Source organism: Vulpes vulpes, chromosome X (assembly GCF_048418805.1).
Source record: "Vulpes vulpes isolate BD-2025 chromosome X, VulVul3, whole genome shotgun sequence".
NCBI lineage: Eukaryota > Metazoa > Chordata > Mammalia > Carnivora > Canidae > Vulpes > Vulpes vulpes.
The window spans coordinates 45,189,753-45,468,410 of record NC_132796.1 but is presented as its reverse complement, the minus strand read 5'-3'; the positions used below and the strand labels follow the sequence as shown (position 1 = coordinate 45,468,410).

The 278,658-nt window shown below is 40.3% G+C and overlaps 4 protein-coding genes, 1 non-coding gene and 2 pseudogenes across 14 annotated transcripts; 4 read left to right on the top strand and 3 right to left on the bottom strand.

Moving 5' to 3' along the window:
* Positions 1-37,037: 37,037 nt before the first annotated feature.
* Positions 37,038-50,522, top strand: TRO (trophinin). The gene is given in 17 exon segments (XM_025989083.2): positions 37,038-37,051; positions 40,447-40,537; positions 40,539-40,706; positions 41,240-41,462; positions 41,465-41,733; positions 41,790-42,187; positions 42,189-42,222; positions 42,886-42,990; positions 43,106-43,139; positions 43,142-43,165; positions 43,422-43,501; positions 44,306-44,397; positions 45,101-45,180; positions 45,274-45,316; positions 45,728-45,790; positions 46,342-46,453; positions 47,235-50,522. Coding segments are annotated over 17 exon segments (3,675 nt in total). The 3' UTR covers positions 49,080-50,522.
* On the top strand, positions 45,984-46,112 carry LOC112912380 (small nucleolar RNA SNORA11). The gene has a single exon (XR_003233494.1). It is a non-coding gene; the product is annotated as a small nucleolar RNA SNORA11 (small nucleolar RNA).
* A 378-nt stretch (positions 50,523-50,900) lies between the features above and the next one.
* Positions 50,901-132,081, bottom strand: PFKFB1 (6-phosphofructo-2-kinase/fructose-2,6-biphosphatase 1). 6 transcript variants are annotated; one of them, XM_072744902.1, is made up of 15 exons: positions 131,888-132,060; positions 130,568-130,643; positions 94,581-94,706; positions 91,063-91,156; positions 90,160-90,226; positions 88,815-88,889; positions 88,254-88,310; positions 85,749-85,870; positions 81,571-81,778; positions 78,671-78,817; positions 75,092-75,196; positions 55,571-55,700; positions 52,872-52,934; positions 51,553-51,617; positions 50,901-51,197 (listed from the first exon to the last, which is right to left on the bottom strand). In XM_072744902.1, exons 3-15 carry the CDS (start codon positions 94,672-94,674, stop codon positions 51,138-51,140), a joined length of 1,287 nt encoding a protein of 428 aa, XP_072601003.1. In that variant the 5' UTR covers positions 94,675-94,706; positions 130,568-130,643; positions 131,888-132,060; the 3' UTR covers positions 50,901-51,137. The 6 variants fall into 6 exon arrangements, with proteins under 6 accessions (XP_072601003.1, XP_072601004.1, XP_072601002.1 ...); XM_072744903.1 differs by lacking the exons at positions 130,568-130,643; positions 131,888-132,060 and adding exons at positions 103,524-103,623; positions 126,108-126,479; XM_072744901.1 differs by lacking the exon at positions 130,568-130,643 and having other exon boundaries at positions 131,888-132,081.
* A 1,463-nt stretch (positions 132,082-133,544) lies between these two features.
* Positions 133,545-144,250, top strand: APEX2 (apurinic/apyrimidinic endodeoxyribonuclease 2). 5 transcript variants are annotated; one of them, XM_072744572.1, is made up of 8 exons: positions 133,545-133,641; positions 133,858-134,232; positions 135,181-135,264; positions 136,783-137,020; positions 137,876-138,056; positions 138,715-138,861; positions 139,606-139,675; positions 142,224-144,250. In XM_072744572.1, the coding sequence occupies exons 5-8, from the start codon at positions 137,911-137,913 to the stop codon at positions 143,130-143,132; spliced, it is 1,272 nt and encodes a 423-aa protein (XP_072600673.1). In that variant the 5' UTR covers positions 133,545-133,641; positions 133,858-134,232; positions 135,181-135,264; positions 136,783-137,020; positions 137,876-137,910; the 3' UTR covers positions 143,133-144,250. The 5 variants fall into 5 exon arrangements, with proteins under 5 accessions (XP_072600673.1, XP_025844863.2, XP_072600675.1 ...); XM_072744573.1 differs by having other exon boundaries at positions 133,618-133,646; XM_025989078.2 differs by lacking the exon at positions 136,783-137,020 and having other exon boundaries at positions 133,565-133,641.
* On the bottom strand, positions 135,636-135,816 carry LOC140596245 (small EDRK-rich factor 2-like; annotated as a pseudogene).
* A 182-nt stretch (positions 144,251-144,432) lies between the features above and the next one.
* On the bottom strand, positions 144,433-170,612 carry ALAS2 (5'-aminolevulinate synthase 2). Its single transcript, XM_025989081.2, has 11 exons — positions 170,412-170,612; positions 165,082-165,277; positions 164,305-164,427; positions 163,357-163,467; positions 160,374-160,596; positions 159,638-159,822; positions 154,010-154,189; positions 150,923-151,087; positions 150,106-150,374; positions 148,487-148,649; positions 144,433-144,718 (listed from the first exon to the last, which is right to left on the bottom strand). The coding sequence occupies exons 2-11, from the start codon at positions 165,260-165,262 to the stop codon at positions 144,555-144,557; spliced, it is 1,764 nt and encodes a 587-aa protein (XP_025844866.1). The 5' UTR covers positions 165,263-165,277; positions 170,412-170,612; the 3' UTR covers positions 144,433-144,554.
* A 57,647-nt stretch (positions 170,613-228,259) lies between these two features.
* LOC112912373 (probable G-protein coupled receptor 160) lies at positions 228,260-237,737 on the top strand (annotated as a pseudogene).
* Positions 237,738-278,658: the final 40,921 nt, after the last annotated feature.

The window sequence follows — 278,658 nt, the reverse complement described above, 5'->3', positions numbered from 1 at the left end:
CTGTCTCTCTCTCTGTCTCTCTCTCTCTCTCTTTGTGTGTGTGTCTCTCATGAATGAATAAATAAAATCTTCAAAAAAAGAAAGAAAAGAAACTGGGAGGCACAGACACCAGAAAACATATAGACCATAGGATGTACAAACACTGGTTGCAACCACTTAAACCTACAAATTCTGGGACACATAAACACTAGGACATACAGACATTAGGATATAGTACCTGAGGCACACGTAAACACTGAAACTCAGGCATACTACATCATGCTGACACAGGGACATAGTCACTGAAATGTGCAGACACTAAGATACGCTGACTCAAACACACAGAACCTGGAGCACAGACACTAAAGCACACAAAACAGTGAAACACATAAACACACTGCAACATGGCTTACTTTGAAACACACAGTCCCTGGAATGCACAAACACTGGAACATACAGACATTGACACAGACACTGGAACATACAGTCATTGGGACATGCACAGACAGGAGAACACATAGACACTGGAACCTACAGATATGGGGATACAGACCCTGGGACCTACAGACACTCTTTTCACAGATATTGAGCTAGTCAAAAAACACTAGGGCACACAGACAGGGATAAAGACACTGAGGCACACAGAAATACTGAACTGAGATACACGGCCAACATGCTGGCACGTGATACACAGATACTGCGGACACACAGACACTAATGCACTCATTCACAGTCATAAAGAGAAATCGATATATGAAAGAAATTGTGGGACATAGTAAGACACACAGACCTTAAGACACATAAACGCTTGGATACACAGAGACTGGGTGAATGAGGGAGCCATTTCCTAAGATGCGAGAACCTAGGAGAAGAAGTAGGAATTGATGGGGAACCTACATTAGTCTAAGGTGTCTGTTGGCCTCCAAAAACATTTATTCATTAATTAATCTCACTTCTTTCTCCAAAAGTCTTGAGATTTCACGCATAGATCTCTGTCAGAATAATTTTGGTTGCAAGTAATAGAAAATCCTACTCAAACTATTTTCGTAAAGGGATTTTATTGGCTCCTGTAACTAAAATATTTCAAAAGTATGGTGGGATTCAGAACCAGTTCTACTGCTCAATGATGCCGCCAAGGTAACATTCAATTTCTCTCTATCACTTCACTGCCTTCCACAGTCGCTCTATCCTAAGCTTGGCTCCCCTAATCACAGTGTGACTGCCAGCAGCAACAAACACTGACGGGAAGTCCTGCATTTCACTGTGTAACTTGAGTACATGCCCACTATCAAATCAGTTACTGTGTCCTGGGATATAGGGTTGTGCTAACGGGCTTAGACCAAACCCAGGCCCACTCTTGGAGGCAACATCTGAGTCAGCCCCAACCAACTACATGGCTGCTACACATTGTGTGAGAGGCAAAATGAATGCTGGATAGACCAGCAACATGTCACTACATTAGAACAAGTGGTTTAGCTATAATAAGCATGGTAGACCAGGTCAAAGGAATAAGTGTCCAGTAATGATGAAGTAGTAATTATCAGAAGACCCATACTGGAGTAAGCTACTTCAACACAGCCCAAAAGCTTGAGCTTCTTAACAACCATGGTGCAAAACGACAGCGCAGTGATGATCTCTGAAGGTGATCTCCACGCATGTAGCTGTTTCTTCATAGTAGCAAACGACTACTGCTGTCATAACAGTCACAATTCCCTCTATCTTCTATGTAAGTTGGGTAGAATGTACAGTTCGGCAATACTACCATTAACAGAGGATAAGACAGAGGCCAGAAGAGTGTGCATGACCTACTTTGCAAGATGAAGCAAGTCAATGGCAGAGCTAGGACTAGAACTCTAAATGTTTCTTAGTTATAAGCAACAGAAATAAATTCTGGCCGATTAAAGTACAAAGAAATTTGTTAATCAGTTATTAGATAGTTCACAGAGTCTGTGAGAGCAGGAAAACCAGATGCAGAGACAACATAGCTAGGAATGATACCTAGAATCACACCTCAGATTTTTTCCAGAGGAGATACTGCTCATGACGGCCACTGGAAACTGATGCCATCATTTGCAGTTCCCACCTCACCAACTCTTCCACTGCCTCTGGAAATCAGAGGCAGCCGCTGCAAGCTGCAATCACCCATCAACAAAAGTGGGTTCCATGTAGCCTCTACTTCCTTACGCTTAACTCCAGAGTATAAGTCTAGGATAAGTTGATCTAATGACTGTAGCCTGGTCATGTGCCCAAGCCTTAGCTGCAAAGGAGGCTAGGCAAGTGAGGAGGTGGTTTTTTCAGCTTCTGATGTGGCAGATGAGGTCTGCCTCATAAGCCAGGGGATTACCAAACACAGAAAAGGAGTCAGTAACCAAAAATAGCAGTAAATACTCATTATACCTGGCTTACTGTCACCCTACCCAGGGCTTCTAGAATGGAGCCACTTATTCTGCAATCAGTTGTTCAATAAACATTCCCCAAGTGTGGTAAGCTAGCAACACTAGGAGAAAATGTAGGAGGTGGCAGAGACTTGTCCTCCCTGTCCTCCTTCCAGGCTAGTTGGAGTGTTCTGCCCATCCAGGAGCTCTTCGGTAAGTAGCACCAAATACCTGAACAAGGTTTAGGACCAGGAAGGCTTCCAGGGGTGCCTGGGTGGCTCATTTGGTTAAGCATCTGACTCTTGATCTCAGGGTTGTGAGTTCAAGGCCCACATTGGGCTCCATGCTAGGCGTGGAGCCTACTTTAAAAAAAGAAAAAGAAAGAAAGACAGACAGACAAGACAAGACTGGGAAGGCCTCCAGAGGAAGTACAACTTGGTCTGGACCTTCAAAGATAGATAGACTTCAAAGTGGGAAAGAAGAGAAAAAGAGCATTACATCTAGTCTCCACTCTTAATCCCCTTCTTCTTTTTCATCTGGTCCTTACCTGGTCACTGGCTGTCTGAGTATCTATTCACATGCCTAAAAGATGGTTGAACATCACCATTGCCTCTGGATTTCCAGGGCTAGAGCTAAATGCCACTCTGGAGCCAGCAGCGAACAGACACATGGTCCAAATGGCTGGATGGTAGAGACCAACCGAGGTCCAGCAATGGTCTCCATTGTCACCCAGTAGGGTGGGTGATCACGTACACCATTTCCTTCTTTCCTTTCACATGACCTCAAGTTGGTGATTTTTTCCCTCGAAATCTCAGTAAAATTGACAGAATCAATCATATTTTGCATATATGAGGTTGAGATAAAAAATATCTATGTATGTATATATGTAAGTATGTATTTACATGCATATATATACACTTTAAAGTACCCAGCTCAAGGCCTAACACATAAATGGTACTTGATATTATTATCATTCCTCATAGAAAGTCAGAGGTAAAAGGAACTTCAAAAATTACCCACTCTAACACTCATTTCTCAGAGTAGCTAAGGCATAAAGGGAATAAAACATTGCCTGGGATCACACAGGTTAGTGCCAGAGAAAGAATTGGGGTTTTTTTTGTTTTGTATATTTTTTTTATTGGAGTTTGATTTGCCAACATGTAGTATAACACCCAGTGCTCATCCCGTCAAGTGCCCCCCTCAGTGCCCGTCACCCAGTCACCCCGTCCCCCCCGCCCACCTCCCCTTCCACTACCCCTTGTTTGTTTCCCAGAGTTAGGAGTCTCTCATGTTCTGTCACCCTCTCTGATATTTCCCACTCATTTTCTCAGAGAAAGAATTGTAAACCTTTCTTCCCGAAACCTTCTCCAAGAATTTTTTTTTACCTTGTCTAGCTGAGTCATGTTGATTACAATTCACACTGTGGGGGTAAAGTAAATGGGTCGCCCCTCCAATGGGTGTTGGCCTGTCTTCAAACAGTTGGAGGTTTTATTCACCTAAGAATTACAGAAAATTGCCAGGTTATTGCTAGATAAGGTAAGAGACTAGAGAGGACTCAGATCTGATCCCTGCCCCTAAGATATTCCAAGACCTGAGAGAAGATGGTTATAAACAGACAACTGCAGACAAACAAACCAAAAAACCAACCAAACAAAAACTAGAGATTTGTGTGTGTGTCAGGTAGTGAAGGGACTAAAGGGTGACTTTAAGCGATATTAGCCTTCCCCCCCTATAAAATCCATCAACCAGTCCACATCCATCACAAATAACTTAAATGGCAAGGATGTTCTTTCTGTAGATGACTGCAGCTCTTAATCTTTTGTAAAGTATGACTAAAATAATCCTGAGAGACTTCCAGCTGTGGCTGAATGAGAAGATCAGCAAATGCCCCCCTCAAAAAGAAACCATAAAGTAGATAAGTTGATTTTAAAAAATAAAACCAGTTGTATTGGAACCCAAAGGAACACAACAATCTAAGAAGTGTTTATACTTGTGTGTGTGTGTGTGTGTGTGTGTGTGTGTTCTGTTTCCCCTCCCCTGGTTTACTGAGAAATAATTGGCAAACATCACTGTATAAGGCATACAGCATGATTGTTTGTATGTATTTTGAAATGATTATCACAATAAGTTCAGCTAATATCCATCTTCCCATATAGATACAATAAAAATAAAAGAAAGCAGAAAGAAATAAAGGGGAAAAAAACTTCTCCTTGTGGTGAGAAGTCTTAAGATTTACTCTCTTGGATTAAGGACCTAAATGTGAGACCTGAAACCATAAAAACAGTAGAAGAGAACACAGGCAATAATTTCTCCATCTTCAGCCATAGCAACATTTTTTATTTTAGATATGTCTCCTGAGGCAAGTGAAACAAAAGCAAAAATAAACTATTCGGACCATATCAAAACAAAAAGCTTCTGCACAGCAAAGGAAACCATCAACAAAACTAAAAGCAACCTACTGAATGGGAGAAGATATTCGCAAATGACATGCCAATAAAGGGTCAGTATCCAAAATATATAAAGAACTTATATAGCTCAAGACCAAATAAACAAATAATTCAATAATATATATGAATATATAAAAAGTAAAAGTAAATGAAAATAAAATTTAAAAACATGGGCAGAATGCATGAACAGGCATTTCTCCAAAGAAAGCATACCGGTGACCAATAGACACATGAAAAGATGCAAAACATCGCTCATCATCAGGTAAATGAAAATCGAAGCTACAATGAGCTATCATGTCACACTTGTCAGAATGGCTAAAATAAAAAAAACTCAAGAAACAACAAGTGTTGGCAAGGATGCAGAGAAATGGGAACCCTCGTGCATTGTTGGTGGGAATGCAAACTGGCACAGCCACTGTGGAAAACAGTACAGAGGTTCCTCAAAAAATTAAAAATAGAAGTACCATATGATTCAGTCAACGCACTACTGTGCATTTCCACGAAGGATACGAAAATGCGAGTTTGAAAAGATAGAAGCACCCCTGTGTTTACTGCAGCACTATTTACAATAGCCAAATCATGGAAGCAGCCCAAGTGTCCATTGACAGATGAGTGGATAAAGAAGTGATATATATAATGGAATATTATTCAGCCATTAAGTGATTGAAATCTTGCCATTTGCAATGACATGGATGGAGCTAAAGAGTATGATGTTAAGTGAATTAAGCCCATCAGAGAAAGGCAAATACCATATGGTTTTACTCATATGTGGATTTGAAGAAACAAAACAAATGAAGTATAAAAAGAAAAGAGACAAGCCAAAAAACAGACTCTTAACTATAGAGAAGAAACTGGTAGTTGTGAGAGGGGACATGGGTGGGGGGATGGGTGAAATAGAAGGCAGGGATTAAAGAGTACATTTATCACGATGAGCACTGTGCAATATATGGACGTGTTGAATCCCTATATTGTATGCCTGAAGCTAGTATAACACTGTATGTTAACTATACTGGCATTAAATTTTTTTAAAAAATGTTTTCCTCTCTTAACAACTTTCCCACATATCACACAGCACTGTTAGCTATAGTTATCATATATATATATATATATATATATATATATATATATATATCGTACTTCTTCATCATAACTGGAAGTTTTCACCTTTTGACCACCTTCCTCCATCCTCCAATTCCCCTTCACTGCATCCTCTGCCTCTGGTAACCACAATTCTGATCTCCTTTTTTATGAGGTTTTTATTTTTTGTAGATCCCACATATAAGTGCAATCACACAGTATCTGTGTTTCTCTGTCTGAATTAGTTCACTTTAAAAATAAAATATTTGGGATCCCTGGGTGGCGCAGTGGTTTAGCGCCTGTCTTTGGCCCAGGGCGCGATCCTGGAGACCCGGGATCGAATCCCACATCAGGCTCCCGGTGCATGGAGCCTGCTTCTCCCTCTGCCTGTGTCTCTGCCTCTCTCTCTCTCTCTCTGTGTGACTATCATAAATAAATAAGATTTAAAAAAAAATTTAAAAAAAAATAAAATAAAATATTTTATTTATTTATGAGAGAAAGAGAAAACACAAGCGAGGGGGGCAGAGGGAGAGAGAAGCAGACTCCCCGCTGAGCAGGAAGGCCAAGTGGGGCTCGATCCCAGGACCTTGAGATCACAGGGATCCCAGGACCCTTGGATTATGACCCCAGCTGAAGGCAGAAGCTTAACCAACTGAGCCAGGCAGGTGCCCCTGAGTTATTTCACTTTGCAAAGTCTTTTCAAGGTCCATCCATGTTGTCACAATGGTAAGACTTTTTTCTTTTGTATGTCTAAATAATATTCATATATATAATATATAATGTGGTATATCTATGTTATACATAATGTGGTATATATATAAATATGTGGTATATACATATGCATAATGTATATATGTGCGTATATATGTGTGTGTGTGTGTGTGTGTATCACAACTCTTTGTTCATCCATCATGGACACTTTCCATGTCTTTACCTATATAAATAATGCTGTTATGAACATGGGGGTGCAGATATTTTCTCAAGTTAATGTTTTTATTACCTTTGAATTTATTCTCAGAAATAAATATCCACGAACTTGTTGGACCATATGGTAGTTGTATTTTTAATTTTTTTGAAAATTGTCTATAATGTTCTCTACAGTGGCCGCACTAATTTACAAACCTACCAACAGTGAACAAGGGTTTTCTCCACATCCATGCCAATTTGTACTATCTCCTGTCTTTTTGATGGTGGCCCTTCTAACAGGTGTGAGGTGGTATCTCATTGTGGTTTCAACTTGCACTTCCCTCATGACTGGTGATGCTAGGCATCTTTTAATGTACCTGTCGGCTTTTCATGTATTTTCTTTGGAGAAATGCCTAATTCAGATACTTTGATCATTTTTTAATTGGGTTATTTGGTATGTTGCTATTGAGTTAGTTGTAGGAGTTCTTCATATGTTTTGGATATTAACCCATCATTAGATATATGGTTTGCAAATGTTTTTCCCACTCTGCAGATTGTCTTTTCACTTTTTTGAAGGCTTCTTTCACTGTGCAGAAGATTTTTGGCTTGATGTATTCTGACTTGTTTATTCTTTGTTTTGTTGCTTCTGCCTTAGGTGTCCTATCCAAAAAAGTCATTACGAAGACCCATGTCAAGGAGATTTGTTCCCGTTTTCTTCTAGAGGTTTCATGGCTTCAGGTCTAACATTTGAGGCTTTAATATATTTTGAGTTGATTTTTGTAAGTGGTGTAAGATATGCGCCCAGTTTCATTCTTTTACATGTGAATATCCAATTATCCCAGCACCAGTTAGAGACTGTCTTTTCTTCACTGAGTATCCTTGGCTCTCTTGTCAAATATTAGTTAACTGAGTGTGCTTAGGTTTATTTCTGGGCTCTTGATTCTGCTCCATCGGTCTATTTCTCCATTGTCGTACCAGTACCAAGCCGTTTTGATGATGACAGATTTAGAGTATAACTTGAAATCAGGAAGTGTGATACCTGCTGCTTTGTTCTGCTTTCTCAAGATATTTTTTTGGGGGTGGGGTGATGCCACTTGGGGTCTTTTGTGGTTCTACATAAACTTTAGAGGGCCTTCTTCTACTTCTGTAAAAAAGTGTCACTGAAATCTTGATAGGGGCTGCATCAAATCTATAGATGATTTATGGTAGTATTGACATTTTTAACAATATTAACTTTTCCAATCTATGAACACAAGATACCTTTTTTACATTTATTTGGGCCTTCTCCAATCACTTTTATCAATTTCTTCTAGTTTTCAGTATGGAGATGTTTCCCCTCCTTAGTTTAATTTATTTCTAAGTATTTCATTGTTTTTGATGTAATTGTCAATGGGAACAATTCCTTTTTCCTATGATTAGATGCATATTTTATTTAAAATAGGTTTGGAATTGAGAGAATCATGAAAATCATGAATATAAATATTTATTGGCAACGTTATGGTAAATATATTATACATGCATATATATACATATATGTATATACATGCATATATATACATATACATGCATATATATATGCATATATATTATTATATATGCATATATATACATGCATATATATACATATACATGCATATATATATATATATACATATACATTGTTTTTACTGTCATCATCTCATTTTGCTTTATGTCATCAATGAAGTTGGTCATTGTATGCCTGTTTTTATAGGATACTTGGCAATGTAATGTAAACTGATCTAAGCATATGCAATTAATAACCGATAGAGTCATAAATTTAACCCAGGCGCTTTTGTCTCCAACAACCATGCTTTATATTTTATTTTATTTTATTTATTTCTATTTTATTATTGAGGTATTGACATACAATGTTATATTACTTTCAGGTGAACAACATAATGATCTAACAATTAGCTACATTACTCAGTGCTCACTAAGATAAGTATAGTCACCATTAGTCATCCTACAACATTATTATAATATTGTTGGCTATATTTTCTATGCTGCAGCATTTATCTCCATGACTTATTTGTTTTATACCTGGAAGTTTATGCCTCTTAATCCCCTTCCTATGGTATTTGTCTTTGTCTGACTGGCTTATTTCATTTAGCATTATACTTTCTAGCTCCATCCATGTTGCTGTGAATGGCAAGAATTCATTCCTTTTTATGGCTGAATAATAGTCTGTTAGCTGTGGGTTTTTCAGCTTTTCAAACCACTTCATCTTTGTCCATTCACCTATCAATGGATAGTTAGGCTGCTGCCATAATTTGGTTGTTGTAAATAATGCTGCAATAAACATTAGGGTGCATGTATCCCCTCAACTTAGTGTTTTGGAGTTTTGGAGATAAATACTCAGTAGAGCAATTACTGGATCATAGGTAGTTCTATTTTTAATTTCGTGAGGAACATCCATACTGTCTTTCACAGTAGCAGTGAAACTTTCACCAGTTTGCATTCCCAACAAGAGTGCATGAGGGTTCCTATTTCTATGCATCCTTGCCAACGATTGTTTGTTGAGTTTTTGACGTTAGCCATTCTGACAGGTGTGAGGTGGTATCTCATTGTGATTTTACTTTGCATGTCCCTGATGACGAGTGATGTTGAGCATCTTTTCATGTGTCTGTTGGCCATCTGTATGTCTTCTTTGGATAAATGTCTGTTCATGTCTTCTGCCCATTTTTTAACTTGGGTCTTTTTGTGTTGAGTTCTATAAGTTCTTAGATATTTGGATACCTACTCTATTGGATATATCATTTGCAAATCTCTTCTCTCACTCAGTAGGATGCTTTAATTCTGTTGGTTGTTTCCTTTGCTGTGCAGAAACTTTTCAGCATGATGTAGTCCTAATAGTTTACTTTTGGTGGTGTTTCCCTGTGGAAACAGGTTGTATAACAAACAGATTGTTCTCTATAGTAAAGAGTCTGTTGGTTGGTTTGCATCTCTCTGTTTTCTTCCCTTTGCTCCTTTGTTTTGTTTCTTAAATTAAATGTGAGAGTGAAGTCATACGGTATATCTTTCTCTAACTTAGTTCACACAACACAATACTCTTTAGCTCCATCCGTGTCACTGCAAATGGCAAGATTTCATTCTTTTTGAGGGCTGAGTAACATCCCATGTTTTATATATATCCCACTTCCTTATCCATTCACCAGTCAATGAACCCTTGTCTCCTTGCATAATTTGGCTATTGTAGATAACACAGCTATAAACATTGGGGTGCACGTATACCTATGAATTAATATTTTCGTATTCTTCAGGTACATACCCAGTAGTGCAATCGCTGGATCAGAGGGTAGTCCTATTTTTAACCCTTTGAGGAACCTCCATACTGCTTTCCAGAGTGGCTGCACCAGTTTGCATTCCCACCAACAGTGCAAGAGGGTCCCCCTTTCTCTGCATCTTCACCAACACCTGTTGTTTCTTGTGTTGTTGATTTTAGCCATTCTGACAGATGTGAGGTGATATCTCATTGTAGTTTTAATTTGCATTTCCCTGATAATCACTGATATTGAAGATCTTCTCATGTGTCTGTTAGCCATCTGGAGGTCTTCTTTGGAAAAACGTCTATTCACGTTTTCTGTCTCTTTCTTAATTGGATTGTTTGGTTTCTGGGTGTTGAGGTTTACAAGTTCTGCACATACTGTGGATACTAACCCTTAACTGGGTGTGTCATTTGCAAATATCTTTTCCCATTCTGTAGGTCGCCTTTAGTTTTGTTGATTGTTTCCTTCACTGGGCAAAAGTTTTTGTTTGATGGAGTCTCAATAGTTTATATTTTACATTTGTTTCCCTCGCCCCAGGAGACAAATCTAGTTGCTATGGCTAATGTGAGAGGTTACTGCTTGTGTTCTCCTCGAGGATCTTGATGGTTTCCTGTCTCACCTGTAGGTCTTTCATCCGTTTTGAATTTATTTTTGTGTATGGTGTAAGAAAGTGGTCCAGTTTCATTCTTTTGCGTGTCGCTGTCGTTTTCCCAACACCATTTGTTGAAGAGACTGTCTTTTTCCCATTGGACGTTCTTTTCTGCTTTGTCAAAGATTGATTGGCCATACAGTTGTGGGAATGGGTTCTCTATTCTGTTGCATCGATCTATGTGTTTGTTTTTGTGCCAGTACCATACTGTCTTGATCCCTGTAGCTTTGTAATATAACCTCTACTCTGGAATTGTAAAGCCTCCAGCTCTGCTTTTCTTCTTTAAGGTTTTTGTGGCTATTTGGGGTCTTTTGTGATTCCATACAAATTTTAAGATTCTTTATTATAACTCTGAAAAATGCTTTCGGTATTTTGATAGGAGTTGCATTAAATGTATAGTTTGCTTTTGGTAGTGTAGACATTTTAACAATACTGGAAGACATTTAATAATGTCTTCCAATCCGTGAGCATGGAATGTCTTTTCATTTCATTTTGTCATTTTCAATTTGTTCATTGATGTTTTATCCTTTTGAGAGCAAAGGTCTTTCATCTCTTTGGTTAGCTTTATTGTCGGATATCTTATTGATTTTGGTGCAATTGTAAATGGTATTTCTTAATTTCTCTTTCTACTCCTTTACTATTATTGTATAGAAATACAACAGGTTTCTGTACATTGACCTTGTGTCCCGCGACTTTACTGAATTTGTTTATCAGTTCTAGCAATTTGTTGGTGGAATCCTTAGTTTTTTTATATAGAGTATCATGTCATAAGCAAATAACAAAAGTTTTCCTTCCTCCTTGTTGATTTTGATGTCTTTTATTTGTTTTTGTTGTCTGATTGCTGTGACTGGGACTTCCAGCACTTTGTTAAGTAGAAGTGGTAAGAGTGGACATCTTTGTCTTGTTCCTGGCATAGAGAAAAGCTCTGTTTTTGCCCTTGAGGATGATATTAGCTGTGGGTTTTTCATATATGGCTTTTACTGTGTTGAGTTATGTTCCCTCTACCCTGCTTTGTTGAGGGTATTTTTTCCTAAGGTAGACTTTTTATTATGCACCAAAACAGAGATTAGCAGAAGGATATGGCCACTGTACTCGTAGTGCTAAAAAGGTGTATAAAAAAATAATTCAGAAGTGAGAATGTTGAGCCCTGAATTTTAGTCATAAGTAATGCTCTTTGTTATTCTACTGAGTTGGTTTTGTGTTCATCTGATCTTTGAAACTCCACTAATGATTTGTAAAATATACATTGTATATTAGTTCTATAGTGTCCAAGGAAAGATCATAATATTATAGTTGGCAACATTATGAACAAGAACCACGGAGGGTTTTTATAATTAATGGATATCCTACATTGTCAAATGCTTTTCCTGCATCTATTGAAATGATCATTTTTAAATTTAAATTTAATTAATTAAAATATAATGTATTATTAGTTTCAGAGGTAGAGTTTAGTGAGTCACCAGTTGCATATAATACCCAGTGCTCATTAAATCAAGTGGCCTGCTTAATGCCTATCACCCTATTAGCCCATCCCTCCACCCACCTCCCCTCCAGCAACCCATGATTCTTATCCCTTTTTTCAGTGTGGTGTATCATGTTGATGATCATGTTGCAGATATTGAACCACTCTTGCAGCCCAGGAGTAAATCCCTCCTGATTGTGGTGAGTGACTCTTTCATTATACTGTTGGGTTGGGTTTGGTAGTATTTTACTGAGTATTTTTGCACCTATATTCATCAGGGATACTGGTAGTATTTTACTGAGTATTTTTTTAAAAGATTTTATTTATTTATTCATGAGACACACAAAGAGAGAGAGAGAGAGAGAGAGAGAGACAGCCAGAGACACAGGCAGAGGGAGAAGCAGGCTCCACGCAGGGAGCCTGACGTGGGACTCAATCCCGGGTCTCCAGGATCACACCATGGGCTGAAAGTGGCGCTACCGCTGAGCTACCCAGGCTGCCCTTAATTAGTATTTTTGCATCTATATTCATTATACTGTTGGGTTGGGTTTGCTAGCGTTTTACTGAGATATTTTGCATCTATATTCATCAGGGATACTGGTGGTCTTTTTTTCAGTGGTGTTTTTATCTGCTTTTGGTATCAGGGTTGTGCTGGCCTCATAGAATGAATTTGGAAGATTTCCTTCCTCTTGTATTTTTTGGAATAGTTTGAGAAGAAAAGGTATTAACTCTTCTTTTCAAGTTTGGTAGAAATCCCCTGTGAAGCCACCTGGCCCCGGACTTTTGTTTGTTGGGATTTTTTTGATTGCTGATTCTATTTCTTTGCTGGTTATCAGCCTGCTCAAGTTTTCCATTTCTTTCTGTTTCAGTTTTGGTCATTTATATGTTTCTATGAATGTATCCATTTGTTCCAGGTTGTCCAATTTGTTGGCATAAAGTTTTTCATAATATTCTCTTATAACTGTATTTCCATGATGTCGATTATTATTTCTTCACTCTCATGTGTGACCTTATTCATTTGGGTCCATTCTCTCTTGTTGTTAATAAGTCTGGAGGTTTATGAATTTTATTAATTTTTTCAAAGAACCAGCTCCTGATTTCATTGATCTGCTCTATTGGTTTTTAAGGCCTATATCATCTTTTTCTGCTCTGATCTTTTTTTTTTTTTTTATTTCCTTCCTTCTGCTGGCTGTAGGCTTCGCTTGTTATTTTTCTAGCTCTTTTAGGTGTAAGGTTAGGTTGTTTTATTTTTTTTGTATTTTTTTTTATTGGAGTTCGATTTGCCAACACATAGTATAACACCCAGTGCTCATCCCGTCAAGTGCCCCCCTCGGTGCCCGTCACCCAGTCACCCCATCCCCCCCACCCGCACCCCCTTCCACTACCCCTTGTTCATTCCCCAGAGTTAGGAATCTTTCATGTTCTGTCACCCTCTCCGATTTTTCCCACTCATTTTCTCTCCTTTCCCCTATAACCCCTTTCACTATTTTGGTTAGGTTGTTTATTTGAGATTTTTCTTGCTTTTTGAGGTAAGCCTGTATTGCTAACTACTTTCCAAATAGGACCACTTTTGCTTCTTCCCAAAGGTTTTGGACCACTGTGTTTTTACTTTCATCTGATTCATGTTTTTTTTTTTAAATCTCTTCTTTGATTTCCTGGTTGGCCCGTTCATTGTTTAGTAGCATGTTGTTTTACCTCCATGTATTTGTGGCCTTTCCGTGTTTTTCTTGTGGCTGACTTCTAGTTTTATGGCGTTGTTGTCAGAAAGGTGCATGATGTGAAGTCAAATTTTTTATATTTGCTGAGGCCTGATTTGTAACCTAATATGTGATCTATTTTGTAGAATGTCCCATGTGCACTTGAAAAGAATGTGTATTCTGCTGTTTTAGGATGGAATGTTCAGAACATACCTGTTAAATCCATCCTGGTCCAGGGTGTCATTTAAAGCCATTGTTTCCTTGTTGATTTTCTGTCTAGATGATCAGTCCACTGATGAAAGTGGGGTGCTAAAGTTCCCTGCTCTTATTGTCCTATTATTAATGGGTTCCTTTATGTTTGATATTTATTCTTTTATATATTTGCGTACTTGCATATTAAGTGCATAAATATTACCATTGTTATATATTCTTGTTGGACTGTCATCTTTATTAAGATATAGTTACCATTTTGTCTCTTGTTACAATCTTTATTTTAATGTGGAGTTTGTCTGATACAAGTGTTACTACTCCAACTTTCTTTTGACATCAATTTGGATGGTCAATGTTCCTCCGTTCCCCTTACTTTCAATCTGCGGGTGTCTTTAAGTCCAAAATGAGTCTCTTGTAGGCATATAGATGGGTCTTGTTTTTTATACATTCTGACACCGTGTGTCTTGTTTGGAGCATTTAGTCCATTTACATTCGGAATAATTACTGATACGTATATATTTTTGCCTTTTTATTACTGGTTCTTTTGTTGTTTGTGGAGATTTTCTCTCTTCCTTTCTTTGTTACCTTTGGTCTCTTCTTCCCACTCAAAGAGTCCCCTTTAATATTTCTTCCAGGTCTGGTTTAGTGATCATGAACTCCTTTAGATTTTGTCTGGGGAAACTCTTTATCTCTCCTTCATTTTGTTTGTTTGTTTTTGTGTATTTTTCATTGGAGTTCGAATTGCCAACATATAGCATAACACCCAGTGGTCATCCCGTCAAGTGCCCCCGTCAGTGCCCATCACCCAGTCACCCCCATCCCCCCCGCCCACCTCCCTTTCCACTACTCTTTGTTCGTTTCCCAGTGTTAGGAGTATTATGCTGAGTGATGTAAGTCAATTGGAGAAAGACAAACATATGGTCTCATTCATTTGGGGAATATAAAGAATAGTGAAAGGGAATAAAGGGGAAAGGAGAGAAAATGAGTGGGAAATATCATTTAGGGTGACAGAACATGAGAGACTCCTGTCTCTCTTTCTATTTTGAATGATAGCCTTGTTGGATAGAGTATTCCTGGCTGCAGATTCTTTCCATTCAGCCAGTTGAATATATCATGCCATTCTTTTCTGGACTGCATGATTTCTGTTGAGAAATCTCCAGCTTGCCTTATTGGCCTTCCCTTGTAAGTTAAGGGCCTATCTTTTTATGCTGCCTTTAAGATCTTTTTTTTCCTTTTTCACTATATTTTGCAAATTTAACCATAATATGTCTTGGTATTGGCCTGCTTTTGTTGATTTTGATGGGAGTTCTCTGTGCCTTCTGCATCTGGATGTCTGTTTCCTTCCCCCAGATTAGGGAAGTGTTCAGCTATTATTTCTTCAATTACATTTTCTGCCCCGTTTCTGTGTTTTCTTCTGGGACACCTATAATACAAATGTTATTGTATTTGATGGAGTCACTGAGTCCCCTAAATGAATTCTCAAGGTACATCAATCTTCTTTCTCTCTTCTGTTCAGCTTCATTATTTTCCATTGTTTTGTCTCCTAGGTCACTGATTCGTTCCTCTGCTTCTTACAGCCTTTTGTTGCATCAAGCCTGTTTCCAATCTTCCTTATTCAATCCTTCATCTCTGATTGATTCTTTTTTAACAATTTCATCTCTATGGAAAGGATCTCACTGATGTCTTGTAATATTTTCTCAAGCCCAGTGATTAGCCTCATGATTGTTGCCTCCATCAGGGGCAGCCTGGGTGGCTCAGTGGCTTAGCGCCACCTTCAGCCCAGTGCCTGATCCTGGAGGCCGCGGATCGAGGCTGGTGTCGGGTTCTCTGCATGGAGCCTGCTTCTACCTCCGCCTGTGTCTCTGCCTCTCTCTCTCTCTCTCTCTCTCTTCCTGTGTGTGTCATGAATAAATAAATGAAATATTTTTTAAAAATTTAAAAAATAAATACTCCATCAGATGTGTTACTTATATCTTTTTTGCTTAGATTTCTGGCCATGGCCTTACCTTTGTCTTTCATATGGGATCATTTTCTCTATCTTGGCATTTTGTCTAAGTCTGGATCTTCCCTGTGTTGTGAAAGCCAGTTTTATATCTTGTTCTCAAAAGAAATGGCTTTTTAAAGAATAGTTCATGTAGTGCCCTGGGACAAAAAGAAGCAAATCTTTTTGTCCCGTTGAAGTCTCAATAGTTCATTTTTCCTTTTGTTTCCTTTGCCTCTAGAGACCTCTCTATCAAAAAGTTGCTGCTGCCAAGGTCAAATAGGTTGCTACCCCTATTGTCCTCTAGGATTTTGATGGATTCCTGTCTCTAGTTTAGGTATTTCATCCATTTTGAGTTCTTTGTGTGTGTGGTGTAAGACAGTGTTTCAGTTTCATTCTTATCTATGTGGCTATCCAATTTTCCCAACATGATTTGTTGAAGATACTTCTTTCCTATGTATATTCTTTCCTGATTTGTCAAAGAGTACCTGACCATATTTTTGAGTATCTATTTCTGTATTTTCTATTCTGTTCCATTGATCTATGCATCTGTTTTTGTGCCAGCACCATAATGCCTTGATGATTACAATTTTTAAATACTGCTTGAATTTTGGAATTGGGATGCCTCCACCTTTATTTTCTTTTTCAATTTTGCTTTGGCTATTCAGAATCTTTTCTATTTCTATATAAATTTTAGGATTAAGTGTTCCAGATCTGTGAAAAATGTCAACGAATTTTGATAGGGATTGCATTGAATGTGTAGATTACCCTGGATAGTGTAGACATTTTGCAATATTTGTTCTTCCAATCCATGCACATGAAGTGTTTTTCCATTTCTTTGTGTCTTCCTCAATTTCTTTCAGAAGTGTTGTATACTTTCCGGAGCACAGACCATTACCTCATTGGTTAGTTTTATTTATGGGTGTTGGTTCAATTATAAATGGGATTGATTCAATGATTTCTCTTTCTTCTGCCTCATTGTTAATGTATAGAAATGCAACTGAGTTCCGTGCTTTGATTTTATACCTTGTGAGTTTGCTGAATTCCTATATCTGTTCTAGCAGTTTTGGGGTCGAATGTTTTGGGTTTTCCACATAGAGTATCACGTTGTCTAGGAAGAGTGGAAGTGTGGCTTCTTGCTCATTTGGATGCCTTTAATTTCTTTTCATTGTCTAACTGCTGAAGCTAGGACTTCCAGTACTATGTTGAACAACAGTGGTGAGAATGAACATCTCTGTCATATTTTTGACCTTAGGGTCTGAGCTCTCATTTTTTCCCATTGAGGGTTATTCCTGAGTATTTTCTCATATGGCTTTTATGATATTGAGGTATATTGCTTCTATCCTTACATTGTGGAGAGTTATTATCAAGAAAGCATGCTGCGTTTTGTCAAATGCTTTTTCTACATCCTTGAGGGCATCATATGTTTCTTGTCTTTTCTTTTATTACTGTGGTGTATTAAATTGATTGCTTTGCAGATGTTGAAAGCTTCACCCTTGAAGCCCAGGGATACATAGCATTTGATCATGGTGAATAAATCTTTTAATATATTGTTAATCCAATATAATTTATTATATTGGATGGCATTGGGCAGTATCTTGATGAGAAATTTTGAGTCCATTTTCATCAGGGATACTGTTCTGTATTTCTCCTTTTTGGTTGGGGTCTTTTTCTGGTTTTGAGACCAAGGTAATGCTGGCAATATCTACAAATGAGTTTGGAAGTTTTCCTTCCATTTCTATTTTTTGAAACAGCTTCAGAAGAATAAGTATTAATTCTTCTTTAAATGTTCCATAGAATTCTGCTGGGAGGCCATCTGGCAGTGGACTCTTGTTTTTTGGGAGATTTTGGATTACTTCTTCAATTTCCTTCCTGTTTGTGGGTCTGTTCAGGTTTTCCATTTCTTCCTGGTTCAGTTTTGGTAGCTTATATGTTTCTAGGAATGCATCCATTTCTTCCAGATTGTTTAATTTGTTGCCATTTGGTTGCTCATAATGTTCTTTTATAATTGTTTGTATTTCCTTGATATTGGTTTTTCATTCATGATTTTATTTACTTAGGTCCTTTCTCTTTTCTTTTTGATAAGTCTGTCTATGAACTTTTCAATCTTATTCATTCTTTCATTGAACCAGCTCTTAGTTTCTTTGATCTCTTCTACTGGTTTTTAAATTTTTATATAATTGATTTCTTCTCTATCATTTCTCTTCTCCTGCTGTATTTAATGTTTATTTCCTGTTCTTTCTCCAGCTCCTTTAGGTGTAAATTTATATTCTGTATTTGAGAGTTTTGTGTTGCTTGAGAAAGACCCATATTTCTATATAATTCCCTCTTAGGACTGTCTTTGCTGCATCACCAAGGTTTTGAACTGTTGTGTTTTCATTTCTATTTGCTTCCATGTATTTTTAAAATTCCTATTTAATTTCTTGGTTGATTCATTTATTCTTTAGTAAGATGCTCTTTAGCCTCCATTTATTTTGTGTTTCTTCTAAATTTTTTCTTGGGATTGACTTCAAGTTTCAAAGCATTGTAGTCAGAAAATATGCACAGTATAATCACAATCTTTTTGTACCAGTTGAGACTGAATTGTGACTTAGTATTCTGGCCTTTCCTGGATAATGTTTCATATGTACTCAGGAAGAATGTGTATTCTATTTCTTTATGATGAAATGCTCAGGATATATCAGGGGAAGTTCATTGGGTTCAATAAGTCATTGAAAGCCCTGGTTTCCTCGTTCATCTGCTTAGATGATTTGTCCATTGTTTGATTGGGATCTTAAAGTGCCTAGTGTTATTGTATTATTTTCAATGAGTTTCTTTAAAATTCTTGTTTTATGTATTTGGCTACTCCCAAGTTAGGGGCATATATATTTATAGTTGTTACATCTCTTTGTTGGACATCCCCCTTTATTATGATGTAGTGTCCTTCTTCACCTCTTAATACAGTCTAGGGTTTAAAGTCTAGTTTGTGTGATATAAGGATGGCCACTTCAGCTTCCTTTTGATGTCCATTAGCATGATAAATTGATCTCCATCTGCTGACTTTAATCTGAAGGTGTCTTTGGGTTTAAAATGAGTCTTCTGTACTCATCATATTGATTTTTTTTTTTTTATCCATTAGATATCCTATGTCTTTTGCTTGGAGCATTTAATCTTTTTATCTCCAAAGTAATTATTGAAAGACATGAATTATTGCCATTGTATTACCTTTACAGTCATTGTTTCTGTAGAATATATTTGTTCCTTTCTGGCCTTTATTACTTTTGAGCTCTCTCTTTCTGTAGAGGATCCCCTTTAATAGGTCATGCCAGGCTGGTTTAGTGATCACAAATTCTTTTAGTTTCTGTTTGTCATCAAAGCTCTATATCTCTCTTTGTCTTCTGAATGATAGCTTTGCTGGATAAAGTATTCTAGGCTGCGTATTTTTCTCATCTAGCACCTTGATATACCATACCAGGCCTTTCTAGCCTGCCAGGTGTTTATGATTAGGTCTGCTGCCAGCCTTATGTGTCTACCCTTATAGATTAAGGACCTCCTATCCTGAGCTGCATCCAGGATTTTTTCTTTGTCTCCAGGATTTGCAAATTTCACTATTATATGTTGGAGTGTTGACCTATTTTTATTGATTTTGAGGGGGGTTCTCTGTGCATTCTGGACTTGAATGCCTGTTTCTTTCCACATTCTTGTTATGTCTTCAGCTATAATTTATTCAAGTATACCTTTTACCCCTCTCTCCTTCTCTTGATCTTCTGGGACACCTATTATCTGGATATTAACTTGCTTTGTAGATTCAATGAGTTTTCAAAATCTCCCTTCATTATCTAGTAGTTGTCTAGTTGTCTTCTTTTCAGGTTGCCTATTTTGCATCATTTTATCTCTATATCACTGACTGTCTCTCCTGCCTCATTTATCCTCGTTGTTAGAGCCTCCACTTGGAACTCTATCTCAGTAATAGCATTTTTAATTTTGACCTGATTAGATTTTTAGTTCTTTTATTTCTACAGTAGGGGATTCTCTAGTGTCTTCTATGCTTTTTTTTCATGCCCAGCTACTATCGTTATAATGATCGTTTTCAACTTTAGTTCAGACATCTTACTTATATCTATATTATTTAATCCATGGCAGTGAGTACTACCTCTGTTCTTATTTTGGTGGTGAATTTCTCCATCTCATCTTTTTCCCCAGAAATTAATACAATAAAAGAGAGAAAAGACAAAACAAAACAACAGAGACAATGCAAGATAAACCAGAAAAAATAACCAAACAAAGTAAGAATAAAAATAAAGCAAGAAACAAAACAACAAAACAAAAAAGTAGATCCTGGTGTATTTTGGTTTGTTAAAAGAAACTAGATGCCAAAACAGGAAAGAAAGAAAAAAATTTATACACACACAAATAAATAAAACACAATGAAAGGAAACAAAAAATGAGATGCCTGGGTGGCTGAGCAGTTGGGCTCCTGCCTTCATCTCAGGTCCTGATCCTGGGATCTGGGATTGAGTCCCACATCAGGCTCCCTGCCAGGAGCCTGCTTCTCCCTCTGCCTGTGTCTTTGTCTCTCTCTCTCAGTCTGTGTCGCTCATTAATTAATAAATAAATAAACAAATCCTTTTTTTTTTCTTAAAGAAAGGAAACACAAAATAAAATGCATGTATATATAACATAAAGAGATGAGGCAGGGCAAGATGGCAGAAGAGTAGGATCCCCAAGTCATCTGTCCCCACCAACTTACCTAGATAACTTTCAAATCATCCTGAAAACCTATGAATTCGGCCTGAGATTTAAAGAGAGAACAGCTGGAATGCTACAGTGAGAAGAGTTCACACTTCTATCAAGGTAGGAAGACAGAAAAAAATAAAAATAAAAAAGCATCCAAGGGGGAGGGGCTGCCACAAGGAACCCAAAGGCCAGGCAGATAGAGCCTCCAGGACAGGAAAGCCCAGTCCCAGAGAAGCAGGAACTTTACCAATCTTCCCAGAGGGAAAGGTGTTCGCAGGAAACCCGGGCAGGATCCTAGGAAGGGCAGTGGAGCACCCAGGTTCCCGGGTCACTAACAGAGGAAGTGCGCCCAGGGGAGAGCGCACCACAAACCACTGGCCGCGCTCCCTAATGGGCTGGAGCTCGCGCCTGGTAGGGCCTCAGGAGCAGCTTAGGCAGCGGCTAGGGAGGCGACTCCGGGCGGAGGGGGCTGCGCAGTCCCGGGAGCATGATTTCAGTGGCCCAGGCCCCGGAGCACAAGGTGCCAGGGGACACAGCCCGGGATCCGGTGCTCCCCTTGGGACAGGCAGAGTCCGGGAGGACACAGGACAGCGAGGACGCTCCTGCTGCCAGGCGGCCCTGAGCTATGCAGATCAGCGCCGCCCCCCCCTCCCCAGAGCATCCAGGCCCCTGTGGACTGGGAGACTGCGGTAGTTACTGCTGGAGCTGACTCCAGGACTGGAGAGCTGGCCACCGCCACTGTTGTTCCTCCTGGTGTCACCTTGTGCCTGGGACTGAGCGGAGCTGCCAGGGACCAGGGGCCTCATTGGATAAATAGCTCCCACTGAACCGTGCACCTGGCAAGGCGCAGCGCAGCTCCCCCAAGTGCACACACCTGAGAATCAGCACAGCAGGCCCTTCCCCCAGAAGACGAGCTGGAAGGACAGGAGAGGAGCAAGTTCTTAACCAAGCAGTGCTGGAAAGCTCCAGGGGAGGCGAGGGACTTACAGTATGTAGAATTAGGGGATATCCCTCCTTGTTTTTTGTTTTCTGTTCGTTCCGCTCCCCACTTTTTTCCTTCCCCTTTTCCTTCCTTTTTCCAGTACAAGTTGTTTTTAGCCACTCTGCCTGAGCAAAATGACTAGAAGGAAGAACTCACCACAAAAGAAAGAATCAGAAACAGTACTCTCTCCCACAGAATTACAGAATTTGGATTACAATGTGATGTCAGAAAGCCAATTCACTAGCACAATTATAAAGCTAGTGGTGGCACTGGAAAAAAAGCATAAAGCAATCAGGAGACTTTATGACTGCAGAATTAAGATTCAATCAGGCTGAAATTAAAAATCAATTAAGTGAGATGCAATCGAAACTAGAGGTCTTACGACGAGGGTTCATGAGGCAGAAGAAAGAGTGAGTGTCATAGAAGACAAGATGATGGCAAGAAGGAAGCTGAGGAAAAAAGAGAAAAACAATTAAAAGATCATGCGGAAAGGTAAAGGGAAATAAATGACAGCCTCAGAAGGAAAGATCTACGTTTAACTGGGGTTCCAGAGGGCGCCGAAAGGGACAGAGGACCAGAAAGTGTATTTGAAAAAATCATACCTGAGAACTTCCCTCACTTGGGAAGGGAAACAGGCATTCAGATCCAGGAAATAGAGAGAACCCCTCCTAAAATCAATAAAAACCGTTCAACACCCCGACATTTAATAGTAAAAATTACAAATTCCAAAGATAGAAGATCCTTAAAGCAGCAAGAGATAAGAGAACCCTAAACTTTATGGGGAGAAGTATTAGGTTAACAGGAGAACTTTCCACAGAGACCTAGCAGGCCAGACAGGGCTGGCAGGATATATTCAGGGTCCTAAATGAAAAGAACCTCCAGCCAAGGATACTTTATTCAGCAAGGCTCCATTCAGAATAGAAGGAGAGATAAAGAGCTTCCAAGATAGGCAGAAACTGAAAGAATATGTGACCACCAAACCAGCTCTGAAAGACATTTTTTTTTCTGCAAAAAAATATTAAGGGTGACTCTGTAAAACAAAGAGGAAGTCCAAGGAAACAATCCTCAAAAACAGGGACTGAATAGGTATCATGATGACACTAAATTCCTATCTTTCAATAGTAACTCTGAACGTGAATGGGCTTAATGATCCCATCAAAAGGCGCAGGGTTTCAGACTGGATAAAAAAGCAATACCCATCGATTTGCTGTCTACCAGAGACTCATTGTAGACATAAGGACACCTACAGCCTGAAAAAGAAAGATTGGAGAACCATGAGCCATTCAAAAAGTCCTCAAAAGAAAGCAGGGGTAGCCATCCTCATATCAGAATAAGTTTATCCCTAAGACTGTTGTAAGAGATGAAGAGGGACACTATATCATACTTAAGGATCTATCCAACAAGAAGACGTAAAATCATGAATATTTATTTCCCTAATGTGGGAGCTGCCAAGTATATCAATCAATTACTAACCAAAGTTAAGATATACTTAGATGATAATACACTTATACTTGGTGACTTCAATCTACTGCTTTCTACACTCGACAGGTCTTCTAAAGACAACATCTCCAAAGAAAACAAGAGCTTTAAATGATACACTGGACCAGATGGATTTCACAGATATCTCCATAACTTTACATCCAAACTCAACTGAATACACATTCTTCTCAAAGCACATGGAACTTTCTCCAGAGTAGACCACCTACTGGGTCACAAATCAGGCCTGAACTGATACCAAAAATTGGGATCATCCCCTGCGTATTCTCAGACCATAATGCCTTGAAATTAGAACTAAATCAACACAAGAAGTTTGGAAGGACGTCAAACATGTGGAGGTTAAGGACCATCCTGCTAAAAGATGAAAGGGTCAACCAGGAAATTAGAGAATTAAAAAGATTGATGGAAACTAACGAGAATGAAGATACAACCATTCAAAATCTATGGGATGCAGCAAAAGCAGTCCTGAGAGGGAAATACAGTGCAATACAAGCATCCATTCAAAAACTGGAAAGTACTCAAATACAAAAGCTAACCTTACACCTAAAGGAGCTAGAGAAAAAAACAGCAAATAGATCCTACATCCAGCAGAGGAAGAAAGTTAATAAAGATTCGAGCAGAACAAAACGAAATCGAGACCAGAAGAACTGTGGAACAGATCAACAAAACCAGGAGTTGGTTCTGTGAAAGAATTAATAAGATAGATAAACCATTAGCCAGCCTTATTAAAAAGAAGAGAGGGAAGACTCAAATTAATAAAATCATGAATGAAAAGGAGAGATCATTACCAACACCAAGGAAATACAAACGATTTAAAAAACATATTATGAACAGCTATACATCAATAAATTAGACAATCAAGAAGAAATGGACGCATTTCTGGAAAGCCACATACTACCAAAACTGGACCAGGAAGAAATAGAAAACCTGAACAGGCCAATAACCAGGGAGGAAATTGAAGCAGTTATCAAAAACCTCCCAAGACACAAAAGTCCAGGGCCAGATGGCTTCCCAGGGGAATTCTATGAAACGTTTAAAGAAGAAACCATACCTATTCTACTAAAGCTGTTTGGAAAGATAGAAAGAGATGGAGTACTTCCAATTTCGTTCTATGAGGCCAGCATCACATTAATTCCAAAACCAGACAAAGAGCCCACCGAAAAGGAGAATTACAGACCAATATCCCTGATGAACATGGATGCAAAAATTCTCAACAAGGTACTAGACAATAGTATCCAGCAGTACATTTTTTATAATAAATTTATTTTTTATTGGTGTTCAATTTGCCAACATACAGAATAACACCCAGTGCTCATCCCATCAAGTGCCCCCCTTAGCCCCGTTTCTGCCCGTCACCCATGCACCCCCACTCCCCACCCTCCGCCCCTTCCACCACCCCTAGTTCCTTTCAGAGAGTTAGGAGTCTTTATGTTCTGTCTCCCTTTCTGATATTTCCCCACACATTTCTTCTCCCTTCTCTTATATTCCCTTTCATTATTATTTATATTCCCCAAATGAATGAGAACACATAATGTTTGTCCTTCTCCGATTGACTCATTTCAGACAGCATAATACCCTCCAGTTCCATCCACGTTGAAGCAAATGGTGGGTATCTGTCATTTCTAATGGCTGAGTAATATTCCATTGTACACATAAACCACATCTTCTTTATCCATTCATCTTTCGATGGACACCGAGGCTCCTTCCACAGTTTGGCTATTGTGGACATTGCTGTTAGAAACATCGGGGTGCAGGTGTCTCGGCGTTTCATTGCATCTGTATCTTTGGGATAAATCCCCAGCAGTGCAATTGCTGGGTCGTAGGGCAGATCTATTCTGAACTCTTTGAGGAACCTCCACACAGTTTTCCAGAGTGGCTGCACCAGTTCACATTCCCACCAACAGTGTAAGAGTGTTCCCTTTTCTCCACATCCTCTCTCCAACATTTGTGGTTTCCTGCCTTGTTAATTTACCCCATTCTCACTGGTGTGAGGTGGTATCTCATTGTGGTTTTGATTTGTATTTCCCTGATGGCAAGTGATGCAGAGCATTTTCTCATGTGCATGTTGGCCATGTCCATGTCTTCCTCTGTGAGATTTCCCTTCATGTCTTTTGCCCATTTCATGATTGGATTGTTTGTTTCTTTGCTGTTGAGTTGAATATGTTCTTTATAGATCTTGGAAACTAACCCTTTATCTGATAGGTAATTTGCAAATATCTTCTTCCATTCTGTAGGTTGTCTTTTAGTTTTGTTGACTGTATCCTTTGCTGTGCAAAAGCTTCTTATCTTGATGAAGTCCCAATAGTTCATTTTTGCTTTTGTTTCTTTTGCCTTCGTGGATGTATCTTGCAAGAAGTTATTTATAGTGGCTGAATTCAAAAATGGTGTTGCCTCTGATCTCCTCTAGGATTTTAATGGAACCTTGTCTCACATTTAGATCTTTCATCTATTTTGAGTTTATCTTTGTGTATGGTGAAAGAGAGTGGTCTTGTTTCGTTCTTCTGCATGTGGATGTCCAATTTTCCCAGTACCATTTATTGAAGAGGGATAGAGGGAACATTCCTCAACATCTTAAAAGCCATCTACAAAAAGCCCACAGGAAATATAATTTTCAATGGGGAAGCACTGGGAGCCTTTCCCCTAAGATCAGGAACAAGACAGGGATGTCTACTCTCACCACTGCTATTCAACATAGTACTGGAAGTCCTAGCCTCAGCAGTCAGAAAACAAAAAGACATTGAAGGCATTCGAATTGGCAAAGAAGAATTCAAACTCTCCCTCTTCAGTGATGACATGATACTCTTCATCGAAAACCCAAAAGCCTCCACCCCAAGATATCTAGAACACATACAGCAATTTGGCAGTGTGGCAGGATACGAAATCAATGCCCAGAAGTCAGTGACATTTCTATACACTAATAATGAGGCCGAAGAAAGAGAAATGAAGGAGTCAATCCCATTTACAACTGCACCCAAAAGCATAAGATACCTAGGAATAAACCTAACCAAAGACATAACAGATCTATACGCTAAAAACTATAGAACACTTCTGAAAGAAATTGAGGAAGACGCAAAGAGATGGAAAAATATTCCATGCTCACGGATTGGCAGAATTAATATTGTTAAAATGTCAATGTTACCCAGGGAATTTACACATTTAATGCAATCCCTATCAAAATACCATGGGCTTTCCTCAGAGAGTTAGAACAAATTAGTTTAAGATTTGTGTGGGATCAGAAAAGACCCCGAATAGCCAGGGGAATTTTAAAAAAGAAAAGCATAGCTGGGGGCATCACAATACCAGATTTAAGGTTGTACTACAAAGCTGTGGTCATCATGACAGTGTGGTACTGGCACAAAAACAGACACATAGATCAATGGAACAGAATAGAGAACCCAGAAATGGGCCCTCAACTCTATGGCCAACTAATATTTGAGCAAGCAAGAAAGAATACACACTGGAAAAAGGACAGTCTCTTCAATAAATGGTGCTGGGAAAATTGGTCAGCCATGTGCAGAAGAATGAGACTAGACCATTCTCTAACACCATACCCAAAGATAAACTGAAAATGGTTGAAAGATTTAAATGTGAGACAATAATACATCAAAATCCTTATAGGAGAACACATGCAACAACCTTTTTGAACTTGGCCACAGTAACTTCTTGCAAGATGCATCTATATGAAGGCAAAGGAAACAGAAGTTAAAATATACTATTGAGACTTAATCAGGATAAGAAACTTCTGCACAGCAAAAGAATCCATTAACAAAACTAAAAGACAACCTACAGAATGGGAGAAGACATTTGCAGATGACATATAAGATAAAGGGCTAGTATCCAAGGTCTATAAGGAACTTATTAAACTCAACACCCAAGCATCAAACAATCCAATCATGAAATGGGCAAAGGACATGAACAGAAATTTTAGTCCAGGAGACATACACATAGCCAAGAAGCACATGAGAAAGAACTCTGCATTACTTGCCATCAGGGAAATACAAATCAAAGCCACTATGAGATACGACTTCACACCAGTGAGAATGGCAAAAATTTACAAGACAGGAAACAACAAATGTTTGAGAGGATGTGGTGAAAGGGGAACCCTCTTGCACTGTTAGTGGTAATGTGAAATGGTAAAGCCACTATGGAAAACAGTGTCGAGTTTCCTCAAAGAGTTAAAAATAGAGCACCCTATGACCTAGCAACTGCAATACTGGGTGTTTACTAAAAACATACAAATGCAGTGAAACTCCGGGACACCTGTTCCCCAATGTTCATGGCAGCAATGTTCATAATAGCCAAACTGTGGAAGGAGCCATGATGTTCTTTGACAGATGAATGGATAAAGAAAATTTTATATATACAATATCTATCTATCTATCTACCTACCTATCTATCTATCAATCTATCTATCTATCATCTATCTATCTATCAGCCATTAGAAAAGATGAATACCCACCTTTTGCTTCAACGTGGATGGAACTGGAGGGTATTATGCTGAGTGAATTAAGTCAATCAGACAAGGACAATGATCATATCATTTCACTCATACAAAGAGCCTAAGAAATAGCGAAAGGATTATAGGGAGAAAGGGGAGAATCGAACAGGAAAAATTGGAGAGAGTGACAAACATGAGAGACTCCTAACTCTGGGATACTAACAAAGGGCAGTGGAAGGGGAGGTAGGTGGGGGGATTGGGTAACTGGGTGTTGTGCACTTAGGAGGGCACTTGATGGGAGGAGCCCTGGGTGTGATAGTATATGTTTGCAAATCGAATTTCAATTTAAAAAAATTAAATAAAATAGAATATATAGAAAAGAAGACAGGCAGTAACTACTTTGACATTGGCCATGGCGACTCCTTACTAGATATATCTCCAGAGGTAAGGGGAAACAAAAGCAAAAATAAACTATTGGGACTACATCGAAATAAGTGGCTTCTGCGTAGTAAAGGAAACAATCAACAAAACTAAAAGGCATCCTACAGAATGGGAGAAGATATTTGCAAATGACATCCAATAAAGGGTTAGTATCCAAAACATACAAGGAATGTATCTTTCAGCATTCTGAAAACACATCAAATAATCAAATTTTCAAAGTGAGCAGAAAACAGAAATAGACATTTCTCCAAAGATGACATATAGATGGCCAACAGACTAAAAAGATGCATATCATCCCATATCATCAATAAACGCAAATCAAAATACAATGAGATATCACATCACATCTGTTAGAAAGTCTAAAACCTACAACAAAAGAAACAACAGGTGTTGGTGAGGATGTGGAGAAAAAGGAACACTAGTGCTGGTAGGGGTACAAACTGGTGCAGCCACTCTGGAAAATAGAATACAGGTTCTTCAAAGAGTTAAACATAGAATTACCTTATGATCCTGCAATTATACTAATGAGCATTTACCCAAAAAACCACAAAAACACTAATTCAAAGGGATACATGCATCCCTATATATATAGCAGCATTAGTACCAATAGGGAAGATATGGAAGTAGCCTAAGTGTCAATGGATTGATGAATGGAAAAAGAAGATGTGGTAGACACATACAATAGAATATGATTCAGCCATAAAAAATGAAATGTCATTTGCAATGACATGGATGGATCTAGAGAATATAATGTTAACAAAAATAAGTCAGAGAAACACAAACCATATGTTTTCAGTCACGTGTGGTATTCAAGAAACAAACAAACAAAAAGGATAAAAAAGAGGGGGGAGAGAGAGAAAGAAGGAGAGAGAGAGAAATCAAGACACAGACTCTTAATGATAGAGAACAAACTTATGATTACCTTAGGTTAGATTGGTGGGGGGATGGGCTATTTTTTCTTAGTGTAGATTTTTTTTTTTTTACTTGAGTTCAATTTGCCAACACATAGCCTAACACCCAGTGATCATCCTATCAAGTGCCCCCCTCAGGGCCTGTCAACGAGTCACCCCCACCCCCCACCCACCTCCCTTTCCACTACCCCTTGATTGTTTCCCAGAGTTAAAAGTCTCTCATGTTCTGTCTCCCTCTCTGATATTTCACACTCATTTTTTCTCCTTTCCCGTTCATTCCCTTTCACTATTTTTTATATTCCGCAAATGAATGAGACCATATAATGTTTGTCCTTCTCCGATTGACTTATTTCACTCAGCATAATACCCCCCAGTTCCATCCACGTTGAAGAAAATGGTGGGTATTTGTCATTTCTAATGGCTGAGTAATATTCCATTGTATACATAAACCACATCTTCTTTATCCATTCATCTTTCGATGGACACCGAGGCTCCTTCCACAGTTTGGCTATTGTGGACATTGCTGCTAGAAACATCGGGGTACAGGTGTCTCGGCGTTTCATTGCATCTGAATCTTTGGGGTAAATCCCCAACAGTGCAATTGCTGGATCATAGGGCAGGTCTATTTTTAACTCTTTGAGGAACCTCCACACAGTTTTCCAGAGTGGCTGCACCAGTTCACATTCCCACCAACAGTGTACATACCTCTCCTCTCCACATCCTCTCCAATATTTGTTGTTTCCTGCCTTGTTCATTTTCCCCATTCTCACTGGTATGAGGTGGTATCTCATTGTGGTTTTGATTTGTATTTCCCTGATGGCAAGAGATGCTGACCATTTTCTCATGTGCTTGTTGGCCATGTCTATGTCTTCCTCTGTGAGATTTCCCTTCATGTCTTTTGCCCATTTCATGATTGGATTGTTTGTTTCTTTGCTGTTGAGTTGAATAAGTTCTTTACAGATCTTGGAAACTAACCCTTTATCTGTAGGTCATTTGCAAATATCTTCTCCCACTCTGTAGGTTGTCTTGTAGTTTTGCTGACTGTTTCTTTTGCTGTGCAAAAGCTTCTTATCTTGATGGAAGTCCCAATAGTTCATTTTTGCTTTTGTTTCTCTTGCCTTCATGGATATATCTTGCAAGAAGTTACTGTGGCTGAGTTCAAAAAGGGTGTTGCCTGTGTTCTCTTCTAGGGTTTTGATGGAATCTTGTCTCACATTTAGATCTTTCATCCATTTTGAGTTTATCTTTGTGTATGGTGAAAGAGAGTGGTCTACTTTCGTTCTTCTGCATGTGGATGTCCAATTTTCCCAGCACCATTTATTGAAGAGACTCTCTTTCTTCCAGTGGATAGTCTTTCCTCTTTGTCAAATATTAGTTGACCATAAAATTGAGGGTCCACTTCTGGGTTCTCTATTCTGTTCCATTGATTTATGTGTCTGTTTTTGTGCCAGTACCACATTGTCTTGATGACCACAACTTTGTAATACAACTGATATCTGGTATTGTGGGGATTCCCGGGTGGCTCAGTGGTTTGGCGCCTGCCTTTGGCCCAGGGCGCGATCCTGGAGATCTGGGATCGAGTCCACACTGGGGTCCCGGCATGGAGCCTGCTTCTCCCTTTGCCTGTGTCTCTGCCTCTCTCTCTCTCTCTCTCTGTGTGACTATAATGAATAAATAAATACAATCTTTCAAAAAAGTAATAAGGGCAGCACGGGTGGCTCAGCAGTTTAGTGCCGCCTCAGTCCAGGGCCTGATCCTGGAGACCCAGGATCGAGTCCCACATCAGGCTCCCTGCATGGAGCATGCTTCTCCCTCTGCCTGTGTCTCTGGTTCTCTCTCTCTCTCTCTCTGCTGTGTGTCTCTCATGAATAAAGAAAATAAAATCTTAAAAAAAAAGTAATCTGGCATTGTGATGCCCCCAGGTATGGTTTTCTTTTTTAATATTCCCACGCTATTTGGGGTCCTTTCTGATTCCACACAAATTTTAAGATGATTTGTTCCAACTCTCTGAAGAAAGTCCATGGTATTTTCATAGGAATTCATTGAAGTGTGTAAATTGCCCTGGGTAGCATGGACATTTTTGCAATATTAAGTCTTCCAATCCATAGGCATGGAATATTTTTCCATCTCTTTGCGTCTTCCTCAATTTCTTTCAGAAGTGTTGTGTAGTTTTTAGGGTATAGATCCTTTACCTCTTTGGTTAGGTTTATTCCTAGGTATTGCTTTTGGGTGCAATTGTAAATGGGATTGACTCCTTCATTTCTCTTTCTTCGGCCTCATTGTTAGTGTATAGAAATGTCACTGACTTCTGGGCATTGATTTCGTATCCTGCCACACTGCCAAATTGCTGTATGTGTTCTAGATATCTTGGGGTGGAGGCTTTTGGGTTTTCGATGAAGAGTATCATGTCATCACTGAAGAGGGAGAGTTTGAATTCTTCTTTGCCAATTCGAATGCCTTCAATGTCTTTTTGTTTTCTGACTGCTGAGGCTAGGACTTCCAGTACTATGTTGAATAGCAGTGGTGAGAGTGGACATCCCTGTCTTGTTCCTGATCTTAGGGGAAAGGCTCCTAGTGTTTCCCCATTGACAATGATTGTTGTGGGCTTTTTGTAGATGGCTTTTAAGAAGCTGAGGAAGGTCCCCTCTATCCCTACCCTCTGAAGAGTTTTGATCAGGAATGGATGCTGTATTTTGTCAAATGCTTTCTCTGCATCTATTGAAAGGATCATATGGTTCTTGTTTTTTCTTTTGCTGATATGATGAATCATATTGATTGCTTTACGAGTGTTGAACCAGCTTTGCCTGCCAGTGATAAATCCTACTTGGTCATGGTGAATAATCTTTTAAAGTATTGTTAAATCGAATTGGCTACTATCTTGTTGAGAGTTTTTGCATCCGTGTTCATCAGGGATATTGGTCTATAATTCTCCTTTTTGCTGGGGTCTTGTCTGGTTTTGGAATTAAGGTGATGCTGGCCTCATAGAACAAGTTTGGAAGTACTCCATCTCTTTCTATCTTTCCAAACAGCTTTGGTAGAATAGGTATGGTTTCCTCTTTAAACATTTGATAGAATTCCCCCTGGGAAGCCATCTGGCCCTGAACTTTTGTGTCTTGGGAGGTTTTTGATGACTGCTTCAATTTCCTCCCTGGTTATTGGCCTGTTCAGGTTTTCTATTTCTTCCAGTTACAGTTTTGGTAGTTTGTGGTTTTCCAGAAATGCACCCATTTTGTTTCTAGATTGCCTAATTTTGGCATATAGCTGCTCATAATAAGTTTTAAAATCGTTTGTATTTCCTTGGTGTTGTTGGTGATCTATCCTTTATCATTCATGATTTTATTAATTGGAGTCTTTTCTCTCTTCTTTTTAATAAGGCTGGCTAATGGTTTATCTATCTTATTAATTCTTTCAAAGAACCAACTCCTGATTTTGTTGATCTGTTCCCCAGTTCTTCTGGTCTCAATTTCATTTTATTCTGCTTGAATCTATTAACTCTCTTCTTCTGCTGGGTGTAGGATCTATTTGCTGTTTTTTTTTTCTCCAGCACCTTTAGGTGCAAGGTTAGCTTTTGTATTTGAGTTCTTTCTAGTTTTTGGATGGATGCTTGTATTGCGATGTATTTCCACCTCAGGACTGCTTTTGCTGTATCCCAAAGATTTTGAACAGTTGTATCTTCATTCTCATTAGTTTCCATGAATCTTTTTAATTCTTCCTTAATTTCCTGGTTGACCCTTTCATCTTTTTGCACGATGGTCCTTATCCTCCATGTGTTTGATATCCTTCCAAACTTCTTCTTGTGTTTTAGTTCTAATTTCAAAGCACTGTGGTCTGATAATATGCAGGTAACGATCCTAATCTTTGGTATCGGTTCAGACTAGATTTGTGACCCAGTATGTGGTCTATTCTGGAGAAAGTTCCATGTGCACTTGAGAAGAATGTGTATTGAGTTGCGTTTGCATGTAAAGTTCTGTAGATATCTGTGAAATCCATCTGGTCCAGTGTACCAATTAAAGCTCTTGTTTCTCTGGAGATGTTGTGCTTAGAATACATGTCAATTGTAGAAAGCGCTACATTCAAGTCACCCAATATAAGTGTATTACTATCTTAGTATGTCTTAACTTTGGTTAGTAATTGATTGATATACTTGGCAGCTCCCACATTCGGGGCTTAAATATTCATGGTTGTTAGGTCCTCTTGTTGGATAGATCTTTTCAGTATGATATAGTATGATAGAGTGTCCCTCTTCATCCCCTACTACAGTCTTTGCGATAAACTGCAGTTTATCTGATTTAAGGATGGCTATCCCTGCTTTCTCCTGGGGACCATTTGAATGGTAAATGGTTCTCCAACCTTTTATTTTCAGGCTGTAGGTGTCCTCATATCTAAAAGGAGTCTGTTCTAGACAGCAAATAGATGGGTCTTGCTTTTTTATCCAGTCTGAAACACTGCGCCTTTTGATGGGGTCATTAAGCCCATTCACGTTCAGAGTTACTATTGAAAGATAGGAATTTAGTGTCATCATGATACCTATTCAGTCCCTGTTTTTGTGGATTGTTCCCTTGGATTTCCTCTATTACAGAATCCCCCTTAGTATTTCTTGCAGAGCTGGCTTCGTGGTCACATACTCTTTCAGTTTCTGCCTATCTTGGAAGCTCTTTATCTCTCCTTCTATTCTGAATGACAGCCTTGCTGCGTAAAGTATTCTTGGTTGCATGTTCTTCTCATTTAGGACCCTGAATATATCCTGCCTGCCCTTTCTGGCCTGCCAGGTCTCTGTGGAGCAGTCTGCTGTTAATCTAATATTTCTCCCCATAAAAGTTAGAGATTTCTTGTCTCTTTCTGCTCTAAGGATCTTCTCTTTGTCTTTAGAATTTGCAAGTTTCACTATTAAATGTCGAGGTATTGAGTGGTTTTTATTGATTTGGGGGTGGTGGTGGTGGAAATCTCTCTATTTCCTGGATCTGAATGCCTGTTTCCTTTCCCAGGTTAGGAAAGTTCTCAGCTATGATTTGTTCAAATACATATTCTGGACCTCTGTCCCTTTCGGCGCCCTCAGGAACCCCAATTAAACGTAGATTTTTCCTTCTGTGGCTGTCATTTATTTCCCTTAACCTATCCTCATGATCTTTTGTTTTTCTTTTTTCCTCAGTTTCCCTCCTTGCCATCAACTTGTCTTCTATGTCACTCACTCGTTCTTCCACCTCGTTAACCCTCATGTTAGTACCTCTAGTTTGGATTGCATCTCTTTTAATTGATTTTTAATTTCTGCCCGATTAGATCTAAATTCTGCAGTCATGAGGTCTCTTGAATCCTTTATGATTTTTTCTAGAGCCATCAGTAGCTTTGGAATTGTGCTTCTGAATTGGCTTTTGACATTGAATTGTAATCCAAATTCTGTAACTCTGTGGGAGAGAGGACTGTTTCTGATTCTTTCTTTTGAGGTGATTTTTTCCTTCTAGTCATTTTGCTCAGTGCAGAGCGGCTAAATCAAATTATACTGGGGAAAGGAGAAGAGGAGAGAAGAGAAAAAAGAAGAAAAAAAAGAAGAAAAGAGAAAAAGGGCGGGGATGCAAATAGAAAACAAACAACAAGGCTGAGTATCCTTTGATTCTATATACTGTAAGTCCTTCGACTTCCCCTGGAACTTTCCAGTTCTGCTTGGTCAATAACTTGCTTTTCCCCTGTCAATCTAGCTGATCTTCTGGGGGGAGGGGCCTGCTGTGCTGATTCTCAGGTGTGAGCACCTGGGGGAGCTGCTCAGCCCCCTGCCTGGTGCTGGGCTCAGTGGGAGTTGTTTATCCTGTTTATCCTGTGAGACCACTGTGAGGCTCAGTGGGGGTTATTTATCCTGTGAGGCAGCCAGCTCTCCAGTCCTAGAGTCAGCTCCCGCAGTAACTACCACAGCTCTCAGTCCGCAGGGGCCTGGATGCTCTGAGGGCGGGGGCGCTGATCTGCACAGCTCGGGGCCACCCAGCGGTAGGAGCGTCCTCACTGTCCTGTGTCTTCCCGGCCACTGCCTGTCCCGGGGGGAGATAAGGATCTTGGGCTGTGTCCCCCAGTGCCCTGGGCTCTGGGGATGCACCCCTGGAATCACGCTCCCGCAGGAATCACGCTCTCGGGGCACGCAGCCCCCTCCGCTCGGAGCCTCGCCTCTGCCCAAGCCTCCGCCTGAGCTGCTCCCGGCCCCCGGGGCGCTGCAGCCCTTTAGGGAGCCCCGCTGCAGTGTGTTGCCATCTCCCCTTGGGCGCAGTTCCTCTGTTAGTGCCCCTGGGAGCCTGAGGGCATCCCCGCCCTCCTGGGGTCCTCCTCAATCTCCCTGCCAGCGCCATTCCATCCGGGAAGATTGGTAAAGCTCCTGCTTCTCTGGGCCGGGGCTTTCCTGTCCTGGGGGCACTTCCGCGTGGCCTTAGCCCAGCTCCTCGTGGGGCCCCTCCCCCTTGGATGCTTTTTTATTTCTTTTTTTTTTTCCGTCTTCCTACCTTGATAGAAGTGCGAACTCTTCTCACTGTAGCATTCCAGCTATTCTCTCTTTAAATCTCAGACCGAATTTGTAGGTTTTCAGAATGATTTGAAAGTTATCTAGGTAAGTTTTGGGGAATGGGTGACTTGAGGACCCTACTCTTCCGCCATCTTGCCCCCTCCTGAGTGCACCTGTTGTGATGAGCACAGGGTGATGTATGGAAGTGTTGAATCACATATTATATGCCTGAAGCTAACATCACACTGTATGTTAAGTAACTGGAATTAAAATAAAATCTTAAAAATAACTTATTTTAAACTACATTAAAAAAGGAATATAAAAAAAAGAATATATTTGAGTTCCTTAAGGACAGGTATTCTATCCTACTTGTGTTTGCCCACATCCAGTGAGCACCTTGACACAGCTGTGTGCTTAACGTATAATTAAGGATTGAGTACAATAAATAAATGTCCAAGGAGAACTATTTGCTGCACTGGGGAGCAGTGATCGATTTCACGAGAGTCTGAGTACTTGCTTAGCACACCAGTAATGGTGGAATGTTGCCCCAATAAAATTTTTCAGATAAGTTGATATTCATTGAAAGCATCAATATAGTCATCAGGGATAAGAAAAAAGAACACATTGGTAGACTTTCTTACCTTTACTGTTTTAATTCTGAATGGCATATGGTGTGGGAGCACCCTATCTCTTCCTGTTTAGAGCCTCTAAATGTCTTAATCTGGTCATACTTGAGAGAGGGAAAGGATTATGACATGGTCCTCAGAACAGCTCCTGGGGAGAGAGACCTCATACACAGGACAACACACTCTAATTAGTGTTGGCAGAAGGGCTGCAGGAAGGGATTTGGGAGCTCAGAGAAGCACAGTCCTCTTAGGGTGAATAGAGGAATCAAATAGGAATGGGGGTACAGGGTGGGTGATAGATAAATCAAATGGGGAGCTGGAGAGAGCAAGTACTGAATAAGAGGTAGTAACCAGAAAAGAGACCACACAAAGAAGAGAACGCTGAAAGTGGAGAGTGAAGGAGGAGGTTGACAGGCAGGGAAGGAGGCCCATCTGGAGGTGGAAAAAGGCAGGACCACTTCTGGCTGGGGAGGGAAAGCCAACAAGCTCAAAACTAAGGAGAGGTTTGGAGAGAGCAGATGCCTTCTGGATTCCAGAGGACAGGTGAGCTACGGTGCCCAGCTTCAGTGAAGACCCTGTGGGATCCTCTGGGCAATGGCTTCAATGTGCTTGACTCCACACACCCTAAGTTGAAGAAAACCTGCTGCATGTTCAGGAGCTAACTGCATTAATGTGATCGGGTTTAGAGGTGCTTGGACCTGTTCGTACGGGAGATAGAGGGGGCAGAATCCCCTTTGGGCCTTATAATGGAGAGATCTGGTCTCTGTTCCGGCCACAGAAAGGAGGGATGCAGACCCGGTTTGGACTGTGGGAAGATAAAGCAATAGTTCAGGCAGTAAAAGAAAGGAGCAGGACCCAATTTGGGAGGGAGATAAGCTATGGCAGGAATCCGGTAGACTGGTAAAAGGGGACTGGGTCCGCACTGGGTCACAGAAAGTAGGGATCAGGACCCAGAAATGAGCAGCAGAATCCCTTTGAATAGTGAAAGTGACCAGGCTTAGCCAGAAGGAAAGAGGAGCTAGGTGCTAGTTTGAAAAGGGAAGGGAAAGAACCTGGTACTATTTGGGACCAACCTATTACACAAAAGCGTAATACCACTGGGTTTGTGGGTAGGGTATTGTCGCAGAAAGGGCGGGAGCAGTCACTTGCAAACATGAAGTGGGGGAGCGGTTTGGGGAATGGACAGTGCAGGAATGCACAGGAGAGAGGAGGGAACAGGCATCTTAGGGAAAGGGAGGGGCTGAGAAGTACTGCAGAAGGGGGCAGGGTTATTCAACATAGTACTAGAAGTCCTAGCCTCAGCAACCAGACAACAAAAAGAAATAAAAGGCATTCAAATTGGCAAAGAAGAAGTCAAACTATCCCTCTTCACCGATGACATGATACTCTATATAGAAAACCCAAAAGACTCCACCCCAAGATTGCTAGAACTCATACAGCAAATTGGCAGTGTGGCAAGATGCAAAATCAATGCCCAACGTCAGTGGCATTTCTCTACACTAACAATGAGACTGAAGAAAGAGAAATTAAGGAGTCAATCCCATTTACAATTGCACCCAAAAGCATAAGATACCAAGGAATAAACCTAACCAAAGACGTAAAGGATCTATACCCTAAAAAGTACAGAACACTTCTGAAAGAAATTGAGGAGGACACAAAGAGATGGAAAAATATTCCATGCTCATGGATTGGCAGAATTAATATTGTGAAAATGTCAATGTTACCCAGGGCAATTTACACATTTAATGCAATCCCTATCAGTATAGGGATTTGAATGATTTGAAAGTTATCTAGGTAAGTTTTGGGGACTTTCTTCAGAGAGTTGGAACAAATTAGTTTAAGATTTGTGTGGAATCAGAAAAGACCCCGAATAGCCAGGGGAATTTTAAAAAAGAAAACCATAGCTGGGGGCATCACAATGCCAGATTTCTTGTTGTACTACAAAGCTGTGGTCATCAAGACAGTGTGGTACTGGCACAAACAACAGACACATAGATCAATGGAACAGAATAGAGAATCCAGAAGTGGACCCTCAACTTTATGGTCAACTAATATTTGACAAAGGAGGAAAGACTATCCACTGGAAGAAAGACAGTCTCTTCAATAAATGGTGCTGGGAAAATTGGACATCCACATGCAGAAGAACAAAACTAGACCACTCTCTTTCACCATACACAAAGATAAACTCAAAATGGATGAAAGATCTAAATGTGAGACAAGATTCCATCAAAATCCTAGAGGAGAACACAAGCAAAACCCTTTTTGAACTTGGCCACAGCAACTTCTTGCAAGATACCTCCATGAAGTCAAGGGAACCAAAAGCAAAAATGAACTATTGGGACTTCCATCAAGATAAGAAGCTTTTGCACAGCAAAAGAAACAGTCAGCAAAACTACAAGACAACCTACAGAGTGGGAGAAGATATTTGCAAATGACCTATCAGATAAAGGGTTAGTTTCCAAGATCTATAAAGAACTTATTCAACTCAACAGCAAAGAAACAAACAATCCAATCATAAAATGGGCAAAAGACATGAAGGGAAATCTCACAGAGGAAGACATAGACATGGCCAACAAGCACATGAGAAAATGGTCAGCATCTCTTGCCATCAGGGAAATACAAATCAAAACCACAATGAGATACCGCCTCACACCAGTGAGAATGGGGAAAATGAACAAGGCAGGAAACCAGAAATGTTAGAGAGTATGTGGAGAAAGGGGAACCCTCTTGCACTGTTGGTGGTATTGTGAACTGGTGCAGCCACTGTGGAAAACTGTGTGGAGGTTCCTCAAAGAGTAAAAAATTGATCTGCCCTGTGACCCAGCAATTGCACTGCTGGGGATTTACCTCAAAGATACAGATGCAATGAAACACCGGGACACCTGCTCCCCGATGTTTCTAGCAGCAATGTCCACAATAGCCAAACTGTGGAAGGAGCCTCAGTGTTCACCTAAAGATAAACGGATAAGGAAGATGTGGTTTATGTATACGATGGAATATTACTCAGCCATTAGAAATGACAAATACCCACCATTTGCTTCGACGTGGATGGAACTGGAGGGTATTATGCTGAGTGAAATAAGTCAATTGGAGAAAGACAAACATTATATGGTCTCATTCATTTGGGGAATATAAAAAATAGTGAAAGGGAATAAAGGGGAAAGGAGAAAAATGAGTGGGAAATATCAGAAAGGGAGACAGAACATGAGAGACTCCTAACTCTTGGAAACGATCTAGGGGTGGTGGAAGGGGAGGTGGGCAGGGGGTGGAGGTGACTGGGCGACAGGCACTGAGCGGGGCACTTGATGGGATGAGCACTGGGTGTTATGCTGTATGTTGGCAAATTGAACACCAGTAAAACATAAATTTATATTAAAAAATTAAAAGGGGAAAAAAAGAAGGGGGCAGGGGGGCCTATCAGGAAGGGGTGGTGCGTGTCTGTGTGGAAGAGTAGAGATGGGTGATTTTAGGGAAGGGGCAGTGCAAAGCAGTACTGCAGTGGGAGCCAGCTGGTGTTGGGGGAAGGGCTGGATCGAAATACGTTGCAGCTAGGAAGAGTGGGTCAAGGGCTTGTCCGAGCTGTTCTGCTGCTCTGAGAGCAGAGGCGTCTGTGGGATTGAGATTATCAGCCTTTCCGGACCTCCAAAGCTCATTTACTCCAGCTGGCACGCATGTGCACTATTAAGCTGCAGTAGGGTCGTGTCTAAAATGAAGGGGTGGGGTTGTAGAACTGCCTTGTCGTATCTCAGAGGCAAATGAGCTAGGGTTTGGATAGGTGGTCTGGGTTTCTAGGTATGAGAACCCAATAGTTGAAGCGTTTGGGGGCCAAAGCTGGATAAGCTCCCTCTTCCCTCAGGATAAGCGAGAGGTCTGGTGAATCTTGCTCTCCTCATTCTCCCCTAACTCAGGCCCCTTCCCCTCAGGCTTAGTTGTTACTCGGCCTTTCAGAAAAATGGATAGGAGAAATGACCACAATTATAGGATTCTCCCATTCCAAGTGAGGCATCTCTGTATTCTCACCAGGCCATCTGCCCAGTCCTGAGTTCATTTATTGGTCTTGAGCCCCTTACTACTCTGTAGTTGAAGAATTTCCTAGCCTATCCTGTATCAGTCTTTCCCTGAAAGATGAAGGAGGAGAGAAAAACCTGTCTGACTTTATCTTCTGCTCCCTCCCTTTTCCTTTATCCCCCCCTTCAATCACTGCTCAGAGGAAGAGGAGGCCTTTGTGGAAAGGGTGCACTGTAGGGAGGCCAGATGGTTCAGCAGATCATAATTCTAAGTGTGTAGGTCCCCCTCCTTTTCCCCTGGGAGCCTGGGGCTTCACTTCCCTCCAGATATACAGATTGAGACCACAGAAGAGGACAGTGTTTTGCTGATGCAATACCCTCTTGGCGGCAACCAAGGACTCTCTGGCCATGGACCTACCAGTTGCTGACCCGCCTAAGAAAAGCAAGATCAAGAATGCTCCCATTAAGGCTGTTACAAAGACCATACATGCTGCCCATACAATCTCATCTGCCAATGTGATTGCCACTAACAAGCCTAAAGTAACTTTGCAGTCTTTATTTATTATTATTTTTTTAGTTTCTTTTTTTATAAATTTATTTTTTATTGGTGTTCGATTTGCCAACATATAGAATAACACCCAGTGCTCATCCCGTCAGGTGCCCACCTCAGTGCCCGTCACCCAGTCACCCCCACCTCCCACCCACCTCCCTTTCCACCACCCCTAGTTCGTTTCCCAGAGTTAGGAGTCTCTCATGTTCTGTCTCCCTTTCTGATATTTCCCACTTATTTTCTCTCCTTTCCCCTTTATTCCCTTTCATTATTATTTATTTTCCCCCAAATGAATGAGGCCATATAATGTTTGTCCTCCGATTGACTTATTTCACTCAGCATAATACCCTCCAGTTCCATTCACGTCGAAGCAAATGGTGGGTATCTGTCGTTTCTAATGGCTGAGTAATATTCCATTGTATACATAAACCAATGAAACGCCGGGACACCTGCACCCCGATGTTTATAGCAGCAATGTCCACAATAGCCAAACTGTGGAAGGAGCCTCGGTGTCCATCGAAAGATGAATGGATAAACTTTGCAGTCTTTAAATCTGCCTATCATCCCCCAGATCAACCAGGCTTCAGCTACCACTGAAGCAGCCAATACTCAGGCTTCTGTAGTCACTGCTCAGCCTAAGAAAGCCAGTAAGACAAAGAGAATTACTGCTAAGACAACCCAAAGCTCTCAATCTCCAACTGGTAAGCAGAGTGTCACTACACAGATCAAGGCACTCTTACAGGCTCTATACCAGACATCCTGCAGGCTATCCAGGTTTCAGTTACCAGTGGGTCAGCCAACTCCCAGGTCTTGACAGCCTCCACTAAGCCTACAGAAGTTTCCAAAGCTAAGAAGGCTGCTGATAAGGCCATAACTAGTACTATTGATATCTCATTGGCTCCAACCACCACCCACTCAGCTACCACCCAAGGCCAACTTACTAATGAGGCAGCCACTACCCATGCCACAGCAGCCAACATCAGATCTAATAAAACCTCCAAAGTGAAGAAGGCAACTGTTAAATACTGACACTGAACTCCTAAAGGCCCCGAATACTGACACTGAACTCCTAGAGGCCCCAAAATACTGACACTGAACTCCTAGAGGCCCCAAATACCAAGACAGCTACCAGGCAGACTGAGGCCTCCGCAGCAGCTATCTGGCCCCCAAAATTCAGGGGCAAGAAGGCTGCCAATAGAAGCCCAAATTCTGCCTATGAGGTCTCTCAGGCTCCATCTGCTGCTCAAATGGTTACAAACCAAGCCCTAGCAGCCACCTTTCAGGTCAAGAGAGGGTCCAGGGCTCATATGTCTGCCACTAAAGCACAGACAGCCGAAAGTCAGACTAAAATTGTTGACCAACGGGCCCAGGCCAAGATGGCCACTTTTAAGACCAACATAAGTGCTCTTGAGACTCAGGTTGCTGCTCCTGTCCAGGCCCTGGCAGATGACTACCTGGCCCAGTTGAGTCTCTACAACCGGGACCCAGGGCAAGAGGAACCAAAAGGTGAGATCTCTGACATCACCATTCTTAACTCTTCACTTCTTTTCCATTCCTATGCTCCTGGTTTGTTCATTTGTTCTATAAAAGTTTATTGAGACTTTTTGCTCTGAGCCAGTCCCTCTGTTTGGATAGGCTATGAGAGATGCTGAGAAGAACGTGATATAGTTCCTGCTCCCTGACAATCCACGGATTGGTGGGGAAATAATACATCCATACACTTAGCTACAACCTGGATATAATTCAACTTGTATTTACATAGTAGTTACCATGTGCTATGTTTTCTTTTGGGTAGTCATACAGGTTGTGTCTTTATTTTTTGAAAGTAACTCCTACTATCTAGGGATCATAGATCCCAGTTTTATAGATGAAAAAACTGAGTCCCAGAGAGATGAAGTGATTTGTCCAAGGTATATATCTAGCAAAATCAGTGGTGGCCAAAATAAGAGGAGGAACCCCGGGTCCTGCCCTTGGGTTGCTTTTGTCCTGAAAGGGAAATGAAACTCCTGGCTAGAAGATAGTGAAGACAAATCTAGGACTCAGGGTGGCCAATTGGATGGTCAGAACCCACTATAGGAAGGGTTTGGGAGATTTTCAGGAGACGGTAGGGTAGGGAGACAGAGCCTTTCATCTGGTGACTCTAGACCTTCCTTCTTTTTGATGATGTAGTCAAAGCATCTGAATGGAGATGAGAGAGGTGGCAGTAATTACAGGTTGATCCCATGGGGCTGGAGGCCTCTGCCAGCCTGAAACGTGGCCATTTTGCAAGAAAGGGTAAGAATCCAATTCTGCCCAGTCTCTTTTCTTCTTTACCTTCCCTCTTTTCTGTCATTCTTCCAAGTTTTCTAAAAACATATTGAGTTATCCCCATGTATTCATCTTCTCCCAGGCAAATAAGTTGGTGAAATACCTGTTGATTAAGGACCAAAGATCCCCATCAAGTGCTCAAGTAGAGTCATACCAACTCTTCTCCCTGAAATCTCCTCTCCACTCCACTCCCTCCTCTGCTCTGGGGTAACCATTTACTTTTATAGCCTTTTTGTTCTCTCATATATCCTCCCTTACTCTTCACATTCTGATATGGCTGGCATCTCCCATTAACACAGTTCAGGACTCAGACTGCACTGACCCCACAAGCTGGCAAAAGGGCTGCAGATCTGTGGCCCCCGCACAGCCTGTCTGCTCCCACCTCTCCCTTCCTACAGACATGCTGAAGGATGTCATCCAAGAATATGATGAATATTTCCCAGAGATCATTGAACGAGCAAGCTACGCTCTGGAGAAGGTGAAGGGGCAGCCCTGTGGGATGGGCACAATGGGGAAGCCCTGACTCAACAAAGACATACATGACCCTTCTGGGATAGGCCAAAGAGACTTTCTTTTTTTTAATAAATTTATTTTTTATTGGTGTTCAATTTGTCAACATACAGAATAACACCCAGTGCTCATCCCGTCAAGTGCCCACCTCAGTGCCCGCCATCCAGTCACCCTCACCCCCCCCCACCTCCCTTTCCACCACCCCTAGTTCGTTTCCCAGAGTTAGGAGTCTTTCATGTTCTGTCTCCCTTTCTGATATTTCCCACTTATTTTTTCTCCTTTCCCCTTTATTCCCTTTCACTATTTTTTATATTCCCCAAATGAATGAGACCATATAATTTTCAAAGAGACTTTCTATCCCCATTACTATGCAGTTGGGCAAACAGTGGCATAAGTAGGAACATAGACTAGCCCAGGGTCACACTGGAAGCCAGTGGTAAAACACAGGTAGGACTCAAACCTCCCAAGTTAGTTCTGTCTGATGCTGGATGTGTCCTGTAATGCATTTTAGATGGTCACCTCTCCATTTCACTCTCCATTCTCTATCTCCCTAGATTCCCACTAATTACAAAGGTGATGCTGATAATAGTACATTTCTTACCTGTTTTCTGTAGTGGTGACCACTTAGCTAAGTGCTTTACCTGCATTATCTCACTGATTTCTCACATACACTCAAAACTCTAGCTACACAGGGAACTGTGGGATGCTCAGGAAGCTCACTGATGCCTAGGTTGAATTTTGTGATCTCACAGGCTATATTTTTACTTGGCAGATGTTTTGAGTCAATCTGAAAGAAATTGATAAGCAAAGTAGCTTGCATATTCTCATCAGCATTCAGGAATTCTCTGCAGGCATACTGGGAATGTAAGCTGGGAAAAGGTTGGGGTGGGAGGGAGGCTCTGCTTCTGTCTATGGCACTACCCCATCCCTGTCATCTCTCCCCATATCTCCTTGGAGAGGCAGAAAGTCAGGGCCTAAAAAGCCCCTGTTTAAGCTTCATCACATAGTTGGAACCCTGCAGATGGTAGTGGTACTTGATTATGATTGACTAAATAGTATAGAAGCCTGGAGAAGTGCATTCCTACTGTCTTGTTTTCTGTTTATACAGAAGCTTCCAGGAAAAGCAGACCTGTTGTTGCCTGTCTCTTCCTACTGGCTTTGGTAGAGTGGTTCTTCCTGTTATGGGTGAATCATGATGCTTGAAGGATCGGAGCATCACTGGGGCTACATCTAGAATTCTCTTGGAGCAGGGGGGTCAGTTTGGGAGAGAAAGAAAGGACTCACATTAGCTGGGTGCCTAGGTTGTTCCAGGTTGATAGGCATTCTTCTATCCTTTTGGCAACCTGAGACAGAGGAGCATTGGATTTTGCCATTCTACTTAACAGGAGACTGAGACTCAAGAGTCTAAGTGCCTTGCTCAGTGTCACATAGACCTTGAAGTATAGACTGGGAAGAATTCTGTCATGTGTGAGGAATCTGGGAGAGGGTAGCCTAGTGAGCTGGCTGATATGTTTTTTGCAGATGGCTGCTGGACATAAATCTTCTCTCTACCCTGTTATTTCCCTAGGGCTAAGGATTCGCCAAAGCTAGGTCTCCTCATGGTGCTTCTTAGCATCATCTTTATGAATGGAAATCGGTCCAGTAAGGGCGAGTGACTGGGCATGTAGCTGAATGGGTGGCCACAGTTGGAATTCCACATGTTCATTTTCTGTTCCTGTCTCCTCTTGCCTCCCTTTGCAGCTGTCATCTGGGAGGTGCTGCGCAAGCTGGGGCTGCGCCCTGGGTATGATTGGGCTCTCTCAGTGCTTGCTGTCCGTGTTGTTGTTTGGCAAGAGAGGATGGTCCCAGGATTGCATCAGCTTGGTGGTCTGGTGGTGTGGGAACGGGATTCTGGACTGGGTAGAGGGTCCAGGGTTCTGACCTGGGTGGACGGGTAAATGGTCCTGAACTCTCTGCACTTTCCCACCCCTATGTCATTCCAAACTGAGATAGAAGATAGAACTTTAGGGGTATTCCTGACAAAGAACCATCTGGCTTCAACTTACTGTTTCTAGTGACTGTGTGTTCACTACTTTTCTGGCTTCACTGGGACTGCTGTATGTGCTAGAGAGGTCTCTTCCATGTTGAGAAATGCCTCTTCCCTCATATGGGAAGTTTTCTTCTCTGTTTATGGGTTATTTTTTCCCATGGTCAGGGTGAGGCACTCTCTCTTTGGGGAAATAAGGAAGCTCATCCCAGACGAATTTGTGAAGCAGGAGTAAGTGGCATTTGGAGGCTTTGTCTGGCCCTGAAGTGTTCTGAGTGTGTGCTCTGGTTCTAATCAACTCTTTTATTACACTAGCTTTAGATGCAGTATGGGCATCCTATGACCTAGAACTGAGTCCTGTCCACAATTCCCATGAGTGGACAGTTCCAGGATTGGGCTAAACTAAAGACAAGGCCCTTGCTTTGGGGTGTGCTCAGAGCAGGGTACCTGAAGAATGGCTCCTCTGTTTACAACACACCCAACAGGAACTTGGGCTTACTCCTCACAGGTTTCAAGGTACTTTGGCCTTCCTGTGACATCATGCCCTATACGTGCCTTCTATGAAGCATCAAGTGACAATCTTGCACAAGTCCAAAAGGAAATGACTCAATATTGGAGACCAATGCCACAAACTGTGTTTGGGAGTGAGTGTAGGGAAGGAGGGTATTAGAAATCCTTCTGTAGGAGTTGAGTTTAGTATTTGAAGGGGCTTGCCACCTGGTGCCATTGGTTGCACAATAGATTTGTTTGGTTAGAAGCAAGTTTCATTTCCATTCTCTAAGGTACCTGGAGTACAAGAGGGTCCCTAACAGCAGATCACCTGAATATGAATTCTGGGGCTTGCACTCTTACCATGAGACTAGCAAGATGAAAGTCCTCAAGTTTTCATGCAAGGTAATAGGAGAGCTTCCCTGACTTGTAATATTAAGGATACTGGCTGTCCCTTGCTGGGGAAGACTATGTGCAAGGGTGGTCAGGTACAGGGCAGCCTGCAATTAGTATATAAACATATGGAACTTCACTGATGTCTGAGAATGCTGCTGAACATAAAGTTTACATTGTTTCATTCTTTTTTCATACTTTGTGTTAGTCTTCTTGCATTGTCATAACAAAATACTACAGACTGGGTGACTTAAACAACAGAAATTTATTTTCTCACAGTTCTGGAGGCTGAAAGCCCCAGATTAAGGTCCAGCAGGATCGGTTTCTGAAGAAACCTCTCCCTCTGGCTTGCAGATGAATGTTTTCCTGCTGTGTTCTCACACAGTAGAGAAAGGGCCTTTTATAAAAACACTAATCTTATTTGACCAGGGCCCCACCATTATGACCTCATTTAACTCTACTTCCATTAAGGCCCAATCTCCAAATATAGTCACATTGGGAGCTGGTGCATTAACTTATGAACTTGTGGGGGGACACAAACATTCAATCCATAACATACTCTTTTATCATTTCCCATCTTCTCAGTGAGGTTAAGTAACTTGTCCAAAGTCACACAACACCTTAGTTATCAGAGCTGAAACTGGATCTCAGGACTGACCCATGATAGAGCCTCAGAAAACTAAGAATTAAAAAAAATACTGCTGCTATTGGTTTTATACAAAGCCCATAGTATGTAATTAATACATAGTTACAAATATTATTGTCCTTATATTGATTATCATTCCCATTTCAGGTGCAGAAGAAAGACATCAAAGACTGGGCTGTTTAGTACCAGGCAGTAGAGATGGAAGTGCAAGCTGCAGCTGCGGCTGTGGCTGAGGCTGAGGCAAGGGCTGAGGCAAGAGCCCAGATGAGGATTGGAGAAGAAGCTGTGGCTGGGCCCTGGAATTGGGATGACATAGCTATCGACTGCCTAACAAAGGAAGAGTTAGGTGATAATGCTCAGTCCTGGAACAGATTTTCATTTGAAATTGAGACCAGAGCCCAAGAAAATGCTGAAGCCAGCACCAACATCGACTTCAACAGAGGAGCTAGCATCAGGGTTACCTTCAGTGATAATGCTAGCATTAGCTTCAGTGCTACGCCCAGACCCAGTGGTGGCTTTGGTGGCAGAGCTGGCATTAGCTTTGGTGGTACACCCAGGACCAGTTCCAGCTTCAGCAGTACAGCCAGCATTTGCTTTAGTGGTACACCCAGCACTAGCACTAGTTTGGGTGGTGCAGCCAGTACCAGCTCTAGTTTCAACAGTGAAGCCTGCATTAGCTTTAGTGGCATACCTTGTACCAGTGCCACCTTTGGTGGTGGGGTCAGCTCTAGTTTCAGTGTCTCACTTAGCACCAGTCCCAGTTTCAGTGGTGGAGCCAGCTCTGGCTTTGAAGGCACACTCAGCACCACCACTGGCTTCAATGGTGCACTTACTACCAGCAGATTTGGCAGCATGCCCAGAACCAGTTCAGTCTTTAGTGGTGCACTTAGCATCAGGACTGGATTTGGTGGCATACTGAGCACTAGTGTCTGCTTTGGTTTCTCTCCCAGCTCTGGTGCCAGCTTTGGTGGCACACTTAATACCAGTTTCTGCTTTAGTGGCTCTCCTAGCACTGGTTTTGATGGAGTACTCAGCACCAGTGTCTCCTTTGGTGGCTCTTCCAGCACCAGCACTGACTTTGGTGGTACACTAAGCACCAGCATCTGCTTTGGTGGCTCTTCCAGCACTTGTGCCAGCTTTGGTGGTGCATTCAGCACCAGTGCTGGTTTTAGCAGTGCTGTCAGCACTAGTGCTAGCTTTAGCAGTGCACCCAGCACCGTCTCTGGGTTTGGCAGTATGTTCAGCACCAATGCTGACTTCAGTGGGGCGCTTAGCACCACTACTGACTCTGGCATTGCTCCCAGTACCAGCATTGGCTTTGGTGGAATTCCCAGCACCAGCCTCTGCTTTGGCAGTATGTCTAACACCAACCTATGCTTTGGTGGCCCTCCTAGCACTATCACCTGCTTTAGTGGTGCTACCAGTGCTAGTTTTGGTGATGGATCCAGTACCGCTGCTGGTTTCATCTTTGGCAATGGGTTAAGCATCAATGCTGGATTTCATGGTGGGCTGAGCACCAGTGCTGGCTTTCGTAGTGGACTAGGCACCAGTGCTATCTTCAGTAGTGAACTGAACACCGGTGCTGGCTTTGGTGGTGGACTGATCTCAAATGATAGCTTTGGTGATGGACTGGGCACCAATGCTGGTTTTAGCAGCACACTTGGAACAAGTGCTGGCTTTAGTGGTGGCCTCAGCATCAGTGATGGTTTTGGTGCTGGCCCTAATAACAGCTTCAACAGAGGACCAAGTACCGTCATTGGCTTTGGCAGTGGTTCCAACACCAGCACTGGCTTTATTGGCGAACCCTGCACCAGCACCAGCTTCAATTGTGGACCCAGTTCTATCACTGGCTTAAGCAGTGGACCAAGCACAGGTGTTGGCTTCAGCAGTGGACCAAGCAGTAGTGCTGGCTTTGGCGGTGGACTGAGAAATGGTGCCGCCTTTAGTGGTGGAGCCACCAGACTTGGTGCCTGTAGCTTCTCCTATGGCTAGTGAGGTTTCAGGTAATTACAACATTTGCTCAGCCATGGCCCATGGGGATGGGTATAAGAACTGGGAAATGTTATAAGAAACCCCAAAGGGGGAGGTTTGGGTAGGGAGATGAGGACAATGAAGGAAGTATGAGGAAACAGTATATTTGGTGCTAAAATGTGTTCCTGTTTGGTGTTGCTTTTAGCTTTATTTCCCAGGTTTGCAGATACAGCTAATGAATTCCAGCAGTTCTTCCCAAGGAGCCAAGGTACATCCTTGGGATCTTTGTCCACACAGCAGTATAAACAGACATTATCAATCAGCTGAGGATGACACACTATGAAAAATCTGTTTGCAGATCCTGCTTTATTGTTTGCTTATTGTGTGTTATCATATTTTGGTATCAGAGTTACATTAAATTTGCAAAATGAATTGGAGTTTTTTATGTTTTTTAATGTGCTTGTTGTGAGTAATATTTCAGGTTCCTAGAAGAACTAGAGATCAGTGTAGCTCTTCAGAGAAGGGGGGCTACAGCTTTAGGCTAAAACAAAAATATTATTTCAATGGGATAGAGACCTGGAGAAAGTATAGCAGACAAGGGGATTATAGCTTGAATGAAGATATAGAGGGAAAGCCTGGAATAGAAGGCAGAGGGAGAGGGTTTTGGACAGTAAATATAGATCCATTTTGAGACATTTGTATAAGAATAGAGAGATAGGCTGTATAAGAATAGAGGTAGACACAGGAACAAGGGAGGGTTTTCTTGAGATAGGAAAGAGGGATCTGAACATGTTGCAGAGTGTAGGGGCAAAAGCCAATAAGGGGGTTGATATTCTATAATAGTCAAGAATGGACTGAAGTAGCCCATGCCTGAGAAGGTGGGATGGGATAGAGTGCCAGGGAATAGAGAGTGACCCTGACTTTGAATAGGATTTAAGGGTGGCTATGGAAGCAGATAAATGTAGGTTTGTTTCAAACAGTAGATCTTCCCAAAAAAGGTGATATGAAAAAGGTGATACAAGGTTTGGGGCTTGCTGGTGGCTATGATGGAAGAACAAAGGAATCAAGGCAGTGAGTACATGAGTCTGTCTCTTTATCCCTGGGTTGCTGATACCTAGGTGCATGGAGAGTGGCTAAAGAAATGGAACATAGGATTCAAGCTGTCTAGGGATGGAGGAACAATGAGGAGGAAAAGATGATAGATTGGAAGACAATTGAGGAATAAAAGGATCATACTCTTGATGCAGTACAAGAACAAATCTTGTTCATTCAGGAAATACTATACACATGCCTACTATGTGGGAGGCATGTTTCTAGGGATCCTGAAGATGACACAGAGAGTTGTAAGGACTGGGGGCCAGTGGTCAGATAGTGAGATCCTTGTATTTAAGAAGTCATACTGGGTGTGGGGTGTCTAGATGATCTATAGAGTAGATGGCTAACGGGGAAATGATCATTGTTTTGAGGGGTCAGGGGACTTGGAGGGCAGATTATTATTTGGATCATTTGTATGGACAGTGAAATCATTCAGGATGGCAGCAGGAGTTGGAGAAGAGAGGAACACTGTGGTCTAGGTACAAATTCTTCTGAGTGTAGGAATGAAGGTGTCAGGTCCTCAGCTATGCTGCCCACCAAGAAATGAGGCCATAGGTCCTCACAGAGACATATCTCCTCCCTCACTTTTAGAGTTGCTACCCCAGAACCCTTCCCTTCAGTAAACCCTCATCCATTCCACACCCCACAACACCAGAGGCACTTCACAAGGTTGGGATCTTAAGAAGATCTTGTAGGGGAAACCTCACAATGCCTTCCTCTCCTCTTTTGTAAGCAGCAAGAGAAGTCTTTATTATTAATAAGGATTTATTAACTTAGAAAAAGTTTCATTCAGAGCTAGACACCTCCTTGGTTGTAGCTAGAAATCAAGATGTGTTTCGAAGCTGCTGAGGGCTTCTTCACTGGAAGCAAGGCTCTTTCAGTGAGGCCAAGTCCAGGGTCTTAAGGTAAAGGAAGTACAAGGATAGCAGCTCTTAAAGGTGTGAGACAATGAGAGCAAAGGCAGTTTCACTTCTTGGAAAGGGCTCAATAGTGGGCAGGGACAGTGTCCAGGGCTTCTTCAGGTTCTCGGGTGATGTCCACATTCTGAGAGGAGAGAGCCCAGGATTAATAGGAAGGAGCCAGCACTGTAGAGCCCCAGCCCCTTCCCTGCCTCTTGTTCTCACTGCCAGGCTCTCCTCCTTCAGCCAGGCCTTGATCCTTACACTTTTCTCAGGCAAGCCTCTGGGGAATCTCAACTTGAGGACTTTTGGGTAGGCATTGCTGTAGCCCTGCCTCTCAATGGCACCTCAGGCCGGGGCCACAGTTCCTGCATTTTTTGGTGCTGGTTATTCTACCTGTTGGTACGAGACACGCAAGCTCTGTGGGATTGGGCCAGCCTTTCTGTGCAGGTGGGTGCTTTCACCATGTGCCAACTTAGGCCACAGAGCCCCTCACCTACCTCAGGTTTCTCCCGGTGTGTGTTTACGGCTTCCACGTTCAGGTAGATGGACTCCACTTTGCAGCCTCAGAAAAGAACAGCCAGTCCATCCATAAGCCCCCAAGGTAAGCACAAATATTCCCCAAGGTGTCATTCACTCCCTCACCTATCACTACCTATACCCCCAGCTCCACACCATGTAGATTGTGACTGCTCTGCAGGAAAGGGAATGTAGATCTGCTGAGTGATGTATGGGGAAGACACCAGATCTAAGAGAAGCCAGTGAGGTATCTTCTCAGCTGCCCCTAATAGTCTCAGAGTTCTCTGAGCCTCAGTTGCTCAAATGGGAATAGGAAGGAGATGAGAATAGATGATCTCTAAGGACTCCCCCCAAGTCTTGTGCTCTGTGAGACAGCAATCTAATGTATATAATAGTGGTAGAGCCCTATAGATCTTCTAAGCTGTGATAAGTGCTGAAGTGGTGGAAAAGCCTTGGAGATACTGCCTTGGGACAATGAGTCCCAGGTAAAATTTATTTAGAGGACAGGGATGCCTGGGTGGCTCAGTGGTTGAGCCTTTGCCTTCGTCTCAGGGCATGATCCTGGGTCTGGGGATGGAGTCCAGCATTGGGCTTCCTGCAAGGAGCCTGCTTCTTCCTCTGACTGTGTCTCTGCCTCTCTCTCTGTCTCTCATGAATAAATAAATAAAATCTTAAAAAAAACTTATTTAGAGGACAAATGGTTATGGCATCAACAGAGGTCTGGAAGTTCACAAGGGAGTTCTGGGAGCCTGAAGATAAAGGAGAGTGGTATCACTGGGGCCCGGGGCTGGCAGAGGAAGCCCAATGCCTATGGAAGTCCCCCTTAGCTCCAGCCCTGTAGACCACAACCTACTCTGGGCTTCAGCACACTGTCTTTCCTATTCATACCTTAGAAGATATTTGAGTCTGTCTCTTCCCTGCTTATGAATATTTCATAGCAAACTAATGTCCCAAGAAAGAGTCTAAACTGACCAGACCAATCTTTGAGCTCTTTCTTTGATCTGGTCCTGACCTACACTAATTCCTCTGGTCCCCTTCATGTACCTTCTCTTTTACAGCTTAGTGTTCCATGCTTGGTGCTTTGATAGAGCCAAAGAAAGTTTAGGGCAGCTCCTGGATTTAGAGGCCATCCTAGTTCTTCCCTGTTTTCATCCTATTATTGCCAATTCTTATTTCACCAGGACTTACAATTATCCACCCCAGAAACCACCCCCATTACTCTCTTGGCCAAACGGTATACACTGGAAGCATGCTCATGCCTTCTATGTGTCTTTCCACAGATGAGGGTGGAGGCACTCACCATAAGCCACAGGTGTGAGTTTAAGCACTGTGTGCAAAGGACACTTGAGATATGGCAGTTCATCTGGAAAGGAGGATAAAGTAGCCATCAGAGAAAGGGTACTGGGGAGGGTACCATTCCTCAGGCCTCCTCTGCCATACCCCTTTCCTTATGGTCAGCTTCATTAGGGTTACACTCCCCCACTCTGTGAGCAGTGCGGGTAGTAAGGAAGAATGCAGAAGGGTGTCCTTTAGAGCAGAGAGGAAGGAGGACCTTGGGGAACATGGAAAGACTGTGAGTTCCCCAGGAGGGACAGGATGGTCATCTGGGATGTGGCCTATCTCTTCACTCACAGGGCAAACATGAAACCAAGGCAGACCTTCCTCCTGCCCTCAGCCTCAGGCCTTCCACAGGCTCTTTTAGTATGAAGGCCCACAACTTTGTCCTGGCAAGTATTTTCTGAGACCTTGCTATGTACCAGGGCCCTTGAATAGGTGTACATGTACCTTGGCAGCTCCCACAATTTTCTCTCCAGCCCAGGCCTGCATTCTCTGACTCCTCTCACACTTGTCAATAGGCATTTCTCTATTCACTTGTTTCCAGTTGTTGACTGTTTATTATTCATAAAGTTGTTTTGAATATTCACATACCATTTATTAAATGTGCCTAGGTTTTCATTTATTAGACATCTCTGAGAGGAAGAAATGATCAGGCCCATTCCATGGATGAAGAACTAAGGCTCTGAGAGGACACTTGTCCCATGTCACAGTCAGGAAGCAGCAGCACTGGGACTTGAACCTAAGACCCTCTGAGGCTAAATGCATGCTCTGCCCCCTGCAGCCAGCTGCCACTGCCTTGGAGGGGCTCATAGGGTTGTGGGAGTGACACTCCCAGCTCTCACTACTCTCCAACAACAGCCCTCTCACCCACCCAGAGTGCCCTTACCACTTCCCATCTTCCTTCAATGAGCCAGAACCAAACCTCACATGGCTTCCCTGCCCTCAAGGTTCATCCTGGGCTTTTAAGGCTGCCACTACACTCCTGGATTCCTGAGACATTAGGTTGGCGATATCCTGGGCATCCATCTTGCTCCTCCTCCTCATCTTTGTCATCATAATTGTCAGGCCCTGGGGGCCCAGTGCTTTGGGTACAAGATCTCATTCTATCTTTGCCAATACTCTACAGGGGTTACTGATCCACATGGCGCACATAACAAAATGGACTCAGAGAAGGCAAGTGACTTGCCTGAGGTCTCTGACTTAGCTCTGCCACCACCTGGACAAGTTACCTTGGCCCAGCCTTTTCTTTCTCTGGCCCTCAGAGTTCCTACCTCTCCCAGCACAAAATTGGGTTAGATGTACTCTGCGGGTGCCCCAGCTCTGAGGTCCTATGGGTCTGGTTTCCCTGTCACATCATCTCTCTGGGATCCAAGTGTTTCCTCACTGACTAATACGGGTAAAAGCATGTACCCAGCACTGCCTGGGCAAGCTCTCAGGGCAACTGGGAGCAGCTGGTGTGACCTGTTCATGAATAATCAGGAAGTGTTTAAAGTGGTGTGAGAATAACAGGTACATGTGCTCTTCCTTCAATCTATGCATATCTGTGAGGGAGGTCCTCTGGAAAGTACCTGAGATTGACACCCCTCCCTTACTCTCTGAGCCCTGTAAACTTGGGCAAGTTCCTTCATCTCTCAGAGCTTCCATTTCCTCATCTGCACAGTCGGGGTTACAGTGCTTGCCTCACAGTCTCAAAGATAGTACTGAACAATAGAGATGGGAAGTTATCAGAAATTTAGTAGCACAAGAACCCTCACCCCAAACCCATCACCTTTTCCAGTGAGGAGATTGAGGACCAGGCAGAAGAAATGACTTGTCCAATGTCAAGTTCTCAAGTTCCCTGGGTTTCAATTTGGATGACTCCATATCCAAATACTCTTTATTTGGAAACTAGCATAGTACAGAAGATTCAAGTCTGCAGGACATTGCACAATATAACTTTCAAATATAAATTTGCAAGGTCCATACATACCCTCACAGTATCCTGGAGATGCCAATACTTCAGCATCCACATCAGAAATGAACTATCATGCCAAAGAGTGACATAACAGTCCTTTGCCAGGTTCCCTGCCCTAGGTTGCAGTTCAGTAAATGTTGTCAGCCTATAGATACTTTGTAAACTACAATATCTAGATATCTTTTAAGAAAGAAATCATCGTTTAAAAAATAAAATTAAAATATCACTATCTTGGGAGAAATCATCCCCACAGCAAAGACAGAAGTCTATAATCAGGGTCAGGAGGCAACAAAAGGTCCCATTACCATCTGATGACAGCATGTTTCAGAAAAGTACCCTCAGCCTTTTCAGGTTGATACATACTGTTAAGGCTGGCTTTGAAAACATTAACTCAGAATAATACTAATATTAGTAACAGCTAACACCTATATAGCCCATACTGTGTGTCATGAACTGTCCTAAACTCTTTACATATGTTATTTAAACATCATTATTGTTCTCCCCATTTTACAGATGAGGAAATTGAGGTCAGAGAGGCTTAAGTAATTTGCCAAAGCTAGTATGTGACAGAGCAAGAATTTGAACTCAAGAATTTTTGTTCTAGATGCTGTGCTCTTAGATACTAAGATATAAACTACAGACAGCTGGTGTCAGGATCCCAAATCTTATCCAGCTTCCTGTGCCAGGAACAGAGAGGAGTGTGGTACCTGAGCTCTTATCCAGGAAGTAGGCAAGGAGGCATCGCATGACAGCCTGGTGGCAGATCACCAGTACATTTTCCTGCCGTTCTAGCTCCATTATAACTGGCTCCAGACGCTGAACCAGATCTTCATAGGACTAAGAATGACAGAAATTTTGGGTAAAAAAAGGTAGATGAGGAGATTTGCTCAGAGAACAACTCAGGACTAGGAATCAGGAAAAGTTGGTTCCGGCACAGCTGTTTTTGACCCAGTAGTATGATGTTAAGTCATGCAATTCATTTTTAGTGTCTTAGTTTCTCATCTACTAAATGGGAGCATTCAATACAGTGGACTAAATAACAACAATAATAAAACTTCTCAATATAAAATTCCTAGAAAAGCTAGATAAAATAAATGTTTGGCCTGCCGTACTCTCAAAAAAATAAAGGCAACATGAATGTAGGGTTCCAAAATGGAGAAAAACTTGGAATAAAAATAAAGATAGAGAGGGGTAAGTGGATGTTGCCTTGGGGGCATTTATCAATCACAGTAAATGAGAGGCTTGAGATTTTAAAACCTTATAGAGACAGAAGGCAATACCTTAGATGTTTGCAAGGTGGAGAATTGGGACTGAACTTTTCACACAAATCTGAGACCTTCAAAGGGCTACATCCTTAGTAGAAGTGTAAACTAGAAATATATATCCACAGGCAAAAGGAAACAATGACATTTATCTGCCTCTCAGTGGAAAAATAGGAAAATCTTCCTATAATAATACATTAACCACAAGCCTACCATCAGGTGGGTTTGTGGTTCAGATTTACAATATTCATGTGTTTTAGAAAATGCTAAGATGGGGGTTTAATAAAAAGCAATTTTAAGTCATTAGTTACCAGAAGTGTCTGGAAGAAGCAAAGGGAAATTATCTCTGGATCCTCTCAACTTAGTCTGTGCAGAATTCTTATATACAAAATTTGCCAAACTGTAGCTCACATAACATGCAAGGGAAATAAGCTATCACAAGTGAAAATAAACAGAAACAATGAGAGGAGAACCTTAAAAACTTAAGATAAAGGATCCACAATACAAAATAAATATGTTTGAAATTTATAAAGAAATAAAAGATGGAATAAAAATCTGAGGAAGAAGTAAAATGCTATTAAATATATGATGTAGATTTGAAATAAACATAATAGAATTTGTATAAATGAAAAATGCATTTATTAAAATTGAAAACTAAATGGATTGAGTAAACAAAAGTTTAGATACAACTTAGGAAATAGTGATTTGGAAGATAGAGCTGAAGAAATTACTCAGAAGGCAGCAAAGACATAAAAAATAAGAAGTTAGGAAACATGAAAAAAGGATAAAGACAGAATGTCTGAGGGTTTCTAGAATTGAGGAAGAATCCCAATTCTCAAATTTAGGAAGTCTAACTAATCATAAACAAAATAAATGAAAAAAATGTTCAGATATATCTGAGTGGAACATGAAAGCAATGAAGATAAAAGATCTTAATAGCAGTCTTAGGGAAGGTAAACAACAATTAGACTGACTATAGACTTCTTAGTCACATTAGAAGCCAGATGGCAATGATGGTGGGGGAGGAGTTAAGATGGTGGTGAAGTACAGGGACCATGGGCTTTCCTCATTCCTTGAACACATATTTATGGAAATCATATCCCTTGGGACACCCAAGGAACTGATCTGAGTATTGGAAGAAAGATTTCTACAGTTCGAGGGAGATAGTATGACAGGTTTATTTCAACAAAAACAACAACAACAACAACAAAAATCAAAGCATACCTAAAGGTTCAAATGTTCCCCACTGCAAACAAGGAGGAACTCTGCAGAGGACTGACCAGCAGGAAAGGACAGCCAAAACATCAGTGTGCACACAGCATATATCAGAAACACTTTCTGAAGTGCCAAGCCCTGGACATTGTATGGCTGCTTTTTAAATATAGCATTACTCTCAGGTGCAGGAAACAAAAGAAGCTTTCATAACATGCAAAAGACAGAAATGTAACCAAAATGACAAGATGGAGGAGCTCTCCTCAAAACGAAGTTCAAGAAGAAATTACAGTCAGGGACTTACTAAAAACAGATGTAGGCAATATATCTGAACAAGAATTTAGAACGCTCATGCTCATAATATTACTATCTGGGCTTGAATAAAAAGCATAGAAGACACAAGAGAAATCCTTGCTACAGAGACAAAGGGCCTAAAAACTAGTCAAGCTGAAATGAAAAATGCTATAACTGAGATGCAAAACAGACTGGATATAATCACAAAGAGGATTGAAGAAGCAGAGGAAAGAATAGGTGATATAAAAGATACAATTATGGAAAATAATGAAGCTTAAAAAAGGCAAAGAAAACTAGTAGATCATAAAGGTAGGCTTAGGGAACTCAGCATTTCCAAATAGCACAAGAATATTTGTATCATAGGAGTCCCAGAAGAAGAAGAGTGGGAAAAGGGTGCAAAAGGTTAATTTGAAAAAATTATAGCTGAGAACTTCCCTAATCTGGGGAAAGAAACAAGCACTTGAGCACAAGAGGCACAGAGAACTCCCCTCAAAATCAACAAAAACAGGTTGACACCATGACATATTATAGTGAAACTTACAAAATACAAAGACAGATAATTCTGAAAGCAGTAAGGGGCAAAAGGTCCTTAATCTACAAGGGTAAACACATAAGGTTACCAACAGAGTTGTTCATGGAGACCTGGCAGACCAGAAAGCAGTGGAAGGAAATTGCTAAGTGGGTAAAATATGTGCTAAGTGGGTAAAATATGCAGCTAAGAATACTTAATCCAGCAAGATTATAATTCAGAATAAAAGAGTTAAAGAGGTTCTAAGACAAGTGGGGACTGGGTGGCTCAGTCAGTTAAGAGTCCAACTCTTGGTTTTGGCTTAGGTCATGGCTCATAGGTTGTGAGACTGACCTGCAAGTCAGGCTCCAAGATAAGTGGGAAGTCTGCTTGAAGATTCTCTCCCTATGCCCCTTCCCTGACTTGCTCAACTCTCTCTCTAAACACTAAAACTAAATCAGCCCTGCAACAAATATTAAAAGGGATAGTTTGAGTGGGGAGAGAGCCCTAAAGTAACAAAGAACACAAAGGAACAGAGATAGCTATAGAAATAGCAATTTTACAGATAATACAATGGTGCTTAATTCATGTCTTTCAACAATTACTCTGAATGTAAATGCACTAAATACTCCAATCATAAGACATAGGGTATAAGATATCAGAATAAATAAAAAAAATAAGACCCACTGATATGCTGCCTACAAGAGACTCATTTTAGAACCAAAGACACCTTCAGCTTGAAAGTGAGGGTGTAGAGAACCATTTATCATGGTAATGGACATCAAAGGAAAGTTGGAGTAGCCATCCTTATATCAGACAAACTAGATTTTAAATGAAGGACTATAATAAGAGATAAAGAAGGGCATTGTATCATAATAAATGGGTCTATCCAACAATAAGATCTAACAATTGTAAATATTTATGCCCCTAACTTGGGAGCAGCCAAATATATAAATGAGTTAATAACAAAATTTTTAAAAACCTCATTGATAATAATACAATAATAGTAGGGGATTTTAACACCCCACTTTCAACAATGGAAAGATCATCTGAACAGAGATCAACAAGGAAACAAGGGATTTGAATGGCACAGTGGACCAGATGGACTTCACAGATACATTGATAGTATTTAACTCTAAAACAGCAGAATACATATTCCGTTCAAGTGCACGTGGAACATTCTTGAGAATAGACCTCATACTGGGAAACAAATCAGGCCTCAACTGGTACAAAAATTTTGAGATAATACCATGTATATTTTCAGACCACAATGCTATGAAGCCTAAAGTCAATAACACGAAAAAAATTTGAAAGGGCCACAAATACAGGGAGGCTAAGAACATCCTACTATAGAATGAATGAGTTACCAGGAAAGTAAAGAGGAATTTAAAAAAATACATGTATACAATGGAATATTACTCAGCCATTAGAAATGACAAATACCCACCATTTGCTTCAATGTGGATGGAACTGGAAGGTATTATGCTGAGTGAAATGAGTCAATAGGAGAAGGACAAACATTATATGGTCTCATTCATTTGGGGAATATAAATAATAGTGATAGGGAATAGAAGGGAAGAGAGAAGAAATGGGTAGGAAATATCAGAAAGGGAGACAGAACATGAAGACTCCTAACTCTGGGAAACGAACTAGGGGTGGTGGAAGGGGAGGAGGGCGGGGGTGGGGGCGAATGGGTGACAGGCACTGAGGGGGGCACTTGATGGGATGAGCACTGGGTGTTATTCTATATGTTGGCAAATTGAACACCAATAAAAAATAAATTTATAAAAAATAAAAAATAAAAATAAATAAAAACAAAAAAAATACATGTAAGCAAAAGAAAATGAAAACACCAGGGGAATTCTACCAAACATTTAAAGAAGAAATAATAACTATTCTACTGAAGCTGTTTCAAAGGATAGAATTGAACAAAAACTTCTAAACTCCTTCAATGAGGCCAGTATTACCTTGACCCTAAAACAAGACAAATACCTGATCAAAAAGAATTACAGATCAATATTCCTGATGAATATGGATATCAAAATACTCACTAAGAATATTTACTACGACCAAGTGGGATGTATTTCTGGGATGCAAGTGTGGCTCAACACTGACAAATCAATCATTGTGATAGATCACATTAAAGAAAGAAAAGACAAGAACCATGTGATCCTCTCAATTGATGCAGGAAAAGTATTCGACAAAATACCGCATCTTTTCTTCATTAAAACTCTTCAAAGTGTAGGGATAGAGAAAACATACCTCAATATCATAAAAGCCATCTACAAAAAGCCCATAGCAAAAATAATTCTCAATAGGGAAAAACTGAGAGATTTTTCCCTAAGGTCAGGAACACGACAGGGATGCCCACTCTCACTACTGTCGTCCAACATAGTACTAGAAGTCCTACCACCAGCAATCAGACAAAAAAAGATATAAAAGGCATTCAAATTGGCAAAGAAGAAGTCAAACTCTCACTCTTTGTAGATGACATGATATTGTATGTGGATAACCCAAAAGACTATACCCCAAAGTTGGTAGAACTCAAACAGCAACTCAGCAACATGGCAGGATACAAAATTAATACACAGAAATCAGTGGCATTTGTATACACTAACAATGAGACTGAAGAAAGAGAAATTAAGGAATCAATCCAATTTACAATTGCACCAAAAATCATAAGATACCTTGCAATAAACCTAACCAAAGAGGTAAAGGATCTGTTCTCTAAAAACTACAGAGCACTAATGAAAGACATTGAGGAAGATGCAAAGAGATGGAAAAAACATTCCAAGATCATGGATTGGAAGAACAAATATTGTTAAAATGTCTATACTCTCCAGAGAAATCCACATTCAATGCAATCCCTATCAAAATATCATGGACTTTTTTTTTTTTTGCAGAGTTGGAACAAATAATCTGAAGATTTACATGGAACCAGAAAAGACGCTGAATAGTCACAGCAATGTTGAAAAAGAAAACTGAAACTGGGGGGTATCACAAAGCTACATTATAAAGCTGTGATCATCATAACCTTTGAGATGCAGCAAAGACAGTCCCAAGAGAAGTATGTAGTTATACAGGCTTTCTCAAGAATCAAGAAAAATCTCAAATACAGAACCTAACCTTACACCTGAAAGAGCTGGAAAAGAACAGCAGATAAAGTCTAAGTCCAGCAGGAAAAGGGAAATAATAAATATGAGCATAAATCAATGATAGAGAAATAAAAACAGTAGAACAGATCAACAAAACTAGGAGCTGGTTCTTTGAAGGAATTTATAAGATTCATAATCCCCTAGCTAGACTTATCAAAAAGAAAAGAAAAAGGACCCAAATAAATAACACAACCAATACTGGAGAAATACAAACAGTTATAAGAGAATATTATGAGCAAATATATGCCAATGAATTAGGCAATCTGGAAGAAATGAATGCATTACAAGAAACATATAAACTACCAAAACTAAACCAGGAAGAAATAGAAAACCTGAACAGACTCATGCATAGCCAGGAAAGAAATCGAAGCAATAATCAGAAATATCCCAAAGCAGGGTTGGATGGCTTCCCAGAGGAATTCTACCAAACTTGAAGAAGAATTAATACCTATTTTTCTGAAGCTGTTTCAAACATAAAAAAAGGAAGGAGACTTCCAAACTTATTCTATGAGGCCAGCATTACCTTGATCCCCAAACCAGATAAAGGCCCCACCAAAAAGGAGAATTACAGACCAATATCCATGATGAACATGGAAGCAAAAATTCTCACCAAGATACTACTCAATAGGATCCAACAGTACATTAAAAGGTTTGTTCATCATGACCAAGTGGATTTATTCCTGGGATGGAAGGGTGGTTCAACATCTGCAAATCAATCAACGTGATACACCACATTGACAAAAGAAAGGACAAGAACCATATGATCCTTTTAATAGATGCAGAAAAAGCATTTGACAAAATGCAACATATTTCTTGTTAAAAATTCTCCACAGTGTAGGGATAGAAGAAATATACTTCAATATCATAAAAGCCTTATAAGAAATACACATAGAGAATATCAACCTCAATGGGGAAAAACAGAGCATTTCCCCTAAGCTCAGGAACCTGACAGGGATGTCCACTCCCACCAGTGTTGTTCAACATAACACTAGCCTTCCAAAAGAAAGAAAAGGCACCCAAAAAGAAAGAAAAGGCATCCAAATTGGCAAAGAAACCAAATATACACTCTTCGCAGATGACATGACACCCTATCTAGATAACCCAAAATACTCCCCTCCCCCCAAATTGCTAAAACTGATACAGGATTTCAGTAAAGTGACAGGATATAAAATCAAAGCACAGAAGTCAGTTGCATTTCTTTACACTAACAATGAATTTATAGAAAAGGGAATCAAAGGAATCAATCTCAATTATAATCACAGCAAAAATATAAGACACCTAGAATAAACCTAACCAAAGAGGTAAAAGATCTGTACTCTGAAAACAATAGAATATTTATGAAAGAAATTGAGTAAGACAAAGAAATGGAAAAACTCCATACTCACTGATTGGAAGAACAAATACTGTTAAAATGTCTATGCTATGCAAAGTCATCTACATGTTCAATGCAATCTCTATCAGAATACCATCAGCATTTTTTACAGAACTGGAACAAACCTGAAATTTTTATGTAATCATAAAAGATCCCAAATAATCAGAGGAATGTTGAAAAAGAAAACCAAAGCTGGTGGTATCACAATCTGGACTTCAAGCTGTATTACAAAGCTGTAATCATCAGGACAGTATGGTACTGGTACAAAAACAGACACATAGATCAATGGAACAGAATAGAGAACCCAGAATTGGTCACCCAACTCTGTGTTCAACTAATCTTTGACAAAGCAGGAAAGAATATCCAATGGAAAAAAGATGGTCTCTTCAACAAATGGTGTTGGGAAAACTGGACAGCAACATGCAGAGGAATGAAACTGGATCACTTTCTTACACCATACACAAAGATAAACTCAAAATGGATGAAAGATCTATATGTGAGACAGGAATCCATCAAAATCCTAGAGGAGAACACAGACAGCATGCTCTTTGATTTTTTTTTTATTTATTTTAATTTTATTTATTTATGATAGTCACACACACACACACAGAGAGAGAGAGAGAGAGAGAGAGAGAGAGACACAGGCAGAGGGAGAAGCAGGCTCCATGCACCGGGAGCCCGACGTGGGATTCGATCCCGGGTCTCCAGGATCGCGCCCTGGGCCAAAGGCAGGCGCCAAACCGCTGCGCCACCCAGGGATCCCCCGACAGCATGCTCTTTGATCTTGGCTGTGGCAATTTCTTGCTAGACATGTCTCTAAAGGCAAGGGGGAAAAAAGCAAAAGGGAACTATCGGGACTTCATCAGAATAAAATTCTTTTGCACAGTAAAAGAAACAGTCAACAAAACTAAAAGAAATCTATGGAATGGGAGAGGATAGTCACAAATATTTTATCAGATAAAGGGTTAGTATCCAAAATCTACAAAGAACTTATCAAATTCAACCCTCAAAAAACATACAAACAAAAAAATCCAGTCAGGAAATGGGCAGAAGACATGAACAGTAATTTCTCCAAAGATGACATACAAATGACTAACACACACACACACGAACAAATGTTCAATGTCTCTTGGCATCTGGGAAATACAAATCAAAATCACAGTGAGATACCACCTCACACCTGTCAGAATAGCTGAAATTAACAACTAAGGAAACAATAGATGTTGGTGAGGATGTGGAGAAAGAGGAACCCTCTTAGGCTTCTGGTGGGAATGCAAACTGATGTAGCCATTCTGGAAAACAATACCGAGTTTCCTCAAAATGTTAAAAAAAAAAAAAGAGTCATCCTATGACCCAGCAATTGCACTCCTAGGTATTTTATCCAAAGGATACAAAGATAGTGATTTGAAGGGGCTCATGCACCCCAATGTTTATAGCAGCAATGTCCACAATTGCCAGCCTATGGAAAGAGTTCAGACATCCATTGACAGGTGAATGGATAAAGAAGATATATATATGGGGATCCCTGGGTGGCGCAGCGGTTTGTCGCCTGCCTTTGGCCCAGGGCGCGATCCTGGAGACCCGGGATCGAATCCCACGTCGGGCTCCCAGTGCATGGAGCCTGCTTCTCCCTCTGCCTGTGTCTCTGCCCCTCTCTCTCTCTCTGTGACTATCATAAAAAAAAGAAGATATATATATATATGTGTGTGTGTGTGTGTGTGTGTATGTGTGTGTGTATTTCAGCAAATGAAATGAAAATCTTGCCATTGACAATGACATTAATGGAGCTAGAGGGTAGCTGAGTGAAATAAGTCAGTCAAAAAAGACCAATACCATATGATTTCATTCATATGTGAAATTTAAGAAACAAAACAGATGAACATAGGGAAAGGGAAGGAAAAATAAAATACCAGGAAATTGAGATGGAGGCAAACCATAAGAAACTTTTTACTATAGGGAATGAACAGGGTTGCTGGAGGGGAGGTGGGTGGGGGATGGAGTAACTGGGTGATAAGCATTTAGAGGGCACTGGCAATAATGAGCACCTATATGCAACTCATGAATCCCTGAATTCTACCTCTCAAAATAATAATGCAGTATATATTAATTAAAATGTATTTAAATAAAAATTTTTTAAAAGAATGAAACAGATTATATAACTTAAACAAACAAGTAAAATATCAGGATCAGGGAGCAAGATGGTGGAAGAGTAGGAGTTCTCAACTCACCTGGTCCCACCAACTTACCTAGATAACTTTCAAAACATCCTGAACACCTACAAATTCGACCTCAGATTTAAAGGGAGAACATCTGGAATGCTACAGAGAGAAAAGCTTTCGCTTTTAGCAAGGTAGGAAGGTGGAAAGAAAGAAAAGAAAGAAAGAAAGAAAGAAAGAAAGAAAGAAAGAAAGAAAGAAAGAAAGAAAGAATAAAGTTGGGGAGGGGAATTGCAAGGAGTCAGGCTAAAGTCGAGTAGCAAAAGCCTCCGGGACAGCAAAGCCCAGCCCTGGAGAAGCAGGAACTTTAAAAATCCGTGCCATATTTTTCCCGGACAGAAAAATGCTTAGCAGGGAAATCAGGCCGAATCTCAGGAGGGGCAGTGAAGCCTCCAGATTCCCAGAGTCACTGTTACAGGAAGTGCGCCCTGGGGAAAGCCCACCGCACACTGCAGACAGATTTTTGTAAAGGGCTGGAGCGTGCAGTCCTTGGAGCATTTGGGAGAAGCCAGTGGGTTAGGCAGGCCAGCTCCAGTGGCTGTGTCCCATTGCCTTCGGGAGCCGAGGCCCCTGGGATCACAGTTTCATCAGCACAGGGCCAAGGATCCCAGGACACCCAAGCAGACAAAGCCAAGAATCCTGCATTCCCCCTGGGACAGGCAGAAGAGGGGAGGGCACAGGACAGCAAGAACTCTCCTGCCGCTGGGCGCCCTGCAAGCTTTGGAGATCAGTATACCCGTGCTGGCCCCAGGAGCATCTAGGCCAGTGAGGACTGGGATACTGAATTAGTTACTTGTGGGGAGCTGACTCCAGAGCTGGAAACCTGGCAGCCACCATTGTTATTTTTCCTCCTTGTTTCACCTTGTGCCTGGGAAGGGTGGGGCTGGCCCAGAATAAAGGTCTTACAGGAGAAAAGCTCTCACTGTGCCCAGCACTGCGCAGGGGTGGTGCATCTCTGCCCAGGCACAAACACCTGATAATCAGCACAGCCGAACCCTCCCCCAGAAGACCAGCTGGAAGAACAGGGGAAGAGCAAGTTCTTGATCAAGCAGCACTGGAAAGCTCCAGGGCCAAGGGAATATTGAAGGAATATAGTATATAGAACTAGAGGGACCCCCCACCTCTGTTTTTTTAACTGTCTTTTTTCCTTTTTCTATTACAACTGATTTTTATACCAGACTAAAATTTTCCAATTTTCACACCTTAACTACAATATTTTACCAGGTCTTCATTTTTAAGTTTCTCCCTTTTTTACTTTCATATTTCTATAATTACATGTCTTATACATATTTTTCATTTCTGGGTTCCCTTCAACATACTCAAATTAATTTTGGGAGATACACGAGATATGAGGTTTTGTTTTGTGTTTTTTGTTTTCTCTGCCTCATTTTGTTCTACAATGGCGGAAGTTAATACCTTCTAAAATATGACCAGCATGCACCCAGAACCAAATGGAATACCGTGCTGGTTCATTCTGTGAGACTATAATCTCTCTTCATTCCCATTCTGCCCACCTCTTTTATCTTGTTTACGTTTTGGTGGTCAATGGTGGGGCTTTCTACAAGTATTGCTGGTTTATATAAATTTGGATTTGGCCTTCTTCTAACATACAGAACTCAATACACTCAGAACCAAGAGGACTATCTTCTAGGACCCCTCAGGTAGACTATATTCTCCCTCCTATACAACTTCTTCACCACTACTATCTCCCAGTCCCCCCACCCATTTTTTTTCTTTTTCCTCTTTTTTATCTTTTTCTTTTATTCCTCTTCTTTGGGATTTTTAGCCTTTTAGTTTTTACTACTTTGTTTTAAAATTTATTTTTTCACTCTAATGGTCCTTTTGTTTTATTTTGTTCTGATCTTCATTTTCATTTTCTGGTCTCTGACCTTGTCAAAAACATCGAGGGTGGAATTTACTTAGGTCGTGGTTGATATTTTTGACTCAGCCTACTCATGCAGCCATGCTGCACTGGAAAAAATGGCTAGAAGGAAGAATTCAACACAAAAGAAAGAACTGGAAACAGTACTCTTGGCCAAAGAGTTACAGAATAAGGATTTCAATGTGATGTCCGAAAGCCAATTCAGAAGCACAATTATAGCGCTATTGGTGGCTCTGGAATAAAACATAAAGGACTCTAGAGACTTCATTATTGCAGAATTTAGATCTAATCAGGCAAAAATTAAAAGTAAATTAAATGCGATGCAATCCAAACTGGAGGTCCTAACGACAAGGATAATGAGGTGGAAGAAAGAGTGAGTGACATAGAAGACAAGTTGATGGTAAGGAAGGAAGCTGAGGGAAAAAGAGAAAAACAAGAGACCATGAGAAAAGGCTAAGGCAAATAAATGATAGCCTGACAAGGAAGAAGGAAGAAGGAAGAAGGAAGAATCTATGTATAATTGAGGTTCCATAAGATGTTGAGAGGGACAGAGTGCCACAAAGTATATTGGAACAAATCATAGCTGAGAACTTCCCTCATTTGGGGAAGGAAACAGGCATTCAGATCCAGGATATAGAGAGGTCCTCCCCCCAAATCAATAAAACTGTTCATCTCCTCGACATTTAATAGTGAAACTTGCAAATTCCAAAGATAAAAAGAAAATCCTTAAAGCAGCAAGAGGCAAGAGATTCTTAACTTATATGGGGAGAAAGATTAAATTAACAGCACACCTCTCCACAGAGACCTGGCAGGCTAGAAAGGGCTGGCAGGATATATTCAGGGTCCTAAATGAGAATAACATGCAGCCAAGAATACTTTATCCAGCAAGGCTCTCATTCAGAATAGAAGGAGAGATAAAGAGCTTCCAAGATAGGCAGAAACTGAAAGAATATGTGACCACCAAACCAGCTCTGCGAGAAACATTAAGGGGGACCCTGTAAAACAAAGATGAAGCCCAAAGAAATAATCCACAAAACAGGGACTGAATAGGTATTATGATGACACTAAATTCATATCTTTCAATAGTTACTCTGAATGTGAATGGGCTAAATGATCCCATCAAAAGAGAAGGGTATTGGACTGGATAAAAGAGCAAGACCCATCTATTTGCTGTCTACAAGAGACTCATTTTAGACCTAAGAACACCTACAGCCTAAAAATGAAAGGGTGGAGAACCATTTACCATTCAAATGGCTCTCAAAAGAAAGTTGGGGTAACAATCCTCATATCAGATAAATTATAATTTATCCCAAGGACTAGTAAGAGATGAAACGGGACACTATATCATACTTTTTAAAAAAATAAATTAATTTTTATTGGTGTTCAATTTACCAACATACAGAAAAACACCCAGTGCTCATCCCGTCAAGTGTCCCCCTCAGTGCCCGTCACCCATTCACCCCCACCCTCCGCCCTCCTCCCCTTCCACCACCCCTAGTTCGTTTCCCAGAGTTAGGAGTCTTTATGTTCTGTCTCCCTTTCTGATATTTCCCACACATTTCTTCTCCCTTTCCTTATATTCCCTTTCACTATTATTTATATTCCCCAAATGAATGAGAACATACACTGTTTGTCCTTCTCTGATTGACTTACTGCACTCAGCATAATACCCTCCAGTTCCATCCACATCGAAGCAAATGGTGGGTATTTGTCATTTCTAATGGCTGAGTAATATTCCATTGTATACATAAACCACATCTTCTTTATCCATTCATCTTTCGATGGACACCGAGGCTCCTTCCACAGTTTGGCTATTGTGGGCACTATATCATACTTAAAGGGTCTAACCAACAAGAGGACCTAACAATCATGAATATTTATGGCCCTAATGTGAGAGCTGGCAAGTATATTAATCTATTAATAACTAAGGTAAAGACATACTTAGATAATAATATGCTAATAGTAGAGACTTCCACATGGCACTTTCTACAAATGACAGTTCTTCTAAGCACAACATCTCCAAAGAAACAAGGGCCTTAAATGATACACTGGACCAGTTGTATTTCACAGATATATACTGAACTTTCCACCTGAACACAACTGAATACACATTCTTCTCAAGTGCACATGGAACTTTCTCCAGAATAGACCACATACTGGGTCACAATTCAGGTCTCAACTGATGCCAAAAGATTGGGGTTGTCCCATGCATATTTTTGGACAACAATGCTTTGAAACTAGAACTCAATCACATGAAGAAATTTGGAAGAAACTCAAACAGGTGGAGGTTAAAGAGCATCATATTAAAAGACAAATGGGTCAACCAGGAAATCAGAGAAGAATTAAAAAGATTCATGGAAACTAATGAAAATGAAGATACAACTATTCAAATACAGCAAAATCAGTCCTGAGGGGGAAATACATCGCAAAACAAGCATGCCTCAAAAATTGAAAAAAACTCAAATACACAAGCTAACCTTGCGCCTAAAGGAATTGGAGAAAGAAGAGCAAGTAAAACCTACACCAGGCAGAAGAAGGGAGCTAATAAAGATTTGAGCAGAATGCAATGAAATAGAGACCAGAAGAACTGTAGAAGAGATGAACAAAACCAGGAGTTGGTTATTTGAAAGAATTAATGAGAGAGATAAACCACTAGCTAGCCTTATTAAAAATAAAAAAGACTCAAATTAATAAAATCATGAATGAAAGAGGAGAGATCACAACTAGTACCAAGGAAATACAAATGATTGTAAAAATGTATTATGAGCAGATATATGCCAACAAATTAGTCAATCTAGAAGAAATGGACCAATTTTTGGAATACCACAAATTACCAAAACTGGAACAGGAAGAAATAGAAAACCAGAACAGGCCAATAACCAGCGAGGAAATTGAAGCAGCCATCAAAAATTTCCCAAGACACAAAAGTCCAGGACTAGATGGTTTTCCAGGGCAATTCTACCAAACGTTTAAGAAGAAATAATACCTATTGTACTAAAGCTGTTCCAAAGGATGGAAAGGGATGGAGTACTTCCAGGCTTGTTTTATGAGGCCAGCATCACCTTCACTCCAAAACCAGACAAAGACTCCACCAAAAAGGAGAATTGTAGACCAATATTCCTGATGAACACGGATGCAAAAATTTTCAACAAGATACTAGCCAATAGGATCCAAACAGTACATTAAGAAGATTATTTAGTACGACCAAGTGGGAATTATCCCCAGGATGCAAGGATGGTTCAACACTCGTAAAATAATCAACATGATAGATCATATCAACAAGAGAAAAAACAAGAACCATATGATCCTCTCAATAGATGCAGAGAAAGCATTTGACAAAAATACAGAATCCATTCCTGATCACAACTCCTCAGAGTGTAGGGATTAGGGATAGGGGAAACATTCCTCAGTATCTTAAAAGCCATCTATGAAAAGCCCACAGCAAATATCATTCTCAATGGGGAAACACTGGGAGCTTTTCCCCTAAGAACAGGAACATGGCAGGGATGTCCACTCTCACCACTGCTATTCAACATAGTACTAGAAGGCCTAGCCTCAGCAATCAGGCAACAAAAAGAAATTAAAGGCATTCAAATTGGCAAAGAAGAGGTCAAACTCTCCAGCTTCACAGATGACATGATGTTGTACATAGAAAACCCAAAAGACTCCACCCCAAGATTGCTGGAACTCATACAGCAATTCAGCAATATGACAGGATACAAAATCAGTGCATAGAAATCAGTGGCATTTCTCTACACTAACAATGAGACTGAAGAAAGAGAAATTAAGGCATCAATCTTATTTAAAATTGTGTCCAAAAAAAAATAAAATTGTGTCCAAAATCATAAGGTACCTAGGAATAAACATAACCAAAGAGGTAAAGGATCTATACACTAAAAACTACAAAACACTTCAAAATAAATTGAGGAAGACACAAAGAGATGGAAATATATTCCAGGACCATGGATTGTAAGAATTAATATTGTGAAAATGTCTATGCTACTCAAGGCAATTTACACATTCAATAAAATCCCTATCAAAATACCATGAACTTCCTTCACAGAGTTGGAAGAAATAATCTTAAGATTTTTGTGGAATCACCATCAAAATCCTAGAGGAGAACACAGGCAACACCCTTTTTGAACTCAGCTACAGTAACTTCTTGCAAGATACATCCACGAAGGCAAAAGAAACAAAAGCAAAAATGAACTATTGGGACTTCATCAAGATAAGAAGCTTTTGCACAGCAAAGGATACAGTCAACAAAACTAAAAGACAACCTACAGAATGGGAGAAGATATTTGCAAATGACATATTAGATAAAGGGCTAGTTTCTAGGATCTATAAAAAACTTATTCAACTCAACAGCCAAGAAACAAACAATCCAATCATGAAATGGGCAAAGAAATGAACAGAAATCTCACAGGGGAAGACATAGACATGGCCAACAAGCACATGAAAAAATGCTCCGCATCATTTGCCATCAGGGAAATACAAATCAAAACCACTATGAGATACCACCTCACACCAGTGAGAATGGGGAAAATGAACAAGGCAGGAAACCACAAATGTTGGAGAGGATGTGGAGAAAGGGGAACCCTCTTGCACTGTTGGTGGGAATGTGAAATGGTGCAGCCACTCTGGACAACTGTGTGGAGGTTCCTCAAAGAGTTAAAAATAGATCAGCTCTATGACCCAGCAATTGCACTGCTGGGGATTTACCCCAAAGATACAGATGCAATGAAATGCCGGGACACCTGCACCCAATGTTTATAGCAGCAATGTCCACAATAGCCAAACTGTGGAAGGAGCCTAGGTGCCCATCAAAAGATGAATGGATAAAGAAGATGTGGTTTATGTATACAATGGAATATTACTCAGCCATTAGAAACGACAAATACCCACGATTTTCTTCGATGTGGATGGAACTGGAGGGTATTATGCTGCGTGAAATAAGTCAATTGGAGAAGGACAAACATTATATGGTCTCATTCATCTGGGGAATAGAAATAATAGTGAAAGGGAATAAAGGGGAAAGGAGAGAAAATAAGTGGGAAATATCAGAAAGGGAGACACAACATGGAAGCCTCCTAACTCTGGGAAACGAACTAGGGGTGGTGGAAGGGGAGGAGAGCGGGGGGTGGGGGTGACTGGGTGGCGGGCACTGAGGTGGGCACTTGACGGGATGAGCACTGCGTGTTATTATGTATGTTGGCAAATTGAACACCAATAAAAAATAAATTTATTATTAAAAAAAGATTTTTGTGGAATCAGAAAAGGCCCCGAATAGCCAGGGGAATATTCAAAAAGAAAACCAGAGCCTGGGGCATCTCAATGCCAGATTTCAAGCTGTACTACAAAACTGTGATCATCAAGACAGTGTGGTACTGACACAAAAATAGATACATAGATCAATAGAACAGAATAGAGAATCCAGAAATAGGCCCTCAACTCTATGGTCAACTCATATTCGACAAAGCAGGGAAGACTATCCACTGGAAAGCGGACAGTATCCTTGATAAATGGTGCTGGGAATATTGGTCAGCCCCATGCAGAGGAATGAAACTAGATCATTCTCTTACACCATACACAAAGATAAATTCAAAACGGATGAAAGATCTAAATGTGAGACAAGAATCCATCAAAATCCTAGAGGAGAACAGAGGCAACACCCTTTTTGACTTGGCTATAGCAACTTCTTGCAAGATACATCTATGAATGCAAGGGAAACAAAAGCAAAAATGAACTATTGGGACTTCATCAAGATAAAAAGCTTCTGCACAGCGAAAGTCACAATCAATAAAACTAAAAGACAACCTACAGAATGGTAGAAGATATTTGCAAATGACATGTTAGATAAAGGGGTAGTATCCAAGATCTATAAAGAGCTTATTAAACTCAACACCCAAGACACAAATAATCCAATCATGAAATGGGCAAAAGACATGAACAGAAATTTCACCAGAGAAGACATAGATATGGGCAGCAAGCACATGAGAAAATGCTCCATATCACTTGGCATCAGGGAAATACAAATCAAAACCACAATGAGATACTACCTCACACCAGTGAGAATGGTGAAAACTAATGCGACAGGAAACAAGTGTTGGAGAGGATGTGGAGAAAGGGGAACTCTCTTGCACTCTTGGTGGGAATGTGAAGTGATACAGCCACTCTGGACAACTGTGCGGAGGTTCCTCAAAGAGTTAAAAACAGAGCTACCCTACCACCCTGCATTTGCAGTGCTGGGGATTTACCCCAAAGATGCAGATGCAGTGAAATCCCAGGACAACTGCGCCCGAATGTTTATAGCAGCAATGTCCAGAATAGCCAAACTTGGAAGGAGCCAAGATGTCCTCCGGCAGATGAATCGATAAAGAAGATGTGATATTATATATATCAGCCATTAGAAAGGGCGAATACCCACCATTTTGTGAGATGTGGATAGAACTGGGGGGTATTATGCTGAGAGATGTAAGTCATTCAGAGGAGGACCATCATTATATAGTTTCACTCATAAGGTGAGTATAAGAATTAGTGACAGAGATTATAGGGGTAGGGGGGCAAAGTGATTGGGAAAAATTAGAGAGAGTGAGAAAACATGACAGACTTCTAACTATGGGAAATGAACAAGGGGAATTGGGAAGGAGGTGGGCGGGGGGGATGGGGTGACTGGGTGGAAGGCACTGAGGAGGGCACTCAATGAGATGAGCACTGGGTGTTCTATATATATATATATATAATATCAGGACCTGAATTATAAAGAAGGGAGAAAAATAGAAGTAAAAACTAAGCATGAAGATCTCAAAATAAAAGATATAAGCTCAATTCAATCAATAAAAGTAAATGTATCAGAATTACCATTCAAAAGACATGTATTTTCAGGTTGTATTAAAAACAACACAAGCAACAACAACATGAACTACAACAACAACAACGACAACAGCTGAGGTGCCTGGGTGGTTCATTCGGTTTGGCTTATGACTCTTGATTTTGGCTCAGGTCATGGTCTCTGGTTCATGGGATAGAGCCCCATGTTGGTCTCCATTCTCAGTGAGGAGTCTTCTCTCCCTATCTCTTTCCCTCTCTTTCTGCCCCTCCCCCTGATCATGCTCTCTATACCTCTAAAATAAAGTAAATAAAGCTTTTTAAAAAGGGACTACATGCTGTTTACATGGGATATAAAGCAAAAATACACAAGGAAGTTGAAAGTAAATGAATAAATAAAAATGAACTAGGTTGGGGGATCCCTGGGTAGCTCAGTGGTTTGGCCCCTGCCTTTGGCCCAGGGCGCAATCCTGGAGTCCTGGGATCAAGTCCCGCTTCGGGCTCCCGGGAGGGAGCCTGCTTCTCCCTCTGCCTGTGTCTCTGCCTCTCTCTCTCTCTGTCTATCATAAATAAATAAATAAATCTTAAAAAATGAACTAGGGAAATACTAGAAAAAATATATAGCTATATTAATATTAGGTAAAATACATTTTCAGGCAAAAAAAACATTATTAGGGGGAAATATTATTATTCATAATAAAATATGCAAGTCCCTAATAAGATATAACTTTTTTAAACTTGTGTGCCTCAAAGTATATAAGGGAAAATAAAGTCAAACTGACTTTATAATGTCATTTCTGAGAATGAGGATAAAAATGTGAAATTGCTTTGTAACACAGGATATCTATTGTTTTACCCTCCCTGTGTCCTTCTTTTCTGATAATTATACCCAGAAATTTATATTGGAAATGGAGTATGAATGGGATGAGCACTGGGTGTTATTCTATATGTTGGCAAATTGAACACCAATAAAAAAAAATTTATAAAAAGAAGGAAATGGAGTATGACTAATAAATGCTTTAAGATGTGGAGCTGGCTAAATGGAGGCTGGATTAAAACAATGAGGATCCACCTGATATGGGAATAGGAAATTGACGGTCTGGCTCATGTGGTGGCAAATAATTTGGTTAGAATATTAGCCATTGTCCCTTGGGACTTCAACCTACTGTCCAGAGAGACTGGATCTTTAGGCAACTTGTCAATAAAATTACAGGAGTATGTTGAGTGAAAGGATACCAGAGACAAAATCTAGGATAAAACCCTCCTGAAAGCAGATGGGAAATAAGCAGCAATTATTTAGCTTTAATAAAAGAGGAATCTGTTGCCTATTGCCATGAAACAAGACAGCCAAGAGCCAGGTTATCATGTACCTTATGGGATGGCAACAAAATACACTTTAGTCCTTTTCTAAAGCTGTCCAGGGAACTATGGAATTCTGGGTATTGGAATGAAGATACTGGGAGAAGTTCTAGGTATCAGGCAACCCCTCCAAACCTTACCTCTCCCTTGGGATAGCGGTACCGATATTTATCTTGGTCCCGTAGTGCAAATTCTTCAGGATAGTGTTCCTGGATTTCTTCATAGGTCATCTCCTCACAGACACCCTGAGAAAAATCATTTGGGGACAAAAGTATTGCAAAAGTGAAATCCACACAGCCTTTACCATAGTTCTGAGGCCAATGATTGTGGAAAAGCAGAACACAAGCACCTGATTTTCTGTGAACAAAGCTCTATGTTTGTGCCTGTTGTCTGAGTTAATGTGTGTGTGTGTGCACGCGTGCATGCATGTGCATGAGATGTGTGGATGTGTGAATGTGTTCAGTTTGAGTATATAGTATATGGTGGATACCTGTGTGTGGTGTTTCTCTATGATTGTCCCTATGATTTGTAGATATACGTTGTACATTTAAGTATGTATTTTATAAATATATGGGCTTAAGGATTTGAGACTGTGTGTGTATGTGTAGCACGCTGGTACATTTAAGGGCATATGCCATATATTTATGTGTTTGTCTCAGTATTTGTAGTGTGTTTATTTGAGTGTGTGCGTACAGGGTGTCTGAGCATCAGGGATATGCCCACATGAATGTCTCTGTAGTCTTTCTCTCAGTGTGTCTGTGGCATGCATTTCTGTGAATGTTTCTGATTATGTCTCTGGTGTATATGTGTGAGTATCTGCGTGCCTACTATGCCTGAGGTTATGTGAAATTCATGGTACTATTTCTATCATGCCATGGTATGCCTCTCTGTGTCTGTGTGATGTAAGTATGTACAAAGACTGCATGTGTGTCTATGGTGAGTGTGTTCATATATATATCTCAAAGTGTGTCTCTGTGAGGTGTATGTATGTGCATACATGATACAGGTTTAGGTTGGTAGATGTGTCTGAGAGGGATCCTATGTTAGACTAGCAGCAGGTATCTGTGAAGTGCATGTCTGTGAATATAGGCATATTTGTGATGGATACCTATGACTGTGTATGCAAGCACACACTTGTGTGCACATACATAGCAGTGCTCTTCTATTTTATAGCATTTTCCATCCCCTCTGTTCCTACCTCTGCTCCAGGACCTCTGGCAGGTAGAGAAACACATATCCACAGACATCTCAGAAGACAAGAGTTAATAAATCCCTAACAGTTTCAGAGTGGGCCCTGGGGAGATAGAGTCTCCTCACCCAAAGAAGGAATCTAGAGCTCAAGAGTGAGCTCCTTAGGAGCACATAAGAGCTTCCCAAGTTCACTGAAAAATTCCCGGAAATGAGGTGGGGGTGGGAAGCAATATTGGGTTTATAAGGTTTCCTTTTGATTGTGTGGATTCCAATTAGACTTTTCTGTAAGGGAGCAACAGTCTCTGGTTATTGTCTTTTGAATCATCTATTAACCTTTCTTTAGGGGTGAAGTTCACCCCTGCCATAGCCCACAATCAGCTCTGCAGTGTCAAATTTCTCTACTGATACTGTCTATGGGAGAAAGTGCACTCTACTGCATACACAAGGTCCTTCCAGATTGGCATTGATTTTCTATTTTGAGGCATGCTAGAAGCCTGTTGCCTGTGGAAATGACCATTGACTTCTTACTGACTTAAGGCAAAATTACCCAACCTCTTCCAATTTTATTTTTCTCATCTGAAAAATGAGGAGGATTACAACTACCTCACAAAAATACTTTGAATATTAGAGATGATATATGTAAAAGAGACTAGTACAGAATGTACAAGGCTTTCAAGACTCAATCAGTGGAATTTATTATTAACATATTATTGATCATGGAAAATAAACCAGAAACTTAGGCATCATTCTAAATTATTACTTCTTCCTTACCCTTCCCCTATAATAAATTTCTGTGATCCTATCTGCTAAATTTCTCAGAAAATCTATTCCTTTTTCTTCCCAGTCTTTACTGTTACCATCATAGCAGTTCTACACACACACACACACACACACACACACACACACACACAATCTATCTTCTTTGTTTATGCTACTCTCTACCTGACATACCATTCCTGATCCTCTCTACCTGGCTCACTGTTAATTAACTCTCAACTCAGCATCACTTCCTCCTGGCAGATCCTGGCTGAGTTTGATGCCCAGCCCTGACATCTGTGCATCCATGGTCTAACCTACCAGAGCCTATATCACAATGCTGTTTTGTATTTTGCTGTTTTTATTCCCCATCTACTCTGTTTTGACTGAAAATTCAGTGAAGACAAGAATCTCTTTGTCTCCACCATCCCAAAGCCTAAAACAAAGTAGCTATCCAATAAATGCTTATACCACATATAGGCCAGAAGCAAGCAGTGAATGATCTCTTATGATGAAGGGCTTATATATTTGCTTGAATGTATTTTATAGCAAATATATGTGACATGTAGAACAATACTGTATATTCCTTTTCTATATATATGTATCTATGTACATCTATAGCTGAGTACATGTGTATGTATGTAGAAATACATATATTTCTCTGTATTTATAGAAGTATATCTACAGGCAAGCAAGTTAACCTACCTACATGCAAGTTATTTATACTTGTGATAAAGCTTTTACTTTTAGGTCTAACAATCATAACCTGTGGACTGCAACCTGATGTCAGTATACCTATAGTTCAAGTGAGACAATGTGGGGGAAAAATGCTTTTGCAAAGAGCACATGGGAATACTTGACTCTGAAGTGAGATTGCCCTGTCATGAGGGTCAGACGGTATTTCTTCTTCATTCCATCTCCAATGCCACTACTCTGGTCCATCATTACCTCTTGCCTGGACTAATGCAGCCATCCCCATACTGATCTGCATGCTCATCCTGGCCTTCTTCCCACATAGTTTCCATGCATGACCAGAATGGTCTTCCATTTTTAAATTAATTAATTAATTATTTTTATTTACTTGTTTATATCAAGTATAGTTAACATACAGCACTATATTAGTTTCAGGTGTATGATATAGTGATTTAATAATTCTATACATTTCTCAGGGCTCATCAAGATAAGTGTACTCTTAATAAACTGTGTCTATTTCACTCATCCCCTGCCTACCTCCCCTCTGGCAACCACCAGTTTGTTTATTTAAGAGTCTGTCTTTTGTTTATCTCTTCTTTTTCCTTTGTTCATTTGTTTTTTTTTATTACATTCTACATATGAGTGAAATAATATGGTATTATTTTCTTTTTAAGAATGTGAGACACATTCAGGCCACTTCTCCTTGACTTAGACTACATCATTGGCTTCCCACTTTTAGGGCAGCATCTAAACACCTCAACATGAATTATAAAACTCCATGAACTGACTTCCTTTCCAACCTCATCTCCCTTATACTTCCCTTCTTACAACCTTTTGTCATAGGAGATGCAATCTTATTTATGGCCTGCCTTTGGGCTCCATGAGGACAGAGAACATGTCTGTTCTGGCCTTCACTGGATCCCCAAAACACAGAACAGTATATGGTACATGGCCGGTTGTTGAGAAATATTTATTGAATTAATTGGTTCTTCATAGGCACCAAAGCAGAGGCAATCCAGAAGATAAGCCCAGAGTCAAGTCCCATCAATCACCAAAAAATCCATCCCCCTCCATCTCACCGCATCAATTTCATTTAGGGCCTTCCACTGCTCATAGGGAACACCGAGGGCCTCCGCTGTTTGGATAGTCCTCTTCATGTGGCTGGTCCACACCTTCAGGGAGTTGATGCCCTGGGACTGAATGAAGTTAGCCAGGGCATAGGCATACTGGGTGGTGGGGTTGCAGAGGATGAGAAGACAGGAGAAAGAGAGAGATGAAAGAAGATAGAGTAGCTGTGAGATCTGCCACAAATGAAATCATGATGAACAAGAAAGAATAGAATTTAAATGTTCCCAGTTTATAAACAAGGACATGACAAGGATCAGGGGAATAGAAAAGGATACGTGTGTTTATGTATGTGTGTGTGTGTGTGTGTGTGTGTGTGTGTGTGCGTGTGTGTGTTCATTGATGCTTGCTTATTAAACCCCTTAGTTATTCATTTAAATTGCCCACCTCTGGCATTTGTGGAGCCTGGGAGTACAAATGGAGGCATTCTACCCAGATGACCTCCCTTCTCTTCCCATTTCTGCCTCCATCCTGCACTTATAGGTGCCTTGAGTACCTGTTTATAGATAACCCAGTCACATGACCAAGTTCTGTCCATACCCTATTTCCACTGATTCCCATGATCCACAAACAGCGACCCCTTGGCCACTCCTTTACCTAAGGGTAAACATTACTGTAATGTGGCCTGCTCTCAGGTGGACAGACTCTTGGATAGGCCCACACAGTCATGGAAAGCAGATGCCAGGGCAGAAGGGAAAGGGATTCTGGGTTCTGGGTACTCAGAGTATGGTCTAGAAGTAGAGGGTGTGGGATTTGGGAGACATTTCTTTTTGCCCTTGGGGATTCTCATTGCTTGAGTGGGGGTCTTTGGTACCCAGCTTCTAAGGGCATTCAAACATACTGAGTGTGTGGTCATGTGCTGGGTATCAGGGTGTCCTGTTCTCAAGACACAGCCAGTGCAGTAAGGGAAACAATGACAGCACTGAGAGGAAACATGAAGAGCTGTCGGAGCCCAAATGAGCAAGTCATTTGTTCTTCTTTGGCAAAGAGACATGTTATTAGCTGCAGATGGTATGTGAGGAACATTGACACAAATACATAGATGTGTTTATATGAACATATGCATATATATAAATATAAGCATTGTATATATCTATTCTAATTATGGATTATGATTCAGTAGTCAGTGTGCTCTGGTGGAAGGAGCCCTTGATTGGGAAATAGGCAATTGGAGTTAAACTTTCCCAGCTTCCTCACATGGTCCCTGTGCTCTGGGACACATCCCTGTTTCTCTCTGGCCTCATATCTTCTGCCTGTAAGATGTGAACAGCATTAACTCAGCCTTTTCCTGTGAGCATCACATTTGATAGTGGACAAGAAGCATTCAGAGTGCTCCCTGACACACAGTAGGTGACAGCCTCTGTGATTATGGGTGATAGTTGATGGGAAAATGCTTTGTAAACTGCATGGTACACTGAGCCCATAAGCATAAATGTTGGTCCCAGGCATTTACATGTACATGCACACATTTGTGTGCAAGGGTAGTATGCGTTGTGGAGTTGGCATGTGTCCAAACTGGGCATTGAGCTGTGTGGGTAGGGCCATAGCTGAGCCCAAGCAAGAGATCCCTGGTTGCAGGTAGTGCCATGGGGCAAAAGCTGATGCCACCAGTACCTTCTATTCTCTGAGGAGTAAAACAGGTGGGAGTCAAAGGTCTGGTTCACCCCAAGGGGAGTCTGTCAGTCTGAAGGTAACAGAAATGGAGCCACGAGGACCAGGCCTTCCAGTGCAGTGCCTTGCCTAGGGACACCACTACCTCTGCAGACGGGGATGCTGAGGGGTAGACAGGAAAGCTTGGTTTTCAATTCTGGCTCTCTTTTTTTACTGGCTGCATGACCTGGGCTGTTTTTTCTCATCTCTGGGCCTCAGCTTCTTCAGGTTTCATAAATCACTAATGATAATGCCCACCCCACAGAACTGTTGTGAAGATTGAATGAGGCCACACATGTAGAAGCAGATGGTGCTGTGACTGTGCACAGGTGCCCAATAAAAGAGAGTGCTCCCTCCCTCATGCACCCCACTTTCCATTTGCTCTGCCCAAGCCATTGTTCCAGCAAGAACAATACCTGTATTAACAAGCCCAGAAACAGAGCCAAACACTAGGGAAAATGTGTGTCTTTAATTTATACTCATAATGTATAAGTTACTATATGCTTGGCTGGAGAGAAGAGACTCATGCCACAGAGTCAGAGATGGGCCAGAACTGAGAGTGTTGGAGCCTAGAGCCTGCCCCCCTGGGAGGGCAGGAAAGGTCAGGGGAGAGCTTCTTGGACCAAACCATGGAACAGTAGCTGGGCCCTGGAAGGGAGTCAGGAAGAGAGGGCAGGAAAAGGGCAGTAACTTGTGGGGACAAGTGCTGACAGTGGGATGACCTGAAGGAGGGGTGGGGGACTGTGGCATCAGCCCTGAGTAAGGGAGAAAATAGATTCAAGGATGGGGTACATCAGAGTAGCTTTCAGGGCATGTGATGATGCTCACCAGCTGACAGAGGAAGGCAGCCTAGGTGGAAGAAACTGCACAAGCAAATGCACAGAGTTGTGTGAGAGAAGAGGGGACCAGTCATGCAGGAGGGGTGAAGGGTGCTCACTATAGTGGGGGTAGGAGAGCAGCCAGATCTGGGCAGGCCTGAAGTGCCAAGACCAAGCTGCAGATGCTATTAGTGCATGGGAACCATTCAAGGATGGGTTAAGGCTGAGCGGCTGATTGGGTGGAAGAGCGAGTGTGACCAGAACCTACTTTTACCCTGTCACTGAATTCCCCCATCATCAGGACCCAGGCAGTGGCTGTACCACCCACCCACAGCCCACCTGGGCCAGTTAATCCAATGCCTGGGGGTGTGTGGGACCCTTCCTACCTGCTTGCCTCGAGCTGAGAGGCCAGAGTCACCTCCGATGCGGCCTCTGAGGTTGAGTTCACTCTCACCATGCCGGCATAGGTAGATGGAGCGGGGTGTGACGTGGATGTTCATGAGATAGTAGACTGTGCGGCTCTGGATGTGGTCCTGTACTCGGTTCACCATGTAGCGTGTGCCCACATCGAAGATCTTGATGTAGGATAGGTGGCTGGGCCGGCCCAAGCAGGAGCAAGGGCAGCTCAGGGGATGATGGTGGAGAGGCTGATCCCAAGACAAAGCCCCAACCACATACCCTGCCTTCAAGCCTCTTCAGTGCACCCTTCACCCATCTTTCCTCTAACAAAATGCCATGCCTTGCCCTATTCTGGGTACCTGTTCTAGAGACTTGGCTCCTGTCCACCCCGAAGAGCTCACTGCCTGCTACCATATCCCCCTGTCTCCTTTCTTCAGTTTCAGTTTGATCCAGGCTATCTTTTCACATCTACTTTTTACACTCCAGTCATCTGGGCTCTCTTCTTTGTGGTTCACACTCCTGAAAAACTCAGAGAAAAGCTGTAATCCCATGTCCCTGGCTGCCTTCCACATCCTACTGACAGCTCCTGAATTGCCTACTCACTCTTTTAAATCTCAAGCTGAGCTCTGTACCTCTATTCTTTAAGTCTCTGCTATGATATATTGTATTTGACAGTCTATAGGCAGCTACCAGATTGGGTCTGTATGCACTTGTGTCTGTGTGTGTGTGTATGTCTCTCTCCTCACTCAGAAAGGGAAAAGTGTTGGTTTTTTCCCCTGTAATGCAGTTAACAAACACACCCTCTTCTGTTTTAAGCCTTGTGTTTGAGGTGGGGACTCAGCATCTGCCCTTTGGGAACTCTTAGGCCAGTCAAGAACATGGAAACACATGGCCAATGCTAAACACCCCTTCCATAAACAGTCATTCACTCTTTGTGAATGTGTGCCAAGTATTGGGATATGGGAATACAGAAGTGGTACACAACATGGAAATCTTGTGGTCTTAGTTTCAAGCCCCCCTTTTATCCCTCTTAATTCTGTGCTCTAGTCATGAACTAATAACTATACACAGAGTGATAATAATCAAACTATTCAATAACCTGTCTGAAGAGGAGCTGGGAATGGGTAGCACTGACTAGTCAAAAGATTAGAATAATGATCTTATGAGGCCCCTGCTGTGCCAAGCATGAATCTTTTAGTTGTTGGACTATAAAGGAGTTCAAGGAAATCCCTGGGAAGAGGTAGGGAAGGCTGCAACAATGGGGTGACAGACAGCAACCCTGGGTGCACAGTAGCAAAACAAAGTAAACAGAAATAGCTATACTAACCCAAGTCATGTAAGTCAGTGGCTGATGGGTTTGGCTTCATAAAGCCTCTCTTCTGATCTTCCTAGAGAAGCCTTTTTTATCTCTGAAGTTTTATTTTTATTTATTTATTTATTTATTTATTTATTTATTTATTTATTTATTTAATTTTTATTGGAGTTCAATTTGCCAACATATAGCATAACACCCAGTGCTCATCCCGCCAAGTGCCCCCCTCAGTGCCCATCACCCAGTCACCCCAGCCCCCCGCCCACTTTATCTGTACCATACTTAATCATGACCATCCCTGTCATCTGTGTCAATGGTTCCCACAGGACACTTGCTGAGCACTTTTTTGCGTGTGTATACCTGTCAAGGAGTGGGGACTTCGAAATACATAAATCCCCATAATCATCCTAGGAATAAGGGATTATTAGCTTTGTTTTATAGAAGAGGAAAATAAAACACAGAGAAAGGAAATGATTTGTGTAAGGTCAATCTCTCCAACTATCTTATCCAGAACTCTCAGAACCGAGGGGTAGAAAATATCTGATGTAGGCTTGTTGCCTAATGACTGTCTGTTCCTGATGCTAGGTCCTGGATAGCTCTAAGAGAACTTCTGAATTCCTCAGTTTGTCTGATATTCTAGGTGCCTTCACACACTGGCCTTGCTTGGCCTCACTTCATGGTCCCACATCCACACCTATGCCCACAATTTCTCTGTTTCAATCTAGCCTTCGTTCTTTTGCTAGAATATTCTCTAAACTCCTGTACTCTTATTCAGATTTAACTACACCATTCCAAAATGCTGTTCTATTTCCTTGAAAAGATATTCCTTGCCTGCTTTCCAAAGCTGAGTTGCTATGCATCCATTCCTCAAGAACCAGCACATTCAATCTCTCTAGGAAGTCTTCTTTGAGCCTTGGATCATGTGGAGTCATTTACGGGTGCTTCCCACCAAAAATATTATATTAGCTAATGCCCACCTCTTACCATGTGTAATCTAAAACAAAAGTTATAAGCTATATTACAATATGAAAACGTCCTATGAATTTTTTTTTTCATTTTGACCACATTGATGCTGGTTTTGAAGTTAAAATAGCAAAAGCTTTCCAGATTGTTTTATTTTTATTTTTGGTAGCCTAAACCTTTCTGGTATCCCAAATACATATCTAGTCTACCTGCACTTGGTGAACCTGGTCTTCCAGATCTCTTTTTCCAATCTGGGGTAAGTTTTCTCCTTTGTGTTCCTTTAGCCCACTTGGTTTAACATTTCCACAATTCTGATCAACTGCACATTCATTGTCTTCTCTGACCAAGTGGGTATTCTATCACAGCAGGAACAGCCCTTCCCTCTTTGGATTCCTAGGGCACAGCTTTGGCTGAGCCCTGATACATAGACTGTAAATGTCTGTTGATGTAAAATGATTAAATAAAGCCAACCCTCAGAATATGTCATATTCAGTCCCAAACACTAACTGAGCACCTGTAGAAGTCTAGGCTGAAGGCTAGGGGCTGTCTCAATGTCATTTTTCCACTTTAGCTCCCCTTCTTCAAGCTTCTTTCACTATAAGCTGCTAGCCTATATGGTGGTTTTGTGGAAATATGAAAAAGTTATACTTTCCTGAGGGCAGAAACATCTCCATTCCAGCACACATGTCTCAGTGAGAAAAACAAGTATGCCCTTGACCTGGTTGTCCTTGCACAGTGAACAATCTTTACAATTGTACATAAAGGTCCTGCTCCTTGCACCAAGTGTCTAAGCCACATGTGACACTTCTTTATGATTTAGGCATGTGGGAGGGGGATAACCAGGCTGCAGGGATGAGATAACGGTTTGAGTAAATATTTTACTGACCCATTATGTGGCCTCAGGTAAGCCCTTGCTCTCTTCTGTATCTCAGTTTCTCCATCTAAGGAGCAATGCAGTAACAATACTTACCTCTTAGGACTTCAGTTGGACAGAAGGATGCTCTTTACATTTTTTAATGACTATTTGAGGTCTCCTTATACTTCTCACTTGGGGCCCAAAGGGTCTGAGTGACCACAGTCTCTTCTCATCACAACCCATTTTCAGGATTATGGGAATATACTATGTCTAAAATTCATATATTCTCTGCACTACTAGCTAACATGTTTCTAATTTTTAGCTGGCAATATGAATGAGAGTTTAATATTTTTCATGTGTTTTTCCATATGTCAAGGCACGATGGAAGCTACCTGCAGATAGAAACCACCTCTTGCCATTATTGATATCCTTACATACACCACAGCTCAAAGAGGCCAAATATCTATTGATTGAAGAGGAACATGGATTTTGTGAAAAGAGACATGAGTAAGAGACAAAATATGATTAAAATCCTAGTTCTACCCCTTGATTTGTACTGGGAACTTGGCAAATGGTTTCAGCTAAGACTCAATTTTCTCTTCTTGAAAAATTATAAGCATAAGATCTATTTTGGCTTCCTTTATAGGGGTGCTGAAGGGATTCAGTAGAAATAAAGAACGTGAACATGTTTGGAAGCTGAAGTGTCATCCCTGTGTAAGGAATGCTTTTGAAAAAAAATAATAGCAACAACCACAGGTGGGAAGCATTTGTTCCTAGAAATCAGGGTCCTTAGCTGTCCATATTGCTCAGGAAGGCACCACCTTAACCATCTCATAGACATTTTACATCTCAAGGACTACCTCAGATAATTAGAGTTTGGAGGGTCCTAGAAGACAAATAATCAAATCTAGCTCCATGATTTTACAGATAGAGAAGTTGAGGCCCAGAGAGGGGGGGACATTTTCCCAGGTCCTAAAGGACATCAAAATAGGGTTAAAGATCCTGTCTTGGATTTTAGGGTTATGCGTTCTTACCTATCCAGTTCATCATCCAAGGGTTGGTAGTTGACCTCATAGCACTCAATTCTCTTTAGAAAGTCTTCCAGAACCTTTTCCCGGTCACAGTCTATGTAATCAGGGCTGCCAAGTTTTACTTGCTAGGAAAAGGGAGAATAGGGAAACTGTAAGAGACAGAGACTCTAACAGTGATCTTTGGAAGTGCTCTTAGAGATCATTGAGTACAACATCCCTCATCATGAAGATTAGGAAATTGAGGCTTAGACAAAGGGTCTTGCCAAGTTTACAAAGTCAGTCAATTGAAGATAATTTGGATTGTGTGACTGCTTATTCCTTATTTCTATGTGATTAAAAAAGGTCTGTTATAATATTGTACTCACTTCTAAAGCACACAGTGTCTAAGAAGAACAATTAAAAGAACATGTGGTATATATACACAATGGAATATTGCTCAGCCATCAAAAAACTGAAATCTTGCCATTTGCAACCATGTGGATGGAACTAAAGTGTATTATACTAAGCAAAATGAGTCAATCAGAGAAAGACAATTATCATGATTTCACTCATATGAGGAATTTAAGAAACAAAACAGAGGATCATAGGGGAAGGGAAGGAAAAGTAAAATAAGATGAAATCAGAGAGGGAGATAAACCATAAAAGACTATTAATCATAGGAAACAAACTGGGTTGCTGGAGGGGAGGTAGATGGGGGGAAAGGGTAACTGGGCGATGGGCATTAAGTAGGGCACTTGATATAATGAGCACTGGGTGTTATATGCAACTGATGAGTCACTAAACTACCTCTGAAACTAATAATACACTATATGTTAATTAATTTAATTTAAATAAAAAAGGTAAAAAAAAGTAAAAGTATAATTGTGATGTGAGAAATGGTTGAAGAAGAAGAATAGGAGATCTTGGCCAGGGGTCATAATGGCTTACATGTATTGAGTGTTTAATGAGAGAATATGGCATGCTGGCTTTAAATTTCTAAAAGGTTGATGGCTCCTAATCCCCCAATGCCTATCTTCTCCACCCACATTTGCCATCTCATGAATGGCACTATCATCCACTCAGTTATCTGAGTCTAAAAAGAATAGAGGAGTCATCCTAGATGTGTCATCATCCCTTACCTCTCAGCAGACACCAGATCCTTTCCACTCTATCTTCTAAATATTCCTCCCATTTATTTCCATTCTCTCTTTCATGGATGCTTACTTTAGCTTTGTGACTAATTTACTCTTGTCTACAGTCTTGTTACTTCCAATGTATTCCTCATACTAGCAGCCAGAAAGATATTTTTAACATGAACATCTGACCATGGCATTCCCCTGCTTAAAACTCTTAATCATTTCCTTATATATTTTAGGGCAAAGTGTGAACTATTTTATTAGGTGACCCATTTGTCATAATTGACTCCAAGACTATTTCTTCATCTCATATCTTATTGTTCTCCTATTCTTCCACACACTGCTCTAGCTAACTTAAACTACTTATAGTTCCCTGGAGATGCCATAATTAGTATATACTATTCCTTTATATCCAATTCTTTGCCTGCCAAGTTCCTATGTATTCTTCAAGGTTCAGGTCAGCTATTGCTTTCATTGAGAAGCCTTCCCTGATACACATGTATCCCTCCCATGTAAGGATAGGTACTCAACAGTGTTTTCCCACAGCCTCTTTTATTTCTTCATCTCAGCACTGACTCATAGTTATGTCTATAAACTTGTCAGTATCTCTCACTTGACTGTGATCTCAAGGGCAGGATTTTTCTCTGTCTCTAATACACAGAATAGACCAGTTTAGTCATATAGATTAAATTTTTGTTGAATCAGTAAATGGCTGGATAGAAGGGGGGATGAAGAAGAGAGGGATTGGACATGTTCTATGTCTCAAGAGGAAAAAACAGGACAAATCAGTGAAAATTTCAGGGAGGCAGATTTCAGCTTGATTGAACTGCATTTGATAAAAGCAATGAGTCTCTTGTCACCGGAGGTATGAAAAAAAATAGACAAACATTTAGCTGAGATTTCAAGTATTTGATGGAGGGTTGAGGGAGATAACCTATAAGATTTCTTCTGTCCCTGAGCTCCAATAATTTCATGAAATAAGGAACAATAAAATGTGGTGGGTGATCCAGTTCTAGACCACATGCCTAGGATATAAGAGCAGTTATATTTCTGATACAAGCCTGAGGTCTAGTCCCAGTACTACTTCTTTCTGGTTGTATGAATCCTTGAAAACTCTTTTTTTGGAATCTCTGTTCTCTCTCTCCAACAATGAAATGATACCTAACATAAAGGTTTATTGTAACGAATCAGTAAGAGATGCTTGGTGCCCACTGCATATTAAGGACTCTATATTATGTTGGCTACTTTACATTTCATAGGATTATTATAGGACAGGATGGTCAGGAAATACTTCCTATAGGAGAAGAATACCACCTTTAACCTCATAGAAGTCTTTTTAGGCATTATCCAAACCTGAGGAAAAGTAAGGAGGAAAGGGTAAAGTGCTCCTTACCCTGATGTTTTCTGCAATGATGCCAGGGTCATTACAGATAGACTCAATGAAAAAGACCTATAAAAGAAAAAGAAGAGAAATTTAAAGCAAGGAATTATGTTTGGTAGTGCCAACCATAGCTTCACTTCTTCACAGTGGCTCTGAGTTATCCCCAGGGGGCATCTCTGACAACATAATTTCATACAGTGCTACTTTTAGGATTTTGAGTTTTATGAGGCATATTGACTCTAAACTGAATGGCTTTAAGTTATTCTTTTATGTTTTTATTGGGTTTTAGTTCTTATATATGCTTTTTGTAGTGCTTCTCTTCCCTCCACCCTCACTTCCACCTCCCACAGTGTCAGCCTGTCAGCAATTATCTTCCATTACTAATATGGCACCTCTTCTTTCCTGTTCTGTTTTGCTGCTTCTAACTGTGATCTAGAAAGCCATATAACAAATTAAAGCCTGACTTAGGCTGATTTGTAGCTGATTTGGCAGATTGCAGTCCTTTGGTTTACCTTTCTTTAGGATTTGTACTAGATAAGTAGGTTCTAGATAAGAGTGGGAGTGTTACTATACCTTGTAACCATGTTCTTTAGCAAACTGCAGAATTAGTGACCGTCGTTCTCTGGTAGTGTTGGTGGCATCAAAAACCTATAGGCCAATGATGACATTGGGTTACTCTGAATGTGGTTTTTGAGAGAACACCTACTCCTTGATTATCCTTGTGCTAAGTGGAAGGCTTCCAGGGTGAGATAGAACTTGACTGAGTTTTGAAGGATAGGAAGGATCTGATACTGATTTATGGCAATATCTCAAGCATTTATTGAGCCCTTGCTGTCAGTCCAGAAATGTAGCAGACTGTAGGCATAGACAAGAGGAAACCTGTAAAATTTTATTAGCGTCATTTTATAGATGAAATAGCCAAGGCTTTGAGGAAAGATTTGCTTTAACCAAGGCCACCAAGAGTGGCTGACAGAGCAGAGCTACAATGGATTTTCTCAACTCCTAGTTGAGGTTTCTTCCTTCTCTATCACTTTGGAACTCTTTAAGAACAGGTAACAACTCCCTATCCTCAGCACCTTAGGTGGGACTATTTAAAGATCTCTTCTCCTTTTAGAATTCACAAATCCTACCCCAAGGGTTTATAATATTAAATTGACTAGATTTTTAGGTAAATCTCTAGAACTCAAAAATGTTTGTACTATAGTCTTTTTTAAAAATATATTTTATATTTATTTATTCATAAGAGACACACAGAGAGAGGCAGAGGGTGAATAAGGCTCCCTGCAGGGAGCCCAATTCAGGACTCGATCTCAGAACCCCAGGATCATGACCTAAGCCAAAGACAGACGCTCAACCACTGAGCCACCCAGGCGCCCCTGTACTATAGTCTTAAACTGTGTTGTAGTCTTAACTCTTGGGGGTGGAGTGGTAAAGCATAGTGGTTAGGAATGTAAAAATTTTTTTAAAAAATATTTTATTTATTTATTCATGAAAGACACAGAGAGATGCAGAGACACAGGCAGAGGGAGAAATAGGCTCCATGTAGAGAGCCCAATGTGGGACTTGATCTCAGGACCCCGGGATCAAGCCCTGGGCCAAAGGCAGATGCTCAACTGCTGAGCTACCCAGGCATCCCAGGAGTGTAGATTTTGGAGCTATACAAACTGAATTCTAGTTTTGGCCTTGCTGCATACATGCTGTGCCACCTTGAGGAATTATTTACTCTCTCTGTGCCATTTTTTTTTTTTACTATAAAATGGAGTATTAACAACAACATGCCTGTCTTATGGGAGAGGGTGGAATTAAATTAATATGTGTAAAATACTTATAATAATGTGTGGAACATAGCAAATGTTCAATACATTTGAGGGGTCCTTCATTCCAGCAGAAACTTGAGGGAAAATGCAAATTTCTTTACCGCAACATGACCTTCCTCATGGCTGAGATAGTCATGGACATCCTTAAGGGCTGCCAGGGCACACTGCCTAAAAAATAAAGAGAAAGAAATGGAGACAATCCCTATCCCCAAGATGAGTTCCTCTCTATTTTTCTCAATTGTCTTTTGCACCATCTCTCAGATATCTCACATTAAATTATTAATCTATGAAACATATACATAGGGTATCCTATATTCCAGACACTATGACAAGCACAGAGAGGTCACATAGTTGAAAGTGGCTTTGTGGGCCAGGCATAAAGTGGCATACCCAGGAAAAGTGGACTAATGACAGAGCCATAATATTAAAAACTCCAATCTTTGGGGTGATAGAGCTCAAGTGGAACTGATCCTTAAACCCAGTTAGAGTTTGAGTATATGGTCTGTGAAATAGAGGGCATTCCTGGAATGGGTACCAGTACAAGCACAGGTATAATGGTGGCAATATATTCATGCATTTGGTAAAAATCTATTTAGTGACTATTCTTTGCTAGGTTCTTTTATAAGGGCATGGATCAATAAATGAGATATAGGATCTGTTGTGGAAATGGTCAGTGTCGTAGAGGAGAGAGACCTTGAGATTGAATAGATGGGACTGGAGATACTGAAATGGGCCAAGCTATTGAGACTCTTAAATGCTAGGCTGAGAATTTTCCACTTTCTCTTGTAAGGAGTAAGAGACTGAGACCATTAGTTCCTAAGTTCTTAAGTAGGGGATGGCCATGGGTTTTGGGTAGGCTAGAGGAAAGGCTTTCCCAATCAGCCTTTGAGAGTCTAGAAGATCTCCTTGCTAACCCAAGTAACTCTGCCCCATGCCCCCATTATCTTAACAAAGCCCTCCTTCAACAATGGGCAGCACAGTTCTATAAAATAGTAGGTACTTACTTCCTGATAAGTAGGGCCTCCATATTGTCTGGGAGAAAGAATTCATAGTTCTTGTAGCTCACTGCTTCCCGTCGGTACTGGCCTAAATTAAACACTGAAAGCAGGGAGACCTGGTGAAGAGGTTGGAAAGATTCTAGTAGAAAAATATTTAATTGCTGGGAGAGATTTCGGAGGTAGAAGGAGGTATAATTTGTGCCTATATAATATGCTTATAAAGCTTCAAATTGTGGCTACCAACTCACTTATTCCTTACAACAACCCTGCAACATAGAAATTACAATCCCATTTTATAAATTAAGAAATTTTTTTTCTAGATGCCACTCTTTTTTTATAAATTTATTTTTTATTTGTGTTCAATTTGCCAACATATAGAATAACATCCAGTGCTCATCCCGTCAAGTGCCCACCTAAGTTCAGAGATAAGAAGTAACTTTCATAGTTAATAAGTGGGAAGCTGGGTTTCAAAACCAGGTCTGTTTGGCTCCAAAGGTAGTGGACATTTTACTATTCTATTTCATTATAAATTCCAACCCTTTTAATGCCCTATTCTATTGGAACGATAAGGGAAAAAAATCCAGTGAATAAAATCAATCACTAACGGTCAGTGAGTTAGCAGGTAACAGAATTAGACTGGGCCTCCTGAAACCTAGCTCAATGTTATTACATTCTCCTGTATAATGATAGAGAATCCAAATTTATTGCCCTCTCTAGGCCATACTTTTTCATCAGTAATAGTGAAAAACTGAGAGAAGGTAAGGAAAGGAGGAGAAAGAGGATAAGAGGCTAACACACTATTTCATTCAATAAATACATTCTGATGTACATTCTGTAAAGCAGGACATGAGTTCTGAAGCCTCAAAGATAGACCAGATATGTATGATGGGGACTCAAGGAGCTTACAATCTAGCAAGTAGGACAGACAGTAAACCAGTAAACAGAGTTCCCACAGAGTTTCTTGAGTTCTCTGACAGACGCATTTAAAAGAATAAGGGGAAGGACAGATTAATTATACTTAGGGTAATCTGACATGGTTTCCAGTAGCATTTGAACAAGTCCTTTTAGGAAGGCAGGCCTTTTTATAGGTAGGCATGGGGGATGGGAGTGGGGAACAAAAACATTCCAGGCAGAGGAATACTATAAGCAAAGGTATGACATTGGCAAAAGGCAGAACATGTTTAGGGAATGATGAGTCATTCACTGTGACTGAAGCCTGAGAGACTGGCAGGGGGGGATCATGGAGGGCCTTGAACAACAGGTTAAAAATCTTGGGCTTAAACCTGCAGGCCAAGAGGACCTGTGGAGGTATGGTAAGCTTTGTGCTTTTTGAAACATGGCTCTGAGGCTTTGTGCTCTGTGGGAATGGACTATATTGGAGCAGATGGAAAGCGTGTGCATTAAGGCAGAGACCTATCCACCACAATCCCATATTCCCCTAACATCCAACAGAAACTACGTGGAGCCTGTAGTCCTCCACAAGAACGATCCTTTCTCTTCTCTTTTGCCAATGTTCTACTCCTCCCACAGGACCAAGCTCAAATATATCCTACCTGGAAGCTTTCTCTGCCTTCCAGTTGGTGATTTCCTCTGTGAGCCCCCTCATTACCCTGCTCTAGGATTCTTTAAGTGACCATGAGGCATTCATATGCATCCCAGCCAGATAGAAAACTCTTCAAGGACAGGGTGTGATTCATTGCCTAGCATGGGTTTTAGCACATAAAAAACATTGGGAAACCCTTCATCAGTGAATAAGAGAAAGTGCATGAAGGAAAAGAAATGGGATAAAGAGAGGAGGAGACTTGAAGAGAGGGAAGGAAGGGGGCAGATAGATAGGGTGCTGGGATGGGCAAGAGAAAGAAGAGGAAGAGAATGGAGAAAAGGTGGAGTACATGGCCAACGTGGGATTATTTTTTCCCCCATCTGTAGAGCCAAATAGCAGACCTGGTACAGTGGGTATCAGGCTTTGGAATAAACCAGATGTGGGCTCATTTCCTGGTTCTTTCACTCAATGGCCATGTGCCTTTAGTGGGACTTCACCTCTTGGGCACTAATTTAATCAATTGTAGAATGATGATAATACTAGTTTCTTCTTCATGGGCATTTTAGAACTTAAGAATAGATGTTCGTTCTTTGAGGACAGACATCCTGTCCTATAGAGAAGTTTGCCTAATATCCAACAAGATCTTTGGCACAGCTGTGTGCTCAATGAATAATTAAAGATCGAATAAATAAATAAATGCCCAAGGAGAACTGTTTGCTGCACTAGGGAGCAGTGCCCCATTGAGAGAGAGAGAGAGAGAGTCTAAATACTTGCTTAGTGCATCAGTAAAGGAGGAACATGGTCCAAATAAAATTTTTCAGATAAGTTGATATTCTTTGAAAGCATCAATATAGTCATTGAGGGTAAATAAAAAACATTGGTAGACATTCTAACCTTTACTGTTTTTATTCTGAGTTGCATAAGATATGGGAGCACCCTATCTCTTACTGTTTAGAGCCTCTAAATGTCTTAATTTGATCATACATGAGAGGGAAAGCAACATGATCTGGTCCCCTGCTCCCGGAACAGCTCCTGGGGAGAGACCTTATACACACTACAACAACAGACTCTGTAGTTAGCATTGGCAGAGGGGGCTGTAGGAAGGGATATGGGAACTCAGGGAAGTACAGTCCTCTTAGGGGGAATAGAGGAATCAAATAGGAACAGAGCGGGGATACGGGGTGAGGGGGTTAGAGAAATCAAATGGAGAATAGGAAAGAGCAAATACTGAATAAACAATAGTAAGCAGAAAAGAGACCACATTGAAGAGAATGGAAAGTTGGAAATATGGAGTGAAGGAGGAGGTTGATAGGCAGGGAAGGAGGCCCCTCTGGAGGTGGAAAAAGGCAGGACCACTTCTGCCTGGGGAGGGGAAGCCAACAACAAGCTGAAACCTAAGGAGAGGCTTGGAGAGAGCAGATGTCTTCTGGACTCCAGAGGACAAGGTTAGCTAAGGTGCCCAGCTTTAGTGAAGACCCTGTGGGAACCCCTGGGCTGTGGCTTCAGTGTGCTTGACTCCATATACCCTAAGGCTTAAAGAAGATCATAAGGTTTTGAGTAAACGGTAATGCTAATCAAAATAGTAATATTGGTGTGGTAATAATAATAATGGCAATAAACATAATAATGATAATAAAAATACTATATTACTCATATGGTTGTGTTAAGATCTTGCAAAACTGGAGGTCCCTGAGAACAGACATTTAGTCCTGTTAATTGTCCTATACCTAGTACCTAGAATACAGTTAGGCACAGAGTATGTGCTCAAGAAATTGTAAAACTTTTAAGAGTGCAGTGGTGGTGGTGGTAGTAGTAGTAGTAGTAGTAGTGGCGGTGGTAGTAGTAGTAGTAATCTTAAGATTGGTAATAATGTTTTGAGGCATTCCTGGTACTGAGGGAATGTCCTTTCTGAGGCCTGCTACCTTACTCTTCAGCTAGTGGCCAGTAAGGGGCTGTAGAACAAATGGTTTCAGAAACATACCTTTAGTTGGTGTTCCTATCCAGTTGAGATATCTTGTGAGCTTCGTGGAGATGTAGGTCTTTCCTCGAGCTGGTAAACCCACCATGATCACCATTGTGGGGGAATTGGTAAACTGGGGTATTGACGCTGGAAAATAAACAACATCTCAAAAGCTTATCCCCAGGTTCCCATGACCTTCTGGTATCATATTAGAGGTGTAGAATTAGAAAAACATCCTTCCTACCATTGTAACAGCAACAACAATAACAAAAACCTGGACATTTTCTTTTTTTTAAAGATTTTATTTATTTATTTATTCATGAGAGACATAGAGAGAGAGAGAGAGAGAGAGAGAGAGGCAGAGACACAGGCAGAGGGAGAAGCAGGCTCCATGCAAGGGGCCTGACATGGGACTCGATCCTAGGTCTCCAGGATTCCACCCTGGGCTGAAGGTGGAGCTAAACCACTGAGCCACCGGGACTGCCAAACCTGGACATTTTCTTTTTTTTTTTTAATTTATGATAGTCACAGAGAGAGAGAGAGGCAGAGACACAGGCAGAGGGAGAAGCAGGCTCCATGCACCGGGAGCCTGATGTGGGATTCGATCCCGGGTCTCCAGGATCGCGCCCTGGGCCAAAGGCAGGCGCTAAACCGCTGCGCCACCCAGGGATCCCAACCTGGACATTTTCTAACTGACTTCTGAATTCATCAGAAAACTGAGATTACAATGTAAATAGCTAACCCCAATCCGTAGAGATAGGCAGGCATCTGCAGGGAGCAACAGGGCCCAGGTATTTCCTTATCTTTCATAGATACTACTGCATAACATATAAAGTCATAAAAAGACTCAGCTAAAAAATTTTTAATAAATTGTTAAAGATTGGTTGTGAGCTAGTATGAGAATGTGAACCCCTGGGGGCTGAAGAAATAGATGGTTTTGCATCCTCTAAGAATTCCATCAGGTGCTGACAGAGAAGACAGAAGAATCCTGAGATAGATGTCCTGTAGTTCTGGCTTGGAGAGGAAGACAGAAGAGCAGCCATTGCTGAAATTGTGCCCAGATCATTCTCCCTTTGTATTCTATGAAACAAAAACCTTAGTCTTCACAGAGAAAGGGAATGCAAATGTAGTTTGGGAGCACTGGTGGAAATTAACTGCAGCTAATAAAGAGGAATGGCCAACACTATTGAAATTCTGCCCAGACCCATCTACTCCATCTCCCCTAAAGAAAATAATCTTTAATCTGCAAGGAAGGGCAACAGAAACTGAGGACACTGGGAGAAACTCACCACAGCTGGAGAAGAATAATGGAAAAAATGCTATAGCCCAGGAAGCATAGGAATATGCACTAAGCCCACCATTATAGTTAGAGAAGAGGCAGGAACACATGGGAAGGTCACACCTCCAAGACTGAGGATAATAAGCCTGCCTAAGGTTGAGACTTAATTAGACTAACATAAAATGGCATTGGTCCCCTATTCCCTACTACCAGGTAAAATAATAGAAGACTGCATCTTCAAAGGATGCAAAAAATAATTGTCTCCCTCCAGAGAGTAACACAAAGGGAAGAATCAAGGCAAGAAAAAAATAGTCTGAAGAGACAAAGAAATAATCAGGATCAGACTCAGTTATGATACACATGTTGGAATTATCAGGCAGAGAATGTATAATAGCTAAGATTGATAAGTTAAAAGGTTTATTGGAAAAGGTAGACAACATGTAAGATCAGATAGATAATTTCAGTATGGGGATGGAAAGTATAAGAAAGAATCAAATGTAAATGCAAGAGAAAAAACACAGTAATAGATCTTAAGGATTTCTTCAATGTTCTCATAAATGAACTTAACATAGCTAAGGAATCAATGAACTTGAAGATAGGTCAGTAGAAATTACACACCCTGAAATGCAGAGAAAAAATATATATAAAAAAGAAACAAACAAAACACAACAACCCAGAATAAAACATCCAAGAAATATGGGAAAGTATCAAATAGTGTAATATATATGTAATATATAAATATCATGTACATATATGTATATACATGCAATATATATGTAATTAAAATAACAGAGGAGAAGAAGGAGATAATGGGAAAGAAGAAATACTTGAAGAGAGAATTGCCAAAAATTTTCAAAATTGAGTTATTGATTATAAGCCATAGATTCAGGTATCTCAGAGAATACCAATCAGGATAAATAAAATATAAAAATGAACCACACCACACCTAGACATATCAAATTTAAACTGCAGAAAATCAGGCAAAAATAAAATACTGAAGAAGGCCAGGGAAAAGGGGCAGTAGGAACACCTTACCTACAGAAGAACTAGGAGAATTATATTAGACTTCTTGTCAGAAGCCACATAAGCTAAAAGATAGTGAAATAAAAAATTTAAAGCTTTGAAAGTTAACAACAGTAACAAAAACAACAAAACCCACAGACCCTGCCAATCCAGAATTCTAAAGTAAGCAAAAATATCTTTGAAAAATAAAGGAAAAATAAATACTTTTAAGACAAACAAAAACAGGAAATTCATCACACCAGACCTGTCATATAATAAATATTAAAGAACAATATTTAAGCAGAAAAGATGTGATATAGGTCAGAAAATTGGATCTACATTATTAAGGAAGAGCATTAGAAAAGGAATAAATTAAGGCAAAATACACCTTTTATTTTTCATATTATTTTTTTTAAATTAATTTTTATTGGTGTTCAATTTACCAACATACAGAAAAACACCCAGTGCTCATCCCGTCAAGTGTCCACCTCAGTGCCCATCACCCATTCCCCTCCAACACCCGCCCTCCTCCCCTTCCACCACCCCTAGTTCGTTTCCCCGAGTTAGGAGTCTTTATGTTCTGTCTCCCTTCCTGATATTTCCCAACATTTCTTTTCCCTTCCTTTATATTCCCTTTCACTATTATTCATATTCCCCAAATGAATGAGAACATACACTGTTTTTCCTTCTCCGATTGACTTATTTCACTCAGCATAATACCCTCCAGTTCCATCCACGTTGAAGCAAATGGTGGGTATTTGTCGTTTCTAATTGCTGAGTAATATTCCATTGTATACATAAACCACATCTTCTTTATCCATTCATCTTTCGATGGACACCGAGGCTCCTTCCACAGTTTGGCTATTGTGGCCATTGCTGATAGAAACATCGGGGTGCAGGTGTCCCGACGGTTCATTGCATCTGAATCTTTGGGGTAAATCCCCAACAGTGCAATTGCTGGGTCGTAGGGCAGGTCTATTTTTAACTCTTTGAGGAACCTCCACACAGATTTCCAGAGTGGCTGCACCAGTTCACATTCCCACCAACAGTGTAAGAGGGTTCCCTTTTCTCCGCATCCTCTCCAACATTTGTTGTTTCTTGCCTTGGTAATTTTCCCCATTCTCACTGGTGTGAGGTGGTATCTCATTGTGGTTTTGATTTGTATTTCCCTGATGGCAGGTGATGCAGAGCATTTTCTCATGTGCTTGTTGGCCATGTCCATGTCTTCCTCTGTGAGATTTCTCTTCATGTCTTTTGCCCATTTCATGATTGGATTGTTTGTTTCTTTGGTGTTGAGTTTAATAAGTTCTTTATAGATTTTGGAAACTAGCCCTTTATCTGATATGTCATTTGCAAATATCTTCTCCCATTCTGTAGGTTGTCTTTTAGTTTTGTTGACTGTATCCTTTGCTGTGCAAAAGCTTCTTATCTTGATGAAGTCCCAATAGTTCATTTTTGCTTTTGTTTCTTTTGCCTTTGTGGATGTATCTTGCAAGAAGTTACTGTGGCCAAGTTCAAAAAGGGTGTTGCCTGTGTTCTCCTCTAGGATTTTGATGGAATCTTGTCTCACATTTAGATCTCTCATCCATTTTGAGTTTATCTTTGTGTATGGTGAAAGAGAGTGGTCCAGTTTCATTCTTCTGCATGTGGATGTCCAATTTTCCCAGCACCATTTATTGAAGAGACTGTCTTTCTTCCAGTGGATAGTCTTTCCTCCTTTATCAAATATTAGATGACCGTACATTTCAGGGTCCACTTCTGGGTTCTCTATTCTGTTCCATTGATCTATGTGTCTGTTTTTGTGCCAGTACCACACTGCCTTGATGACCACAGCTTTGTAGTACAACCTGAAATCTGGCATTGTGATGCCCCCAGCTATGGTTTTCTTTTTTAAAATTCCCCTGGCTATTCGGGGTCTTTTCTGATTCCACACAAATCTTAAAATAATTTGTTCTAACTCTCTGAAGAAAGTCCATGGTATTTTGATAGGGATTGCATTAAACGTGTAAATTGCCCTGGGTAACATTGACATTTTTACAATATTAATTCTGCCAATCCATGAGCATGGAATATTTTTCCATCTCTTTGTGTCTTCCTCAATTTCTTTCAGAAGTGTTCTATAGTTTTTAGGGTATAGATCTTTTACCTCTTTGGTTAGGTTTATTCCTAGGTATCTTATGCTTTTGGGTGCAATTGTAAATGGGATTGACTCCTTAATTTCTCTTTCTTCAGTCTCATTGTTAGTGTATAGAAATGCCATTGATTTCTGGGCATTGATTTTGTATCCTGCCACGCTACCAAATTGCTGTATGAGTTCTAGCAATCTTGGGGTGGAGGCTTTTGGGTTTTCTATGTAGAGTATCATGTCATCGGCGAAGAGGGAGAGTTTGACTTCTTCTTTGCCAATTTGAATGCCTTTAATGTCTTTTTGTTGTCTGATTGCTGAGGCGAGGACTTCCAGAACTATGTTGAACAGCAGTGGTGAGAGTGGACATCCCTGTCTTGTTCCTGATCTTAGGGGAAAGGCTCCCAGTGCTTCCCCATTGAGAATGATATTTGCTGTGGGCTTTTCGTAAATGGCCTTTAAGATGTCGAGGAAAGTTCCCTCTATCCCAACACTCTGAAGGGTTTTGATCAGGAATGGATGCTGTATTTTGTCAAATGCTTTCTCTGCATCTAATGAGAGTATCATATGGTTCTTGGTTTTTCTCTTGCTGATATGATGAATCACATTGATGGTTTTACGAGTGTTGAACCAGCCTTGTGTCCCAGGGATAAATCCTACTTGGTCATGGTGAATAATTTTCTTAATGTGTTGTTGGATCCTATTGGCTAGTATCTTGTTGAGAATTTTTGCATCCATGTTCATCAGGGATATTGGTCTGTAATTCTCCTTTTTGGTGGGGTCTTTGTCTGGTTTCGGAATTAAGGTGATGCTGGCCTCATAGAACGAATTTGGCAGTACTCCATCTCTTTCTATCTTTCCAAACAGCTTTAGTAGAATAGGTATGATTTCTTCTTTAAACGTTTGATAGAATTCCCCTGGGAAGCCATCTGGCCCTGGACTCTTGTGTCTTGGGAGGTTTTTGATGACTGCTTCAATTTCCTCCCTGGTTATTGGCCTGTTCAGGTTTTCTATTTCTTCCTGCTCCAGTTTTGGTAGTTTGTGGCTTTCCAGGAATGCGTCCATTTCTTCTAGATTGCCTAATTTATTGGCGTACAGCTGTTCATAATATGTTTTTAAAATCGTTTGTATTTCCTTGGTGTTGGTAGTGATCTCTCCTTTCTCATTCATGATTTTATTAATTTGAGTCTTCTCTCTCTTCTTTTTAATAAGGTTGGCTAATGGTTTATCTATCTTATTAATTCTTTCAAAGAACCAACTCCTGGTTCTGTTGATCTGTTCCACAGTTCTTTTGGTCTCGATATCATTGAGTTCTGCTCGAATTTTAATTAACTGTCTTCTTCTGCTGGGGGTGGGGTCTATTTGTTGCTTTTTCTCTAGTTCCTTTATGTGTAAGGTGAGCTTTTGAATTTGAGATCTTTCCAGTTTTTGAATGGATGCTTGTATTGCGATGTATTTCCCCCTCAGGACTGCTTTTGCTGCATCCCAAAGATTTTGAACAGTTGTATCTTCATTCTCATTAGTTTCCATGAATCTTTTTAATTCTTCCTTAATTTCCTGGTTGACCTTTTCATCTTTTAGCAGGATGGTCCTTAACCTCCACATGTTTGTGGTCCTTCCATACTTCTTGTTGTGATTAAGTTCTAATTTCAAGGCATTATGGTCTGAGAATATACAGGGGACTATCCCGATCTTTTGGTATCGGTTCAGACCCGATTTGTGACCCAGTATGTGGTCTATTCTGGAGAAAGTTCCATGTGCACTTGAGAAGAATGTGTATTCAGTTGAGTTTGGATGTAAAGTTCTGTAGATATCTGTGAAATCCATCTGGTCCAGTGTATCATTTAAAGCTCTCATTTCTTTGGAGATGTTGTGCTTAGAAGACCTATCCAGGGTAGAAAGAGCTAGATTGAAGTCACCAAGTATAAGTGTATTATTATCAAAGTATTTCTTGAGTTTGGTTATTAATTGGTTTAAATATTTGGCAGCTCCCACATTCGGGGCATATATATTGAGGATTGTTAAGTCCTCTTGTTGGATAGATCCTTTGAGTATGAGATAGTGTCCCTCTTCATCTCTCACTATAGTCTTTGGGGTAAATTTTAATTTATCTGATATAAGGATGACAACCCCTGCTTTCTTTTGAGGACCATTTGAATGGTAAATGGTTCTCCAACCTTTTATTTTCAGGTTGTAGGTGTCCTTCTGTCTAAAATGAGTCTCTTGTAGACAGCAAATAGATGGGTCCTGCTTTTTTATCCAGTCTGAAACCCTGCGCCTTTTGATGGGGTCATTAAGCCCGTTCACGTTCAGAGTTACTATTGATAGATATGAGTTTAGTGTCATCATATCTATTCAGTCCTTGTTTTTGTGGATTGTTCCACTGAACTTCTTCTTAAAGGGGAGTTTTAAGAGTCCCCCTTAAAATTTCTTGCAGAGCTGGTTTGGAGGTTACATATTCTTTCAGTTCCTGCCTGTCTTGGAAGCTCTTTATCTCTCCTTCCATTTTGAATGAAAGCCTTGCTGGATAAAGTATTCTTGGTTGCATGTTCTTTTCATTTAGGACCCTGAATATATCCTGCCAGCCCTTTCTGGCCTGCCAGGTCTCTGTGGAGAGGTCTGCTGTTACCCTAATATTCCTCCCCATAAAAGTCAGGGACTTTTTTTCTCTTGCTGCTTTAAGGATCTTCTCCTTATCTTTGGAATTTGCAAGCTTCACTATTAAATGTCGAGGTGTTGAACGGTTTTTGTTGATTTTAGGGGTGGATCTCTCTATTTCCTGGATCTGAATGCCTGTTTCCCTTCCCAGATTCGGAAAGTTTTCAGCTAGGATTTGTTCAAATACATATTCTGGCCCTCTGGCCCTTTCGGCGCCCTCAGGAACCCCAATTAAACGTAGGTTTTTCTTCCTCAGGCTGTCATTTATTTCCCTTAATCTATCCTCATGATCTTTTAATTGCTTGTCTCTTTTTTCCTCAGTTTCCCTCTTTGCCATCAACTTGTCTTCTATGTCACTCACTCGTTCTTCCACCTCGTCAAGCCTCGTCGTTAGGACTTCTAGCTTGGATTGCATCTCATTTAATTGATTTTTAATTTCTGCCTGATTGGATCTAAATTCTGCAGTCATGAAGTCTCTTGAGTCCTTTACGGTTTTTTCTAGAGCCACCAGTAGCTGTATAATAGTGCTTCTGAATTGGCTTTCTGACATTGAATTGTAATCCATATTTTGTAACTCTGTGGGAGAGTGGGCTGTTTCTGATTCTTTTTTTTGAGGTGAGGTTTTCCTTCTAGTCATTTTGCTCAGTGCAGAGTGGCCAAAAACAAGTTGTACTGGGAAAAGGAGAAAAAGAGAGAGAAGGAAAGAAAAGAGAAAAAGAAAAAAGAGAAAGAAGAAAAAAAAAGGAGAAAAAGAGAAGAAAAAGAAAGAAAAAGAAAGAAAGGAGAAAAAAGAGAAAAAAAGGGGGTGGGGTGGGGTGGGGGAAGCAATCAGAAATCAAGAAGAGAGAAAGAGAAAAAAAAAAGCACAAAACAAAACAAAACAAAACCAAAAACAAACAAACCAAAAAAAAAAAAAAAAACAAAAATAAAAACAAAAAACACGGGGGAGTATCTTCCGATTCTGTATACTTTAAGTCCCTTGACTTCCCTTGGAACTGGTCTGAGTCGCTGGTCTTCTGGGGGAGGGGCCTGCTGTGCTGATTCTCAGGTGTTAGCACTTGGGGGAGCTGCTCTGCCCCTGCCTGGTGCAGGGCTCAGTGGGGGTTGTTCACCCCGTGAGGCCCCGGGAGGAAGCCACAGTGGCGGGGGCAGCTCTGGGACCCTGGATTCAGCTCCCGCAGTAGCTCCGGGGCTCTCCGTCTGCAGGGCCTGGGGGCTCCGGAGCGGGGCCGCTGATCTGCTCAGCTCGGGGGCAGGAGCGTCCTCGCTGTCCTGGGCCCTCCCGGCCTCTGCCTGTCCCGGGGGAGGCCGGAACCTGGGCTGTGTCCCGGCGCCCTGTGCTCCGGAGCCTGCGCTGTTGGATTCGCGGTCCCGCCCCGCAGCCCCCTCCGCGGAACCGCCGCCCGAGCCCCTCCGAGCTTTTCCCGGAGCCGCGCCGCCCCCTCGGCGCGGAGCTTCTTCCTCTGCCTGAGCCGCCGCCGCCGCCGAGCTGCTCCCGGAGCCGCGCAGCCCCCTCCGCGGAGCCGCCGCCCGAGCCCCTCCGAGCTGTTCCCGGAGCCGCGCCGCCCCCTCCGCGGAGCTTCTTCCTCCGCCCGAGCCCCTCCGAGCTGCTCCGGGGCCCGCCGAGCGCTGCAGCCCTTAGGGAGCTCGGCGCACTCTCCGGGACTCAGTTCCTCTGTTACTGTCCCAGGGAGCCTGAGGGCATCCCCGCCTTTCTGGGGATCCTGCTCCAATTCCCCGGGAGGCCTTTCCGCGGGGAAGGTTGGTGCAGCTCCTGCTCCTCCGGGACGGGGCTCTCCTGTCCTGGGGACACTCGCCCCGGCCTCAGCCCGGCTCCTCGCGGGGCCCCTCCCCCTTGGAGGCCTTTTGTGTCTTTATTTCTTTTTCCCCGTCTTCCTACCTTGATAGAAGCGCGAACTCTTCTCACTGCAGCGTTCCAGCTGGTCTCTCTTTAAATCTCAGGCCGAATTCGTAGATTTTCAGGATGATTGGATGGTTTTCTAGGTAATTTGTTGAGGACAGGTAACTTGGAGACCCTACTCTGCCGCCATCTTGCCCCTCCCTCTATTTTTCATATTATTAATTGTTCTAAAAGACAACTGATTGGCTAAAGTAATAATAGTAATACCGCATTGAGTGTTCATAGCATATATCAGAATGAAATAAGCACAAAAAAGATACAAGGAAAGAGAGGAAGAATCTAGGAATATTTCTGTTATAAAGGTACTTGTTCTACATATAAAGCAATATAGTGTTATTTGAAGGTAAACCCAAATTATTTTCAAAATACATTGTAAACTCCAGGGGAACCACTAAAAAAGTAAACACACACACACACACACACACACAGATATAGATGATAAGTAAACACAAGCAATAAAATGGGATCATAAGGGATCCCTGGGTAGCTCAGCAGTTTAGCACCTGCCTTCAGCCCAGGGTGTGATCCTGGAGTCCCAGGATCGAGTCCCACGTCGGGCTCCCTGCATGGAGTCTGCTTCTCCCTCTGCCTCTCTCTCTCTCTCCCTGTGTCTCTCATGAATGAATAAATAAAATTTAAAATATATAAATAATAATAATAATAAATTGCAACTGCCCTTTCTCCAACACATGCTTTAAAAAAAAATGGGATCATAGAAAATGCTCAAATAAAATAAGAGAAAGCAAAAAAAAAAAAAAAAACGATAAAAAAAGAAACAAAGAGGTCTGGGAAGGTGGTGGTGGAGTAGGAAGACTCTAGGCTTGGCTTGTCCCACAAATACAACTAGATAACAATCATATCATCCTAAATAATCACCAAATCAACGTGGAAACTGGCAGAATAAACTCCACAACTAAAGGTAGAGAAGAGACCATATCAAAGAAGGTAAAAAAATGTGGAGACACATCTTGGGAGAGAAACAGATTATGGCCACCATGGCGGAAAGGAACTGCAGTTGCAGAAAAAGACAAGAAACAGGCTGGCACACTGGGGAGCCCACAAGAGGCAGACAAACCCCCATGGAAATTGGCTTGGAAAGTGAAAGGGGCTGAATTTTGTGAGTTCTTGCAACAACTAGGGTTAAAAGTCTGGAGATTTAAAGGCCAGCAGCATTGGCTCAGCGAAAGCACAGAGAGCATTAGGATGCTCTTAGAGAGAAAGCTGGGCAAACAGCCTATGCACATACAACTTGAAAATAGCAATCTGAAGAGTGCCTGGAGAATACAATGAGGAAATTATTTGCTCCTCTTGGAGCCTGTCAGTGTCTTTGAGTGGTAGCATTCACGGAAAAACCCATCTGGTAACAAAATGAATGGCAGGCACCATTCCCGCCTCCCAACCCTTTAGGAATGGGACCACTTGTGGGACCCAACCAGCGCTTACATTTGCTACCCAACTAGCTTTTGCCAAGCCCTCCCCCGCCTCTGGTGGAACTTCCCTTCCCAGTCATGCTTGCCTCAGTTCCATTGTGGCAGGCTTCTTCTCCTAGAAGACCAGCCCAAATCCCCACCCACATTTCATCCCTCTAGCCAGGAGTTTTGTGGAGCCTCAGTTCTGGCAGCAATGTTAAAAGCATAAGCAGACCAGAACATACCTAGTTAAAACTTGCCACACTCAGACCAGGTACCAAATATTGCCCACAACAGGGAAAGAGAGCCTCTGTAGATGACTGGCCTGAAGGATAAAGCAATCAGGACACAATGGCAGAGCACATGCAGCACAAATTGGAGACATGCTCGGAAGCACTAGGCCCTGGGGAATAGGGGACAATACATTAAAGGGTATTACAGGAACTCTTCTTCATCAGGTGATTATCCTCAAGAACAAGAGAAGTAGCTGACATTCCTTACATATAGGAACATGCATAAGGACTTAGACAAAAGACAGAAAAATTTATTCCAAATGAAAGAACCAGAGAAGGTCATGACCAGAAGTCTAAGCAAAAGAGATATAAGTGACATGCCTGACAGAGAATTTAAAGTAATGATTATAAAAATACACACTGGACTTGAGAAAACACTGGAAGTCACTAGTGAGAACCTTAACACACAGATAAGGAATAACATAACAGAGATAAAAGGTTCAATAAGGGAAATGAGAAACACACTTGATAGAATGAACAGCAGACTGGAAAAAACAGAAGAATAAATTAGTGATCTAGAAGACAGAGTAACAAAGTAATCAGGCTGAACAAAAGAGAGAGAAAAATAATTATGTAAAATGAGAATAGACTTAGGGAACTGAGAGACTCCATCAAACATAATAACATTCATATTATAGGGATCCTAGAAGAAGAAAGAGAAAAATGGGCAGAAAATTTACTTGAAGAAATAATAGCTTAAAAAAATCCCTAATCTGAAGAAAGAAATAAATATCCAGATCCAGGAGGCACAGTGATGCTCCAACAAAATCAGTAAAGCATATCCACACCAAAACATATGGTAATTAAAATGACAAAATATAGTGATGCTTACAGGCAGCAAGTCAAAATAAGACCATTACATACAAGGGAAATCCCATAAGGCTATAAGTAGAATTTTCAGCAGAAACCTTGTAAGACAGAGGGAATGAAGTGATATATTCAAATTGCTGAATGGGAAAAATATACAGCTAAATTACTCTAACCAGCAAGGCTATCATCCAGAATAGAAGGAGAGATAAAGTTTCTCAGACAAACAAAAACTAAAGGAGTTTATTATCACTAAACCAGCCTGCAAGAAATATTAAAAGGAACAATTTGAGTAGAAAGGAAGGATTATAAATGAGTATATGAAGGTAGGAAACACAAATGCAGTAAAAATTAACACTTCAGTAAAAAATCAGTTAAGGAACTCAGAAAATAAAAGGTTTTAAAATATGGCACCATATACCTAAAACATGAGAAGGACAGGAATAATGAGTTCAAACTTAAATGACCATCAACTTAATATAGACTGTTATATACAAGAGATTTTCTATACAAACTTAACTGTAACCATAAACCAAACACACTAATATGTATACAAAGAATGAAGAGAAAGAAACCCAAATGTATTACTAAGGAAAACCAGCAAATCATGAAAGAAAGAATGATCAGAGAAAAACTACAGAAACAACCACAAAACAAGTAATACAATGGCAATTAATACATGTATATATCAATAATTACTTAGAATGTAAATGGACTAAATGTCCCAATAAAAAGACAAGTTAATACAATGGATTAAAAAGCAAGACCTATCTAGATGCAGTCCACAGGAGATGCTTTTTAGACTGAGATACCTGCAGATTGAAACTAGGGGAATGGAGAAACATATATCATACAAATGGATGTTAAAAGAAAGCTAGAGGAGCAATAATTGTATCAGATAAACTAGATTTTAAAACAAAGACTGTCACAAGAGACAAAGAAGGATACTGTGTAGCTAAATGGAGACAATGCAACAAGAAGATATAACAATTATAAATATTTATGCATCCAAATGTGAGCACTCAAATACAAAAAAAAAAAACAGATTAAAACAAACATAAAGAAACTAATTGGTAGTAATGCAATAATAGTAGATAGGGGACCTTAACATTCCGCTTACAGCAATGAACAGATAATCTAAACAGAAAATGAACGAGGAAACAAAGGTTTTGAATGACACATTATACAACATGGATTTAACAGATATATTCAGAACATTCCATCTTAAAACACAACACACATTTTTTTTCAAGTGCACATGAAACATTATCCAGAATAGATCACATATTAGGCCATAAAACCAGTCTCAACAAATTAAAAAAAAAAACAAAATCATACCATGTATCTTTTCTGACCACAACATTATAAAACCAGAAATCAATCACAAGAAAAAAATTTATAAAGACCACAAATACATGAAGGTTAAATAACATACTACTAAATATGAATGGGTAAAACAAGAAATCAAAAAGTACATGGAAACAATTGAAAATGAAAACAAATGGTCCAAAACATTTTGGATGCAGCTAAAGCAGTTCTACGAGTGAAGTTTATGGCAATAGAGACGTACCTCCAGAAGCAAGAAAAATCTCAAATGATCTTACACCTAAAGTTAGAACAAGGTAGAAAAAGAAAAACAAAGAGCACCTAGCTGGCACAGTCAGTAAAGCATTTGACTCTTGATCTCAGGGTCATGAATTTGAGTCCCATGTTGGGGGTAGAGATTAATTAACAGAGTTTTTAAAAAGATAAAAATATTCTTTTTTGAAATATTTTATTTATTTATTCATGAGAGACAGACATAGAGAGGCAGAGACATAGGCAGAGGGAGCAGCAGGCTCTTCACAGGGAACCTGATGTGGGACTTGATCCCCAGACTCTGGGATCACGCCCTGAGCCAAAGGATGACACTCACCCGCTGAGCCACCCAGGCATGCCCAAAAATATTCTTAAAAAAGAAAAAGAACAACAAATAAAACCCCAAAGCAACAGAAACAAGGGAATAATAAAGATTGGAGCAGAAATAAATGGTATAGAAACTAAATAAATGGTAGAACATATCCTTGAAACCAGGAAATGGTTCCTTAAAAAAAAAAATCAATAAAATTGATAAACCTGTAGCCAGACTTATCAAGCAACAATAGGAAGGGACACAATGAAAACTACAAATGTAGGGGATAAATAACAACCAATGCTTAAGAAATACAATCATAACAGAATATTATGTAAAATTATATGCCAACAAATGGGACAACCTAGAAGAAACGGATAAATTATAAGAAATATATAACCTTCCAAAACTGAAAAGGACCAAATAGAAAATTTGAATAGACTAATTACCAGCAATGATATTGAATTAGTAATCAAAAAACTCTCAACAAACAAAAGTCCAGGACCTGACAGTTTCACACGTGTATTCTACCAAACATTAAAGGATTAATACCCATTCTTCTCAAACTATTCCAAAAAATAGAAGAGGAAGGAAAACTTTCAAATTCATTCTATGAGGCCTGAATCAGCCTGATAAAAAATTATATATAGACACCACAAAAAAAAAGAGAATTACAGGCCAATATCTCTAATGAACATCGGCGCAAAAATCCTCAACTAAATACTAGCAAACTGAATCCAACAATGCATTAAAAAGTCATTCATCACCATCAAGTGGGATTTATTCCCAGTATGCAAGAGTGGATAAGTATTCATAAATCAATCAACATTATATACCACATCAATAAGAAAGGATAAACATCTTATGATCATTTCAATAGATGTAGAAAAAGTATTTGACAAAGTACAACATCTATTCATGATGAAAACTCTAAACAAAGTAGGTTTAGAGTGAATATATCTTAACATATTAAAGGCCACGTATGAAAAACCCATAGTAAACATCATACTGAATGGGGAAAAACTGAGAACTTTTCCCCTAAACTCAGGAACAAGAGAAGGAGGTACACTCTCACTTTTATTCAACATAGTACTGGAAGTCTGAGCCACAGCAATTAGGCAACAAAAAGAAGTAAAAGGTATCTAGAATGGTAAGGAAAAAGTAAAACTTCCACTATATGCTGATGATATGTTACTATATATAAAATGCCCAAAAAACTCCACCAAAAAACTACTAGAACTGATAAATGAATTCAGTAAAGTCCCACAGGATACAAAACTTTAAAAAGATTTTATTTATTTATTCATGAGAGACACAGAGAAAGAGGGAGGCACAGACACAGGCAGAGGGGGAAGCAAGCTCCATGCAGGAAGCCTGATGTGGGACTCGATCCTGGGACTCCAGGATCATGCCCTGCATCGAAGGCAGGCACTAAGCTGCTGAGCCACCCAGGGATCCCCACAACATACAAAATTAATGTGAAGAAATCTGTTGCATTTCTATACACCAATAATGAAGCAGCAGAAAGGAAATTTGAGAAAACAATCCCATTTAAAACTGCACCAATAATTATTATTTAATATCTAGGAATAAACCTAATCAAAGAGGTGAATGAAGTATACTCTGAAAACTATAAACACTGATGAAAGATATTGAAGATGACACAAAGAAATAAAAAGACATTCCATGCTCATCAATTGGGAGAACAAATATTGTTAAAATTTCCATATCACCGTAAGCAATCTATGCATTTACTGCAATTCCTATCAAAATATGAACAGCATTTTTCACAGATTAGAAGAAAAAATCCTAAAATTTATATGGAATCACAAAAGGCCCTAAATAGACAAAGCAATTTGGAAAAAGGAAAACAAAGCTGGAGGCATCATAATTCTGTATATCAAGTTATATTACAAAGCTATGGTCATCAAAACAGTATAGTAGCGGCACAATAATAGAGATAGATCAATGGAACAGAATAGAAAACCCAGAAATATGGTCGATTACTCTCACAAAGCAGGAAAGGATATCCAGTGGGAAAAAGTCATCTCTTCAACAAACAGTGTTGGGGAAACTGGTCAGCTCTATGCAAAAGAATGATATTGTACCACTTGCACCACACACAAAGATAAATTGCAAATGGATTCAAGATCTAAATGTGAGACATGAAACCATAAAAATCATAGAAGAGTGCACTGGCAGTGAGGTTTCTGACATCAGCCATAGCAATATTTTTCTATGATATGTCTTTTGAGGCATGGAAAATAAAAGCAAAAATAAACAACTATTGGGACTACATAAAATTATAAAGCTTCTGCAACAGTGAAGGAAACAATCAACAAAACTAAAAGTCAACCTACTGAGTGGGAGAAGATATTTGCAAATGACATATCTATTAAAGGGTTGGCATCCAAAATATACAAATAACTTATACAAATCAACACCTGAATACCAAATAATCCAATTAAAAAATGGGCAGAGGACATGACCAGATGTTTCTTCAAAGAAGACATCTAGATGTCCAACAGGCAAATAAAAAAAAGATGCTCAACCTCACTCATCATTAGGGAGATGCAAGTAAAAACTGCAATGAGTTATCACCTCACCCCTGTCAGATTGATTAAAATTAAGAACAGAGGAAATGGGGTGCCTGCATGGATCAGTGGTTGAACATCTGCCTTTAGCTCAGGTTGTGATCCCGGAATTCTGGGATCAAGTCCCACATCAGGCTCACAGCAGGAAGTCTGCTTCTCCCTCTGCCTGTGTCTCTGCCTCTCTCTCTGTGTCTCTCATGAATAAATAAATAAAATCTATTTTTTTCTTAAAGAACAGAGGAAACAACAGGTGTTGGTGAGGATGTGGAGAAAAGGGAACACTCTTACACTGTTGGTGGGAATGCTAATTTGTGCAGCCACTGTGGAAACCAGAATGGAGGTTACTCAAAAGCTAAAATTAGAACTATTCTTTTATCTGGTAATCACATACTGAGTACTTCCAAAATACAAAAAAAAACAAAAACAAAAAAACAAAAAACAAAAAACAAAAAAACCCCACCAATTCAAATGGATACATATACCCCTGCATTTGTAGCAGCATTATTTATGATAGCCAAATTATGGAAGCAGCCCCAGAGTCTATTGACTGATGAATGAATAAAGAAGATGCAGTATATGTATGTATATGTATATGTGTATCCATATCTATCTGTCTATAACGGAAAATCATTTAGCCATTAAAAAAATGAAATCTTGCCATTTGCAATGACATGAATGGAGGTAGAGAGTATAATGCTAAGAAAAAGAAGTCAGAGAAAGACAAATACTATATGATTTCACTCATGTGGAATTTAAGAATCAAAGCAAATGAGCAGAGGAAAAGGGAGAAAGTGAAAGAGAGACCAAGGAACAGACTCTTAACTATTGAGAACAAACCGATTGTTACCAGAGGGGAGATGGGTGGGGGGTATGGGTGAAATAAGTGATGGGGATTAAGGAGGGCACTTATGATGATCACTAGGTGATGTATAGAACTGTTGAATCACTATATTGTACACCTGAAGCTAATATAACACTGTATGTTAACTATTCTGGAATTAAAATAAAATCTTAACAAATAAAAAGGAAATGATACCAGAAGGGAGCTAGAGTGTGGGAAACTAACTACAACAGAAGTGTTAAACATCTGGATAAAGGTATTTTCTGAATCTTAGAGTCCTTTGAAACATGCAAGCAAAAAATAAAATATTGTATAACATTGCACGATGAGATCCCCAATGTCTGTATGTGTAGAATATTAGGTAAATATCGCATGAAATAAGAAGCATAAATTGGCATGTGAAAGTAAAATTTATACATTCATATTGAAGTGGTAACAAATTGATTCTATTCAGACTGAAAAGTTAACTGTATATTTTCTAATCCTTAGGGAAACTATTAAAAATTCTGCCAGATTAATAGTAAAAATCACTATGAATAAAAACTGAAATACTAAAAACTATTCAAATCAATTTTGAAAAAGCAGAAAAATAGGGAAGGGTTGAAGTAAAAAAAGAGGGGGACAGAAAAGACATAAGAAAATAGTACATTTAAATCCAAATATAACAATAATTACATGGAAGGTAAATGGCATAAGCACACTAATAAAGAGAGAGCCCAAAATATTTTGGGTTAAAAATCCCATTACATGAATATAAGCTGTAAAGGCTAATCTCTTCAGGAAAAAGAAGACAGGGAAAGACTTCTCAGCCTATTTTATGAGGCCAGTATTTTTTTTAAAGATTTTATTTATTTATTCATGAGAGACAGAGAGAGAGAGAGAGAGAGAGAGAGAGGCAGAGACATAGGCAGAGGGAGAAGCAGGCTCCATGCAGGGAGCCTGATATGGGACTCGATCCCAGGACCCCAAGATCATGCCTTGGGCCAAAGGCATGTGCCAAACCGCTGAGCCACCCAGGTGTCCCTAGGACACCAGTATTATCTTGAAACCCAAACCAGAGAAACAATGGTACAAAAATGAAAAATATCATTCAATGCCTCCATCATCTTAGGCACAAAAATCCTCAAAACATTTGGCAAATCAAATTTGGCCATTCATAAAATAAACAGTAGTACAATATAACCAAGCATGGTTTATCCCAAAAATGTAAGACTGATTCAATATATAAAAATTAATCAGAGGGGCATGGCAAGATTGAGGGGCAGGGCAAGTGGCTGAGGAGTAGGCTCCCAAGTCACCTGTCCCCACCAACTTACCTAGATAACTTTCAAATCATCCTGAAAAACTATGAATTCAACGTGAGATTTATTTATTCTTTTAATAAATTTATTTTTTATTGGTGTTCAATTTGCCAACATGCAGAATAACACCCACTGCTCATCCCGTCAAGTGCCCCCCTCAGTGACCGTCACCCATTCATCCCTACCTCCCACCCTCCTCCCCTTCCACCACCCCTAGTTCGTTTCCCAGAGTTAGGAGTCTTTATGTTCTCCCTTTCTGATATTTCCCACAGATTTCTTCTCCCTTCCCTTATATTCCTTTTCACTATTATTTATATTCCCCAAATGAATGAGAACATATCAACGTGAGATTTAAAGAGAGAACAACTGGAATGCTACGGAGAGAAGAGTTTGCGCTTCTAAAGTACAACTCATTTGTAGCCACTCTACACTGAGCAAACTAACTTTAGAAAGAAGAACTCAACACAAAAGAATCAGAAACAGTACTCTCTCCCACAGAGTTACAGATTTTGGATTACAATTCAATGTCAGAAAGCCAATTCAGAAGCACAATTATAAAGCTACTGGTGGCTCTGGAAAAAAGCATAAAGGATTCAAGAGACTTCATGACTACAGAATTTAGATCTAATCAGGCTGAAATTAAAAATCAATTAAATGAGATGCAATCCAAACTGAAGGTCTTAACGATGAGAATTAATGAGGTAGAAGAAAGAGTGAGTGACATAGAAGACAACTTAATGGCAAGGAAGGAAGCTGAGGAAAAAAGAGATAAACAATTAAAAGACCATGATGAAAGGTTAAGGGAAATAAATGATAGCCTAAGAGGGAAAAATCTACATATAATTGGGGATCCAGCGAGCGCCAAAAGGGATAGAGGGCGAGAAAGCATATTTGAACAAATCATAGCTGAGAACTTCCCTCATTTGGGGAGGGAAACAAGCACTCAGACCCAGGAGATAGAGAGGTTCCCCCCCCCCAAAATCAATAAAAACACCTCAACACCTCGACATTTAATAGTTAAATGTAGAAATTCCAAAGAAAAAGAGAAAATCCTTAAAGCAGCAGGAGACAAGAGATCCCTAACTTATAGGGAGAGAAATAGTAGATTAACAGCAGACCTCTGCACAGAGACCTGGCAGGCCAGAAAGGGCTGGCAGGTTATATTCAGGGTCCAAAATGAGAAGACCATGCAGCCAAGAATACGTTATCCAACAAGGTTCTCATTCAGAATAGAAGGAGAGATAAAGAGCTTCCAAGATAGGTAGAAACTGAAAGAATATGTGACCACCAAACCAGCTCTGCAAGAAATATGAAGGGGGGCACTGTATAAGAAAGAGGAAGTCCAAAGAAATAATCCACAAAACCAAGGACTGAATAGGTATTATGATGACAATAAATTCATATCTTTCAATAGTAACTCTGAACGTGAATGGGCTAAATGATACCATGAAACACACAGGGTTTCAGACTGGATAAAAAGGCAAGACCCATCTATTTGCTGTCTACAAGAGACTCATCTGAGACCTAAGGACACTTACATCCTGAAAATGAAAGGGTGGAGAACCATTTACCATTCAAATGGTCCTCAACAAAAAGCAGGGGTAACCATCCTCATATCAGATAAATTAAAGTTTATCCCAAAGACGGTAGTAAGAGATGAAGAGGGACACTAAATCATACTTAAAGGATCTATCCAACAAAAGAAACTAACAATCATGAATATTTATTACCCTAATGTGGGAGCTGCCAAGTATATCAATCAATTACTAACCAAAGTTAAGACATACTTAGATAATAATACACATATACTAGGAGACTTCAACACGGTGCTTTCTGCAAATGACAGATATTCTAACCACAACAGCTCCAAAGAAACAAGAGCTTTAAATGATACACTGGGCCAAATGGATTTCACAGATATTTACAGAACTTTACATGCAAACGCAACTGAATACACATTCTTCTCAAGTGTACATGGAACTTTCTCCAGAATAGACCACATACTCGGTCACAAATCAGGTCTTAATCAATGCCAAAAGATTGGGATTGTCCCCTGCATATTTTCAGACCATAATGCTTTGAAACTAGAACTCAATCACAAGAAGAAATTTGGAAGAAATTCAAACACGTGGAAGTTAAAGACCATCCTGCTAAAAGATGAAATGGTCAACCAGAAAATTAGAGAAGAATTAAAAAGATTCATGGAAACTAATGAGAATGAAGATACAACTGTTCAAAATCTTTGAGATACAGCAAAAGCAGTCCTGAGAGGGAAATCCATTGCAATACAAGCATCCCTCAAAAAATTGGAAAAAAACTCGCAAATACACAAGCTAACCTTGCACCTAAAGGAGCTAGAGAAAAAAACAGCAAATAGATCCTACACCCAGCAGAAGAGAGTTAATAAAGATTCGAGCAGAACTCAATGAAATTGAGACCAGAAGAACTGTGGAACAGACTAACAAAATGAGGAGTTGGTTCTTGGAAAGAATTAATAAGATAGATAAACCATTAGTCAGCCTGGCATGGGACTCGATCCCGGGTCTCCAGGATCAAGCCCTGGGCTGAAAATGGCGCTAAACTGCTGAGCTAAACTGCCAAGCCACCTGGGCTGCCCTACAAATGATTTTAAAAACATCTTATGAGCAGCTATGCGCCAATAAATTAGGCAATCTAGAAGAGATGGACGCATTTCTGGAAAACCACAAACTACCAAAACTGGAACAGAAAGAAACAGAAAATCTGAACAGGCCAATAACTAACCAGGCAGGAAAATGAAGCAGTTATTAAAAACCTCCTAAGACACAAAAGTCCAGGGCCAGATGGCTTCCCAGGGGAATTCTATCAAATGTTTAAAGAAGAAACAAAACCTATTCTACTAAAGCTGTTCTGAAAGATAGAAAGGGATGGAATACTTCCAAACTCATTCTATGAGGCCAGCATCACCTTAGTTCCAAAACGAGACAAAGACCCCACCAAAAAGAAGAATTATAGACCAATATCCCTGATGAAAACAGATGCAAAAATTCTCAACAAGATACTAGCCAATAGGATCCAACAGTACATTAAGGAGATAATTCACCATGACAATGTGGGATTTATCCCTGTGATGCAACGCTGGTTCAACACTCGTAAAGCAATCAATGTGATAGATCATATCAACAAGAGAAAAAACAGGAAACATATGATCCTCTCAATAGATGCAGAGAAAGCATTTGACAAAATACCGCATCCATTCCTGATCAAAACTCTTCAGAGTGTAGGGATAGAGGGAACATTACTCAGCATCTTAAAAGTCATCTATGAGAAGCCCACAACAAATATCATACTTAATGGGGAAACACTGGGAGCCTTTTTCCTAAGATCAGGAACATGACAGGGATGTCCACTCTCCCCACTGCTATTCAACATAGTACTAGAAGTCCTAGCCTCAGCAATCAGGCAACAAAAAGAAATAAAAGGCATTCAAATTGGCAAAGAAGAAGTCAAACTCTCCCTCTTTGCAGACGACATGATGCTGTACTTAGAAAACCCAAAAGGCTCCACCCCAAGATTGCTAGAACTCATACAGCAATTCGGCAGTGTGGCAGAATACAAAATGAATGCCCAGAAGTCAGTCGCAATTCTCTACATTAACAGTGAGACTGAAGAAAGGTAAATTAAGGAGTTAATCCCATTTAGAGTTGCACTCAAAAGTATAGGATACCTAGGAATAAACTTAACCAAAGAGGTAAAGGATCTGTACCCTAAAAACTACAGAACACTTCTGAAAGAAATGGAGGAAGACACAAAGAGATGGAAAAATATTTCATGCTCATGGATTGGAAGAATTAATATTGTGAAAATGGCAATGCTACCCAGGGAAATTTACACATTTAATTGAATCCCTATCAAAATAGCATGGAATTTCTTCAGAGAGCTGGAACAAATCATCTTAAGATTTGTGTGGAATCAGAAAAGACCCCGAATAGCCAGAGGAATATTGAAAAAGAAAACTAGAGCCAGGGTCCTCACAATGTCGGATTTCAAGTTGTACTACAAAACTGTGATCATCAATACAGTATCGTACTGGCACAAAAACAGACACATAGATCAATGGAACAGAATAGGGAATCCAGAAATGGGCTCTCAACTCTATGGTCAACTAATATTCGACAAAGCAGGAAAGACTTTCCACTGGAAAAAGGACAGTCTCATCAATAAATGGTGCTGGGAAAATTGGACATCCATGTGCAGAAGAGTGTAACTATACCATTCTCTTACACCATACACAAAGGTAAACTCAAAATGGATGAAAGATCTAAACATGATTGGATTGTTTGTTTCTTTGCTGTTGAGTTTAATAAGTTCTTTATAGATTTTGGAAACTAGCCCTTTAACATGAAATGGGCAAAAGACATGAAGAGAAATCTCACAGAGGAAGACATGGACATGGCCAACATGCACATGAGAAAATGCTCTGCATCACTTGCCATCAGGGAAATACAAATCAAAACCACAATGAGATACCACCTCACACCAGTGAGAATGGGGAAAATTAACAAGGCAGGAAACAACAAATGTTGGAGAGGATGCGGAGAAAAGGGAACCCTCTTACACTGTTGGTGGGAATGTGAACTGGTGCAGCCACTCTGGAAAACTGTGTGGAGGTTCTTCAAAGAGTTAAAAATAGACCTGCCCTACGACCCAGCAATTGCACTGTTGGGGATTTACCCCAAAGATTCAGATGCAACGAAACGTCGGGACACCTGCACCCCGATGTTTCTATCAGCAATGGCCACAATAGCCAAACTGTGGAAGGAGCCTCGGTGTCCATCGAAAGATGAATGGATAAAGAATATGTGGTTTATGTATACAATGGAATATTACTCAGCAATTAGAAACGACAAATACCCACCATTTGCTTCAACGTGGATGGAACTGGAGGGTATTATGCTGAGTGAAATAAGTCAATCGGAGAAGGACAAGCAGTGTATGTTCTCATTCATTTGGGGAATATAAATAATAGTGAAAGGGAATATAAAGGAAGGGAGAAGAAATGTTGGGAAATATCAGGAAGGGAGACAGAACATAAAGACTCCTAACTCGGGGAAACGAACCAGGGGTGGTGGAAGGGGGGAGGAGGGCGGGTGTTGGAGGGGAATGGGTGACGGGCACTGAGGTGGACACTTGACGGGATGAGCACTGGGTGTTTTTCTGTATGTTGGTAAATTGAACACCAATAAAAATTAATTAAAAAAAAAAAGATCTAAACATGAAACAGGAATCCATCAAAATCCTAGAGGAGAACACAGGTAACACCCTTTTTGAACTTGGCCACAGCAACTTCTTGTGTACTTCTAAGTCCACACCCTCCATGTGGGCACTGTACTGCATCCTCTCCTGCCTCCGGGGCACATTCAGCAATTCCTCCTGGGTCTCCTGCAGCAACAGGTTTCCTCCTCTTCTACTGGCTCTTTCCCATCAGCACACAATCATGCTGTCATTCTCCCAGTCTTAACACGCTTGCTCGTGTGCACACAGGCTCTTTTGCCTCCCTCTACAGTAAAAGTTCTCCAAGAGAAAAAAAAAAAATCGCGGGTCCAGCAGATACCAAGACCCGTCAATACTATCTCCATACAACTGAGAAGACTGAGGCTCAGAAGAAATGAGTCGCCTACAGCAGCCAAGCAGGGAAGCTGGGAGTCCCAAGCAGGCCCCTTAGGACTCAGAAGCCGGGGCCATGTCCCCCGGCCCAGAACATATCTTGCAGCTCTGACCCTCATCTCTCCCAGCCCAACTGGATTCGGCTGCCTGCATCCTTAGCCTGCCTGTAGTCCTTATGAGCTCTGTGACCTCCTCTGTGTCCTTGGCATCCCTGTGCCTCGGTTTCCTCATCTGTGAACAAGGATAACAACAGCCCTACCTTGTGGAATGGTTACCACGAGGACAAAATAAATTCACAGAATTAGAGTAAAAAAAAAAAAAAAAGAAAGAAAGGGGAGAAAGGGGAACCCTCTTGCACTGTTGGTGGGAATGTGAACTGGTGGAGCCACTCTGGAAAAGTGTGTCGAGGTTCCTCAAAGAGTTAAAATAGAACTGTCCTGTGACCCAGCAGTTGCACTGCTGGGGATTTGCCCCAAAGAGGCAGATGCAGTGAAACGCTGGGACACCTTCACCCCAATGTTTATAGCAGCAATGTCCACAATAGCCAAACTATGAAGGAGCCTAGGTGTCCATCGAAAGATGAATGGATAAAGAAGATGTGGTTTATGTATACAATGGAATATTACTCAGCCATTAGAAATGACAAATACCCACCATTTGCTTCAACGTGGTTAGAACTGGAGGGTATTATGCTGAGTGAAATAAGTCAATTGGAGAAGGACAAACATTATATGGTCTCATTCATTTGGGGAATATTAAAATAGTGAAAGGGAATAAAGTGGTAAGTAGAGAAAATGAGTGGGAATATCAGTGAGGGTGACAGAACATGAGAGACACATAACTCTGGGAAAGGAACAAGGGGTAGTGGAAAGGGAGGTGGGCAGAGGGTTGGGGAGACTGGGTGATGGGCCCTGACAGGATGAGCAGTGGTTGGTATGCTATATGTTGGCAAATTGAACTCCAATAAAACAAAATATACAAAAAAAAAAAAAAAACGCAACCAATGTTTTCGAAAGTATAGGATTAGATACACCAAGCAGATATTAAGGTAAATAAAAATAATGTCCTAATATCAGAAAAAAAATTTGTTTTTAGGCAAAATGTCAAAAATACCAAGTTTCCAGAAATATTTTCCTTACACTTTGATAAAATATTAATTTCACCAGGAACATATAGCAGTTGTAAATTTTTTATAATTACTTATATAGCTTCAAAATTGACAGTTACAAGGAGACATCAACACATTTTTCATTTCAACAAGTAGAGAATACCTCAGAAGTATGTTTAGAACATTTGAGCAAGATTAACAAACGTGCCTTGACATATATACTATAGTAAACCCAACTGTAAAATGTATATTTTTTTCAAGTGCTTATGGAATGTTTACCAAAAATGGCCTTTTGTTGATCCATGGAGCAAATATAAATATGTTTCAAAGAATTGAAATAATAAGAAGTACAAGAATGAAAAAAAAAAAAAGGATGCCTAGGTGGCTTAGTGGTTGAGCATCTGCCTTTGGCTCAGGGCGTGATCCTGAAGTCCTGGGATAGAGTCCCACTTTGGGCTCCCTGCATGGAGCCTCCTTCTCCTTCTGCCTGTGTCTCTGCCTCTGTGTGTGTGTGTGTCTCTCATGAATAAATAAGTAAAAGCTTTAAAAAATTAAAAAGAATTACAAGAATGTAATCAAGAATGTAATCAAACTGGAAATGGCAGGGGCACTTGATCCGCCAAAACAGAAGCTGGTGGGTTGACTGGCTCCAAATTCCTGGAGCCCTCCTGCTGTGTTAGGCATTAACCCTTTAGTTGCTATATGGTGGTTAGTAGGTCCCAGCAGTCCTAGATAAAGGGATGAAGTGCCCAGGGCAATGGGGTACCTGGTGGGGAAACTAAGAAAGCCAGGAACAGTGTTTATTTACCAAATAATCTAGAAATAATTTAAAAGTCATTATGTCCACACAATCATGAATCTGAGGAATATCAGTCCTATTTTTAATCATTCTTATTTAATAGGTAAATTATAGCACCCGATGCTTATAACTCAAAAAAAACAAAAGTCTGAAAATTAATGAGCTGAGCACTTAACTCCAGAAGGTTAAAAAAAAAATTAAAAGAAAGTGAAAGAAATAGAATAATGATAAGAAAAAATTGTTAAATGGGAAACAAAGACATAACAGAAAAGTAAAGAGTCAAAAGTTGATTATTTTTAAAAACTTGTAAAAGTGAAAAACTTTTGGTAAGATTGATCAAAACGAAAATGAGAAGATACCGATAAACAATATTAGAACAAAAGAGAGGCTATAACTGCAAATACAACAGAGATTTAAAAAATCCTAAGTGGGACGTCTGGGTGGCTCATTGGTTGAGCTTCTGCCTTTGGCTTGGGAAGTGGTCCAGGGGTTTTGGGTTTTTTTTTTTTTTAATACACTGTAAGTCTTTATTACAAACCAAACCTTCCTCACATTGATGCTAGGCAGCCCTAAATGCATGGATGTTTTATTTTCCAAAATATCACCAGTAAATCAGCTGGTTTGAACTTGCAACACATTTTTCTGTAGAAACAATATTGTAAATCATGGTTTGTTTCAGAAACTTGTCTGAAAACCCTATTGAAACTATAATGCAGCTCTATATCTGAAGTGAAAGTCATACATAGAGAAAACATCTTTTTCTTTTCCTTTTTTTGTATACACCATAAATATAATTAGGCAAATGGGAAAGACAAAATAACCTTCAGTAGATACAATAATTTTTAAATGTGTTGAATTAGAGATAACTAAACCAAATGGAAAACATGTCTTCAGTAAAATGGGTTTTTAGATTTGCTTTTGGATGTTAGCAATTGAGAAAAATTAAATTTATTTTGGGAGTGATAAAATAAATGGAGAGATGTGAAGACTAACAGGAATTTGTGGGCAGTCTCAGAGTCTTTGAACATTTGTTGTAATTTTCTGTTCATTTAATTTTATTTTAATACTTTTTACTTTTTCCCTTGGTATTTATAGACTGCCAACACCAACAATTAAGTCAGTTTTATTTATTTGAACTATAATTAAAGCATATGTTTTTATTTGAAAGCACCAAACTTCTCTAACTGCCTCTCCTAATCTTTCATGTTTAAAAGTTCTTCTGAACTCCTTTAGATTAATTTCTCTATTTTACTGCATTATATTTTTCTTATTATTATTAATATTTTTTGCTTACTTCCTTTTTTTTGTACTTCTACAGATATACACCAAATAGAGCTTTATTGAAAATATGTATTCATAGATCAATGGAACAGAATAGAGAATCCAGAAGTGGACCCTCAACTTTATGGTCAACTAATATTTGATAAAGGAGGAAAGACTATCCACTGGAAGAAAGACAGTCTCTTCAGTAAATGGTGCAGTGTTTTGGGATTGAGTCCCACATCAGGCTTCCTGCATAGAACCTGTTTCTTCTTCTGCCTGTGCCTCTGCCTCTGTCTCTTTGTGTCTTTCATGGATAAATAAGTAAAACCTTAAAAAAAAAATAAAAAATCCAAAGATAAGAACTTCAAGCAAATAAATTTTAAAAGTGAAATGAAAAAGAAAAATTCATAGAAAACCATAACTTAAAAATATTGACAAGTAGAAATAGCAAACTGGAATGATTCTATAACTATTTTTAAAAATTGTATCAGTTAAAATTTTCTTATAAAGAAGATAGCAGGCTCAGATGTTTTTATCTGGAAGCTGTGTCAAATATTTAAAGAACACATAGTTTCTTAGATGACCTCTATCAGAAAATAGAATGAAAGGAAATCATTTGTACTTCATTTTGTGTCGCCAAAATCAAATAGAGAAACATGAGAACCATGGAAAAATTACAAACCAAGCTCATTCCTGAACAAAATGCCAAATTCCTAAATAAAATATTAATGAACTAAATCCAGCAGTTTTTATTTATCCTAGGACTGTGAGATCAGTTCAACACAAGAAAAACCTGTAATGTAATTCACATTAACAAATTAAAATAGAAAATTAACATGTCATCTTAAGAAATATAGAAAAGATTTTTAATAAAGTTCAAAGTCTACTTATTAAAAAAATCCTATTGGCAAACTCAGAATAAACTGGAACTTCCAGTGCACCTGGGTGGATCAGTGGTTGAGCGTCTGCCTTTGACTCAGGTCTTGATCCCGGAGTCCTGGGATTGAGTCCTGCATCAGGCTCCCCATGGGGAGCCTGCTTCTTCCTCTGCCTCTTTCTGTGTTTCTCATGAATAAATAAAAAATCTTTAAAAAATTAACTGGAACTTCCTTAACGTGTTAAATGGTATCTACAAAAAACGACTGCAAATTTACTCAATGGTGAAACTTTAAAAACATTCTCTTTAGGGATGCTTGGGTGGCTCAGTCATTTAAGCAGTTAAGCTCTGCCTTTGGCTCAGGTCATGATCCCGGGGTCCTGGGATCAAGCCCCACATATGGTTCCCTGCTCAGTAGGGAGCCTGCTTCTCCATCTCCCTCTGCTGCTCCCCTTGCTTGTGTTCTCTCTCAAGCTCTCTCTTGCTGTCAAATAAATAAATAAAATCTTAAAAAAAAAATTCTCCTTAAAATTATGATCAACATAACAATACACACTATTAACATTTCTATTCAGCATTGTACTTAAAATGGTGTGTTTGAGGTGAGAGGTCCTAGGAGTACAGTAATATAAGAAAAAGAGATACAAAAATATAAAGATGAGAGGTGAAAAAGAAAACTGTCATTAACATATAAGTTATCAAAATTAATAAGAAAGTTAATGAGGTTATCTAGTAGACAGTAACTACAATTATATTTGCATACATTAGCAATAAACTGCTATGAAATGTAATTTTCTAAAAAGGTATTGTTTACAATAGCAACAAGAAATACAGAAATTTCTTATAATGATGCACAAGTCCTTTCAAATCATAAAACTTCACTCAAATTACATGAAAAGATTTTTTATTTTATTTTATGATAGTCACAGAGAGAGAGAGAGGCAGAGACACAAGCAGAGGGAGAAGCAGGCTCCATGCACCAGGAGCCCGATGTGGGATTCGATCCCGGTTCTCCAGAATCGCACCCTGGGCCAAAGGCAGGCACCAAACCGCTGCGCCACCCAGGGATCCCTGAAAAGATTTTAAATAGATGGAGAGATATACTGTGTTTACAGAAGACCCAATGTCACAAAGTCATTAACTCCACCTTAAATTGATCTACAGATTGAATGCAATTCCAATCAAAATCCCCAGATTTTGTCTGTGTGTATAACTTGAAAAGCTGATTCCAAAATTTATGTGGGCAAAAATTTTTACTGCAGTATTGTTCATAACCAAAAACTTGAAACTACCTAATTGTGCACCAACAGTAAAATGGATAAACAAACCGTGAGATTTCACAAAAGGTGAAGGAGAATAAATACACAGCAAGGAGAATAAATACAACTACATGCAACAATAATATATATATTAATATATATATTATATATTATATATTATATATATAATAAATATATATATATATAAAAATATATATATATATATATAATACACTTGAAACTACCTAATTGTGCACCAACAGTAAAATGGATAAACAAACCGTGAGATTTCACAAAAGGTGAAGGAGAATAAATACACAGCAAGGAGAATAAATACAACTACATGCAACAATAATATAGATGGCACACAAAACACAACATTGAATGAGAAAACAAGTCCAGATGAACATACACAGTTTTCCAAGCACTTTATACATATTAATGCACTTAATTCTCAGAACATCATTGATTGTGTTAATCTCCTCATCCATTGTCCCCTTTGGGACCAGGCAGTTCTAAAAAGGATGCTCCAAGCAAAAAGTAATTCAGATCTTTCAGTGGTAAATAGACTCCTCAGCAAGGGAGGTGAGACAGACTTTGCCTAGGGCAAGATATGGCAATCACTAAGTTTATTGTCTCTGTGATCTGACATAATTCAGTCAATCACTAATGAGAGACTGTCTTAGACACACAGAGTCCACGCTTGCCTATGGTGAGTAGTAGGGTGAGTGGAAGTACAGCATTAAACATATGCTATGTGCCAGGTTCTGAGCTTGATGCTGAGGATATGATGGGCAAAAAGGCCACACATCCATCTTCTAGTTTAAATAATAACTAACATTTATGGAGCACTTACTATGAGCTGGACATTTTAAGTATTTTATATACTCTACTCTCTAATCTTTATAACAACACTATTATTCACTTCTTTTTACAGATGAAGAAATGGATGCACAGGGAGGTAAAGAGACTTGCCCAAAGTCACAGAGGCAGGAGGTGTCAGATCTGGGATTCAAACCTAGGCAGTCTGGATCCAGACATCTGAATCACTGAATTGTCCCAACAACACAGTGTGAGAAGAATTAGTTCTGTTTTGCAGCCGAGGAAAGAGATGCTCAGAACTAAAGTGGGCACATATTTGTTTTGTACCCTCTATGTAACAGAGACTATACTAGGAGACTTACATATATTTTTCTGCAACCTGAAAGAGTTCACAGGAATACAGTGTCCTAACTCTAGAGGACCCAAGTATGCAGAGACTGGTTTGCCTGCTTGCCAACTGAACCCAACAGCCCCTTGGAAAGAATTAAAGTGGTTGGCTGGATGGGGGTGGGATGTAATTCTCCGTCTCATCCAGGTCCCTAGATCTCTAGATGAGTGAGTGAAATTCCTGGCGGAGAGAAGGAAAGAGAATAGGAGGCTGGGTTTTTCCACCTCTTCCTCTTCTTCCTCTATCTACATCTTGCACACTACACACCATATTTAATATCCTACATCTTCCTGTATTCTCTAAGCAACTACCTCTCTTCCCAATAGTGCTGAGCCTGGACCTCCTCTAGCATTAGCATAGTGCAAGCTTGGTCAGCTGGTCCTCAAGATGTCTGGGTCCCACAGTCCACTGCTATCTTATCTCTGCTCACTTCATGGCTCTTCATGGCTCAGTCCATCCTTGGACTGGAAACACCTTGGTCTACAACCGTCCCGTTATCTATGGGAAATGGAATACTCCAGTTTTTTTAAAAAATATTTACAAGTTTTGTTTGCTTCTCCTTCTCCCTGCTTTTTCTTAAATTTTCAAAGTGAACATCACACAGCAGGCTGTCCCTGAGAGGCTGAATGTTTTCTCTCTCAAATTCCCAGAGCAGCGAAAGTGTCCGTGTGTGCCAAGAAGGAACTGCAGGAGACAGGACATCCAGACTTTCCCAAATCAGACAGGTATAGACTTATTAGAAGAGGCTTGAGAAAAGGGAGGAGCAAAACTGACCAATGACATGATACTGGTGTGTATCCAGCACCTGTCTCCTGAGAAATTATGCCAGGAATCATTACCTTATTTCACCCAAGCACTATCAGACAGGACCAATTTCCAAACTCTTCACAGAGTTCACCAAAATGAAACATTCTAGGCTAGCACTGAACAGTTAGTTCCAAACTAGCAATGTCAAATTTCAAACAAGAAGCATTTCAAATAAGCTCTGCATAAGAAAAAAAGTGCCTAGTAAAAAATCCCTCTAAGATGGACTTTACCTAATCCTCATTCTTTCTGTCCTTTATCTCTCTCTTTCTTTCTCTAATTCTTTCTCTGTCTTTTCTGACATTATCCTTTTGTTGTTCTACAGCTATTTCATTCAGCTGCTTATCTAATCCAACTTTCAGGTTCGGATGGGGGTAGAAATGGGGGGGGGCTGTCCTTTGCTCTTCTACACACATTCTACTACCACCACCCTGAAGCCCATGGAAGCAAACCACACTTACAGCCCCTCCTCCGCTGTAGCCCGCTGCTGCCACTGCTGTGTGGAATCCAGATCTTCTGCAACCTGGTTTGGGTGAGCTCTTCCATCTCTTGAGACAGCTTAGGTGTTGCAGCTAATGACACCACTGTCCACAAGGTACTGGGCCTCACTTCCTGTCTTACTAGCTATCTCTTCTGTTAATGTGGCCACAGCAGCAGGTGGACAGAGTTGGGACAGGGAGGTGCACTGGGCTTCTGAGCTCTCTGGCAGCCTGTCTCCAGCCCCCTCTCCTCTTTCCTAGTCCTCGCCTGACTTGCCTGCCTCTGCGCCTGTACGTACCAGTGGGGGCTTGGGTACAGAGAAAGAGGTTGGGCAGAGGTCAGCAGAGGCCTCTGAACTCCAAGGGCTGTGTACATAGGAGATAAGTTGGAGCCCAGCAAGGAAAGCAGCCAGCAAGACAGCCTAGGCCTGGCCAGTTACTTCCCTCCAATGAAGACAGGACTAGTAGAGTATGCAAATAAAAGACCAAAGATCACGTGCTTATATCCTGTGTGAGGTGGAAACGGTAAAGGTGATGGAGGCAGGTCTCAGTAGCTTTTACAGCTTTGAAATAAAATGATGAGCCTAAGTAGAATGTCAAGTTCTAACTCAGAAACAGAGACCCATATCAGAAATTCAAGGTTTTCAATATAAACAAACAAAATCCCTACTGAAAAATGCAATGTTTTGAGCTAGCAATCAAAAACCAGAACTAGAAGTAGAAGATTCATTGTCTCACTGTTTCCCCCCACCCACAAATGTTATTGCAACTGTTGTCTTCCCCTGAATTCAACTGTCTTTCCTACCACAGGTCCTTTCCCACTTAAAATGTGCTGCTTGGGGGCACTCTTGGGAGAGATGGACACCATCTAATCATCTTTATGTTCTCCCCAGCCATGGCTAAATAAATTAGAATAAACCTGACACCTTGGAAAGAGAAGTGAATGCAGCCATTTCTGGGGGGAGAGATGGTAAGCACTGCCCACATGGCTGCCAGCTGCCATTAGGAGTCCTAGGGAGAAAGGCATCATGATCTGATACAGAACCTGACTACAGTTCTTCATGCCAAGTGGAGGCTTAGGGTAAAGGCTGCAGCCGGCTGAGTGTGGGAAGCAGGGAGCAATGACCTCAAAGTAGGACAAGTCCATAGGCCAGAGTCATCTCACCCAGATGTGTCTACTTTACCTTCCCCCCTTCCCCTGGTTGTTTTGAGGCTTTTATGAGTAGAACTCATAACAACATAGCTTACCTGGAAGATGTCCAAGTATACTCTTACTTCATTCTTTTGCAACCTTCCCACCCCCTGAAGAGCCTCCAGTGATTGGCTATAAGGAAGCTCAACTTTCTTCCACTGAGCTGGGCTACACAGGAAGCTCTTGGGAATAGAAACCTCTAATCCCTTTCCTCCAATGCTCTTGGCTGTACTTTGCCTTTTAAGAAGTTCCCTAAAAGTTTATTTTCAGTATCCTAGTCTATACAAAGGTTAGATTTCCTCCAGTTGTGTATAAATCATTCCAAATCTTCAATACATTTCAGAGCCTGCCTATCTAAATGAATGTACTGATGCAGTGAGTCACAGTAGTTAAAAGCAATGGGCTGTGGAGCCATACCACCTGAGTGGAATCTCACCTCTTCCCTCTGCAATGAGATCCTGGGCAGAAGATTTAACTTTTCAGTGCCTCAGTTTTTTCATCTGATAAGAGTATCTATCTGCTCAGGGTTGTTGAAAACTCAACGTGTTAACACACATAAAGCAACCTGGGAAATATTAAAAATACATTAGTTAACCCCTTTTGTGAAGTAAATGATCAATCACCTCTTCAGCTAATCTGAAACTTCTAATGTAATGCTGAGTATACAAGAAACAATAAAAGGAATTTTTAACATATTACAAAGGGTTAACATTTATAATAAAGAACTCCTGCCAATCAATTAGAAAGATAAATTTACTTTTACTTTTTTGGTTTTGTGATACAGAAAACCCTAGAAATCATTACATCCAACCTTCTCTGGTAAGAAAATTGAAGCCTAGAGAGGGGAGGTATTTTCCTAAGGTCCTGTACCAAACAAGTGACCAAGTCCGGGGTAGAACACTGGGGACCTGATTTTTCCCAGTCCAAGGCTTGGAGCAACTTGGACTTTGTTGTTGTTGTTGTTATTAATTGATCAATTTAGTTTGATTTAAGAATGTGGTCTTTCAGATGATCTCAGAACATTTAGAGTCTCAGAACTAGACCTTGGAAGAGATACAACTCTCTTAATCCTAACAAGTCTTCCAATAAGTATTACTCTGCTAATAATTATTTTTTCCTCAGCATTGGCTTTCCTTGCTACGGAATTGTTTTTTTCTTTTTCTGACAATGCAATATTGCATATAATGTATTTTGTATTACTTTTTAATTGAAGTATAATTAACATACAGTGTTACATTACTTTACAGAATAATTTAATAATTCTATACATTTCTTAGTGGTCATCTAGATAAGTGTACTACTCTTAATCCCCTCTATCTGTTCTACCCCTCCCATCTACCCAGTTTGTTCTCTGTACTTAAGTGTGTTTTTTTGGTGTTTTTTCTTTGTTTGTTTGCTTCTTAAATTCCACAAATAAGCGAAATCATATGGTATTTGTCTGACTGACTCATTTCACTTATCGTAATACTCTCTAGCTCCATCCATGTCATTGAAAATGTCAAGATCTCATTCTTTTTTATGCCTGAATAGTATTTCATTGTGTGTATATGTATATATATGTATGTGTGCATATATATGTATATGTATATATTTTTGTGTGTGTATATATGTATATCACATCTTCTTTACCATTCATCTACTGATGGACATTTTGGCTGCTTTCATATCTTAGCTATTATAAATAAGCCTACAATAAGCATAGGGGTGCATATATATATATATATATTTTTTTTTTATGATAGTCACACACACACACACACACACACACACAGAGGCAGAGACATAGGCAGAGGGAGAAGTAGGCTCCACGCACCGGGAACCCGACGTGGGATTCAGTCCCGGGTCTCCAGGATCACACCCTGGGCCAAAGGCAGGCGCCAAACGGCTGCGCCACCCAGGGATCCCTGCATATATCTTTTTGAGTTAGTGTTTCCATTTTCTTTGGGTAAATACTCAGTAGTGGAATTGCTGGATTGTATGGTATTTCTATTTTTAGTTTTTTTTTAATTTTTTTTATTTATTTATGATAGTCACAGAGAGAGAGAGAGAGAGAGAGAGAGGCAGAGACACAGGCAGAGGGAGAAGCAGGCCCCATGCACCGGGAGCCCGACGTGGGATTCGATCCCGGGTCTCCAGGACCGGGCCCTGGGCCAAAGGCAGGCGCCGAACCGCTGCGCCACCCAGGGATCCCCTATTTTTAGTTTTTTGAGGAACCTCCATACTGTTTTCCACAGAGGTTCCCTCAATTTGCATTTCCACCAACAGTATATGAAGGTTCCTTTATTCCCACACCCTTGCCAACACTTGTTATTTCTTTTGTTTTTTATTTTGGCCATTCTGACAGATGTAAAGTAATAACTCTTTTTTATTTGCAATGTTAATAATCTTAATAATAACTTTTTACATGTATGTTTTCCATTGTCCACAAAACAACAACATATTCCATATCCTAGTTGCTCCTTACATTCTCACTAGTTTCATAGGGAAACTAAGGTCTAGGGAGATGGGAAAAAGCTTGTCCAAGGTAATTGAGCTGGTTACATGAACCCCCTTCTATGTTTACAGTTTTGTCCTTATGACTCTGCCAAGACGCAGAAAGATAATTTTAGCAGCAGGAAATCTGAGATAGGAGGCTAGCAGGCTATTGGCAAGGTCTGAAAGGGTAAACCTAGGGTCCAGGCTTGAAAACCCAAGTTAAAATTGACTGGAACTGGAACTAGCTAGCTGGTTTTTGTTGTTGTTGTCATATTTTTTATCTTGCTTTTGTGGTGTATGTGTTGTTTGTCTGGGTTTTTTGTTTGTTTACCTGTTATCAATTTTGATCCTAGAAACAGGAGAACTAAACAAGATTTATGGAAAGGTCTCAGGATGGCTGTTCTAAATCAAGCCCCAACCTACTTCTCTAAGCCATGTCTCTCTTTCTAAGCCCATGCTTAACTTGCGCTTGCTGATTCACTGAGTCCCCAAACATAACGTATACTTTTTTTTTTTTAAACCTCTGGGCTTTTGCTCCACCTGAAATGCCTTCTCTTTCCTTCCATTCTCAGTGAAATCTAACTCAATCTTCAAGAACTGGCTCAATGTTGCCTCCTCTGGGAAGCTTTCCCTGTAATCTGGGATAGGCATTATCTTTGGTTCTCATATTGTCTTTATGTTTCCATTTATCTGAGCAAGTATCCACTAGTTTTTACTGGTGTACTTCCCTACTAGACTATGAATTCCTTGAGGATGGGAACTAGACCTCAGTTACCTGCGATCAGTGTTTCCAGTATTCAGCTCAGGTTCTGGCAAGGAGGAAACACTTGCTCAATGAGTATCTCTCTGCCCTAGATGAGATGAACATATAGACAATCACTATTCGGAAAAGTAAATGTCATAACTGAGATCTATACAGGGAACTGGGTGGGCAAACTAACTAGGTCTGAAAGTAGAAGGTGGTATCTAGAAAAAATTTTTAACCTTGAATGGGGCAGAATAGAATGAGCAAAAGAATGAAGTCCACCCCACCTGAAAAAGTCCAATCAACTGGCTGCAGAAAAAGAGTTCACTCAGTATCAGTGACTCACTCAAGACCAAGATCTGAACCACAAATTCTAAATTGGGTTAACTCTATGGAGAAAAGCACACAGTGTGACTTCCTGAGATTCACAGGTCCTGATCATCCTCCCAAAGTATAGGGTATGTGGGAGAATCCCACTAAAAGCACTATTAAGCCCATACTGATGGGTTACAAAATCACAAATGGAGTACCTCTATTAGTAATTCTTGGGAGTATGTGGGTATAAATGCATTTGTAGGGGGTAAGGGTGTACAGGGGAGATTGGCCACATGCTTATAATTTAGGTGCTGATGTATTAGGCTTTCTGTGGCAACCACCTAGGTACCACTTCATTGTTAGTAACTGTTCTGGCCCACTATCCCCCCACCACATTCAGCCTCACACCTGGAGCCCAAGGATTACTGTATCCCAGTCCCAGGAGTGGCTCTCTACAGACCATAGTCACTCAGAGAAAAGAGCAGCTGGAGGCCTGTGGGTGGTATTGCCTGTGGAGGCTACAGAAAAAAGCAGGATCACTAATCTCAGACAGAGCATGGAAGTTCTGAAACATTTCCAGAAATTTGGTTCCTGTTCTCATACTCCTCTTCACCTTGAGATAGCCCTCTGAAGGACGTAGGCCAGGGATTTCAATTTCCATTTTAGTAAGAAGGTTATTGAAGCTCTGAGAAGGTTGAAAAGCTTGTTCAAAGTGCCACAGAAAACCAGACCTAGTGTATATACTATTGGGGGAGGTAAGAGATATAATCCCTACTATCCAGTTCACTCAAAACTGGAATAGACCAAGAGAGACTTCTAAAGGTGCTAGAGAACTGCCCTTTTGGTTAGTGTCCCACAAAGACAGGTGGCGATGGATGACAGAGAGATAGATATAGATATCATCTTTTCCCCAACTCTTTCATACCCTTTAGTGCACACTTCAAGTAACCCCTATACAAAGAAAACTTTCCAGAAACCTAAATAATGGATTTGGAATTGTGTATCCCTATCTATTTTTCCTTCTGTCTCACCTACCTGTTCTCCTAGAGGTTTTCTCTTCCATCACTAATTATCCGACACACAGCTTTCTTGCATTTAGACCTTCAAAGCAGGTACCTGGGTGGCGTTAAAGAGGGAGTCTCGAGGCGTTGGTTGGTTCCTTGAAAACACTGTGGAAGTACCCTTAATAAGAGGGGCATGTGTGTGCTCTGTTGAAATATCAGCTGTGTTAGTTGTCAAAGAAGTTCCTGAGCAACCGGAGCCTTTTCTCTTCAGGCCAACCATGTGTTCACCTTGCCCCAAAGGTCAGAACTAATATTAACAAGCAACTGCAGAATGGGGAAATTAAAACCAGCAATGTAGACAGGCAAGATCTGGATTTCCTAGGGGCTGAGTTTCAGATTGGTCTTTAGTGTAAATAGGCATGATCTTTTACTGGACAGTGATTTGGCAATATGAAGCAAGAGCAATAAAAATGTTAATTTCCTTTGTCCTAGTTATCCCTCTCCTGGGACTCAGTCCTGAGCCAATAACCACCAAAGCATGAAAAAGCTCAAAGCACCAAAATTCTTATTTTAATGGCAGAGCTATTTATCCTGATGGCAACAACTGGAAGGTAACCTTTAAGTCCTCTAGGAGGAAAAGCAGCTATTTGGGCCTTTTCTGCAGACATTGAGGATGATGGCTCTAAAAAGGTTATGGTATTCTGGGAGGAAAATTATGCTGCAGCTTAGGGTGAGGAACCTAAGAATGCGAAGTCATGCTTTTCCTTGGACATTGGGCATGTCTATCATTTCTATTTTTGTGTTCTCAAAAACAAGTCACTAATCTGTTGCTTTTGCATTTGCTCCGTGTTTGTTTATTCAATTAGGAAATATTTATTGACTCCTAAATATGCTGTGCCCTAGATTAGAGGATGGGGCTAACAAGATGAATCATACATGGTCTTTGCTCACAAGTTGCTGGCAGTTGTGTGACAAAAACAGCAATCAATGGTAGCTGTGCATTGCAATAAGTGCTGTGACAGAATGGACCACAGGGTGCTGTGGGGGCCCAGAGAAAAGACCTAACTGGGGAAGTGTGTGGGTGTTAGGAAAAACTTATCCAAGAAAGTATTCCTTGAGCTGATTAAGATAGGCTTTGAATCCTGGCTCTACCACTTCTGTGAGACTGGGGTGAACTCACTCATTCTGTCATACTTAGCCTTAATACCCCTTATGGGGTTATCCAGATAATCAAACAAATAATGCATGTGGAAGAGCCATGGGGTACATTGGGAGACAGTGCTGCTCTGGATCTTGGGTAGCCCACTTCAATTCCCTGGGCTCGACTTTACTTATCTGAGAAATGGAGCCAGGAAAAAGTATGTGTTGGGGACTTAAGAATGTTATAAAGCCCAAGACAAATAATGGCTAGAGGGTGGGCTTGAGACAGGTTCCTCTCTTCCCCTTCCCTTATAAATCGAATTACACTAGAGCATTTCTTTTGTTTTTTTTTTTAAAATATTTTATTTATTTATTCATGAGTGACACACACACACACAGAGGTAGAGACACAGGCAGAGGGAGAAGCGGGCTCCATGCAGGGAGCCCAACGTTGGACTCAAACTCATGTCTCCAGGATCACGCCCTGGGCTGAAGGCGGCGCTAAACCGCTGAGCCACCCGGACTCCCCGTACTCTAGAGCATTTCTTACTGCTCCCTCTAGCGGCGCAGTTCCCTTCGAGCCTCCCTTCCTCCACCCAAGCACAGTTACAGCAGTAACCCAGGACGACAGAGGCGCACTTGGAGGTAAGGTCAGTCTCACTGGGACAGGGGCTTCGGTTACCGCGCGGTTTCGTTCTGCTGCTTAAAAGGTGGCGAAATCCCATTTGTAAGTAATTGGAAGCACCAAGGGGACTTTAGAGCGGCTCGGAAACGCAGTCAGACTGCGGTGTGCGGACCGAGTGCTGAAGGAGGAGAAGGAGCCTAACTGGAGGACTTCCTCTTGCCATTCATTCCTCCTAGGCATTTGCACCACCCCATCAACTTCCGCTCCTCCCGCCAAATGAGAACTGAGAGGCTCGAAGCCCCGCCTCACCTTCGCCGACGTTTTTCGTGGCGCGCAGGAAAACGCTTGGGCCAATGCGCGCGGAAGGCGGGATCTGGTTGGGTCGGGGGCGCCTAGCTGTACTGTGTCCCCTACATTGGGCGCGAACTGTGAGGCTTTGCAGTTGTCCGTCAAGATGTTGCGTGTGGTGAGCTGGAACATCAATGGGATCAGGAGCCCCCTGCAAGGGATGGTATATGAGGAGCCCAGCAACTGTGCCGCCATGGCCATGGGGCGCATTTTGGACAAGCTGGATGCCGACATTGTCTGCCTTCAGGAGACCAAAGTGACCAGTGAGCGCTCAAAAATCCAAGATCCCTACCATACTTTACCATTTCCACTAAATTTTTCCCCAACTTAATCTCATTTTACTTTACTATTTCTCTATCCGTAGAGTCCTCCTCTTAGACCTAGTTCAGAATCCTGACCCCTTTCTCTTAAACCCCTTTTTCTCACTCCAGTCTGATGTCTTAATTCCTACTTCTCCTGTCCTCAGCACAATCTTAATTCCCTCATCCGTGCAACCTTCGTCCTCGTACGGATCCTCTACATCCCACTCATTCTCCTGCCCCAGCTCAGTACCCCAAATTTCTTCCTCATACATTATCCAGCTCCAGCTCCCAAGTTAAATTCTCCAATTCCCCTCCCCCGCCCCCCAGCTCATATCCTTTAATTTCCACCCCATCTTTGTCCCCAGCTCAGACTCCCTAATTTCTTCCCTTTTACCGCTCCCTCTCTCAATCCTCAGTTCTCCCCTCAGATCCCTTAGAACTCTACCCCCATTTCTCCTTCCCAGCCTCAGAACCTCTTATTTCTATCTCATGTCCTATGCCAAGGTTAGATTCCCTATTTCCCTCTCTCTCCCACCCGAGCTCAACACTCCCCTCCCCCCATTCCTTCCTGCTCCCTTGCACTGGACCCTGAGACCCACTAACAACTTTTTCCTCCATCCCCAGTTCAGATCCTCTAATTGCTTCTCTCTCCAACCTCATATCCCCAGCTCAGATTCCCAGTTCCCTCTCTCATATTTCCATTTCGCACCTCCAGCTCCCTCCATTCACCTAATCACTAGCTTCCTCCCACCTAATTCTCCTCTCATTCTATAGCTTTCTTATTCTGATATCAGTTCCCTCTCTAGGCTCTGATGTGTGCAAGGAATTGCCCTACAATGTTAATTCCAGACCTTTGTTTCCTAGGCTCTACTTTTATCTCTGACACAATCTTACATCTGTTTTTTGCAGGAGACGTGCTCACAGAGCCACTGGCTATCATTGAGGGCTATAACTCCTATTTCAGCTTCAGCCGCACCCGCAGTGGCTATTCTGGTAAATGGGGCTTTCTGGGAATGTTAAATTAGTGATGGAGGCAGGTCGGGGGGTGAAAAAGTTTCCAATATTTGATGAGAAAATAATAAGAAACTCAGTCTTTTAAAAGCTACTTTTAATACTTTGGGGTGAGCCCCACAGGAATAAAAAACTCTGGGAAGGGGGTAACCCCCTCACCCACAGGATGGCCTAGGGGAAGAGAGGCTAAGGGAAGGGAAAAAAGCACAGGAGGGATCTGCTGCAGAAATAGGACAAAAATGAATGCTAATGGTGCTGGGACCTATGAGCACTACAGGAGAAAATGAGAGCATGGTGGGACTGGCTCCAGGCACACAGGGGAGACCAAGAGGGTTGGACATGTAGCCACAGAGCTACTTGGGTTCCTTCTTCTTCTCATTTGCCTTTTTTTTGCTTTTCCTGAATGGTCTCTGAGGCCCTCTGTTTGCAGGTGGCAGCAGAAAGCCCATTATCTCAGTACTTTCCCTCAACCTAGTAGCTCTGCTTTTTCATATTCTTCTGGTGGATGAGCTAACTCTGGTTACCCTGGGTCATGGTGAGGGCAGCAGATCTGGCCTACCTCCCTTGCATCCCCTCATTCTGTCCCATGTTCCAGGCGCCACAGGCTTTTAGTCCACAGAGCTAAAGTCACATAAAGTTACATGAAGGATAGTTTTTATGTGTAAAATTATCCTATTTGACTTTGGAAGCACAGTCATGTGGTGGTTTATTGTATGAACTTAGGACTGCCAGGGTTTGAGTCCTACCTCACTTCCTAGCTGTGTATCCTCTGACAAGTTACTTAACCTCTTTGTGCTCCAGGTTTCTCAGCTGAGAAATGGAAATAATGCCTATGTCCTAGGGCTACTACAGGCATACCTTGTTTTGTATATATACATAATATATATGTATGTATATATACATTTATAAATAAACATATATAAGTAAATACAAGATAAGCAACAAATATATGAATTTACATATCTATATGTTTTCATATATACATACATATATAAAGCACTTCACTATATTGTGGTTTTTTTGAAGTTCGATTTATTTTTTAAAAAAATATAATTACAGAGTAGTATATTAATTTCAGGTGTATAATATAAAGATTCAACAATTCTATATATTTCTCATTGTGCATCAAGAGAAGTATATTCTTAATCCTCTTTATCTGTTTCACCCATCCCCCTACCCACCTCCCCTCTATACTTAAGAGTTTAAGTACCACTTTTTTTTTCATTTTTTTTTATTGGAGTTCAATTTGCCAACATATAGCATAACACCCAGTGCTCATCCTGCCAAGTGCCCTCCTCAATGCCTGTCACCCAGTCACCCCAACCCCCCGCCCACCTCCCTTTCCACTACCCCTTGTTAGTTTCCCAGAGTTAGGTGTCTCATGTTTTGTCACCCTCACTGATATTTTCACTCATTTTCTCACTTTATTGTGTTTTGAAGATATTACATATTTTATAAATTGAAGGTTTTTTTAAGATTTTATTTATTTATTCATGACAGACACAGAGAGAGAGGCAAAGACACAGGCGGAGGGAGAAGCAGGCTCCATGCAGGGAGCCCGACGTGGGACTCGATCCCGGGTCTCCAGGATCACACCCCGGGTTGAAAGCGGTGCTAAACCGCTGGGCCACCGGGGCTGCCCTAAATTGAAGGTTTTATGGCAACCCTGTATTGCAAGTCTCCTGGCACCATTTTTCTAGCAACATTTGCTTACTTCATGTCTCTTTTTCACTTTTTGGTAATTCTTAAATATTTCAAACTTTTTTTATTATGTGTAGTTTTTTTGTTTTTATTATTTTTTAAAGATACATACTTTATTTTTTAAAAGATTTTCTTTATTTATTTGAGAGAGAGAGAGAGCATGAGCTGGGAGAGGAGCAGAGGGAGTGGGAGAAACAGGCCCCCACTGAGCCGGAGCCCCCTGTGGGGCTCCATGTGGGGCTTGATCCTGGTACTCTGGGATCATGACCTGAGCCGAAAGCAGACACCCAACTGACTAAGTCACCCAGGTGCCCCTTAATAATATTTGTTGTATGGTGATCTGTGATCAGTGCTTGCAACTTGCTAAAAGCTCAGATGACAGCATTTTTTAGCAGTATTTTTTAATTAAGGAATATACATTTTTTTTTTTAGACATAATGTTAGCACACATTTAATAGACTATAATATTGTAACCATATAACTCTTATGTGTACTGGGAAACCAAAAAATTTATTTGACTTTATTGCAATATTTGCTTTATTGTGGTAGTCTGTAACTGAACTTGTAATATATTGTGGTGTTCCTGTACAAAGATTAAACAAATTAGTCTATGTGATAATAATAATGGCTAATAATTTTTGAACACTTACCATGTATCCATATAAAACATTTAGACCATTAGCTATTATTTTTCTGTGGCTTTTTTAGATGACGGAACTGAGACTCTCAGAATTTCCTCAGGTTTTCAGGAGCCATCCATGGCCCTTGAGTTGGGAGAGTTGTCAGTATAACCACATTAGATGAAGTTGACTCAGGTGACCCGTTTGGGGGCAACAAGCAATACGATAGGCTGTTGGCTTCTAGGCCCTCTCAGAGTATCCTGTCTCTCCAGGTGTAGCTACCTTCTGTAAGGACAGCGCTACTCCCATGGCTGCTGAAGAAGGCCTGAGTGGCCTACTTGCCACTCATAATGGGGACGTGGGTTGCTATGGAAACATGGATGAATTCACCCAAGAGGAGCTTCGGGCTTTGGATAGTGAGGGCCGGGCCCTCCTGACACAGCATAAGATCCGGTAATAGCCCACATCCCTTTGCACTGAGCACTGCTGGTTCTACTCTTAGTGTAGTGACTCTGAGGCTCACCTTGTATACTTATATTCATCATGGAAAACATCCCAGGTTTGCCTTTCTTGGACTACAGTTCTGACTGGGCTACTCATTGTGTGACCTTGGGCAAATCATATTCGCCTCTGGGCTTTGAGTTTCCTATCTCTACAGTGGGGAACTGGCTGGGAGGTATTATTATTACCTTTTTTATTATTATTTTATTTTATTATTATTATTTTTAATAATATATATATAATTATATATTATTATTATTATTATATTATTATTTTATTATTATTATTATTACCCTTATTACCACAGGCACCTCAAAGGCAACTTAGCAACTCATCACCCCAAGTTGCTCTCTTTCTGAGTATCCTGTCATTGTGAATGGCAGCACCGTCACCTGGTTTACCTGGGTGTTATCCTAGATACCCCTCTCCCTGTTTTACCTAAAGTCTGTCCCCAAGTCCTGTGCATGCCAGCATGTTCATGTCTTTCGTCCCCTTCACATCCATCCCACAGGCAACCATTAAGTGGAAGCCACATGATGTGGAGAGGGGAGGTTTGGAAATGACCTTTTCTTGTGTGTGTGTGTGTGTGGGGGGGGTCTCTTCTCCCCAGGACATGGGAAGGGAAGCAGAAGACCTTGACCCTAATCAACGTGTACTGCCCCCATGCGGATGCTGGGAAACCTGAGCGGCTGACCTTTAAAATGCGCTTCTATCGCTTGCTGCAGATCCGAGCAGAAGCCCTCCTGGCAGCTGGCAGGTATTGTAAACTTAAGTGGTACTTGAGGTTCTAGGTTCCCAGCCCATTTAGGTATCAAGCTCCATTGAAAGGGATGTGGGATCTTTGTCTTTTGAGTTCCTTTACAGCCTAGTTGGAGACACCAGCATACCTCCCAGAATGGGCTCTGCTCTCTATAAGCTGTGAGGATCAGGTAAAGTGGTACAAATATGGGTTTTGTACTTAGATACCTTTAAGCACCTATCCTGGCCCTTTTATTCACTATGAGTCCTGAGGCTAGTTCTGCTTTTATTTTCTCAAGTGAGTATATGAATCCCTACCTCACAGAATAGTTTTAAGGATGAAATGAGATGAAGAAGGTAAAGTGTCTAGGAGCAAATGAAAAGTCTTGTCCCAAGAAAGGACAGGAAAGTGAGGGTGGGTTAGAGTAATCAAGGGATGCTTCCTAAAAGAAGTGGTACCTGAGCTCAACTTTTAAGGACCAGAAAGATGCCATTAGGTAGAGATCAGTGAGATAATCATGTCAGATAGGGAATGATCTCATCTCTGGAGATCAGAATTGGGTTGGTCAGGCATAAAAGGTAGCAAGGTTATGGTAAGATTGGAGAGGTAGCCTGCTATGCATTGCTGTGGACTCCTACCTTGGACTCCCTGTGTGAAAAGGTGCCTTTCTGAGCTCTTGGGCCCAGAAGAAAGTAGATGGGCCAGGACTATTGGTTCCCTGTCTTGAATGTCTAGTTGATAATCTCATGTCATGTTTTTTAGCCATGTGATCATTCTGGGTGACCTGAATACAGCCCACTGCCGCATTGACCACTGGGATGCAGTCAACCTGGTAAGGCTCTTCAAGGCCCCGTTCCTCACTTCTGACCATGGTTCTGTTTAGGCAGCCAGCCAAAGCTGGATTTGGGGCTCAAGGGTAGCTTCCTTCATGGAAAAGGAGAGCTTAGTTTGAAATACAATTCTCAAAGCACTGAGGATTGTTGGATTGTTCATTCATTCAGGAGACATTATTGATCTTGTCCTTGGCATTGTCCTGAGCTATGTCCTGAGGACTGAGTTGCCAGTCAGTTCTGGCTCTTGGCCCCTCAGAGGTTTAAGCATAGTGGGGATATGACCAGCCATTTACAAAAAGATGTCTTCAGGGCTGAGATGGTAGGCCAGGAGTCTAGAGGAACCTGGAGAAATGAAATCCCTGGGCTAATCTGGACATTAGGAGGCATCTGAAAATGGTCAAATATTAAAAACAGAGCTTTAGGGGTAGGGGAAGCAAAGCATTCTAGCTTGAGCAAAGGCTACAAGGTGAGAATTTGCCTGGTATGCATGGTGAACTGCAAGTCCCATTCTTGTTAGAGGTTGACATGGGAAGGGGGGTTAGAGGCAGGAGATGGAGCTGGAGGGTCCTTTGGGGACCAGATTTCAAGGTCCTTGAACTCCATATTATCTTGATCATATCCCTCATACAGTGTTTCCTGCTCATGAACTTTCAGTATCTCCCTGTTAGCTCTGCAATGCAAAGAAAACATCTAGGCCTGGCATCGAAGGCTCTTTCTGGTCTGTTCCCAGTCTTCATTTCCATCCTCAGTCCCCCTCACGTTCCATCCACACCAGCGAGATCTTCTTCTCTCAGTCCATTGTAAAAGTTATTTTCATTTTGACTTTTCTCACTGTACCCTCTGTCTTTTTTTTTTTTTTATTGTATGAACCTTTCATCTCTGAGTCTCTTTAGGCCAATGGTTCTCATTCCCTGACAGCACATTAGAACAAGGAACTTTTACAAGAATATTAATACCTGGGTGCCACCCCAGACCAATTAAATCAAGATCTCTTGGGTGTGGGGCCAGGGTAGCAGTATGTTTTACAAGGTCCCAGGCTGATTTTGTTGTACAGTCAGGCTTGAGAACCACTTTCCTAGAGTCTACAAGCCAGCTCTCAGCTTGCCTCATGAAGGGAGTGATCAATAACTTATGCTGGCATAGTCCCATCTCAGCATTGGACTTGGCTCAAAGAAGGGGCTGTAGGAAGAGTCTTCGATTGGTATGCAGAAGAGCCACATAAACCGATGTGGCTCCCAGCTGGGAAGAAGAACAGAAATGAGATAATGAAAGAATGTTGGTATTGGTGGTGGTATGGTGGGGAAGAGAGTGTACATTACAAAATGTAAACTTCAGTCTCTTCATACCTTATTTCTCATCAGGTATATACTCAGTTTGTTCTTTCTGCTTCCTGCAATAGTGTCATATAACTTTATGCCTTTTTTTTCTTAGTTCAAAACTCTAGATCTCTTAAGTGCACCTTTTACATTCTTCCTTCCAAGAAAAGAGAATAGTACCAGGTCACATAACAAACACAGTCTTTCCAAAATATAATATGAGAACTTCCCAAAAGACTGGGTCTTCTAGTCTTCTTCTCCCTAAATGGCACCATCATCTCCTTGGCTACTCCAGCCGGAAGCCTGGGAATTGATATTAGTAATTTCCTTACTCTCTAACCCCACATCCCACGTTTAGCTGATCAGTGAGTGCTGCTGACTTTAGTTTCAAACCATTTCTTAATTTCATTTTTCTTTGTCTCCTCTGGCTCTACCCTGGTCTAAGTGATTATCATCTCTTGCTTGCGCTATGATAGTTATCTCCTGCCAGTCTCCTGGTCCCCAGTCTGGTCTCCCTTTGTCTTTTGGGTGCACTGCTTCCTTTCTCCACAGGTCCATTACAGAGGCTGCTCTCTCAATTTATAACATCTTCTGTCTGGGTTGTTCCTGCTCAGCCTTCACTTTTCAGCTCTAGATCACTTCCTCAAAGGAAGCCTCATTGGTCACTTGGACAAGCTCAGGTTCCCACCTTGTTTCTAGTATCATGCCTGGCACATAATCAGTGTTCTTTGAACATTTTTTCATTGAATGAGTAGGAGGGCAGGTGGATTGGATGGATGGATGAATTGGGAATCAGAGCCAAAGGAAATATTTAGTAGGCATGGATTTCTGGAGCTCCTCAGCTGAGGGGTTTGGGGCAGGGGAGGCAATGGTCTGTGAGGCCCTTGATACACATTTAATAAGCCAAACAGTTCCAGAAGGTTTAAATGAAAAAGTAACAGTTTTCTTAACTTCTAACCCCATCCCTACTTCCTAGACGTAACCACTTTTGACTTCCTGCTTTCCAGCCTTTTGGTGAGCAATTCTGAGAATTGCTTTTATTAAGCAAATGACAAGCTTTCAGATTTGGCATTTAATCCCAGCTGTGCCAGTTCTGGACCCTGAGTAGTAGTCTTTTGGGGACCAATCACATTTTTTTTTTTGTCTGAAAAATGAAGCAGTTAGTCTAAGTCTCTTCCAGGTCTAGGCATCTAGTTTTGCCTCTCTGTTCATTCTCCTCCCCCTTCCCCAGGAATGCTTTGAAGAGGACCCAGGGCGCAAGTGGATGGACGGCTTGCTCAGTAACCTGGGATGCCAGGCTGGGTCCCATGTCCGGCCCTTCATTGATAGCTACCGCTGCTTCCAGCCAAAGCAGGAGGGGGCATTCACCTGCTGGTCAGCAGTCAGTGGTGCCCGCCACCTGAATTATGGCTCCCGGCTTGATTATGTGCTGGGGGACAGGACCCTGGTAATTGACACCTTCCAGGACTCCTTCCTGCTGCCTGAGGTGATGGGCTCTGATCATTGCCCTGTGGGTGCAGTCTTGAGTGTGTCCTCTGTGCCAGCAAAACAGTGCCCACCTCTGTGCACTCGCTTCCTCCCTGAGTTTGCAGGCACCCAGCTCAAGATCCTTCGCTTCCTAGTTCATCACAAACAAGATCCCGTGTTCAAGCAATCAGTGCTGCGACTCGGCAAACAAACCCAGGTACAGATGCACCAAAACAAAGCCCGTGTGCGCTCAACCAGGCTTCGGCCAAATCAAACTGGCTCTAGCAGAGGCCAAAAAAGCCTGACAAGCTACTTCCAGCCATCCTCTAATCGTCCCCAAGCTTCTCCTAACTTGGAGCTTCCTAGTATGGGTGCCCTCATGACCCCAAAGACTCCAGAAGAGGAGGTAATGGCCAAAGTGGTGGAAGGGCAAGTCGGTGCTTCAGAGGCCAAGGATGAGAAGGAGGTACAGACCTCTTTTTGGAAGTCTTTGCTTGGGGGGCCCTTGCCCATGCCCCTCTGTGGGGGCCACAGGGAACCATGTGTGATGCGAACTGTGAAGAAGCCGGGACCCAACCTGGGCCGCCACTTCTATATGTGTGCTAGGCCCCGGGGTCCTCCCACTGACCCTTCCTCCCGCTGTAACTTCTTCCTCTGGAGCAGGCCCAGCTGAACCAACCCAGGCCTAGGGATGTCTGGCATCATCAGCCCTGTATGTAATTTGAGGCCAGCTCCATCCTAAGCTGCCTATTCTTCCTTCCCCAAAGACACCTCTTCCTCTTTACTTACTGAAGAACCCTTCCCTTTCCTTTCTCTCTTCCTCCTTTAAGCCCTCTCTTTCTCTTCTTCCTGCCTAGTTCCTACTCATTGGTGAGCTTCTTGTTCCTTAATGATGTGACCCAGCTCTCCACTCCACTTCCCACCTTCCTGTCAGAAGTGCACAGGAACCAATTGTCCCAGGAAGTTGATTTTAAACCCCTTTCTTGTTGAGAAATGTATCTGTGCCTAAACAAAGTCTGTGTTTTTGTTTTAGCACACTATGTCATGTAGACATTTTGAATGTGCTTTATGAAGTTGAATCAGAGACATTATCTCAACATGGGTTGCCAGCTGCCTATAGCCTGATGATACAACTCCTAGGAAGGGGAGAGGAAGGAATGGTACTCACCATAAAGGTGCTCTGTTGAGTTGTAGGGATTCCTGCACTGCTAAGGTTGGATCAGCAAGGGAGGTGAGTGTGGTATGTTAGAAAGCTCAGGTGGTTTGAATAGCTTTCAACCAGTGCTTCCCAACTGGTGTGTCCCACAACTGCCACAAAATGGATTATAGGATGGAAAGAAATGGCCCTAGAATTGCCAGGCAGAGCACGAATGTCAGGAGAGAGTGCCTCCTAGGCAAGTAGTATCATTAGTTCATGCAGGTGTGCTATGCAAATGTTTTCTGTGTGCTATGATCTGGAAAGATTGGGAGTGTTGCCTTGAAAAAGTTGTTTGGTATAGCCAAGTCTCTTTCCCACCTTGGAAAATAGAGCTGGTAGATCCTGTTCTATAAAGTACTGTGGAGAGGAGAGGATAACAGATTGAGGACATCCATTCTGTCTGCTGGAAAATATCTCCAAAGTTTGAGGAACTCTTCTCTTCCAAGCAGTTCATTTAGGGCTGATTCCATCTCCTGGCTTTGGGGCTACATGGGCCTAGGTTTTCCAGGTCTACCAGTAAAGAGTCAATCCCTGGATTTTTGTTGAAACCATTGGGAAAAATCCATTTCAAATAAACCTGCTGAGTGTCCCAACTCTGTATGCTACTCACTGTGTGGTTTTTGGCTGCCATTTTCCTCTTTCTGGATCAGTGTCCCTATTAGTAAAATGGATTGGTCAGACCAACAAGTGACCTATGGTTTCCTCATGGCTCTGCTACTTGTCTGAAGGAGTCAGATATAATGCAGTTTCCTGTCTAACAAAAGGCTACAAATGCTGCAGTTTGTTCTTTATTTTCAGGCTGAAGTCAGCTAGAGGCACACAACAAAGCAGAGGACAGGAAGAGGATCAGTCCCACGTGAAGTGCACATGGGTTGGGGCTCTGAGGCAGCTGGCTTCTCAGGCATAGGTGGTGACATACTGGGGCCCCATGTTCCCAAAGTAGGAACGTTCCCACTCACTCATGAGCTCAAAGTGTACAGGCCGGTGACAAAAATTGCAGGCAGCCATAGACACATCCTGGAGGGGCAGCCCCACCTCAGTCCAGGCTACCAGCAGCTTCTCTAAAAGGTGGTAAGGGTGGGGAAGGAAAGAATTGGTTAGATTAGGTCTTCTTAATCCCAGTGTCACAATACAGATGTGCCAAGATAATGATCCCCTCAAGCCTCTATGATACCTTAGAACCAGAAATAACCTTTGCTCCATTGTGTGCTATGAATGTTACCATTTGTGTATGAGTGCTGTAATGTATACAAGATTGGGAAGCACTCCTTTGACACAACTTAAAGCTGTACTGGCCTGGCCTGGACTACTACTTAAGTACGGGACATACTGTGACCCAAGAAGTGAATCCATTTGTTTGAAAACTCAGCCTAATGAAGATAACACAATAGCCATACGGTATCATCATTTGTGACCTGTGAGCCTGGGATGGGGGGTGTTCTGGAGTGAGTGGGAACCCAGAGGAGAGAACCTGACCCCATTATTGGAAATGCTTCAGGTATGTGCCAGGGCTCTGTCCTTGACGTTGTTTTTATGCTTACTCCCTGGGAGATCTTATTTAGTCTCATGGCTATAAATACTATTTATATGTTGATTTTGAGCTTTTCATCTCAGCTCAGACCCCTCTTCTGAATTCTAGACCTGTATATACCAATTGCCTTTCTGTTTCTCCACCTGGATGTTTAATCAACATCTCTAAGCACATGAGCACAACTGAGCTACTGATCTCCCTGCCTTACACCAAGTCTACTTTCAGCCTTCCCCATCTGTCTCAGTTGATGGCAGTTCTAGTTCAGTCAAAAGATTTTAGAGCCATCTTTATTTTTCTCTTTCTCTCTTACCACACTTCCAATCTATCAGAAAATGACTACTGATTTCACCTTCAAAATTTAGACCACTTCTCATTCACTTCTAATGCCATCATCAGGTTTAAATCACTATCCTCTCTTGGATTATTACAGTAGCCCCCAATTGGATCTCTCTGCTTCCACTCATTCTCTGTTTCAGTCTATTCTCAACATAGAAGTTGGACCAGTTCTGTTAAAACCTCAGTCAACTATGTTCCTCTTCTGCTCAAATCCTTCAAAAGACTTTCAGAGTTGAAGCCAAAATCCTTCCAATGGGAGGATACCTTACACAGTGTAGCCTCACATTTCCCTTCACTACTCAATTTTCTATCTCTGCCTCTTGCTTATACCACTCTATCCACATCATCTCCTTACTATTCCTCAAGTATAGAAGAAATACTCCTGTGACTGACAGGGTCTTCCTGCCTTAGGTTGATCTCTCTGCCTGGGATGACCTTCCCTTTGATATCTGCCCAGCTAATTCCTTTACCTTTATAGCTTTGCTCAAGTGTCCCCTCAATGATCTCTAGTCTTAACACTATTTAATGCTACAACCCTCTTCCAAACCAACCCCTCCCCACCAGCACTTCCTATTCCCTTATCCTGCTCTATTTTTTCCATAACACTTAAAACTACCATGCTTATGCATTGCTTATTTTTAAAGGTTTTTGACTATCTCCTTCCTCTAGAATATACGCTGCAGAAGGGTTTACTACTGGATCCCCAGCACCTAGAACAGTGTCTAGCACACAGTAGATACTCAATATTTGTTGGAAGAATGAATGAAAGGATGGCCAATTAAGTCTAGAAGATAAAAAAGTGCACCAGAGGAAAGAGTGAGGGAGGGCATTCCAATAAAAAGGGAGGAAAGTACCAGAGGTAAGAAAGTAGAGCAAAATAAGGGGTTTACAAGTCACTCAGTGGACCTGGAGAACTAAAATGAATGTAGAAAAGAGGTGAGGGCATAGAGTTCACCATGTTTAAGGCATTGAATGCCATGCCAAGGAGCTTCAACTTCTACAGGCCAGTGGTCTCTAAATTTTGGACTGTACAATCTATCAGTACAAACATTTTAGCACATGCCTCTAATTTACGTATGTTTTTTATATACTGATACATGTATAATTGTCAGTCTATATGTTAAAGATCAGTCCGTTATGTCTAATTTCCTATTTTTAAGATTAAAAAAAGGAAAAATTCTAGTGACCTGCCTCGCCCTATGGGTCATCTTGCATACCTCACATAGGAGACCACTGCTCTAGTCTAGGCAAATGGGAAACAGGAAGAGGTTTATGTAAGGGAAGTATATAGTCAGATGTTTAAGAAATATCCCTCTGATGGTCACTCTGGAGAACAGAAGAGATCAAGGGAGAAGCAGGAAAATTAGGAAGAAATCACATTGACATGTATCCAAAAACTGGCAATAGCAAAAAACATATTTGAGAGAGACTGTAGAGACCATTTGTAGGATTTCAGGATGGGTTGACTGTGGGCTTAAAGGACTGGTGGAGGCATGGTAAATGCCTGTCATATTTCTTTACTGCAAAGCTCAGCATAAGTGGACACTCAGAGAATGGAATACTGAGGGCTCCATAATTAAAGGCCAGAGCAACTTAGAGGACTGAGCAAAAGGTCCAGGAGTCTGGATCATCAGCTCAGGCAGTGGACCTGACTACTGGTTTTGACTGTAGAGGTAGAGACAGATTTCCCAGTTCAAATCCAATAGCTGTGTGACCTTGGTTGACCAGTTACTATATATTTTTATGCCTCAATTTCCGCATATATAAAATGGAAATGCTAATAATAGCATCTCGGTCTGATGAGTATTAGATGAGTTAATACATACAAAAAGTTTAGAACAGTGCTTGGCACATGGTAAGTACTTAATAAATGTTGGCTAGCATTAATTAACATTTTTGAATGAATAGCACCTACCTATCTTATCTTCCTTGAATTCTCATGCTACCTATGCCCCAAACAGAATGACTATTGCCAATGCATGTCTTCTGTTTTCCCATCTCTAGGTCCTTGCTCACAGAATTTCCTTATTCTGGAATGCCCTTGCACTATACCATATGTACTTCAAGGTGCAGCACAAGAACTTCCTCACCCACAAAACCTTCCTAACTTCACACTTCCTACTTTCTCTAGCCATGAGTGATTACTCTCTCCAGCTCCCAGAGCACTGTAGCTCATCACCCTGGACCAGTACTGTCTATGTCTATGTCTCTCTCCTTTTCTAGACTGTCAGCTGCCTACATGTCTTTTGTCCAACAGACTTGGAATGAACACTTGGCTCTATGCCAGGCCCTGTGCTAAAAACTGCATCCAGTGGGAATCCAGTAAACTTTAGGTGAATTGACTAAACTGGCATCATTCAGGATAAAACCCAAGCTACTCTGTAGCTCTACAAACCTCTCAATCCAATCCCTGTCTTGTGTTGTCTTTGTAGACTCATAGGTTGGCACTTCCTTCCTCTACTCCATTCCTACTACTCTACATCTCAGTAACACCTGCTTGTTGTTCTTGATATATCTCAGCCTAGTTCACATCATTCTCTTTGCCTTTCTTTATGCTCTTCCTTCTGCAAGGAATACCACTTCCACACTATTCTCTTGGTCCAATACCACTCTCCTTATAAAATTCAGCTCAGGTGTCACTTCCACTAGGAAGCCTGTCTTGAATCCTGCGTGTTGGGTCAGGCCTCTTCTCTCTGTTTCCACAATTCTCTGATGCACTCTTTGTTGAAATTTGATCACCTCTTACAGTCATTGTTTGTGTCTGCAATGGCTCATCTGAATTGGAACTTTATGAATCTAGAAAGTGTTTCTCATCCTTTTATTACCCCAGTTTAGAGTCTGGCACACAATAGATATTCTGGAAATATACTTTTAAACTGAATGGAATTCATTCCCTCAACTTATTCAGATCCTGGGGCTGAAGGGAAAGAGAGTGCTATAGACACCTATGTTGAGGACTTACGCACAAAGTCTTCCATCATCTGAGGGCTGTGGTGAGGGGAGGGTGCCAGACGCAGCAGCTCTTCACCTCGGGGGACAGTTGGGTAGTTGATGGCCTGCACATAGATACCATGCTTGGAGAGCAGGAGATCACAGATCTTGCTGTTCAGTGCTGCATCACCCACCTGGGCTCAGGAGAAAAGCATGTCAGTATCTGCTACCCTGGCCCCACTATCAAAGTTCCATTGAACAGGTGGAGGGAGGCAGTTCAATGAACATCACTGAAGTTTGAGACAGATTTTTTTTCAGAAAGGGCTTAGTGGCAGCTCCAGAATTTCTATCAAGGAGTTGCTCAGAGGCAACAATTAAATTTGAAGGGTTTGGGATGGAGGTGGTGCTAGGTACCTGGTCTTGAAAGTATTTGCAGAGCAAGCACACTGGTTTTACCTAGATAGTATGTTAACTTGAGTTTGTTCTGAGTAAGAAGGTGAACCCCCCCCAAGCTACCTCTGGGGTGTTGTCATTGGGTTAATTTTAAAAAATTCAAAAGTAGTCTCCCCACCATTTGCTTCAACGTGGATGGAACTGGAGGGTATTATGCTGAGTGGAGTAAGTCAATTGGAGAAGGACAAACATTATATGGTCTCATTCATTTAGGCAATATAAAAAATAGCGAAGGAATAAAGGGAAAGGAGAGAAAATGAGTGGGAAATATCAGTGAGGGTGACAACATGAGAGACACATAACTCTGGGAAATGAACAAGGGGTGGTGGAAAGGGAGGTGGGTGGGGGTTGGGGTGACTGGGTGACGGGCACTGAGGGGGGCACTTGATGGGATGAGCGCTGGGTGTTATGCTATATGTTGGCAAATTGAGCTCCAATAAAAAAAAAATAATAAAAACAAAAATAGTCTCCCAATATCCCCAAAAAGGAATATTGAATTAGCCCAAGCAGTGACTATTTCTCATTCACAAAACCGTCACAAAAAAAGTGTCTTTACCACACTCTGACATACTGACACACACAAATAGATGTTAAGAAAGAAGTAGCAGTTCATTTTTAAAGGCAGTAAACAAACATGATTGGGAATCCAAAATAGTACCTTGTCCCATGGTTTTTGACTTTCTATTTTCTGACTTCAATATTTTTTACTTCAACTCTTTTTAAGAAATATGTTTCATATCATGACTGATTATACATCCACATATATCACATATGTGTGCATATACATATGTATAAAACTGAAACACATTTTTCATAAAATATTACCTTCTCTATTTGTGATGTATTACAACATTTTCAATTCTATTTTAATTTTTAATACTAGTCATAACTTGCTAAACTGATTTTGCCACTAGTGGTCTTGACTCACAGTTTCAAAAACAGTGAATTATAGGTCACAGGTACCCAATATTGTGAGGGTCAGGACAGTCTAATAATCATGAGATAATAGCTAATGCAGAAAGAGGTGACTAATCCAGAATGGCTGATGATTTTTCAAAAAGGGTAACATAGCTGGAAATGAGGGTAGTTAACAGGAAAGTAAAGAATTGATCAGAGGAGCAGGTGTTGGTTTGCTGGGTGTGGGAGGGCTCCAGAAAAGATAAGTGGGTAGGGTAATGGTCAGGGTGGGACTCTCACCCGGATGGGGATGATGTGGCTGGGGCAGGGAATGACAGGAAGGCCCCTGTCCATTAGTAGCTGGCGCATGTGCTTGACATTGCGTTGGTGGGCTCGCCTCAGGGCTTGGCCTTCCTCTCCCTTGAGCAGCCGCACAGATTCTAAAGCCCCAGAGAGCACCATGGGAGGCAGTGAAGTGGTAAAGATGAAGCCGGCAGCATAGGAGCGCACCATGTCCACCAAGTCATGGGTGCTGGCGATGTAGCCACCCACACAGCCAAAGGCCTTACCTGGAGATAATGGGGGGAGGATATGCACAGAGCCCATAATTAGTCTCTAAAGGGACAGGATTATGTCCAGATAAACATGAAGATGTGCACCAGAAGCTGGAGTTCCAGATTCCTTTCCCAGACCTCTGCTTATCTCTCTTGTCCATGACAGGACAGACAGCTGATAGTTCTGCTGCTTTGAGATAGGACTTCTAAGGCCTGCCACATGCAGTGATGAGATAGGTGGTAGCTGGGTGGGGACCTTTAGCTGGTTAGTCCCAAAAGTGGAACTAAAATGAAGGTTGGGGCTGGAGTGGGGGAGGAATTTAGAACTACAACTCTCCATGTACTGACTTGAACCTGGCTATTTGGCCCTACTTAGGGTTATTCTCAAAAACCCCTCCCAGACTTTCTCAGCAACTCTACAGTGGGGTAGGAGTGGGAGGAGGGAATCCAAGAGTTCCATAGCCCGAGGCTATGAGTTCTACCCAAATAACTTCTATAGCTTTGGGGAGGAGGAAGGAAAGGATCTTACTGGATTATATATAAGGGCATCCCAAGGCACTCACCAAGAGTTCCAGAGACAATGTCAATCTTGTGCATAACTCCATCACGCTCCCCAATCCCAGCACCCTGGGGTCCATATAGCCCTACAGCATGAACCTCATCCACGAAAGTCAGAGCCCCATACTGATGGGCCACATCACACAACTCCTCAAGGGGACAGATGGCACCTGAGAAAAGCCAAGGAAAAAAGGTAGGAGATCACAATGCTTCCCCAGCCTCATCTCCAGTGTGGAATTTGTGACCCATAACTATTTTGGGTTGGAAAAGGGCGAGGATGTGCATACTCGGCTGGGACTATTTCAAACTTCCTTAAATTTGTTGACTGCCTCCACCTCATGCCCACTCAAGGTGTGTGTGTGTGTGTGTGTGTGTGTGTGTGTGTGTGTGTGTGTATTTTCCCTAGTTTGTAATCAAGGCTTGCCTCTGTGTTTCTATTTTTACTTCTGACAGTATCTATCTTCTTGTTTAAGCCATTTTCCAGCCTCTCTTTGCTTCCTTTCTTCACTCCCACAAGTCTGTGTATTTCCACTTTGTGTTGGCACTGGCCCATTTGATGCCTTTGTTTTAATAAATTGAAAAAGTAACTTTTGGGGGATCCCTGGGTGGCTCAGTGGTTTAGCGCCTGCCTTTGGCCCTGGGGCGTGATCCTGGAGTCCCAGGATCGAGTTCCACATCGGGCTCCCTGCATGGAGCCTGCTTCTCCCTCTGCCTGTGTCTCTGCCTCTCTCTCTCTCTCATGAATAAATAAATAACATCTTTAAAAAAAAAAGAAAAAGTAACTTTTTCCTCCAGGTTAATGCAGTCCTGATTTCAGAGCCAACTCATCCCCTCAGGCAGGTGCTTTTGGAAGCCTGTCAATATCTTTATACTGCACTGGTCCTCCCTGTCTCCATTTTTCTGGATTTCTGTCACTATTTTTTTTAAGATTTTATTTATTTATCAATGAGAGACACACAGAGAGAGAGGCTACCTCTCTCTCTGCTTCAGACTTTCTTTCCCTGTACCTATATGCTTCTGAGTTTCTCTTCTTTTTTTAAAAAAAAGATTTTATTTATTCATGAGAGACAGAGTGAGAGGCAGAGACATAGGTAGAGGGAGGAGCAGGCTCCCTGTGAAGAGCCAGATGCAGGACTTGATCTCAGGACCCCAGGATCACCACTTGAGCAGAAGGCAGACGCTCAACCACTGAGCCACCCAGGCATCCCTCTTTCTGAGTTTCTTTGAGCCTCTGTTTTTTCTGTGTCTCTGTGGGAATGCATTTCTCTCTCATCTCTGTCAATGTTATTTCCTGAAGGAGCCCTCCCACAGGCTCAGTCTCAATCTATTGGATGGAAGAATTAGAAGTAATGTTTGCTCCTCACTATTTTTCATACAGACTTACCATTTTCCTATGTTATTCTGGACATCTTCTATGCTGATAATTGTCTATAATGTCTTCAAATGGCTGTGAATCTCATCTATTGACTTTGTGGCCACTCTGCATATATAAGAACTCATACTTTCTGTCATTCCCCATCTGGAAAATGCTGAGGTGCAGGGAGTTGGAATATAGAAGAAAGTTCTTCAGGTGGAAACTGGGGCTCCAAACCAGGATTAAAAAATGTGAGCAATTCAGAACAACATGAGGGGAGAAAATCACAATAGGTGGAGCTCAAGACAAATAGCGAAATGGCTCCAGCATCATTTCAATGGAAGAAATTTAGCCCTCAAATTGATAGTTTAAGTAGTGTCCACCAACAAAATAAGGAGCTGTTCATTTGCAAATGTAAGGAAGTAAAATGATCCCAACATGGTTTCCACTAAAGACATAATGAATTACAGTAGTCTCAGCAGTAGAAATATAATCATGGGATAGTTTTACTTTATTGCTAGTTGTAGAAATGTGGGAGTGGGCACAATAATAAATTTTTCACATATATCAACTAAATTCTCACGGCTACTCTATTATAACCCCCATTTTACAAAAAATAAAAAATAAAGAAAGAAAGAAAGAAAAATAAAGAAAACCCTGAGACACAGAGCAATTAAGAAAATTGCCCTAGCTTAGTAAGCTGTCATGTTGGGATCTGAACATGGATAGCCTGGTTCCATAGCCTGTGCATCACAGTTATGTGTTACTGATGACACTTATGTTAGCCAAATCAAGTAATACTATGGACTCTCCTTTATTTCAGTTGGAAAAACAACAAATTGAAATGAAGTGAGAAGTGTTTATTTAATAAATCCACAAGGCAATGTCTAAAACACATGATTTCTGCTCAAGATAGGTAGCAGTAGAGTGTTTGGACATTGTTTCAGTTGGGGGAAGAAAAGAGGTAGGAGGGTAAGGTCATTTATTTCTATTTAGATAATAATAAATGGAATGACTTCCATTGTCTAATTCTTACTATTAGATATTTTATGTTGGGAAAAACTGAGACTCAGGGAGTTGAGGTGTTACCCAAGATCATAGAACAAGTAAGTGCCAGAGGTGGGATTTGAACCCAGGTCTCTCTCACTTGAAAACATGTTTTGATTCCAATGCTTCATACTGGACCCTGAAAGAACTCCCAGGCAATGGTTCTTAAAATTTTTCATTGCAGAAACCAGACACTAGAATGACTGATTTCATAGCATTTCTAATGGAGGGAGTGTTATGTGAAGGAATTGGAATAATACTTTCTAGGGTACAAATATTTTGGCACCAATTTACTGAGTCAACCAAAACAAGTTGGGTACTGTCTCTGAACATCAGTTCTTAACCTGTAAAATCAGTATAATAGTTGCTTTTATCCTTTGGCATTTACTGGCTGTATGACCTTGAGCAAGTTACTTTATTTGTTTGTGTCTCAGTTTCCCCATGTAAATAAATAGAAATAATAGAACTTACTCCATAGAATTATTGTGAAGATTAAGCCAATTAATATGTCTAAAATACTAATAATTTCACTGGGTGTTATTCTGTATGTTGGCAAATTGAGCACCAATAAAAAATAAATTTATTATTTAAAAAAATAAAATAAAATACTAATAATTTTGCTTGGCATATAAACAAATTCTATACATGTCAGCTATTATCATTGCTACCATGGTTTTTATTATATACATACCATCCATGGAGTGAACAGTCTCAAAGGCCACAATTTTGGGTGTCCTAGTATTGGATTCCTTTAGAAGTTTCTTCAGGTGGTCAGGGTCATTGTGCCTGAAGACAAACTTCGCTGCTCCACTGTTGCGAATACCTTGGATCATTGAAGCATGATTCCCTGCATCTGAGTAAATCTCACAACCTGAAGAACCAGACGCATATTCCTTAAGCTTCTGTTCCAGTATTTCCACTTCAACCTCAGGGCTGACCTAACAGGGGTAGAGAGCCAGCCAGCCATCCCTTTGAAGACCCTGTTCTGCTTCCGTCTCCTCTGGAAGCCTTTGCAACACCTCTTCCTCCCTTGAAAGAAATCCCCTGCCCTGAAATTCTGACCCCTACACCCTTCCCTTCAATCATTTCTAGCCTGATCTGGCACTGACTACCTTGGGGGTAGACGAAATTTTAATTTCCCAAGAAGCTCTAGAGTTTCTTGAGGGCAGGGTCTGGGTTCCCAGATACACAAGATCAAGCCTTGGAGAGGAGTTATCCCAGGGAATGGGACTTGACTTGTTGACTTGGACTGATACTATATTCTTTCTGGCCTAGATGAAATCCGACCTCTTCCAGGTATCATTCTTCTGCTTATAGTTACAGGGTAGATACTTATAAGATTTTCTATTTGAATCATAAGCTCATGGAATGTCAGAGCAGAACAGAACATTAGTAAACATGGAGTTCAGTTCTTTAACTGTTATAAGTGAGGAAGCTAAGGTCTACAAAGGGGAAGACCTTTCCCTAGGACCTGAGGAATATAGAGCTTTTCACTGAACAAATATGGGAGGACAGGTAGAGGTGGGATATTGGTGGAGAGGATTGATTCTTGGCTCCCCCCAAATTGCACTGCCATCAAGGAATTCTGGAGTTTCATTAGAGTAAGCTATCACTTCTAACTGAGAAAATCAGGCATGGACCTGCCATGAAGGAAAGTAGATTTGGAGTTTGTTGAGAGCAAGAATCACACAATTTTGTTGTTGTTAATGCAAGAAGATGGTATTTGAAGGACACATTCTTTACACACAGTGTAATTCCAATGAGTTAAGCATATGGCTATTCCCATATGCTTCTACAAATACATTTATAAACACTAATATCTTAGTGAAAGAAGATGCTCCTTGAAATATACATTATACACAATATAGCTTCAATGAGTTAAATATACATCTATTCCCATATCCTTCTACACATAAGTTTACAAACACTTATATGTTAATGACAGATGTTATTTGTAGTTTTGATTTGTATTTCTTTGATGATCAGTGATATTGAGCACCCTTTCATGTGTCTGATGGCCATCTGTATATCTTCTTGGAAAAATGTCTATTCATGACTTCTGCCCACTTATTAAATTGGATTAATAGTTTTTTGGATGTTGAGTTTTATAAGCTCTTTATATTTTTGGATACTAACTCTATCAGATATATCATTTGCAAATATCCTTTCCATTTCATAGATTGCCTTTTACTTTTTAAAAATTTTATTTATTTGTTCATGAGAGACAGGGAGAGACAGAGATAGAGAGAGAGAGGAGAGAGAGAGAGAGAGGGGCAGAGACACAGGCAGAGGGAGAAGCAGGCTCCATGCAGGGAGCCTGATGCGGGACTAGATCCCAGGACTCCAGGATCATGCCCTGGGCGGAAGGCAGGTGCTAAACCGCTGAGCCACCCAGGGATCCCCTGCCTTTTACTTTTGTTGATTATAAACTACCAAAACTGAAACAGGAAGAAATAGAAAACTTGAACAGACAAATAGCCAGAAAATAAATTGAATTAGTAATAGAAGAACTCCAAATAAACAAGGGTCCAGTGCCAGATGGCTTCACAGGCAAACTCTACCAAACATTTAAAGAAGAGTTAATACCTATTCTTCTCAAACTGTTCCAAAAAATTGAAAAGAGGGGAAAACTTCCAAATTCATTCTATGAGACTAGCATTACCCTGATACCAAAACCAGATAAAGACTCCACTAAAAAAGAGAACTACAGGCCAATATCCCTGATGAATATAGATGGAAAAATTCTCAATAAAATACAAGCAAACTAAATCCAACAATACATTTTTAAAAAAATTATTCACCATGATCAAGTGGAATTTTTCCTCGTTTTCAAGGTGGTTCAATATTAACAAATCCATGTGATATACCACATTAATAAAAGAAAGGATAAGAACCAACTGATCATTTCAATAGATGTAGAAAAAACATTTGACAAAGCACAACATCCATTTATAATAAAAACCATCAACAAAGGTTTAAAGGGAGCATATCTCAACATAATAAAGGCCTTATATGAATAACCCATAGCCAATATCATCCTCAGTGGGGGATAACTGAGAGCTTTTCCTGTATGGTCGGGAACAAGACAGGGATGTCTACTCTTGACAGTGTTATTTAACATAGTACTGGAAGTCCTAGCCACAGCAATCAGACAACAAGAAGAAATAAAAGGAATTCAAATCAATAAGGAAGAAATAAAACTTCAATGATTTGCACATGACATGATATTTTATATAGAAAACCCAAAGGCTCCACAAAAAATTGCTAGAACTGATAAATCAATTCAGTAAAGTGACAGGATATAAATAAAGGTACAGATATCTGTTGCATTCCTATACACTAATAATGAAGCAGCAGAAAGAGAAATTAAGGAATTGATCTCATTTACAATTGTACCAGGAACAGTAAGATACCCAGGAATAAATCTAATAAAAGAGTGAAAGACTGCTACTCTGAAAACTATAAAACACTGATGAAAGAAATTGAAGATGACACAAAGAAATGGAAAGACATTCCATGCCCAAGCGTTGGAAGAACAAATATTATTAAGATGTCTATATTACCCAAAGCAATCTACACATTTAATGCAATCTCTATCAATAGCATTTTTTCACAGAGCTAGAACAAACAATCCTAAAATTTGTATAGAACTACAAAAGACCCCCCATAACCAAAGAAACATTGAAAAAGAAAAGCAAAGGCGAAGGTGTCACAATTCCAGACTTCAAGTGGTGTTACAAAGCTGGGTGATGGGCACTGAGGGGGGCACTTGACGGGATGAGCACTGGGTGTTATACTGTATGTTGGCAAATTGAACTCCAATAAAAAACCACAAAGCCGTAGTGATTAAAACAGTATGGTACAGGCACAAACATAGACACATAGATCAATGCAACAGAATAGAAAACCCAGAAATGAACCCACAACTGTAGGGTCAATTAATCTTCAGCAAAGCAGGAAAGAATATTCAATGGGAAAAAAGACTCTTCAACAAATGGTGTTAGGAAAAAAAAAAGGATGGGGGGATGCCTGGGTGGCTCAGTGGTTTAGCGCATGCCTTTGGCCCAGGGCGTGATCCTGGAGTCCTGGGATCGAGTCCCACTTTGGGTTCCCTGCATGGAGCCTGCTATTCCCTCTGCCTGTGTCTCTGCCTCTCTCTCCCCCTGTGTCTCTCATGAATAAATAAGTAAAATCTTAAAAAAATAGTGTTAGGAAGATTGGACAGCAACATACAAAAGAAGAACTGAACTTTCTCATACCATACAAAAAATAAATTCAAAACAAATGAAAGACCTAAATTTGAGAACTGAAGCCATAAAAATCCTAGAGGAGAACATAGGCAGTAACCTCTTTGACATTGGGTATAGCAACTTCTTACTAGATATGTCTCCTGAGGCAAGGGAAAAAAGGGCAAAAATAAAGTATTAGGAATTCACCAAAATTAAAAGCTTCTGCACAGTGAAGGAAATAACCAACAAAACTGAAAGAAATAACATATTTTATCTTTCTGTCTCTGGTACCCAGTATAAATCTAAGTACACAGTAGATGCTAATTAAACATTTTTTTAATTAATTGATGGATAAACAAATTACTGATTTATAAGTGAGTAAATGAATATATTACTAAACAAAAGAATGAGAGGAGGAGTATCAAAGATGATGCTGAAGAGGTAGGTAGAAGCTAGATTATTGAGGGTTTTAGAAGCCATGATAAAAAGTTTAGGTTTGGTCTTAAGGGCAATGGGAATATATTAAAGAGTTTGGGGCAGGGGGTAACAAAAATAAGTTTGCATTTATAAAGATATTATTCTCACTGTTGTGAAGAATAGAATATAGGAGGGCAAAGGTGAAATCAAGAAAATGATGTTGGTCTAAGCTAGGATGGTGGTAGAAGAAATGGAAAGAAGTTTACTTCTAATGGTTGAGGAGGATGTTCACTGAAAAAATTCCCAAAGGTATTGGGATTTAGTTGGGGTTATGTATGCTCTCAGAAAAAGTTTCTCAGAAACAGTAGAAATGTTTACAGTGTGCTGAAGAATCAACAGGAAGTAAGGAAGTAGATAGCAAGTGTAGAGACTTCTCTCAAGCAGTTGGTCTATTATAGGAAGGGGATAGATAGGGCAGTAGCTAGATAGTGATGAGATGACTTTTTTCTTTTTTAGATGAAAGAGAATTTAGCATGTTGAAAGAGGAGAGGCTGAAGATGCAAGAAGAGAAGGAAGTGATAGATCAAATTTTCTGAGGAGGTGGAGGGGAATGAGACACAGAGCACCAGCAAAAGGATAAGTCAACAAGAAACAGGGCACCTCTTTCATTGTGACAGGAGAGAAAAAGTGAGGAGTACATGTAGGGATGTTTGTGAGTTTGTACTGTTTGTGTTAAAGAGTTGAGGACATTGCTACTTGAGAACTTCTATTTTCAGTGAGGAAGGAGGTGAAGTTATTTGCTGTGGTTGAGGGTGAGGTGGAAGTGTGGGAAGGCTGAGCAGAATGGGGGGAGGGGTGTTGCAAAACTGCCCTGGAGATTTGGAAGGCTGATCTTGGAAACAGGATCGCTAGACAGCATAGAGGACCTGGTACAAGTTTGGGACCATGAATTTTTACTGGATTCTACCTGAGTAATTATATGTGCCTAGGATTGGCATGGAGAATGTGGAAAATTATATTCGTCTGTGGTCGGGGATGTGATTGAATGACAATAGGCATATGAATTGAGGACATTATTAGCTAGAGAGTGGGAGATTGAGAAGATTAAGTGCAGATGGGATCTACTACACAGTGAAAGGATTGGCTTTAGGCAGAAGAGATGTGCCTTCAAATTGTAAAAGGAAAGCATGAAAGAAGGGTAGATGAAAAATCAGATAAGTTTGTAGGTTTGATGGCTTTAAGCTAAAAGAGTTTCTGGTGGCTTCTGTTTTCTTTGCAATGTGAGATGTGAGGTTATTTGCTAAGAATGAAGGAAGAGATAGTCACAGGTTTTAAAATAGAAGAGTGTTTGAAAAAAGCTAGTATGGAGACACCAAAGAAGTATTTATGGGTGTTATGGGCCCAGTTAAGTTTGGAGGGGGTGATAAATTTACAGTGTTACTCTTCTGTGGAGTTGAGCAATGTTCCTTAGTAGTATTCTTCAGCCTAACTAAAGAAGGGGAGAAATGAGAGGAATATAGTCATCCAGTGTTGAGGATACGTAAAGTGGGTAAGAAGGAAGGGCAATGGGAGCAAGTGAACTCAGAATAGAGGGAAAAGGTGATGAAGGCAAGGAGACTGCATGCTACATTGCAAGATTCCAACCTTGAACAGAACTCAGGCCCTAGGCTTACCTGGCAGGATCTTTGCCAAAGTGAAGAGAGTAGAGTCATTCGCCACAAAGCAGGAAGAAAAAAGCAGGGCTGCATCTTTTTGGTGCAGCTCAGCCAGCTCCTGCTCCAGCTCCACATGAAACTTACTGGTACCTGAAATATTGCGGGTACCACCAGCTCCAGCTCCATGACGCTGCAGGGTCTCCCTGGCCAGGAGAAAACAGAGGGAGGACAAGGGGAGGGAAAAACCCTTGTCAGGTACCAAGGAACTGGGCAGGTTTCTCTTCGTTGATGGAGGTCAGTGTTGATTTAGTTATCCTATATGAGCTGTGCCCTATGTAATCAAATAGAGGGCAAGATTGACACAATGAGGAGATATGGGTCCTCCTTCTCAGGAGGATGGCACTCAGGGATGGAGGGAGAAGATAGTTGAACAGCTAGGAAGACCTTCTAGAGGATGTCACACACTATCTCTAGCAATATTCATTCTGTAACCAGAGTAAGAGCTCATGGAAAGTGGGCCTTGCTTGGTCTTCCATCTTCTCCATAGAACTGGACAATCAATAATTTGGAAATCATGGTTTGTTGACTGACATGGTTCATATTTGAGGGTTAGATACGCTGGAAGACCATGGATAAAAGGGGTGGTAGGTGGAACTCAGTTTTCTACTGCCGCTCTGCTTTTCCCTTCCATGTGTGGCTTTGATTCTTTTTTGTATGTGTCCCCACAGCTCATGGCCCAGATCTTACTACTCACTGTGTAGCTTGCAAGACCCGAGGGTGCCGGCTCATGCCTAGATAGTCATTACTGCACCAGACTGACACGTCCTTTGAGGCCATAGATGCCTCAGAGAAGTGTTGGGCAAAAGGGTATGCATCAGCCCAGCGATTTACAGTCTTGAACACACGGTAGGTATGGTCCTGTTTCTTCTCCATGATCTTGTGCCTGAAAAACTGGTCATAACCAAAAACATGGTTTCCTGCCAAAGTAGAAATGGAGATGAAAAGAATTCATTTTTAAATCACTTCCTGATTAGTCCATATTTTATCCACGTAGTTGATTTTGAGTTCTCCAGTTCTCTTTCCATTTATTCATTTATTTGATCAGTCATCAACTTACTGAGCCACAGTAACTCTCCATGACTTCATTCAGTGATTCCTTTGCTTTCTCAATTGCTCAGTCGCTCAGTAAATTATTCATACATTCACTCAGATTTACTGCCCCTGGCAGGGTCATCTCTCTTTTTTAAAGATTATTGTGGTTGCCTTCTTGCTGAAATCACTACTTCTAGTTTTAGTGGAAACAGTATCAACAGATCTGGTTTCTAGTCATTGCTCTGCCACTTCCTAGTTATGTGACCTTGAGCAAGTCATGAATCCTCTCTCTTAGTTTTAATTTCCTCACCTGTAGAATGGGGCTAATAATACCTTCTTGGAGAATTGCGAGCATTTGATGATAAACAGAATGTAATACAGCCAAATTAATGTCTGGTACATAGTAGTATTATTACAATTATAGTAGTAGTAGTAGTAGTAGCAGCAGCAGCTAATATTTAATTATATTATTATAACCAACATTTAATGAGTGCCTATTATATGTAATGCCTTCTCTTAGGAACTTTATAAATATTATTTCTTGTATTTCTCGTAACAGCCCTATGTGGAGAGTTTTGTTAGTATTTGCATTTTACAGATGAGAAGATGGAAGCATAGACAAGTTAGGTAACTTGACCAAGGTTATGCAGCAAGAAACTGGCCTACAAATAAGTAACCTAGAGTTTACTTTCAAAACTGCTACTACTATCAAATGGAGCAATACATTTTCAGGATAAATGGAAACAACGTGTGCCAATGGACTTGTTAAACATGAGACAGAAATCATGATTGTTGCAGATGACAACTGATGTGGTAGGGATATAAACTGGTAACATCTTTGCTGCAGGGATGTTTAGAAATATGTATCAAGAATTTTTAAAATGCAAATACTGGCATACCTAGAGAAATATTTGCAGTATTTTTAACAGAAAAAAATGATTGATATCCGGAACTTTTTTTTTAACTCTGAAAAATTTGGGTTGGGTTCTGGATGGTTCAGTCAGTTAAGCATCTGACTCTTGATTTTGTCTCAGGTCATGCTCTCAGGATTGTGAGATTGAGCCCTGCTTTGGGTTCTGTGTTGGGCATGGAGCCTGCTTAAGATTCTCCCTCTCCTTCAGAGCCTCCCTTTCTCCCTCTCTAAAAAGAAAAACACCTCTAAAAACTTACTATGAAAACTTTTAAACCCACTAGAAAAATGGGCAAAGAATATAAATAGAAAATTTAATAAATGTAGAAGATTCTTAAGGAAAAGCAAACTGCAAAATCAAATTTTCACCCATATTGATAAAGATGTAAAAGTCTGATGATATCAAGTGCTAGAGAGGGTGTGAGAATATGAATACTCTCTTTGATAACTAGTACACCACTTTGGAGGGCTAACTGGCAATGTTTATTAATGTTAAAAACGTATACAACCTTACACCCTAAGATTTTTCACCTCTTAATGCTATCCTAGAGAAAAAAAAAAAAAAACCCTACCTATGTCCATGCTGAGGTACACTCAGAGTTTTTTGTTGCACCACTATTTGTAGTAGGAAAAGTTGGAAGCAACTCAATAGAGGAATAGCTAAATAATCTCTAGTATAACCATTATGGGTCTAAGATAATATTATGTATTATATTTGAGTACATTTATATGTACATAAAATAAAACATACACTATAAATCAGAATAAAGCACAAAAAATTGAAAATAATAACCTGCATTATAGATGCTTGATTAACTGAAGGATGTTGCATCCATGCTTATAGAACCATTCAACCATTAAATAATGATTATGCATCTCTATGCTTAGGGCCATGAAATGATGCCCATGACATACTGTTAGGTAAACAAAGCAAGATAACAAAACCAATGAGAGACTCCTAACTCTGGGAAAAGAACAAGGGGTGGTGGAAAGGGAGGTGGGCGGGGGGTGGGGTGACTGGGTGATGGGCACTGAGGGGGGCACTTGATGGGATGAGCACGGGGTGTTATGTTGGCAAATTGAACTCCAAAAAAAAAAGGATAACAAAACCAGTAGAATAAAATCACATTTCTAATAAAAACATGTATGTAGAAGGAAGCATAGGAGGTATGTCTGTGTGTGTGTGTGTGTGTTATTAGTCACGGAAAAATATATGGAAAAAATATGAAAAGTTAATAGTGGATGGTGGAAGTCTGAGTGATTTAAATTCCCCTCTATATTTTCCTATATCTGTTGAAAAATACAATGAATCATCTTCCTTCTATATTAGAAAAAGGCAAATTGCATTATGAATAATCAATATAAACACATACAAGAAAGGGGAAAAGGGAAAAAGGCTATCGGTAAAAGATGAATTTTTGAGGGAGTATGAAGAAGAAATAATAGGAATAAATGTAGTATTTACTGAGGCCTCAAAACAGCTAGAAACACTTCAATAAATCTAATTTTATTTCTTCCTCATGATAACCTGTTGAGGCAAGCATTAAAATTCCACTAAAAGAAACTGACTTACTTGCCAAAGAACATTGATCCAGCAAGTTTTAAATTAAAATTTAAACCCAGACTCCCTTTGGTTTCAAAGTACTTCCTTGAAATTTCTTCTACTCTTTCAGAAGCCCCTTTAGCACTCCTTCCACATTCCTACCCCTCTTTATTTCCACCTGAACAAACTCACCAATCATGTTGTTCTGAACCAGGTGTGTGACCTTCTCTGAAATTAGCTCTAGCTCCTGGGGATTGGAGAATGGCTTTCTCAGGCTGGTTGAGGCCGTGGATCTGGGCAGGTCTGACAGAGAGTGTGAGATTCATTGGCCATGAATAGAGGGGAGAAAAAAAGAAAGCATGTGCTGTCCTCTTTAAACTCAATACAACATGAAAATTCAAGTTTATGAAGTAGAGAAGCCTGTAGAGAGAAGAGATATTCTGCAAAGTGAGCCCCCACTCATCTCACCAAGTGGAAACTTTAGTGTCAGGCACTTTCCATAAGGTATTCTTTTTTCCCCCATTAGAATTTTCCCTTGGGTAAAGTAACTGGGGCAGCCGCCCTGAATCTTGTACGTAAGAGGTATATGCAGGACATTGTACCTTACTCTTCTTTTCCGAATGTCATTAAAATTCAAATTTGAAATTTTTATTTTTAATGATATCCCAAAAGGGCCTATGAAAAATGTCAATAGTGTGGCCATATTTCAAGTGTGATTTTCTTGAATAGTCTGCACCAATTGAGTTGACCTGGGGCTTCATATCCTTTTAAAAGATGTGCCTGCTTCCAACACTTACTCTCATGCAAATCCAGATTGTTGTAGAGTGGTATTGCTTAAATGTGGGAGCCCAGACTGTTGCAATCCATTAACCACTTGGGAGAGAGGAGGCAGAGCTCTAGAGGGCTCATTTTAGACTAATGGCTTAAAGTTACAAGAACCTCTGCATTTATGTGTGTTGGGGAGGGCACATTTCAGTGCACTGTCTAAGCCATTGCCTACCATGGTCTCCTTGGAAAAGACTGGACTTCCCATCATGGGATGCATACTAGTTGACCTAGAATTAGCCTAGCTCAGGACTGTGATGAAGTGAGTTCAAGCATTAGGAGTAGAGCTTGGATGAGGTAACACTTGACTCCAACCTGTCTTGAAAGTCTTCACATCCTCTTGGACTTCTGGAGCTGCCTTCTGCACAATCTTGCTCTTCCCATCCTGGAGTTCTGACAGCATAAAGGGACAGGGGCTTTTGGCCCAAGGTGGAGAGTCTGTGCAAAGGTAAGAGAGTAAGTGGCAATGCATTTCTAGCCATAAGTTTAGTTTAACAATGATTACTGAGACCTACTGTATCCCAAATCTCTATCTTAGGTTATGATAGAGATACAAAAATGTCCCTTGCTAGGGGAGCTTCTAGGCTGGTAGAGGTGGCATACACTGAAGACACATTGTGAACAGTGCTGAGATAAGAGAGAGGACATAGGCTGTGGTAGTCTAAAAGAGGGAGGAAACATGACCCAGAATTGGAAATGGATAGGCTGGAAGTTTAGACAAGCTTCACAGAGGAGATGATGCCCACGTTAAGTGTCACATGAAAAGTATGAGATACTCTGGTAAAAGGTATGGGTGAGGGTCATGTGACAGGTGCAAAGACATAGAAGCTTGAGACAATAGAATTTATCCAGGCAAATTTAAGTAGTTTCAGCAATACTGGGAGTATATAGAGTATGAGGGGCATGAGAGTGACATTCTTGAGAGATATTGGCAGAAGTCAGAACCCAGATGTGTTTTGGGGTCAGCTCATTTTGTCTTGACACATTTCACATAAGCCTTCCCACTTATTAGGCAATGATGGTCAGTATGACTTGGAACCTTATCTGCAGGATCCAGACATTCTCCATCATTTGCCAGAAACTTCTTCTTACCTCCTCCAGCCTTGGTTGCCTTAAGGTGGATTTGAGAAAAGGTTGGTCTTTGGGTGGCAAGGATAGGACAGCGTCCAATACCAAACAGGAACTGATGAGTCTTAATGATCTTGCCCAGGAGGCCTATATGGTCCCGGGCAAGCACAGGACAGCACTGTAGCAACATAGCTACTACTACCATCTTGAGCCCGAAGTCCTACAGAAGATGTGGAAGACATAAGAATCCATCATGAAGGCCTGACCAAAAGCCAAGGGTCATTCCTGTGTTTGATGATTTGCCTATAGCTTTGCACCCAATGTATGATGCCCCTTTTAAAGATGCCCTCGTTGTCCTTCCATGGTAAGACTTTTCCCAATGTCAAAATGTACCAACAGAGCATCAGGGAGGAAGAAATGAGACAACAACCATTAGACAATGGGGTAAAGTAAAGAGTTCCAACTGAAGGTTAGGAAGCCTAAATTCTGATTCAGACTCTGCCACTGACCCTTCTATGATGGTGAGGATTACTGAAGTATGATTGTATGTAGCAGGATGAGAACTGATGACCACCAACTCTTTGATAACACTTAAGGTTAAAAGTCTTTCTAGAATATTAGCCTTAGTCAAGTTAATATTCATTTTGATAATGCAAACAGATGCCATTGGCTAGGACTCCTGAGGCTTAGCTTAGAGTGTTTCCTGAACAGGCCCAACCAGAAAGGAAAAAGGAGCTTGAGGCCACAGGTTCCAGCTTAAGTAGATTCAAGGAATAGGACAAAAGGGAAGGCCTTAGGCCCTAAAGGCCATGTGCCACCAGACTGGTATTTTGCTGTCTTTGAACTTGCTCCTGGATTTTAGAAAAGAACAGTTAGAGGAGATGAAAACAAGATCCAAGGGAAACAAGCCTAAGGGCTAATGAAAGATGCAGAGGATAAGACATAGGACAGAAGGGACAGAGTGCAGGTCAGAAAAAAGATAACAAATACCCATTTGGTATACACATACCTATTTGAATACAAATAGGCATTCAATAAATATTTGTTGACTTTAGGATTAAATTAATGAATGAATAGGGACTGAAGTGAAGGAAAGAAAAGAAGGGTAAGGAAATAGTCAGAAGAAAAGAGAAACTGGGGAAGATAAAAGGGGGAAGTGAGAGAAAACAAAGGTACAGTGGTAGTGGTGAAGTTAGAAGAGAAATTGTGGGAGAGAAAAAGATCAATAGCATAGGGAAAGGGATAGGCTCATGATATGAACAGGAAAAGGAAGAAAAACAGGGGGTTCAGAAAAACAGAAAAAAAGATTCTGGGAGATACAAAAGGATAAGGAAAGAGACTTAGATGAGAGAGAGAGAGCAGAGGTAGAGGCAGAGATAGACAAGACACAAAATGGATATGAAGAGAAATAAAGGAACATACAAGAAAATACAAAGACTCAGAAAACTGAGTGCAGGAGAGGTGGGAATCCAGTAGGAGCAGAGGATCAGTCAGGCACAAAGATAAGGGATAAATGCTTCCATAGATATTGGGGGTTGGAGAGAGCAACACAGAAGAGTTAGGGTAAGAGGAGATGGATGCTACTGAGGGAGATGAGAGAGACTGAGCAACAGAGAGAAAGAAATAGAGATAAGATAAAAGGATAGATAAGAAAAGATGGTTAAGGCGTACTGAAGATTGGGATGAGGGAGGGCTAGGAAATATAGAGAAGGACAAAGAACGAGTAGGAGAAATAGATTAAAAGTAAAAGAGCAGGACAGCCTGGGTGGCTCAGTGGTTTAGCACCTGTCTTTGGCCCAGGGTGTGATTCTAGAGACCTGGGATTGAGTCCCATGTCAGGCTCTCTGCATGGAGCCTGCTCCTCCCTCTGCCTGTGTCTCTGCCTCTCTCTGTGTATGTATCTATGAATAAATAAATAACATCTAAAAAAAGTAAAAGGGCAAACTGGAGATCCAACATCAGAAAGTGAGACAAAATAGGGGACAGGGCAATAGGGGAGATATGGGGGAATGTGGGAAGCCTAAGACCCGGGCACCACCAGAAGAGCTATGGAGTAGAATCTAAGCACCTCTACTATACAGGACTTTATATTGTAAGGGAAAAGTGAACAGGAGGACCTCATAGCCCTTTCCTTATATGGTAACCTCCTTTATTTCTTATGGAACAATACCCCTCCCCCTAATTCACAAAGCAATCTCTTCCCCTTGTTCATCTAAGAGCATTTTCCCTTCAACATTCACAGGCTGTCATAGGAGCATAGATCAGGGCAGGGTATGTGACACCTGAAATTGGGAAAGGCCAAGGGGTATTGAAAAAACTAGATGAAACTCATGTTAAGCCGTTAGAACAATACTTGACACACAGTAAGTTTTCAATAAATGTTAACTTTGCTTACTTAAATTTCAGCTTCCCAGCTACCTGTTAGATGTTTTTGGAAAGCTACTTCCCCTCTCTGGGTCTTAGCTTTCATCAACTGTCAGATGTAGGGTATTTATGCCTACTTCCTATGGTAGGTAATGAATTGGATCCAATGCCTACATCATATGTGGAGATATCAGTTTCCCCTCCCCTGCCTGCCTGCAAAGGCCAAAGCACTTAGGGCTGAGTCTGCAGACCACAGATAAAGCTCCCAGTATTTATCATCGTTGGAGTCTCACCACTCCCTAAACTGAGACCAGGGTGTGGGAGGGAAGGAGAGCTCCTTTCTAGAATCATGATTGAGCATCTGGCTGGGACTGCCTCTGGCAATATGTGGTAAGGATGGGTGGATGATCCAGGAAAAGGAAGGCAAAGAAGATGTTCAAGTTCTAGGCTCCTGCAAACTCCCTTCCCCAACATCAACACTAACAACAATAAGACAACAACATTGGGATATGTAATGGGAAGGAAAGCCTCCAAGATTGGAAGCAGAGTCCAGTCCTGCCTTGGGATGATCGTGGATTAAGGTCTTTTCCCACCCCATATATAATTCAATCCATTCATTATCTCTGAGGAATTTCTGGCCATGATATTTTCAGGGACCTGGGAAAATACAGAATACGTTTTGGAATTTGTTGAATTATCAAGTTCTTTCAAGCTTCAGTTGCAATTTCTCTGTTCTGATTCTCCTTTCCTTGAATTTGCCCAGCCCCCCTCTCCCTGCCCACCTTTATGATCCATAATTTTACAGTCTAGTTACCTTCAGCTCTGTTTCCATTCCATCTCCCCTACCTATCATGGGATTGGAGTGAGTAAAATTGAATTAAGAAAGTATTTTAGGCAATTTAGTGTATCTAAGAGCACAACCTCTGGAGTCAGACTTTCTTGAATCCTGGCTCCACCACTAACTAGCTCTGGGACCTCAGAAAAGTTTTGTCTCTTCTCTACATCTTATATCTGGAAAATTTAAATAATAACAAAGACAAGCTACTTCACAGGGATGTTCTGAAGATTCAGCAAAATAATCCTATAAAGTATATAAAACAGTGCTTATCTTAGAATAAATATTGAAAATAATGTTACTATTATTTCTATTTTCTACAGTTCTATGTAGAGAAAGTGAAGGTACATCCAAGGAATGTACCTTTACTAGTCTGTACACCAGAATAGTTCTCTAAAATTGATTCTTGTCTCAATCCTGATTTTTATCGTTACCCTATTAAAACTTACTATGTGAACTTGGGCTCTTTACTTTCCCTCTCTGGGTCTCAGTTTCCCACTTCATCAATTTCATCTGGTTCTAATAGTCAAACACAGAGTACTCACTGTGTCAAACATTGTTGTAATGCTTCACATACATTGACTCTTTTAATTATCACAACAACCCTATGAGGTAGACACTAATATCAACTTTACTTCAAACCTGAGGAAACTGAGCTCCCCATAGATTAATTAACCCATTCAGGTCACAGAGCTAATAAGTAATAGAAGTAGGATTCAAACTGAGGCAATCTGACTTCAGGGCCTGCTAACTTAACCACTATGGATCTATGATTCAAAAATTACTACATATTTTCTTGGCTGAGAGCCTGACTCCAGACATTAATCCCCTCTGCTGCACTAACAGGCCCCTTTCTGGGACATTTGATTTTGGAGTGAAAGTGCTTTTAGCAAAGGAACAGATTTCTAACTGAAGTGGAATTTCAGGCACTGGTGAATATTTATTCATTCAATTTAACAAATTATGCATCCACTTTGTAGCAATCTTTGCCAAGGATCTTCTTAAAATAAAGATTCCACCAAAGATATAATGGTGAAATTTCAGGCCAAGTGACAGATCATTACTTGTAGGTGTTCCTTATACCTTAAAACCCTTTTTCATGTCAGCAGCCAATATGTAGTCCTAGAGATCAGAGGGGCCAATCACAACTCTACTTCAGCAGAGAACCAGAAACCACTCATTGCCATGTTCCTTGCTCCCTCTCTCCCCTTTGTGGATTGCTTTGCAAGAATCAGTTAGGTCTGTAGGGGATGATCACTTTTCTTCCAGAATTGAATGTATCAAACCTTACTTCCCCTCCTGGCATCCTCTCAGCGTCATGGAAGAGTCAGAGAATTTTAGATACTTGGAATCACAGAACCCGAAATTTTTAGAAACAAAATTTCAGAAGACCACAATATCAAAGTTAGGAGAGATTTTGGAGATCACAGGACAAGCACCCTTTTTTTTCAGAGACTGAATGACTTGCCTAGGGTGTCACAGAAAATTAGAGTGAGAATACAAATCTATTGGCATTCAGCATAGAGCCCTTTTAGTGACAAAACATTCCTCTTCATCCTTCTCCCCTTATTTATGCTAATCAATTCTTAAGTCCTTCAAATATCTCTCTACCCAATTCATCCTTCCATTCATCCCCACATTCCCTCTATTTTCTCTCCCTACCTCTGGCTCCCTAGGCACAGACCTGCTGAGTTCTGCCATCAGCTGAGCAGAGAAAAGTCAGAGCGAGGGAGAAATGGATAATTACTGGAAGAAATAGCAAGACATCTTTCTGACAGACAGGGGAAAGAATAGAGAGATAGGAAAACGGAGAGTGAGAGATGCCAAGTAGAAGAAAGAGAGACAAAGAATGAGAGAAGAATATACAGACAGAACTCAGACAAAGAAAAATAAGAGAAAGCTAGAGTGTCAGAGACAGATGAAGTGAAATGAATGATCCTGAAAACTAACAAGGGAGAGAAAAAAGGCAGGACAAAACAAAGGAAAGCCCAAAATAGGGAAAGACAAAAAAGATATAGGAGGAAAAAAGAAAATGTCAGAGAGACAGATTCTAAGGAATAAAGTCAGATCTAGTCAGACCAGAGAGTTAGAATGTGCAGGCTTGAGGTGGGCAGTAGACCAGAAAGAGCACACCCAGACTGAAAGCAACTCTTACCTGTTGCCCTGCACTGAGGACGAACGAACGACGGGTGGGTGCTGTAGGTAAGAGCCTGACATTTATCCCTTCCCCCTTGGCTCAACTCCACCCTTCTCTCCTTCTGTTGGCCAGGCTCTGCGTTGGCCCCAAAGGTATCACAGGCTCTTGCTAGAGATAAAACCTAGTGTAGTCCCCTGTCACCCAACCCCTTCATTTAGCACTGCCTCTCCCCTATTTTCCTTCTCTTCTCCCTCTGGAGTAGTAAAATGAGCTTGCTAGGTTTTGGAATCAGATAATCCATATATACCTAGGGCAGCTTGAGAAAAACCACCTTTCTGATCCTTTATTTCCTTGTATAAAAGAAAGAAAATAAAACTCAGAAGCAACTATAGCACAAATGGGAATGGCCTCAAACAGACAGCTTCCATAGACTACATTTAGGCCATTGTAAAAATTTAAAACATAATCTGTAGAAAACAATATGAACAGTGTCTGGTTCAAAAAAATAACAGCTAATATTAATGGGATTATCGTGCACCAGACCTTTCATTAAGTGCTTTACAGGAATTAATTTAGCCCACCCCAATAAGGACCTTATGAGATAAAAGCTATTATTCCCATATTACAGATGAAGAAACTGAGGCTCAGAGATGTGAAGTAACTAACTGATAATTACTCAGCTAAGTACAGAGCTCCACTGTGAAACCAAGCAGTCTGGTTCTGGAACTTACACATTTCAGAACTCACACTCTTTTTAAAAATTTTTTTAAATTAAATTCAATTTAGTTAACATAGAATGTTAGTTTCAGGGATAGAGCTCAGTGATTCATCAGTTGCATATAACACCTAGTGCTCATTTCATCAAGTGCCTTCCTTAATGCCAAACATCCAGTAAACCCATACCCCTACCTACCTTCCCTCCAGGAACCCTCAATTTTATCCCTGTAGTAGAGGCTCTTATGGTTTGTCTCCCTCTCTATTTTTAAAATTTTTTCCCTTCCTTTCTCCTATGTTAATCTGTTTTGTTTCTTAAATTCCACATGTGAGTAAAATCATATGGTATTTTTCTTTCTCTGACTGACTTATTTTGCTTAGCATAATATACTCTAGTTCAATCTAGTCATCAGAAATGGCAAGAGTTCATTCTTTTTGATGGCTGAGTAATATTCCCTTCTCTCTATATATCACCTCTTCTTTATCCATTCATCTGTCAATGGACATCTGGGCTCTTTCCATATTTTGGCTATTGTGGACATTGCTGCTATAAACATTGGGGTGTATGTTCCCCTTCAGAACAGTATGTTTGTATCTTTGGATTGCTACCTAGGAGTGTAATTGCTGGGTCACAGGATAGTTCTATTTTTAACATTTGAGGCAACTCCATACTGTTTTCCAGAATGTCTGCACCAGTTTGCATTCCCATCAACAATGTAAGAGGCTTCCTATTTCTCTGCATCCTTGCCAACATCTGCTGTTTCCTGAGTTGTTCATTTTAGCCATTCTGACCAGTGTGAGGTGGTATCACATTGTGGTTTTGATGTGTATTTTCCTGATGCTGAGTAGTGTTGGGCATTTTTTTCATGTGTCTGTTAGCAATTTGTATGTCTTCTTTAGGGAAATATCTGTTAACATCTTCTGCTCATTCCTTTTTAAAAAAAATATTTAATTTATTTATTCATGAGAGACACACAGAGAGGTATAGGCAGAGGGAGACACAGGCACCCCATGGGGAACCTGATGTGGGACTCAATACCAGGACCCCAGGATCACGACCTGAGATGAAGGCAGGTGCTCAACCACTGAGCCACCCAGGTGTCCCTGCATGATCTATTTCTGCTCTACTTCTCATTATTTCCTCCTTCTATGGGCTTTAGGCTTCATTTGGTGTTCTTTTTCTGGCTCGTTTAGGTGTAAGTTTGATTGTTTATTTGAAATATACTTGCTTCTTGAGGTAGGAAGACTATTGCTATATATTTCAATCTTCGGACTGCATTTACTGCATCCCGAAGGTTTGGGGGTCATTGTGTTTTCTTTCTTTCTTTCTTTCTTTCTTTCTTTCTTTCTTTCTTTCTTTCTTTTTTTTTTGTTTACTTTTTTATTGGAGTTTGATTTGCCAACATATAGAATAAGACCAGGTGCTCTTCCCATCAAGTGCCCCCCTCAGTGACAGTCACCCAGCCACTCCACCCACCCACCCACCTCCCTTTCCACTACCTCTTGTTCATTTCCCAGAGTTAGGTGTCTCTCATGTTCTGGCACCCTCACTGATATTTCCCACTCATTTTCTCTCCTTTCCCCTTTATTCCCTTTCACTATTTTTTATATTCCCCAAATGAATGAGATCATATAATGTTTGTCCTTCTTCGATTGACTTATTTCACTCAGCATAATAACCTCCAGTTCCATCCATGTTGAAGCAAATGGTGGGTATTTTTCGTTTCTAATGGCTGAGTAATATTCCATTGTATATATAGACCACATCTTTATCCGTTCATCTTTCGATGGACACTGAGGTGCCTTCCACAGTTTGGCTATTGTGGACATTGAGGCTATAAACATTGGGGTGCAGGTGTTCCAGCGTTTCACTGCATTTGTATCTTTGAGGTAAATCTCCAGCAGTGCAATTGCTGGGTCATAGGGCACCTCTACTTTTCATTCTTTGAGGAACCTTGACACAGTTTTCCAGAGTGGCTGCACCAGTTCACATTCCCACCAACAGTGCAAGGGGGTTCCCTTTTCTTGTTAATTTTCCCCATTCTCACTGGTGTGAGGTGGTATCTCACTGTGGTTTTGATTTGTATTTCCCTGATGGCCAGTGATGCAGAGCATTTTCTCATGTGCTTGTTGGCCATGTCTATGTCTTCTCCTGTGAAATTTCTGTTCATGTCTTTTGCCCATTTCATGATTGAATTGTTTGTTTCCTTGCCGTTGAGTTTAATAGATTCTTTATAGATCTTTTTTTTTAAAGATTTTATTCATTTATTCATGAGAGACACAGAGAAAGAGAGAGGGAGAGAGAGAGAGAGAGAGGCAGAGACACAGGCAGAGGGAGAAGCAGGCTCCATGCAGGGAGCCCTACGTGGGACTTGATCCCGGGTCTCCAGGATCACACCCTGGGCTGCAGGCAGCGCTAAACCGCTGCGCCACCTGGGCTGCCCAGATTCTTTATAGATCTTGGATACTAGCCCTCTATCTGATATGTCATTTGCAAATATATTCTCACATTCTGTAGGTTGTCTTTTAGTTTTGTTGACTGCTTCTTTTGCTGTGCAGAAGCTTTTTATCTTGATGAAGTCCCAATAATTCAATTTGCTTTTGATTCCCTTGCCTTGATAGATGCATCTTGCAAGAAGGTGCTGTGGCCAAATTCAGAAAAGGGTGTGACTGTGTTCTCTAGGATTTGATGGATTCTTATCTCACATTTAGATCTTTCATCCATTTTGAGTTTATCTTTGTGTATGGTGTAAGAGAATGGTCTAGTTTCATTCTTCTGCACGTTCAGTTTTCCCAGCACCATTTATTGAAGAGACTATCATTTTTCCAGGGGATGGTCTTTCCTGCTTTGTCGAATATTAGTTGACCATAGAGTTGAGGGCCCATTTCTGGGTTCTCTATTCTGTTCCATTGATCTATGTGTCTGTTTTTGTGCCATTACCACACTGTCTTGATGACCACAGCTTTGTAGTACAACTTGAAATTTGGCATTGTGATGCCCCCAGTTATGGTTTGCTTTGTCAATATATGCCTAGCTACTCATGGTCTTTTCTGATTCCACACAAATCTTAAGATGATTAGTTCCAACTCTCTAAAGAAAGTCCATGGTATTTTGATAGGGATTGCATTAAATATGTGAATTGCCCTAGATAGCATTGATATTTTAATAATGTTATTTTTTAAAATCCTTGAGCATGAAATATTTTACCAACTCTTTGTGTCTTCCTCCATTTCTTTCAGAAGTGTTCTGTATTTTAAGGTATAGATCCTTTGCCTCTTTGATTACATTTCTTCCTAGGTATCTTATGCTTTTGCATGCGATTGTAAATGGGATTGACTCCTTAATTTCTCTTTCTGCAGCCTCATTGTTAGTGTAGAGAAATGCCACTGATTTCTGGACATTGATTTTGTAGTCTGCCACACTGCCAAATTGCTGTCTGAGTTCCAGCAATCTTCGGGTGGAGTTTTTGGGTTTTCTATATACACTATCACATCATTGGCAAAGAGGGAGACTTTGACATCCTCTTTGCCAATTTGAATGACGTTTATTTCTTTCTGTTGCCTGATTGCTGAGGCTAGGACTTCTAGTATTATGTTGAATAGCAGTGGTGAGAGTGGACATCCCTGTCGTGTTCCTGATCTTAGGGGAAAGGCTTCCAGTGTTTCCCCATTGAGAATGATATTTGCTGTGGGCTTCTCACAGATAGCTTTTAAGATGCTAAGGAATGTTCCCTCTATCCCTGCACTCTGAAGAGTTTTGATCAGGAATGGATGCTGTCTTTTGTCAAATGCTTTCTCTGCATCTATTGAGAGGATCATATGGTTCTTGTCTTTCCTCTTGTTGATATGATCTACCACATTGATTGCTTTATGAGTGTTGAACCAGCCTTGCATGGCGGGGATAAAAACCACTTGGTCATGGTGAGTAATCTTCTTAATGTAGTGTTGGATCCTACTGGCTAGTATCTTGTTGAGAATTTTTGCATCTGTGTTCATATTTGTCTATAATTCTCCATTTTGGTGGAGCCTTTCTCTGCTCTTGGAATTAAGGTGATGCAGGCCTCATAGAACAAGTCTGGAAGTATTATATCTCTTTCTATCTTTCCAAACAGCTTTAGTAGAATAGGTATTGTTTCTTCTTTAAACCCTTGATAGAATTCCCCTGGGAAGCCATCTGGACCTGGACTTTTGAGTCTTGGGAGGATTTTAGACTGCTTTAATTTCCTCCCTGGCTATTGGCCTGTTCAGGTTTTCTATTTCTTTCTGTTCCAGTTTTGGTAGCTTGTGGTTTTCCAGAAATGTGTCCATTTCTTCTAGATTGCTTAATTTATTGGCATAGAGCTGCCAATAATATGTTTTTAAAATCGTTTGTATTTCCTTGGTACTACTTGTGATCTCTCCTTTTTCATTTGTGATTTTATTAATTTGAGTCTTTTTTCTTTTGTTTTTAATAATGCTGGCTAATGGTTTATATATCTTTTTTTCCATTGTTCATTTTTTAAATTTTTTTCTGTTTTTTTTTATAAATTTATTTTTTATTCATGTTCAATTTTCAACATATAGAATAACACCCAGTGCTCATCTTCTCAAGTGCCCACTTCAGTGCCCATCACCCAGTCACCCCCACCCCACCCCACCCCCGCCCACCTCCCCTTCCACCACCTCTAGTTCGTTTCCCAGAGTTAGGAGTTTTTCATGTTCTGTCTCTCTTTCTGATATTTCCCACTTATTTTTTGTCCTTTCCCCTTTATTCCCTTTCACTATTTTTTAATTCCCCAAATGAATGAGACCATATAGTGTTTGTCCTTCTCCAATTGACTTATTTCACTCAGCATAATACCCTCCAGTTCCATCCACGTAGAAGCAAATGGTGAGTATTTGTCGTTTCTAATGGCTGAGTAATATCCATTGTATACATATACCACATCTTCTTTATCCATTCATCTTTCGGTGGACACCTAGGCTCCTTCCACAGTTTGGCTATTGTGGACATTGCTGCTAGAAACACCGGGGTGCAGGTGTCCCGGCGTTTCACTGCGTCTGTATCTTTGGGGTAAATCCCCAGCAGTGCAATTGCTGGGTCATAGGGCAGATCTATTTTTAACTCTTTGAGGAACCTCCACACAGTTTTCAGAGGGACTGACCCGGTTAACATTCCCACCAACAGTGCAAGAGGGTTCCCCTTTCTCCACATCCTCTCCAACATTTGTGGTTTCCTGCCTTGTTCATTTTCCCCATTCTCATGGTGTGAAGTGGTATCTCATTGTGGTTTTGATTTGTATTTCCCTGATGGCAAGTGATGCGGAGCATTTTCTCATGTGCTTCTTGGCCATGTCTATGTCTTCCTCTGTGAGATTTCTCTTCATGTCTTTTGCCCATTTCATGATTGGATTGTTCGTTTCTTTGCTGTTGAGTTTAATAAGTTCTTTATACATCTTGGAAACTAGCCCTTTACCTGATAGGTCATTTGCAAATATCTTCTCCCATTCTGTAGGATGTCTTGTAGTTTTGTTGACTGTATCCTTTGCTGTGCAAAAGCTTCTTATCTTGATGAAGTCCCAATAGTTCATTTTTGCTTTTGTTTCTTTTGCCTTCGTGGATGTATCTTGCAAGAAGTTACTGTGGCCGAGTTCAAAAAGGGTGTTGCCTGTGTTCTGCTCTAGGATTTTGATGGAATCTTGTCTCACATTTAGATCTTTCATCCATTTTGAGTTTATCTTTGTGTATGGTGAAAGAGAGTGGTCTACTTTCATTCTTCTGCATGTGGATGTCCAATTTTCCCAGCACCATTTACTGAAGAGACTGTCTTTTTTCCAGTGGATAGTCTTTCCTCCTTTGTCGAATATTAGTTGACCATAAAGTTGAGGGTCCACTTCTGGATTCTCTATTCTGTTCCATTGATCTATGTGTCTGTTTTTGTGGCAGTATCACACTGTGGTCTTGATGACCACAGCTTTGTAGTACAACCTGAAATCTGGCATTGTGATGCCCCCAGCGATGGTTTTCTTCTTTAAAATTCCCCTGGCTATTCGGGTATTTTCTGATTCCACACAAATCTTAAACTAATTTGTTCCAACTCTCTGAGGAAAGTCCATGGTATTTTGATAGGAATTGCATTAAATGTGTAAATTGCCCTGGGTAACATTGACATTTTCACAATATTAATTCTGCCAATCCATGAGCATGGAATATTTTTCCATCTCTTTGTGTCTTCCTCAATCTCTTTCAGAAGTGTTGTATAGTTTTTAGGGTATAGATCCTTTACCTCTTTGGTTAGGTTTATTCCGAGGTATATCTTTTGGGTGTGATTGTAATTTGGATTGACTCCTTAATTTCTCTTTCTTCAGTCTCATTGTTAGTGTAGAGAAATCCCACTGACTTCTGGGGATTGATTTTGTATCCTGCCACAATGCCAAATTACTGGATGAGTTCTAGCAATCTTCGGGTGGAGGCTTTTGGGTTTTCTATGCAGAGTATCATGTCATCTGGGAAGAGGGAGAGTTTGGCTTCTTCTTTGTCAATTTGAATGCCTTTTATTTCTTTTTGTTGTCATATTGCTGAGGCTAGCACTTCTAGTACTATGTTGAATAGCACTGGTGAGAGTGGACATCCCTGTCTTGTTCCTGATCTTAGGGGAAAGGCTCCCAGTGCTTCCCCATTGAGAATGATATTTGCTGTGGGCTTTTCGTAGATGGCTTTTAAGTTGTTTAGGAATGTTCCCTCTATCCCTATACTCTGAAGAGTTTTGAACAGGAATGGATGCTGTCTTCTGTCAAATGCTTTCTCTGCATCTATTGAATGGATTATATGGTTCTTGGTTTTTCTCTTGCTGATATGATGAATCACGTTGATTTTTTTTATGTGTCTTGAACCAGCCTTGCATCCTGGGGTTAAATCCTACTCGACCCTTTTTGATGGGGTCATTAATCCCATTCATGTTCAGAGTTACTATTGAAAGTTATGAGTTTAGTGTCATCATGATACCTATTCAGTCCCAGTTTTTGTGGATTGTTCCATTGGACTTCTTCTTAAAGAGGAATTTTAAGACTCCCCCTTAACATTTCTTGCAGAGCGAGTTTGGTGGTCACTTATTCTTTCAGTTCCTGCCTGTCTTGGAAGCTCTTTATCTCTCCTATTCTGAATGAGAGCCTTGCTGTATAAAGTATTCTTGGCTGCATATTCTTCTCGTTTAGGACCCTGAATATATCCTGCCAGCCCCTTCTGGTCTGCCAGGTCTCTGTGGAGATGTCTGCTGTTAATCTGATATTCCTCTCCATTTAAGTTAGGGATCTCTTGTCTCTTGCTGCTTTGAGGATCTTCTCTTTATCTTTGGAATTCGCAAGCTTCACTATTAAATGTCGAGGTGCTGAGTGGTTTTTATTGATTTTACGGGGGGGATCTCTCTATTTCCTGGATCTGAATGCCTGTTTACCTTCCCAGATTAGGAAAGTTTTCAGCTATGATTTGTTCAAATACATATTCTGGACCAGTGTCTCTTTCGCTGCCCTTTGGAACCCCAATTAAATGTAGATTTTTCTTCCTCAGGCTGTCACTTATTTCCCTTAATCTATCCTCATGATCTTTTAATTGTTTGTCTCTTTTTTCCTCAGTTTCACTCTTTGCCATCAACTTGTCCTCTATGTCACTCACTCATTCTTCCACCTTTTTAACCCTCGTCGTTAGGACCTCTAGTTTGGATTGCATCTCATTCAATTGATTTTTAATTTCTGCCTGATTAGATCTAAATTCTGCAGTCATGAAGTCTCTTGAGTCCTTCATGCTTTTTTCTAGAGCCACCAGTAGCTTTATAATAGTGCTTCTGAATTGGCTTTCTGACAATGAATTGTAATCCAGATTTTGTAACTCTGTGGGAGAGAGGACTGTTTCTGATTCTTTCTTTTGAGGTGAGGTTTTCCTTCTAGTCATTTTGCTCAGTGCAGAGTGGCCAAAAACAAGTTGTATTGGGAAAAGGAGAAAAAGAAAGAAGCAAAAGAAGAAAAGAAAAAAAAAGAAAAAAGAAAAAAGGGAGAAAAAAAGGAAAAAAAGAGAAGAAAAGGGAAAAAGAAAAAGGGGGGGGGAAGCAAACAAATCAAAAAAACAAAAAACAAGGGGGAGTATCCTCTGATTTTGTATACTGTAAATCCCTCGACTTTCCCTGGAACCTTACAGTGCTGTTGGTCAATAATTTGTTTTTCCCCTGTCCGCCTAGCTGGTCTTCTGGGGGAGGGACCTGCTGTGCTGATTTTCAGGTGTTAGCATTTGGGGGAGCTGCTCACCCCCCTGCCTGGTGCAGGGCTCAGTGAAAGATGTTTAACCTGTTTATCTTGTGAGGCCACTGTGAGGCTCAGTGGGCTTCTTTATCCTGTGAGGCCCCAGGAGGAACAACAACAGTGGCTGTGGCCAGCTCTGGAGCCCTGGCTTCAGCTCCTGCACTAACTATGGAGCTCTCAGTGCGCAGGGGACTGGATGCTCCGGGGGCGGGGCCACTGATCTGCTCAGCTTGGGGCAGGATCCTCCTTCCTGTCCTGTGCCCTCCTGGCTTCTGCCTGTCCTGGGGGGAAGCGCCAGATCCTGGGCTGTGTCCCCGGTGCCCTGAGCTCCCGGGCCTGCGCTGTTGGATTCACGCTCCCGGCTGTGCAGCCCCCTCTGCACAGAGCCTCTGCCAGAGCCGCCCCCGGGTCCAGTGGGTCCAGAGCTGTTCCCGGGTCCAGTGGTGTACGCGCTACAGCCCTTTAGGAAGCTCCGCAGCGGGTGTGGAGCGCTCTCCCTGGGGCACAGGTGCTCTGTTGGTGTCCCTGGGAGCCTGAGGGCATCCCCACCCTCCTGGGGTCCTGCTCCAACTCCCTGCGAGCCCCTTTCCATCCGGGAAGATTGGTGAAACTCCTGCTTCTCCAGGCGGGGCTCTCTTGTCCTGGGGGCACTCGCCTCGTCATTAGCCCGGCTCCTCACAGGGCCCCTCCCCCTTGGATGCCATTTCTTTCTTTATTTCTTTTTTCCCCGTCTTCCTACCGTGATAAAAGCTTGAACTCTTCTCACTGTAGCATTCCAGCTGTTCTCTCTTTAAATCTCAGGCCGAATTCATGGATTTTCAGGATTATTTAAGGTTATCTAGGTAATTTGGTGGGGACAGGTGACTTGGGGACCCTACTCTTCTGCCTTCTTGCTCCCCAGTCTGGTTTATATATCTTATTAATTCTTTCAAAGAACCAGCTCCTGGTTTTGTTGATCTGTTCCACAGTTATTATGGTCTCTATGCCACTGAGTTCTGCTCGAATCTTTATTAATTCACTTATGCTGGGTGTAGGTTTTATTGGCTGTTCTTTCTCTAGTTCCTTTAGGTGCAAGGTTAGCTTGTGTATTTGAGTTTTTCCCAGGTTCTTGAGGGATGATTGTATTGCGATGTATTTCCCTCTCAGTACTGCTTTTACTGCATCCCAAAGATTTTGAACGGTTGTATCTTCATTCTCATTAGTTTCCATGAATCTTTTTAATTCTTCTCTGATTTCCTGGTTGACCCTTTCATCCTATAGCAGGATGCTCTTTAACCTCCACGTGTTTGAATTTCTTCAAAATTTCTTCTTGTGATTGACTTCCAGCTTTAAAGCAGTGTGGTCTGAAAATATGGAAGGGACATACCCAATCTTTTGGTATCGGTTGAGTCCTGTATGTGATCCAGTATGTGGTCTATTCAGGAGACATTTCCATATGCACTTGAGAAGAATGTGTATTCAGTTCCGTTCAGATGCAAAGTTCTGCAAATATCTGTGAAATACATCTGGTCCAGTGTATCATTTAAAGCCCTTGTTTTGAATAGACCACACACTGGGTCACAAATCCATTCTAAAAAGTACAGAACACTTCTGAAAGAAATGGAGGAAGACACAAAGAGATGGAAAAATATTGCATCCTCATGGATTGGAAGAATTGATATTGTGAAAATTTTAATTTTACCCAGGGCAATTTACACATTTAATGCAATCCCTATCAAAATACCATGGACTATGTTTAGAGAGTTGGAACAAATCATGTTAAGATTTGTGTGGAATCAGAAAACCCTGAATAGCCAGGGGAATATTTAAAAAAGGAAACCATAGATGGGGGCATCACCATGCCAGATTTCAGGTTGTACTACAAAGCTGTGTTCATCAAGACAGTGTGGTATTGGCACAAAAACAGACACATAGATAAATGGAACAGAATAGAGAATCCAAAAATGGACCCTTACTTCTATGGTCAACTAATATTCGACAAAGCAGGAAAGACTATCCACTGGAAAAAGGACAGTCTCTTCATTAAATCGTGCTCGGAAATTGGACATCCACATGCAGAAGAATGAAACTAGACCATTCTCTTACACTATACATACAGATAAACTCAAAATGGATGAAAGATCTAAATGTGAGAGAAGAATCCATCAAATCCTAGAGAAGATCACAGGCAACACCCTTTTTGAACTTGGCCACAGCGCCTTCTTGCAAGATACATGTATCAAGGCAAGGGAATCAAAAGTAAAAATGAATTATTGGGACTTCATCAAGACAAAAAAGCTTCTACACAGCAAAAGAAGCAGTCAACAAAACTAAAAGACAACCTACAGAATGGGAGAATATATTTGAAAATGACATATCAGATAAAGGGCTAGTATCCAAGATCTATAAATTACTTATTAAAGTCAACAACAAAGAAACAATCAATTCAATCATGAAATGGGCAAAAGACATGAACAGAAATTTCACAGAGGAAGACATAGACAAGGCCAACAAGCACGAGAAAATGGTTTGCATCACTTGCCATCACGGAAATACAAATCAAAACCACAATGAGATGCCACCTCACACCAGTGAGAATGGTGAACATTAACAAGACAGGAAACAACAAATGTTGGAGAGGATGTGGAGAAAGGGGAACCCTCTTGCACTGTTGGTGGGAATGTGAACTGGTGGAGCCACTCTGGAAAACTGTGTGGAGGTTCCTCAAAGAGTTAAAAATAAATCTGCCCTATGACCCAGCATTTTACTGCTGGGGATTTACCCCAAAGATACAGATTCAGTGAAATGCTGGAGTACCTGCACCCCAATGTTTATAAGAGCAATGTCCACAATAGCCAAACTGTGGAAGGCACCTCGGTGTCCACCGAAGATGAATGGATAAAGAATGTGTGGTATATATATATGCAATGGAATATTACTCAGCCATTCGGAACGACAAATACCCACCATTTGCTTTGACGTGAATGGAACTGGAAGGTGTTATGCTGAGTGAAATAAGTCAATCGGAAAAGGACAAACATTATATGGTCTCATTCATTTGGGGAATATAAAAAATAGTGAAAGGGAATAAAGGGGAAAGGAGAAAAAATGAGTGGGAAATATTAGAAAGGGAGACAGAACATGAGAGACTTCTAACTCTGGGAAACGAACTAGGGGTGGTGGAAGGGGAGGTGGGCGGGGGGTGGGGGTGACTGTTTGACGGTCACTAAGGGGGGCACTTGATGGGATGAGCACTGGGTGTTATTCTATATGTTGGCAAATTGAACACCAATAAAACATAAATTTATAAAAAATTAGTGAAATGGAATAAAGGGGAAGGAGAGAGAATGAGTGAAAATATCAGTGAGGGTGCCAGAACATGAGAGACACCTAACTCTGGGAAACGAACAAGGGGTAGTGGAAAGGGAGGTGGGTGGGGTGTTGGGGTGACTGGATGATGGGCACTGAGGGGGGCACTTGGGATGAGCACTGGGTGTTATGCTATGTGTTTGCAAATTGAACTCCAATAAAAAAATTAAAAAAGAATGAAGTCTTGTTTTTTTCCCAGAGGTTGTGTTTAGAATAGCTGTCTATTACAGAAAGTACCATGTTTAAGTCTGCTAGTATTCGTGTATTATTATCTAAGTAATTGTTACTTTGGTTATTATTTGACTGATATACTTTGCAGCTCCTACATTAGGGGCATAAATATTCATGATTGCTAGGTTTTCTTGTTGGATAGACCCTTTAAGTATGATAGAGTGTCCCTCTTCATTTCTTACTACACTCTTTGTAATAAACTTTAATTTATCTGATATGAAGATTGCTTCCCCGGCTTTCTTTTGAGGATCATTTGAATGGTAAATTGTTCTCTAACCTTTTATTTTTAGGCTGTAGATGTCCTTCGGTCTAAAATGAGTCTCTTGTAAACAGCAAATAGATGGGTCTTGCCTTTTATCCAGTCTGAAACCCTGTGCCTTTTGATGGGATCATGAAGCCCCTTCATGTTCAGAGTTAATATTGTAAGATATGTTTTTAGTGTCATCATAATACCTATCCAGTCCGTGTTTTGTGGATTATTTCTTTGGTTTCATCTTTCTTATACAGTGCCCCCCTTAATATTTCTTGGAGAGCTGTTTTGGTGGTCTCATATTGTTTCAGTTTCTGCCTATCTTGGAAGCTCTTTATTCTCCCTCTATTTTGAATGAGAGCCTTCCTGGATAGAGTATTCTTGGCTGCATGTTCTTCTCATTTAGGACCTTGAATATATCCTGCCAGTCCTTTCTGTCCTGCCAGGTCTCTGTGGAGAGGTCTGCTGTTCATCTATTATTTCCCACCATATAATTTAGGGATCTCTTGTCTCCTGCTGCTTTAAGGATTTTCTTTTTATCTTTGGAATTTGCAAGTTTCACTATTAAATGTCGACATGTTGAACAGTTTTTATTGATTTTGGGGGTGTCCCCTATCCTGGATCTGAATGCCTGTTTCCCTCCTCAAATGAGGGAAGTTCTCAGCTATGATTTGTTCAAATATGCTTTCTTGTCCTCTGTCCCTTTTGGCATTCTCTGGATCCCCAATTATATGTAGATTTTTCCCTCTTAGGCTATCATTTATTTCCCTCAACCTTTCCTCATGGTCTTTGAATTGTTTTTCTCGTTTTTCCTCAGCTTCCTTCCTTGCCATTAAGTTGTCATCTATGTCACTCACTCTTTCTTCTACCTCATTAACCCTCATCATTATGACCTTCAGTTTGGATTGCATCTCATTTAATTGATTTTTAATTTCAGCCTGATTAGATCTAAATCTGCAGTCATAAAGTCTCTTGATTCCTTTTTGTTTTCTTTCCAGAGCCACCAGTAGCTTTATAATTGTGCTCTTGAGTTGGCTTTCTGACATCAAATTTAATCCAATCTCTGTAACTCTGTGGCAGAGAATAGTGTTTCTGATTCTTTCTTTTGTTGTGAGTTCTTCTTTCTGTTCATTTTTCTCAGTGCAGAGTGGCTGTATGAGTGGGCTGCATCAAGCATATCAACCAGAACCTAAGTAAATTTCACCCTAGATGAGTCCGCTGAGGTCAAAGACCAGAAATTGAAAACAAAGATCAGAACAAAATGAAACAAAAGGGCCACCTAATTGAAAAACAAATTTTAAAACATAGTAGTAAAAAAATAAGAGGCCAAGAATGCCAAAGAAGTAGAGAAAAAGAAAGAAAAGGAAAAAAAGGAGAATTAAAAAATAGCGGGGGGTACTGGGAGATGGTGGTGGTGACAATGTTGTAGTGGAGGGAGAATATAGTGTATCTGACGGGTTCTAGAGGGTGATCCTCTTGTTCCTGAGTATATTAAGTTCTGTATATTAGAAGATGCTCTTTCCCAAATTTATATAAACCAGAAATACTTGTAGAGGGCCTCAACATTGACCACCAAAACATAAATGAGATAAAAGAGGGGGACAGAATGGGAATGAAGAGAGAATATAATCACAGACTGAACCAGCATGGTATACCACTTGGTTCTCAGTGAATGCTGGTCATATTTTAGAAGGTATTAACGTCCATCAAAATGAGGCAGAGAAAACAAAAAACACAAAACAAAAAAACTTATTTTTATCTCTCCCAAAATTGAGTATATCGAAGGGAATCTAGACATGGAAAATATATCTAGACCTGTAATTGTAGAAATATGAAAGTCAAAAAGGAAGAACCTTAAAAATGAAGAGGTGGTAAAATATTGCAGTTAAGGTGTGAAAAGAGAAAAAAAAGGGAAATTTACAGTCTGATATAAAAACAAGCTGTACTGGAAAAAGGAAGAAAAAAATAGGAGGGGTATGCTCTAGTTCTATATACTGTAAATCCCTGGACTTCCCTTGGAGCTTTGCAGAGCTGCTTGGTTAAGAACTTGCTCTTTCCATGTCCTTCCAGCTCCTCTTCTGGGGTAGGGATCTGCTGTGTTGATTTTCAGGTGTTTGTACCTGGTGGAGATGCCCGGCCCCTTGCCACTGAGAGCAGGGCTCAGTGGGAGATGTTTATACAGTGAGGCCTTTTTTCCCTGGGGGCTCCGCCCATCCCAGGCACTTGGTGAAACAAGGAGGAAGAACAACACTGGAGTCAGCCAGCTCTCCAGCCCTGGAGTCAGCTCTGGGCTGTAACTATTGCAGTCTCTTAGTTGGCACTGGCCTAGATGCTCCCAGGCTGGCAGGGGGCACTGATCTGCACAGCTTGGGGGCGCCCCGAGGTAGGACAGTCCTTGCCGTCCTGTGCCTTTCCCGCCTCCACCTGTCCCAGGTGGAGTGCAGGATCCTGGGCTGTGTCCGCTTGGCGCCCTGGGATCCGGGGCCCTGTGCTGGTGGAATCACGCTCCCGGGGCACGGCTCCCGAAGGCAGCAGGACACAGCTGTCTGCCTGACTGACCGGCTTCTCCCAGATGCCCCTCAGGGTGCGTGCTCCAGCCTTTTACCAAGATCGGCCCACAGTCCATGGTGAGCTTTACCCCAGGGCGCACTTCTGCTGTTAGTGACTCGGGAAACTGGAGGCTTCACTGGTCCTCCTGCTATTGTGCCCTATTTCCCTGCTAAGCGCCTTTCCATCAGGGAAGAATCCAGTGAGGATTTTTTTTAAATAATAAATTTATTTTTTAATTGGTGTTCAATTTGCCAACATACAGAATAACACCCAGTGCCGTCAAGTGCCCCCCTCAGTGCCTGTCACCCATTCACCCCCACGCCCCGTCCTCCTCCCCTTCCACCACCCCTAGTTCATTTCCCAGAGTTAGGAGTCTTTATGTTCTGTCTCCCTTTCTGATATTTCCTACCCATTTCTTCTCCCTTCCCTTCTATTCCCTTTCACAATTATTTATATTCCCCAAATGAATGAGAACATATAATGTTTGTCCTTCTCCGATTGACTCATTTCACTCAGCATATTTTTTAAAGTTCCTGCTTCTCTGGGTTTGGGCTTTCCTGTCCTGGAGGCTTTTGCACCTAGGCTTTATCTCCGCTCCTCATGGGGCCATTCCCCCACTTGATTCTTTTTTATCCCCCCCCTTCCTACCTTGTTAGAAGCAAAAATCCTTCTCTCTGTAGCGTTCCAGCTGTTCTCTTTCTGAGGCCAGTAATTCCTGTAATGCAAATGTTATTACACTTGATGGAGTCTCTGAGTTCCCTAAGACTATTCTAATTTTGTATAATTTTTTATATCACCTGCTCAGCTTGATTACTTTCCATTACTTTGTACTCCAGATCACTATTTCATTATTCTGCTTCCTCTAGCCTAGTGTTTATTCCATCTTGTGGGATTACATCAATTTTTAATTTCAGTTATTGTATTCTTCATATCTGATTGGTTATTTTTTTATCTCTTCCAAAGGATCTCAGTGATATCCCCCATTCTTTTCTCAAGTCCAGTGAGTATTTTATAATCATTACTTTAAATTCTGTATCAGACATATTACTTATATCCATTTTGCTTGAATATATTTCTATGATTGTGTACTATTCTTTCATTTGGGATATATTCCTTTGTCTCTTCATTTTGTCTAACTCACTGTGTCTGTTTCTGTGTTAGAAAAGTCAGCTATGTCTTCTGCTCTTGAAATTGATGGTCATATGAAGAAGAGGTCCTATAGTGCCGTGCAGTGCAGTATCCATGTTCACCAGAACCTGGTGCTTCAGTGGTATCTCCTATGTGTGTTGTGTGTACTTTGCTGTTATATCCAAAATATGTAAATAACTTATAAAACTCAACACCAAAAGACCACACAGATAATATAATTAAAAATGGGCAGAAGTCACGAACAGAAATTTTTTCAAAGAAGACATACAATAGTTCATTTTTGCTTTTGTTTCTCTTGCTTTTGGAGATGTGTCTAGCAAGAATTTGCTGTGGCCAAGGTTAAAGAGGTTGCTGCCTGTGTTCTTCTCTAGGATTTTGATGGATTCCTTTCTCACATTTAGGTCTTTCGTCCATTATGGCGTTTTCTTTGTGTATGATATAAGAGAATAGTCCAGTTTCATTCTTCTGCATGTGACTGTCCGATTTTCCCAGCCCCATTTATTGAAGAAACTCTCTTTTTTTCCAGTGGATATTCTTTCCTGCTTTGTCAAAGATGAGTTGACCATAGAGTTGAGGGTCCATTTCTGTATTCTCTATTCTGTTTCACTGATCTTTGTGTCTCTGTTTGTGCCAGTGCCATACTGTCTTGATAACTACAGCTTTGTAATATAGCCTGAAGTCTGGCATTGTGATGCCAACAGCTTTGGTTTTCTGTTTTAACATTCCTCTGCCTATATAGTGTCTTTTCTGGTTCCATACAATGTTAATATTATTTATTGCTTGAGAAAAACTGGCACATTTTATAATGTTAAATTCAAACTGATATAAAAATTATAAACAGGAGTTAAGATGGTTTTTGGTGCAATTGTAAATGGGATCAATTCCTTAATTTCTCTTTCTTCAATCTCATTGTTAGTGTATAGAAATGCCATTGATTTCTGGGCATTGATTTTGTATCCTGCCACACTGCTGAATTGCTGTATGAGTTATAACAATTTTGGGGTGGAGTCTTTTGGATTCTCTACATATAGTATCATGTCATCTTCAAAGAGGGAGAGTTTGACTTCTTCTTTGCCAGATTGAATGCCTTTTATTTCTTTTTGTTTTCTGGTTGCTGATGCTACGACTTCTAGTACTATGTTGAACAGAGGTGAGAGTAGGCATCCCTGTCATGTTCCTGACATTAGGGAAAAAACTCTCAGTTTTTCCCCATTGAGAATGATATTCACTGTGGGCTTTTCGTAGATGGCTTTTATGGTACTGAGGTATGTTCTCTCTATCCTTACATTGTGGAGAGATAAAAGGCTTCTACACAGCAAAGGAAACCAGCAACAAAACTAAAAGGCAACCTATCAAGTGGGAGAAGGTATTTGCAGATAACATATCAGATAAATGGCTAGCTTCCAAAATCTATAAAGAACATATCAAGTTCTACACCCAAAAAACAAATAATCCAGTCAAGAAGTGGGCATGTACAGTCATTTCTCCAAAGAAAACAAAGAAATGTCCAACAGACATGTGAAAAAATGCTTCACATCACTTGGCATCAGGGAAATACAAATCAAAACCACAATCAGATATCATTTCATGCCAGGCAGAATGGCTAAAATTAACAAGATGAGAAACAACAAATGTTGGTGAGGATGCAAAGAAAGGGGAATCTTCTTACACTGTTGGTGCGATTGCAAGCTGGTACAGCCACTCTGAAAAATAGTTTGGAGGTTACTCAGAAGTTAAAAATAGAGCTACACTACAATCCAGCAACCCAGCAATTGCACTACTAGGTATTTATCACAAAGATAAAAATATAGTGATCCAAAGGGGCACCTGCACCCCAATGTTTATAACAACAATGTACATAATAGACAAACTGTGGAAAGAATTGAGATGTCTATTGAGAGATGAATGGAGATATATATATATATATATATATATATATATATATATATATATTATATTATATGAATATTACTCACCAATCAGAGAGAATGAATACTTACCATTACATTGATGTGTATGGAACTGGGGGTGTCATACTGAGCAAAATATCTCAGAGAAAGATAATTATACAGTTTTACTCATATGTGGAATATAAGAAGCAGCACAGAGTATCGTAGGGTAAGGGGGTTACTGAATGGGGAGTCAACAGAGAGGGAGGAAATCCATGAGAGAATCTTAACTATAGGAGACAAACAGGGTTGCTGGAGGGGTGTGGTGGGTGGGGGAATGGGGTAATTGGGTGTCGGATATTAAGGAGGGCATGTGATGTAATGAGTACTGGGTGTTATATACAACTGATAAATTATTATACACTACATCTGTACTGTGTGTTGGCTAACTGAATTTAAATAAAAAAAGAAGACATACAGATGGCCAAAGCAGATGTGAAAAGATACTCAGCATATCTCATTATCAGGGAAATGGAAATCAAAACCACAATGAGATATTACCTCACACCTGTCAGAATGGCTAAAATAAAAAAACTCAAGAAATGACAAGTGTTGGAGAGGATGTGAAAAAATAGGATCTCTCCTGCATTGTTGGTGGGAAATGCAAACTGGTGCAGCCACTGTAGAAGAGTATGGAGATCCCTCAAAAAATTGAAAATAGCACTACTCTGATAAATTGTACTACTGAGTATTTACCCTAAAATATAAAAACATTAATTTGAAAGGATATATGCACCCCCATATTTATTGCAGCATCATTTACAATAGCCAAATTATGGAACCAGCCCAAGTGTCTATCAATGGGTAAATGGATAATGATGTGTTAGATGTGACATATATATATGTATGTCACAGACACACATATATATGTAATGAAGTATTATTCAGTCATGAGGAATGAAATATTACCATTTGCATCAACATAGATGGATCTAGAGAGTATAAAATGCTAAATGAAGTAAGTTGGTCAGAGCAAGACAAATACCATATTATTTCCACTCACATGTGGAATTTAAGAAACAAAACAAACAAACAAACAAACAAAAAAAGGCAAACTAAGAAACAGGCTCTTAACTATACAGAAAAAACGATGGTTACCAGAGGGGACATTAAGTAGGAGCATGGATTAAATAAGTGAAGAAGGTTAAGAGTATACTTATCTTGATAAGCACTGAGTAATACATAGAGTTGTCAAATCAGTATTATTATACACCTGAAAGAATATAACACTGTTAACTGAGCTGGATTAAAAAAAAAAAAACCACACACACACAAAAAAAAACTGAGGGACACCTGGGTGGCTCAGTGATTGAGCAGTTGCCTTTGGCTCAGGTCATGATTTCAGGGCCCCGGAATCTAGTCCTGCACTGGGATCCCCACGGGGAGCCTGCCTCTTTCTGCTTATGTCTCTGCCTCTCTTTCTGTGTGTCTCTTATGAATAAATTATTTAAATCTTTAAAACAATTTAAAAAACTGGATGGAATTAAATTTTAAAAAAAGCTTGGAGATCAGATGGTAGTGGGATGATATATTGAAAGTGTTGAGATGAAAATACTATTAGGAATTCAATGTCCAGTGAATTCATTCTTCAAAATAAAGAAGTTTATAGGTTCCAAAATAAATAGAGACATTTTATCACTAGCAGAACTGCCCTACAAGAAACACTAGAGGGAGTCCTTCAGATTGAAATAAAAGGACACTAGACAGTAACTCAAATCCAGATGAAGAAATATTCTGGTAAAGGTAACTACCTTGCAAATATTTAAGTATTCTTATAATGTAGTTTTATAATTATTTTTTCTCTTATTTGATTAAAAAGGAAATTGCATAAAGCAAAAAATTATATCTGTACTTATAGCATGAAAGGTATAAAATTTACATAACAATGTTAGCAAAATGGAAAGGCAGCTATGGTGAAAGAAAAGGGCAATTGTTTTTGTATATAATTAAAATTAACTTGGTATTAGTCAAACTTAAAAAACAACTTGGTATTAGTTGGAACAAGATTGTTATAAGTTAGGATGTTGATTTTAATCATCATCAGGGAAACCAATAGAAAAAAAAATTAAAGAAAGGCAGACTGGTACATGCAGCACCTTATTCGGGTGTGTCTGGTGTCTTGGAAGTTTAACTACCCTATATTCTCCTACAAATTGACCTTGAGAGCTTGTTTGAAGGTTCTAGCAGGGGAGTACCAGCTACTCATATATCCTTGACCAAAGACAATCCTTCTCTATTGGGGAAGGTCATTCTCTTTGACTGAGTGTGCAGCTTTGGGAGGGATGCACATGAAGCAATGAGGGAGAAAGGGTTCACCTACCTACTCAGCCAGGTCAGCTGAATGAACCCTGGCAATCAGTGGACTGACATATGTCACAGCCAGATTGCCCTCACATCCAGAAAATTTTAAAGTAGAGTAAAAAACCCAGTACTAGAGTAAATAGAATAAGGGAATTAAAAATAATACACTAAGAAACAATATCTATTTAACACAAATTTAGCAATGAAGTTTCTGTCTTTAATTAGACAAAAAGATAAATCATATGAAAAAAACAAAATGGCAGGTATAAATGTTACATTACATTACATTAAATGCATTAAACATTTAAAAGGCAGAAAATTTCAGAAAAGATTTAAAGAAAAAAAAATGATCTCCTATATACTGTCAATGAGAAACATGATTTTAGATTCAAAGACATAAATAGTTTGAAAAAACAATAGAAAAATATATATCATTCAAAAAATAACCATGAGAAATGGAATGACTATAGTAATTCTAAACAAATAGACTTTAATACAAAAATTGTTGCTTGAGAAAAACTGGCACATTTTATAATGTTAAATTCAAACTGATATAAAAATTATAAACAGGAGTTAAGATGGTGGGGGCGTTCGGGGACTCTAAGTTTGTCTTGTCCCTTGAATACAACTAGACAGTTATTAAATCATCCTGAACTCCTGAGAAATCAATTGGATATCTCAGAAAACAAATGTTGCAAGTCTACAAGTTGAAAGGCAACTACCATTTTGGCAGGGGCAAGGCAGCGTGCTTAAGGAGGCCACTGCAAAGTAATATAAGCAGCAGACTGAATAATTGGAAGAACTCTGCTACAGTAGGGGACGTGCCTGGCTTAAGGGTGACTAATTTTGGTGAAGTGGAGCTGAATCCCAGGTGTGACAGAATGGTCTGAGGATCCCTGAGGTTGTAAGAAGAACAGGTAGGTGGTGCCTAACTGCAGCCCAATTCCCAGGCATAGAAGTGTGGAAGCCACCTGAGAACAGCAGCTAGCTTTCTGCTCTGTGTTCCATAAACTGCGAACCACAACACAGTCATGTAAATGCTTTCTGGGATGGGTCCAGCCAAAGGCAGGAGCCAGGTGAGACCCTCCCCAGGAGGAACACTGTGGGTCTGCACCATGGGAATCCCTAAATTTGGAGTTTTGAAACACAGTAACATGTCTGAGATAAAAACACCCAGATGCAGGCAAGGTGAACACAATTCTGACAGAAACTGGGGAGACAAGAGTGATTGATTGTTCTGTGAGGTCTCAGTGAAGAGTGGGGGGCATAAATTTTTAGCTCACAGCTAGAGAGCAGTGCACTGCTATATTAATCTCCATGATCAGCGCTGAAAGACTTCAGAGAACAAAACAGGACCACCTAGTGGAGTCTGGACTATGTACACCAAGCCCAGCTTCCCTGCACACTGGAGGCACGTTTCCACTAGGGCAAGTCCACCTGAGAATCAGTACAAGAGGCACCTTACCCAGAAGACCTGCACAAACAACCCACTGTCACAAGTTCAGTGATCATAGATGGTGGCAAAGCCTCAGTTTTAGGGGATGTATCATAGCATTCTTTGTATTTTTATTCCTTAGTCTTTTATTATGATTTTTTTCAGGTATTTTCTTATTTTTTCAATTGTTTTTTGTTCTTTTTTAATTTTTATTTTTGTATACACATTTAAATATATCATTTTTTGTTATATATATATATATATATATATATATATATATATATTATTTTGGGATCTACTTTCTTTCAACAAGTAGATGAAAACACCCACGGGACCGAGGTTTATTTTTTGTTGTTGTTTTCTTTCTTCTTTTCTTTTCTGGACAAAATGACAAGATGGAGAAATTCTCCCCAAAAGAAAGAACATGAGGTACTATTTATTGCCAGGGATTTAATCAATATGGATATACATACGTAAGATGACTGAAGTAAAATTTATTTATTTATTTTTAAAGATTTACTTATTTATGATAGACATAGAGAGACAGAGAGAGGCAGAGACACAGGAGGAGGGAGAAGCAGGCTCCATGCCGGGAGCATGACGCGGGACTCGATCCCAGGACTCCAGGATCACGCCCTGGGCCAAAGGCAGGCGCTAAACTGCTGAGCCGCTCCGGGATTCCCTGAAGTAAAATTTAAACAGTGATGATAAAGATACAAGGTGGGCTTGTAAAAAGCATAGAATACAACTGAGAATCCCTTACTGTAGAGATAAAAGAACTATAATCTCCTCAGGCTGAAATTAAAATTGCTGTTACTGAGATATTGTCCCAAGTGGAGGCCATAATAATGAGGATGTATGAAGCAGAGGAGTGGATCAATGATATAGAAGATAAAGTGATGAAAAATAATAAAGCTGAAAAGAGGATATTAAAACTATTAGATCATGAAGGGAAACTTAGGAAACTTATCAATTCCATAAAGCAAATATTATCCATATGAGTCCCAAAAGATGAGAAGTAAGAGAAAGGGGCAGAAAATCTATTTAAACCAATTATAGAAGAGAACTTTTCTAATCTGGGGAAGGAAACAGGCATTCAGGTCCAGGAAGCATAGAGAATTTCCCTCAAAATTAATGAAAATAGGTCAACACCTCGCCATATTATAGTAAAGCTTGGAAATTAAAAAGAGAGAGAAAATCTTGAAAGCAGCTCTGGTCAAGAAGTCCTTAACCTACAAGGGGAGACGCAAGGCTGGCAGAAGACCTGTCCACTGAGACCTGGCAGCCAGAAAGGATTGGCATCATAAAATCAACCTGCTAAATGGAACAAAATACACCTAAGAATACTTTATACAAGAAGGCTATCATTCAGATAGAAAGAGAGATAAAAGGTTTCCATGAGGCAAAAAGCATAGAAATCTGTGAACCCTAAACCAGTGCTGCAAGGAATATTAAAGGGGGATCCTTTAAGCAGAAATAGAGAGCCCAAAAGTAACAAAGACCAAAAAGGAACAAAAACAATCTACAGAAACAGCAACTTTACAGGTAATATAGTGGCACTAAATTAATATCTTTCAATAATTACCCTGTAAATGAACTAAATGCTCCAATCAAAAAGACATAGGGTATTAGAATGGATAAAAAAAATAGGATCCATCAATATGCTGCTTACAAGAGACTCATTTTAGAACCAAAGACATCCCCAGATTGAAAGTGAAAGGGTGGAGAATCATTTGTCATGCTAATTGTGATCAAAAGAAAGCTGGGGTAGGAGGGCGAGGCAAGATGCCAGAGGACTAGGGGTCCTCAACTCCTCTGGCCCCACCAACTTACATAGATAACTTTCAAATCATCCTGAACACCTAGGAATTCCACCTGAGATTTAAAGGGAGAACAGCTATAAACATTGGGGTGCAGGTATCCCGGCATTTCATTGCATCTGTATCTTTGGGGTAAATCCCCAGCAGTGCGATTGCTGGGTCGTTATAGCAGCAATGTCCACAATAGCCAAACTGTGGAAGGAGTCTCGGTGTCCATCAAACGATGAATGGATAAAGAAGCCGTGGTATGTGTATACAATGGAATATTACTCAGCCATTCGAAACGACAAATACCCACCATTTGCTTCGACGTGGATGGAACTGGAGGGTATTACATTGAGTGAAATAAGTCAATCGGAGAAGGACAAACATTATATTCATTCATTTGGGGAATATAAAAAATAGTGAAAGGGAATAAAGGGGAAAGGAGAAAAAATGAGTGGGAAATATCAGGGAGGGAGACAGAACATGAGAGACTCCTAACTCTGGGAAACGAACTAGGGGTGGTGGAAAGGGAGGTGGGCAGGGGGTGGGGGTGACTAGGTGATGGGCACTGAGGGGGGCACTTGATGGGATGAGCACTGGGTGTTATTCTATATGTTGGCAAATTGAACACCAATAAAAAATAAATTTATAAAAAAAATAAATAAAAAATAAAGAGAGAACAGCCGGAACGCTACAGAGAGCAAGGTTTTCACTTCTAGCAAGGTAGGAAGGTAGGGGGGAAAAAAAGAATCAGGTCGGGGAGGGGCACCGTGAGGAGCCTGGCTAAAGCCAGTAGGGTGAAAGCCTCTGGGATAGGAAAGACCGGTCCCAGAAAAGCAGGAACTTTAAAAATCCACACTGGATTCTTTCTGGATGGAAATGTGCTTAGCAGGGAAATTGGGCAGAATTGCAGGAGGGGTAGTGAAGCCTCCAGTTTCCCAGAGTCACTAACAGAGAAAGTGTGCCTGGGGGAAAGCACACCACAAACTTTGGACCAATCTCGGTAAAGGGCTGGAGAGCACAACCAGCAGGACATTTGGGAGAAGCCAATCAGTTAGGCGGACAGCTCCAGATGGAGGTGTCTGGCCCTGCAGCCTTCAAGAGCATTAGGTACTGGCTGGGAGCTGACTCCAGAGATGAAATTCTGGCCACCACAATCGTTTTTTTTCCCCTGGTTTCACCATGTGCCTGGGAGAGGAAGGGCTGCCAGGGAAGAAAGGCCTCACAGGATAAACAGCTCACACTGAGGCCAGGACCCGGAAGGGGGTGGGGCATTTCCGTCCAGGCACACATACCTGAAAATCAGGACAGAAGACCCCTACCCTGGAAGACCAGCTGAAAGAAAAGTACTTTTTTTAAAAAAAAATTTTTATTGGAGTTCAATTTGCCAACATAGAGAATAACACCCAGTGCACATCCCATAAAGTGCTCCCCTCAGTGCCCGTCACCCAGTCACCCCAACACCCCACCCACCTCCCTTTCCACCACCCCTTGTTCTTTTCCCAGAGTTAGGTGTCTCTCATGTTCTGGCACCCTCACTGATATTTCCCACTCCTTTTCTCTCCTTTCCTCTTTATTCCCATTCACTATTTTTTATATTCCCCAAATGAATGAGACCATATAATGTTTGTCTTTCTATGATTGACTTACTTCATTCAGCACAATACCCTCTAGTACAATTCACTTTGAAGCAAATGGTGGGTATTTGTCGTTTCTAATGGCTGAGGAATATTCCATTGCATATATATATACCACACATTCTTTATTCATTCATCTTTCAATGGACACCGAGGCTCCTTCCACACTTTGGCTATAGTGGACATTGCTGCTATCAACATTGGGGTGCAGGTGTCCCGACGTTTCACTGCATCTGTATCGTTGGGGTAAATCCCCAGCAGTGCAACTGCTGGGTAATAGGGCAGTTCTATTTTTAACTCTGAGGAACCTCCACACAGTTTTCCAGAGTGGCTGCACCAGTTCCCATTCCCACTAACAGTGCAAGAGGGTTCCCCTTTCTCCACATCCTCTCCAACATTTGTTGTTAACTATCTCATTAATTTTCCCCATTCTCACTGGTGTGAGGTGGTATCTCATTGTGGTTTTGATTTGTATTTCCCTGATGGCAAGTGATGCAGAGCATTTTCTCATGTGCATGTTGCCCATGTCTATGTCTTCCTCTGTGAGATTTCTCTTCATGTCTTTTGCCCATTTCAATATTGGATTGTTTGTTTCTTTGGTATTGAGTTTAATAAGTTCTTTATAGATCTTGGAAACTAGCCCTTTATCTGATACGTCATTTGCAAATATCTTCTCCCATTCTCTAGGTTGTCTTTTAGTTTTGTTGACTGTATCCTTTGCTGTGCAAAAACTTCTTATCTTGATGAAGTCCCAATAGTTCATTTTTGCTTTTGTTTCTTTTGCCTTCGTGGATGTATCTTGCAAGAAGTTACTGTGACCACGTTCAAAAAGGGTGTTGCCTGTGTTCTCTTCTAGGATTTTGATCGAATCTTGTATCACATTAAGATCTTTCATCCAGGGATCCCTGGGTGGCGCAGCGGTTCGGCGCCTGCCTTTGGCCCAGGGCGCGATCCTGGAGACCCGAGATCGAATCCCACATCGGGCTCCCGGTGCATGGAGTCTGCTTCTCCCTCTGCCTGTGTCTCTGCCTCTCTCTCTCTCTCTGTGACTATCATAAATAAAAAAAAAATTAAAAAAACAAAAAGATCTTTCATCCATTTTGAGTTTATCTTTGTGTATGGTGAAAGAGAGTGGTCTAGTTTCATTCTTCTGCATGTGGATGTCCAATTTTCCCAGCACCATTTATTGAAGAGACTGTCTTTCTTCCAATGGATAGTCTTTCCTCCTTTATCGAATATTAGTTGACCATAAAGTTGAGGGTCCACTTCTGGGTTCTCTATTCTGTTCCATTGATCTATGTGTCTGTTTTTGTGCCAGTACCACACTGCCTTGATTACCACAGCTTTGTAGTACAACCTGAAACCTGACATTGTGATGCCCCCAGATATGGTTTTCTTTTTTAAAATTCCCCTGGCTATTCGGGATCTTTTCTGAATTCCACACAAATCTTAAAATAATTTCTTCAAACTCTCTGAAGAAAGTCCATGGTATTTTGATAGGGATTGCATTAAACGTGTAAATTGCCCTGGGTAACATTGACATTTTCACAATATTAATTCTGCCAATCCATGAGCATGGAATATTTTTCCATCTCTTTGTGTCTTCCTCTATTTCTTTCAGAAGTGTTCTATAGTTTTTAGGGTATAGATCCTTTACCTCTTTGTTTAGGTTTATTCCTAGGTATCTTATGCTTTTGGGTGCAATTGTAAATGGGACCGACTCCTTAACTTCTCTTTCTTCAGTCTCATTGTTAGTGTATAAAATGCCACTGACATCTGGGCATTGATTTTGTATCCTGCCACAGTACCAAATTGCTGTATGAGTTCTAGCAATCTTGGGGTGGAGGCTTTTGGGTTTTCTATGTAGAGTATCATGCCATCAGCGAAGAGGGAGAGCTTGACTTCTTCTTTGCCAATTTGAATGCCTTTAATGTCTTTTTGTTGTCTGATTGCTGAGGCTAGGACTTCCAGTACTATGCTGAATAGCAGTGGTGAGAGCGGACATCCCTGTCTTGTTCCTGATATTAGGGGAAAGGCTCCCAGTGCTTCCCCATTGAGAATGATATTTGCTGTGGGCTTTTCGTAGATGGCTTTTAAGATGTCGAGGAATGTTCCCTCTATCCCTACACTCTGAAGAGTTTTGATCAAGAATGGATGCTGTATTTTGTCAAATGCTTTCTCTGCATCTAATGAGAGGATCATATGGTTCTTGGTTTTTCTCCTGCTGATATGATGAATCACATTGATTTTTTTACGAGTGTTGAACCAGGCTTGGGTCCTGGGGATAAATCCTACTTGGTCATGGTGAATAATTTTCTAAATGTACTGTTGGATCCTAATGGCTAGTATCTTGTTGACAATTTTTGCATCTATGATCATCAGGGATATTGGTCTGTAATTCTCCTTTTTGGTGGGGTCTTTGCTTTTGGAAATAAGGTGATGCTGGCCTCATAGAACGAATTTGGAAGTACTCCATCTCTTTCTATATTTCCAAACAGCTTTAGGAGAATAGGTATGGTTTCTTCTTTAAACGTTGGATAGAATTCCCCAGGGAAGCCATCTGGCCCTGGACTTTTGTGTCCTGGGAGATTTTTGATGACAGCTTCGATTTCCTCCCTGGTTATTGGCCCATTCAGGTTTTCTATTTCTTCCAGTTCCAGTTTTGGTAGTTTGTGGTTTTCCAGAAATGCATCCGTTTCTTCTAGATTGCCTAATTTATTAGTGTATAGCTGTTCATAATATGTTTTTAAAATCGTTTGTATTTCCTTGGTGTTGGTAGTGATCTCTCCTTTCCCATTCATGATTTTATTAATTTGAGTCTTCTCTCTCTTCTTTTTACTAAGGCTGGTTAATGGTTTATCTATCTTATTAATTCTGTCAAAGAACCAACTCCTGGTTTTGTTGATCTGTTCCACAGTTCTTCTGGTCTCGATTTCGTTGAGTTCTGCTCGAATCTTAATTTCCTCTCTTCTTCTGCTGGGTGTAGGATCTATTTGCTGTTTTTCCTCTAGCTCCTTTAGGTGTAGGGTTAGCTTTTGTATTTGAGTCCTTTCCAGTTTTTGAATGGATGCTTATATTGCAATGTATTTCCCCTTTAGGACTGCTTTTGCTGCATGCCAAAGATTTTGAATGGTTGTATCTTCATTCTCATTAGTTTCTATGAATCTTTTTAATTCTTCCTTAATTTCCTGGTTGACCCTTTCATCTTTTAGCAGGATGGTCCTTAACCTCCACGTGTTTGAGGTCCTTCCAAACTTCTTGTTGTGATTGAGTTCTAATTTCAAGGCATTATGGTCTGAGAATATGCAGGGGACAATCCCAATCTTTTGGTATTGGTTCAGACCCGAGTTGTGACCCAGTATGTGGTCTATTCTGGAGAAAGTTCCATGTGCACTTGAGAAGAATGTGTATTCAGTTGAGTTTGGATGTAAAGTTCTGTAGATATCTGCGAAATCCATCTGGTCCAGTGTATCATTTAAAGCTCTCGATTCTTTGGAGATGTTGTGCTTAGAAGACCTATCGAGGGTAGAAAGAGCTAGATTGAAGTCACCAAGTATAAGTGTATTATTATCAAAGTATTTCTTCAGTTTTGTTATTAATTGGTTTAAATATTTGGCAGCTCCCACATTTGGGGCATATATATTGAGGATTGTTAAGTCCTCTTGTTGGAAAGATCCTTTAAGTATGATATTGTGTCCCTCTTCATCTCTCACTACAGTCTTCGGGGTAAATTTTAATTTATCTGATATAATGATGGCTACCCCTGCCGCTCTTTTGAGGACCATTTGAATGGTAAATCGTTCTCCAACCTTTTATTTTCAGGCTGTAGGTGTCGTCTGTCTAAAATGAGTCTCTTGTAGACAGCAAATAGATGGGTCCTGCTTTTTTATCCACTCTGACACCCTGCGCCTTTTGATGGGGTCATTAAGCCCGTTAACGTTCAAAGTTACTATTGAAAGATATGAGTTTAGTGTCATCATGATATCTATTCAGTCCTTGTTTTTGTGGATTGTTCCACTGAACTTCTTCTTAAAGGGGAATTTTAAGAGTATCCCTTAAAACTTCTTGAAGAGCTGGTTTGGAGGTCACACATTCTTTCAGTTCCTGCCTGTCTTGGAAGCTCTTTATCTCTCCTTCCATTTTGAATGAGAGCCTTGCTGGATAAAGTATTCTTGGTTGCATGTTCTTCTCATTTAGGACCCTGAATATATCCTGCCAGCCCTTTCTGGCCTGCCAGGTCTCTGTGGAGAGGTCTGCTGTTACCCTCATGCTCCTCCCCATAAAGGTCAGGGATTTCTTTTCTCTTGCTGCTTTAAGGATCTTCTCTTTATCTTTGGAATTTGCAAGCTTAACTATTAGATTCGAGGTGTTGAACAGTTTTTATTGATTTGGGGGGGGGGGGGAATCTCTCTATTTCCTGGATCTGAATGCCTGTTTACCTTCCCAGATTAGGAAAGTTTTCAGCTAGGATTTGTTCAAATACATATTCTGGCCCTCTGGCCCTTTCGGCGCCCTCGGGAACCCCAATGAAATGTAGGTTTTTCTTCCTCAGGCTGTCGTTTATTTCCCTATCCTCATGGTCTTTTAATTGTTTGTCTCTTTTTTCTTCAGTTTCCCTCTTTGCCATCAACTTGTCTTCTATGTCACTCACTCGTTCTTCCACCTCGTTAACCCTGTAGTTTGGATTGCATCTCATTCAATTGATTTTTCATTTCTGCCTGATTAGATCTAAATTCTGCCGTCATGAAGTCTCATGAGTCCTTTATGCTTTTTTCTAGAGCCACCAGTAGCTGTATAATAGTGCTTCTGAATTGGCTTTCTGAAATTGAATTGTAATCCAGATTTTGTAACTCTGTGGGAGAGAGGACTGTTTCTGATTCTTTCTTTTGAGGTGAGGTTTTACTTCTAGTCATTTTGCTCAGTGCAGAGTGGTCAAAAACAAGTTTTATTGGGAAGAGGAGAAAAAGAGAGGAGAGAAAGAAGGAAAGAAAAGAGAAAAAGAAAAAAAGAAAAAAGGAAGAAAAAAGAGAAGAAAAAGAGAAAGAAAAAGAACGAAAGGAAAAAAAGGGTGGGGGAAGCAAACAGAAATCAAAAAGAAAAAAAAGAAAAAGAAAAACACGGGGATGTATCTTCTGATTCTGTATACTTTAAATCCCTTGAGTTCCCCTGGAACTTGTCCGTCTAGCTGGTCTTCTGGGGGAGGGGCCTGTTGTGCTGATTTTCAGGTGTTAGCATTTGGGGGAGCTGCTCTGCCCCCTGCCTGGTGCAGGGCTCAGTGGGGGTTGTTTACCCCGTGAGGCCCCAGGAGGAACAACCGCAGTTGCGTGGCCAGCCCTTGAGCCCTGGAGTCAGCTCCCGCAGGAACTACGGAGCTCTCGGTCTGCAGGGCCTGGATGCTCCGGGGTGGGGCCGCTGATCTGCTCTGCTCAGGGCAGGAGTGTCCTTGCTTTCCTGGGCCCTCCCGGCCTCTGCCGGGGAGAGGGGGAGGCCGGATCCTGGGCTGTGTCCCGGCGCCCTGTGCTCCAGGGGCCTGTGCTGTTGGATTCGTGCTCTGGCCGGGCAGCCCCCTCTCCGGAGCTGCCGCCCGAGCCCCTCCGAGCTGCTCCCGGAGCCGCACAGCCCCCTCACTACGGAGCCTCTTCCTCTGCTCGAGCCCCTCCGAGCTGCTCCAGGTCCCGCTGTCCGCGCGCTGCAGCCCTTTAGGGAGCTCGGGGCACTCTCCTGGGCGCACAGGTGTCTGTTAGTGTCCCAAGGAGCCCGAGGGCATCCGCGCCCTCCTGGGGTCCTGCTCCAAATCCCTGCGAGGTCTTTCCGCCCAGAAAGATGGGTGCAGCTCCTGCTTCTCCGGGTCGGGGCTCTCCTGTCCTGGGGACACTCGCCCCGGCCTTAGCCTGGCTCCTCGTGGGGCCCCTCCCCCTTGGAGGCCTTTTGTTTCTTTATTTCTTTTTCCCCCGTCTTCCTACCTTGATAGAAGCGCGAACTCTTCCCACTGCAGCATTCTAGCTGTTCTCTCTTTAAATCTCAGGCCGAATTCGTAGATTTTCAGGATAATTTGAAGGTTATCTAGGTAATTTGGTGGGGACAGGTGACTTGGGGACCCTACTCTTCCGCCATCTTGCCCCTCCCCTCTGGATAGATCCTTTTAGCATGAAATAGTGTCCCTCTTCATCTCTTACTACAGTCTTTGGGATAAAGTTTAATTTATCTGATATGAGAATTGCTACCCCTGCTTTCTTTTGAGGACCATTTGAATGGTAAATGGTTCTCCACCCTTTCATTTTCAGGCTGTAGATGTCCTTACATCTAAAATGAGTCTCTTGTAAACAGCAAATAGATGGGTCCTGCTCTTTTATCCAGTCTGACACCCTGCTTCTTTTGATGGGATCATTTAGCCCATTCACGTTCAGAGTTACTACTGAAGATATGAGTTTAGTGTCATCAAAATTCCTATTCAGTCCGTATTTTGTGGATTATTTCTTTGGACTTTCTCTTTCTTTTATGGGTACCCCCTTAATATTTCTTGCAGATCTGGTTTGGTGGTCACGTATTCTTTCAGTTTCTGCCTATCTTGGAAGCTCTTTATCTCTCCTTCTATTGTGATTGACAGACTTGCTGAATAAAGTATTCTTGGCTGCAGGTTCTTCTTATTTAGGAGCCTGACTATATCCTGCCAGCCCTTTCTGGCCTGCCAGGTCTCTGTGGAGAGGTCTCCTCTTTATCTAATATTTCTCCCCATACAAGTTAGGAATTTCTTGTCTCTTGCTGCTTTAAGGATCGTCTCTTTATCTTTGGAATTTGCACGTTTCACTATTAAATGTCGAGGTGTTGAATGGTTTTTATTGATTTTGGGGGGCATCTGTCTATCTCCTGGATCTGAATGCCTGTTTCCCTCCCCAAGTTAGGGATGTTCTCAGCTATGATTTGTTCAAATACACTTTCTGGACCTCTGTCCCTTTTGGCACCCTCTGGAACCCCAATTCAACGTCGATTTTTCCTTCTGAGGCTGTCATTTATTTCCGTTAACCTTTCCTCACGGTCTTTTAATTGTTTTTCTCTTTTTTTCTCAGCTTCCATCTTTGCCATTAACTTGTCTTCTATGTCACTCACTCTTTCTTCTATTTCATTAACCCTCGTCGTTCGGACCTCCAGTTTTGATTGCATCTCCTTTGATTAATTTTTAATTTCAGTCTGATTAGATCTAAATTCTGCAGTCATGAAGTCTCTTGATTGCTTTGTTTTTTCCAGAGCCACCAGTAGCTTTTTGGTTGTGCCCATGATTGCAAATCCGAGAAACCACCAAGGAGCCAACACCGATGCAAGTACATGAGGGTTTATTAACAAGCTGGAGCTTGGGTCCAAGTATACCTGACACAGCAGAGCAGGGACTTGGACCCCGAGGTGGGTTACAGCAGAGTTTTTATGGGCTGGTCTAGGGGATTTCCAGAAGGGGTGGAGGAATTTCTTCATTCCGATATGGGGGAAAGGGTGTGGGAGTTTCTTAAGCTCTGTTTTTGTTCTGATATGGGACTTTCTGTCAAGGGTGTTAAGCTCTGTTCTCATTCTGATACGGGAGTTTCTGTCAAGGGCATTCTGACCTCTGTTGTCATTCTGATATGGGACTCTCTGTCAAGGGAGACAGTTTTTTTCTGCGGTTTTTCCTGTAAAGTTCAGCTCTTATTCACAGGGGACTGAGATGGCTGTACTTGTGCTAATGCTTAACTTGAGGTGGAATGGACTTAATTCTCTCAGCCTCCACATTGTAATTGTGCTTCTGAATTGGCTTTCTGACATTGAATTGTAATCCAAATCCTGTAACTCTGTGGGAGAGAGTACCATTTCTGATTCTTTCTTTTGTGGTGAGTTCTTCTTCTAGTCATTTTGCTCAGTGCAGAGTGGCTAAAACGAGTTGTACTGGAAAAACGAAGGAAAGAAAGAAAAGAAAGGAAAGAAAGAAAAAGGAGGGGTATCCTCTGGTTCTATATACTGTAAATACCTCTACTTCCCCTGGAGTTTTCCAGCACTGCTTGGTGAAGAATTTACTGTTCCCCCATCTTTCTAGTTGGTCTTCGGGGTAAGGGCATTCTGTACTGATTGTCAAGTGTGTGCACTTGGGGGGCTGCCCCGCCCCCTTCCAGGTGCAGGGCTCAGTGGGAGCTGTTTATCCTGTGAGGCCCCTGTTCCCTGGCAGCCCTGCTCCATCCCAGGCACAGGGTTACACCAGAAGGAACAACAACACTGGCGGCAGCCAGCTCTCCAGCTCTCGGGTCAGCTCCTGTGGTAACTACCACAGTCTCCCAGTCCACACTGGCCTGGATGCTCTGGGGGTTGGAGTTGCTGACCTGCACAGCTTGGGGGTGCCTGGTGGATCCACGGCCTGCACTGCTGGAATCGCGCTCCCAGGCACAGCTCCTGAAGGCAGCAGGGCGCAGCCCCCTCTGCCCAGAGCCACCGCCTGAGCTTCTCCCGAGGCCCCACCAGGTGTGGCTCCAGCCCTTTACCGAGCTGGGCCGCGGTGTGTGGTGCACTCTCCCCTGGGGTACACTTCCTCTTTTAGTGACTCCGGGAGACTGGAGGCTCCACTGCCCCTCCTGCAATTCTGCCCAATTTCCCTGCTGAGCGCCTTTCTGTCCGGGAATAATCCGGTGTAGATTTTTAAAGTTCCTGCTTCTCTGGGACTGGGCTTTCCTGTCCTGGGAGGCTTTCTCTGCCAGGCCTTAGACCGGCTCCTCGCCGGAGCCCCTCCCCCACTTGATTCTTTTTTATTTCTTTTTTTCCTGCCTTCTTACCTTGTTAGCAGTGCAAACTCTTCTCTCTGTAGTGTTCCAGCTGTTCTCTCTTTAAAAAATCTCAGGTCAAATTCGTAGGTTTTCAGGATGATTTGAAAGGCATCTAGGTAAGTTGGTAGAGACAGGTGACTTGGGGACCCTACTCCTCTACCATCTTGCCCTGCCCCCCCCCCCCAAAGAGACTAATTTAAAGTTTATTGAAACCTAAACAATAACAACAAAATAAGTATATTTAAACTTCTAAAAAATGTAGTACAAGTAGACTTAATTACACCAATCAGAGGTTTAAAATATCTCACAGTACTTAAAATTTATCAAAGTTGAAAAATTAGTTATCCAGATATTTCGAGGTGGTCATTTTTAAAACTTTTCCTGTATAGGATTGTATTTCTTTTGAATCTTTCTGCTACTGTGAATGAGTAATTAAGTTTATTATCCTACACAGAGAAGGCTTAGTAAAACAACAGTTTGGAAGCCTATTTTGGCAGGTTAAATTATAGAATTTTTATAAATACATACAGAAAACATCCCTGTCTGCCATTAAAGTTTAGTTTTGATATTAAGAAAAAAAGATTAAAGGCTATTAAAATGAAAAAGGCCTCCATTCTGGACTAGGAAAACATGAGAAGAAGATAAAAAAGAGAGAGGAAGAGGTTGATAGAAAGTGACAAAGGCAGAGACAGAAAGATTGAGAGAGAAAGGAAGATATCTGAGGGACCAGAATCTCCTTCTCTTGGGAGATATTTTAATAGTGTTGGATAATTTTAAGCAAAGGGAGCCTTTTGTCCATTGCAATTTTTTACTCTGCACCAGGTAGATCAAAACAATCTGGTATATTAACTATATCAGTAATTAAAGAAGTATCTAATTAGAAAAAAAACACTCAAAGATCATCAGAATCGGTTTTTTTTTTTAAATTGAACTCAAAACACACTTAGGTTAAAATTAAAAGTTGGAAAACTGTTTAATTTGCCTCCAGAGACATGTCCAGTAAGAAGTTGCGACAGCTAAGGTCAAAGGTATTACTATCACTGTTCTCTAGATTTTGATGGTTTCCTTTCTTACATTTAGGTCATTTCATCCATTTTGAGTTTATTCTTGTGTATGGTGTAGGAAAGTGGTCCAGTTTCATTCTTGCATACTGCTGTTCAGTTTTCCCAGCACCATTTGTTGAAGAAACTGTCTTGCATTGGATATTCTTTCATGCTTTTTCAAAGATTAGTTGACCATGAGGTTGTGGGTCCATTTCTGTGTTTCCTATACTATTCCAGTGATTTCTGTGTCTGTTTTTTCCAGTACCATACTCTCTTGTGACTACAACTTTGTAATAGAGCTTGAAGTCTGGGATTCTGGCATCTCCAGCTTTGCTTTTCTGTTTCATGGTTGCTTTGGCTATTCAGGGGCCATTGGGGTTCCATACAAATTTTAGGATTGTTTGTGCTAGCTCCATGAAAAGTTCTGGTGGTATTTTGATAGGGATCACATTAAATGTATAGATTGTTTTGGGTAGTATAGATAATTTAACGATATTTGTTCTTCCACTTCATGAACACGGAATGCTTTTTTCCCCATTTCTTTTTGTTCTCTTCCATTTCTTTCATATGGTTTTCAGAGTACAAATATTTTACCTCTTTGATTAGGTTTATTCCTTTGTAACTTGTGGGGTTTGGTGCAATTGTAAATGGGATCAATTTCTTGATTTCCCTTTCCTGCTGCGTCATTACTGGTGTATAGAAGTGCAACAGATTTCTGTATGTATATTTTATGTCCTGCAATCTTGCTGAATTCCTGTGTCAGTTCCAGAAAACTTTTGGATGCAGTCTTATGGGTTTTCTACATAAAGAATCATGTTATCTGAGAATAGTTAAAGTTTTAAGTTTTCTTCCTTACCAATTTGGATGCTTTTGTTTCCTTTCTGTTGTCTGATTGCTGGAGCTAGGGCTTCCAGTACTATGTTAAATAATAGTGTTGAGAAGGGACATTTCTATCTTGTTCATTACCAGAGAGGAAAAGCTCTCAGTTTTTCCCTACTGAGAATGGTATTTGCTGTGTTTTCTTCATGCATGGCCTTTGTGATGTTGAGGTATGCTCCCTCTGTCATTACTTTATTGCAGATTTTTATCAAGAATGGATGCTGTATTTTGTCAAATGCTTTTTCTGCAACTGTTGTGAGGATCATACAGTTCTTATCTTTTATTTTATTAGTATGTGTATCAGGTTGATTGTTCTGTGAGTATTGAACCACCCTTGCAGTCCAGGAATAAATCCCACTTGAATGTGCTCAATAATTCTTTTTTTAACATTTTAATTTATTCATGAGAGACACACAGAAAGAGAGGCAGAGACATAGGCAGAGGGAGAAGCAGGCTCCTTGTGGGGACACTGTGTGGGACTCAATCCCAAGACCCTGGGATCATGACCTGAGCCAAAGGAAGATGCTCAACCACTGAGCTATCAAGGTGCCTGGTGAATAATTCTTTTAATGTACTGTTGGATACAGTTGCTAGTATCTTGGTGAGAATTTTTGCATCTATGTTCATCAAGGATATTGGCCTGTAATTCTCCTTTATAGTGTGGTCTTTGGTTTGCAATCAAGGTAATGCTGGCATGATAGAATGAGTTTGGATATTTTCCCTCCATTTCTACTTTTTGGAATAGTTTGAGAAGAATAGGCATTAACTCTTCTTTAAATGTCTGTTAGAACTCCCCCTGGGAAGCCATGTATCTGCCCCTGGACCTTTTTTGCTGGGAGATTTTTTTTATTACAGATTCCATTTCTTTGCTGGTAATGAGTCTGTCTAACTTTTCCCATCCTTCCTGCTTTAGTTTTGGTAGTTTGTATGTTTGTCAGAATTTATCCATTTCTTCCAGATTACCCAATCTATTAGCATATAATTTTTCATAATATTCCTTGGCAATTGTATGTATTTCAGTGGTATTCATGATTTTATTTATTTGGGACCTTTCTCTTTTGTTTTTGATAAGTCTGGCTTGGGGTTTATCAATTTTACTAACTCTTTCAGTGAACCAGCTCCTAGCTTCATTGATCTGTCCTAGTGTGTCGTTGTTGTTGTTTCTATATCTTTTATTTCTGCTCTAATATTTATTAGCTCCCTTCTTCTGCTGGCTTTAGACTTCATTTGCTGTTCCTGTTCTAACTGCTTTAGGTGTAAAGTTGGGTCGTGTATTTGATACTTTTCTTTCTTCTGGAGGTAAGCTTATATTGCAGATACTTCTCTCTTACAACCTCTTGACAGGTGTGTTCTCATTTTAATTTGTTTCTGTGTATATTTTTATTTCTTCTTTAATTTCCTGGCTATCGCATTCATTCTTTAGTAGGATGTTCTTTAACCTCCACATATGTGTGATCTTTCCAAATTTATTCCTGTGGTTGACTTCAAGTTTCATAGTATTGTGGCCTGAAAATATGCATAGTATGATCTCAGTCTTTTTATATTTGTTAAGGCCTGATTTATAAACCAGTATGTGGTCTATTCTGTAGAATGTCTCATCTGACCTTGAAAAGAATATGTATCCTAGTGCTTAAGAAGAAATGTTCCGAATATATCTGTTAAACCCATCTGGTCCAGTATGTCATTCAAAGCAATTGCTTCCTTGTTGATCTTCTGCTTAGATTATCTGTCCATCACTGTAAGTAGGACATCCCCTGCTATTACTGTATAGTTATCAATGGGTTTCTTTATGCTTGCTATTAATTGTTTTATATATTGGGTTGATATGAAGTTGAGGGCATAAATATTTACAATTATTAGATCTTCCTGTTGGGTAGACTTCTTTATGATGATATATTGCCCTTCTTCATCTATTGTTACAGTCTTTATTTTGAAATCCTGTTTGTCTGTTTGCATAATAAATCATTCTGCATCACCTCACTTTCAATCTGCAAGTTTATTTAGGACTAAAATGAGTCTTTGGTAGGCAGCATATGGGGTGGGTCTTATTTTTTTAATCCATTCTGACACCCTATATCTTTTGATTGGAAAACATATTGTCCATTTACGTTCAGAGTAATTATTGATAGATATGAGTTTAGTGTCATTGTTTTACAGATAAAGTTGATGCTTCTGGGTACTTCCTCTGTTCCTTTCTAGTCTTTATTTCTTTTGGTCCTTTTTTCTCACTCAAAGAACACCTTTAATATTTCATATGGGGCTGGTTTAGTGGTCATGAACACTTTATTTTTTTGTTGTTGTTGTTTTGTTTTTTGGGGAATTTATCTTTCCTATTCTGAATGATAGCTTTGCTGGATAAGGTATTCTTGTCTGTGTATTTTTCTCATTCAGCACGTTGAATATATCATGCTTGCCAAGTTTCTGCAGAGAGGTCTGCTGCTAACTTTATTTGTCTTCATTTATATGTTAAGGATTTATGTCCTTTGCTGTTTTCAGTATTCTTTATTTATTGCTACATTTTGCAAATTTTACTATAATATGTCTAGTGTTGGCCTAGTTTTGTTGATTTTAATGGGAGTGCTCTGTGGCTTCTGAATTTGGATTATTTCCTTCTCCTGATTAGGGAAGTTTACAGCTATAAGTTCCTCAAATGAACCTTGTGCCCCTTTTTCTCTACTTCTTCTCATAATCCTATTATATATGAATATTATTATGCTTTATGGAATTGATAAGTTCCCTAAATCTACATTCATGCTTCAGTATTTTCTTTCCCTCTTCTTTTCAGCTTCATTATTTTCTCTAATTTTATCTTCTATACCACATCTTCATTCTTCCGTTTCTTCCATCCTTGTGGTTAGTTTTGCATCTCAGTTATAGCATTTTTTATTTCAGCCCGACTTGTCTTTATCTCTTTTATCTATGTGCTAAGGGATTCCCTGTGTCTTCCATGCTTTTCTCTAGCCCAGCTAGTATCCTTATGATCATTACTAGTATCTGTTTCAGGCCTAACACTTATCTGTTTTGATTAGCTCCTTGGCTTTGGCCTCTTCTTGCTCTTATTTTGGAATGAATTTCTCTGTCTGGCATTTTTTTCTTGGTCTCTGTGTTCTGTACGTTAGGAAAGCCTGTTATGTTTCCAGATCCTGAGAATAATGGCTATATTAAGACGAGGTCATATATTGTCCAGAGACTGACATTTCAGGAAGCATTTCTGGTATAGACTGTGTATTCTACTGTTGTGTTTTGGCTGCTCTTTCCCTGAAGTGTTCATGACCACTAAACCAGCCCCGTAAGAAATATTAAAGGTGTTCTTTGAGTGAGAAAAAAAAGATAAGTCCTCTGCAGAGTCTGCAGTGGGGAATATTTGGACCTTGTCCAATGTGTGGTGAGTTTTAAGTATGTGTGCATTGGTCTGCTTATTAAAACAGGTTAGATCTATTTCCCCTAGAGCAGAAGCTTTGTAGCACTCTACAGTCAGTAGGCTTGGTGGGTGCAAGGGGTTTGTGCTGTTCTTCAGGGGGAGTGTCCCACTTCTACTCTGTATCTAAGGCACACTTACCCTAGTAAAAATGCAGACTAGAAGGGGTCAGGGCTTGTTGTAAGGTGCTTAATCCCCCTCTGTGGGTGTTGTGCTGCTCACTGAAGTCTGTCTGTGCTGATGGGCATGTTAAAAATGGCATAAGCTGAAGGTCTTGTCCCCATGAATGGGAGAGTGGTAGTCACTCTTTAGGAAGCCCTCACAGAAGAGCTAACAATATCCCTTCTTTTGTCTCAGGCTTTCCTCAGATCCCTGCCTCCGCCTTGTCTATGTTCAAGCAATATGCACACCCAACAGCACAGTGCTCTTGTGTTTTACCTCAGGAGTGCCAGCTGGGTTCCAAAATTCCAAATGTTAGGGATCCAATGTTGTATAGATTCATTATGATACCCTGGGGAGGGTCTCACGGCACTGTATTTGGTGCTGGTTTTTCCTAGAAGAGCAGTGGTATGATTGTGCAGGGGCTTGGAGTTTATGGTAAAGCGCAACAAAAGGCCAATGTTCAGGTTAGCTGCCCTCATCAGCTGCCTCTGATCCTATGCTAATGAATGTGTCAGCTCAATGGTGCCTGCTGGCTCTTTTGTCTTCAGAGAGGCAGTGCCACTGCTCCCAAATGCACTCAGAAGGGGAGATGTCTCCCAGTGCAACCCAGGGAATTCTCAGACCACACCGTCCATTCCTGGGCCTCTACGCTCCTTCTCCACCAGAGCACCTCCATACTCACCAGGCTCCACCCTGGTGATGGCACAGGCTTCTAAAACTTCAGACTTTGAGCTCTGCTGTCTGTAAATCTTGTGACTGTCAGCTCCTCTCATTTTCCCCATCAATGGTTTTGGGGAAGAGTTTTTCTTGTGCAATGTCCTCTGCCCTGCATTCTCTGTCTGTCTGTCTGTCTGTCTTATTTCTTCTCTCCATAATCAGGAGTCCATCTCCTCTGCAGCACTGGTGATTCTTTTCTCCCACAAATCACATTTCTGCACCTCCTACCTTCATTGATGGTGCCATTTTCTCCCTCTAGGTGTACAGCTTGTGCTCTCAGCCCTCAGATCAATTTCTTGGGTTCTTATAAGATTTTATATTTATCTAGCATGTTCTAGGGAAGAAGCAAACATAAGGTCCTCCTATGATCCCACCATCTTAAATTGGTTGGTCCTCCATCCCTAGTAATGAACTGAACAAAAGAGGTGAAGGACTTGTACTCTTAAAACTTAAAAACACTAGTGTTTCTGCCCAGGCAAAGACATCTGAGAAGCAGTGCAGCAGACTCCACCCACAGAACTTCTGGAAGAACAAGGGAAAATCAAGGTTATTGAACAAGCAACACCAGAAAGCCAGAAAGCTCCAGGACTAAGGGTAAATAGGAAAGAGAACTAGAGGGTCTGGCTTTCATATGTTTTTTTTTTTTTCATTGCGACTCGTTTTTATATCAGGTTAAAAATTTCCAATATTTTCTCCCTTTTCCCGCCTTAACTAAAATATTTTACCAACTTCGTCCTTAAGCTTTTTTTTCTTTTGACTTTCATGTTTCTACTATTACATGTCTTTGATATATTTTTCACTTCTCTATTCACTTTAATGTATTCAATTTAATTCTGGTAGATATACGAGATATGGGTATTGTGTATGTTTTTTGTTTTTTCTCTGTTGTGTTTTGCTTTAACATGGTGAAAGTTAATACCTTCTAACACATGACCAAAATACACTAAGAACCAAGTGCAATACCATGTTAGTTCATTCTGTGAGGCTATATTCTCTCTTGCTTCCCACTCTGTCCCCCTCTTTTATCTTGTTCATGTTTTTGTGGTCACTGTTGGGTCTTTATATAAGTATTTCTGGTTTATATTAATTTGGAACTTAGCCTCTTCTAGCATACAGAACAAAATACACTCAAAACCAAGAGGATCACCCTCTAGGTCCCATCGGAGAGACTATATTCTCTCTCCACCACCACTTCCTCAACACCATCATCCCCCCCCCCCCGCCTTTTTTCTATTTTTTTCTTTTTTCTCTTCTTTCTTCTGGTTTTTGTTTTCTTATTTTTACTATTTTATTTTAAAATTTGTTTTAAATGTTAGTGGTCCTTTTGTTTTATTTTGTTCTGTTCTTTTTCTTTTATTTTCTAGTCTCTGACCTCTTCAGAATCATATAGGTGGATTTGACTTAGATTGAGGTTGATATTCTTGACTCAACTCACTCATACAGCCACTCTGCACAGGACAAAATGACTAGAAGGAAGAATGAACCACAAAAGAAAGAACAAGAAGCAATACTCTCTGCCACAGAGTTACAGAATGTGGATTTAAATATAATGAAATTCAATTCATAAGCACAATTATAACATTGCTAGTGGCTCTGGAAAAAAGCGTAAAGGACTCTAGAAGCATTGTTACTGCAGAATTGAGACCTAATCAGGCCAAAATTAAAAATAGGTTAACTGAAATGCAATCCAAACCTGATGCTCTATCTGGTAAGGTTAAGGATGTGGAAAAGACAGTGAGTGAGATAGAAGGTAAGTTGATGGAAAGCAAGGAAGCAGAGTGGAAAAAAAGAAAAAAAGAAAAAACAATTCAGAACCCATGAGGAAAGGCTTAGGGAAATAAATGATAGTTGAGAAGGAAGAATATATGTCTAATTGGGGGATCCCTGGGTGACTCAGTGGTTTAGCACCTGCCTTCGGCCCAGGGCATGATCCTAGAGTCCGAGGATGAGTCCCATGTCAGGCTCCCTGCATGGAGCCTACTTCTCCCTCTGCCTATGTCTCTGCCTCTCTCTCTCTCTCTCTCTCTCTATCTCTATCTCTATCTCTATCTCTATCTCTATCTCTATCTCTCTATCTCTCAGGAATTAATAAATAAAATCCTTTTTTTTTTAAAAAAAAAAAAGAACATATGTCTAACTGGGATTCCAGAAGTAGCTGAAAGAGAGAGATAAGACCACAAAGTATATTTGAACAAATCGTAGCAGAGAATATCCCTCTTCTGGGGAAGGCAACAGGCATTCAGATCCAAGAAGTAGAGAGATTCCCCCCAAAAAAATCAATAAAAAATTCAACAAATTGACATTTAATACTGAAATTTTCAAATTTCAAAGATAAAGGGAAAATTATTAAAGCAGCTCGAGACAAGAGATTCTTAACTTATATGGGGAGAAATATCAGATTAATGGCAGACCTCTCCACAGAGACCTGACATGCCAGAAAGGGCTGGCATGATATACACATGGTACTAAACGAAAAAACATGCAGCTAAGAATACTTTATCCAGCAAGGCTGTCATTCAGAATAGAAGTAGAGATAAAGAGCTTCAGGATAGGCAGAAACTGAAAGAATATATGACCATCAAATTGGCTATGCAAGAAATATTAAGGGGGGGGATCCTAAAAAAGAAACGAGGATTCGAAAGAAACAATCGACAAAAACAAGGACTCTCTAGGTAATATGATGACACTAAATTCATATCTTTCAATAGTTACTCTGAATGTGAATGGTCTAATGATCCCATCAAAAGATGTGCAGGATATAGGACTGGATTAAAAAGCAAGACCCATCTATATGCTGTCTAAAAGAGACTATTTGGGACTTAAGGACACCCCCAGCCTGAAAATGAAAGGATGGAGAGCCATTTACGATTTAAATGGTCCTCAAAAGAAAGCTGGGGCAGCAATCCTCATGTCAGATAAGTTAGAGTTTATATCAAAGACTGTAGTAAGATATGAAGAGGGACAGTATATCATATTAAAGAGGTTATCCAAGAAGACCTAACAATCGTGAATATTTATGTGCCTACTGTGGGAGCCACCAAGTATATCAATAATAACCAAAGTAAAGAGATACTTAAATAAAAATACACTAATAGTAGGGGACTTCCACGTGGCTGTCTCACCAAATGACACAACTTCTAAGCAGAACATCATCAAAAGAAACAAGGGCCATGAATGATACACAAGATCAAATGGTTTCACAGACATATATACAGAACATTCTACGTGAATGCAACTGAATACACATTCTTCTCAAGTACACACGAAACTTACTCCAGACTAGACCACATACCTCAGTGTCCATCGAAAGACGAGTGGATAAAAATGATGTGGTATATGTATATAATGGAATATTACTCAGCCTTTATTTATTTTTAATTTTTTTATTGGAGTTCAACTTGCCAACATGTAGCATAAAACCCAGTGCTCATCCCATCAAGTGCCCCCCTCAGTGCAATCACCCAGTCACCCTCACCCCCCGCCCAACTCCCTTGCTACCACCCCTTGTTCGTTTCCCAGAGTTAGGATTCTTTCATGTTCTGTCTCCCTTTCCAATATTTCCCACTCATTTTTTTTCTCCTTTCCCCTTTATTCCCTTCCACTATCTTTTATATTCCCCAAATGAATGAGAACATATAATGTTTGTCCTTCTCCAATTGACTTATTTCACTCAGCATAATACCCTCCAGTTCCATCCACGTCAAAGCAAATGGTGGGAATTTGTCCTTTCTAATGGCTGAGTAATATTCCATTGTATACATAGACCACATCTTCTTTGTCCATTCACCTTTTGATGGACACCGAGGCTCCTTCCACAGTTTAGCTATTGTGGACATTGCTGCTATAAACATTGGGATGCAGGTGTCCGGGCGTTTCACTGCATCTGTATCTTTGGGGTAAATCCCCAGCAGTGCAATTGCTGAGTCATAGGGCAGATCTATTTTTCACTCTTTGAGGAACCTCCACACAGTTTTCCAGAGTGGCTGCACCAGTTCCCATTCCCACCAACAGAGCAAGAGGGTTCCCCTTTCTCCGCATCCTCTCCAACATTTGTGGTTTCCTGCTTTGTTAATTTTCCCCATTCACACTGGTGTGAGGTGGTATCTCATTGTGGTTTTGATTGGTAATTCCCTGATGGCCAGTGATGCAGAGCATTTTCTCATGTGCTTGTTGGCCATGTCTATGTCTTCCTCTGTGAGATTTCTGTTCATGTCTTTTGCCCATTTCATGATTGGATTGTTTGTTTCTTTGCTGTTGAATTGAATAAGTTCTTTATAGATCTTGGATACTAGGCCTTTATCTGATACGTCATTTGCAAATATCTTCTGCCATTCTGTAGGTTGTGTTTTAGTTTTGTTGACTGTTTCTTTGCTGTACAAAACCTTCTTTTTTTCTTTTTTTTTATTTATGATAGTCACACACACACACACACAGAGAGAGAGAGAGAGAGAGAGAGAGAGAGGCAAAGAAATAGGCAGAGGGAGAAGCAGGTTCCATGCACCAGGAGCCCGACGTGGATTCGATCCCGGGTCTCCAAGATCGCGCCCTGGGCCAAAGGCAGGCGCCAAGCCGCTGCGCCACCCAGGGATCCCTGTGCAAAAGCTTCTTATCTTGATGAAGTCCCAATAGTTCATTTTTGCTTTTGTTTCTCTCGCCCAGAAGCACAATTATAAAGCTACTGGTGGCTGTGGAAAAAAAGCATAAAGGAATCAAGAGACTTCATGACAGCAGAATTTAGATCTAATTTTGCCTGAGCAAGATGAAAAATGAATTAAATGACATGCAATCCAAAAGGGAGGTCCTAACAACAGTGGTTAGTGAGGTAAAAGAGAGAGTGAGTGGTATAGAAGACAAGTTAATGGCAAAGAAGGAAGCTGACGTAAAAAGAAAAACAATTAAAAGACCATGAGGTGGGGATCCCTGGGTGGCTTAGTGCTTTAGTGCCTGCCTTAGGCCCAGGGCATGATCCTGGAGTCCTGGGATCGAGTCCCACATCAGGTTCCCTGCATGGAGCCTGTTTCTCCCTCTGCCTGTGTCTCTGCCTCTCTCTCTCTCTCTCTCTCTCTCTCTCTCTCTCTCTCTCTCAGTCTGAGTCTCTCATGAACAAACAAATATTTTTTAAAAAACGAGGAAAGATTAAGGGGAATAAATGACAGCCTCAGAAGGAAAAATCTACATTTAATTAGGGTTCCAGAGAGCACCGAGAGGCATAGAGGGACAGAAAGCATGTTTGAACAAATCATAGCTGAGAACTTCCCTAATTTGGGGAGGGGAACAAGGATTCAGATCCAGGAGATAGACAGATGTCCCCCCAAATCAATAAAAACCATTCAACACCTTGACATTTAATAGTGAAACTTGTAAATTCCAAAGATAAAGAGAAAATCCTTAAAGAAGCAAGAAACAAGAGATCCTTAACCTATATGGGGAGAAATATTAGATTAATAGCAGACCTCTCCACAGAGACCTGGCATGCCAGAGAGGGCTGGCAGGATATATTCAGGGTCCTAAATGAGAAAAACACGCAGCCAAGAATACTTTATCCAGCAACGCTCTCATTCATAGAGAAGGATAGATAAAGAGCTTCCAAGATAGGCAGAAACTGAAAGAATATGTGACCACCAGACCAGCTCTGCAAGAAACATTAAGGGGGACCCTGTAAAAGAAAGAGGAAGCCCGCGAAATAATCCACAAAAACACGGACTGAATAGGTATTATGATGACACAGAATTCATATCTTTCAATAGTAACTCTGAACCTGAATGGGCTAAATTATCCCTTCAAAAGATGCAGGGTTTAAAACTGGGTAAAAAGCAATACCCATCTTTTTGCTGTCTACAAGAGACTCACTTTAGACCTAAGGAAACCTCCAGCCTGAAAATGAAGGGATGGACAACCATTTACCATTAAAATGGTCCACAAAAGCAACCTGAGGTAGCAATCCTCATATCAGATAAATTAAAGTTTATCCCAAAGACTGTAGTACGAAATTAAGAGGGACATTATATCATACTTAAAGGCTCTATCCAACAAGAAGACCTAACAATCATGAATATTTATGCCCATAATGTGGGAGCTGCCAAGTCTGTCAATCAATTAATAACCAAAGTAAAAACATGCTTCGATACCAATACACTAATAGTAGGAAACTTCAACATGGCACTTTCTGCAAATGACAGATAATCTAAGTACAACATCACCCAGGAAACAGGCGCTTTATTTTTCTTAAAGATTTTATTTATTTATTCATGAAAGACATAGAGAGATAAAGGCAGAGACGTAGGCAGAGGGAGTAGCAGGCTCTGGGCAGGGAGCCTGATGTGGGACGCGATACTGAGACCGCGGGATCTCACCCTGAACCAGGGGCAGGTGCTTAACCGCTGAGCCACCCAGGTGTCCCAAAACAGGAGCTTTAAATGATACACTGGACCAGATGGATTTTACAGATATAGACAGAACTTTGCATCTGAACACAACTAAATACACATTCTTCTCAGGTGCGCATAGAACTTTCTCCATTATAGACCACATACTGGGTCACAAATCAGGTCTTAACTGATACCAAAAGATTAGGAATGGCCCTTCATATTTTCAGACCATAATGCTTTGAAACTGGAACTCAATCAGAGGAAGAAATTTGGAAGAAACTCAAACAAGTGGAGGGTAAAGAGCATCCTGCTAAAGAATGAATGGGTCAACCAGGAAAGTAAAGAAGAATTTAAAAAATTCATGGAATCTAACGAGAATGAAGATACAACCGTTCAAAATCTTTGGGATACAGCAAAAGCAGTCCTAAGAGGGGAATACGTCGCAATACAAGCCTCCCTCAAAAATTTGGAAAAAAACCCTCAAATACAAAAACTAACCTCACACCTAAAGAAACTGGAAAAAGAACAGCAAATAAAACGTACACCAAGCAGAAGAAGAGAGTTAATAAGGATTCGAGCAGAACTCAATGAAATAGTGACCAGAAGAATTGTAGAATAGATCAACAAAATCAGGAGTTGGTTCCTTGAAAGAAGGAATAAGATAGGTAAGTCATTAGCCAGCTGTATTAAAAACAAAAGAGAAAAGACTCAAATTAATAAAATCCTGATTAAAAAAGGAGAGATCACAACCAATACCAAGGAAATTCAAACGATTTTAAAGACATATTATGAGCAGTTATACACCGATAAATTAGGCAATCTAGAAGAAATGGACGCATTTCTGGAAAAACACAAACTACCAAAACTGGAACAAGAAGAAATACACAACTCGAACAGGCCAATACCTGGGGAAGAAATTGAAGCAATCATCAAAAACATCCTGTCACAAAAGTCCCGGATAGGTGGCTTCCCAGCGGAATTCTATCAAATGTTTAAGGAAACAATACCTATTCTACTAAAGCTGTTCCAAAAGATAGAAAGGGAGATAATGCTTCCAAACTCGATTTATGAGGCCAGCATCACCTTAATCCCAAAGCCAGAGAACGACCCCACCAAAAAGGAGAATTATAGACTAATATCTCTGATGAAAAGAAATGCAAAAATTCTCAACAACACACTAACCAATTAGATCCAATAGTACATTAAGGAGATTATTCACCATGACCCAGTGGGATTTATCCCTGGGATGCAGGGTTGGTTCATTACTCGTAAAACAATCAACATGATAGATCATAACAACAAGAGAAAAAGAGGAAACATATGAGCCTCTCGATACATGCAGAGAAAGCATTTGACAAAAGACAGCATCCTTCCTGATCAAAACTCTTCAAAGTGTAGGTATAGAGGGAACATTCCTCAGCATCTTAAAGCCATCCACGAAAAGCCCACAGCAAATATCATTCTCAAGGGGGAAACACTGGGAACCTTTCCCCTAAGATCAGGAAGGCGCCAGAGATGTCCACTCTCACCACTGCTATTCAACATAGTACTAGAAGTCCTAGCCTCAGCAATCAGGCAACAAAAAGAAATAAAAGGCATCCAAATTGGCAAAGAAGAAGTCCAACTCTCCCTCTTTGCAGATGACATGATACTACGTAGAAAACCCAAAAGACTCCACCCCAAGATCGCTAGAACTCATACAGCAATTTGGCAGTTTGACAGGATATAAAATCAATGCCCAGAAAACAGTGGCATTTCTATGCACAGACAATGAGACTGAAGAGAGACTGAGGAGTCAATCCCATTTGCAATTGCACCCAGAAACATAAGATAACTAGGAATAAACCTCACCAAAGAGATAAAGGATCTATACCCTAAAAAGTACAGAACACTTCTGAAAGAAATTGAGGAAAACGCAAAGAGATGGAAAAATATTCCATGCTCATAGATTGGAAGGATTAATATTGTGAAAATGTCTATGCTACCCAGATCAATTTACACAGTTAATGCAATCCCTATCAAACTACCACGGACTTCAGAGAGTTTGAACAAATCATCTTAATATTTGTGTGGAATCCGAAAAGACCCCGAATAGCCCGGGGAATATTAAAAAAGAAAACCAGAGCCGGGGGCATCGCAATGCTGGATTTCAAGATGTACTACAAAGCTGTGGTCATCAAGCCAGTGTGGTACTGGCACAAAAACAGACACAGAGATCAATGGAACAGAATAGAGGACCCAGAAACAGGCCCTCAACATACGGTCAACTATTATTCGACAAAGCAGGAAGTACTATCCACTGGGAAAAGGACACTCTCTTCAATAAATGGTGCTGGGAAAATTGGACAGCCACGTGCAGAAGAATGAAACTAGACCATTCTCTCATACCATACACAAAGATAAACTCAAAATGGATGAAAGATCTAAATGTGAGACAAGAATCCATCAAAATCCTAGAGGAGAACACGGGCAACACCCTTTTTAAACTCGGCCACAGCAGCTTCTTGCAACATACATCCATGAAGGCAAGGGAAACAAAAGCAAGAATGAATTATTGGGACTTCATCAAGATCAAAAGCTTCTGCACAGCCAAAGAAACAGTCAACAAAACTAAAAGACAACCTACAGGATGGGAGGAGATATTTGCAAATATATATCATTTGCAGCTAAAGGGCTAATATTTCTCCCCATATAAATTAGGGATCTCTTGTCTCTTGCTGCTTTACAGATCTTCTCTTTATCTTTGGAATTTCCAAGTTTCACTATTAAATGTCGAGGTGTTGAATGGCTTTTATTGATTTTAGCAGGGAGCTATCTATCTCCTGGATCTGAATGCCTGTTTCTCTCCCCAAGTTAGGGAAGTTCTCAGCTATGATTTGTTCAAATACACTTTCTGGTCCTCTGTCCCTTTCGGCACCCTCTGGAACCCCAATTCAACGTCGATTTTTCCTTCTGAGGCTGTCATTTATTTCCCTTAACCTTTCCTCATGGTCTTTGTTTTTGTCTTTTTTTCCTCAGCTTCCTTCCTTGCCATCAACTTGTCTTCTATGTCACTCACTCTTTCTTCTACCTCATCAACCCTTGTCATTGGGGCCTCCTGTTTGGATTGCATCTCATTTAATTGATTTTTTTTTATATTTATTTATTTATTTTAATAAATTTATTTTTTATTGGTGTTCAATTTGCCAACATATAGAATAACACCCAGTGCTCATCCCGTCAAGTGCCCACCTCAGTGCCTGTCACCCAGTCACCCCCACCCCCCCGCCCACCTCCCCTTTTACCACCCCTAGTTCGTTTCCTAGAGTTAGGAGTCTCTCATGTTCTTTTAATTGTTTTTTAATTTAGACCAGATTAGGTCTATATTCTCGAGTCATGAAGTCTCTTGATTCCTTTATGCTTTTTTCTAGCGCCACCAGTAGCTTTATAATTGTGCTTCTGAATTGGCTTTCTGACATCAAATTGTAATGCAAATTCTGTAACTCTTTTGCAGAGTACTGTTTTGTGGTGAGTTCTTTTTCAAGTGATTTTGCTCAGGGCAGAGTGGCTAAAAAGGAGTTGTACTGGAAAAAGGAAGGAAAAAAGAAAAAAAAAGAAAAAAGAAAGAAAGAAACAAACAACAAACAAACAAAAAACCCAACAAGGCGGGATATTCTCTGGTTCTATATACTGTAAATCCCTCGACTTCCCCTGGAGCTTTCCAGCGCTACTTGGTCAATAACTTGCTCTTCCCCTGTCCTTCCTGCTGGTCTTCTTGGGGGTGGGGGTGGGGGCTGCTGTGTTGATCCTCAAGTGTGTGCACCTGGAGGAGCTGCCCGCCCCTGCCAGGTGCATGGCTCAGTGGGAGCTGTTTACCCCGTGAGGCCTCTGTTCCCTGGCAGCCCCGCTCTGTCCCAGGCATAGGGTGACACCAGGAGGAACAACCCCACTGGTGGCAGCCAGCTCTCCAGCCCTGGATTCAGCTCCTGCAGTAACTACAACAGCTCCCAGTCCGCACTGGCTAGGATGCTCCCGGAGGCGGGGGTGGGCGGTGGTGCTGATCTGCACAGCTCGGGGCGCCTGGTGGCAGAAGCCTCCTTGCTGTCCTGGGCCCTTCCGGTTTCTGCCTGTCCTGAGGGTATTGCAGGATTCTGGGCTATGTCCCCTGGTGCCCTGGCATCCGGGGCCTGGGCTGCTGGAATCGTATTCCTGGGGCCACGAAGCCTCCTCCCTCTGGAGCCGCAGGTTGAGTTGCTCCCGAGGCCCTGGGGAGGGGAGGGCATGCTTCCGCCCTTTACTGAGCTTGGCCCGAGGTTTGTGACATGCTCTCCCCGGGGCGCACTTCGTTAGTGACCCCGGGAACCTGGAGGCTCCACTGCTCCTCCTGGGTTCCTGCCAGAGTTCCCTGAGAGCACCTTTCCCTGTGGGAAGAATCCGGTGCGGATTTTTAAAGTTCCTGCTTCTCCAGTACTGGGCTTTCCTGTCCTGGAGGCTTTTGCCACCCACCACCCTCCACCAGCTCCTCTCAGGGCCCCTCCCCAACTGGATTCTTTCTTTCTTTCTTTCTTTCTTTCTTTCTTTCTTTCTTTCTTTCTTTCTTTCTTTTCTTTTCTTTCTTTCCTTCTTTCTTCTTTCTTTCTTTCTTTCTTTCTTTCTATCTTCCTTCCTTCCTTCCTTCTTCTTTCTTTCTTTCTTTCTTTCTTTCTTTCTTTCTTTCTTTCTTCTTTCTTTTCTTCCTTTCTTCTTTTTTTCCTTCCTTCCTTTTTTCCTTCCTTCCTTCTTTTCTTTCTTTCTTCCTTTCTTCTTCTTCTTTCTTTCTTTCTTTCTTCCTTTCTTCTTTCTTTCTTTCTTTCTTTCTTTCTTTTTTCTTCCTTTCTTCCTTCCTTTCTTCCTTTCTTTCTTTTTTACTTCCTTCCTTCTTTCCATCCTTCCCTCCCTCCCTCCTTTCTTTCTTTCTTTCTTTCTTTCTTTCTTTCTTTCTTTCTTCTTTCTTTTCTTCCTTTCTTCCTTTCTTCCTTTTTTCCTTCCTTCCTCCTTTTCTTTCTTTCTTCCTTTCTTCTTCTTCTTCTTCTTCTTCTTCTTCTTCTTCTTCTTCTTCTTTTCTTTCTTTCTTTCTTTCTTTCTTTCTTTCTTTCTTTCTTCTTCCTTTCTTCCTTTCTTCCTTTTTTTCTTTCTTTCTTTCTTTCTTTCTTTCTTTCTTTCTTTCTTTCTTTCTTCCTACCTTGTTAGAAGCACAAACTCTTCTCTCTGTAGCGTTCCAGCTGTTCTCTCTTTAAATCTCAGGTCAAGTCCGTAGGTTTTCAGGATGATTTGAATATTATCTAGGTAAGTTGGTGGGGACAGGTGACTTGGGGACCCTACTCTTCCGCCATCTTGCCCTGTCCCTCTGAGACTTATATTAATTATCTTATAACAAACTGCTTTAACCTGATAACACTGTAATATTTTTTTACACTTTATCTTTGATCTGATACAAAAATTCTGCACTCTTATTCCTCCTCATATTCATGTTTTTGATGATACAATATATATTGTTTTATTTTCTTATCCATTTTTAAATTATTTTACTATGCCTATTTTGAATTATTTTCTCTTTTAACGTTTATAATAGAGTTAAAAGTGATTTACATACAGCCATTACAATGTTGAGTATTCTGAGTTTGACTGTATACTTAAATTTACCAATGAGTTTTATACTTTCATATGATTTCATGTTACTAATTAGTATCCTTTCATAGTTCCAGCCCACCATTAGAGCATCGAGTTAGCTAACTCTGTTTTCATATAGCTCACTGAGCTTCCTTAAAGCAATTATTTAGAATTTCTGTCAGACAATTTGTAGATCTCCATTTCTCTGGGGATCTACTTGTGTTCCTTTGGTCTTGTCATGTTTCCTTGATATTCTTTGTTCTTTGAAGTCTTGTGTTGCTGTCTATATACTTGAAGATGCAGTCACCTCCTCTAGTCTGTACTGACTAGGTATGGGAGACATATCTTTACTCGTCAGCCCAGCTAAAGATTCTGAGGTGCATTCAGGTCTTTTCCATGGATGCACTCACTGCATGGAAGTGGTGGGAGATAATTCCTAAAATTGTATAACTTTTCTTGATCCCACGATGCTAGGAAAGGTGCTGAGTGCTCCCTGTTTGTTTTCCATGGATCAGTGTCCTGAAGTTCTCAGGTTTGTATGTCTTCTCCCAATGCTGCATAGTCAAGATGGCTGTCTGCAGAGGCTCCCACTCATCAACTGTAGGGCTTTCTCAAGCTGTCTGCAGAGGCTCCCACTCATCAACTGTAGGGTCACACATGGGAGCTGCCCACGGTGAAAGGAGTGGAGTGCCATCATTTGGAAGCTCCGATGGACCAGTTAGGGGAAGGATCTTCCTGATGGGGTCTGTGAAGCAGCTAGTAAAACCCATGGCTCTTTGTCGAAACGGAACCCTGACTTTTGAGTACCTACCCATTTCTCTTCCCTGCACCCAACTTCTCCCATCCACTAAGACATGATGATCACCTCAGTATTCTTGGAAGGGCGAAAAAGAAGTGGGTTTCTTGGGTAGCAACCTGATTGGATGGGGAAGCTCGCTAAGATTTTACTTCCATCCGTGGGATAAATCATGGGCTGAGAGGAGCTCTCTTGGCACTGAGCTGTGCTTTGGGGGAAGGGTGATGTAAGCAAAGTGAAACTGCACTTCTTACCCTCTTCAATGTGTCTTTTCATGGACTTTTGGCTCAGATAGTGGGCTGGCTAAAGCGGTCTTTATCAGGTTGAGAAAGTTCCCCTTGTTCATAATTTGCTAAAACTATTTATCATAAATGGGTGTTGGATTTTGGATTTTGTCCACTGCTATTGCTGCATCTGTATATGATCATGTGATTTATCTTCCTCAGTCTATTGATATGATAGATTCCATTAACTGATTTTCAAATGTTGAACCAGTCTTAAATACCTGGATAAATCCCGAATAGTCACAGTGTATGGTTGTTTTTATAGATTATTGCATTTGGTTTGCTAATACTTTATTGAGTATTTCACATCTGTGTTAGGAGAGAGATTAATCTGTAGTTTTCATATTTTATAAGGTCTGTATTTGGACTTGGTATTAGACTGAGTTAGGAAATATTCCACCTGCTCCTATCTTCTGGAGTAGATTGTACAGAATTGGTATAATTTCTTACCTCAATGTATGTTAGAATTCAAAAGCCAACCCATCTTGGCCTGTTGTTTTCTATGTTAGAAGGTTATTCAATATTGACTCGATTCTTAAAATAGATATAGAGCTATTTGGAGTGTCTATTTTCTCTCTGTTGTTTCTTGTGTGAGTTTTAGCTGAGTTTGCCTTTCTAGGAATTGCTCATTTCATTGGGTCTGTCAAGGTTATGGGTGTACACTTGTTCATTATATTCATTTATTATCCTTTCAATACCTATGTGATTGGTAGTGATCTCTCTCTCATTTTTAAAAAAGATTTTATTTTTTTAAGTAAGTTCCACACTCAATGTGGGGCTCAAATTCACAAACCTGAGATCAAGATTCGCATGTTCTACCAACTGAGCCAGCTAGACACTGCTCTCATTTTTGATATTAGCAGTCTGCATCTTTTCTTCCAGAAAGCACGGACAGAGGTTTATCAATTTTGATTGTCTTTTCTTTTTTTTAAAGATTTTATTTATTTATTCATGAGAGCCATACAGAGAGAGAGGCAGAGACATAGGCAGAGGAAGAAGCAGGCCCCCTGTGGGGACCCTGATGTGAGACTTGATTCCAGGTGGGATCACACCCTGAGCCAACGTAGATGCTCAACCACTGAGCCACCCAGGTGCCGCAAGTTCAAACTACTTACAGGGAAACTAGAAAAAGAAAAGAAAAGTAAACAAAATCACAGCAAAGGAAATAATAAACACCAGGATGGAAATCATATTGAAAATAGGAAAATAGCAGAGAAAAAAAATTAAATGTAGTTTTTTCAAAACTATTACTGAAATGTATAAGCTCTAGCAATACTGATAGAAATACAAAAGAGAGATGGCACAAAACATCAAAACCAATCATTCCAGAGTCTGCAGCCATGATATGGGAATACCATGAACAACTATATGCTCATAAACTCACTAATTTAGAAGAAATGGAGCAATTCCTCAAAACCCAAAAACTATCAAAACTCATAAAAGATTAAACGGACATCTGAATAGCACTAAAACTATTAAAGGAATTGAAAATTTTAATTTATTTTTTTTTTGAAAATTTTAATTTAAAAAATCTTCCAAAAAAAGAGTCCCAGGCCCAGATGATTTAATTGGAAAATTCTATGAATCAGTTAAAGAAGTAACACCAGTCTACACAATCTCTTTCAAAAGAAACAAGGAAGAAAACCTTCCCGACACATTGGATGAGGCCAATATTAACCTGATATGTAAACCAGCTGCAGACTACCAAAAAAGTCACTACGTTATCAAATCTCTTATGAACATAGGCACAAAAACTGTTAACGAAATATGACCAAATTAAATCCAACACTGTATAAAAACAAATTATACATCTTGACCAGTGGGAGCTTTTCCAGGTATGCAGTGTTGCTGCAACATTCAAAATTCAATTAATGTAATCCAAATAAACTAAATAGTAAAAATAATATGGTTATATCAAGGAACACACAAGGTTACTGACAAAATCCAACACCAAGTCACAGTACAAACGTTCAGAAATTTAGGACAGTGGTGAATTTCCTAAACTTGATAACATTTAAAAAACAAACATACATTATGGTCTGAGAATATGCAGGGAAGGATCCCAATCTTTTGGTATCGGTTCAGACCCGATTTGTGACCCAGTATGTGGTCTATTCTGGAGAAAGTTCCATGTGCACTTGAGAAGAATGTGTATTCAGTTGAGTTTGGATGTAAAGTTCTGTAGATATCTGTGAAATCCCTCTGGTCCAGTGTATCATTTAAAGCTCTCGTTTCTTTGGAGATGTTGTGCTTCGAAGACCTATCGAGTATAGAAAGAGCTACATTGAAGTCACTAAGTATAAGTGTATTATTATCTAAGTATTTCTTCATTTTGGTTATTAAATGATTTAAATATTTGGGAGCTCCCACATTCGGGGCATATATATTGAGGATTGTTAAGTCCTCTTGTTGGATAGATCCTTTAAGGATGATATAGTGTCCCTCTTCATCTCTCACTACAGTCTTCGGGTTACACTGTTGGTGGGAATGTGAACTGGTGCAGCCACTCTGGAAAACTGTGTGGAGGTTCCTCAAAGAGTTAAAAATAGACCTGCCCTACGACCCAGCAATTGCACTGTTGGGGATTTACCCCAAAGATTCAGATGCAATGAAACGCCGGGACACCTGCACCCCGATGTTTCTAGCAGCAATGTCCACAATAGCCAAACTGTGGAAGGAGCCTCGGTGTCCATCGAAAGATGAATGGATAATGAAGATGTGGTTTATGTATACAATGGAATATTACTCAGCCATTAGAAATGACAAATACCCACCATTTGCTTCAACGTGGATGGAACTGGAGGGTATTATGCTGAGTGAAGTAAGTCAATCGGAGAAGGACAAACATTATATGTTCTCATTCATTTGGGGAATATAAATAATAGTGAAAGGGAATATAAGGGAAGGGAGAAGAAATGTGTGGGAAATATCAGAAAGGGAGACAGAATATAAAGACTCCTAACTCTGGGAAACGAACTAGGGGTGGTGGAAGGGGAGGAGGGCGGGGAGTGGGGGTGAATGGGTGACGGGCACTGAGGGGGGCACTTGACGGGTTGAGCACTGGGTGTTATTCTGTATGTTGGTAAATTGAACACCAATAAAAATTAATTTATTAAAAAAACAAAAAAAAAACAAAAAACAAAAAAATAAAAAAAATAAAAAACAAACAAACAAACAAACAAACAACCCTACAGCTAAGGCTGTCTACAACGAAGTTTGAAAAGAAGGAAATGATGTCTGATCTCTCTACTCTTGCTCAAACAAAACAAAACAAAACTTAGCCCTTAAAATGAGATAATAAAACTAAATAAAAGCATATTGATGGGAAAAGAAATAAAACTGCCCCTAATTGTAGATAATATTGTCTATATAGAAAATGTATTGAGTGACAGGCATTAAGGAAAGCACGTAATGTGATGAGCACTGGGTGTTATACTAATCGAATTTAAATTAAAAAATAAAGAAAATGCCAAGAAATCTACAACAGACACACACAGAACCAAACAAACAAAAAGAAAAGCAAAAAGAAATGAGTTTCAGTCAGGTCTGAGGACACAAAATCAGCGCTCAGCTTGGCACCTATGCCCATACCTCCTGGCCACAAGCCCTCAGACACTGCTGGCAGCTCTGCCACCCTGTCCTCTGGCTCCTCCTCCAGGGAGAGCACAGGGCGCTGCGGAGCAGAGCAGCAGACCCATAGGGTTCCTGCCTTCTCCCTGGCAGTCAATCAGGGCCCTTTGCTGCAACTGCCTGGGTGGCAATCTCACAACTTGTCTGGTCAGGAGCCCAGCGTCAAGGAAGCTGAGTGCCAGTGTGAGCTGCTATGCTTCAAATGGTCTCTGGTGGCAGGGCCCACCCTCCGCATTCCAGAAGTGACCACACACAGCTGGCCTGCTGGTGAAGACTCATTTAGATGGAAACGCTCTACATTGGTCCACGGTTGTGCAAATGACTCGGAACTTACCCGGCATTTTGGTATAGCCAAATGACAGACAAGGAGCTAAAAGTAAGATAATTGAAGACAGTAAAACCTAAATGAAACGTAAGGATTATCAACCAAAAAAGACCCATTGGAGAAAGCAGAGGATGAAAAATAAAATGAAACTGTTTTATTCTCTGTATTTCATGAGGCTTCATGAAATTTAATAAGAAAATATGGTGACTTTTTCTTCAAAGAACTGTGCTTTTCAGTGCCAGTTACATCAAACCAACCAGCCCCTAAGTGTTAACTCTATACTTGGGAGTATGTTATTAAAGATGCTCACATTAGAATGAGAAAGAAAAACACCTATCAAAATGTTATGGTTTATTTTTGCATCTCACTAGCATTCATTGGTCTTTACTTTTGGCAAACATGTCCATTATGTTCTATCTCAGGGAATATTGTACTTTTAGGCACTAAATACCACATCTGCCTATTTACTGAAACTATTTCCTTTACTTATGGCTTATTGTATCATCCAGCTTTCTTGATAGCATGTACAAATTATTACCTGAATTTCTCTAAAGCCACCAAACTTTTGATATGTAAAGTTATTTATTTTATTTTATTTTATTTATTTGTAAAGTTATTTTATTTCTTCACAGTAATTTTCATTTGGATTTTAGTCTTTGCTTGTGTTTTGGGAGATCCAACTATCCACCAAAGCCTGAAGGCACAGAACGCTTATTCTTACCAATATCCTTTCTACTTGTGTATTCAAAGTCACTGTCTGTCATTTCCCATGGTGATGATTTTATTTATGGCTTTTATAATCTCTTGATCAGAAGTTATGACCTTGGTACAGGCTATTAGGATATCTTCCTATAGGACTGAAACTCTCCTCTATTCTTCTTTTCATCTTTCTAGTTATATTGTGGGCTTTAAAAAAGTACTCCGACAGAGAGTCCTGGTAGCTGGTTACCATTTGTCCTCCTTCAAATAATTGTCTTTTTGCTTAAAAAATGTGTGTGTGTGTGTGTGTGTGTGTGTGTGTGTGTGTGTGTATTAAGATGAACATTCCCTGGTTATAGTTTATCAATAGTTTTCCTATTGCCATTGTTTATTGGCTTAATTGACACATCTTAATTTAAGAGATATCACATTATCTGTGAGTATGTTTATCAACTGGAAATGATGCTTCATTCCACTTACAATTTACAATCTGGAGCAAATTGAAAAGCTTATACTAATCACAATTTGTTATATGTCAATTATATCTCAAAAAAGCTGGAAAATGTTGTTAGTATGCTGCCATGTTAAAACTAATTAAAACTAATAGCCAGTATAAGAATCATAATTTTACAAATGGGAAGGCATGATGACTCATAAATCATATTATTTCATTCGTATGTGGGATTTAAGGAACAAAATACAGGAGCACAGAGGAAGAGAGGGAAAAATTAAACAAGATGAAACTACAGAGGGAGACAAATCATAAAGGTAATATGACGGATCCCTGTGATGGAAATGTTTTGTAGCCTGCCTATATCAAGGTTGATATCCTTGTCACTATATTATAGTTTTGTGAGATATTACCATTGGAAGAAATTGAGCAGATGGCAACTGGGCTCTCTGTGTATTATTTCTTTCAACTGCATCTGATTCAACAATGATCCAGAAAAGAATAAACTTAAATGAAAAGATTACCATGTAATAAAATATGCTACAATTATTCAAGACAACAACAACTCCTCAAAAAGAATAAAGTGGAAGGAATTATTCTACCAATACATTCATATATTATTGGTATATGATTATTTAGCTCCAGTAATCAAAACAGTACGGTGTTGGCTGAGGGATAGACACTTGCATAAGTGGACTAGTTCAAGAATCCTCAAATAGATTCACGCAAAAATGCTGACTTGAATTTTGACAAGAGTGCAAAAGCAATTCAATGGAAGAAGGATAGCATTTTCAACAAGTGGTACTAGAGCAACTAGCACCAGAACTTCCACAGGTCCAAAAAATAAATCATGACTTAAACTTCACACATTATATAAAAGTTCACTCAAAACAAATTATGATTCAACAAAGCAGGAAAGACTATCCACTGGAAAAAAGACAGTCTCTTCAATAAATGATGCTGGGAAAATTGGACATCCACATGCAGAAGAACGAAACTAGACCATTCTCTTACACCATACACAAAGATAAACTCAAAATGGATGAAAGATCTAAATGTGAGATAAGAATCCATCAAAATCCTAGAGGAGAACACAGGCAACACCCTTTTGAACTTGGCCAGAGCAACTTCTTGCAAGATACCTCCATGAAGGCAAGAGAAACAAAAGCAGAAATGAATCATTGGGACTTCATCAAGATAAAAAGCTTCTGCAGAGCAAAAGAAACAGTCCACAAAACTAAAAGAAAACCTACAGATTGGGAGAAGACATTTGCAAATGACCTATCAGATAAAGGGGTAGTATCCAAGATCTATAAAGAACTTATTAAACTCAACAGCAAAGAAACAAACAATCCAATCATGAAATGGGCAAAAGACATGAAGAGAAATCTCACAGAGGAAGACATAGACAGGGCCAACAAGCACATGAGAAAATGCTCCGCATCACTGGCCATCAGGGAAATACCAATCAAAACCACAATGAGATACCACCTCACACCAGTGAGAATGGGGAAAATTAACAAGGCAGGAGACCACAAATGTTGGAGAGCATGTGGAGAAAGGGGAACCCTCTTGCACTGTTGGTGGGAATGTGAACTGGTGCAGCCACTCTGGAAAACTGTGTGGAGGTTCCTCAAAGAGTGAAAAATAGATCTGCCCTAGGACCCAGCAATTGCGCTGCTGGGGATTTACCCCAAATATACAGATGCAGTGAAACGCCAGGACACCTGCACCCTGATGTTTATAGCAGCAATGTCCACAATAGCCAAACTGGAAGGAGCCTCGGTGTCCATCGAAAGATGATTGGATAAAGAAGATGTGGTATATGTATAAAATGGAATATTACTCAGCCATTAGAAACGAAAAATACCAACCATTTGCTTCGACGTGGATGGAACTGGAGGGTATTATGCTGAGTGAAATAAGTCAATCGGAAAAGGACAAACATTTTATGGTCTCATTCATTTGGGGAATATAATAATTCGTGAAAGGGAATAAAGGGATAGGAGAGAAAATGAGTGAAAATACCAGTGAGGGTGACAAAACATGAGAGACCCCTAAACTCTGGGAAATGAACAAGGGGTAGTGGAAGGGGAGGTGGGCGGGGGGGTTTGGGTGACTGGGTGATCGGCACTGAGCGGGGCACTTGGCGGGATGAGCACTGGGTGTTATGCTAAATGTTGGAAAATTGAACTCCTATAAAAAATTTTAAAAGATAAATTATGAACATAAAAGGAAAACATAAGGCAATAACAAAAATTTTAAATAGATAGCAAAATCTTTGAAATCTCGGGGTAGGAAATGAGTCCTTAGGCTTGAAACCAAAAGCATGATCCACAAAGAAAAAAATTGATAAACTGAACCTCATCAAAATTAAACACTTTTGCTCTGTGAAAGCCCATGTAAAATTGAAAAGACAAGCTACCGTCTGGGAGGATGTATTTCAAACCATATATTTGACAAAGGAAATTATATATTCTAGTATTTAGAATATATAAAGAATTCTCAAGAGACCAAAGTTAAAAAGTATATATGCCAACTGGAAAGTGGACAAAAACATGAACAGCCATGTCACTGCAGAGGATATAATGTAGCAAATAATCTCTAAAAAGATAACAAACACCATTAGCCATTAGGAAAGCATATTAAAATGACAATGAACTAGCACTACATATTTGCCAAACCGGCCAAAATAATAACAAAATAATAATGACAATACCAAATGCTGGTGAAGGTGTGGAGAATCTGGAGCACTTATACTCATGTCTATTTCTTGGAAGCATAAAATGACATTGCCACTCTGCAATACAGTTTGGTAGTTTCTTAAAAACTAAATATACAGTAACTGTACGTCCTAGACATTTTACTCTTGGGCATTTACACCATATAAATAAAAATTAATATTTGCCAAAATTCCGTATAAAAAATGCTCATAGCAACATTCTTGGTAATAGCCAAAAACTAGAAACAGCCCTGATGTCCTTCAAACAGATGAGTGGCTAAGCAACCTATGATACATCCATTGCACAGAGTATTACTCAGCAATAAAAGGAATGAACTATTTTTTGTATATTTTTATTGGAGTTAAATTTGCCAACATATAGCATAACATCCAGTACTCCTCCCATCAAGTGCACCCCTCAGTGCCAGTCAGGCATTCATCCCAAGCCCTGCCCACCTCCCTTTCCACCACCCCTTGTACATTTCCCAGAGTTAGGAGTAACTCAAGCTCTGTCACCCTCACTGATATTTCCCACTCAATTTCTCTCCTTTCCCCTTTAGTCCCTTTCACTCTTTCATTATTTTTATATTTTCCAAATGAATGAGACCATATAATGTTTGTCCTTCTCCGATTGACTTGCTTCATTCAGCATAATTAATACCCTCAACTTCCATCCACATTGAAGCAAATGGTGGGTATATGTCATTTCTAATGGCTGAGTAATTAATATTCCACTGTATACATATACCACATCTTCTTTATCCATTCTTCTTTCGATGGACACCGAGGTCCTTGCACAGTTTGGCTATTGTGGACATTGCTGCTAGAAACATCGGGGTGCAGGTGTCCCGGGGATTCACTGCATCTGTATCTTTGGGGTAAATCCCCAGCAGTGCAATTGCTGGGTCATAGGGCAGATCTATTTTTCACTCTTTGAGGAACCTCCACACAGTTGTCCAGAGTGGATGTACCAGTTCACATTCCCACCAACAGTGCAAGAGGGTTCCCCTTTCTCCACATCCTCTCCAACATTTGTTGTTTCCTGCCTTGTTAATTTTCACCATTCTCACCGGTATGAGGGCACATCTCATTGTGGTTTTGTTTTGTATTTCCCTGATGGCAAGAGATGCGGAGCATTTTCTCATGTGCTTGTGGGCCATGTCTTTGTCTTCCTCTGTGAAATTTCTGCTCATGTCTTTTTCCCATTTCATGATTGGATTGTTTGTTTCTTTGCTGTTGAGTTGAATAAGTTCTTTATAGATCTTGGATACTAGCCCTTTATCTGATAGGTCATTTGCAAATATCTTCTCCCATTCTGTAGGTTGTCTTTTAGTTTTGTGGACTGTTTCTTTTGCTGTGCAGAAGCTTTATACATTGAATAAGTCTGAATAGTTCATTTCTACTTTTGTTTCCCTTGCCGTCATAGATGTATCTTCCATTAAGTTGTTGTCACCAGGTTCAAAAAGGCCTGTGTTCCCCTTGAGGATTTTGATGGATTCTTGTCTCACATTTAGATCATTCATCCATTTTGAGTTTATTTTTGTGTATGGTGTAGGAGAATGGTCTAGTGTCATTCTTCTGCATGTGGCTGTCCAATTTTCCCAGCACCATTTATTGAAGAGACTGTCCTTTTTCCAGTGGATAATATTTCCTGCTTTGTCAGATAATAGTTGACCATATGTTGAGGGCCCGTTTCTGGGTCCTCTATTCGGTTCCATTGACCTATGTGTCTGTTTTCGTGCGGGAACACACTGTCTTGATGAGCCCAGCTTTGTAGTACAATCTGAGGTCTGGCATTGTGATGCCCCCAGCTCTGGTTTTCCTTTTTAATATTCCCCTGGCTATTTGGGGTCTTTTCTGACTCCACACAAATCTTAAGATGATTTGTTCCAACTCTCTGAAGAAAGTCCTTGGTAGTTTCATACAGATTGCATTGCATGAGTAAGTATCCCTGGGTAGCATTGACATTTTCACAATATTAATTCTTCCAATCCAGGAGCATGGAATATTTTTCCATCTCTTTGTGTCTTCCTCCATTTCTTTCAGAAGTGTTCTGTAGTTTTTAGGGTATAGATCCTTTACCTCTTTGGTGATGTTTATTCCTAGGTATCTTAAGCTTTTGGGTGCCATTGTAAATGGGATTGACACCTTAATTTCTCTTTCTTCAGGCTCATTGTTGGTGTCTAGAAATGCCACTGACTTCTGGGCATTGATTTTGTATCCTGCCACACTGCTGAATTGCTGTATGAGTTCTAGCAATCTTGGGGTGGAGTCTTTTGGGGTTTCTCTGTACACTATTATGTCATCTGCAAAGAGGGAGAGATTGACGTCTTCTTTGCCAATTTGAATGCCTTTTATTTCTTTTTGTTGCCTGATTGCTGAGTCTAGGTCTTCTACTACTATGTTGAATAACAGTGCTGGGAGAGGACATCCCTGTCATGTTCCTGATCTAGGGGAAAGGCTCCCACTGTTTCCCCATTGAGAATGATATTTTCTGTGGGCTTTTTGTAGATGGCTTTTAAGATGCTGAAGAATGTTCCCTCTATCCCTACACCCTAAAGAGTTTGGATCTGGAATGGATGCTGTCTTCTGTCAAATGCTTTCTCTGCATCTATTGAGAGGATCATATGGTTCTTGTTTTTTCTCTTGTTGATATGGTCTATCACACTGACTGATTTATGAGTGTTTAACCAGCCTTGCATTCTGGGGATAAATCCCGCTTGGTCATGGTGAATAATCTTCTCAATATACTGTTGGATCCAATAGGCTAGTACCTTGTTGAGAATTTTTGCATCTGTGTTTATCAGGCATATTGGTCTATAATTCTCCTTTTTGGTGGCGTCTTTGTCTGGTATTGGAATCAAGGCGATACTGGCCTCGGAGAATGAGTTTGGAAGTATTCCATCTCTTTCTATCTTTCCAAACAGCTTTAGTAGAATAGGTATTGTTTCTTCTTTAAACGTTTGATAGAATTCCCCTGGGAAGCCATCTGGCCCTGGGCTTTTGTGTCTCGGGAGGTTTTTGATGACTGCTTCAATTTCCTCCCTGGTTATCGGCCTGTTCAAGGTTTCTATTTCTTCCCGTTCCAGTTCTGGTCATTTGTGGTTTTACAGGAATGCATCCATTTCTTCTAGATTGCCTCATTTATTGGCGTATAGCTGCTCATCATATGCTTTCAAAATCGTTTGTATTTCCTTTGTACCAGTTGTGATCTCTCCTTTTTCATTGGTGATTTTATTTACTTGAGTCTTTTCTCTTTTGTTTTTTAACAATGTTGGCTAATGGTTCATCTATCTCATTAATTCAAAGAACCACCTCCTGGTTTTGTTGATCTGTTCCACAGTTCTCCTGGTCTCTATTTCATTGAGATCTGCTTGAATCTTTATTAACTCTCTTCTGCTGGGTGTAGGTTTTATTTGCTGTTCTTTTCCTCTTCCTTTAGGTGGAAGGTTAGCTTGTGTATTTGAGTTTTCTCCAATTTATTGAGGGATGCTTGTATTGCAATGTATTTTCCTCTCAGGACTGCTTTTGCTGTATCCCAAAGATTTTGAACAGTTGTATCTTCATTCTCATTAGTTTCCGTGAATTTTTTTTTCATTCTTCTCTAATTTCCTGGTTGACCCTTTCATCTTTTAGCAGGATGCTCTTTAACCTTCACGTGTTTGATTTCTTCCAAATTTCTTCTTGTGATTGAGTTCTAGTTTCAAAGAATTATGGTGTGAATATATGCAGGGGATGATCCCAATCTTTTGGTGTTGGTTAAGACCTGATTTGTGACCCAGTATGTGGTCTATTCTGGAGAAAGTTCCATGTGCACTTGAGAGGAATGTGTATTGAGTTGTGTTTGGATGTAAAGTTCTGTAAATATCTGTGAAATCCATCTGGTCTGGTGTATCATTTAAAGCTCCTGTTTCTTTGGAGATGTTGTGCGTAGAAAAGCTTTCATTTGCAGAAAGTTCCGTCTTGAAGTCTCCCAGCATTAGTGTATTATTATCTAAGTATGTCTTAACTTTGGTGGTTAATTGATTGATATACTTGGCGGCTCCTACATCAGGGGCATAAATATTCACGATATTTAGATCCTCTTGTTGGATAGGTCCATTAAATTTGATATAGTGTCCCGCTATATCTCTTACAACAGTCTTTGGATAAACTTTAATTTTTCTGATATGATGGCTACTCCTGTATCTTTTGAGGACCATTTGAATGGTAAATTGTTCTCCAACCTTTTTATATTTAGGGTGTAGATGTCCTTAGGTCTAAAATGAGTCTCTTGTAGACAGCAAATAGATGGGTCTTGCTTTTTTATCCAGTCTGAAACCCTGCGTCTTTTGATGGCATCATTAAGCCCATTCACGTTCAGAGTTAGTATTGAAAGATATCAATTCAGTGTCATCATGATACCTATTCAGTCCCTGTTTTTGTGGATTGTTCCCTTGGACTTCCTCTATTACAGAATCCCCCTTAGTATTTCTTGCAGAGCTGGCTTCGTGGTCACATACTCTTTCAGTTTCTGCCTATCTTGGAAGCTCTTTATCTCTCCTTCTATTCTGAATGACAGCCTTGCTGTGTAAAGTATTCTTGGTTGCATGTTCTTCTCATATAGGACCCTGAATATATCCTGCCAGCCCTTTCTGGCCTGCCAGGTCTCTGTGGAGAAGTCTGCTGTTAATATAGTATTTTTCCCTATATGAGTTAGGGATTTCTTGTCTCTTGCTGCTTTAAGGACTTTCTCTTTATCCCTGGAATTTGCAAGTTTCACTCTTAAATGTCGAGGTGTTGAAGGCTTTTATTGATTTTAGGGGGCGGGGAATCTCTCTCCTGGATCTGAATGCCTGTTTCCCTCCCCAAGTTAGGGAAGTTCTTAGCTATGATTTGTTCAAATACACTTTCTGGTCCTCTGTCCCTTTTGGCACCCTCTGGAACCCCAATTCAACGTAGATTTTTTTCCTTCTGAGGCTGTCATTTATTTCCCTTAACCTTTCTTCATGGTCTTTAATTGTTTTTTTTTTTCTTTTCTCCTCAGCTTCCTTCCTTGCTATCACCTTGTCTTCTATGTCACTCACTCTTTCTTCTACCTCATTAAGCCTCATCATTAGGACCTCCAGTTTGAATTGCATCTCATTTAATTGATTTTTAATTTCAGCCTGATTAGATATAAATTCTGCTGTCATGAAGTCTCTTGATTCCTTTATGCTTTTTTCCAGAGCCACCAGGAGCTTTAGAATTGTGCTTCTTAATTGTCTTTCTGACATCAAATTTAATGTAAATTCTGTAACTCTGTGGCAGAGAGTACTGTTTCTGATTCTGTGTTTTCTGGTGAGTTCTTCTTTCTAGTCATTTAGCTCAGTGCAGAGTGGCTGAAAATGAGTTGTACTGGAAAAGGGAAGAATAAAAGAAAAAAAAAACAAAGAAAAAACAAAACAAAAAACAAGGCGGTATCCTCTGCTTCTATATACTGTAAGTCCCTTGACTCCCCCTGGAGCTTCCTAGCACTGCTCAGTCAAGAACTTGCTCTTCTCCTGTCCTTCCAGCTGGGAAGGGGCATGCTGTGCTGATTGTCAGGTGTGTGTACCTGTGGGCGCTGCCCCTACCCCTGCCAGGTGTTGGGCTCAGTGGGAGCTGTTATCCTGTGAGGCCCCTGTTCCCTGGCGGTCCTGCTACATCCCAGGGACAGGGTGACACCAGGAGGGATGACAACACTGGGCGTGGCCAGCTCTCCAGCCCTGGAGTCAGCTCCGACAGTAACTACAGCAGTCTCCCAGTGGGCACTGCCCTGGATGATCCCGGGGACGGGGGGCGCTGATCTGCATAGCCTGGGGTCGCCCGGTGGCAGTAGTGTCCTTGCTGTCCTGGGCCCTCCCCTCCTCCGGAATGTTTAGGCGGAATGTAGGATCCTAGGCTGTGTCAGCTCAGTGCCCTGGGATCCGGGGCGGGGGCTGCTAGAATCGCGCTCCTGGGACTGCGGCTCCCGAAGGCAGCAGGGCGCAGCTGAGCTTCCCCTGAGGCCCCGCCAGGCGCCCTCCAGCCCTTTACTGAGCTCTGCCCGCGGTGTGTGTGGCGCTCTCCCGCAGGATCAGTTCCTCTGTTAGTGACCCCGGGAACCTGGAGGCTCCACTGCCCCTCCTGCATTTCTGCCCGAGTTCCTTGCTCAGTGCCTTTCCATCCAGGAAGAATCCCGTGCAGATTTTTAAAGTTCCTGCTTCCCCGGGACTGGGCTTTCCTGTCCTGGAGGCCTTTGCTGCCTGGCCTCAGCCCGGCTCCTCATTGGGGCCCCTCTCCCACTTGATTATTTTTTATTTTGTTTTTTTTTTTTCCCGTCTTCCTACTTTGTTAGCAGCACGCACTCTTCTCTTTGTAGCGTCCCAGCTGTTCTCTCTTTAAATCTCAGGTTGAATTCATAGGTTTTCAGGATGATTTGAAAGTTATCTAGGTAAGTTGTTGGGGACAGGTGACTTGGGGACCCTACTTTTCCGCCATCTTGCCCTGCCCCCTGAACTCTTAATCCATTCAACAACTTGGATGAACCTTCAGAGAAGTATACTGAGGAAATAATAAATATAGCCAAAATGTTACATGCTGTATGATTTCACTGTTGCATCATATTTGAAATGATAAAATTTTAGAAATGTAGAATCCATTTGTGGTTGCCAGATTAGGGGAGTTAGGGACCATAGCACAGGAAGATGTGTGTCATTAAAAGGACCATGTGTGTGATCCTTGTGATAAAGGACTACATCAGTATCTTTACTGTGGTGTTGGATACACAAGTCTACACATGTGAGAAACTTGTATGGCACTAAATACACACCTACTCCTACACAAATGAATACCACTGGTAAATCTGAGTAAGATCAGTGGATTGCATCCATGTCAATATTCTAATTGTGATATTATACTATAGTTTTGCAAAATCTCATCTGTATTATTTCTTACAACTTCATGTGAATCTATAATTCTCACAATAAAACTTTAAAATACGAAATAGAAAGGCACGTATTGAAGGAAAAACAGTACCAAATTGAAGTAGAGGTGATGAATATGAATTGTAAAAATCGATACTAATATGAGGGAAGGATTTTTGTAATACATGTTGCATTTTCTCAGAACTTTGCATTTAAACATATCTAGATTGATAAATGGCTTCATCACTTGCTGGGTGAATGAATGACTTAACCTCTCTGACCCACTGTTAACCTCATCTAAAAATGTGAATAATAATATTATGTTACCACCTCTGTGAAGCTGTTCCTGAAAACTTGAATTCCTTTGTTCATGTTTCAAGCTTCTCTAGCTCACTCCTGCCATGGCTCTCATCATATTTGCCTTTTAGTTATTTTCACTGTGGTTGTCTGCTTACTAGACTATGAACTACTCAAGCACTGTTATCCTATAAGAATCATCCCTATGTCTCCATAGCCTGCCTCACCCAGCACCTGGAGCCTGGTCCCCAGCAAATGAGGGATGATGACACATAATGCTCACTCAAGAACCATAGCTATTATTATGTTGTCATTTTGTTCACAGGAAATAATATATTGAAAATGGGAGAACGTAGAATGTCTCTACTTGTATGCATGTTCATAAGAACAGGATTGGGGTGGTCTGGTAGTGGTGGCTTTTATCCCCATATCTTGTTCAGAATATTCTGATACCACTGTGTTCTCCACTTTTCCCCCTTCATAAACCCAAATACAAAAGCACTGATGAACAGTGTTGGGTTTCAGTAAATACTAGTTGGATGAATACAACACTGCCATCAGGTTACTTTAGTTTTTCAGAGAATAATTGCAGATGTCATTCAGGCTTACTTCAGCATAATCAAGAACATGAATTCAGTGATCAGTGGCCTTGGGTGAGTCCAGGTGAGCTCTTTCACATTCAAAACAGACTTCTCTCTCTTTTCCTCCTCAGACTTCTCTCTTTGTTTTCCTCCTGCTGCTTTGGCCACAACTCCTCTGTATATGCTTTTCTCACAGGCTTCCCTCCCCTGTGTCCTTTCTTTGCACTTCCACAGCTTTTCTGTTTATGTTTGCCTAACCAAACTAGTTGTGAGATTCCCAGATGCCAAAGACCATGATCCATTCTTTCATTTCTCACGTCCAGGATATCCCTAAAACATGGTAGGCATTGCTGTTTGCTTACTGCATTAATTCATTTATCTTTGTAATGACTCTGACAGAAGGGACACTCCCTTTATTCTACAAAATCTAATGTAGATATTAATGTGTAGGTACCAGGTAGTAGACAGGCTATTGTAGTGAGTGGTGAATACATTACATGAGTATAATGTGGAGTTCTTTTCTTTGCCATCTCACACGCAGAGAATCACAGTTTTCAGTACCCAGAATGGCTTCCAGTAATAGTGGTGTGTGGAGTTTGGGAATTCACTTTCACAGAAAACAAGTAAAACAAAATATTGAAAAACAACCACTTCAAAAAAAAAAAAGGAAAAAAAAAGAAAAACAACCACTTCATGGTACTGTCAGACAATAGAAACCCTGAGAAATGTTTCTTTATGAAAAAACTGCTACAGTGTTAGGTAAGAAGGAAAGTTTGTGGCCTTTTTCCTGGGGGTGTCCTCATTCCCCCTCTCCAGCTCAGATCGTAAAAGTCAACTGTTGTGCTGTGTAGAGGTGGTGGACTCAATCTGGGAATGTTGACAGGCCAACTTAGAGATTTTGCACAGATAGTTTGGAATTAAAGAGTCATAAAAGGGTTGAGATATTGTATTCTCCAGTGCTTATGGTCTGACTGCTAAATTATGCATCCATGAGGGAGACCCAGGGAGTCAGGAAAAAATTGGAAGTCTTGGATGACTTGTGATGGATGTTGCTATAATTTTTAATGCACTCCTCAACCCACAGGCAACTTAGACGACAGAGAGAGGTAGCCTTACTGGTTTGAGTAGGGCTGCAAGATTTAGCAAATAAAAATTAAAATTCCCAGTTAAATTTGAATTTTAAATATACTAAAAATATTATTCATTGCTTATCTGAAATTCAAAAGGTATCTTGTGTTTTACCTGGCAACCCTAGGATTGAGGTGTTTGGACAAAAGCTCCACACAAACTTTCTGAATACAAAACTATACAGGTGAAAGGGAGACTGCCAGAATTCCCAGCCAAAAAAGAAGAGAAAAAGAAGGTAAGGAAAGAAAAGAAAAGAAAGAAAAAGAAGAAAGGAAAGGAAAGGAAAGGAAAGGAAAGGAAAGGAAAGGAAAGGAAAGGAAAAAATGCTGAGCACAGACATTATTGCCTATACACATCTGGGAAACAGTTTTAGCAGTTGAGTCCAGTTGAGGTCACAATAATTATCAACTAATAGAAAAAAAAAGATGAAGCTAGAAACATTCAGAAAACAAAAAAAAATCAAAATCACTAGAATGTGCCACCTATAAGTTCATCTTTCAATTCAAATTTATTAGATAGGGAAAAAATGGAAAGTATAACTCATTACCAAGACAATAAATGAGTCAGGACGCCTAGGTGGCTTAGTGGTTGAGTGTCTGCCTTTGTCTCAGGGCATGATCCCACAGTTCTGGAATCGAGTCCCACATGGGGCTTCCCACCAGAAGCCTGCTTCTTCCTCTGCCTATGTCTCTGCCTCTCTTTCTCTGTGTCTCTCTTGAATAAATAAACAAAATCTTAAAAAAAAGAAAGGAAATGAGTCAGTGAAATCTGCCTCTATGTAAAACTAGATATTAATTTAGCAGATACACTTCAATGCAACTATTATAAATAAGTTTTAAAAAATTTAAGAAATAAATATTTAAAAGTTAAAGGAAAATAGAGAGGATTTGGGACAAAAATAGGGAATATTAGCCAAGAAATAAAAATTCTGAGAGAAAAACAATGGAAAATCTAGAGCTGAATAGCATAATAACCAAAATGAAAAAAAATTCATGAGATTTACTGAGAAGCATAACTGAGATAACAAAAGAAACCACTGCAAAACATGAAGACAGAACAATAGAAATTAGTCAATCTAAAGAATAGGGATAAAAGAGTGAATGAAGCTTCAGAGGTCTGTGCAAAAATATCAAGCACCCCAACATATGTGTAATTGTAATACAGAAAGGGCAAGAGAAAAAGAAGGGGCAGACAAAGTTTTTGAAAAACAAAAGACAAAAAAAAATTCCCCAAATTTGGTAAAAGTATTAACTTACAGATCAAAGAAACTAAATGAGCTCCAAGCAGGAGAAACACAAAGAGAAGCAAAACTCAAAAGCCAAAGGGAAAAAGGGAAATTTTGAAAGCAACAATAGAAAAAAATAATACATCAGAGAAACAGAACATAAAAAAGCCTCATGAAGGGACCAAGACTGGAACAAAGAACAGATAAAATCAAGTGTAGATACAGTGTACTAAATGAGAGGAAAAGTTGGAGGGGTAGGCAGAAGCCATACAGTCTAGTGTCTTGCAGGCCATGCTAAGGAGTAACGATTTTATTAAAGTTAAAGTGGGAACTCAAAAATTTAACAGGTCCTGACATAATTTGTTCAATATGCTGAAGAAACATGGTGGCTACTTTGTGGACAATATATTTTACAGGGATGAGAGTTGAATAAAGGAGGAAAACTGAGATGTTAATTAAGGCAAGAGATGAGTGACATTGGATTTTAAAGTGGTAGTAATAGATGAGGCAGTTGTACTCAGGATATATTTTGAAGATAGAATCAAGAAGACTTGTTGATGGGTATTAGTGAAAAAAAAATATATATGCATAACAAACCCAAGAGTTCACCCAAACAGGGAAGCCATGTAGGTTAGACAAGTCTGAATTTCAGAGAAAAGAATGGTGCTCAGATATAAATTTGGATGGACTAATCTAGCGCTTTCTACACTCAATGGGTATTCTAAACACAACATCTCCAAAGAAAACAAGAGCTTTAAATGATACACGGGACCAGAGGGATTTCACAGATATCTACAGAACTTTACATCCATACTCAACTGAATACACATTCTTCTCAAGTGCACATGGAACTTTCTCCAGAATAGACCACATACTGGGTCACAAATCGGGTCTGAACTGATACCAAAAGATTGGGATCGTCCCCTGCATATTCTCAGACCATAATGCCTTGAAATTAGAACTAAATCACAACAAGAAGTTTGGAAGGACTTCAAACACGTGGAGGTTAAGGACCATCCTGCTAAAAGATAAAAGGGTCAATCAACAAATTAAGGAAGAATTAAAAAGATTCATGGAAACTAATGAGAATGAAGATACAACCGTTCAAAATCTTTGGGATGCAGCAAAAGCAGTCCTGAGGGGGAAATACATTGCAATACAAGCATCCATTCAAAAACTGGAAAGAAATCAAATACAAAAGCTAACCTTACACCTAAAGCAGGTGCAGAAAAAAACAGCAAAGAGATCCTACACCAGCAGGAGAAGAGAGTTAATAAAGATTCGAGCAGAACTCAATGAAATAGAGACCAGAAAAACTGTGGAACAGATCAACAGAACCAGGAGTTGGTTCTTTGAAAGAATTAATAAGATAGATAAACCATTAGCCAGCCTTATTAAAAAGAAGAGAGAAAAGACTCAAATTAATAAAATCATGAATGAGAAAGGAGAGATCACTACCAACACCAAGGAGATAAAAACGATTTTAAAAACATATTATGAACAGCGATACGCCAATAAATTAGGTAATCTAGAAGAAATAGATGCATTTCTGGAAAGCCACAAACTACCAAAACTGGAACTGGAAGAAATAGAAAACCTGAATGGGCCAATAACCAGGGAGGAAATCGAAGCAGTCATCAAAACCTCCCAAGACACAAAAGTCCAGGGCCAGATGGCTTCCCTGGGGAATTCTATCAAACGTTTAAAGAAGAAACCATACCTATTCTCCTAAAGCTGTTTGGAAAGATAGAAAAAGATGGAGTACTTCCAACTTCGTTCTATGAGGCCAGCATCACCTTAATTCCAAAACCAGACAAAGTCCCCACCAAGAGGAGAATTATAGAACAATATCCCTGATGAACATGGATGCAAAAATTCTCAACAAGATACTAGCCAATAGGATCCAACAACACATTAAGAAAATTATTCACCATGACCAAGTAGGATATATTCCCGAGACACAAGGCTCATTCAACACTCATAAAACAATCAATGTGATTCATCATATTAGCAAGAGAAAAAACAAGAACCATATGACCCTCTCAATAGATGCAGAGAATGCATTTGACAAAATAAAGCATCCATTCCTGATCAAAACCCTTCAGAGGGTAGGAATAGAGGGAACATTCACCAACATCTTAAAAGCCATCTATGAAAAGCCCACAGGAAATATAACTCTGAATGGGGAAGCACTGGGAATCTTTCCCTTAAGATCAGGAACAAGACAGGGATGTCCACTCTCACCACTGCTATTCAACATACTACTGGAAGTCCTGGCCTCAGCAATCAGACAACAAAAAGACATTTAAGGCATTCAAATTGGCAAAGAAGAAGTCAAGCTCTCCCTCTTCGCCAATGACATGATACTCTACATAGAAAACCCAAAAGACTCCACCCCAAGATTGCTAGAACTCATTCAGCAATTTGGCAGCGTGGCAGGATACAAAATCAATGCCCAGAAGTCAGTGGCATTTCTATCCACTAACAATGAGGCTGAAGAAAGAGAAATTAAGGAGTCAATCACATTTACAATTGCACCCAAAAGCATAAGATACCTAGGAATAAAACTCACCAAAGAGGTAAAGGATCTATACTCTAAAAACTATAGAACATTTCTGAAAGAAATTGAGGAAGACACAAAGAGATGGAAAAATATTCCATGCTCATGGATTGGCAGAATTAATATTGTGAAAATGTCTACGTTACCCAGGGTGATTTACACGTTTAATGCAATCCCTATCCAAATACCATGGACTTTCTTCAGAGAGTTTGAAGAAATTATTTTAAGATTTGTGTGGAATCAGACAAGATCCCCAATAGCCAGGGGAATTTTAAAAAAGAAAACCATAGCTGGGGGCATCACAATGCCAGATTTCAGGTTGTACTACAAAGCTGTGGTCATCACGACAGTGTGGTACTGGCACAAAAACAGACACATAGATCAATGGAACAGAATAGAGAATCAAGAAGTGGACCCTCAACTTTATGGTCAACTGATATTCGATAAAGGAGGAAAGAGTATCCACTGGAAGAAAGACAGTCTCTTCAGTAAATGGTGCTGGGAAAATTGTACAGCCATGTGCAGAAGAATGTAACTATCCCATTCTCTTTCACCATACAGAAAGATAAACTCAAAATGGATGAAAGATCTAAATGTGAGACAAGATTCCATCAAAATCCTAGAGGAGAACACAGGCAACACCCTTTTTGAACTCTGCCACAGTAACTTCTTGCAAGATACATCCACGAAGGCAAAAGAAAGAAAAGCAAAAATGAACTATTGGGACTTCATCAAGATAAGAAGCTTTTGCACTGCAAAGGATACAGTCAAAAAAACTAAAAGACAACGGACAGAATGGGAAAAGATATTTGCAAATTACCTGTCAGATAAAGGGCTAGTTTCCAAGATCTATAAAGAACTTATTAAACTCAACAGCAAAGAAACAAACAGTCCAATCATGAAATGGGCAAAAGACATGAACAGAAATCTCACAGAGGAAGACATAGACATGGCCAACACACACATGAGAAAATGCTCGGCATCTCTTGCCATCAGGGAAACTGTGTGGAGGTTCTTCAAAGAGTCAAAAATAGACCTTCCCTACGACCCAGCACTTGCACTGTTGGGGATTTACCCCAAAGACACAGATGCAATGAAACACCGGGACACCTGCACCCCGAGGTTTCTAGCAGCAATGTCCACAATAGCCAAACTATGGAAGGAGCCTCGGTGTCCATCGAAAGATGAGTGGATAAAGAAGCTGTGGTCTATGTATACAATGGAATATTACTCAGCCATTAGAAATGACAAATACCCACCATTTGCTTCGACATGGATGGAACTGGAGGGTATTATGCTGAGTGAAATGAGTCAATTGGAGAAGGACAAACATTATATGTTCTCGTTCATCTGGGGAATATAAATAATAGTGAAGGGAGTAGAAGGGAAGGGAGAAGAAATGGGTAGGAAATATCAGAAAGGGAGACGGAACATAAAGACTCCTAACTCTAGGAAACAAACTAGGGGTGGTGGAAGGGGGTGGTGGTGGGGGTGAATGGGTGACAGACACTGAAGGGGGCACTTGACAGGATGAGCACTGGGTGTTATTCTTTATGTTGGCACATTGAACACCAATAAAAAATAAATCTATTATTAAAAAAATAAAAATATAAAACAATAAAATTAAATTAAATAAAATAAAGTTCCCTTGGCTATTTCGGGTCTTTTCTGATTCCACACAAATCTTAAGATGATTTGTTCCATCTCTCTGAAGAATGTCCATGGTATTTTGATAGGGATTGCATTAAACGTGTAAATCGCCCTGGGGAACACTGACATTTTCACAATATTAATTCTACCAATCCATGAGCATGGAATATTTTGCCATCTCTTTGTGTCTTCCTCAGTTTCTTTCAGAAGTGTTCTATAGTTTTTAGGGTATAGATCCTTTACCTCTTTGGTGAGTTTTATCCCTAGGTATCTTATGCTTTTGGGTGCAATTGTAAATGTGATTGACTCCTTAATTTCTCTTTCTTCAGCCTCATTGTTAGTGGATAGAAATGCCACTGACTTCTGGGCATTGATTTTGTATCCTGCCACGCTGCCAAATTGCTGAATGAGTTCTAGCAATCTTGGGGTGGAGTCTTTTGGGTTTTCTATGTAGAGTATCATGTCATTGGCGAAGAGGGAGAGCTTGACTTCTTCTTTGCCAATTTGAATGCCTTAAATGTCTTTTTGTTGTCTGATTGCTGAGGCCAGGACTTCCAGTACTATGTTGAATAGCAGTGGTGAGAGTGAACATCCCTGTCTTGTTCCTGATCTTAAGGGAAAGACTCCCAGTGCTTCCCCATTGCATCACTTGCCATCAGGGAAATACAAATCAAAACCACAATGAGATACCACCTCACACCAGTGAGAATGGGGAAAATTAACAAGGCAGGAAACAACAAATGTTGGAGAGGATGCGGAGAAAAGGGAACCCTCTTACACTGTTGGTGGGAATGTGAACTGGTGCAGCCACTCTGGAAAACTGTGTGGAGGTTCCTCAAAGAGTTAAAAATAGACCTGCCCTACGACCCAGCAATTGCACTGTTGGGGATTTACCCCAAAGATTTAGATGCAATGAAACGTCGGGACACCTGCACTCCGATGTTTCTATCAGCCATAGCCATAATAGCCAAACTGTGGAAGGAGCCTCGGTGTCCATCGAAAGATGAATGGATAAAGAAGATGTGGTTTATGTATACAATGGAATATTACTCAGCAATTAGAAACGACAAATACCCACCATTTGCTTCGACGTGGATGGAACTGGAGGGTATTATGCTGAGTGAAATAAGTCAATCGGAGAAGGACAAACAGTGTATGTTCTCATTCATTTGGGGAATATGAATAATAGTGAAAGGGAATATAAAGGAAGGGAAAAGAAATGTTGGGAAATATCAGGAAGGGAGACAGAACATAAAGACTCCTAACTCGGGGAAACGAACTAGGGGTGGTGGAAGGGTAGGAGGGCGGGTGTTGGAGGGGAATGGGTGACGGGCACTGAGGTGGACACTTGACAGGATGAGCACTGGGTGTTTTTCTGTATGTTGGTAAATTGAACAACAATAAAAATTAATTTAAAAAAATAAAGAATAAAGGAAGATTAAAAAAAAAAAGAATTATATTTCCTGTGGGCTTTTCGAAGATGGCTTTTCAGATGTTGAGGAATGTTCCCTCTATCCCTACCCTCTGAAGGGTTTTGATCAGGAATGGATGCTGTATTTTGTCAAATGCATTCTCTGCATCTATTGAGAGGGTCATATGGTTCTTGTGTTTTCTCTTGCTGATAAGATGAATCACATTGATTGCTTTACGAGTGTTGAACCAGCCTTGCATCCTGGGGATAAATCCCCCTTGGTCATGCTGATTAATCTTCTTAATGTATTTTTGGATCCTATTGGCTAGTATCTTGTTGAGAACTTTTGCATCCATGTTCATTAGGGATATTGTCCTATAATTCTCCTTTTTGGTGGGGTCTTTCTTTCTGGAATAGACACTTATTATCAATATGGATTTACTTTCCTTGTATGCCATGTTTCACCTGGGTGGCTCAGCGGTTAAGCACCTGCCCCTGGTTCAGGGTGAGATCCCGCGGTCTCAGTATCGCGTCCCACATCAGGCTCCCTGCCCAGAGCCTGCTACTCCCTCTGCCTACGTCTCTGCCTTTATCTCTCTATGTCTTTCATGAATAAATAAATAAAATCTTTAAGAAAAATAAAGCGCCTGTTTCCTGGGTGATGTTGTACTTAGATTATCTGTCATTTGCAGAAAGTGCCATGTTGAAGTTTCCTACTATTAGTGTATTGGTATCGAAGCATGTTTTTACTTTGGTTATTAATTGATTGACAGACTTGGCAGCTCCCACATTATGGGCATAAATATTCATGATTGTTAGGTCTTCTTGTTGGATAGAGCCTTTAAGTATGATATAATGTCCCTCTTAATTTCGTACTACAGTCTTTGGGATAAACTTTAATTTATCTGATATGAGGATTGCTACCTCAGGTTGCTTTTGTGGACCATTTTAATGGTAAATGGTTGTCCATCCCTTCATTTTCAGGCTGGAGGTTTCCTTAGGTCTAAAGTGAGTCTCTTGTAGACAGCAAAAAGATGGGTATTGCTTTTTACCCAGTTTTAAACCCTGCATCTTTTGAAGGGATAATTTAGCCCATTCAGGTTCAGAGTTACTATTGAAAGATATGAATTCTGTGTCATCATAATACCTATTCAGTCCGTGTTTTTGTGGATTATTTCGCGGGCTTCCTCTTTCTTTTACAGGGTCCCCCTTAATGTTTCTTGCAGAGCTGGTCTGGTGGTCACATATTCTTTCAGTTTCTGCCTATCTTGGAAGCTCTTTATCTATCCTTCTCTATGAATGAGAGCGTTGCTGGATAAAGTATTCTTGGCTGCGTGTTTTTCTCATTTAGGACCCTGAATATATCCTGCCAGCCCTCTCTGGCATGCCAGGTCTCTGTGGAGAGGTCTGCTATTAATCTAATATTTCTCCCCATATAGGTTAAGGATCTCTTGTTTCTTGCTTCTTTAAGGATTTTCTCTTTATCTTTGGAATTTACAAGTTTCACTATTAAATGTCAAGGTGTTGAATGGTTTTTATTGATTTGGGGGGACATCTGTCTATCTCCTGGATCTGAATCCTTGTTCCCCTCCCCAAATTAGGGAAGTTCTCAGCTATGATTTGTTCAAACATGCTTTCTGTCCCTCTATGCCTCTCGGTGCTCTCTGGAACCCTAATTAAATGTAGATTTTTCCTTCTGAGGCTGTCATTTATTCCCCTTAATCTTTCCTCGTTTTTTAAAAAATATTTGTTTGTTCATGAGAGACTCAGACTGAGAGAGAGAGAGAGAGAGAGAGAGAGAGAGAGAGAGAGAGGCAGAGACACAGGCAGAGGGAGAAACAGGCTCCATGCAGGGAACCTGATGTGGGACTCGATCCCAGGACTCCAGGATCATGCCCTGGGCCTAAGGCAGGCACTAAAGCACTAAGCCACCCAGGGATCCCCACCTCATGGTCTTTTAATTGTTTTTCTTTTTACGTCAGCTTCCTTCTTTGCCATTAACTTGTCTTCTATACCACTCACTCTCTCTTTTACCTCATTAACCACTGTTGTTAGGACCTCCCTTTTGGATTGCATGTCATTTAATTCATTTTTCATCTTGCTCAGGCAAAATTAGATCTAAATTCTGCTGTCATGAAGTCTCTTGATTCCTTTATGCTTTTTTTCCACAGCCACCAGTAGCTTTATAATTGTGCTTCTGGGCGAGAGAAACAAAAGCAAAAATGAACTATTGGGACTTCATCAAGATAAGAAGCTTTTGCACAGGGATCCCTGGGTGGCGCAGCGGCTTGGCGCCTGCCTTTGGCCCAGGGCGCGATCTTGGAGACCCGGGATCGAATCCACGTCGGGCTCCTGGTGCATGGAACCTGCTTCTCCCTCTGCCTATTTCTTTGCCTCTCTCTCTCTCTCTCTCTCTCTCTCTCTGTGTGTGTGTGTGTGTGTGTGACTATCATAAATAAAAAAAAAAGAAAAAAAGAAGGTTTTGTACAGCAAAGAAACAGTCAACAAAACTAAAACACAACCTACAGAATGGCAGAAGATATTTGCAAATGACGTATCAGATAAAGGCCTAGTATCCAAGATCTATAAAGAACTTATTCAATTCAACAGCAAAGAAACAAACAATCCAATCATGAAATGGGCAAAAGACATGAACAGAAATCTCACAGAGGAAGACATAGACATGGCCAACAAGCACATGAGAAAATGCTCTGCATCACTGGCCATCAGGGAATTACCAATCAAAACCACAATGAGATACCACCTCACACCAGTGTGAATGGGGAAAATTAACAAAGCAGGAAACCACAAATGTTGGAGAGGATGCGGAGAAAGGGGTACCCTCTTGCTCTGTTGGTGGGAATGGGAACTGGTGCAGCCACTCTAGAAAACTGTGTGGAGGTTCCTCAAAGAGTGAAAAATAGATCTGCCCTATGACTCAGCAATTGCACTGCTGGGGATTTACCCCAAAGATACAGATGCAGTGAAACGCCCGGACACCTGCATCCCAATGTTTATAGCAGCAATGTCCACAATAGCTAAACTGTGGAAGGAGCCTCGGTGTCCATCAAAAGGTGAATGGACAAAGAAGATGTGGTCTATGTATACAATCGAATATTACTCAGCCATTAGAAAGGACAAATTCCCACCATTTGCTTTGATATGGATGGAACTGGAGGGTATTATGCTGAGTGAAATAAGTCAATTGGAGAAGGACAAACATTATATGTTCTCATTCATTTGGGGAATATAAAAGATAGTGGAAGGGAATAAAGGGGAAAGGAGAAAAAAATGAGTGGGAAATATTGGAAAGGGAGACAGAACATGAGAGAATCCTAACTCTGGGAAACGAACAAGGGGTGGTAGCAAGGGAGTTGGGCGGGGGGTGAGGGTGACTGGGTGATGGCACTGAGGGTGGCACTTGATGGGATGAGCACTTGGTGTTTTTCTAAATATTGGCAAATTGTACACCAATAAAAAATAAATTTATAAAAAAAAATTAGATGATTTAGTATTAGGGACCTATACTTGCGTCATCATTCACACACAGGTAGGTAAGTATGAAATCATTCTGAACACCAAAGAAGTGGATCTGAGGACTAACAAAACAAACTCTGCAAGTAGATGAAAAGAAAATCCCGTACAGAAGAGAGTAGGTTAGGAGATTTGAGTACGAAAAGATTCACAGATGCTGCAGAGGGAAGGAAGCTCTTATCAGAATGAAGAGAGAGAGAGAGAGAGATTGAGATCGGAGATGAAGAGAAGTACACGGGGAATTGTACAAGGAAAACACTTCCTCCAAGCTGTTGACTGAGAAAATAAGAAGGCATGATTATTATGAGTTTCACAAATAGCAGAACTCAAAGACTGAAGTTTTAGAATCTGCACCTTGGCCAGTATGGAGTCAGGCAGCTTTAGGATGGAATGCTCTGTATTTATCTGTGAAGTCCATCTGGTCCAGTGTGTCATTCAATGCCCTTGTTTCTTTGTTGATCTTCTTCTTAGATTATCTGTCCATTGCTGTTAGTGGGGTGTTGAAGTGCCCTGTTAGTGTATTATTATCAATATGTTTCTCTCTTTGGTTATTAATTGGTTGATATAAGTGGCTGCTCCCAAATTAGGAGCATAAATATTTATAATTATTATATCTTCTTGTTGGATGGACCGTTTAAGTGTGATATAGTGTCCCTCTTCATCCCTTACTACAGTCTCTGGTTTAAAATCTAATTTGTATGATAAAAGCATTGCTACCCTAACTTTCTTTTGAGGTCCATTCATATAGTCAATTGTTCTCTACCCCCTCATTTTCAGTCTGAAGGTGTCTTTAGGTCTAAATGAGTCTCTTGTAGACAACATACAGATGGGTCTGGCTTTTTAAATCCAATCTAGTGTTCTGTGTCTTTTGATTGGAGCATTTAGCCCATTTACATTCAGAGTAACTATTGAAAGATATGAATGTAGTGCCATTGTATTACCTGTAAAGTCCCTGTTTCTATAGTTTGTCTCCATTTCTTTCTTTTCTAAGTTACTCTTGGGTTCTCTCTTCACTTACAGAATCCCCTTAATAATTCTTAGTGATCACATATTTTTCCAGTTTCTGTGTGTCCTGGAAGCTCTTTATCTCTCCTTCCATTCTGAATGACAGCCTTGCTGGATAAAGTATTCTTGGCTACATGTTTTTCTCATTTATATATATTTCTGAATATATATTTCTGAACTGCCAAGTCTCTGTGCATAGGTATGATGTCAATCTAATATTTCTCCCTCTGTATGTTAGGAATCTCTTGTCTCAATATATTTTCAGATTTTCTCTTTATCTCTGACATTTGCAAGCTTCACTATTATATGTTGGGATGTTGATCTGTTTTTATTAATTTTGGGCGGGATCTTCTGTACCTCTTGGTTATATATGCCTGTTTCCTTCCCCAGATTAGGGAAGTTCTCAACTATGTTTTGCTCAAATATACCTTCTGGCCCTATATCTCTCTTCATCTTCAGGCATCCCAATAATTCTGATATTGGTTGGTTTCATGGCATCACTGATCTCTTGGACCCTCTCCTCATGGGTTATTAGTTGTTTTTCTCTCTTTTGCTTAGCTTCCCTCTTTTTCATCAACTTGACTTCTATGTCACTTACTCTCTCTTCTGCCTCATTTACCCAAGCTGTTAGAGCATCCAATTTATACTGAATCTTAGAGAATTTTTAATTTCAGCCTTATTATATTTTATTACTGCACTAAGATATTTTCTAGTGTCCTTTCTGCATTTTTTCAAGCCCAGCTAGTAACTTTATAATTGTTATTCTAAGTTCCATCTGTGACATTTTACTTAAATCCATATCTTTTATATCTGTGGCAGAGTATTACCTGTGATTCTTTCTTTTGTTGCGATTTCCTCCTACTACTCACTTTGCTCAAAGAATGAATGAATTTGTGAACAGTATAAAAAATGACGACCATGACCCAAGCAAAATACACACTAGACTAATCTGATGAGGTCATAAAGCAAAAGAACAAAGCAAAAGAAAAATAAGAAAAAAAAGGGAGAGAGGAGAGAATATAATCCCACATAGTGAACAAAAGAGAGTGATCTACTTGTTCCTGAGTGTATTTTGGTCTGTGTGTTAGAAGATGCTAAATCCCAATATTGTAAAGAAAGCAAAACCTTATATGTAAAAAAATAAAATTGAATAGAGTGAAAATAAACAAAAATGAAATATATATCTATAAAATGGAAATGTAAAAAGATGAAAGTTGACAAAAGACTTAAATACACAGAGTTGATAAAATAAGAAATGAGTTGACAAGGGGAAAGATAAAAGAAAAAATTTAAATTGAAAGATAATAATATGAAAAAACCCTCTAATTCTATATACTATTTTCCCTTAGCAATGGAGTTTTATAGTCTTGTGGGGTCTGTAAACTTGTGAACCTATTTCTCCAGTTAGTCTTCTGGGGGAGGGGCTTGCTGCATTGCTTCTCAGGTTTCTTTGCCTGGAGGAGTTCCACCATCCCTTGCCAGGGGACCAGGCTGAATGTAAGCTGATCCTCTCTGTGGCTTTTGTTCCCTGAAGGCTTTCTGAACCTCTTTAGAGTTTCAAAATAAAAATGTCCACACGCCTCTCTTCAGTAAACCCTCAGGGATAAACAGTCTTCACTTTTGCATGTATCACAGTCTGCAGACTCCTGCAGTGTGTGCCCACACGAATCCTCCAGGGGATATTGGATGATCTTGCCTTATTGCACTTTGTAGGATGCTGGCACTTATACTGGTGTCCAGATCATGGGCTCACCTGCTCCACTTCTCTTGGGAGAAAGTGGAGTGTCACCTGCCACTGTTCTTTACAGGGCCCCCACCCTGAAAGCTGTTGCCTGGTCTTGTCTGCATTGTCTCTGCCCCTCCTGGAGGATGGTAAGGTGTCCCCACATTCCAATCCTCTGCAAGGTCCCCAGGAAGAGAGTAGTCACCTGTTTGGGCCTGCATCTCAATATATGGCAAACCGAATTGAGAGCCACCTCTTGGGCTCACCCACCTCAACCAGTTTCCCTGCTCCATTGCTTTGTTACTCCACAGGATCAGGTACTCCAGTTAATTTTGTGACTCCAGGGATCCTGAGACCACACTGTCTCACCTAGAATTCTGCCCATTTCAACAGCTGAGCACTTTTCAGGCAGGGATGTCTCTCACTAGAACAGATTTCTAAGGATCCCAGTTTTGCCCTCAGGGGCTATAGCACTTTCCAGTAGCTGGTTTATGGAGGGTCCTTCCCCCTGCTGCTTATCGTCCTATATATCCCCTCAGATTCACTTCTCCATACCTCTTACCTTGAAAAACAGTGTTCACTTTTCTACCTATAGACTTCCACATATTCTTTTCTTACATCTCAAGTTGAATTCATGGGTGTTCAGAATGCTTTGATAGTTATCTAGCTAAATTCAAGGGTATAGATGAAACAAGGTCCCCCACTCTTCTGCCATCTTGGCACATCCTCTGGTGTCTTATTAATAATGACATTACTTGCAGGAGCAGGAAACACAAAAGGCTTTCATAACACACAGAAGAAGACAGAGACCTAGGCAAAATGCTAAGACAGAGAAGGTCATCCCAACGGAAAGAACAAGAAAAAGGCAAGGCCAGGGATCTAACCAAAACAGATGTAAGTAATATGCCTGATACACACAGAGTATAAAACAACAATCATAAGGATACTGTTTGGGCTTAAGAAAAGCATAGAAGACACAAGAGAGTACTTTACCACAGAGAAAAAAAGACCTAAAAATTAGTCATACTAAAATGAAAAATTCTATAACCAATATTCAAAACTAACAACACATAATTACCCCAAGGATTGAAGAAGCAGAGGAATGAATAAGTGATATTGAAGATAAAATTATGGGGAAAAATGAAGTAGAAGAGAGAAAGAAAAAATATTGAATTGCAAATGCAGACCTAGGGACCTCAGTTACCCATAATGTAAAATAACATTCCTATCATTGAAATCCCAGAAGAGGAACAGAGAGGAAAAAGGGTAGAAGAATTATTTGAGTAAATAATAGCTGAAAACTTCCCTAATCTGGGGAAGGAAACAGATATCCAACTGCTGGAGGCACAGAGCTAACAAAAGAGGACCATCAAAGCTAACAAAAGAGGACCGACACTAAGACATAATATAGTAAATTTTTAAAAATAAAAAGAATAGTAAAAAATCCTGAAAGCAACAAGGGACAGGAATCCTTAACCTACAAGGTAAGACAAACTAAGCTAGTAGCAGACCTATCAATAGAAATTTGGCAGGCCAGAAGACAGTGTCATTATATAGTAAACGTGCTGAATGGGAAAAATATGCAGCCAAGGATATGCTATCCAACAAGGCTGCCATTCAGAACAGGAAAGATAGAGTTTCCAGACAAATGAAAGCTAAAGAGGTCAATGGCCACTAAACCAGGCCTGCAAAAAATATTCAAGGTTACACTTTAAGAGGGAAACAAAGACCAAAAGTGGCAAAGACTAAAAAGGAACATAGAAAATCGCTAGGAACATTAACTTTACAGGTAACACAATGGGACTAAATTCGTATCACTGTCAATAATTCCTCTGAATACAAATGAACTACATGTTACAATCAAAGATATATGGTATCAGAATTTTTAAAAGATTTTATTTATTTATTCATGACAGACACAGACAGAGAGGCAGAGACAGAGGCAGAGGGGGAAGCAGGCTCCATGCAGGAAGCCTGATATGGGACTCAATCCCAGAACTCCAGGATCATGCCCTGGGCTGAAGGCAGGTGCCAAACTGCTGAGCCACCCAGGTATCAGATTTTTAAAAAACAAGACCCATCAATATGCTGCCTACAAAAACACATTATGGACTTAAAGACACCTGCAGATTGAAATTGAGGGAATGGAGAAACATTTATAATGCTAATGGATGTCAAAAGCAAGCCAGAGTAGCTATACTTATATCAGACAAACTGGATTTTTAGCAAATACTGTAACAAGAATTGAAGAAGGGCACTACATTCTAATGAAGGGGTCTATCTGACAAGATCTAGCAGTTGTAAATGTTTATGCACCCAACTTGGGAGCACCAAAATATATGAATCAATTAATATAAAAAATAAACTCAATAATAATAATACAGTAATAGGAGACTTTTACACCCCACTCACAGCAATGAACAGGTTATCTAAAAAGAAAATCAACATGGAAAAGAATGTCTTTGAATGACACACACTGGACCAGATGGACTTAACAGATATATTTAGAAAATTTCATCCTAAATTAGCATGATACACATTCTTTTGAAGTGTACATGAAACATTCTCCAGAATAGATCATGTACCGGTTCATAAATCAGGCCTTAACAAATAAAAAGATTGAGATCATACCATGCATGTTTTCAGACGATAACACTATTAAACTTGAAGTCAACAACAAGAAAAAAATGGGAAGACTACAAATACATGAAAGTTAAGGAACATTCTATTAAGGAATGAATGGGTAAACCATGAAATTAAAGAAGAAATGAAAAATTACATGGAGGCAAATGAAAATGAAAACACAAGTTCCAAAAACTTTAGGATGAAGAAAAAGTGGTCATAAGAGGGAAGTGTATAGCAATACAAGCCTATCTCAAGAAGCAAGAAAAGTCTCAAATATATAACCTAAATTTACAACTAAAGCATCTAGAAAAAGGTACAGCAAATAAAACCTAAAGACAGCAGGAGAAGGGAAATAATAAAGATTAGGGCAGAAATAATGACACAGTAACAAAACAAAACATAATAGAATACACTAATGAAACAAAGAGCTGGGTCTTTCAAATAATTAATAAAATTAATAATCTCTTAGCCAGACTTATCAAAAAGAAAAGAAAAGAAAAGGGATCCAAATAAAATCATGAATAGGACAAGAAATTACTATAACACCACAGAAATATAAACAATCATAAAATAATATTACAATAAATTATATGCCAACAAACTGGGCAATATGAAAGAAATGGTTAGATTCCTAGAAAATATAAACTACCAAAATAGAAACAGAAATAGAAAAGAAATAGAAAATTTGAAAAGACCTATAACCAGCAAAGAAATTGAATCAATAATCAAATATCCTCCAACAAAAAATCCAGGGCAGATCCTTCCAAGGGAACTTCCACCAAACAATTTAAGGAGAGTTATCACTTATTATACTCAAACTAGTCTAAAAAATAGAAATGGACGAAAAATTTAAAAACTCATTCTATCGTGCCAGCATTACCTTGATTCCAAAACAAAGTCTGGATAAAGTCTCCACTAAAAAAAGAATCACAGAGCAATATCCCTGATGAATTTGGATGAAAAAAATTCTCAACCATATACTACCAAATCCAACAGTACATCAAAAGAATCATTCACCATAATCTAGTCAGATTTATTCCTGAGTTGCAAGAGTGGTTCAGTCTTCACAAATCAATCAATGTGATATATAATAGTAATAAACGAAAGGAAAAGAACCATACGATACTCTCAATAGAGGCAGAAAAATATCTGACAAAGTACATCTATTTGGTTTGCTTAAAATTTTTATTTAAATTTTAGAAAAATATATGGTGTAACATTGATTTCGGGAGTAGAATTTAGTGATTTATCACTTACTTATAACACACCTGACTCATCATAAGAAGCACCTCCTTAATACCCATCATCCAAAAAAAAAAAATACCCATCATCCATTTATCCCATGCTCCACCCACCTCCTTTCATCAATGCTCAGACTGTTCTCTATAGTTAAGAGTCTCTTATGATTTGTTTCTTTCAGTCCTTTTTACTTCCTATATGTTCATCTGTGTTATTTCTCATACTCCACATATAAGTTAAATCATATGGTATTTGTCTTTCTCTGACTGACTTCTTTCATTTGGCATGATGTACTTTAGCTCTATCCATGTCATTGCAGATGGCAACATTGCATGAATTTTTATGGCTAAGTAATATTCCTATATACATATTGAATTCCCACCAACAGTGGAAGAGGGCTCCTTTTTCTCGACATTCGCACAAACATCTGTTGTTCCTTATGTTGTTAATTTTAACCATTCTGACAGGTGTGATGTGTTATCTCATAGTGTTCTTGATTTGTATTTCCCTGATGAGTGATGTTAAGCATCTTTTCATGTGCCTTTTAGCCACTTGTATGTCTTCGTTGGAAAAAAAAAAAGTCTATTCATGTCTTCAGCCCATTTATTAACTGGATTATTTGGCTTTGAGGTGTTCAGTCTGATAAGTGCTTTATAGATTCTGGATATTAACCCTTTATCAGACATGTCATTTGCAAATATCTTCTATTCTATAGGTTACTTTCAGTTTTGGTGCTTGTTTCCTTCTCTTTGTGGAGCTTTTTATCTTGATGAAGTCTCAATAGCTCATTTTTGCTTTTGTTTCCTTGTCTCTGGCCAACTGTCCAGTAAGAAATTGCTATGGCTGAGATCACAGAAGTATATTACTTAGCCCTATAAAAGAATGAAATGTTGCCATTTGCAATGATCTGGGTGGATCTAGAGTATATTATGCTAAGCAAAATAAGTGAGAGAAAGATAAGTACCATATGATTCCACTCACATGTGGATTTTGAGAAACAAAAGAAATTCAAAGTGGACAGAAAAAAAGGAAGTGAGGCAACCTATAAGGGACTCTTAACTATACAGAAAAAAATGAGAGTGGCTGGAAGGGCGGTGGGTGGGGATAGACTAAATGGTTGATGAATGTTAAGGAGCACATATCTGGAGATAAGCCAAGGTGTTATATGTAAGTGATGAATCACTAATTTTTACTACTGAAAAGAATTTTGTATATATACTAATTAACTTGAATGGAAATAAAGCTTGAATTAAAAAATGAAAGAAAAGAAACCTGGGGTAGCAATACTTAGAAAAACTGCACATTAAAACAAGGACTGTAAGAACAAAAAGGAAGAAAGAGAGAAAGAAAAAGAAAGAAAGAAAGAAAGAAAGGAAAGAAAGAAAGAGAAAGAGAGAAAAAAAGAATATAATCTTTAAAAAATTTTTTTTATTGGAGTTCAACTTACCAACATATAGCATAACACCCAGTGCCCATCCCGCCAGGTGCCCCCCTCAGTGCACATCACGCAGTCACCCCAACCCCCCACCCACTTCCCCTTCCACTACCCCTTGTTCATTTCCCAGAGTTTAGGGGTCTCTCATGTTTTGTCACCCTCACTGATATTTTCACTCATATTCTCTCCTTTCCTTTATTCCCTTTCACGAATTTTTATATTACCCAAATAAATGAGACCATATAATATTTGTCCATTTCCAATTGACTTATTTCACTAAGCACAATACCCTCCAGATCCCTCCATGTCAAAGCAAATAGTGGGTATCTGTCGTTTCTTTTTTTTAATTTATTTTTTATTGGTGTTCAATTTGCCAACATATAGAATAACACCCAGTGCTCATCTCATTAAGTACCCCCCTCAGTACCCGTCACCCAGTCATCCCCACCACCCGCCCACCTCACTGTCTACCACCCCTTGTTCGTTTCCCAGAGTTAGGAGTCTCTCATATTCTGTCTCCCTTTCTGATATTTGCCACTCATTTTTTCTCCTTTCCCCTTTATTCCCTTTCAATATTTTTATATTACCCAAATGAACGAGACAATATAATATTTGTCCTTCTCTGACTGACTTATTTCACTCAGCATAAAACCCTCTAGTTCCACCCACGTCGAAGCAAATGGTGGGTATTTGTCATTTCTAATGGCTGAGTAATATTCCATTGTATACATATACCACATCTCCTTTATCCATTCATCTTTTGATGGACAGCAAGGCTCCTTCCATAGTTTGGCTATTGTGGACATTGCTGCTATAAACATCGGGGTACAGGTGTCCCGGCGTTTCACTGCATCTGTATCTTTTGGGTAAATCCCCAGCAGTGCAATTGCTGGGTCCGAGGGAAGATCAATTTTTAACTCTTTGAGGAACCTCCACACAGTTTTCCAGAGTGACTATACCACTTCCAATTCCCACCAACAGTGCAAGATGGTTCTCCTTTCTCCACAACCTCTCTAACATTTGCTGTTTCCTGTCTTCTTAATGTTCACTATTCTTACCTGTGAGAGGTGGTATCTCATTGTGGTTTTGATTTGTATTTCCCTGATGGCAAGAGATGCGGAACACCTTCTCATGTGCTTGTTGGCCATGTGTATGCCTTCCTCTGTGAGATTTCTGTTCATATCTTTTGCCCATTTCATGATTGGATTGTTTGTTTCTTTGCTATTGAGTTGAATAAGTTCTTTATAGATCTTGGATACTACCCCTTTATCTGGTACATCATTTGCAAATATCTTCTCCCATTCTGCAAGTTGTCTTTTAGTTTTGTGGACTGTTTCTTTTGCTGTGCAGGAGCTTTTTATCTTGATGAAGTCCCAATATTCATTTATGCTTTTGTTTCTCTTACTCTCATGGATGTATCTTGCAAGAAGTTGCTGTAGCCAAGTACAAAAAGGGTGCTGCCTGTGTTCTCTCTAGAATTGTTTTTCCTCTAGAATTTTGATGGATTCTTATCTCACATTTAGATCTTCCATCCATTTTGAGTTTATCTTTGTGTGTGGTGTTAAGAGAATGGTCTAGTTTAATTCTTCTGCATGTGGAGGTCCAATTTTCCCAGCACCATTTATTTAAGAGACTGTCTTTCTCCAGTGGATAGTCTTTCCTGTTTTGTCAAATATTAGTGGGCCATAAAGTTGAGGGTACACTTATGGGTTCTCTATTCTGTTCCGTTGATCTATGTGTCTGTTTTTGTGCCTGTACCACACTGTCTTGATGACCACAGCTTTGTAGTACAACCTGAAATCTGGCATTGTGATGCCCCCAGCTATGGTTTTCTTTTTTAAAATTCCCCTGGCTATTCGGGGTCTTTCTGATTCCACACAAATTTTAAAATAATTTGTACTAACTCTCTGAAGAAAGTCCATGGTATTTGGATAGGGATTGCATTAAACGTGTAAATTGCCCTGGGTAACATTGACATTTTCACAATATTAATTCTGCCAATCCATGAGCATGGAATATTTTTCCATCTCTTTGTGTCTTCCTCAATTTGTTTCAGAAGTGTTCTATAGTTTTTAGGGTATAGATCCTTAACCTCTTTGGTTAGGTTTATTCCTTGGTATCTTATGCTTTTGGGTGCAATTGTAAATGAGATTGACTCACTAATTTCTCATTCTTCAGTCTCATTGTTAAGGTATAGAAATGCCATTGATTTCTGGTCATTGATTTTGTATCCTGCCACACTGCCAAATTGCTGAATGAGTTCTAGCAATCTTAGGGTGGAGTCTTTTGGGTTTTCTAGGTAGAGTATCATGTCAACGGCGAAGAGGGAGAGTTTGACTTCTTCTTTGCCAATTTGAATGCGTTTTATTTCTTTTTGCTGCCTGATTGCTGATGCTAGGACTTCTAGTACTATGTTGAATAGTAGTGGTGAGAGTGGACATCCCTGTCTTATGCCTAATCTTAGGGGAAAAGCTCCCAGTATTTCCCCATTGAGAATGATACATGCTGTGGGCTTTTCAAAGATAGCTTTTAAGGTGCTGAGGAATGCTCCCTTTATCCCTACACTCTGAAGAGTTTTAATCAGGAATGGATGCTGTCTTTTGTGAAATGTTTTATCTGCATCTATTCAGAGGTCATATGGTTCTTGTTTTTTCTCTTGCTAATATGATCAATCACATTGATTGCTTTACGAGTGTTGAACCAGCCTTGCATCCCGGGCATAAATCCCACTTGGTCATGGTGAGTAATTATCTTAATGTATTGTTGGATCCTATTGGCTAGTATCTTGTTGAGAATTTTTGCATCCATGATCATCAGGGACTTGGTCTGTAATTCTCTTTTTTGGTGGGGTCTTTGTCTGGTTTTGGAATAAAGGTGATGCTGCCCTCATAGAATGAGTTTGGAAGTATTCATTCTCTTTCTATCTTTCCGAACAGCTTTAGTAGAATAGGTATGGTTTCTTCTTTAAATGTTTGATAGAATTCCCCTGGGAAGCCATCTGGCCCTGGACTTTGGTGTCTTTGGAGGTTTTTGATAACTGCTTAAATTTCCTTCCTGGTTATTGGCCTGTTCAGGTTTTCTATTTCTTCCTGTTCCAGTTTTGGTAATTTGTGGTTTTCCAGAAATGTGCCCATTTCTTCTAGATTGCCTAATTCATTGGCCTAAAGCTGCTCATAATAAGTTTTTAAGATCATTTGTATTTCCTTGGTATTCGTGGTGATCTCTCCTTTTTCATTCATGATTTTATTAATTTAGGTTTTTTCTCTCTTCTTTTTAATAAGCTCATAATAAGTTTTTAAGATCATTTGTATTTCCCTGGTATTGGTGGTAATCTCTTCTTTTTAATTCATGATTTTATTAATTTGAGTCTTTTCTCTCTTCTTTTTAATGGTTTTATCTATCTTATTAATTCCTTCAAAGAACCAACTCCTGGTTTTGTTAATCTTTTCCACAGTTTTTCTGGTCTCAATTTCATTGAGTTCTGCTCGAATATTTATTAACTCTCTTCTTCTGCTGGTTGTAGGATCTATTTGCTGTCTTTTCTCCAGCTCTTTAGGTGCAAGGTTAGCTTTTGTATTTGAGTTCTTTCCAGTTTCTGGATGGCTGCTTGTATTGCGATGTATTTCCCCCTCGGGACTGCTTTTGCTGTATCCCAAATATTTTAAATTGTTTTACATTCATTCTCATTAGTTTCCATGAATCTTTTTAATTCTTCTGTCATTTCCTGGCTCACCCTTACATCTTTTAGCAAGATTGTCCTTAACCTCCACGTGTTTTAAATCCTCCAAACTTCTTCTTGTGATTTAGTTCTAGTTTCAAAGCATTATGATCTGAAAATATGCAGGGTGGGATCCCAATCTTTTTGTATCGGCAAGGACCTGATTTGTGACCCAGTATGTGGTCTATTCTGGAGAAATATCCATGTGCACTTGAGAAGAATGTATATTCAGTTGCATTTGGATGTAAAGTTCTGTAGATATCTGTGAACTCCATCTGGTCCGGTGTATCATTTAAAACTCATGTTTCTTTGGAGATGTTGTGCTTAGAAAATCTGTCGATTGTAGAAAGCACTGTGTTCAAGTCACCAAGTATAAGTGTATTATTATCTAAGTATGCCTTAACTTTGCTTATTAATTGATTGATATACTTGGCAGCTCCCACATTTGGGGCATAAATATTTTTGATTGTTAGGTCCTTTTGTTGGATAGATCCTTGAAGTATGATATAGTGTCCCTCTTCATCTCTTACTACAGTCTTTGGGATAAGCTTTAATTTATCTGATATAAGGATGTCTACCCCTGCTTCTTTTGAGGACCATTTGAATGGTAAATTGTTCCCTAACATTTTATTATTCAGGCTGTAGGTCTCCTTTTGTCTAAAATAAGTCTCTTGTAGATAGCAAATAGATGGGTCTTGCTTTTTTATCCTGTCTGAAACCCTGTGCCTTTTAATGGGGTCATTAAGCCCATTCACGTTCAGAGTTACTATTGAAAGATATGAATTTAGTGTCATCATGATACCTATTCAGTCCCTGTTTTTCCGGATGGTTGCTTGCACTTGCTCATTCTTTTACAGCATCCCCTTTAATATTTCTTGGAGAGCCGGTTTGGTGGTCACATATTCTTTCAGTTTCTGCCTATCTTGGAAGCTCTTTATCTCTCCTTCCATTCTGAATGAGAGCCTTGCTGGATAAAGTATTCTTGGCTGCAGGTTCTTCTCATTTAGGAGCCTGAATATATTCTGCCAGCCCTTTCTGGCCTGCCAGGTCTCTGTTTAGAGGTCTGCTGTTAATCTAATAGTTCTTTCCATATAAGGTAGGGATTTTTTTGTCTCTTTGTGCTTTAGGATTTTCTCTTTATCTTTGGACTTTGCAAGTTTCACTATTAAATGATGAGGTGTAGATCGGTTTTTATTGATGTTGGCGGGGTTCTTTCTATCTCTTTGATCTGAATGCCTGTTTCCCTTCCCAAGTTACGGAAGTTCTCAGCTACGATTTGTTCCAATACATATTCTGGACCTCTGTCCCTTTCGGCGCCCTCTGGAACCTCAATTAAATGTGGATTTTTCCTTCTGAGGCTGTCATTTATTTCCCTTAACCTTTCCTCATGATCTTTTAATTGTTTTTATCTTTTTCCCTTAGTTTTGCTCCTTGCGAATCAAGTTGTCTTCTATGTCACTCACTCGTTCTTCCACCTCGTTAACCCTCATTGTTAGGAACTCTAGTTTGGATTGCATCTCATTTAATTGATTTTTAATTGCGGCCTGATTAGATCTAATTTCTGCAGTCATGAAGTCTCTTGATTCCTTTATGTTTTTTCCGGAGCCACTAGTAGCTTTATAATAGTGCTTCTGAATTGGCTTTCTGACATTGAATTGTAATCCAAATTTTGTAACTCTGGGAGAGAGGACTGCTTCTGATTGTTTCTTTTGAGGTGAGGTTTTCCTTCTAGTCATTTTGCTCAGTGCAGAGTGGCCAAAAACAAGTTGTACTGGAAAAAGGAGAAAAAGAGAGAGGAAAAAAAAAAACGGGGTGAGGGAAACAAACAGAAAACAAAAAACAAGGGGAAGTATTCTTTGATTCTGTATACTGTAAATCCCTCGGCTTCTCCTGGAACCAAGCATAGCTGCTTGGTCAATAACTTGCTTTTCCCCTGTCCTTCTAGCTGGTCTTCTGGGGGAGGGGCCTGCTCTGCTGATTCTCAAGTGTGTGCACCTGGGAGAGCTGCCCAGCCCCCTTCCTGGTGCATGGCTCAGTGGGAGCTGTTTATCTTGTGAGGCCCCTGCTCAGTCCCAGGTAAAAGGTAACACCGGAAGGGACAAGAACAGTGGCTGCGGCCAGCTCTCCAGCCCTGGAATCAGCTCCCACAGTAACTACCACAGCTCTCAGTCTGCAGGAGCCTGGATGCTCCGGGGGCAGGGGCCGTGGATATGCACAGCTCAGGGCCGCCCGTCTGCAGGCGCGTCCTTGCTGTCCTGTGTCCTCCTGGGCCCTGACTGTTCCAGGGGAGCGCCGGATCTAGGGCTGTGTCCCCCAGCGCCCTGGACTCCAGGGCCTGTGCCACTGGAATCTCGCTCTCAGGCTGGGCAGCCCCCTCCACGCAGAGCTGCTGACAGAGCCACCACCCAAGCTGCTCCCAGGGCCCCGCGGGGCATGCGCTGAAGCCCTTTAGGGAGCTTGGCCTGCAGTATGGTGCTTTCCCCCAGGGTGCAGTTCCTCTGTTAGTGTCCCTGGGAGCCTGAGGGTATCCCTGCCCCTCCTCGGATCCTGCCCTGTCTGGGAACGTTGGTAATGCTCTTGCTTCTCTGGGACTTGGCTTTCCTGTCCTAGGGTCACTCGCCACGTGGCCTTAGTCCGGCTCCTCGCTGGGGCTCCTCCCCCTTGGATGCTTTTTTATTTCTTTATTATTTTTTTTCCATCTTCCTACCTTGATAGCAGCGCAAACTCATCTCACTGTAGCATTCCAGCTGGTCTCTCTTTAAATCTCAGACCAAATTCGTAGGTTTTCAGGATGATTTGAAAGTTATCTAGGTAAGTTGGTGGGGACAGGTGACTTGGGGACCCTACTCTTCCGCCATCTTGCCCCGCCTCCTTGAAAGCATATAATCTTAAAGGGAACAATCCATCAAGAGGAAAAGCAATTTCAAATATTTATTCACCAAACTGGGAGCACCCAAATATATGATGCAGTTAATAACAAACAAAAGAAGTAATTAATAGTAATACAATGATAATAGTAATTTATCCATCCACTTACATCAATAACTAGTTCATCTAAACAGAAAACCATGAAGGAAAAATTGGCTTTGAATGACACATTATTCTATATGGATCTAACAGATATATTTAGAACATTCTATTATAAAACAGTAGAATACACATTATTTTCAAGTACGCATGGGGTATTCTCCAGAACAGACTTTATATTAGACCAGCCCCGGTGGGCAGCGGTTTAGCACTGCCTGCAGCCCATGGCGTGATCCTGGAGACCCGGGATCGAGTCCCACATCGGGCTTCCTGCATGGAGCCTGCTTCTCCCTCTGCCTGTGTCTCTGCCTCTTTCTCGCTCTCTCTGGATGAATAAATAAATAAATCTTTAAAAAAATAGACCACAAATCAAGTCTAAACAAATCCAAAAAGATCGAAATCATACCATGTATCTTTTCTGACAAGAACAATATGAAGCCAGAAATCAACCACAAGAAAAAAATCTAGAAAAAACATAAATACGTAGATTTTGAATGATATGCTACAAAATGAATATGTCAACCATGAACCAGAGAAGAAATAGAAAATACATGGAGAAAAATGAAAATGAGGACACAAATGTGCAAAATCTTTGGGATGCAGCACAAATGATTGTAAAAAGGAAGTTTATAAGAGTTACATGGCGACCTGAAGAAGCAAGAAAAATCTCAATAAGCAACCTAACTTTACACCTGAAGAAGATAGAATAAGAAGAAACAACAAAACCCATAACAATTAGAAAAAAGAAAATAATAATGACTAGAGCAGAAATAAACAAAATAGAAAATAAAAAGAAACAAAACAAGAACAAACAAAAAAGAAAATAGCAAAACAATAGTAGAAATCAATGCAAGTAGGATCTGGTGCTTTGAAAAGACCAACAAAATTGAGAAACCTTAAGCCAGACTCATCAAAAAAATGTGTGAGACAAAGAATGAGAGACGAATTAAAATCATAATTGAAAGAAGATAAATAACAATGGACACCACAGAAATACAAAGTATTAGAATATTATGAAGAATTATATGGCAACAAATTGGACAACCTAGAATAAATGGATAAGGTCCTAGGGACACAAATCTTACCAATATTGAATCAAAGAGAAACAGATAATTTGAACAGACTGATTTCCAGCAATGAAATTGAATCAGGAAAAGAAGAGAAAGAAAACAAACATTATATGTTCTCATTCATTTGGGGAATATAAATAATAGTGAAAGGGAATATAAGGGAAGGGAGAAGAAATGTGTGGGAAATATCAGAAAGGGAGACAGAACATAAAGACTCCTAACTCTGGGAAACGAACTAGGGGTGGTGGAAGGGGAGGAGAGTGGGGGTGGGGGTGAATAGGTGACGGGCACTGAGGGGGGGCACTTGATGGGATGAGCACTGGGTGTTATTCTGTATGTTGGCAAGTTGAACACCAATAAAAAATAAATTTATTATTAAAAAACAAACAAACAGAAAACAAAGAAACAGAACAACTCCCAACAAACCAAAGTTCAAGACCTTTTGTCTTCACAAGTGATTTCTACCAAACCTTTAGGACTTAATATCTATCCTTTTCAAACTTTTCCAACATTTGATAAAGCAGGAAATAATCTAAATATATTCTACCATGCCATCATTTCTCTGATACTAAAACCAGATGGATAAAACAGACCAAAAAAAAGAGAACTACAGTTCAATATATTTTATGACTATAGGTGAAAATTTCTCTAAAAAATATTAGTAAACCAAATCCAACAAAACATTAAATTAAATCATTCAACATAATCAATTAGGAAGTATTCCTGGGATGCAAATATAGTTCAATATTCATAAAGTAATCAACATGATACATAACATCAAGAAAGAAAGGATAAAAATATGATAATTTCAGTAGGGGCAGAAAAAGCATTTGACAAAGTATAACATACATTCATAATAAAAATCCTGAGCAAAGTAGGTTTACAGGGAACATAACTAAACATACTAAAGGTTGTATATGAAAAACCCACTGTTAATATCATACTTACTTGTGAAAAAATGAGATATTTTCCCTAAGGTCAGGAATAAGACAAAGTTGTCTATCTCACATTTTTATTCAACATAGATTGAATGTCCAAACCACAGATATCTGACAAGAAAAAGGTATAAAAGGCATCCAAATCAGTAAGGAAAAAGTAAAACTTCCATTATTTGCAGGTGTGACATAAAACTTTATAGAGAAAACCCAAAATTCTCTACCAAAAAACTATACTAGAACTGATAAATGAATTCAGTAAGATCAAGGGATACAAAATCAATATATAGAAATATTTTGAATTTCTAAACACTAATAATGATGCAGCTGAAATTCAAAATAGAGACTTCAGAAATAAACGTATGATTATATGGTCAATTAATCTTTGACACTGAGGGTAAGAATATGTAATGAGAAAAAGTCTCTTCAACAAATGGTATTGTCAAAACTGGAAAGTGATATGCAGAAGAATGAAATTGGACCACTTTCTTGCCTCATACAGAAAAATAAGCTCAAAATGGATTAAGAACCTAAATGTGAGACCTGAGATCATAAAAATCCCAGAAGAGAAAATAAACAGTAATTTCTCTGACTGACTTTGGCCATAGCAATATTTTCCAAGATATGTCTCCTGAGGTAAGGGAAATAAAAGCAAAAATAGGGGAAGCATGGGTGGCTCAGCAGTTGAGTGTCTGCCCTCAACTCAGGGCATAATCCCAGAGTCCCACATGGGAGTCCCTGCAGGGAGTCTGCTTCCCCCTCTGCTTATGTCTCTGTTTTTTTCTCTGTGTCTCTCATGAATAAAAAATTAAATCTTTAAAATAAAAAAGTAAAAAAATAAATTATAAGGACCACACCAAAATAAAAAGCTCTGCACAGCAAAAGAAGTAATGAGCAACAAAAAGAACCTACTAAATGGGAGAAGGTATTTTCAAATGACATATTTGATAAAAGGTTAGTAGCCAAAATATATAAAAAAAACTTATAAAACTCAACAGACACACATAAAATAATCAATTTAAAAATGAGAAGAAGACCTGAACACACATTTCTCCCACAAAGGCATTTAGGTTTCTGCTGGGAAGATGGTGGAGTAAAAGAACCCTATACTCATCTCAACCCATGGATACAAGTAGATAATACATCAATGTAAATAACCCAGAAAACAACCCAGACTGGCAGAAGAAACTCTAAAGTTAAATATAGAAAAAAGGCCATATTGAGGAATGTAGGAGAGGGGAAAAATATAGTTTAGGAGAGAAAGAGACCATGACTATCCATGGTGGGGAGGTAGCAAGTGGCACAGAGAAGGACTCAAAATAAAATATCACACCAGAGAGCCAACACAGGGAAAATTAGTCCCCATGAAAACTGTCTTTTAAAGTAATAGGGGATGAAAACCCTGAGTTCTTAGAACCAGCAGTACTTAAAGCCTAGAATTTTAATCAATGGGTTAGGCTCTGGGAGAGCCCAGAAGACATTAGGAAGTAGCGTCTCTGCCCTTAAATATACGGCATGACTAATAGGCTCCAGAAATACAGAATTCACAAAGCAGTTTGAAAAATGCTGGGAGCAGACAGGAGGGAGAATGATTACTCAACTAGAACATGGCCTAGAGGGGTAGGGATTATAGAGAGAATGCTCCAGGAATAAAGGAGCTGGCAGGCACCATTTCCCTCCCTGCCTTCCAACATAAACATAGAGCCACATGTAGGGGAACCAACCCAGCACCACACTTGGTAACTAACTTGCTTACATCAAGCCAATATCTACTCCTCACACTTCAGAAGATCTGCCCTTCCCAGTCATGCCAGCCACCTCCAGAAGACAAGTGCAAACTCCATCAACCCCTTGTCTCCCCAAATGTATTTTGTGGGACTTCAGTTCTGGAGGCAACAGTGGTGGTGCAGGCCTCATTTCTAAAGCACAACCATACACGCCTTGTTAAAATGCACCTAACCCAGCTGGGGACTAAAAACTGTCCACAACAGGCAAAAAGAAAAGTCTTTATAGACAACAGGACTGAAGGGAAAAGAGGCCAGGATTCAACAGAAGGGCATAGTCAACACACATAAAAGTTACTCCTGAAGTGCCAGGTCTTGGGGGACAGGGGACACTGCACAACAGGCCACTACAAGACCTCTTATTCTAAAGGCTATTACCTTTAAGAGCAAGAGATATAGCTGACTTTGCTAACACACATACACACAAAATCCACAGAGACTCAGACAAAATGAGGATACAGAAGAATGAAAGAGCAGGATCAAACTACAGCAAGACATCTAAGCAAAACAGATGTAAGTACTATGCCTGATAGAGAATTTAAAGTAATGATCATAAAGATACTGGAATTGAAAAAAGTTTTGAAGACATCAGTGAGACCCTTAAAACAGAGATAAAAAAGAACCAATCAGATATCAAGAACTCAATAAATAAAATTAAAAACATACTTGATGGAATAAGTAGGTAGAGATATCAAATGAATTAATGAATTAATGACCTGGAAGACAGAATATCAGAATTTAACTAAGCTATGTAGATGAGAGGACATAAATAGGGAAATTAAAACTAGTCTGAGGGAACTCAGTGATTCCATTAAGCATAATAGCATTCACATTATAGGGGTCTCAGAAGAAGAAAGAGAAAGGGGGACAGAAAAATTTTTTGAAGTAACAATAGCTGAAAAGCTCCATAATCTGAGGAAAGAAACAGATATCCAGGAGGCACAGAGATCCACCACCTTCCCCACCAAAATATGAATCTAAGGAGGTCTACACCAAGACATATAATAACAAATGGCAAAAAGTAGTGATAAAGGAAAAAAATTAAAACAGAAAGAGAAAAGACAGTTATATACAAGGGAAAACCCAAAATGATAACAACAGATTTTTCAGCAGACACTTTTTGCAGGCCAGAAGGGAGTGGAATGACATATTCAGAGTGCTGAAAGGGAAATATTTGCATGCAAGAATACTCTATCCTGCAGGATTAACATTCAGAATAGAAAGAGAGAGAAAGTTTCTCAAACAAAAACTAAAAGAATCAGCAGTAAATCAGCTCTTTGAAAAAATATTGAAGGGGCCACTTGGAAAGGAAAGGAAAGAACATACATGATAATATGAAAAGTAAAAAAACAAACATAATAAAAATAAGTACTTCTGTAAAGATCAATAAAAATATTTATAAAATAAAAGTATGTAAAATAACCCTATGACCTAAATCATTTGGGTGGGAGGATTAAGAATGGGTTCAAACTTACATGACCATCAACTTATTTTTTTAAGATTTTATTTATTTATTCAGGAGAGACACAGACACAGGCAGAGAGAAGGAGGCTCTATGCAGGGAGCCTGATGTGGGACTCAATCCTAGGACCCCAGGATCACACCCTGGGCTGAAGGCAGACGCTCAACTGCTGAGCCACCCAGGTGTCCCCTGACCATCAACTTAATATAGACTGCTTATGCAGAAGATGTTATATATGAACTTAAGAATAACCACAAATCAAAACTGAGTAATAGAAATGCAAAGAATAAAAAGAAAGGATCCAGGTATATAATTAAAGAAAGAAAATAGCCATGAAGGAGAAAGAGAGAATAAATGATGAGAAAACTCCAAAAGTAAAAACAAAACAAGTTAAAAAAATGGAAAAAGTACATATCTGTCAATAATTAATTTGAATGTAAATGGACAAAACACTCCAATCAAAAGACATGGGGTGACAGAGTAGATTAAAAAGAAAAGACCCACTTAAATGCAGCCTACAAGAGACTCATTTCAGACCTAAAGACACCTGCAAATTGAAAGTAAAGGGATGGAGAAACAATTATCAGGTAAATGGATCTGAAAATAAAGCTGGGATATCAATATTTATATCAGACGAAATAGATTTTAAAGCAAAGCCTGTAACAAGAGACAAAGAAAGACACTATATAACCATAAAGGGAACAATACAAGAAGATAGAACAATTGTATTTTTTCATTTTCAGTTAGTGTTTTTGTTTTGTTTAAATCCAACTAATTAACATTTAATATATTACTAGTTTCAGAGGTAGAGGTCAGTGATTCATCAGTCTTAAGTAATACCCAATGCCCCTCACATCATGTGCCCTCCTTAATGTCCACCATCCAGTTAACCAACCCCAACCACAGTCCCCTCAAGTAACCCTCAGTTTATTTACTATGATTCAGAGTCTGTTATGGTTTGCATAACGATTGTAAATTTTTAATGCACTCAACATGAAAGCACCCATATACCTAAAACAGTTCATAACAAAAATAAACTAATTCTTAACAGTGTCAAAATGATCAGATCATATCATGAATCTTTTCTGACCAAAATGCTATGTAACTAGAAATCAACCACAAGAAAAGAACTGGAAAGAGGGCAAATACATGGAGGTTAAAGAACATGTTACTGAACAATGAATGAGTCAACCAAGAAATCAAAGAATAAATCAAATATATATAAAGAAATGAAAATAAAAACACAACTGTCCACAATCTTTGGGATGCAGCAAAAACAATTCTATGAGGAAATTTTATAGTAAAACATGCCTACCTAAATAAAGAAGCAAGAAAAATCTCAATTAAATAACCTAACCCTAAACCTAAAGGAGCTAGAAAAAGGATAAACAAAACCTAAAACTAGCAAAGGGAAGGAAATAATAAATTTAGGGCAGAAATACAGGAAATTGAAATTAATCAAGTAGAAGGGATCAGTGAAAATGGAAGCTGGTTCTTTGAAAAGATCAACAAAATTAATAAGCCTCTAGGCAATTGCATCAAAAAAGAAAAAAGAGGACTCAAATAAAATCACAAGTGAAAGAGAAATAAAAACCAACAACACAAAAATAAAATCAGTTGCAAGAGAACCTTATGAAAAGTATATGTCAATAAATTGGACAACCTAGAAGAAATAAATTCCGAGAAACATATAATCTACTAAAACTGATGCAGAAAGAAGTAGAAGAGGTGAACAGACTAGTTACCATCAATTAAATTGAATCATTAATCAAGAAACTACCAACATACAAAAATCCAGAACAAAATGGCTTCACAGATGAATTCTACCAAACATTAAGAAGAGTAATACCCACCCTTCTCAAACTACTCCAAAAAATAGAAGAAGAAGGAAAATTTACAAACTCATTCTATGAGGTGAATATCACACTGATACAACGGCCAGATAATGACACCAAAAAAAAAGGAAACTATAGGCTACTATCTTTGATGAACATAGATGCAAAACCCTTCAATGAAACACTAGCAAACCAAATCCAACAATGCATTAAAAAAATTCACCATGATTAAGTGGGATTTATTTGTGGGTTGCAAGTATGCTTCATATTCACAAACCAATCAACATGATACATTACATCAATAAAAGAAAGGACAAAACCATATGATATTTTCAATAGATGCAGAAAAAGCATTTGAGAAATTACAGTATCCGTTCATGATAAAAAAAAAAACCTCAACAAAGTAGGTTTAGAGGGAACATGTTTCAAAATAATAAAAATCTTATACGAAAAACCCTTATATGATGTTTTCCACTCAGTGGTGAAAAACTGAGAGACTTTCCTCTAAGGAGGAATGAGAAAAAGGTGTCTACTCTCACCACTTTTATCCAACATAGTACTGGAAGTATAGTCACAGCAATTAGACAATGAAAAGAAATAAATAGCATCAAAGATAGAAAAGAAGAACAAAATTATCACTATTCCCAGATGAGATGATACTATATAGAGAAAACCCTAAAAACTTGGCCAAAAAATTATGAGAATTGATAAAAAATTCAATAAAGTATCAGGATACAAAATGTACAGCAATCTTGCATTTATATACAGTGATGATGGAGCAATAGAAGATAAAAAGGAAACAATTCAATTTACAATTGCAACAGAAACAAAAAAATAACTGGAAATGAATAATCAAAGATGTGAAAGACATGTATCCCAAAATGTTTAAAACATTGATTGAAGAAATCCAAGAAGACACAAAGAAATGGGAGGTATTCCACATTCGTGGGTTGGAAGAATAAATATAGATGAAATGTCTGCATTACCAAAGCAATCTATAGAAATTTAATGAAATGCATATCAAAATACCAAAAGCAGAGGCGGGGCAAGATGGCAGAAGAGTAGGGTCCCCAAGTCACCTGTCCCCACCAACTGACCTACAGAAATTTCAAACCAACCTGAAAACTTACGAATTCGGTCTGAGATTTATTTTTTTTCATAGGGTAGAGTTTATATTATTTTTATTTTTTTAATTTATTTTTTATTGGTGTTCAATTTGCCAAGATATAGAATAACACCCAGTGCTCATCCCATCAAGTGCCCCCCTCAGTGCCCGTCACCCAGTCACCCCTAACCCTCCGCCCACCTCCCCCTCCACCAGCCCTAGTTCGCTTCCCAGAGTTAGGAGTCTCTCATGTTCTGTCTCCCTCCCTGATATTTCCCACTCGTTTTTCTTCTTTCCCCTTTATTCCCTTTCACTATTTTTTCTATTCCCCAAACGAATGAGACCATATAATGTGTGTCCTTCTCTGATTAACTTATTTCACTCAGCATAATACCCTCCATGCCCATCCACATCGAAGCAAATGGTGGGTATTTGTCGTTTCTAATGGTTGAGTAATATTCCATTGTATACATTAACCACATCTTTTTTATCCACTCATCTTTCGATGGACACCAAGGCTCCTTCCACAGTTTGGCTACTGTGGACATACCTTCTATAAACACCGGGGTGCAGGTGTCCCAGCGTTTCATTGCATCTGTATCTTTGGGATAAATCCCCAGCAGTGCAATTGCTGGGTCATAGGGCAGATCTATTCTTAACTCTTTGAGGAAACTCCACACAGTTTTCCAGAGTGGCTGCACCAGTTCACATTCCCACCAACAGTGCTACACGGCTCCCCTTTTTCCAAGTCCTCTCCAACATTTGTGGTTTCCTGCCTTGTTAATTTTCCCCATTCTCACTGGTGTGAGGTGGTATCTCATTGTGGTTTTGATTTGTATTTCCATAATGGCAAGTGATGCAGAGCATTTTCTCATGTGCGTGTTGCCCATGTCTATGTCTTCCTCTGTGAGATTTCTGTTCATGTCTTTTGCCCATTTCATGAGTGGATTGTTTGTTTCTTTTTTATTGAGTTTAATAAGTTCTTTATACATCTTGGAAACTAGCCCTTTATCTGATACATCCTTTGCAGATATCTTCTCCCATTCTGTCCATTGTCTTTTAGTTTTGTTGATGGTTTCTTTTGCTGTGTAAAAGCTTCTTATCTTGATGAAGTCCCAAAAGTTCCTTTTTGCTTTTGTTTCTCCTGCCTTCATGGATGTATCGAGCAAGAAGTTACTGTGGTCAAGTTCAAAAAGGGTGTTGCCTGTCTTCTTCTCTAGGATTTTGATGGAATCTTGTCTCAAATTTAGATCTTTCATCCATTTTGAGTTTATCTTTGTGTATGGTGAAAGAGAGTGGTCTAGTTTCATTCTTCTGCATGTGGATGTCCAATTTTCCCAGCACCATTTATTGAAGAGACTGTCTTTCTTCCAATGGATAGTCTTTCCTCCTTTGTCGAATATTAGTTGACCATAAAGCTGAGGGTCCACTTCTTGGTTCTCTATTCTGTTCCATTGATCTATGGGTCTGTTTTTGTGCCAGTACCACACTGCCTTGATGATCAGAGCTTTGTAGTACAACCTGAAATCTGGCATTCTGAAGTCCCCAGCTATGGTTTTCTTTTTTAAAATTCCCCTGGCTATTCGGGGTCTTTTCTGATTCCACACAAATCTTAAAATAATTTGTTCCAACTCTCTGAAGAAAGTCCATGGTATTTTGATAGAGATTGCATTAAACGTGTAAATTGCCCTGGGTAACATTGACATTTTCACAATATTAATTCTGCCAATCCATGAGCATGGAATATTTTTCCATCTCTTTGTGTCTTCCTCAATTTGTTTCAGAAGTGTTCTATAGTTTTAGGGTAGAGTTCCTTTACCTCTTTGGTCAGGTTGATTCCTAGGTATCTGATGCTTTTGGGTGCAATTGTAACTGGGATTGACTCCTTAATTTCTCTTTCTTCAGTCTCATTGTTAGTGTATAGAAATGCCACTGAGTTCTGGGCATTGATTTTGTATCCTGCCACACTGCCGAATTGCTGAATGAGTTCTAGCAATCTTGGGGTGGAGTCTTTTGGGTTTTCTAGGTAGAGTATCATGTCATTTGCGAAGAGGGAGAGTTTGCTGTTTGAGTTCGGCCAAGGGCGCGAATCCAACAGCTCAGACCTGGGAGCACTGGGCTCTGGGCAGCCCAGGATCCCGCCTCCCCCCGGGGACAGAAAGAGGCCAGGAGGGCACAGGACAGCAAGGACGCTCCTGCTCCGAGCTGAGTGGATCAGCGGCCCCGCCGCCGCCCCCACAGCATCCAGGACCCTGCAGACTGAGAGCTCTGTAGTTACCGCTGGAGCTGAATCCAGGGCTCCAGAGCTGGCCGCCACCACTGTGGTTGTTCCTCCTGGGGCCTCAAGGGGTAAACAGCCCCCACTGAGCCCTGCCACCAGGCAGGGGGCAGAGCAGCTCTCCCAAGTGCTAACACCTGAAAATCAGCACAACAGGCGCCTCCTCCAGAAGACCAGCTAAACGGGCAAGTTCCAGGGGAAGTCAAGGGACTTAAAGTATATAGAATCAGAAGATACTTCCCGGTGTCATGTTTGTTTGTTTGTTTGTTTGTTTGATTTTTGCTTTTTGAATTCTGTTTGCTTCCCCTACTTTTTTTTCTTTCTTTCTTTTTCTTTCTCTTTTTCTTCTTTTTTCTTCCTTTTTCTTTTTCTCTTTTCTTTCCGTCTTTCTCTCCTCTCATTTTCGACTATTCCCAATACAACTTGTTTTTGGCCACTCTGCACTCAGCAAAATGACTAGAAGGAAAACCTCACCACAAAAGAAAGAATCAGAAACAGTCCTCTCTCCAACAGAGTTGCAAAATTTGGATTACAATTCAATGTCAGAAAGCCAATTCAGAAGCACTATTATAAAGGTACTGGTAGCTCTAGAAAAAAGCATTAACGACTCAAGAGACTTCATGACTAAAGATTTAGATGTAATCAGACAGAAATTAATAATCAATTGAATGAGATGCAATCCAAACTAGAGGTCCTAACAATGAGGGTTAACGAGGTGGAAGAACGAGTGAGTGACATAGAAGACAAGTTGATGGCAAAGAGGGAAACTGAGGGAAAAAGAGACAAACAATGAAAAGAACATGAAGATAGATTAAAGGAAATAAATGACAGCCTGAGGAAGAAAAACCTACGTTTAATTGGGGTTTCCGAGGGCACCAAAATGGACAGATGTCCAGAATACAATTTGAACAAATCAAAGCTGAAGAGATTCCTAATCTAGGAAGGGAAACAGGCATTCAGATCCAGGAAATAGAGCGATTCCCCCCCTAAAATCAATAAAAACCATTCATCACCTCGACATTTAAAAGTTAAGCTGGCAAATTCCAAAGATAAAGAGAAGATCCTTAAAGAAGCAAGAGACAAGAAATCCCTGACTTTTATGGGGAGGAATATTAGAGTAACAAGACCTCTCCACAGAGACCTGGCAGGCCAGAAAAGGCTGCCAGGATATAGTCAGGGTCCTAAATGAGAAGAACATGCAACCAAGAATACTTTATCCAGCAAGGCTCTCGTTCAGAATGGAAGGAGAGATAAAGAGCTTCCAAGACAGGCAGGAACTGAAAGAATATGTGACCACCAAACCAGCTCTGCAACAAATTTTAAGGGGTACTCTTAAAATTCCCCTTTAAGAAGAAGTCCAGTGGAACAATCCACAAAAACAAGGACTGAATAGATATCATGATGACACTAAACTCATATTTTTCAATAGTAACTCTGAACGTGAACGGGCTTAATGACCCCATCAAAAGGCGCAGGGTGTCAGACTGGATCAAAAAGCAGGACCCATCTATTTGCTGTCTACAAGAGACTCATTTTAGACAGAAGGACACCTACAACCTGAAAATAAAAGGTTGGAGAACAATTTACCATTCAAATGGTCCTCAAAAGAAAGCAGGGGTAGCCATCCTCATATCAGATAAACTAAAATTTACCCCGAAGACTATAGTGAGAGATGAAGAGGGACACTATATCATACTTAAAGGATCTACCCAACAAGAGGACTTAACAATCCTCAATATATATGCCCCGAATGTGGCACCTGTCAAATATATCAATCAATTAATAACCAAAGTTAAGAAACACTTAGATAATAATGCACTTATATTTGGTGACTTCAATCTAGCGCTGTCTATACTAATAGGTCTTCTAAACACAACACCTCCAAAGAAACAAGAGCTTTAAATTATACACTGAACCAGATGGATTTCACAGATATCTACAGAACTTTACATCCAAACTCAACAAAATACACATTCTTCTCAAGTGCACATGGAACTTTCTCCAGAATAGACCACATACTGGGTCACAAATCAGGTCTGAACCGATATCAAGAGATTGGGATCATCCCCTGTGTATTCTCAGACCATGATGACTTGAAATTAGAACGAAATCACAACAAGAAGTTGGAAGGACTTCAAACACGTGGAGTTTAAGGACTGTGCTGCTAAAACATGAAAGGGTCAACCAGGAAATTA

Coding starts and splice junctions, on each gene's coding strand:
- ALAS2 (XM_025989081.2), bottom strand. CDS start 165,262: ATGGTAGTAGTAGCTATGTTGCTACAGTGCTGTCCTGTGCTTGCCCGG. Junction 164,428..165,081: donor GGCAACCAAGGCTGGAGGAG/GTAAGAAGAAGT, acceptor ACCTTTGCACAG/ACTCTCCACCTTGGGCCAAA. Junction 151,088..154,009: donor GACTGTTCACTCCATGGATG/GTATGTATATAA, acceptor GGCTTTTCTCAG/GTGCCATCTGTCCCCTTGAG.
- APEX2 (XM_025989078.2), top strand. CDS start 134,076: ATGTTGCGTGTGGTGAGCTGGAACATCAATGGGATCAGGAGCCCCCTG. Junction 138,057..138,714: donor CTGACACAGCATAAGATCCG/GTAATAGCCCAC, acceptor TCTTCTCCCCAG/GACATGGGAAGGGAAGCAGA. Junction 139,676..142,223: donor ACTGGGATGCAGTCAACCTG/GTAAGGCTCTTC, acceptor CCCCTTCCCCAG/GAATGCTTTGAAGAGGACCC.
- PFKFB1 (XM_025989077.2), bottom strand. CDS start 126,192: ATGGAAGAGCTCACCCAAACCAGGTTGCAGAAGATCTGGATTCCACAC. Junction 94,707..126,107: donor GCTACAGCGGAGGAGGGGCT/GTAAGTGTGGTT, acceptor TTTATTTTCCAG/CGTCAATACCCCAGTTTACC. Junction 81,779..85,748: donor TTGGATGATGAACTGGATAG/GTAAGAACGCAT, acceptor GGGCCGGCCCAG/CCACCTATCCTACATCAAGA.